We start from the raw sequence: 279981 nt of genomic DNA on the forward strand, positions 1-279981 counted from the left end.
CAGTTACAGGGTGTGCACAGTGTGACTGTTTGTCATTTGCAGGGGATGTAATGTTGCTGGATGTCAGATGTAGGGTGTGCAATGTGGCTGGATGTGAGTAATTGAGTGTGTGCAGTGTGGTTGGATGTCAGATGCTGGGTGTGCGCAGTGTTTTTGTATATCAGTTGCAGGGAGTGCAATATCGCTGGATGTCAGTTGCAGAGTGTGCAGTGTGGCTGTATGTCAGTTTTAGGTGTGCAGTATGGCTAGATGTGAGTAATAGGATGTGCGCAGTATGGTTGGATGTCATGTACAGGGTGTGCGCAATGTGGCTAGGTGTCAGTTGCAGGGGGTGCAATGTGGCTGGATGTCACTTGCAAGGCGTGCAGTGTGGTTGCATGTCAGTTGCAGGGTGTGCAGTGTGGCTGGGTGTCAGTTGCAGGGCGTGCAGTGTGGCTGGATGTCAGTTGCAGGGTGTGCACTGTGACTGGATGTCAGTTGCTGAATGTGCAAAGTGACTGGAAGTCAGTTGCAGGGTGTGCAGTGTGACTGGATGTCAGTGGCAGTGCGTGCAGTGTGGCTGGATGTCAGTTGCAGTGCGTGCAATGTGGCTGGATGTCAATTGCAGGGCGTGCAGTATGGCTGGATGTCAGTTACAGTGTGAGCAGTGTGGATGGATGTCAGTTGCAGTGCGTGCAGTATAGCTGGATGTCAGTTGCGGGGTGTGCAGTGTGGCTGGATGTCAGTTACAGGGTGTGCAGTGTGATTGCATGTCAGTTGCAGGGTGTGCAGTGTGACAGCATGTCAGTTGCAGGGTGTACAATGTGGCTGGATGTCAGTTGCAGGATGTGCAATGGTGCTAGATGTCATTATCAGGGCTTGCAGTGTGGCTGGATGCCAGTTCCTGGGTGTGCAGTGTATTTGGATGTCAGTTGCAGGGTGTGCAATGTGGCTGGATGTCAGTTACAAGGTGTGCCGTGTGGCTGGATGTCAGTTGCAGGGTGTGCAGTGTGGCTAGATGCCAGTTACAGTGTGAGAAGTGTGGCTGGATGTCAGTTGCAGGGCGTGTAGTATGGCTGGATGTCAGTTGCAGGGTGTGCAGTGTGACTGAATGTCAGTTACAGGGTATGCAGTGTGATTGCATGTCAGTTGCCAGGTGTACAGTGTGGCTGGATGTCAGTTACAGGGTGTGCAGTGTGGCTGGATGTCAGTTTCAGAGAATGCAGTGTGGCTGGGTGTCACTTGCAGGATGTGCAGTTTGGCTGATGTCAGTTACAGGGTGTGCAATGTGCCTGGATGTCAGTTGCAGGCTGTGCAGTGCACTGGATGTCAGTTACAGGGTGTGCACAGTGTGACAGTATGTCAGTTGCAGAGGGTGCAATGTTGCTGGATGTCAGTTGCAGGGCATGCAGTGTGGCCGAATGTGAGTAATAGGGTGTGCGCAGTATGGTTGGATGTCAGGTACAGGGTGTGCGCAGTGTGGCTGAGTGTCAGTTGCAGGGGGTGCAGTGTGGCTGGATGTCAGTTACAGGGTGTGCAGTGTGGCTGGATGTCAGTTACAGGGTGTACACTACAAAGGGTGATTAAACAAAGGGTACTGTGAAAAAAGAGTACAGATATTGAAAAACGGGTACAGTTGATAACACCTTGAAAGTGGAGTAACAGGTAGACGGGGGGTGAAGAAGGCTTTCGGCATGCTTGCTTTCATTGGTAACAGCACTGTGTAGAGGTGTTGGGAAGCCTTGCTGCAGCTGTAGAAGACATTAGTGAGGTCTCAGTTGAAGTGCTCCATGCAGTTGTGGTCAATCGACAATAGAAAGTATATTATTAGACGAGAAATAGTGCAGGGTGTCCAACAGGCTGGATTCTTGATGTCACGAGGAATTAAGGGCTGTGGGGAGAATGCTAGTAAGTGGAGTTGAAATGCCCATCAGCCATGATTGAATGGCGGGGTGGACTCAATGGGCTGAATGGCCTTACTTCCACTCCTATGTCTTATGGTCTTATGGTCGAAGTTCATTACAGAGAGTGCAGTGTGGCTGCATGTCAGTTGCAGTGTGTGCAATGTGGCTGGATGTCAGTTGCAGGGCGTGCAGTGTGGTTACATGTCACTTGCAAGGTGTGCAGTGTGGCTGTATGTCAGTTACAGGATGTGCAGTGTGGCTGCATGTCAGTTGCAGGATGTGCAGTGTGGCTGCATGTCAGTTGCAGGGTGTGCAGTGTGGCTGCATGTCAGTTGCAGGATGTGCAGTGTGGCTGCATGTCAGTTGCAGGGTGTGCAGTATGGCTGGATGTCAGTTGCAGGGTGTGCACTGTGACTGGATGTCAGTTGCTGAATGTGCAAAGTCACTGGAAGTCAGTTGCAGGGTGTGCAGTATGACTGGATGTCAGTGGAAGTGCGTGCAGTGTTGCTGGATGTCAGTTACAGGGTGTGCAGTGTGACTGGATGTCAGTGGCAGTGCGTGCAGTGTGGCTGGATGTCAGTTACAGGGTGTGCAGTGTGATTGCATGTCAGTTGCAGTATGTGCAATGTGGCTGGATGTCAATTGCAGGGCATGCAGTATGGCTGGATGGAAGTTACAGGGTATGCAATGTGGCTGGATGACACTTGGAGGGTGTGCAGTGTGGCTGGATGTCAGTTGCAGGGTGTGCAGTGTGACTGGATGTCAGTTGCAGGGCGTGCAGTGTGACTGGATGTCAGTTGTAGGGTGTGCAGTGTGGCTGGATGTCAGTTACAGTGTGAGAAGTGTGGCTGGATGTCAGTTGCAGGGTGTGCAGTGTGACTGGATGTCAGTTACAGGGTGTGCAGTGTGATTGCATGTCAGTTGCAAGGTGTACAGTTTGTCTGATGTCAGTTACAGGGTGTGCAATGTGCCTGGATGTCAGTTGCAGGGTGTGCAATGTGGCTGTAAGTCAATTGCAGGATGTGCAGTGAGGCTGGATGTGAGTAATAGAGTGTGCGCAGTGTGGCTCAATGTCAGTTACAGGGTGTACACAGTGTGGCTGTACGTCAATTTCAGGGGGTGCAATGTTGCTGGATGTCAGTTGCAGAGTGTGCAGTGTGGCTGGATGTCAGTTCCAGAGTGTGCAGTGTGCTGGATGTCAGTTGCAGGGCGTGCAATGTGGCTGGATGTCAGTTGCAGCGCGTGCAATGTTGCTTTACTTCAGTTACAGGGTGTGCAGTGTGGCTGGATGTGAGTTACAGGGTGTGCAATGTGGCTGGATGTGAGTAATTGAGTGTGCACAGTATGGTTGGATGTCAGGTACAGGGTGTGCGCTGTGTGGCTGGGTGTCAGTTGCAAGGGGTGCAATGTTGCTGGATGTCAGTTACAAGGTGTGCAGTTTGGATGGATGTCTGTTACAGGGTGTGCAGTGTGGCTGGATATCAGTTACAAGGTGTAACGTGTGGCTGGATGTCAGTTACAGGGTGTACAGTATGGCTGGATGTCAGTTACAAGGTGAGCAGTGTGGCTGGATGTCAGTTACAAGGTGTGCAGTTTTACTGGATGTCAGTTCCAATGAGTGCAGATTAGCTGGATTTCTGTTCCAGGGTGTGCAGTGTGACTGGATGTCAGTTGCAGAGGTGCAGTGTGACTGGATGTCAGTTGCAAGGGTGCAGTGTCGCTGGATGTCAGTTGCAGGGTGTACAGTGTGGCTGGATGTCAGTTAGAGGGTGTAGCGTGGCTGAATGTCAGTTGCAGGGTGTGCAATGTTGCTGGATGTTAGTTACAGTACATGCTGAGTGGCTGGATGACAGTTACAGGGTGTGCACAGTGTGACTGTTTGTCATTTGCAGGGGATGTAATGTTGCTGGATGTCAGATGTAGGGTGTGCAATGTGGCTGGATGTGAGTAATTGAGTGTGTGCAGTGTGGTTGGATGTCAGATGCTGGGTGTGCGCAGTGTTTTTGTATATCAGTTGCAGGGAGTGCAATATCGCTGGATGTCAGTTGCAGAGTGTGCAGTGTGGCTGTATGTCAGTTTTAGGTGTGCAGTATGGCTAGATGTGAGTAATAGGATGTGCGCAGTATGGTTGGATGTCATGTACAGGGTGTGCGCAATGTGGCTAGGTGTCAGTTGCAGGGGGTGCAATGTGGCTGGATGTCACTTGCAAGGCGTGCAGTGTGGTTGCATGTCAGTTGCAGGGTGTGCAGTGTGGCTGGGTGTCAGTTGCAGGGCGTGCAGTGTGGCTGGATGTCAGTTGCAGGGTGTGCACTGTGACTGGATGTCAGTTGCTGAATGTGCAAAGTGACTGGAAGTCAGTTGCAGGGTGTGCAGTGTGACTGGATGTCAGTGGCAGTGCGTGCAGTGTGGCTGGATGTCAGTTGCAGTGCGTGCAATGTGGCTGGATGTCAATTGCAGGGCGTGCAGTATGGCTGGATGTCAGTTACAAGGTGAGCAGTGTGGCTGGATGTCAGTTACAAGGTGTGCAGTTTTACTGGATGTCAGTTCCAATGAGTGCAGATTAGCTGGATTTCTGTTCCAGGGTGTGCAGTGTGACTGGATGTCAGTTGCAGAGGTGCAGTGTGACTGGATGTCAGTTGCAAGGGTGCAGTGTCGCTGGATGTCAGTTGCAGGGTGTACAGTGTGGCTGGATGTCAGTTAGAGGGTGTAGCGTGGCTGAATGTCAGTTGCAGGGTGTGCAATGTTGCTGGATGTTAGTTACAGTACATGCTGAGCGGCTGGATGACAGTTACAGGGTGTGCACAGTGTGACTGTTTGTCATTTGCAGGGGATGTAATGTTGCTGGATGTCAGATGTAGGGTGTGCAATGTGGCTGGATGTGAGTAATTGAGTGTGTGCAGTGTGGTTGGATGTCAGATGCTGGGTGTGCGCAGTGTTTTTGTATATCAGTTGCAGGGAGTGCAATATCGCTGGATGTCAGTTGCAGAGTGTGCAGTGTGGCTGTATGTCAGTTTTAGGTGTGCAGTATGGCTAGATGTGAGTAATAGGATGTGCGCAGTATGGTTGGATGTCATGTACAGGGTGTGCGCAATGTGGCTAGGTGTCAGTTGCAGGGGGTGCAATGTGGCTGGATGTCACTTGCAAGGCGTGCAGTGTGGCTGTATGTCAGTTACAGGGTGTGCAGTGTGGTTGCATGTCAGTTGCAGGGTGTGCAATGTGGCTGGGTGTCAGTTGCAGGGCGTGCAGTATGGCTGGATGTCAGTTGCCAGGTGTGCACTGTGACTGGACGTCAGTTGCTGAATGTGCAAAGTGACTGGAAGTCAGTTGCAGGGTGTGCAGTGTGACTGGATGTCAGTGGCAGTGCGTGCAGTGTGGCTGGATGTCAGTTGCAGTGCGTGCAATGTGGCTGGATGTCAATTGCAGGGCGTGCAGTATGGCTGGATGTCAGTTACAGTGTGAGCAGTGTGGATGGATGTCAGTTGCAGTGCGTGCAGTATAGCTGGATGTCAGTTGCGGGGTGTGCAGTGTGGCTGGATGTCAGTTACAGGGTGTGCAGTGTGATTGCATGTCAGTTGCAGGGTGTGCAGTGTGACAGCATGTCAGTTGCAGGGTGTACAATGTGGCTGGATGCCAGTTCCTGGGTGTGCAGTGTATTTGGATGTCAGTTGCAGGGTGTGCCGTGTGGCTGGATGTCAGTTGCAGGGTGTGCAGTGTGACTGGATGTCAGTTGCAGGGTGTCCATTGTGACTGGATGTCAGTTACAGGGTGTGCAGTGTGACAGCATGTCAGTTGTAGGGCTTGCAGTGTGACTGGATGCCAGTTGCAGGGTGTGCAATGTGGCTGGATGTCAGTTACAGGGTGTGCCGTGTGGCTGGATGTCAGTTGCAGGGTGTGCAGTGTGGCTGGATGCCAGTTACAGTGTGAGAAGTGTGGCTGGATGTCAGTTGCAGGGCGTGTAGTATGGCTGGATGTCAGTTGCAGGGTGTGCAGTGTGACTGAATGTCAGTTACAGGGTATGCAGTGTGATTGCATGTCAGTTGCCAGGTGTACAGTGTGGCTGGATGTCAGTTACAGGGTGTGCAATGTTGCTGGATGTCAGTTAAAGGGTGTGCACAGTGTGGCTGTATGTCAGTTACAGGATGTGCACAGTATGGTTAGATGCCAGGAACAGGGTGTGCGCAGTGTGGCTGGGTGTCAGTTGCAGGGGTGCAATGTGGCTGGATGTCAGTTACAGGTTATGCAGTATGGCTGGATGTCAGTTACAAGGTGTGCAGTGTGGCTGCATGTCAGTTGCAGGGTGTGCAATGTGGCTGGATGTCAGTTACAGGGTGTACAGTGTGACTGGGTGTCATTTGCAGGGGGTGCAATGTTGCTGTATGTCAGTTACAGGGCAAGCAGTGTGGCTGGATGTCAGGTACAAGGTGTGCAGTTTTACTGGATGTCAGTTCCAGGGAGTGCAGTTTAGCTGGATGTCTGTTTCAGGGTGTACAGTGTGGCTGAATGTCAGTTGCAGGGTGTGCAATGTTGCTGGATGTCAGTTACTATGTGTGCAGTGTGGCTGGATGTCAGTTGCAGGATGTGCAATGAGACTGGATGTCAGTTGCAGGGTATGCATGTTGGCTGTATGTCAGTTACAGGGTGTGTGCAGTGTGGCTGAATGTCAGTTAGAGGGTGTAGTGTGGCTGAATGTCAGTTGCAGGGTGCGCAATGTTGCTGGATGTCAGTTACCACGTGTGCAGTGTGGCTGGATGTCAGTTGCAGGGTATGCAGTGTGGATGGATGTCAGTTGCAGGGTGTGCATGGTGGCTGTATGTCAGTTACAGGGTGTGTGCAGTGTGGCTGAATGTCAGTTACAGGGTGTTCAGTGTGGCTGGATGTCAGTTACAGGGTGTGCAATGTGACTGGATGTCAGTTGCAGGGTGTGCAGTGTGGCTGGATGTCAGTTACAGGGTGTGCAATGTGGCTGTATGTCAGTTACAGGGTGTGTGCAATGTGGCTGGATTTCAGTTACAGCGTGTGCAGTGTGGATGGATGTCAGCTGCAGGGTGTGCATGGTCGCTGTATGTCAGTTACAGGGTGTGCAGTGTGGCTGGTTGTCAGTTACAGGGTGTGCAATGCGGCTGTATGTCAGTTACCGGGTGTGCAATGTGGCTGGATGTCAGTTGCAGGGTGTGCAGTATGGCTGGATGTCAGTTGAAGGGGTTGCAAAGTTGCTGGATGTCAGTTGCAGGGTGTGCAGTGTGGCTGGATGTCAGTTGCAGGGGGTGCAATGTGGCTGGATGTGAGTAATAGGGTGTGCGCAGTATGGTTAGATGTCAGGTACAGGGTGTGCGCAGTGTGGCTGGGTGTCATTTGCAGCGGGTGCAATGTTGCTGGATGTCAGTTACAAGGTGTGCAGTTTGGCTGGATGTCTGTTGCAGTGTGTGCAGTGTGGCTGGATGTCAGTTACAGTGTGTGCAGTGTGGATGGATATCAGTTGCAGGGTGTGCATGGTGGCTGTATGTCAGTTACAGGGTGTGCAATGTGGCTGTATGTCAGTTACAGGGTGTGCAGTGTGCAGCCACAACCCAGGGCATTAGAAGCATATTTGGACATGTGACTTAATGAGGTGTAACCGTCAGAGGTTTGGGAAGCAGTTGGATTGGGGACAATTGCAATCCCTGTTCTCACAATGATATGCTCATGGTAGACCACACTGTCTCCTCTCACTAATGTTGATTTCCTGGTTGGATTTCCATCCACCTCCAGGCATACTAGTTGAGGAGAGAGAAACTGATGGGAGGACAGAGACAGTGTGGGAGATGGATGGGCAAGTGAATTAAAATACTCTTCATTCTGGTCACAGTACCCTGGATGTGGTGAGACAGCCATCACTGAGTGAGTGAGGGTGAGGGAACTGCGTACAGCACTTGATCCAAGAAGCTGCCCAGTCCAGCAAATGGATACACTGTGTACACTGCAGGAAAAAGTGACTCCCAACTGAAAATGTCCATCACTGTGAGGAAATTCTCTGATCTAACTGGTATCGACCAAAGTTGGTTACTCACTGCTTTCTGCTGCTGATCTTTCAAAATCATTCGTGGTTAGTATTGTCCTGGTGACCTGACTGTGTACGGCACGTGATTGAAATGTCCAAAATGATGAATTCTGGCTTTCACCTGGCCTCTGCTTTCTTTGCAAGAATTAATTTTCTTGGAACACATCAAACGCTCAAATATCCCTCCATTTGATAAATTGGTCCTTTGACCTGGGGAAAATTGATGGACAGAGATCTGGGTGTTCAGGTCCACTATACCCTAAAGATGGGAACGCAGCTGAATAGAGTGGTCAAGAAGGTATACAGCATGTTTTCCTTCATTGAGCAGGGTAATGATTACAAGAGTGGGGTGGTCATGTTTCGGGTGTATAAGACGTTGGTGCGGCCACATTTGGAATACTACATACAGTGCTGGTCGCCACATGACCAAAAGATTGTGGGTGATAGGGTGGATAGCAAGAAGCTACATGGCATCAATGTAGATTTCACCAGTTTCCCTTTCCCCACCTTATCCTAGTCCCAATCTTCCAACCTGGCACTGCCCTCTTGAACTGTCTGACCTGTCCACCTTCCTCCAACTATCCACTCCATCCTCTTCTCCGACCTATCACCTTCACCCCCCCCCTCCACTTCATCCACCTTTCACATTCCCAGCTACCTTCCCACCAGCCCCAACCCTCTCCCACTTATCACTGAGCACCCCAGCAACACCCCCGGCCCACAAGCCTCATTCCTGATGAAGGACCTATGCTCGAAATGTTGATTCACCTGCTCTATGGATACTGCCTGATTGGCTGTGCTTTTCCAGCACCACACTCTAGTACTCTAGCCGTGACCTTACCAGCATCGTATCCAATTCCAGCATAATTGTCCTGCTCTTAAACTCTATTCCTCGTCTAAAAAAAGGAGGTATCCCATTTAACCACTTTACCCACCCATCCTGACACCTTAAGGAACTGGTCTGCATGCATACCAAAGACTTTTGGATCCTCAGTACTTCCCAGGCTCCTCCTATAGTTCATTGTGTTATGCCCTTGCCTGATTTGTCCTGCCCAAGTGCACCACCCCTCACATTTATCCAGATTTATCCTTGCGGATCGAAATATTAACAACAGGAAAATAGAAGGAAATGCATTCAAAGAACTGCACATTTGAGAGGAGTTAAAGCTGCGAATAATTCATTTGAATAATGCCGGAGGAAAGCAAAAGTTATGTTGGCCTTCACAGTGAGAATACTCGAGTACAGGAGCAAGGGTGCCTTGTTACAATTGTGCAGGGCCTTGGTTCGACTATATCTGGAATATTCTGTGCAGTTTCAGAGTTTTGCCAGACTGCTAGCTATCGAAGTCATTGGATCAATCTCACACAGAAGACAGGAGTGGGAGTAGGCCATTTGACACTAAGCCTGCTCCACTGTTCAATATGATCACGGCTGCTGGTCCAACTCAGTCCCCGTTCCTGCTTTTTTCCCTGTACTATTCGATCCCTTTAGCCCCAAAAGCTAACCCCTTGAAAACATTCAACATTTTGACCTCAGCCACTGTCTGTGGCCAAGAATTCCATATTCTCTTTGAAGAACTATCTCCTCAACCCAGTCTGAAGTGGCCTTAAAATGTGTCCTTAGACTGTGGATCCCTGATTCTGGACTTCCTGGTCATCAAAAACGTCCTTCCTGTGTTTTCCTGCATCCTGTTAGGGTTTTGTAGGTTTCTAGGAGATTCCCCCATCATTCTTTAGAGCTCCACTAAATATAGTCCTCACTGATCCAGTCTCTCTTCTTATGATAATCCTGCCAGCCGAGGAGTCAGTCTGCTAAACCTATGTTGCTGTCTCTCCATAGCCAGAGCATCCTTCCTCAGATATGAAGACCAAAACTACACACAATACTCCAGGAGACACCTCCTTACCCAGGTTTTTCCCCAGAACAGGCCTCATTGTCCCTCCCTTAGGCTTGAACAAATATGGCAGACAACAGGATCAGCCACTTACAGCCAGATTCGACTGCACCAGATATTAGCTCATCCTGGAAGCAGGGCTATCTTCCCGAATGCTTTCCTTCTTTCTCCTCCACCCTTATTTCCAGAACGGCTCATGAACATCTTTGCCACTGAAATTGAGACGATCTGCACCTCCTACTCCTACTCCCCCCTCCTACTCCCCCCTCACCAGATCAATCCTCCTCCAAAGCTCCCCCTTACACCCTGGGTCTAACTCCAAACTTGGGCTCAGCTCCAGTTTCTCTCCAATCTGCCTCAGTACTGTGTGTGACACAGCTCATCTCTGAGGCCTGGTCTCTTCAGCCCTATTGCCACTCAGCTGCTGATTCCCCTCCAGCTTGTTAAAGGTCCCTTCTATTTGAATTCGAATGATTTATTATCTCTGGTATTTGTCAGTGAACAATACATTAAAATACAGTGCAAAGCTTCAACTGTTGCCACAATCTGACTCCAATTCATCTGGCCTGTGGGAGGAAACCGGAGCAAACCCACGCAGACATGGGGAGAATGTGCAAACTCCACACAGACAGTCACCTGAGCAGGACTTGAACCCGGGTCTCTGGTGCTGTGAGGCAGCAGTGCTAACTGCTGTGCCACTATTTCTCTGCCTCTACCATGAGTCTTGAGTTGGCTCATCAGTGACACCAGCACTGCTACCCCTCTTCCAATGCCTCGCCACCTTCTGAGCTAGATACACCATTGTAGGAGTCACCAGTCTGTAAGTGCCATCTCTTTGCCACTCAGCCCACCTTGCCATTGGCACTGTTGAGTCCCATGCTGAACTCATGCTCACCCCACAACCAGGAATCGCCCCGCTCCACCGCCACCTCATCAATGCCAGGACTCCACACTCTGGGCTGAGTGCAACCAGGAATCGCCCCTCTCCGTTGTGAGGCCAAGCTGCTGCCGCACCAACAGTGCCACTCAAGCTGCCCTCCTCTGAGACATTGCCTTGCTGGAGCCACCATCTTGAACAGCCTGGTACCACCAACACTAGCTCCGCTTCCTGAGGGAGCTTTGCTGCCGCTGACGCTGGCACAGAACACCAGGAGGATACCCCCGCTGCCTCCTCCGATCACCAGGAGGCGCCATGTCTGCAAATGCAACCTCTGACCACCGGAAAGATGCTGCCCCTCCAGGTGTGGCCCACCCTCGCTCCTGCTTCAATGCCGTCAAAACAAAAATTTGAAAGAGAGAAATGGAAGAAAAAGAGCAGAAATAGATGGGTGCAGATGAGGCCCGGGCAACACCTGGAGCCTCGCTACCCAGCCGCCATCTTGGACAGAATATTCTCAGCCTAGTCAGCCTTAAATCTACCATTAATTATCCCTTTCGGCAAAACAATAACAATACCCTTGACATTCTCCTGCCCTTGCAAACTACCTGCCCGTTTCCAGCCTCTTCCTCTCCAAGTTCCTTGAATGGAACGTCCTCTTCCAAATCCATTCCCATCATTCCCAGGACTCAGTGTTTGAATCACTGCCACCAGTTTTTCTCCCCTGTCACAGTACCAAAACAACACTTACCAAAATGACAAATGTTCTCCAATGTAACTGTGACAAACTTGCCCCCCCCCACCCCGTCCTTGTTGACTGCCTATGACAAGTGACCACATCCTCCTCCTCTGACCCTTCTCCACTGTCATCTGGCTGGATTACTCTCTCCTGCTTCCATTCATTTCTATCTTATCATAACCACAGAATCAATGAGTACAGCTCCTCTTCCTGCTCCCGCTCTGCTGTCCCCCAGGAATCTATCCCTGCCCTCCTGCTCGTATACCTCAGCTACACTCTATCCAATAACAAGTGCTGTGGACTCGGCCAGACCACTCAAAACATTCTTAAGCAGGCAGCCCAGACCATAACTTTACAATTTGTTTTGGTAAGTGTACAGCACAAATTACCGCTAGAAAGTTGACGAGGTTGACTACCAGATTAAAAACAGACAAAAATGTCTTCACAAAATTACACAATAAAACACAAAAAAAAATAAAGAACCCCAACAGAACTCTGTCTAGGAGAAAGTGAGGACTGCAGATCAGAGTCAAAAGTGTGGTGCTGGAAAAGCACAGCAGGTCAGACAGCATCCGAGGAGCAGGAGAATCGACGTTTCGAGCATAAGCCCTTCATCAGAACTCAGTCTATCCAAACTAGACAATTGTGCTGTTCTGAATGCACACAACAGTCCCAAATAAGCAAACCCCCTTAAAAGCCAGTGTAAATGAATGGAACAGATGCCTAAAGGTTAAAGTTAGAAGGGCAGAGAGAGAGAGAGAGAGAGAGTTTGTTGCCACACAGCTCACTGTTGAACTCCCAACTAGTTCTGGACTGAACTAAACTGCTCAGCTAGAAAGCTGACCACTCCCCTTTCATTCTACAAGTCACTTCTAAAACATGACCACTTTGGCCTGAAGTCTCATCTGTTTACATATAAACAAAAAGCCCTCTCAATACCCTTCAATCTCTGTACCAAACCAACTAATTGGAACTGAGAGGGTTTATTACCCCTCTGAAAAAAAACCAAGGACATCATATCCTTGAGAAAAGGAACTGCTTTTAAAAAAAAACAGCTTTGTGACACTAGGGAAGTACAGAAGACTTGAAAATAAATAGAGATAAGGAGGGTTTTGGAGAAGCAAAAGGTAGATTCACAAAACAAGAGAATATGGTGGAATTAAAGGGCAGCTATTTTGGTAACAATATCCACAGTGGAACACGAAAGTGATAAGAATATGTAAACATTGAGATAAAAAGGTACAATTAATGGCTCTTTATTTCATAGAATACCTCTAGTGTGGATATAGGCCCTTTGGCCCAACAAGTCCACATCAACCCTCCGAAGAATATCTCACCCAGACCCATTTCCCCTGACCAATGCACATCCCTGAACACTATGGGCAATTTAGTATGGCCAATTCACCTAACCTGCACATTTTTGGACTGTGGGAGGAAACCCACACAGACTCAGAGGGAATGTGCAAGCTGCACACGGACAGTCACCAGAGGTTGGAATTAAAGCAGGTCCCTGGCGCTGAGAGGCAGCAGTGCTGAACTCTGAGCCACCCAAAACTTTATTCACCTCAGATGGGACTTGAACCCACAATCCCTGGCTCTGAAGGCCAGTGCCTTACCTATTAGGCCACTAGGGCTACATTTGAATTCATGTGGTATTCAGAACAAAATAAATGAATTTGTGGGCTTGATCTCATAGCCATCAAAATTGAGAACTAAATATTCTGGGATATGTGGCTTTTCAAAAGCACAGGTAGGAGGGAAGGGTGGAGGGGTAGCATTGATGGTGCGGGGTAGAATAAGTATGATAGCAAGAAATGATCTTGGATCAGAAATTGTAGAATCCATTTAGGTGAAGGTTAGAAGTACAAAAAGGGAAGACATAGATCAGAGAGAAAGTGAGGACTGCAGATGGGGTTTTTCATTCCTGATGAAGAGCTTATGCTTACGCTCATAATGTTGACTCTCCTGCTCCTTGGATGCTGCCTGACTTTTGACTGGAGGTAATCTATAGGCCTCTTAATAATAGATATATAGAGAGATTGAGAATTAATTAGTAGATAATGAAAGCTTGCAAAAAAGACAGTGCTGATTTGAATACCCTGACCACCACACAGCCAAACCCAAACTCCAATCCCAACTACCAAAATAGTGGGGGCACCGACTATCACCAGCAAAGCCGCTTAGCATGCCTCAGTGGCCACGTCGGTTTGAATTCAAACCTTTCACCCTGAGCTGTCTTGTTAAAGGGAGACTGAGGCACCTACGGGAGGTAAGGGACGCACAGGATGCAACCACCCCAAAGCAGGAACAACTGGGCCCGATACCAGATGTTATTTCAGAGCAGTCCACAGTCACCATCACGTCCCCCAAACCAGGACCTAGTAGCCCACCCACCCCCTCACAGCTGTTTCCTGATCCGCCAAAACAATAGTTCCCAATGCCCAGGGGCAATAGTCACTGGCAGCAAACAGGCCACAGTCACAGTGTAATAATAGGTAGATGGCACTGCTGCCTCACAGCGCCAGGGACCTGGGTTTGATTCCAGCCTTGGGTGACTACTGTGGAGTTTGCACATTCTCCCCGTGTCAGTGTGGGCTTCCTCTGGGTGCTCCAGTTTCCTCCCACAATCCAAAGATGTGCAGGTCAGGTGAATTGGCCATGATAAATTGCCCATGGTGTTGAGGGATGTGTAGGTTAGGTGCATTAGTCAGGGGTAAATATAGGACAATAAGGTATGGTAAGGGGTCTGGGTAGGTTACTCTTCGAAGGGTCAGTGCGGACTTGTTGGCTCGAAGGGCCTGTTTCCACATTGTATGAGATGGGGGCTCCGAACAGTCCCAGGACCCAGACACCAAAATACCGTCACTCCAGTGCAGGGATTCAGGCCCCAAGCAATTAATGTCCACACCCAAATCCCCAACTGAAGTCGTAGCCCAGACTCCAGAAACATGCCTCCTGCAGGCCACCACACTCCTCAGGGCTGCAGCAGCAGCAAGTCCCAAGTTTGAGTCCTCCCAGACAGTCAGGCTGACTGCAGCACTCGGCCCTAGGCCTCAATTCGCACCAGATAAAAACAATGACTGCAGATGCTGGAAACCAGACCCTGGATTAGTGGTGCTGGAGGAGCAGAGCAGTTCAGGCAGCATCCAAGGAGCAGCGAAATTGACATTTCGGGCAAAGAACTTTTGCCCAAAACGTCAATTTTGCTGCTCCTCAGATGCTGCCTGAATTGCTGCGCTCTTCCAGCACCACTAATCCAAAACCCAATTCGCACCAGCTTCTCCCCTGCACAGTAGGTGGTATTATAGCAGTCTTCAACCGACTGAGGAGAAAGTGTTGCCACTTCAGCCACCAAGTTGTGTTGACAGCAGCAGCAGAGTACAGACTCCCTCTACGGTGCAAACAACCTTCCACCAGCTCTCTGTTGTCTGCCCAATTTTGTATCCAATTGGCAAGCTCACCTTTTGCCATTCCAACTCGAGAGCTTGAAAGACTCACAGCCCTCGGAGAGAAATGCATCTCTGTTTTCGATGTGTGACGCCAACAGTGACTCCTAACTGTAGATTCTCCCACAAGAGGAACCATCCTCTCCATGACCAAGAAGATATTCAAGGGTTTGGGGTCCAGGCGGCTGAAGTGGAACAATTAAAGGAGACCAGAATTAGACGAATGCAGATACCTTGAAAGGTTGCAGTTTGGGGTAGATGTCAGGAAGAGGAAGGTTGAGGATATAGACCAGCATAGTGGCTCAACGGTTAGATATGAAGATATCCATTTTGTTAGAAATAACAGTAAAAAAGACTATTATTTGAATGGTTAAAAGAAAATGCCACATACTTTGAAGTGGAGGGACCTGGGTGTCCTTGTGCAGAATGTTGGTTTGCAGGTGCAACAGGTAATTAAGAAGGCAAATGGAATTTTGTCCCTTATTCCTAGAGGGATGGAGTTTAAAAGCAGGGAGGTTATATTGCAGCTGTACAAGGTGTTGGTGAGGCCACACCTGGAGTACTGTGTGCTTGAGGAAGGGTGTACTGGTAGTAGAGGGGGTGCAGAGGAGGTTCACCAGGTTGATTCTAGAGTTGAGAGGGTTGACTTATAATTAGATTAGATTAGATCCCTACAGTGTGGAAACACGCCCTTCGGCCCAACAAGTGTGCACTGACCCTCCGAAGAGCAACATACCCAGACCCACTCCACATGAGGAGAGATTAAGCAGGCTGGGATTATATTCATTGGAATTCAGGAGAATGAGGGGATCTTTACAGAAACATACAAAATTATCAGGGGAATAGATGAGATGGAAGCAAGGGGGATGTTTCCACTGGCGGGTGAAACTAGAGTCATAGCCTCAAAATTAGTGTTGCAGTTTTAGGACGTGTTGACAAGGAACTTCTCCACCTAGAGAGTTGTGAATATAAGGAAGTAATTGAGGCTTCCTCATTGAACGTTTTTAAAGCTAAGATATTAATTGTTTTGAACAGTAAAGGAATGAGAGGGCGGGTAGGTGGATGAGATCAGCCATGACGTTATTGAATGGCGGAGTGGGTTGAAGGGCTGGATGGCTTACTCTTCCTTCTGGCTCATATGTTCTTAGCACTGCAGCCTCACAGTGCCAGGGATCTGGGTTTGATCCCAGCCTCGGGCGACAATCTGTGTGGAGTTGCACATTCTCCCTGTGTCTGTGTGGGCTTCCTCCGGGTGCTCCAGTTTCCCTCCAAAGATGTGCAGGTTAGGTGGATCGGCCATGCTAAATTGCCCATAGTGTCCAGGTCTGTGCAGGCTAGGTGGATTAGCCATGGGAAATGCAGGGATGAGGTAAGAGGGTGGGTCTGGCTGGGATGCCCTTTGGAGAGTCGGTGTGGACTCGATGGGCTGAAATGGCCTGTTCCCACATTCTCAGGATTATATGATTTGAAAACAGGGTGAATTGTTTAAAATGGAGGCACTGCTTTGGTGGGTTGAGGAGGCTAGATAGACAGTGTTAGGAAAAAGGCAGCAGTGAGAGATGGAAATTGTGGGAGGCCAGCTAGGGGGAGCACTAGGATAGTCACATACTGAGATAAGAGAAGTGTGGATGAAGATTTCAACTACAGAAAGCTGAGACGGGGTGGACACTGTGACTGAAGTGAAAAAGACAGTTGTAGTCCTGGGTGGAAGATATCAAAGCTGTGAACTGTCTGATTCAAGTTCAGACAACCAGAGCAAGGAATATGGTCAGTGACAAGGCAATAGAGTTTGTGACAGGGATAAAACACATTGATAGTGCTTTACACCATTAAAATTAACAACTGCACATTCATTTTCATCCAGAAAATCGCATTTGAAAAGATAAGACATGAAACAGGAATTCAACACAATTGGAAGTGGCGTTCTAGAACTTCATCTGCACTCTGCTGGAGAGTTACATGCTGCAGAGTTACATGCTGCTGCTATAATCAAAGAAGGCCAAGGGTCAGGATCAATGGACCCAGAATAAACTACACTCAGCACATCTCCTGAAACCTCTGTGCTTTACTTGTCTGGATGAACATAAATAATCTGGAGGAAGGTACAAGTGGTCTGATTCGCAGTTTGCAGATGACACTAAGATTGATGGAGTAGCAGATAGTGAAGAGGACTGTCAGAGAATGGAACAGCATACAGATAGATTGGAGAGTTCGGGAAGGTGAGGACTGCAGGTGCTGGACAACAGAGTCAAAAAGTGTGGTTCTGGAAAAGCACAGCCAGTCAGGCAGCATCCAAGGAGCAGGACAGTTAATGTTTTGAGCATAAACTCTTCACCAGGAATGGAGAGTTGGGCAGAGAAATGGCAGATGGCGTTCAATCCAGGCAAATGCATTTCGGAAGATCCAATTCAAAAGTGATCTATACAGTAAATGGAAAGGTCCTGGGGAAAATTGATGTACAGAGAGATCTGGGTGTTCAAGTCCATTGTTCCCTGAAGGTGGCAACGCAGGTCAGCAGAGTGGTCAAGAAGGCACACAGCATGCTTTCCATCATCTGACAGGGTATTGCGTAAAAGAGTTGGCCGGTCATGTTACAGGTGTATAAGACTTTGGTTCGGCCACATTTGGGATACTGTGTACAGTTCTGGTCACCACATTACCAAAAGGATGTGGATGCTTTAGAGAGGATGCAGAGGAGGTTCACCAGGATGTTGCCTGGTATGGAGGGTGCTAGCTATGAGGAGATATTGAGTAGATTAGGATTATTTTCATTGGAAAGAAGGATGTTGAGGGGGGACCTGACTGAAGTCTAAATCATGAGAGGTATAGACAGGATGGATAGCAAGAAGCTTTTTCCCAGAGTGGGGGTCTCAGTCACTAGGGGTCATGAGGTCAAGGTGAGAGGGGAAACATTTAAGGGAGATAGAGCATAGAACATAGAACATAGAAAGATACAGCGCAGTACAGGCCCTTCGGCCCTCAATGTTGCGCCGACCGAATCCTACCTAACCTACACTAGCCCAATAACTTCCAAATGCCTATCCAATGCCCGCTTAAATGACCATAAAGAAGGAGAGTTCACCACTGCTACTGGCAGGGCATTCCATGAACTCACAACCCGCTGTGTAAAGAATCTACCCCTAACATCTGTCCTATACCTACCACCCCTTAATTTAAAGCTGTGTCCCCTAGTAACACCTGACTCCATTAGCGGTAAAAGGTTCTCAGTGTCGACCCTATCTAAACCCCTAATCATCTTATACACCTCTATCAAATCTCCCCTAAACCTTCTCTTCTCCAATGAGAACAGCCCCAAGTGCCTCAGCCTTTCCTCATAAGATTTTCCTACCATTCCAGGCAACATCCTGGTAAACCTCCTCTGCACTCGTTCCAATGCCTCCACATCCTTCCTATAGTATGGCGACCAAAACTGCACACAATACTCCAGATGAGTCCGCACCAGAGTCTTATACAGTTGCAACATGACCTCAGGACTCCGGAACTCAATTCCTCTACCAATAAAGCCCAGTACACCATATGCCTTCCTCACAGCACTATTTACCTGGGTGGCAACTTAGAGATCTGTGTACATGGACACCAAGATCCCTCTGCTCATCCACACTACCAAGTAGCCTACCATTAGCCCAGTAATCCATCATCTTGTTACTCCTACCAAAGTGAATGACTTCACACTTAGCTACATTGAATTCCATTTGCCACCTTTCTGCCCAGCTCTGCAACTTATCTATATCCCGCTGTAACCTACCACTTCCTTCCTCACTATCCACAACTCCACCGACTTTTGTGTCATCCGCAAACTTGCTTACCCAGCTTTCAAGTCCTTCCTCTAGATCATTTATAAAGATAACAAAAAGCAATGGTCCCAAAACAGATCCTTGTGGTACACCGCTAGTAACTGCACTCCAAGATGAACTTAGTCCATCAACTACTACCCTCTGTCTCCTTCCAGCCAGATATGCATGGAAAGTTCTTTACACAGATGGGGTGGGTGTCTGGAACGTGGGGGTGGTAGAGGTGAGCACAATAGCATCATTTAAGATGTATCTAGACAGATACATGAATGTGCAGGGAGCAGAGGGATACACACTCTTGGAAATAGGCAAAAGGTTTAGATAGAGGATCAGGATCAGTGCAGGTTCGGAGTGCCGAAGGGCCTGTTCCTGTGCTGGAATGTTGTTTGTTCTTTGAAGTTGTTTTGTGTTAGAATAATCTGCATGATTTGCTCCTAAGTTGTGGCTAATCGAATAATTACATTTGAGCATTTTCTGAAATAATGAAGACACATATCACCTCTTTTTCCAGATTTTTTTTGTTAATTTTTTAGAAGTGGAACATTTTTAATTCCTTCTTGAGATGTGGGTGCTGTTTCAGAGTCATGGTGGTATAGCAGTAACGACATTGAAGCCTAAGAAGCCTAGGTTAATGTTCTCTGATGGAATGGATTTGAAACCCACAATTTAAGTTCAGTTAATAAATACATTTGGAATTGTTCTGGGACATGCAGCTTCCTTTGTACCAATTGTAGTCTGCCATCTCTCTCCATTTGAATAATATTTCTATTCTTCTCACCAAAGTAGACAGCCTCACATGTTTTTGGATTATCTGCAAAATGTTTGCCACTCTCTTGGCCTATATATATATCCCTTTGCAGAATTTTGCAGCCCTCCTCACAACCTGCATTCCATGGTCAGTATGGACAAGTTGAACCAAAGGGTCTGTTTCCATGCTGTATATATCTATCACTCTGTGCCCTCTATATTCTTATCTGAATCATTTGTATAAATGACTGGGTCCACAAGTGGACCCAGCACCGATCCCTTTGGAACACTGCTGGTGACAAGTCTCCGGTCAGATAATCAAACCTGCACCATCATTCTCTGTCTCCAACATAAAACTAATTTTGTATCCAATTGGCAAGCTCACACTGAATCCCATGTGATCTAACTTTTTTTTACACTGACTGTAGCCCAGCCAGCACAGATTCAGTGCCCTTAACTGGGGAGACTCTGAATCTCCTGTTTTTTTTCCTTTTTTTACTTCAAACCCCCACACTGCTGCCCAACTGCAGTAGTGTTTAGCTTTTGTGATCTAACTTTATTAATTCGTCTACCATGTGGAACCTTGTCAAAGATTTTACAAAAGTCCAAGTAAACAATGACTACCACTCTGCCCTCATCAATCTTCTTGGTTACTTCCTCAAAAAACTCAATCAAGTTTGTGAGATGTGATTTCCCTTGCAAAATAAAACCATGCTGACTATCCGTAATTTGTCAGTGCCTCTCCAAATACATATAAATCTCATAAAGTGATAGAGTGATAGAGGTATACAGCATGAAAGAAAAGACTCTTCAGTCCAACCTGTCCACCCTAAATTAATCTAGACCCATTTGCCAGCAATTGTCCCATATCCCTCTAAACCCTTCCTATTTACATACCTTTCCCAATAGTGTTTAAATGTTGGAAGAGTACCAGCCTCCACTACTTCCTCTGGCAGCTCATTCCATACACGCATCACCCTTCTCTGTGTGAAGACGTTGCCCCTTAGATCCCTTTTATATCTTTCTCCTCTCACCCTAAACCTATACCATCTAGTTCTGGACTCCCCCACCCCAGGGAAAAGATCTTGTTTGGTCCCTCATGATGTTACAAACCTCTATAAGGTCATCCTTCAGCCTCCAACGCTCCAGGGAAAATAGCCCCAGCCTGTTCAGCCTCTCCCTATAGCTCAAATCCTCCAACCCTGGCAACATCTTTGTAAATCTTTTCTGAACCCTTTCAAGTTTCACAACATCTTTCCAATAGGAAGGAGACTAGAATTGCACGCAATATTCCAAAAGTGGCCTAACCAATGTCCTATACAGCCGCAACATGACCTCCCAACTCCTGTACTCAATGCCCTGACCAATAAAGGAAAGTATAAAAAACACCTTCTTCACTATCCTATCTTCTTGCAACTTTACTTCCAAGGAGCTATGAACCTGCATTCCAAGGTTTCTTTGTTTAGCAAAACTCCCAGGATCTTATCATTAAGTCTATAAGTCCTGCTCTGATTTGCCATTCCAAAATGCAGCACCTCGCATTTATCTGAATTAAAGTCCATCTGCCACTCCTCAGCCCATTGGCCCATCTGATCAAGCTCCCATTGTACCCTGACGTAACCTTCTTTGCTGTCCGCTACACCTCCAATTTTGGACTAATCCACAAATGTACTAACTGTACCTTCAATGTTCACATCCAAATCATTTATATAAATGGAGAAAAACAGTGGACCAGCACTGATCCCTGTGGTCACAGGCCTCCAGTCCGAAAAGCAACCCTCCACCACCACGCTCTGCCTTCTACCTTTGAGCCATTTCTGTATCTGAATAGCTAGTTCTCCCTACATTCCATGTGATCTAACCTTGCTAATCAGTCTCCCATGGGGAACCTTTTTAAATGCCTTACGGAAGTCCATTTGGATACCTTTCAGAATTACTTCCAACAACTTACCTACCACTCCTTATGGGTGGCACAGTAATTAGCACTGCTGCCTCACAGCGCCAGAGACCTGGGTTCAATTCCCACCTCAGGCAACTGTCTGTGAGGACTTTACACATTCTCCCTGTGTCTGCATGGATTTCCTTCAGGTGCTCCGGTTTCCTCCCACCTTCCAAAAAATGTACAGGTTAGGTGAATGGGCCATGTTAGATTGCCCATAGTGTTAGGTGAAGGGGAAAATGTAGGGTTACCCTTCGGAGGGTCGGTGTGGACTTGTTGGGCTGAAGGGCCTGTTTCCACAGTGTAAGTAATCTAATCCTTCACTCTTCCACTGATATGTCCAGGATCCTGGGCTGATCACCACTGCATTCCTACAATCCCCTTTGTTTGAAGTCCTTCAAGATCCCAGCCCTCAAAGGGGTGCTGTTCCAGATATCATAAATAAATATAGTTCCATTTTGCCAGCAACCCTTCCTATTCATAATACCCATCCAGATGCCTTTTAAATGTTGTAATTGTACCAGCCTCTACCACTTCCTGTGGCAGCTCATTCCACACACACACCACCCTCTGCATGAAAAGTTGCCCGTTACGTCCCTTTAAAATCTTTCCCCTCTCAATTTAAACCCGTGTCCTCTAGTTTTGGACTCTCATACAGTGTGGAAAAGACCTTGCCTATTTACCCAAAGCATGCCCCTCATGATGTTATAAACCTCTAAAAGGTCACCCTCAGCCTCCGACGCTCCAGGGAAAACAACTCCTGCCTGTTCAGCCTCTCACTTTAGCTCAAACCCTCCAACCCTGGCAACATCCTTGTAAATCTTTTCTGAATCCTTTCAAGTTTCACAATCTTCACATCCTTATGATAGCAGGGAGACCAGAATTGCACACAGTAATCCAAAAATGGCCTAAACAATGCCCTGTACAGCTATAACATGATCTCCCAACTCCTATACTCAATGCACTGACAATAAAAGCAAGGGTACCCAAATGCCTTCTTCACGAGTCTGTCCACCTGTGACACCACTTTCAAGGAACAATTAAGTGAATAAACCCAGCCTTGATTTACCATGGACATGAAGAGCAACGTTTTTTACAAAAAATAGTTCATGTGTGGAATGAACTTCCACAGGAAGGGCTGGATGCAGGTACATTTACAATATTTAAATATTTTGTTAAGTATGTGAATGAGAAACGTTTGGAGGGATATGGGCCAAGCACAGGCAGGAGGGACTGGTTTAATTTGGGACTATAGTCGGTATGGATTGGTTGGACTGCAGGGTCTGTTTCTGTGCTCTATGACTCTATGACACGATGAGTGCTAGAGTCTCACATCATCTCTCCTTTCAGGTGGATGCAAAACAAACCAAATTCCCAGCACCAGCCAAAAGACCCCCCCAAAAAAGTTGTCCTTGGTGTCCTGTCAATCATTAAAGCCTTGGTTGTTGTCACTAAAACGCAGATGATTTAGTCATGAACATTTTTCTGTTTGTGGGGGATTAGTGTGTACAACACCGCTGACACATTACACATGACAACAGTGAGAGCGCTTCAAAAGTCAACATGCTGTTATGGAATCGACTGTTCAGCGCTATAAATGCAAGTTTTTGATCACACTGTTACTGGGTGACTGCCTTTTCAGAGCCTAAGCTCAGGAATTCCCTCTGAAGATCTCTCCACCCCTCGGTCCTCACTCTTCTCCTTCAAGCAGTCCCTTAAAACCTATCACTTTGAGCAAAATTCTTGCTCACCTGTGCTGATGCCTCTTTAACAGGACTTTGTTCACATTGCTCGATAATCACTGCTCTGCAGGGCCCTTCCAAAAAAGTGCTTTTAAATTGTTTCACCCTTCCAGAAAAATGATTTTAAATAGTTTCACTACAGTATGTGTACCCATAACAGTTTGGAGTGCGGACAAACCGTTTATCTGCACTCCACTGCAGGCAGTCTAAGGCCAAGCAGCAGAGCCTGCTCGCTAGTTGTCTTGGGCTCCCCCATCCCCTCACTAAGACCTTGAACTGCTAAGTTCAAATAGTAATTGGTGTGCAACCGTTTCCCCACGTTCGAAGAACCCTTGCACAGGCACCTTCCACACCCTGAGGAACCTGGAATGTCAGGACCGTCCTGCCAGTGACAGACTGCGATGTAGTTTACACCAACCCACTCCCCAGAGACACAGTGGCTCAGTGGTAAGTACCGCTGCCTCACAGCGCCAGGGACCTGGATTTGATCCCACCCTCAGGCAACGGTCTGTGTGGAGTTGCTCATTCTCCCTGTGTCTGTGTGGGTTTCCTCCCACAGTCCAAAGACGTGCAGGTCAGGTGGATTGACTCTGCTAAATTTTCCATAGTTCAGGGAGCTGTGGGTGAGGTGTGTTAGTCAGGAGTAAATATAGGATAATAGGGTAGGGGAATGGATCTGGGTGGGTTACTCTTTGTAGGGTCTGGTTGGACTGATGGGCATTTTTCCACATTGTAGGAACTCTATTCTTTTCACTCTTTCCCATGACCACCTTCTGCCCCAAGTGTAACAGAGCCTGCAGAAGTTGCATTGGTCTGTACGGCCACCTATGGACACACCTTGAAAGTGAAAGAGAGCCACAAGATTTCATATTAACCATTATGTTCATATTAACAATCCTGAGTGATCACATGGAATGTTGAAGCTTGCTTATTCTCACCACTAAATATTGCTTTGGGTAATTCCTGTCCTCTTGAAAATGTCTTTGAATGTCAGTCACAGGAGCAACATCGTTATATCATTTCATGGAAAGTTGTCTCAAATATCCTCCGAGCTGAGGAACCCAAAATCTGATGCAGCGACAAAAATGCCAACAAAAAAAAGTCAGTCAACTTCTCTTTCTCGGGCAGTCCCTTGGTAACAGCAGGGATGATGTACCTCCACTCCAGTTTAGAAGTAGCTGTGAAGTCCAATGCACATCGGCAGACTCAGCCACAAGAGGGCAGCTGATGACTGAAGGGTTTTGGGGGAGTTGGCTTGTCTGGAGGTGGTCCAAGCACTCGATCTCACCCCCGCAGATTCACAAGTGGGCCTTCTTCATTCAGGTCACCCACAGGGCAGAATGACCGGGAGATGGGAATGTTAGAATAATTTTCAGGGACATTCTGAAGATAACCCTGATGTCCTGGAATGTCCTGCTGCAATTGTTTGATGTACACAATAGATATACACCATAGAACTATGTTATTCAATGGTTCTATTGTGTTTGCAAGGAGTGTAGCCGCTTCAGGAATCTGGAACTTTGAGGAATGAGAGGGATCACACCAGGCCAATTTCTGAGAAGATGGATGCAGGATAAAGCTCCCTCTTAACTGGGGGCAGGTCCAGAACAAAGGGTCACAGTCTTAGGATATGATTTGGAGGTGCCGGTGTTGGACTGGGGTGTACAAAGTTAAAAATCACACAACACCAGGTTATAGTCCAATGGTTTATTTGGAAGCACTAGCTTTCGAAGCACTGCTCTTTGATCGGTGTTGTCTCAGGATAGACCATTTAAGCCTGGGATGAGGATTTACCAACCCAGAAGACTGTGGATATGAATTCACAGAATATACTTGAGTAAGGAACAGATTTCCAGAATCTACAAGTGTCAAGGAGAAAGTGGGGATATGACATTGTGATCAGCCATGATCCTGGTGAATGGCTGAGGACAGTCAATGGGCTGAAAAGCCTACTCCTGCTCCTAGATCCTTCATTTCCATGGCTGCCATTTGTGCATATACCATATTCCCCCAGAGTGAACACAATGGTTTTAAATTCTTGCAAATTAAAGGTGCAAATCCAAGTAAAGCTGTGCATTTGGTAATTAACTTATAAAACTTACTAAAGCTCTTCAAGAGCTGGAAGGTTAAGGGAGTAGGCCAGTCAGTAGAAAACGTATACAACAGGTTAGCTAACTTGTATTTATTGTCAGTTTATTCCAATTTTCTCAGCTTTGTGATATCCTTCATGTATGCTCGGACTCTGTGCGCCATCACCTGCTGCCCTTGTAGTGACTGCGGTGGGGGGGGGGAGCTGACTCACACGACCACACATCTCCTTCTGGAATGTGCCTTTGCAAAGGAGGTCTGGAGAAAGATGCAGTGGTTTCTGTTGAGATTAACTGAGCAGCTCTGTGACGCGGGACACTGTGCTTTACAGTCTGTTCTGAGGGATTCATACTGAGGCAAACATTGACTGTGCCTGGAGGACCATAAACTCAGCGAGAGATGCTCTTTGGTCTGCCCAAAACTTGTTCGTCATCCAGGAGAAGGAGTTGATCCTGACTGTGTGCTGCAGGCTGGCACATTCCAACGATGTGCTGAGGAACAGAAATGAAGCTTGGGGCAGCTTCTGCCAAGGGGCGGTGGGGAAAGATCACTGTCTAAGGGCTTTCTGCTGAAGTTATGGGGTTAGAGACAAAAAGAACTGCAGATCCTGGAATTCGGGGTAGACAGGCAGGAGACTGGAAAAACACAGCAAGCCAGACAGCATCAGAAGGTGCAGAAGTCGATGTTTTGGGTATAACCCTTCTTCAGGAAGGATCCATTCTGTTATCAGACTTTCCTGCTGTGTCAAATATATGTAATCATGGTCTTGTACAAGTAAGAAATGGCTTGGGCTTGTCTCTAAAGATTGTATAGATTTAGGCAGCACGGTGGCACAGTGGTTAGCACTGCTGCCTCACAGCGCCAGAGACCTGGGTTCAATTCCCGCCTCAGGTGACTGACTGTGTGGAGTTTGCACGTTCTCCCCGTGTCTGCGTGGGTTTCCTCTGGGTGCTCCGGTTTCCTCCCACATTCCAAAGATGTGCAGGTCAGGTGAATTGGCCATGCTAAATTGCCCGTAGTGTTAGGTTAGGGGTATGGGTGGGTTGCGCTTCGGCGGGTCGGTGTGGACTTGTTGGGCCGAAGGGCCTGTTTCCACACTGTAAGTAATCTAAACTACTCTTGTGACAAGAGTCATACAGCATGGAAACTGACCCTCATCCATGCCAACAGATATCCGAAATAAATCCAGTCTCATTGGCCAGCACTTGGTTCATATCCCTCTCAACCAGATGCCTTTTAAATGCTGTAATTGTAATAGCCTTCAACAGTTCCTCATTCCATACAGGCACCACCCTCTGTGTGGAAAAGTTGCCCCTTAGGTCCTTTTTAAATCTTTCCCCTCTCATCTTAAACCTCTGCCCTCTAGTTCTGGACTCCCCTATCCTTGGAAAAAGACCTTGGCTTTTCACCCTAGTCATGCTCCCCATGACTATACATGCATGTGAAGTTTTTAAATGAATAAAGTTTATTTTTGAAATTTAAAAAAAGGAGTTAATGAGGGAACCTCCTCCGAGGTGAAATGTCTCTGACACAGAGAGCTACCGTGTGTTATTCTACGCAGCAGCATTTGCAGTAAAGCCTGGGATTGTCAGGCGGTGCACTCCTCTCTTCCTGGGCTCTGTTTAACACCAACCCAACAAGGTCCTGGAAGTACAGCAGAATGCAGAGGCCATCTTTCGAGTGTAGGTTGGAGGATTGTGGCCGGGATGCAGTGTTGGGATAGGGGAAGGCTCTGAGCTAGCGAGCTGGGAACAGAGGGAGTGAGGCGGCCTGAGGCCACACGGGAGACCTTGCTTCAGGTTGTTACATACTGGTCAGGACCTACTGGTTCCAACCCCCTTCCCCCGCTCTTACATTGGTGCGGAACTGAGAGAGAGAGAGATACAGGGCCCGGATACAATGTTACTGCACAGGGACAGTTTCAAAGCTGCAACTCGGTGAATGGATCCCGCAGTATAAACCCAGGCAGCCCAGAATGTCGCAGTGAGGCTTCGGGGCAACATTGTCGCTGCACTCAATGGAAGATACACCGGCCTGGGTGCTGGGCAGAGAGTGGGCCGGGCGGTGAATGGGTGCTGGACAGAGAGTGGGTGTCACACTGGGTGCTGGGCAGTGAGTGGGTGTCACACTGAGTGCTGGACAGAGAGTGGGCCGGGCGGTGAATGGGTGCTGGACAGAGAGTGGGTGTCACACTGGGTGCTGGGCAGTGAGTGGGTGTCGCACTGGGTGCTGGGCAGTGAGTGGGCCGGGCGGTGAATGGGTGCTGGACAGAGAGTGGGTGTCACACTGAGTGCTGGACAGAGAGTGGGGGCCAGGCAGTGAGTGGGTGCTGGACAGAGAGTGGGTGTCACACTGGGTGCTGGACAGAGAGTGGGTGTCACACTGGGTACTGGACTGAGAGTGGGTGTCACACTGGGTGGTTATTGGGTGCTGGGCAGTGAGTGCTAGACTGGTCTGCACCATTCAAAGTCACACTGTGTGTTTGGGATCACTGTGTGTTTGAGTGAGAGAGAGAGAGAGGAAAGTAAGCAGCACAGTGTTTCTTTGCCCAGCTGTCTAGTCCATGAACAATGTCTGGGAAACAGGTAATGATTTGTCCCTGTCTCTGTATGTGACAGTAAACTTTATTTGACCAGGTTCGCCGACAGCACGGGAGGAAAATTGTGAACAGACGTACTACACTGTCCCATAATCTGGCACTCACTGGTCAACATTGGTTACTGCTAGTGAACATGGTTACTGCTGCTGTTTCTTGGTTACTGCTGATCAACACTGAAAACTACTGGTCAACATTGGTTACTGCTGCTCTTCATGGGTTACTACTGGTCAACACTGGTTACTGCTGGCCAATCTTGATAACTGTTGGTCAATGCTGTTACTGCTGATTAACAATGGTTACTACTGGTCAAACTGCTCGAGGGTGTCAGGAATTTACACTGGTTACTCCTGGTCAGTGCTATTAACTGCTCGTCAACTCTTATTAGTGAATGCTGTTACTTCTATTTAACAATGGTTACTACAGATCCATGTTGGTAAACATTGGTCTAAATTAGTTACTGCTGGTACTTGAGCAATACTGGTACTTGCTGGTTAACATTGGACTGGACAATACTCGTAACAGCTGGTCACTGCTGGCCAATAGTAGCCAACGTTACTGGGCAGAATGAGGAGCCGAAGCAATTCGGGTGTTCGATTGGATGGGTATGCAAGGTTGGTTCAACAAACCATTCTGTGTCACCAGGTGAGCAAGTTTCCTTGTCAGTTACATAGTTTTGAAAGAGTTGTGTGATCTAGCTGTCAAATAATGCTCAGCTAATGTGAATGCCTTCTGCTGGCCTTCCCATTATCCATGAGTCTTGTTATCAAGTCAAAAAGTTTTTTTATATAAAAACAAAATTGCATAATGAGAAAATATGGTCAAGATGCAGGGCACAGAACATTACAGATGTTGTGAAACTGAAAAAAGCCAGTTTGACTTTCCAAAATCTGACCTCTGTCAGAGAATGGATGGGTTGAGAGAGAGAGATGAGCAACTCCATCATGTTGGGGCAGAAATTATGAGCACATTTCTACTTCCTGATATCTGTGTTTTTATCTTAAACACCACCTTGGATTATTGATGTAGAGAGCGGTCCAATTCAAGAGACTGACTAGAATGTTTAAATGTATTGTTTTTGTTTTCCATGTTAATTTTAAGCCTGTGTACATTGATTTGATTTATTATTGTCATGGGTAGTGAGGTACAGTGAAAAGTGTTTTACGTGCTTTAAGGGCAGATTTTACTATATAAATGCAGCAGAGTAACAGTACAGACTGCAGGATACAATATTGTGATAAATATCAGTCACAACAATGTTTGTAACTACAACAGGAGTCATCTATTAATCATAATGAAGATGATTCTTATTTAAGTGGTTCTCAGGATACTTGTGCACTGTCTGTGCCAAAACTATCTGGGTCAGCGGTGACTATTGATTTTAATTTAAGGAATTAAGAGAACTTCTATCCAGTAATGGTGTCTTTTAAAGGGTGCTTATTACATACAACAGGTCTGAAAGTCAAAGTGTATAAGGTTATGAGAAGGGCTCTCTAGCAGCATATTTGTAGTGTCCTAATCTCTGGGCCAAAGGTTCAAGTCCCACCTGCCCACAACGTGAAATGTCCAGAAAAGCTCATTTAAAAATAACTACCTTTGTGAGAGTACTCCCTTCAACTCAAAAGCCACAACAGAATAAATGCATACTGACCTCTGATGTCCTTACAAGCAATTCTTTGTCAATTTAGGAGTACGCTTAAATAGTTTATATATTGGAAGAGACAAAATGCTTTGTCTTTTGTACATTTACTTTCACAGAACATGGAAATGAAATGATGATGGAATTGCAGAACTATTGTAAAAGAGTAGTAGACCTCTCGAGAATCCTTTCAAAAAGCTAGGACAGGCACTGACACCTCCCTTGGTGGTGCCTCGTTGCATATTTCCACCTTGTTTGGTGAGAAATGTCTGCATAATACTTACTTTAATACATTTGAAGTATAAGACTCTCTGTATTTTGTAGCTCAGTTTTTCATGATGATCCAATGGGGGTCTGTGTGCAGTCCAGTTTAGTTTCGAGAAGTTTACATGTGATCTGCTGTTAGTAGGCATTGTGTGTGATTGACATAATACAGGGTCAGCAGGATGTCAGTACGAGGGGCAAGTAATGAAAATATCCATAAAGTTTAATTATAAGATCACAGAAAGTAAAGATGTTTCTTTATATCTGTAATTGTAGAGGAAGACTGAATTAAAAATGGATATTCAGAAAAGTGTAAATATTGAAATGATAGGTCAATTTTGCCTCGTTGCTATTTTATCGGATCCCATCATTGTCCCTAAATTACCAGACTACTGTTTGATACCCTGCACTCGCTGAGCAGAAATGTTCATTGTTTGATATGTCAAGGTTTAAACCATTGTGTTTGGTCCCAGACACAGTCTCTGGTTGTTCATTACATACTCTCCTGAAGCCACCTGTTTGAGAGGCGTGAGATGAGTTTCTGATTACATCTCTGCACCATCGCACATTTCCATCCTCGCTTCAGTGCGTTGGCTGCTGAAACCCTCATCTGTGCCTCTGTTATAGACATGACTCTACCACAGACATGACTCGTCCAACTCACTCCAAACAGATCTCACACATTTTACCCTCCGAAAACCTGAGGTCACCAAAAAGTTGCTATCCTTCTCACCTATCAACTCTGCACCCACCGGCCTGCACTGGTTCCCACCGGCCTGCACTGGTTCCCACTGGAATAGAAATTTCCAGCATCTGCAGTTATTGTTTTTAACTGGTTCTCACTGACCCACCCTGGCTCTTCACTGAACATGCTGATATTCCACAAACCCTCAGGCTTAGAAAACCCATCCTTTATTTTGAAATAAAAACTCACCACTCATTATCTCTGTCATCTCTTCCAGTGTCACAGCTCTCCACAAACTCTGGTTCTTCCCCAGTTGTTTGTTTTTTAACTTATTTGCTGGATGTCAATATCACTGGTCAGGTTCAGCCATTTATTACCCTTTCGGAATTGCTGTTTGAGAAAGCAATGGTTCTTGAACCACTGCAGGTCATGGGGTGTTGGGACACTGTCAGTGTCCTTAGGAAGGACATTCCAGCATTCTGACCCTATGACAGTGAAGGAATGGCGATATATTTCCAGCTCAGGAGTGTCATGATGACCTTTGTCCACTTTAACAACGGGTGCGCATTCCATATCCGAAAATTATTCAGCTGCACGATGGAGGAGATGAAATACTGGGATCCTACGTGTGTGTGTAGGGCTGGTGCTGCAGTGTGACCAGGTCTGCAGCGTCTGCAGTCTTCATGATCTTTGTCTGATGGTGGAGCACTCCTAGTAGGACTTTGCTTTGACAGTTATCTGGTATCAGATGTGAAGAATTGCCCTGGTTGAACATTGTTATCATAGAATCATTCAGAATGGAAGAGGCCATTCAGCCCATTGAGTCTGCACTCCCAAAGATACAAATCCCACTTTGCTGCACTAGACCCATAGCATCGAAAACACTTCTTAAAAAAAGTACAATTTAAATGTTGTGAGGTTTTTCTTCCAAGCACTGCATACCAGACCATACCAGAAAAACATTTTTCCTCAAATTCCCTCTAAACCTTCTGTCTTTTGCTTTAAAATTATACCCCCTTCAAAGTTTGTGAGAAGATTTGTAGCTTGGGTGCTTGTTGTTGTGGTTCTGTTCGCCGAGCTGGGAATTTGTGTTGCAGACGTTTGTCCCCTGTCTAGGTGACATCCTCAGTGCTTGGGAGCCTCATGTGAAGCGCTTCTGTCATGTTTCCTCCGGCATTTATAGTGGTTTGTCTCTGCCGCTTCCGGTTGTCAGTTCCAGCTGTCTGCTGCAGTGGCCGGTATATTGGGTCCAGGTCGATGTGTTTGTTGATAGAATCTGTGGATGAGTGCCATGCCTTTAGGAATTTCCAGGCTGTTCTCTGTTTGGCTTGTCCTATAATAGTAGTGTTGTCCCAGTCGAACTCATGTTGCTTGTCATCCGCGTGTGTGGCTACTAAGGATAGCTGGTCGTGTCATTTCATGGCTAGTTGGTGTTCATGGATGCGGATCGTTAGCTGTCTTCCTGATTGTCCTATGTAGTGTTTTGTGCAGTCCTTGCATGGGATTTTGTACACTACATTGGTTTTGCTCATGCTGGGTATTGGGTCCTTTGTCCTGGTGAGCTGTTGTCTGAGGGTGGCTGTTGGTTTGTGTGCTGTTATGAGTCCTAGTGGTCGTAGTTGTCTGGCTGTCAGTTCAGAAATGTTCCTGATGTATGGTAACGTGGCTAGTCCTTTGGGATTATTATAGGGCAAGCCAAACAGAGAACAGCCAGGGAATTCCTAGAGGCAGATAATGATCCAATTCTTTTTGATGATCCAGTGTGTGTTCTCTATTTCTGTGTTTTTAATGGGTCAGATGTGTGGACGACACCTTTGTAATCATTAAAAACACAGAAATAGAGAACACACACCGGATCATCAACGCCACACTCACAGGAATCCGATTCACTAGAGAGGAAGAAAAGGACAACCAACTCCCATTCCTAGATGTGATGGTACAGAGAACACCGAATGGAGAATTCACCACAAAGGTATACAGGAAAGCCACTCACACAGACCAAGTCCTGAACTACAAAAGCGACCACCCCAACACACACAAAAGAAGTTGCATCAAGACACTGTTCAACAGGGCCACAACACACTGCAGCACACCAGAACTGCAAAAAGAGGAAGAAGAACACCTGTACAATGTATTCACCAAAAACGGATACCCGTGCAATTTCATCAACAGATGCCTAAGGGAAAGACAACGAAACGAGGACATGCCACAACCCAAAGGACTAGCCACGCTACCATACATCAAGAGCATTTCCGAACTGACAGCCAGACTACTGCGACCACTAGGACTCATAACAGCACACAAACCAACAGCCACTCTCAGACAACAATTCACCAGGATGAAGGACCCAATACCCTGCATGAGCAAAACCAATGTAGTGTACAAAATCCCATGCAAGGACTGTACAAAACACTACATAGGACAATCAGGAAGACAGCTAACGATCCGTATCCATGAACACCAACTAGCCATGAAACGACACAACCACCTGTCCTTAGCCACACACGCAGATGACAAGCAACATGAATTCGACTGGGACAACACTATTATTATAGGACAAGCCAACCAGAGAACAGCCAGGGAATTCCTAGAGGCATGGCACTCATCCACAGATTCAATCAATAAGCACATTGATCTGGACCCAGTATACCGACCACTGCAGCGGACAGCTGGAACTGACAACCGGAAGCGACAGATTCAAACCACTACAAATGGTGGAGGAAAGATCACAGAAGCGCTTCACAAGAGGCTCCCAAGCACTGAGGATGTCACCTAGACAGGGGACGAAACGTCTGCAACACAAATTCCCAGCTCGGCGAACAGAACCACAACAAAGATTACTCTCTCAGCCCTGAGAAAATGGAACATTCCTCTACTCTTTTTATCCAAAACTCCAGAAAGAAATTTGTCTTTCAAATTAATATCTCCAAGTTGGGTTTGGGAGCTGCAGTCTCTCGGACAGTCAAATGAAGTGAACATCCTGCGCTCTATTCGAGCTATTGTTTAGGGAACAGTTATGCTTTATAATGGAACAGGTTCCCTCAACTTTCCACAAGGCTTGAGCATTTTCCTTTTGTTTGCAGAGAGCAGGTCCCTGTTTAAGAATGCTTCTTGCTTTCTCTAACTCATTGAACTGAGTTGCTGTTCTGGAGAACGGAGCAAGGCAGTAAGTGTTCTTTTGTCCTACGGCATGAATTATTGTGGCCAGCATTGGTCCTGGAGGTTGCAAGGTGTAAAGCTTCGGAAATATATCTATCAGCACCATTTCCCAGCTCTGTGCTACCAAGTTATGCTATCGCTATGGTGGAACGTTTTTAGCTCTTTAGAAGTTAATGCATGTCAGCCATAATTGATTAGCAGTTGGCATTTAATGCAATGACTATTTTAAGTCAATCTTTGGATGATTCAGATGAACTGGAGTATTATTGGTGAAGATGCATGTTGGAGTTGTCAATTGAGTTGCCCTCACTGTTAATTTTTTTTTCAGAACCCTGTTACAGGACTGTTGCCGGCTAGTATAGATCAGAAAGATGCTTGGGTACGAGATAACGTATACAGTATCCTTGCAATATGGGGCCTGGGATTGGCATACCGTAAGAACGCTGACCAAGATGAAGACAAGGCTAAAGCCTATGAACTTGAACAGGTTTGTCAGAGGTGTGGACTTATTGGGCCAAAGAGCCTGTTTCCACACTGTAGGGAATCTAATCTAAACCCTGTTTGTCTGATATATGGAAAATTACACAATTCAACAAATAATTTCATCAATATTTAATCAGCTAACCCCTAAAATATTCTGAAAATTTAAATGCTTAGGAGCAGAAACTTTCAAAAGCTAACTGGAGGCAGATGTTCGCAGGTAAAGGGACAGCTGGAAAATGGGAAACCTTCAAAAATGAGAGTCCAGAGACAGTATATTCCTGTTAAGGTGAAAGATAGGTGTAGGGAATGCTAGATGACTAGAGAAATTGTCAGGTATAGACAGGAGAAATAAAGTGAATCCTTAAAAGAGTATAAAGACAGTAGGTGTATACTTAAGAGGGAAATCACAAGGGCAAAAGGGAGCATGAGATTGCTTTGGGCAAATAGGGTTAAGGAGAATCCAAAGGGTCTTTATATATACATTTAAGGGCAAAAGGATAACTAGGGAGAAAAAGGGCCCCTCAAAGATCAGCAAGGCCGTGTGGAGCTGCGGGAGAATGGGGAGGTACTAAATGAGCATTTTGCATCAGTGTTTACTGTGGAGAAGGACATAGGTGATATAAAATATGGGGAAATAGATGGTGACATCTTGAAAAATGTCCATATTACAGAGGAGAAGGTGCTGGATGTCTTGAAATGCATAAAAGTGGATAAGTCCCCAGGACCTGATCAGGTGTACTCTCGAACTCTGTGGGAAGCTAGGGAAGTGATTGCTGGGCCTCTTGCTATGATATTTGTATCATCGATAGTCACAGGTGAGGTACCAGAAGACTGGAGGTTGGCTAATGCGGTGCCACTCTTTAAGAAGGGTGTTAAGAACAAGCCAGGGAACTATAGACCAGTGAGCCTGACACCGGTGGTGGGCAAATTGTTGGAGGGAATCCTGAGGGACAAGGTTTACATATATTTGGAAAGACAAGGACTGATTAGGGATAGTCAGCATGGTTTTGTGTATGGGAAATCATGTCTCACTAAAGTGACAAAGAGGATTGATGAGGGCAGAGCGATAGATGTGATCGATATAGGCTTCAGTAAGGCATTCAGCAAGATTCATAGTTCCTTGAAAGTTGAGTTGCAGGTAGATAGGATAGTGAAGAAGATTTTTTTTAATGCTTTTCTTTATTGGTCCAAATGCAGCTGTACAGGACATTAATTAGGCCATTTTTGCATTACTGCATGCAATTCTGGTCTCCTTCCTATCTAAAGAATGCTGTGAAACTTGAAAGGGTTCAGAAAAGATTTACAAGGATGTTGCCAGGGTTGGAGATTTAGCTATAGGGAGAGGCTGAACAGGATGGGGCTGGTTTCCCTGGAGCATCGGAGTCGGAGGGGTGACCTTATAGAGGTTTATAAAATCATGAGGGGCATGGATAGGATAAATAGACAAAGTCTTTTCCAGAATTGGAGGGCATAGGTTTAGGATGAGAGGGGTAAGATTTAAAAGGGACCTAAGGGGCAACGTTTTCACTCAGAGGGTGGTGCTTGTATGGAATAGCTGCCAGAATAAGTGGTGGAAACTGATACATTTTAAAGCCATCTGGATGGGTTTATGAATAGGAAGCATTTAGATGGATGTGGGCCAAGTGCTGACAAATGGGACTAGATTATGTTAGAATATCTGGTCAGCATGGACGAGTTGGACCGAAGGGTCTGTTTCCGTGCTGTACATCCCTACGGCTCTGTGACTCTGAAAGGAAATTTGAATAATCTCAAGTTAAAAGTGCAGTATTCTCTCCAAAATGATTTTAATGCCAAAATGATTTTAATTGAGTTAATTTCAGCTGTTTTGATGAACAGTTTATTGCTGAAAAAGTAACCGTCTGCTCGCATTTGCTTCTGTAGCTTTTCTAAGAAGTTACTTTCTGATATCTTTCCATTCCAGTTAACCCTTTAAGTGCTGGTGTCATTCTGGCAAATCCTGTACCCACTTTGGCCCCATGCACTGCTACCAGATTCCCTCTGTTTAATTATTGATGGGAATATGCGTGCTTGCTTCATTGGATTGGTGATCCAGATCAGCAGAGTTAAGAACTGTTCTATTTCTTCCCGCAGAGTGTGGTGAAGCTAATGAGAGGACTCCTTCAGTGTATGATACGCCAGGTACATTACCTTCATATGTTTTGGAACTTCAAAATAAAAAAACTGACATGGTAATTTTCAACTTGTTTGTGAACCGTGCCTATGCCAACAATTGAGTAAGTGTTTTAAAATACCATGTTGGAGAAATTCAGCAGAACCTGGCACACATCCATGGACGGTGAAACAAATTTAACATTTTGAGTCTGTTATGAAAACAACAAATTGATATTGGACATCCAGTTTTGTTCTTGTTTACTGTCACTGTATTTATGAATTAATCCCCTAAACCAGATTATCCTGAAAGTTAGTTTTCATTCAGACATGGCTCATTGTGTTTAACTGACACGAACATCATTGTGTTGATGAGGGTAATGCAGTTGATATGGTGTATGCAGTCTTTCAAAAGTGCATTTGATCAATTATCTGACAATTGCTAGCAAAGTTGTTGCCTATAGAATAAATTAGATAATGGCAGTATGGATATGAAGATGCATAGAATACATATGCTTTGTTAAGCTATTTTTCAAGCTGACCTGCCATTTTCAATATTGTGTGCAGATGTACCCACATACCCTCTGCGCCTGCCTAGAATGGGATTCTTTTGGTTTATATTGCCTATCCCTTTTCTTCCTATCAAAATGTATCACTTTGCACTTCTTGGCATTAAACATCATTGGTCGCTTGTCTACCAATTTCACTAACCTGTCTCCGACCTGTCACTCTTCAGTTCACAACTTTTCTGAAAGTTTGAGACTTGTATCTTACCTGCTGAAGACCGGCTCAGTAATAACATTTATCAAGAAAAGCAGTGGTCCTCAAAAAGCACCAGGTTCAAGCATTCTGCAGTCCAAAAGCAACCACTTATTACTCCTCTCTGTTTTCGTCTCTCAGCTGAGTTTGCAGCCATATGCCTTTGTTTCTTTGATCCCTCTAACTCTATATTTCAAACATCTCAAGAGCTCTGGAGTTTTTGCCTTGCCCTTCCCCCTTTATAGCACTGTATCTCACTTCACCGTGGAGCTCAGTTACCAGTGGTGTGCCACAAGGGTCTGTTTTGGGACCACTTCTCTTTGTTGTGGATAGTGCTGAAGGATGTTGTAGATTACAGAGGGACATTGGTAAGATGCAGAGGTGGGCTGAGAAGCAGCAGATGGAGTATAATGCGGAAAAGTGTGAGGTAGTTCACTTTGGAAGAAGTAACAGAATGCAGACTACTGGACTAATGGTAACATTTTTGGCAGTGTCAATGAACAGAGAGATCTCAGTGTCCAGGTGCATAAATCCCTGAAGGTTACGAAGGCATATGGTGTGTTAGCGTTTATTGGTCAGAGGATTGATTTTCGGAGCCACGAGGTCATGCTTCAACTGTACAAAATACTGGTAAGGCTGCACTTGGTGTATTGCGTGCGGTTCTGGTCATCTCATTATAGGAAGGATGTGGAAGCTTTGAAAAGGGTTCAGAGGAGATTTACTAGGATGCTGCCTGGTATGGAAGGAAGGTCTTATGAAGAAAGGCTGAGGGAACTGAGGCTGTTTTTGTTGTAGAGAAGAAGGTTGAGAGGTGACGTAATCGAGATGTATAAGATAATCAGAGGGTTAAATCAGTTGGACAGTGAGAACCTTTTTCCTCAGATGGTGAAGGCTAACACGAGGAGACATAGCTTTAAATTGAGGGGTGATAAATTTAGGGCAGATATTAGGGGTACTTTCTTCACTCAAAGAGTAGTAGGGGAATGGGACAGCCTACCTGCAACAGTAGTAGACTCGCTGACATTAAGGGCATTTAAATGGGCATTGGACATACATATGGATAATAATGGAACATTGTAGCTTAGATGGGCATCAGACCGATTTCATAGGTCAGCGCAACATTGAGGGCTGAAGGGCCTGTACTGTGCTGTCAAGTTCTATGTTCTATAAGATGCAGAAGCAAATGTAGGTCATTCAGCCCATCTTTTGCTCCGACATCTTAGGCTCTGAGAATCATGATGCTCCAATATTCACTGTTATCATGGTCAAGTGTAATAAAAAGAAATTGAGCCACTAGGATGCCCACTGAGCTTTTTGGGACTCTTCCAGTGGACTGTTGGCATTTCTTGGTGAAGATGGGCAGTGAGGGAGGGAGTGTAAAGGTAGGCAGCTTTTGTCATGGAACATCTCATGAGGAACTAGCCTCCCGGCATGAATTCTTCTTCTTCCAGCCGGTTAATATCTTAATTGTGTTCTGCTAAATGTCTTAGTTCACTGTAAACCCAATGGTATTTTACACCATAACTCCTCAAGACACAATTCAGTTTAGATTGTGCAAGAGGGGCTTAGGTAAAGTAAAGGCACATGTGAATTTAATTTAATCCATCTTATTTTACCCTGCACAGCACATTTGAATGTTTACTATGTTGGCAGTGCCATATCGATGCAGGTTGTTGGTGCATCACCAACTTTAGTGATGGATGGGAATTCAAGGATTGTGTGTGCCCTGTCAGAGAGCAATTGCCACATTTCACATCTACATCACTTCCATCACAGCGATCTTCCATCACATCTACATCACTTCCATCACAGCGATCTTCCATCACATCTACATCACTTCCATCACAGCGATCTTCCATCACATCTACATCACTTTCATCACAGTGATCTTCCATCACATCTACATCATGGCTATGATCACAGCGATCTGTTTTGATCCAGGTGGAAAAAGTGGAGAAGTTCAAGCGAACACAGAGTACAAAGGACTCCCTCCATGCCAAGTACAACACCTCCACCTGTGGTACTGTCGTCGCTGACGATGAGTGGGGTCATCTCCAGGTGGATGCTACGTCCCTCTATCTCTTATTTTTGGCCCAAATGACAGCCTCAGGTAAGGATGTGTTGTGAAAGATTATTTCTGAACAGGGAGAAAAATTGCAAGGTCTGAGACTGTTCTCTTGCTCAATTGTTCTGGTGCTCTGTAGCTATATGGGACATCTCTGGGATGTGTCTGGACTCTGTATGCATGATGTTCACTAATGCGTATCCCACAGGGCTCTCTGCCCTTGGGACACATACAGCTCCTTGTGAGTTCATTGCATGATTAACTGAAGGGTCCAGCTCTGGGGAAGGGGCCAGGGTTGACCATAGAGACGTGCGATCAGTTGGAGTTTTAGAAGGCAAAAGTGAGGACTGCAGATGCTGGAAATCAGAGTCTAGATTAGAGTGGTGCTCGAAAAGCACAGCAGGTCGAGCTGCAGGAAAATCGACGTTTCATGCAAAAGCCCTTCATCATGAAAGAATTTTACAAGAATGAGGGAAGCGCTACTTGAGATGTATTAGATGCTAAAGACAAAGTAGATGTGGAGAGGATGTTTCCTCATTTGGGCAAACTGGAATGGGAGGTCATGGTTTTAGGATAAGGGCTGGTAGATTAAGTGGGCGGCACGGTGGCACAGTGGTTAGCACTGCTGCCTCACAGCGCCTGAGACCCGGGTTCAATTCCCGCCTCAGGCGATTGACTGTGTGGAGTTTACATGTTCTCCCCGTGTCTGCGTGGGTTTCCTCCGGATGCTCCGGTTTCCTCCCACAGTCAGGTGAATTGGCCATGCTAAATTGCGCGTAGTGTTATGTAAGGGGTAAATGTAGGGGTATGGGTGGGTTGCACTTCGGCGGGTCGGTGTGGACTTGTTGAGCCGAAGGGCCTGTTTCCACACTGTAAGTAATCTAATCTAATCTAATCTAAATTTAAAACTGAGATGAGGAGAAACCACGTTTTTTCAAAGGGTGGAATTAAGACCCCAGAATGCGGTGGATCCTGGAACATTGAGTAAGGAGATAGATTTTTGATTAGTAATGGGTGGTGGAGCTGAGGCTGTGATGAGATGAGCCATGATTGTATCAAATGGGGGAGCGGGTTCCAAGAGCTGAATGGCTTACTCCTGCTATAATCTCACCTGTATCATTGACATCCCATGAATGAATGAATGCATATTCTCTGTATTTATAAACTAACAGCTTATCTAAAGAAGGTGTTGCTTATGTTGCCTCTGGCTGCCTTGGCTGTTACTTCAATTTGGAGTCCTCAGTGTTTACCAACACTGCCTCTGTTTTTATTGACTCCACCTGACCTATGTGACTTTAATCACTTCTCCAAAATGGTTGATGAGGATTAGTTCCTGAAACTCTGTTCTGTTTAGACGGGAGTCACGTTCAGAGGCCGTTCTTTCCCAAAGGAACGTAACATTCTCTGTATCAGTGGGTCGGAGGAGCAGCTTGACTGTGGGTCGAAGGTAGCTCTGTACGAGTGACAACTGTGCGATGTGGTTTTGCATTAATTCAGTTTTTATTCACTTTTCCGTAGGGTTACGCATCATTTTCACCCTCGATGAAGTATCATTTATACAGAATCTGGTATTTTACATTGAGGCTGCCTACAAAGTAGCTGTGAGTATTTGCAGACTGTGAGATCAGAAACACGCGAATTTGGCCTATTGTCCTTTTATTGGCTGTATTTTGGATGCAGCATCTCCAACGCCGGCTCAGTTGTCAGATACATTCAAGGTATCAGCTTACTGGTAATCTGGCAATCTTGGATGATTATGGTGCAGGAGGTGGCTATTTGGCCCACTGTGCCTGACCTAGCTCATTAAATCAGGAATGGGGTAGACAGGCCAGAGAATTCTCTGGGCTTGGGAACAAGGCAACCTAACAATGCTCTTCAGTCTGCTGGTGGAAATGTGTAGTCTTATCATATTCAAGGTTACCTTTTTGCCTGTTTCCCCCTCCCTGTTATGATCCCAGCTGATGGTAATCAGGATAAGTTAGATCCCAAAATGAAACGTGACTCGACAGAGTTTTGTTTTTGCTTTGTTTACCTTGATGGCCAGTCACTGAACATATTCACAACAGACTGTCAATATATACTTTAACAAAAAAAAGTCAAAGGTTATTGTGCAGAAAAAGAAAAGAAATGTTTGTAGACTATGCACAAATTATTTCAAACAGTCCTTTTTCAAATATCAGCATTAAAGTTTAAACCCTTTTACCCTCAACAGCAACTATATGTATAGTCAAACCACCAGGAAGGGTCATTCGGTCTCCACATTAAAGTTCAGTCAGGCCAAGTGAACCTGGAACTTTGTTTCTTGGGCTTTCTCTTACTGATGTTTGAAGCAATTTCAGAAAAAGCATGTGGTTTTCCATACACTTAGCTTCCAAAAGTTTTCTGTTTCTGGATATTTCCTCTTGATCCACGCAGGACTTTTTCTCAGCCCTGACTGATTGGGGGTTGCTAAGACTAACAGCAATGCTTTGCTCTGACTGAACACTCACACGCTCTCTGACCTTCTGGATGGTTCTATCGTTCTGTGATACTGGACATCTCGTGCTAGTCGACAGAAGATATTTTCCCCACCAAAACGCTCGTTCCTAATGCACTAGACTATTCACCTCAAGTGTTTTGATGTGTTCATCTTATTTAGGTGCATGTAAACAAGACTGCAGGCAGGCAAAAGTGAAGACTGCAGATGCTGGAAATCAGAGTCTAGATTAGAGTGGTGCTGGAAAAGCACAGCAGGTCAGGCAGCATCTGAGGAGCAGGAAAATCGACGTTTCGGGCAAAAGCCCTTCATCAGGAATGAATCAGACTTCAGATATCCCAGCTACGACAGGGCTGCAGGGTGACTCAGTAGTTAGCACTGCTGCCTCAGTGCCAAGGACCCTGGTTCGATTCCACCCTCCGGTGACTGTGTGGAGTTTGTACGTTGTCCCCATGTCTGCATGGATTTCCTCTGGGAACTCTGTCTCCTCCCCACAGCCCAAAGATGTGTAAGCTAGGTAGATTGGTCATGCCAAATTGCCCGTGGTGTCTAGGGATGTGCAGGCTAGGTGAGTTAGCCATAGGGAATGCATAGTTGCAGAGATAGGGTAGGGCCTTGTGCCTGGGTGGGATATTCTTCAGAAGGCCGGTGTGGACTGGATCAGCCTGGTTTGTCCTGGATCGGCCTGGTTCTACACTGTAGGATTCTGTGATTCTCAGAACTCCAAAAAATGAAATCCAAACCATGTCCATTCCCTCTTGACAAATATGGTATAGAAATACAAATCAAACTCAAAGTAATCGTGATTCTATTCACTTCAGAACCCAGATTTCCATATTGTGTTATTTCAGTGTTAGATACCAGCTGTTAGAATGCTGCTTCGACAGAGCCCAGTCATATCATGTTCCCAGCAGAGTTTGGTTTTAGCCCAACCTGCACAAACTACAGCTCCCTGATTATTTGTTCCCTGTATACATATGTCCCCATCCACTTATCAATTAATTGGCCATCTAAGCACAACAAAAGTTTCTGCTTTCAGAAGGAGAGTGCAAACTGATATATAAAGTTTAAAAAGAGAAACATTGTGACCAGTGCTACACCATTAAGGATCTGCTCTGAATCTCATCCGATTTGTCTCATGCCCATATTTCCCTTCAGCGACACCGTTCCGATTGTGTTTCATGGGCTGACTTGGGTTTCATTAGTAAATCTCATCGCCGCCACCTCTTCACATCTGAAGTTTCAAAGTTACTTCATGGGCTGCAGACATCATTTGGGGTGGCACGCTCACTGTTGCCTCATAGTGGCAGGGTCCTAGTTTCGATTCCACCCTCGGTGACTGTATGGAATTTCCACGTTCTCCCCATGTCTGCGTGGGTTTCCTCTGGGCGTTCTGGTTTTCTCCCACAATCCAAAGTTGTGCAGTTAGGTGGATTGGTGACACTAAATTTCCCATAGTGCCCAGGATGTGCAACTTGTGTAGATAAGCCGTGGGAAATATAAGGTTCTCAGGATGGCGTGCGGGGTGGGAAGCGGTCTGGATGGTTTTCTCTTTGGAAGGCCTGCTTCCACATTCTGGGCATTCTGTGATTTGTCCATCCCTAATTGCCCATAGACGGAATGGTTTGTTTGACCATTCGCAAGAGGACTTTTAGAGTCAACCATATTTAAATGTTTTAAGATTGACTCGTGACATTGCTCACGCTGGATAGCCAGCATTTATTGTCTGTCCCTAGTTGCCCCCTTGAGAAGGTGGTGGTGAGCTGCCTTCTTGAACTGCTGCAGTCCATTCCCAAAGGGAGGGAATATCAGGATTTTAGCCCAGTGACAGTGAAGGAGTGGCAAAATATTTCCAAGTCAAGATGGTGAGTGGCTTGGAGGGGAATTTGCAGGTGGTGGTGTTTCCACATATCTGCTGCCCTTGCTCTTCTAGATACAAATGGTCATGGGTTTGGAAGGTGCTGTCTGAGGAACTTTAGTGTATTTCTGCAGTGCGTCTTATAGATAGTACACACTGCTGCTATTGACTATCAGTGCTGGAGGGAATGGATGCTTGTGGAGGTGGGCCAATCTATTTGGCTGCTTTGTCCTGGATGGTGTTGGAGCTGCACCCATCCAGGCAAGTGGGGGGGGTATTGCTGGGTCTTCAGTTAGAGGTAGGCCAGACTAGGTGAGGACAGCAGATTTTCTTCCCTGGGAATGGTATCATAGGAACAGCTCTCTCATGGGTTAGCATGGCCATTGAATGGCCTGTGGCTCTTTTGAGAAGGCTAAAACTGCCGTTGAGATTTTAATCAATCTGTTCCAAGATGTTATAACACAGCTGTGGTGTTGTTGGGACTCCCAGTTTAGAGGTAGGGACACTATCATCATGCAAACAGCACCTTAAAACTGTGATTTATGATTGGCTTAATTGTGCAACTGTTTCAAAAGTACTTATTGTATTTAAAATGCTCGCCCTATGGTGTAAATTCTCCCCCAAAATTACTTATCTCAGAAATGATGTCCACCTGTATCTCTGTCCAGGCAAAGTGATGTCTGTTATGACAGCTTTCCTTGCAAGCTGGGTCTGCCAAGTTATGATTTGAATGTTGGGGCTGGTCAGAGAGATTGAAGGGCCATTCATTCCTGTGTAAACACAATGGCTTTTACACTGCATTCTGCCAACATGGGGCCAGATACTGTATTGGCAAGACTTAGTAATCTCAAAGAGAGCACAAGTCGGGGAAGGCTGTTACTGTATTCTATTGTATGCTAACTCTCCTTCCCTCAGAATGCAGCTCGTTGCCAGCCCGAGCAGTTCCACATCCCTCGCCGCTCATTTTCCTGTCCCTGCTAACGTCTCAATTGGGTCTGACCGTGTTAAACTTGCCTGGCCACCTCCCCTGATTGTCACTGGGTGGAAGAAGCACTGCAGATTGAACTGCTTCCAGCTCCCACATTGCCAGTGATCATGTGAACCTGTACAGGCCCCTTGAGCCTGCTCTGCCATTCTGGAAGATCATGGTGGATTTGACTACTCCAAGTTCCATGGGAATGGCCAACATAATTCCAAATGACCTTTCACACCCTCGCTTGTCAAGAACCTTAGTCAGGCTCTGCCTTATAAAGTTCAAAGCCTCTGTTTCCACCAGCCTTTGATGGCACCGTAGCTCAGGTCCCTGCCTCACAGCAGCAGGGACCCAGGTTCGATTCACGCCTCGGGCAACTGTCTATGTGGAGTTTGCACATTCTCCCCGTGTCTGCATGGGTTTCTTCCGGGTGCTCTGGTTTCCTCCCACAGTCCGAATCATAGAGATGTACAGCACGGAAACGGACCCTTCGGTCCAACTCGTCCATGCCGGCCAGATTTCCTAAATTAATTGAGTGCCATTTGCCAGCACTTGGCCCATATCCTCTAAACCCTTCCTAGTCATATACCCAGCCAGATGCCTTTTAAATGTTGGAATTGTACCAGCCTCCATCACTTCCTCTGGCAGCTCATTCCATACATACACCACTCTGTGTGAAAACGTCGCCCCTTCGGTCCCTTTTAAATCTTAGCCCCCACCCTAAACCAATGTCCTCTAGTTCTGGGCTCACCAACCCCAGGGAAAAGATCTTGTCTCTTTACTCTATCCATGTTCCTCATGATTTTATAAACCTCTGTAAGGTCACCCCCTCAGCCTCCGATGTTCTAGAGAAAGCAACCCCAGCCTGTTCAGCCTCTCCCTATAGCTCAAATCCTGCAACCCTGGCAACATCCTTGTAAATCTTTTCTGAACCCTCTCAAGTTTCGCAACATCCTTCTGAATTGCATGCAATATTCCAAAAGACTCGTTGATTCTATGTACAGGTTAGGTGGACTGGCCATGAGAAATACAGGGTTCTGGGGGTAAGGCAGGGGTGTGGGTCTGAGAGGGTTACTCTTCAGAGGATTGATGAGGACTCAATGGGCCAAGTGACCTGTTTTCACACTGTCAGGGATTCGATGATTTCATGATTAAGAATGTTCCAAAGACTCTCGACAAAATAAACTTCTCATCCACATTGTAAGTCAAAGATTTATTACGATGCAGGAGAATACCATTTACTCCTCCTAGCCTATATTATTCCTAAATGCCAATTTCCTTGCCTTTTCCCCATATCCCGGCATACCACTGTTACGAATGAACGCTTATTTCTTTTTCAAATCACATCAAATCAAAGCTGCCTGTGTTCTTTACACAAGTGGGAACAAGCTTCTCACCCTGTCTGCATGGGCGTGGGGTCAGTCGGGGGGAGAGTGGGTGTGGGGTCAGTCGGGGGGAGAGTGGGTGTGGGGTCAGTCGGGGGGAGAGTGGGTGTGGGGTCAGTCGGGGGGAGAGTGGGTGTGGGGTCAGTCGGGGGGAGAGTGGGTGTGGGGTCAGTCGGGGGGAGAGTGGGTGTGGGGTCAGTCGGGGGGAGAGTGTGGGTGTGGGGTCAGTTGGGGGGTTAAGGGTGGGTGTGGGGTCAGTCGGGGGGAGAGTGTGGGTGTGGGGTCAGTCGGGGGGTTAAGGGTGGGTGTGGGGTCTGTTGGGGGGAGTGTGGGGGGGATAATTCGGGGGGGAAGAGTGTGGGTGTGGGGTCAGTCGGGGGAGGGTGTGGGTGCGGGGTCAGTCGGGGGAGGGTGTGGGTGCGGGGTCAGTCGGGGGAGAGTGTGGGTGTGGGGTCAGTTGGGGGTTGGGGGAGTGTGTGTGTAGGGTCAGTTGGGTGGGAGAATATGGGTGTTGGGTTAGTCTGGAGGAGAGAGTGGGGGGAGAATGTGGGTGTGGGGTCATTCTGGGAGGGGGAGTGTGGGTGTGGTGTTAGTTTGGGGAGTGTGGGGTCAGTTGGGGGAGAGTGTGGGTGTGGGGTCAGTTGGGGAAGAGTGTGGGTGTGGGGTCAGTTGGGGGTGTGGGTGAGGGGTCAGTTGGGGGAGAGCATGGGTGTGGGGTCAGTTGCGGGTGGGGGTGTGGGTGTGGGGTCAGTTGGGGGTGGGGGTGTGGGTGTGGGGTCAGTCGAGGGAGTGTGGGTGTGGGGTCAGTCGAGGGAGTGTGGGTGTGGGGTCAGTTGGGGGAGTGTGGGTGTGGGGTCAGTTGGGGGAGTGTGGGTGTGGTGTTAGTTGGGGGAGTGTGGGTGTGGGATCAATTGGGGAGGTCAGTCGGGTGAGTGTGGGTGTTGGGTCAGTCGGGTGGTTGAGGGCTCTGGGGGGGAGGGTGGGTGTGGAGTCATTCAGGAGGTAGTGTGTGGGTGTGGGGTCAGTCGGGGGAGTGTGGATGTGGAGTAGGTTGGTGGGGTGTGGGGTCAGTTGGGGGGGGTGTGGGTGTGGGATCAGTTGGGGTCAGTCGGGGGAGTGTGGGTGTGGGGTCAGTCGGGTGAGAATGTGGGTGTGGGGTCAGTTGGGGGAGTGTGGGTGTGGAGTAGGTCGGTGGGGTGTATGGTCAGTCGGAGGAGTGTGGGTGTGGCGTCAGTCTGGGGGGGCAGTATAGGTATGGGGTCAGTAGGGGGTTCAGTCGGGGAGTGTGGGTGTGAGGTCAGTCGGGTGAGAATGTGGGTGTGGGGCCAGTCCGGGGATTGTGGGTGTGGGGTCAGTCTGGGGGGTGGTGGGGGGAGTGTGGGTATAGGGTATAGGGTGAATTGGAGGAGTGTGGATGTGGGGTCAGTCGGGGGAGTGTGGGTGTGGGGCCATTCAGAGGGGAAGAGTGGGAGGGTGGGATCAGTCGAAGGAGAGAGTGGGTGTGGCATCAGTCGGGGGAGTGTGGGTGTGGGGCCATTTGGGAGGTCAGGTGTAGGTGTGGGTTCAGTTGGGAGAGTGTAGGTGTGGGGTCAGTTGGGAGTGTGTGGGTGTGGGGTCAGTCGGGGGTTGGGGGAGTGTGTGTGTGTGTAGGGTCAGTTGGGTGGGAGAATATGGGTGTGGGGTTAGTCTGGAGGAGAGAGTGGGGGGAGAGTGTGGGTGTGGGTTCATTCTGGGAGGGGGAGTGTGGGTGTGGGGTCAGTCTGGGAGAGTGTGGGTGTGGGGTCAGTCTGGGAGGAGAGTGTGGGTGTGGGGTCAGTCGGGGAGAGTGTGGGTGTGGGGTCAGTCGGGGGAGAGTGTGGGCTTAGGTTCAGTCAGGGGTGAGTGTCGGTGTGGGGTCAGTCGGGAAGGTGTGGGTGTGCGGTCACTCTTGGGGGTAGGAAGTGTGGGTATGTGGTCAGTTGGAGGAGTGTGGGTGTGGGGTTAGTTGGGGAAGTGTGGGTATGGGGTCAGTCGTGGAGGTGTGCAGTCAGTTGGTGGGAGAGTGTGGGTATGGCGTCAGTCGGGGTGGTGTGGGGTTAGTCTGGGGAGTGTGGGTGTGGGGTCAGTCTGGAGTGGGGGGGGGGAGTGTGGGTGTGGGGTTAGTTGGGGGAGTGTGGGTGTGGGGTTAGTTGGGGGAGTGTGGGGTCAGTTAGGGGAGTGTGGGTATGGCGTCAGTCGGGGGAGTGTGGGTGTGGGGCCATTCGGGGGGGGGAAGAGTGTGGGTGTGGGGTCAGTTGGGGGAGTGTGGGTGTGGGATCAGTCGGGGGACAGTATGGGTGTGGGGTCAGTTGTGGGTGAGTGTGGATGTGAGGTCAGTCGGAGGGTGGGGGAGTGTGGGTGTGGGGTCATTCTGGGAGGGGGAGTGTGGGTGTGGGGTCAGTCTGGGGGGAGAATCTGGGTGTGGGGTCAGTCGGGGGAGAGTGTGGGCTTAGGGTTAGTCAGGGTGAGTGTCAGTGTGGGGTCAGTCGGGGGGAGAGTGTAGGTGTGGGGTCAGTCGTGGGGTGAGTATCGGTGTGGGGTCAGTCCGGGTAGTGTGGGTGTGGGGTCAGTCTGGGGGTGTGTGGGGGAATGTGGGTATGGGGTTAGTTGGGTGAATGTGGGTGTGGGGTCAGTCAGTGGAGTGTGGAGTCAGTCAGTGGAGTGTGGGGTCAGTTGGGGGAGTGTGGGTGTGGGGCCATTCAGGTTGTGAGGGAGTGTGGATATGGGGTCATTCAGGAGGTCAGCTGTGGGTGTGGGGTCATTCGGCGGGGAAGAGTGTGGGTGTGGGGTCATTCGAGGGGAAGAGTGTGGGTGCGGGGTCATTCGAGGGGAAGAGTGTGGGTGCGGGGTCATTCGAGGGGAAGAGTGTGGGTGCGGGGTCAGTCTGGGGGAGAGTGTGAGTGTGGGGTCAGTCTGGGCGGGGTTGGGGAGTGTGGTTGTCGGGTCAGTCTGGGGGCAGATTGTGGGTGTGGGGTTAGTCTTGGGGGGGAGATTGGGGAGGAGAGTGTGGCTGTGGGGTCATTTTGGGAGGGGGAGTGTGACTGTGGGGTCAGTCTGGGGAGAGGGTGTGGGGTCAGTTGGGGGAGTGTGCATGTGGGGTCAGTCAGGGGTGTGAGGAGTTAGTTGGGGGAGTGTGGGTGTGGGGTCAGTCGGGTGTGTGTGGAGTTAGTTGGGGGAGTGTGGGTGTGGGGTCAGTCGGGTGTGTGTGGGGTCAGTTGGGGGAGTGTGGGGTCAGTCGGGGGAGAATGTGGGTGTGGGATCAGTTGGGGTAAGAGTGTGGGTGTGGGGTCAGTCGGGGGAGAATGTGGGTGTGGGATCAGTTGGGGTAAGAGTGTGGGTGTGGGATCAGTTGGGGTAAGAGTGTGGGTGTGGGGTCAGTTGGGGGAGAATGTGGGTGTGGGGTCAGTCGGGGGAGAATGTGGGTGTGGGGTAAGTCGGGGGAGAATGTGGGTGTGGGGTCAGTCGGGGAGTGTGTGGGTGTAGGGTCAGTCGGGGGTGAGTGTGGATGTAGGGTCAGTCGGGGGTGAGTGTGGATGTGGGGTCAGTCTGGGGATGTGTGGGTGTGTGGTCAGTCTTGGGGGGTGGGGGAGTGTGGGTGTGGGGTCATTCTGGGTGGGGGAGTGTCGGTGTGGGGTCAGTCTGGGGGAGTGTGGGGGAATGTGGTATGGGGTTAGTTGGGTGAGTGTGGGTGTGGGGTCAGTTGGGGGAGTGTGGGTGTGGGGCCATTCGGGTGGTTGAGGGTGGGTGTGGGGTCTATTGGGAGGGAGTGTGGATATGGGGTCATTCAGGAGGTCAGCTGTGGGTGTGGGGTCATTCGGGGGGGAAGAGTGTGAGTGTGGGGTCAGTCTGGGCGGGGTTGGGGAGTGTGGTTGTCGGGTCAGTCTGGGGGGAGATTGTGGGTGTGGGGTTGGTCTTGGGGGGGGAGATTGGAGAGGAGAGTGTGGCTGTGGGGTCATTTTGGGAGGGGGAGTGTGGCTGTGGGGTCAGTCTGGGGAGAGAGTGTGGGTGTGGGGTCAGTTGGGGGAGTGTGGGTGTGGGGTCAGTTGGGGGAGTGTGGGTGTGGGGTCAGTTGGGGGAGTGTGGGTGTGGGGTCAGTCGGGGGTGTGTGGGGTCAGTTGGGGGAGTGTGGGTGTGGGGTCAGTCGGGTGTGTGTGGGGTCAGTCGGGGGAGTGTGTGTGTGGGGTCAGTCGGGGGAGTGTGTGTGTGGGGTCAGTCGGGGGAGTGTGTGTGTGGGGTCAGTCGGGGGAGAATGTGGGTGTGGGGTCAGTCGGGGGAGAATGTGGGTGTGGGGTCAGTCGGGGGAGAATGTGGGTGTGGGGTCAGTCGGGGAGAATGTGGGTGTGGGGTCATTCGGGGGTGAGTGTGGGTGTAGGGTCAGTCGGGGGTGAGTGTGGATGTGGGGTCAGTCTGGGGATGTGTGGGGTCAGTCTTGGGAGGGTGGGGGAGTGTGGGTGTGGGGTCAGTCGCGGGGGGAGTGTGGGTGTGGGTCAGTCTGGGTGTGAGTGTGGGTGTGGGGTCAGTCGGGTGGTGGGGGGGAGGGGGGAGTGTGGGCGTGAATCTGGCTGGAAGCTAACGTTTCTGGTGTCTTTTTCTGACTGTAGGACTATGGAATGTGGGAACGTGGTGATAAAACAAACCAGGGAATAGCAGAGCTGAACGCAAGCTCTGTCGGCATGGCCAAGGTAATTAAGACATGTATTGATTTCTTTTCAAACTAAAATATTTAGGTTGAAACGGGAGCACCAAGTTTCATTGCCATATTGTCCGCTATGATGTGTCTATCTGTGGGAGAGGAAGTGGTCTTGCATTACTGACATCAATTAGGAAATCTACAACAACTGAAATGTTTTCTGTCTGGCATTGTGCTGAACTGTCATGAACATTTGCAATAATTGTCTTCAAATGTGTGTAACTGGCTTCACATTCTTATGTTCACAACAACCTGTTCAGTTCGTTCTCCTTTGGCAGTGGCATAAGAAATGAGCATTTACTTGACAAAAGTGTGACCCCCATATCGATATATTTATTGGGTGACATGGTGGCACAGTGGTTAGCACTGCTGCCTCACAGCGCCAGAGACCCGGGTTCAATTCCTGCCTCAGGCAACTGACTGTGTGGAGTTTGCACGTTCTCCGGGTTTCCTTCAGGTGCTCCGTTTTCCTCGCACAGTCCAAAAATGTGCAGGTCAGGTGAATTGGCCATGCTAAACCGCCTGTAGTGTTAGGTGAAGGGATAAATGTAGTGGAATTGTTGGGCCGACTGTACATTAGGTTAGATTACTTCCACACTGTAAGTAATCTAATCATATCGATGTATTTATTGGTCCTCGCCTCCACCATTGCCAAATGTGCAGGCCGTGTTAGCATACTTGTCATCACATGTCAGCACGTGTCACGGTGTGTAATACGATATGAGCTTTGTCAGGTTGACAGCTTTCCTGAATCTCGCCAGCTGCTGAGGGCATACACCTGCTGTGTCTCTTTTGGTTTCTGATGTGATGGAAGGATGTGACGCCATTGTGATACCTGTCATGAAGCCTCTTATTTATAGTGATCTTATACGAACGAGACTCATGTTGCATCTCATCTTGGAACACCAGCTGTTCGGCTGAGCTCATTGCGAAGACTCTCTTTGAAGAAAGTGTCATGTGCCACTGTGATGGACATTTGTTGTGAACACCCTGGGGACAGGGTTGAACCTTGGCCAACCTTTGCTAAGGCAGAGGGGAACATGGGGCTGAGGCCACGGCCATATCGAGTAGCAGAGCAGTCTTGAAGGGTTGTGTGGGCCCTTCATGTTCCTAACATTGTTTGTTGCTATAGTTCACCGCTCTGCGCTGGACTGAGTTCCTGGTGGATGTCAGGCTTCAGCCCTCCTGAGTAAAGGGAAGTTGTTATGAGATAGGCCAACACACGCAGGACTTTAGCATCTGACCAGCTCATTGCCCAGAGTGATGTGAATAGAATTATAATTAGTATGAGGTTTGTGGTCATATGTACTCGAATGCTGAAGTTTACAATGTTGCCCCTTACGGCACAATCCTAAGTACAAAGTATCGAAGGAGAGATCTTCGAGAAACAAAGGGAAAATTGTTACATTACCTTACAGTGCTACATAGTATAAGTTAGAAAATAAGAGATACAGTTAAAAGGATAAATGTTACAGTCAGATAAACAAATTACAGATAAACATGACATTGCAGTAAGTCAGCACATGGAGATTCCACACATGGCCTGACTGGCCTCACTAAACACTGACTGCCCACAACAGTCCCCAGTCCAATAACCACCCCCGCTTCACTCCGTGCCTCCAACCTTCTCCAGCCCTCAGCTGATCCAAGGTAAGTTTTCCTTTTTTAAAAGAAAAACACTTTAAACTCTTCGGGGAAAAAAAAAGAGAGGAAGGAAAAAAACAATGAAAGAGTGGCTGGAGGGACAAGCACCGGGCTGAGAAGCCCACTTCTCCGTCGCCACCTTGAGTTATTGCCACCGGTCAGACTCCCCCCTCAGGATGCCAGCAGGAGGCGGCCTGGTTAGCTCACCCCTAGACACAAGGTCTCCACTGTAAAAGGTCAGGGAGGAATGCTGCATTGGTAAACTTTCTGACATAGCAATGATGCAACACTTTGTACACTGGGGATTTACTAACTAGAAATGTCCAGTAATTGGAGCTGAACCATTTGTCCTAGCAAAGTGTGGGCTAGGTTGACACCAGGAGCAAGCCTGGTGATGGAATGCCAGCACCTCCAGGCTAAATGTCCTTCCCTAAAGGGCATTAATGAACCAGATGTGGGTGGCACAATGGCTCAGTGGTTGTGGGCAGCACAGTGGCTGGCACTGCTGCTTCACAGTGCCAGGGACCCGAGTTCAGTTCCAGCCTCAGGTGACTGTCTGCATAGAGTTTGCACATTCTCTCTGTGTCTGTGTGGGTTTCCTCCGGGTGCTCCAATTTCCTCCCACAGTCCAAAGATGTGCAGGTTAGGTGGGTTGGCCAAGCTAAATTGCCCGTAGTGATCAGAGATGTATAGGTTAGGTGCATTAGTCAGGAGTAAATTAAGAATAACAGGGTAGGGGAATGGGTCTGGGTGGGTTACTGTTCAGAGGGTTGGTGTGGATTTATTGGGTCGAAGGGCCTGTTTCCACACTGTGATTTCAGATGGGTTCTTACAACAATCAGTGATCTTTGTCACAGTCACTATCCCTGCAACTACCTTTCAATTCCAGATGTAATCACTCAGATCTGAATTCTACCGCTGACAGTGGTGAGATTGGAACAGAAGCTCTGGGTCTTGAGTGCCGTGACGTAACCACTACACCGCCATCTCCCTGAGCTGTAATGGTAGTTCCTGCAGCTGATGTGCATGCTTCAGCCAGAGCCCTGTTGGACTTGGGCAAACACCTGCTTTACCCTTGGCTGGGATAGTGATGTTTCAGGAATTTCCTGGTTCAGAGTGCAGTACTCCGCTGAGAAGTTGCCAGGACACTGAGACGGCACAGTTATAAAGCCTGACTGGTTTAGCTGCTGTTAGATAGGCACCCCTTCGTATTGCTGCATTGAACCCATTGGGTGGATGGATCGAGACCAAGAATCTATGGCAACACGAGGAGAAACCTCTTGCTGATGCAGTGAGCATGGTACCTGTGAGTGTGGGCAAGGCAGCTTCAGGATCTGAATGTGCAGGGTTATGGAGAGAAGTTGGGGATGGTGACACTGAGTGAGTGAAATGCTCATTTGGAGAGTCCGAAAGCATGGGAGGAGGCCATTCAGCTCATCGAGTCCACACTGACCCTCCAGAGAGTGTCCCACCCAGACCCAACCCCCTACCCTATCCCTGTAATTCCCATGTCCACCTAGCCTACACACCCCTGGACACTATGGGCAGTTTAGCATGACCAATCCACCTAACGTGCACATCTCTGCACTGTGGGAGGAAACTAGAGCACCCAGATGAAACCCATGTAGACACAGGCAGAACATGCAGACTCCACGCAGACAGTCGCCTGAGGGTGGAATTGATCCCTGGCGCTGTGAGGCAGCAGTGATTAGATTACTTACAGTGTGGAAATAGGCCCTTCAGCCCAACAAGTCCACACCAACCCGCCGAAGCACAAACCACCCATACCTCTACATTTACCCCTTATCTAACACTAGGGCAATTTAGCATAGCCAATTCACCTGATCTGCATATCTTTGGACTATTGGAGGAAACTGGAGTACCCAGAGGAAACCCACGCAGAACGGGGAGAATGTGCAAACTCCACACAGACAGTCACCTGAGTCAAGAATTGAACCCGGGTCTCTGGCGCTGTGAGGCAGCAGTGCTAACCACTGTACCACCGTGCCACCCACCATGCTAACCACTGAGCCCTCCCCCCTCGGATGCCACGAATTGAAAGGCCACCCTCTATACTTCAGACTGTGGTTGCAGGAGATAGTGGCCAATACAATTCCTCTGTGTGTTCTTCAGATTGCTGCTTCCCTCCAGGAACAGTTCATCTCTTTGCCTGTCATCTGACCCCCATATAATAAAATCCTCGTTGTTGTTGTCCATTCACATCCAAAGTTGAGAGGTTTATTCTTCCATGTCTGTGTTTAGATTAGCTTAGCTTAGCTACAGTATGGAAACAGGCCCTTCGGCCCAACAAGCCCACACCGCCCCTCCGAAGAGAAACCCATTCCCTGACCCTATATTTACCCCTGACTAACGCACCTAACACTGCGGGCAGTTTAGCATGGCCACTTTATCTGACCTGCACATCTTTGGATCGTGGGAGGAAACCGGAGCACCCAGAAGAAACCCATGCAGACATAGGGAGAACGTGCAAACTCCACACAGACAGGCAGGAATTGAACCCAGGACCCTGGTGCTGTGAGGCAGCAGTGCTAACCACTGAGTTACCATGCCATGTTCTGTTAAGCATTAAAATGTAAGGAGCAGTCCCTGTGGTTTCTGGTACGCTGCACCTTTTTCTGTGTTCTCCTGTTTGTATTAATGATAACAAACCCTGCCAATAACTCTCAGAGGGGCATTTCTATTCGAGAGAGTGCTAAGAAATGCCACTGCGGGATGGTCCAACTGTGCCGTGCTGAAACGGACCTGTGAATTGTGAAACCATGCTTTCCTGTTTCGGTCACTGTTGTTCAATGAGCAATGCTTTGGGTGCAGGCTGTATGAGCTTTGGTTGTAAACAAGTTTATTCCCAATTGATGCAGGCAGCTCTGGAGGCAATTGATGAGCTGGATTTGTTTGGTGCACGTGGAGGTCCCAAGTCGGTGATTCATGTTCTTCCTGATGAGGTCCAGCTTTGCCAGGTAAATGTGAGAGAGAGGGAGAGAGAATGATGAGACTGAGTGATTTGATCGCAGCACTGCCATTTTATTGATCAGTCAAGATTCCAAGCGAGTGGTTCTTGTTTAATTGACTGTTCTCTTTTTATTTCAGTCCATTCTTCTTTCTATGTTACCTAGAGCTTCAACATCCAAAGAGATCGATGCCGGACTTCTCTCAATTATTTCCTACCCGGCTTTTGCTGTGGATGATATTGATCTTGTAAATATCACAAAGAATGAAATAATTACAAAATTGCAGGTAAGTTTGTTTTTTATTTAAAAGTCAACAATCTGTACTGTCCGGTGTAATAAGTCAGCTTTACAACAGAAGAATGAGGCGGGCGGGAGTTTCCTCATAGAACCGTATAAAATCCTGATGGGACTGGACAGGCTGTATGTTGGAAGAATGTTCCCAATGTTGGGGAAGTCCAGAACAAGGGGTCATAGTGTAAGAAAAAGGGGATAAAGGGTAAGCCATTCAGGATGGAGATGAGGAAGGATTTCTTTGCTCAGAGAGTTGTGAACCTGTGGAATTCTCCCCCACAGAAAGCTATTGGGGCCAGTTCAGATTAAATTCCCTACAGTATGGAAACAGGTCCTTCGGCCCAACAAGTTCACACCAACCCTTGGAAGAGTAACCCACCCAGGCCCATTCCCCTACCCTGTATTTATCCCTGTACTAATGCACCTAACATTATGGGCAATTTAGCTTGGCCAACCCACCTAACCTGCACATCTTTGGACTGTGGGAAGAAACTGGAGCACCCGGAGGAAACCCACACAGACACAGGTAGAATGTGTAAACTCCACACAGACAGTCGCCTGCGGTGGGTCCCTGGCGCTGTGAGGCAGCAGTACTAACCACTGAATTCCTGAGATTTATTCAAGAGAGAGGTGGATATAGTCCTTGTGCTAAAGGGACCAGGGGGTATGGAGAGAAAGCAGGAGTGGGGTAATGAAATTGATCATCAGCCATGATCATACTGAATGGTGGAGCAGGTTCGAAGGGCCGAATAGTCTCCCCTGCACCTGTTTTCTGTGTTTTCCTGTTACTGAATGCACTAGGTGTTTATCTGCAGCTTTTTCAGTAAACAGTAAGTGGCGTGGTAGATAATGGATTATCTAGGGACATAGTCTGTGTGGACATCCAGAAGACATTTGATAAGTTTGCACATATGAGACAATTAATGAAAAGTGCATCGAATTGCAGTCAATCTGTTGCCTTGGAATAGAGAATTAGTGAGAATGTAGGAGCTGACAATAAGGAAAATTATTAATCCCAGAGATGAGAATACTGGATGAGTGTGATTATTTGCTACAGCCTGGCTTTGATGGACCAGAATTACTTAAATCTGTGGAAGAGCCAGGGCTAAGAAGACAAGCAGCTGGACTTCAGAATAAATTGAAATCCAACACACTTAACCCAGCTGATGTGTTTGTTTTGCTGTGCCTTTCACTCTAGTAGGCTCTTCCTCATGCTCATTCTGATTTAGATTTGATTTATTATGGCCAAAGGTTCCTAGTGAAGCATTTTGTTTTGTGTGCAGTACAGGCAGACCGTATCTCACAATGTGCATTAGGGTAATGGAACCGAGCAAAAAGTATAATGTTACAGCGGCAGAGAAGGTGCACAAACAGCGAGATCAACGTTAGGTTTAAAATTCGAGAGGTAGACTCAGGTGTCTAATAACAGCGGGGGAGAAGCTGTTCCTAAATCTGTTGGTATGTGCGTTTTGAGCTTTTTTATCTTCTGGGAGAGGTTGAAAGAGATTTTAACCGCAGTGGGAGGGTTCTATAGTATGTCCCAAATGGTGTGACCTCCTGGTTCAAGTATAGGTATTGCTGAGCTTCCACTAGTCACATGGAAATACTTCCTTGGCATCTGTTGCTAAGTTGGATTGTGTGTCCCGACGGAGATTCTCAGCCTCATCCAATTCTCTCCCCCTCTCTCCCCCTCTCTCCCCCTCTCTCCCCCTCTCTCCCCCTCTCTCCCCCTCTCTCCCCCTCTCTCCCCCTCTCTCCCCCTCTCTCTCCCTCTGTCTGTCTGTCTATCTCTCACTCTCTCTCAACAGTTGGTTAATCACAAGAGGCTGGTATTGGCAGCCTGCAGGTAGGCCTTCTCCTCACTTATGTTATGAGAAACGAAACTCATCAGTTTTGTTTTTTAAGACATATCCAAAAACCAAAGCCGAAGGTCTTTCAGAAAGCAAGCCCAAGTGTAGACATGCTGAGCTCGGGCCTTTTGGGGAAAAAGAAAATTCACTTGACCTGAGCAGTGGATCTAAAATTAAAGCTTTTTTCCCCCAAAGGGCCTGAACCCAGGGAGTCTACATGACTATTCAGGTCCATTCAGGCCAAACAAAGGACTTGACTGGAACAGGCCTCGATCCAAAACTGAAAATATCCTTCATCTGAAATGCAGTTAGTCCCGAGGTGTTTGAATAAAGCATTTCTGACCTGCATCTCCATGTTAACCTCATTATTTTCTTGCTTCTAAAAGCTTCTCAGCTGGGTCCAAAGTTCACGTATCATATGTCATCACACACAGGCATAACAAAGTGGAGACTAAACATCATATTCTTAACCCTTAATATAATCGATGATGACGTTTGTCACAATGTGTGCTTCAATTAGGTGTGTGTGTGTGTGTGTGTGTGTGTGTGTGTGTGTGTGTGTGTGTGTGTGTGTGTGTGTGTGTGTGTGTGTGTGTGTGTGTGTAAATAATGAATGATAAGGAGGAGAAAGTCACAAAGGGACATTAATTGGTCAATTTAAGTGAGGAGTATTGTGGCAGATGGAGCTCTGTGTGTGAGCCTCTCCCTTTGGGAGAAAGTTTTGGTAGTGAGAAGCTGGGAGCTGAGGATGAGCAGAGAGAGAGAGTTAGGAATCCGCATACATTTATTGGTTAGGAGTATGGTTGGTTATGTTACACTCAGGGTTCAATGGAGAGTGCAGGAGGGCACACCAGGAGCAGCACCAGCCGTCCCTAAAAATGAGGTGTTGACCTGGTGAAGCTGCCAAACAGGATTACCCGCGTGCCAAATGGCATACACAGCAAGTGATAAACAGAGCTAGGTGATCCCGCAACCAACAGATCAGATCTAAGCTCTGCAGTCCTGCTACATCCTGTTGTGAATGGTGGTGCTCAATTAAACAACTCACTGGAGGCTCCACAAATAGAACATAAAACATAGAAAAATACAGCGCAGTACAGGCCCTATGGCCCTCGATGTTGCGCCGATCCAAGCCCTCCTAACCTACACTAGCCCACTTTCCTCCATTTGCCTATCCAATGCCCATTTAAATGCCCATAAAGAGGGAGAATCCACCACTGTTTCCTGGCAGGGCATTCCATGAACTCACAACTTGCTGAGTAAAGAATCTACCCCTAACATCTGTCCTATACCTACCACCCCTTAATTTAAAGCTATGCCCCTTCGTAATAGCTGACTCCATACGTGGAAAAAGGTTCTCATGGTCAACCCTATCTAAACCCCTAATCATCTTGTACACCTCTATCAAGTCATCCCAAACCTCCTTTTCTCCAATGAAAACAGCCCCAAGTGCCTCAGCCTTTCCTCATGTGAGCTTCCTACCATATCAGGCAACATCCTGGTAAACCTCCTCTGCACCCATTCCAGTGCCTCCACATCCTTCCTGTAGTATGGCGACCAAAACTGCACACAATACTCCAGATGCGGCTGCACCAAAGTCTTATACAACTGCAACATGACCTCAGGACTCCGGAACTCTATTCCTCTACCAATAAAAACCAGTATGCCATATGCCTTCTTCACAGCACTATTTACCTGGGTGGCAACTTTCAGAGATCTGTGTACATGGACACCAAGATCCCTCTGCTCATCCACACTACCAAGTATCCGACCACTAGCCCAGTACTCCATCTTCTTGTTATTCTTATCAAAGTGAATCACTTCACACTTAGCGACATTGAACTCCATTTGCCACCTTTCTGCCCAGCTCTGCAGCCTATCTATGTCCTGCTGTAACCTGCCACATCCTTCCTCACTGTCAATAACTCAACCGACTTTCGTATCATCCACAAACTTGCTCACCCAACCTTCTAGCGCCTCCTCCAGGTCATTTACAAAAATGGCAAACAGCAATGGTCCCAAAACAGATCCTTGCAGAACACTGCTGGTAACTGCACTCCAAGATGAATCTTTACCATCAACTACTACCCTCTGTCTTCTTCCAGCCAGCCAATTCCTAATCCAAACCTCCAACTCACCCTCAATGCCATACCTCCATATTTTTTGCAGTAGCCTACCATGGGGAACCTTATCAAACACCTTACTAAAATCCATATACACCACATCTACCGCTTTACCCTCGTCCACCTCCTTAGTCACCTTCTCAAAGAATTCAATAAGGTTTGTGAGGCATGACCTGACCTTCACAAAACCATGCTGACTATCCTTGATCACATTATTCCTATCCAGATGTTTATAAATCCTATCCCTTACAATTCTCTCTAAGACTTTGCCCACAACAGAGGTAAGACTCACCAGCCTATAGTTACTAGGGTATCCCTACTCCCCTTCTTGAACAGGGGAATCACGTTTGCTATCCTCCAGTCTTCTGGCACTATTCCTGTAGACAACAATGACATAAAAATCAAGGCCAATGGCTCTGCAATCTCCTCCCTTGCTTCCCAGAGAATCCTAGGATAAATGCCATCAGGCATTTAATTGTGACTCAATATTCACATCGACAACAATGTCCTGTTCCTGAGTGAATACTGACGAAAAGTATTCATTCAGTGTCTCCCCAATTTCTTCAGCCTCCACACGCAACTTCCCACTACTATCCTTGACTGGACCTATTCCTACCCTAATCATTCTTTTATTCCTGACATACCTATGGAAAGCCTTTGGGTTTTCCCTAATCCTACCAACCAAGGACTTTTCATGTCCCCTCCTTGCTGCTCTTAGCTCTCTCTTTAGATCCTTCCTGGCTACCTTATAACTCTCAGTCGCCCCAATTGAACCTTCATGCCTCATCTTTACATAGGCCGCCCTCTTCACTTTAACAAGGGATTCCAATTCCTTATTAAACCACGGCTCCCTCACACGACCCTTTCCTCCCTGCCTGACAGGTACATACTTATCAAGGACACTCAATAGTTGCTCCTTGAACAAACTCCACATATCGATTGCGCCCTTCCCTTGAAGCCTACTTTTCCAAGCCACACATCCTAAGTCATGCCTCACCGCATCATAATCTCCCTGTCCCCAGCTGTAACTCTTGCCCTGTAGTGCACACTTATCCCTCTCCATCACTAAAGTAAAAGTCACCGAATTGTGGTCACTATCCCCAAAGTGCTCACCTACCTCCAATTCTAACACCTGGCCTGGTTCGTTACCCAGAACCAAATCCAGTATAGCCTCACCTGTTGTTGGCCTGTCTACATATTGTGTCAGGAAACCCTCCTGCACACATTGGACAAACACTGACCCATCTAACGTACTCGAGCTATAGCTTTCCCAGTCAATATCTGGAAAGTTAAAGTCCCCCATAACAACCACCCTATTACTTTCACTTTTCTCCTGAATCATCCTCGCAATCCTTTCTTCTACGTCTCTAGGATTATTAGGAGGCCTGTAGAAAACTCCTAACAGGGTGACCTCACTTTTCCTATTTCTAAGCTCAGCCCAAACTACCTCAGATGGCGAGTCTTCATCCATCGTCCTTTCCACTGCTGTAATACTATCTTTGACAAGCAATGCCACATCTCCCCCTCTTTTACCCCCCCCCCGACCCTACTAAAACATTTAAACCCTGGAACCTGCAACATATCCCCATCCTCCGTGACGGAGGAGCCCAGCACATCAATGCAGAAGATAAAGATGAAGCATTTGCAGCAACTTTCAGCCAGAAATGTGGAGTGGATGATCTATCATGGCCTCGCCCAGTGGTCTCCAACTTCACAGATACCAGTCCACAGCCAATTCGATTCACTCTACATGCTAGCAAGAAATTGTTGGAGGCATTGGATGCTGTTCAGTCTCTGGGCCCTGACAACATTCTGGTAATAGTACTGAAGACTTATGTTCCAGAACTTGCCGCTCCCCTAACCAAGCTCTTCCAGTGTAGCTACAACACTGGCATCAATCCGACAGTGTGGATAATTGCACAAGGATGTTCTGTACACAAAAAAAAAGACAAATCCAACCCAGCCAACTACAGCCCCATCAGTCCATCCTTGATCATCAGTAAAGTGATGGGAGGGACCATCAACAGAGCTATCAAGTAGCACCTGCACAGCAACAAGCTGCTCAGTGATGTCCAGTTTGGGTTCCACCAGGGCCACTAATTCTGATCTCATTACAGCCTTGGTTCAAACATGGACAAAAGAGCTGAATTCCAGAGGGGAGGTGAGAGTGATAGCCCTTGACATCAAGGCTGCATTCAACCGAGTGTGACATTAAGGAGCCCTGGCGAAATCAAATCAGTGCTAGAAGGGGGCAAACTCAACTGGATGAAGTCATTCCTGACACATTGGAAGATGGTGTAGGAGGTCAATAATCTCAGCTCCAGGACATCTCTGCAGGAGTCCCTTAGGCTAGTGGCCTAGCCCCAACCATTTTCAGCTGCTTCATCAATGACCTTCCCTCCATCATAGAGTCAGATGATTACACAACATTCAGCACCATTAACGGCTCCTCAGGCACTGAATCAGTCCATGTTCAATACAAGATGATCTAGACATTATCCAGACAAGCTGACAAGTGGCAAGTAACATTCACGCCACACAAATGACCATCTCCAACAAGTTAATTTCTTGTTTTCTTTGAAAAGCAAGTACTTTAAGCTGAAAATTATATCTCAATCGAGAATCTTGGATCTGAGCAAGGATTTAATTGAAGGTTGGCTGTGGGAGACTGTAAAAATATATTAAAAGGTTTGACAGTATGTATGGTTAATATTTAAAGAGTGGTTAGAATTTAATCTGAGGTTTAGAAAAAAAAATAGATTCCTTTAAAACAAAAGTCCCAAGCTGGAAAAGCATGGCTAATAACAGAAGGTTATATTAGATCGAAAAGGAAGGCTTATAGAGTTGTCAAAAAAAAAATGTGACCCTGTGGATTGGGAAATTAGAGTTCGGTCATGGAGGGCAAAGAAATTGAAAATGTCAATAAAATATCAAGAGACATGCAAGTGATTGGAAATGTTCCTATGGTTGTGAAGTAGGGGAAGGTTGGTATTGTGGGTTCGAAACAGGCAGAGACAGGACAGTTTATAATAGGAAATATAGAAAGGGCAGAGAACTTTAATAAATAGTTGGTGTTTGTCTTCAGTGAACACGAGACAACTCCCTGAAATTAATAAGATCCAAGGGTCATTTAAGAGTGTGGAACTGGAAGAAATTTTGTATTAGTCAAACAGAGTATTGGGGAAAATAATGTGACTGAAAATTGACAAATTGCCAGGAGGTTTTGACTTTCAGCCTCGTGTGTTTGAAGAGATGACTATGAGAGAGTGGATTTATTGGTGATCATCTTTCAAACGTCTATATATTCTGCAATGGTGCCTGCAGACTGGGAGGTTGCAAATATAATCCCACTGTTTCAGAAAGGAGGGAGAGAGAAAACAGGGAATTATAGATCTGTTAACCTGAGGTTAGTAATAGGGAAAATGCTACAATGTGTCATAACTGGATATTTAGAAAATAGTTGTGTGATCAGATACAGTCATCATGGAATTATGAACCCAAATCCTATTTAACAAGCCTGACAGAGACATAGAACATAGAAAAATACAGCGCAGTACAGGCCCTTTGGCCCTTGATGTTGCGCCGATCCAAGCCCACCTAACCTAGACTAGCCCACTATCCTCCATATGTCTATCCAATGCCCGTTTAAATGCCCATAAAGAGGGAGAGTCCACCACTGCTACTGGCAGGGCATTCCATGAACTCACGACTCGCTGAGTAAAGATTTTGAGGACATTATGAACAGAATTAATAAGGAGGAGCCAGTGGATATAGTATATGTGGCTTTTCAGAAGGTTTTTATCAAAGTCCAATATAGGAGATTAGTAAACAGTAGATTATGGGTAATCGGAAGTGAAGGGAGCAGGAAATTAATGTTTTCTTATGCTGTTGACAAAGGGAAAGCGGTGAATTGAACAAATGGTGAGAGTATTACAAGCAGAAGACAAAAGGAGTGTTAATGGTGGCAAAGGAGGGATAGAGATGCAAAATGGATATTTATGATAGCTGTGAATAGCAGAAAAGAGGTCTGTCCTGCTGAGAGCTAACCCATGCCATCAAGGCAATTGGTGGGAGAGGAGTTGTAAACAAAATGGAGACCAGAGATCATGCTCTGGAGTTGTACAACTTGAGATTCCACATTGGACATTGTAAAGTGTCTGAGTGGAAAATGAGGTCTTGTTCCTCCAGCTTATGTTGTGCTTCTCTGGAACATTGCAGTAGACCCAGTACAGGAATGTTAGTGTGAGAGCAAGATAGATTACTGAAATGGTAAAATAACTGGAAGGTAAGAACCATTCCCACAGACAGAGGGGAAGATGTACTGCAGAGTGCTCACCCATGCTGTGTTTGTGTCTCTAATGTAAAGGAGACTGTACTGTGAGCAGTGAATACAAAGGACTAGATTTCGAAGTCTGGAGCAGGAGTTGAATGGCCTCTCCTCCTCCAATATTCCGATGTTCCTAACCATATCCCTTTAATAATCAAAGGTGTTAACATCACTGAATCCTTCACTGTCAACATCCAATGATCAAAAACTCCACTTAACTCACCATGTAAACACAATGGGTACAAGAGCAGGTCAGAGGCTAGGAATCCTGCGGTGAGTAACTCACCACCTGACTCTCCAAAACCTGTCCGCCATCTGCAAGGCATAAGTCAGGATGGTGATGGAATACTCTCTTGACTGAATAAATGCAGCTCCAACAACAGTCAAGAAAATACATGAGTGCATGACAGGGACATTAGTCAACATCGTGTCGTCCAGCTATTTACCCAAACGGCTTCTTTCTGTTATATAGGGGCGGTATGGTTGTTGTCGGTTTCTGAGAGATGGTTACAAAACTCCAAGAGAGGTAGGTATTGGTGAATTGATCGCCATCCGATTGTTCAGTAAGTGAATTATCAAATGTCATGTATAATTAGTTGCAATGATTAACACTGAGCGTAGTGTTATATTCCTACCTGGTCAACCGTTAATATGTGGTGATTATCATATATTTTAACTGAGTACAGAAGCTGTGCCCTCGAATGGTTGTGTGTTGTGTGAAAATCTTTTGGTTCAATCTGCTTCACACTGTCTTGCTCTGCAGATTTTCCTTGCTAATGCCTTCACTGTGTTGCTCAAGTCTTTAACACTCTTATGTGAAAAATACAAGACCAAACTTAATTTTAGTATTTTTGATATAAAAATGTATCCTTGTGAAACCTTCCCATTCTTTGCGTCTCCTCAAATTTTCTCAATGCTTTGAAAATGATGACATTGACAAATGAAGAAGACTGTTATTGTGGTTCTGTTCGCCGAGCTGGGAATTTGTGTTGCAGACGTTTTGTCCCCTGTCTAGGTGACATCTTCAGTGCTTGGGAGCTTCCTGTGAAGCGCTTCTGTGATCTTTCCTCCGGCATTTGTAGTGGTTTGAATCTTCCACTTCTGGTTGTCAGTTCCAGCTGTCCGTTGCAGTGGTTGGTATATTGGGACCATTGAAATGCCGGAGGAAAGATCACAGAAGCGCTTCACAGGAGGCTCCCAAGCACTGAGGATGTCACCTAGACAGGGGACGAAACGTCTGCAACACAAATTCCCAGCTCGGCGAACAGAACCACAACGAGCACCCGAGCTACAAATCTTCTCACAAACTTTGAAAATGAAGAAGACTTTTGTTAAAGCCCTGTATTTACCTTCAGGACCCCAGCAGATTACATTATGACTCTGCCGAACTACAGTTGTTTGAGAACATTGAATGTGAATGGCCAGTGTTCTGGACGTATCTCCTCATCGATGGGGTCTTTAAAGAAGATAAGGTGCAGGTAGGACATTGGTTTTATGAAAGGCAAAGCTCTGGTCATTGAGTAGTCATCTACCTCTGTATACATCACATCCTTGCTTAGCACCTGTACAAAATGTTACATCATACCTCGTATGCCATATACAGTCATAGACTCATAGAGATGGCAAAGTCCTCAGTGAATGTTTCTTCTCTGTTTACCGTGGAGAAACACATAAAGACTTGGGATGTTAATGGTTTATCTTGGGGACAGTCTATTCCACAGCAGAGGAGGTGTTGGACTTATTATAATGTTTGAAGGTGGATAAATCTCCTAGTCCTGACCAGATATATCCAAGAACACTGCAAAAGGCTGGAGAAGAAATTGCAGGGGTCCTGACTGATATTTTGCTTCATCATTAACCACAGGTGAGGTCCCGGAAGATTGGAGGATAGTGAATGTTGTGCTATTATTCAAGAAAGGCTGCAAAGGAAAACCTGGGAACTGTGGACCAGTAAGCCTAGCATCTGTGATAGTTACTTGAGAAGATTCTGAGATAAGATATCCATGCACTTGGAAACACAGGGTTTGATTAGGAGTAGTCAGCATGGCTTTGTGCATGGAAGATCATACCTCACTAATTTGTTAGAATTCTTGGATGAAGTGACTAGGAAGGTTGATGAGGGCAGGGTGGTAGAGGTAGTCTTTCTGGATGTTCAAAGTGTGAGAGAAGATTTGTAGCTCGGATGCTCATTGTTGTGGTTCTGTTCGCCGAGCTGGGAGTTTTTGTTGCAAACGTTTCGTCCCCTTTCTAGGTGACATCCTCAGTGCTTGTGAGCCTCCTGTGAAGTGCTTCAGTGATGTTTCCTCCGGCATTTATAGTGGCGTGTCTCTGCCGCTTCCGGTTGTCAGTTGCTGTCCGCTGCAGTGGCCGGTATATTGGGTGCAGGTTGATGTGTTTGTTGATAGAATCTGTGGATGAGTGCCATGCCTCTAGGAATTCCCTGGCTGTTCTCTGTTTGGCTTGCCCTATAATAGTAGTGTTGTCCCAGTCGAATTCATGTTGTTTGTCATCTGAGTGTGTGGCTACTAAGGATAGTTGGTTGTGTCGTTTCGTGGCTAGTTGCTGTTCATGGATGTGAGTTGTTAGCTGTCTTCCTGTTTGTCCTATGTAGTGTTTTGTGCAGTCCTTGCATGGGATTTTGTACACTACGTTGGTTTTGCACTGAGGATGTCACCTAGAAAGGGGATGAAACATTTGCAACAAAAACTCCCAGCTCGGCGAACAGAACCACAACAACAGTCTTTCTGGATTTCAGTAAGGCCTTTGATAAAGTTCCACATGGTAGGCTGCTCTGGAAGGTTACATCACATTGAATCCAAGGAGAACTGGCAAATTATTTTACACAGTTGGCTTGATGGTAGGAAGCAGAGGGTAATGGTGGAAGGATGCTTATTGGACTGGACTAGTGGAGTGCCTCAGGGGTCAGTGATGGGTCCATTACTGTTTATTATCTGTATTAATGATTTAAATGAGAACGTACAAGCCATAATCAGTAAGTTTGTAGATGATACTAAAATAGGCGGTATTGAGGACTGTGAAGAAAATTATCAAAAATTGCAGCAGGACCTTGATCAGCTGGGGAAGTTGGCTGAGAAATGGTAAATAGAGTTTAATATAGACAAGTGTGAGGTCTTGCATTTTGGAAAGTCAAATTAAGGAGTGTAGTGGACAGAGGAAGCTTGGCGTTGAGGTGCACGGTTCTCTGAAAGTGGAGTCACAGGCAGACAGGGCAGTGAAGAAGGCTTTTGGCACACTGGCCTTCATCCGTCAGGGCATTGAGTATAGAAGTTGGAAAATGATGCTGCAGTTATACAGGACGTTGGTGAGGCTGCACTTGGAGTATTGTGTTCAGTTTTGGTCACTTTGCTGTGAGAAGGATGTTATTAAACTGGCGAGAGTGCAGATGAAATCTACAAGGATGTTGCCAGCACTCAACGGTCTAAGTTATAGGGAGAGCTTGGACAAGCTAGGACTTCTTTCTTTAGAGTGTAAGAGATGGAGAGGGCATCTTATAAAAGTCTATAAGATCATGAGAGGCATGGTTAGGGTGAATGCACTCAGTCTTTTGTCAAGGGGAATCGAGGACTAGAGGGCGTCAGTTTAAGGTTAGAGGGGAAAGAATGAAAAGGAAGTTGAGGGGCAACTTTGTTTACACAGAAGGTGATATGCATATGGAATGAGCTGCCAGTGGAAGTGGTTGAGACGGGTACATTAACAACATTTAAAAGGCATTTGGACAAATACATGAATAGGAAAGGTTCAGATGGATATAGGCCAAGTGCAGGGAAATGGGGTTAGTATGGATTGACATTGTGGTTGGCATGGACTAGTTTGTACCAAAGGGTGTGTCTCCATGCTGGAGGACTTTATAACTCTGTGAGAAGTACAGAAGGAAAGAGATTCTTTGGTCCAACTTGTCCATGCTGACCAGATATCCTAAATTAGTCTACTCCCATTTTCCAACATTTGGTCAACATCCCTCTAAACCTTTCATAAACTCATCCAGATGCCTTTTAAATGTTGTAATTGTACCAGCCTCTATTCTATACACGCACCACCATCTGTGTGAAAATGTTACCCCTCAGGTCCCTTTTATATCTTTCCCTCTTCATCTAAACCTACGCACTTGATCATAAAATCTTAGAATCCCTACAGTGTGGAAACAGGCTCTTCAGCCCAACAAATCCACACTGACCCTCCAAAGAGTAACCCACCCAAACGCATTCCCCTATTCTATTGCTCTACATTACCCCGACTAATGCATCTAACCTACACATCCCTGGACACCATGGGCAATTTAGCACGGCCAATTCACCTGACCTGCAAATCCTTGGATTGTAGGAGGAAACTGGAGCACCCAGAGGAAGCCCACACAGACAAAGGGAGAACGTGTAAATTTTGTGTAAAATGGGTGGCCATTTTAAGGGATCTATGTACCTGCACACCAAGATCCCTCTGTTCCTCCATACTGCCAAGAATCCTATCCTTAATCCTGTACTCAGCTTTCAAATTCGACCTTCCAAAATGCAGCACATTGCATTTATCCAGGTTGAACTCCATCTGCCACCTCTCAGCCCATCTCTGCATCCTGTCAATGTCCCGCTGCAGCCTACAACAGCCCTCTATACTGTCAACGACACCTCCAACCTTTGTGTCATCTGCAAACTTGCTGACCCATCCTTCAATCCCCTCATCCAAATCATTAATAATAACATCCTTGTAAATCGTTTCTGAATATTTTCACATTTCACAACATCCTTCCTGTAGGTTGGAGACCAGAATTGCACATAATGTTTTCAAAGCAGCCTGACCAATTTCCTGTATAGCGCAACATGAACTCCTAACTCCTGTACTTAATGCCCTTACCAATAAAGGAAAGCATACCAAATGCCACCTTCGCCATCCTGTCTACCTGCGACTCCACTTTCAAGGAACTATGAACCTACACTCCAAGGTCTCTTTGTTCAGCAACACTCCCCAGGACCTTACCATTAAGTGTATAAGTCCTGTTTCAATATACCTTTCCAAAACATAGCACCTCATATTTATCTAAATCAAACTCCATTTGTTACTCCTCAGCCCATTGGTCTATCTGATCAAGATCCCTTTGTACTCTGAGGGAACCTTCTTTGCTGTCCAATTTTGGTATCATTTGCAAACTTACTAACTATACCCACTATATTCACATCCAAATCATTTATATAATTGACAAAAAACTTCACCTTTGTTATCATATCTGTCCTCAAAATGATATTTTGCTTATCTGCGCCACATATTCTAATGCTAATCATACATTAGAGGTGTAGGGCTATGAAATTCATCTTTTTAAATTCTGGATTTGCCTGTTCTTTTGCTTGTACACGTGGTTTAACTCTGTAACTCTCAATTGCTCTAAATTTCACTTCAGTAATTATCTGGGTTACCGTTTCTGCAATTGTTACAATCTATGTCTCAGAGTCAGCTCTCAGCTTTCTCCCAAGCAGGGCTGTAAAGGATTAATTCCCCATTGTGCTTCCAGCTTTCCTAGTATACCTCCCATCTTCCCATTGCATATTCTAACAGAGAGAACGCCCTGGATAGGACAGTCGATGTGTTTTGTTGGGTCTGGGTCTGGAACTGTACAGAATTTTAACCTTTTTTACTGTATTGGCTGCTCTTCGTAATGTGGTCTTCTCTGCATTGGTGAGACAAAATGCAAACTAGGTGACTGCTTTGCAGAACACCAACATTCTGTATGTAAAAATGAGCTTCTGATTGCCAGTCCCTTCAATGCTCCATAATGTTCCCTGCCCAACATCCCTGTCTTGGGCATGTTGCAGTGTTCCAGAGAAGTTCAGTGCAAGCTGGAAGAATGGCATTTCATTTTATGCTTGGGGTATCTCCAGCCTTCTGGATTCGAGGTCGAGTTCAGTAATTTTATGGTCTTAATGTCTCCTTTCACGTCTTTCCCCCAACCCCCACACCCCAGCCCTTGTCAATATATGGGCTGTTTTAAGCACAGCCAAACCACTTTCATCTGCTAATGGTCCATATTACCATCATCTTCACAGCTCACCATTATATTTTCCTTGTCTGCCTAACTTGCTCTCTTTCTGGACTCTGTCTTCACCTATCCACTCACTCGTTTTCCAAAATCCCTACCTCCTGTCTTCAGCATATGTACCATCTTTTCCTAGCTGCTTTGATAAAGTGTCACTGGACTCGAAACATTAACTGTGATTTCTCTCCACAGATGCAACCAGACCTGCTGAGTTTCTTTTTCCAACAATTTCTGGTTTTCTCACATTAATGTGTCTGTTCCTTAGTTTGTTGACGCACTATTTCAGAAGAGGCAAGAGTGCGTCCATTCAAATGGACTAGCGGGCAAAATGGGTACTGTATTGGCATGGAAAATGTGGCAAACTGGAAACAATGTGTGGGAATAATTGTGTCTTTCTCATTGTGGTAACTAGTGGGCTATTCGTGGGCTCCATGGTATATGTTAATGACCTGGTTGAGCGAACTAAATGCAGCGTTTCCAAGTTTGCTGATGGGACAGAACTGAGTGGGATTATGCATTATGTGAAGGATGCAAGGAGGCTTTCATGGTGACTTTGACAAGTTGAGTGAATGAGTAGGCACAGAGAAGATGTAGTACAATGTGGATAAATGTGAAGTTATGTACTTTGGTGTAAAAAATGGAAAGGCAGAGTATTGTTTAAATGGTGATGTGTTGGGAAATGTGGATGTACAAAGGGATCTGGGTGTCATAATACACCAGTCAATGAAAGTAGACAGGCAGCTGCAGCCAGCAAATAGGAAAGCCAGTGGTAGAGTGGCCTTCATTACAAGTGGATGTAAGAATGAATATCTTCCAGCAACTTTACAGGGTTTTGCTGAGAATTGTATGCAGTTCTGGTCTCTCTACTAAAGAAATGTTGCCCTTGTCATAGAGGGAGTACAGCTGAAGTTCACTAGGCTGATAATGGGGTTGAAAGGACTGTCTTGTGAAGAGAAATTGGTTTGACTAGGCATGTATTTCAAAGGATGAGAAATGATCTGATTGCAGTGTGTGACGATGGGAGGATGTTGCCCCTGGTTGGGGAGCCTTGAACCAGGAGCCAGTAAGATAGGGGTGTGTGTGTGTGTGTGTGTGTGTTTTTTTCTCTGAGCCATGCAGTACAGACTGTGCCCACTTTGTTTGTTAGTGGGTTTTCCAAGTGCTGGAAGTGCCATTGGGAATGAATTCCAGGATTTTGACAAGTGACGCTGATTTTATTTCCAAATCAGGATTGTAAGTGGTTTGGAGGGGAACTCGCAGCTGATGGCTGACTGTGTAGAAATTCAAGCTCTGTTTCTCTTTGTTATCTCTTGTTCTTACAGATTGAAGAATATAGAGAGGCCCTGGAAGAGGTTCTTATAAGAGGACAGAATGGCATACGCCTCATTCCAGAACTGTATGCTGTTCCCCCAGAAAAGGTATGTCATTTTAATCAGCCCATGATTATCCTGAGCTATAATCACATGCTTGTTTTATTGAGCAAAGTCAAACATTACACATTTACTCATAACATACAGCCTGAAGAATTCGCAAATGAGTCCTAATTGTGTATTTTAACCAAAGGTGTTGAGGGTGTTAATTAAATTGATCGACTGAATTCCATTACAAAAATATTCTTTGGTTTCTTGACTCTGACTGTGATATTTGTGTGGGAGTATTTGATTTAATTTGGGGAATTGTCCCCAGTTTGCCAAGAAAATGACAAAAAGCTGTGGTGAATTTCACCACAGGTTTGTCATCAGTGCACTGAATGTTTGTATTGAACCTGAGAAATCACAAGTTCAGGTCAGTCTTTCATGGTGAGTCTGCAAAGCTCCTGGACGTGGATTTGTAAAATTTCGACGTTGGGTGTAGGCATCACTGGCAAGCCCAGTATTTATTGCCAATCTCGAATTATTCCTTTGAAATGAGTGGCTCATTCAGCCATCTCCAAGGGTAGCTCAGAGTCAACTTCCTCGCTGTAGGTTTAGAGTCACACAGAATCGTACAGTGCTGAAGAGGCCCTTTGGCCCATTGAGACTGCACTGCCAAACCGCACTCGTCCCACTTTCCCGCATTAGGTTCATGGCCTTGGATGTCAGCTACAACACTTCAGGTACTCATCCAAGGGCTTTTTAAAGGTTGAAGGACTTCCCACCTCGACAGTGTGTTCCAGACCCCCAGCACCATCTGGGTGTGAAAAGGATTTTGCTCAAACCCCCTCTTCAACCTCCTGACTTCCATCTTAAAATTAAACACCCTTCTTATTGACCCTTTGACGAAAGCAAACAGCTGCTCTCTATCCACCCTGCCCATGCCCCTCATCATCTTATACATCTTTATCAATTCCCCAACCCGCTCCCCCAACTTTCTCTGATCCAGCCCCTCTTCATCAACCTCCTGATGAATCTTCTCTGCACTCCCCCTCCAATGCAATCACATCCTTCCCATAGTGTGACCAGAACTGCACACAGTGCTCTAGCTGTGGCCTAACCAAAGTTCTGTCCAGCTCCAACATGACCTTCTGGCTCTTATAATCTATGGCTCGACTGATAAAGGCCACTCATGGCCTGTTATATTGGCCAGACTGCAGACCTGGTAAGGTCAGCACATTTCCTTCCTTAAAGAGTATTTCAGAGAACCAGTTATAGTCATACAGCATGGAAACACAGGCCATTCAGTCCAACCAGTCCATGCTGACCATAATCCCAAACTAAACTAGTCCCACCTGCCTGCTTCTGGCCCATGTCTCCAAACTTTTCTCTCTTCATGTATTTATCTAAATGCCTTCTAAAGGTGATAACTGTACCCGCATCCACCACTTCCTTTGGAAGTTCATTCCACACATGAAACCTTTGTCTGTGTTTTTTAAAAAAATCGCCCCTCCTGTCTTTTTAAAATCTTTCTCCTCTGACTTTAAAAATATGCCCCCTCGTTTTGAGATTTCTCATCCTAGAGAGGAGACACCTGCTATTCACCTTATCTATGTCCCTCATGATTGTATACAATTCAAAGAGGTCACCTTCAACCTCCAATGCTCTAGCGGGAGAAGTCCCAATCTATTGAGCATCTCCTTATACCTCAAACCTTCCATACCCAAAAACATCCTGATAAATCTCTCCAGCTTTAAAAATATCCTCCCTATAACAGGGTAACCAGGACTGGATACAGTTAGTCTTTTATGACAATTCATGATAATTCTGTGGTCACTATCACTGAGACTAGATTTCAATTCCAGATTTATTTAAGATCCACTTGCAGCAATGGTAAAGCATGCACGTTTTCATAAAGTTGTTATTATTTTGAATTGAAGTGATTTGACAGCATGGACAATTTTCCAACTTGACCTCCAGTGGAATGATTTGAGTTAAATTTGTGTAATTATAAAATCCCACCTTGAGCGGTGATTCCAATGTAATGTAACCCTCCTGCTGGTTCTATCCAGGTGGATGAAGAAAATGAGAACCCACATACTGTGGACAGAGTCGCAAAAGGAAAACTGCCACACATGTGGGGACAGTCATTATATATCCTCGGGACTCTGCTGGCTGAGGTACATGCTCAAACACTGCATCTTTTGAATAAGGTCAGACTGGATTACTAGGTTCCTTACAAACAATGTTTATTAACCATCACTACACAACGGGAAGGCTACCAAGCAGCGCACACTCAGCTGGAGACATGCTCCAACCTCCTAGCAGAATCCTATCACATGACTGACTACTGAGATGCAGTGATGTCAGAATATAACTCAGAGACTCCTCACTTGATCCTCAGTCTCTCCCCAACACCCCATAAATCACATTAATAAGATTCTTCTTATGCTTTTAATTCATAAGAACGATTTTGTGAGTTTTAGTTACTTGAGCAAACGTGGACCCATGGCCTTTCATTCACCACCTGTCCTGCTTTCAGTATGTTTTTGATGCTTTTAACTGTTTAAAAAAGCAGTCATATTCAACATTGTTGTGCTGGCTCCCAGTCAGGCTAACCAAATGAGATGTGTAGATCCACTGCCCAGTGAGACAAGGCAGGTGAATACATTTGTAAAATGTAATAGAGATATTTTAGAAACTTGGAAACTAGGAGGAGGAGTAGGCCACTCAGCCCTTCAATATGATCATGGTTGATCATCCACTTCAGATCCACTTTCTCCCCATAACTTTGATCCCTTTCGTCCTAAGAACTATGTCGAGCTCCTTTTTTGACTTGAAAAATACTATATTTTAACATCTTCGTTTTTTTACGCTGTTTATTCAAGTTACCTTCAGGAGCAAATTCTTCACCTTTGCCTTACAACCTCTCTTCAAAAAAAAAGGACTAAATCACCGCTTAAGGTGACAGCATCATCACAATATAGTCAGGGACGAGGCATTGCAGCTCTACAGGATTTGGCCTGGATAGCAGTGGTCCCTTATGTGAGAAAAAGATGAAACTGCTTTTGATTCAGTTCAGAGGAGGTTCTCTTAACTCACTGCTGGGATGAAGGGTTACCAAAGGAAGAAATGTTGAACAGGCTAGGCCTGCAACCTTCGGGGTGCAGAAGAAGGTGGTCTTATTGAAAATCGATATAATCTGACAGGACTGGAGAGGGTGGATGCTGAGAAGATGTTTTCCCCTCATGGGGAGGGATGAGAATTGGAGGATACAGGGATCACCCCATTAGACAAGGATAAAGAGAAGGTTACTCTCCAAGAGGATTGTTGCATTCTGTGCCCCAGAAGGTCCTTAAATTTATTTGAGGCTGAGTTAGTTTTGATTGACAGGGGAGTCTGTGGTTTTTGGGGACAGGGTACAGGGTACAGGGGCAGTCAGGAAAGTGGAGTTGAGAGCACAACCATACCATGTCGAATAGCAGAGTAGTTTCAATGGGTTGAATGGCCTAATCCTGCTCCTTTGTTCCCGTAGCTTCAGTTTTCGCTTTGTCTCTGATTTGGGCCTTGCTTTGTTTTGCAGGGATTTCTTGCTCCCGGGGAGGTTGATCCTTTGAGCCGAAGACTATCCACCGTTAGCAGGCCTGATGTCGTGGTCCAAGGTCAGTCAGTTAGTTCAATTATCACTAATCAATATTTTTCTGTTTATGAACTTCACTACTGTAAATGGCTCAAACAGTGAGGGTGCTGGGAGAGAACTGATGTCCTTGTTAGTCATAGCATCATAGAATCCTTACAGTGTGGAAACAGGCCATTTGGCCCAACAAGTCCACACCGACCCTCTGAAGAGCACCCCACTCAGACCCATTCCCCTACCCTGCCACTCTACATTTAATCGTAACTAATGTACCTAACCTATGCATCCCTGAACACTGTGGGCAATATAGCATGGTCAATTCACCTGACCTGCACATCTTTGGACTGTGGGAGGAAACCAGAGCACATGGAGGAAACCCACGCAGACACTAGGAAAGTGTGCAAACCCCACAGACAGTCACCTGAGGCTGGAATTGAACCTGCCACTGTGTGTGGACGTTATTTACAAGAGGTTGCTCACTTTCTCTTGCAGGAATTATTTTAATAACACCACATGACCTTGAAGGTGCCAGTCCCTCTCTGTTTTGATGGGTACAATAACGACTTGCATTTCTTTAGCACCCTAAACATTCCCAAAGGAAAACCTGTCAAGGGTCAGTACACTGTTGAGCAGGAAAAGACCAGCAGAGAAAGCTGAGCAAAAGCAGTGATCAATTCCGCGGGTGACATGGAAGTCAAAAGCAGTTTCTTTTTGTGTGTGGAGAGAGTAAATTGACCCAGTGTAGTGGTAATGTCAGTGGATTAGTAATCATGAGTCCCTTGGGGCATGGGTTCAAATCCCACCAGGGCTGTGGGTAGATTTTAAATTTAATTTTAGAAAATCAGGATTGAAAATTAGACTCAGTAATCGTGAATACAAAGCTATCATCATTGTTGGAAAGATCCATCATGTTCACTAACGTCCTTTAGGGAAGGTGAGGTGAGAGTGACAGCCCTTGACATCAAAGCCATATTTGAGCGAGTGGTGGCATCAAGGAGCCTTAGCAAAGCTGATATCAATGGGTGGCAGGGGCTAACGCTGTAATTTGTTTAAACCATGCCTGGCACATAGGAAGGCAGTTATGGTTGTTGGAGGTCAGTCATCTCAGCTCCAGGACATCTCTGTAGGGATTCCTGAGAGTAGTGTCCTCGGCCCAACCATCTTCACCTGCTTCATCAATGACCTTCTCTCCACCATTAGGTCAGAAGTGAGGATGTTCGCTGATGAACGCACAATGTTCAGCACCATTTGCGACTCATCATATACTGAAGCAGTCTACGTTCAAATGCAGCGAGATCTGGACAGTGTCCAGGCCTGGGCTGACAAGTGGCATGTAACATTCGTGCCACACACGTGCCAGGTGATGACCATCTCCAACAAGAGACCATGTAACCACTGCCCCTTGACCCACTGCCCAGTATTACCATCACTGAATCCCCCACTGTTAACATCCTGGTGATTATGGTGACATGGTGGCTCAGTGGGCAGTACAATGGCACAGTGGTTAGCACTGCTGCCTCACAGTGCCAGGGACCCGGGGTAGATTTCAGCTCGGAGACTGTCTGTGTGGAGTCTATACGTTCTCTCCGTGTCTGCATGGGTTTCCTCCGGGTGCTTCAGTTTCCTCCCACAGTCTAAATATGTGCAGGTTAGGTGAATTGGCCATGCTAAATTGCCCATTGTATTCAGGGATATGTGGGTTTGGTGTATTATTCAGGGGTAAATGCAGAGTAATAGGATGGGGACTGGTTCTGGCTGGATTACTCTTAGCAGGGTGGATGTGGACTTGTTGGGCCAAATAGCCTGTTTCCACCCTGTAGGGATTCGATGACGATATACCATTGACCAGTAGCAGCAATGTGTACCATCTACAAGATGTAATGCAAGAAATTCAGCAAAGACCCTTTGGCAGCACCTTCCAAACCCATTTCTAAGTAAAAGAACAAGGGCAGCATGGCCACTTCCCCTCCAAACCACTCACCATCCTGAATTGGAAATACCGGTGGTTCAGTGGTTAGCACTGCTGCCTCACAGCGCCAGGGATCCGGATTCAATTCCAGCCTCGGATGACTGTGTGGAGTTTGTACATTCTCCCCGTGGCTGTGTGAGTTTCCTCTGGGTGCTCCCACAGTCTATAAAGATGTGCAGGTTAGGTGAATTGGCCATAGTTAGATTAGATTAGATTACTTACAGTGTGGAAACAGGCCCTTCGGCCCAACAAGTCCACACCGACCCGCCGAAGCGCAACCTCTTACCTAACACATGGCTAATTCACCTAACCCGCACATCTTTGGACCGTGGGAGGAAACCGGAGCACCCGGAGGAAACCCACGCAGACACGGGGAGAACGTGCAAACTCCACGCAGTCAGTCGCCTGAGGAGGGAAATGAACCCGGGTCTCTGGCGCTGTGAGGCAGCAGTGCTAACCACTGTGCCACCGTGCCACCCACAAGTGTCAAGGGATCTGCAGACAATGTAGATTAGCCATGGGAAATGCAGGCTTACAGGATAGGGCAAGAGTGTGGATATAGGTGGGATTCTTTTCAGAGGACCGGTTTGGACTCGGTGGGCCGAATGGCCTGCTTCCACACTGTATGGATTCTATGATTCTGCTGTTGCTATGAGACACAGAAACCAGCCGGAGAGAATTCCTGTGTTTCCAAAACAACCCTGCAGGAATCACAAAACCAAGCAGAACTCTGGAAACCTGAGAACTCCAGCCTGGTGCCAGGTGAGGTGAGCTAGCAGAGTAGGTTCTGATAAAGAGTTACCAGACATGAAATGTTAACACCGCTTCCTTCCCACAGATGCTGTCAGACCTGTTGACGTTTGCCAGCAGTTTCTGTCGTTGTTTCAGATCACCATTATCTGCAGTTCTTCATTTTATTATAGCAGAATGGGAAACTGGTCCACAGCTCCCTAAACCAGTGGAGAACCAGATGGGTTTTATTCAAAAAGGGAGTGCACCATTTTCTTTAATGACTGGAAAAAGTTGGCAATTATTTACTTGGGATTTCTCTTTCCTCTGAGTTCAGTGTTTGCATCAATACGGTATCAATAGCTGTTTTGTTAAAAAAAATCTGGCGAACTTTGCTCACAACATCTATTATCAAAAGATTACCTTCGTATAAATTGCTTTTGATTTTTTTAATGCAACAGCAACGTGCATTTGTCTAACACGCTAAAATGACCTGTGCTACCTCATAGGAGGGTTCTCAAGCAAAAACAAAGGTGGATGGCCAAAGTCCTGATCAAAGAAGTACATTTATGGAGTTTGTTATGGGAAAATGTGTTGCCTGGCTCCCCAGACTCCAACACTAACCACTTCATTAGCTGCAGAGCACATTAGAAAGTCCTGTGGTGAGGACCGGCAGTATATCAAGTCATCCCTTTTTTTTCTAAAGCATTAGTTGAGAAATCAGTTAGCTTTGTATCTCACATTTTGGGAAATAATTATCCTACTGTTGGTGATATAGAGATGCTAACAGCTTATGGTAACAAGGTCAATGTTCACATTTTCATTTTCAACTGGCACCATTTAAACATTAATGAAAGTGCTCCTGTTATTGGAAACAGTTATACTGATAATGAAACTATATTAACGTACCTGTGTTTTTCCCTCTTGTTGCATAGTATCGATATTGGCAGAAACCGAAAAAATAAAGAACATCTTGGCAAAGCATAACTTCGTTGTAGATGGCGTTTCTGATGTTCTGCCCATCAGAGTGCAGCCAGGAAGAATTCTTAGTCACCTCTATGCAAAACTAGGTAAGTGCTTCATAAATCTCATGTTGTTCCCATTAGTTCAATCATTGTGTGTTGGTCAGACTCATTCAATACCTATTTACATAATGCTTGCAATATATTACTTACTTGGGGACGTTGGTTTTAAAATCAAGTAAAATGGCATTTTGTTTTTTAACATTGTTTTTCCAAAGATCACAAACTGATTTTGTTCTGTGTTGGGTCAAAGCCACACTTTCGAGATATAGAAACATTGAGAAAAGGAACAGAAGTAGACCATTCAGCCCTTCCAAGCCTGCTCCGCCATTCAATAAGCTCATGGCTGATCATCCAACTCATTACATAGTCCCTGCTCTCGTCCCCCATACACTGCAATCCCTTTAGCCCTAAGAACTATATCTAACTCTCTCTTGATAAAAGTGAGCACTGCAGATGCTGGAGGTCAGAGCATAATCGATTAGAGTGGTGCTGGAAAGGCACAATAGGTCAAGCAGCATCCGAGGAGCAGGAAAATTGACGTTTCGGGCAAAAGTCCTTCATTAGGAATGAGGATTTTCCCGCTCCTCGGATGCTGCCTGACCTGTGCTTTCCAGCACCACTCTAATCTAGACTCTAACTTTGTCTTGTCAGTATTCAATATTTTGGCCTTAACTGCTTTCTGTGGCAGGGAATTCTACAGGCGCACCACTCTCTGGGTGAAGAAATTTCTCATCTCAGTCTGAAACGGCCTTACCCTGGATAGAGTCATAGAGTCGATAAAGTGTGGTGATAGAAAAAGCACAGCAGGTCTGGCAGCATTGGAGGAGCAGAGGAGTTGATGTCTTGGGCATAAACCATCATCAGGACTGGGGAACGGGGCTGAGAAATAAATGGGGGTGTTTGGGGCTAGGGGAAACATAGGTGGATGCAGGTAGGACATGATTGTGTTAGGTCAGTGGGAAGTGTGGAACAGATAGGTGGGAAGGAAAATGAACAGGTAGCTCAGGTCAAGAGGGTGGTGCCAAGTCAGAGGTTTGGAGATGGGATGGCGGGAGTCGGGAGGGGAGGGGGGGGGGTGGTGGCGAAGATTTGGAAACTGGTGAATTTTCGATGTTAAGACCATGTGGTTATAGGCTCCTGAGGCGGAAGGTGTTCTTCCTCCAGTTTGTGGGTGGCCTTGTTTGAATGGTGGAGGAGGTCGGAATGGACATGTCATGGTGGGAATGGGAGTTAAACTGGGTGGCCACTGGAAGGTGGGGTTGGTTTGTCCGTACGGAGCAGAGATGTTCCCTGAACCATTCCATGAATTTGCGCTCGGTCTCTCTGATGTCGGGAAGACCACATCAAGAGCAACAGATGCAGTAAATGAGGTTCGAGGATATGCAAGTAGATCTCTGCTGGATTTGGAATGATCGTTTGGCAGCGAGTCATAGAGATGTATAGCATCTTGTCCATGCTGACCAGATGCCTTAAAATTAATCTCATCAGATTTGCCAGCATTTTCCCCATATCCCTCTAAACCGTTCCTAGTCATATACCTGTCCCAATGCCTTTTAAGTGCTGTAATTGTACCAGCCTCTACCACTTCCTCTGGCACTTCATTCCATACACACGCACCACCTTTTGTGTGAAAATATTGTCCCTTAGGTCCTTTTAAATATTTCCCCTCTCACCCTAAACCTATGCCCTCTAGTTTTGGACTCCCCTACCCCGTGAAATAGACCTTGGCTATTCACCCAATGCATGCACCTCATGATTTAATAAACCTCTATAAGGTCACCCCTCAGCATTCAATACTCCGGGAAAACAGCTCCAGCCTATTCAACCTCTCCCTATGGCTCAAACCATCCAATTGGTGACATCCTTGTAAATCTTTTCTGAACTCTTTCAAGTGTTACAACATCCTTCCTATATCAGGGAGACCAGAACTGGATGCAGTATTCCAAAAGTAGCCTAACCAATGTCCTGTAAAACTGAAATGTGACCTCCCTGTAGTCAATGCACTGACCAATAGAGGCAGACATACCAAATGCCTTCTTTACCACCCTGTCTACCTGCACCTCCTCTTTCAAAGAACAATGAACCTGCACTCCAAGGTCTCTTTGCTCAGCAACACTCCCCAGAATCTTACCATTAAGTGTATATGAGTTGTTCTACAAAAATGCAGCACCTCCCATTTATCTAAACTCCATTAACTAAACTTTTAAATCCGTAAACTAGATTAAATTGTGTCATTAAACTATGGTCCCTAGTTCTGGCTGTACTGGTCATCAGGAATATCCTTCCTGTATTTACTCAGTCTAGTCCAGTTAGGTGTTTATTGGTCTCTAAGAGATCCTTCCTTCATTCTCCTAAACTCCACTGAAGAGAGTCCTAACCAATCCAGTCTCCCTTCCTACATAGTCCTGCTATCCCAGGAATCATTCTGGTAAACCTTCGTTGCATTTCCTCCATAGCCAGAACATCCTTCCTCAGGTAAGGAGATCAAAACTACACATGACTCCAGGAGTGGACTTACCAAGGCCCTGGACAATTGCAGCAAGGCATCCCTGCTCCTCTACTCAAACCCTGTCACTGTGAAGGCCAACATCCCATTTCCCTTCTTTACTGCCTGCTGCACCTACATGCTCACTTTCAACAACTGCTGTACAAGAACACGCAAGTCTCATTTGCACCTCACCTTTTTCAATTTATAGCTGTTCATACAATAATTTGCCACCTTGTTGTTGCTGCCATGTAATAACCTCATGTTGACCTGCATTGCACTGCATCTGCCATATATTTGTCCACTCACTCAACTTGTCCAAATCAGACTGAAGCATCTCTACACCCAACTCACTGCCTGCTCTCCTCTGAGCTTTGAATTGTCTGCAAACTTGGAAATATTACATTTAGTTGTCTAAGTCATTAATGCATATTGTGAACAACGTGAGTCCAAGCTCTGATCACTGCCTGTCACTGAGAAATGACCTGTTTATTCCTACTCTTCATTGCCTGTTTGCCAGTTAGTTCTCTGTCCATCTCAGTATACCACTGTAATCCCATGTGCTTTAAATGTACATGCTAATCTCCAAGACAGCAAATGAATTGCAAGAGAATTAAGCTAAATGACTATATATGGCAGATGCAGTGCAATGCAGGTCAACATGAGGTTATTACATGGCAGCAACAACAAGGGCGGCACGGTGGCACAGTGGTTAGCATTGCTGCCTCACAGCACCAGAGACCCGGGTTCAATTCCCGACTCAGGCGACTGACTGTGTGGAGTTTGCACGTTCTCCCCGTGTCTGCGTGGGTTTCCTCCGGGTGCTCCGGTTTCCTCCCACAGTCACAAAGATGTGCGGGTCAGGTGAATTGGCCATGCTAAATTGCCCGTAGTGTTAGGTAAGGGGTAAATGTAGGGGTATGGGTGGGTTGCGCTTCGGCGGGTCGGTGTGGACTTGTTGTGCCGAAGCTACTTGGTGTGGTCACTTCTGAAGTGTTTACTAAGTTGAGCTTTTATGACCCTCAAATAGAGAAATCAGAGGCCAAAGCAAGTTCAGTTGAGAAGAAAACAATCAAGCAGAAGGTCAGTTTAAGTTTTGGCAGTCTCTGGGCCATCAGAACTGAAAAGGAGTCTTAAAACTGTTCTAATAGTTTAAGCACGGGAGAAAGGAGTGAACCTTTTTTCCGAGTTCAGTGAAGAAAAGTCAGTGACCTGAGCCTGTGTCTGTATGTGAGAGAGAGAGGGAATCACAGTTGGTGATTGTAGAGCAGGTCACTGAAAGGAAATGTTTCTAACCTTGTCAATTTAATTTGCAATTTAAACAGTGATGGCAGGAGTCAAGACTCGCTGGGATTGACAAGCTGGGGAAAGAAGGGTTGAATCTATCTTGTTGTTTAGGAGAAGACATTTTCAAATTGTCTTAAATATATAGACTTTTTTTCATGTAATAAGGTTGTATTTTGTTGCTAAAAGTACACTGACAGTCATGTGTTATTACGTTCAGTGACTGAGCACCACAGTAAACTCATGGTCTGTCAAGCTGGGTTTGACCTTGTGGACCTGAGTTGCCCAGTATTACCCTGAGCTGGGATCATAATAAAAAGCACAGTTTGATCATTTGGGCCTTCAGTTCTGGTCTCCCCTTCATTAAGATCGTGGTTGATCTGGTTATGGTCTCTGCTCCGTTTTCATGCCTGACACCAAAAACCCTTAACTCCCAGTCTCTCAAAAACCAGCTCAACCTTGCTCCATTGCATTCTGAAAAAGAGAATTATCCAGACCCGGGACCCTGTGAGAGGAGGATTTTTTTTTTCTCCATCTCTGTTTGAAAATCAAGACCTCTTATTCTTACATTGTGTCCTCCCCAGTTTGAGTTTAGCCCATGAGGGAAATCAGTTGCGATACTCTCCCATAAGGGCAGGATGTTTCCTTTAACCTCTGTTCACTGCGCCCAGCTATCATCGAGTCAAAGAGGTCTAGAGCACGGAAACAGACCCTTTGGCCCATCTTGTCCACGCTGCCTAGTTTTCACAATTAAACTGGTCCCATTTGCCTGTGTTTGATCCATATCCCTCCATATCTATCCCATTCATGTACCTGACCAAATGTTTCTGAAATGACAAAATTGTACTAGCTTCCACCACTACCTCTGGCAGCCCATTGTAGGCACTCACTGTCCTCTGTTGTCTAGCAACCTTGTCTATGCCTCTTATGATATTATAAATCTGTATGAGGTTAACCCCCAGTCTCCTACACTGCAGGGGAAAAAGGATGCAGCCTATCCAGCCACCCCTTATAACTTATATCTTCCAGTCTGGTTAGCATCCTAGTAGATCTTCCCTGCACTCTTTCTAGTTTAATAATAGCCTTCCTATTGTATGGTGACTGAAACTGCACGCAGTACTCCAAATGTGGTCTTCCGAACATATTGTACAGCTACAATGCCAGTGAATATACAGTCCCAACTCCTCTACTCAGTGCTCTGGCTAACCAAAGCAAGCATGCTGAAAAATCCAGTCTGGGCCCACCATCCTGCCCGCTGACTTAAAGGTGACAGCAGTGTTAGTTACATCAGGGTGAGTCCCTCTCCCTTAGAGAACAGCCAGTTCTGTCATTGAAACATAGACACCGTCCTGTCATTGAAACATAGAAACATAGAAAATAGGTGCAGGAGTAGGCTATTTGGCCCTTCGAGTCTGCACCTCCATTCAATATGATCATGCCTGTTCATGCAAACTCAGTATCCCATCCCCGCCCTTTTCCCATACTTCTTAATCCCTTTAAGCCACCAGCTGCATGTCTACCTCCCTCTTGAATATATCTAAGGAACTGGCTCCAACAACTTCCTTTGGGAGAGAATTCCACAGGATCACAACTCTCTGGGTGAAGAAATTCTTCCTCCTCTCAGTCCTGAATGGCTTACCCCTTATTGTTTCACTGTGACTTTCCCAACATCGGAACATTCTTTCTGCATCTAACCTGTCCAGTCCCATTAGGAGTTTCTATGTTTCTATGAGACCCCACCTCATTCCAGTGAATATAAGCCCAGCCGATCCAACCTTTCCTCATATATCAGTCCTGTCGTCCCGGGAATCAGTCTGGTGAACCTACGCTGGACTCCCTCAATAGCAAGAATGACCTTTCTCAGACTGGGAGATCAAAACTGCACACAGTACTCAAGGTGTGGCCTCACTGAGGCCCTGTATAACTGTCTACCTGTAACTACACTTTCAAGGAGCTATGAACCTGTGCCCTGAGATCTCTTTGTTCTATAACACTCCCCAGGGCCCTACCATTGACTGTGTAAGTCCTGTCCTGGTTTGACTCAACAAAAGCAACACATTCCACTTCCCCCAGGACTGCACCCCCTCATTCCCGCCCCCCCCCCCCCCCCCCCTCCAATAGTCTTACGTCCTCACCCTCCCACCCCTCCGCAGGGGCCAATCCTCTCACTCTAGGTTCCTCTTTATAGGCGTTTGAGCCAATTGGCTGTTCTCTAAGGGAGAGGGACTCACCCTGATGTAACTAACACTGCTGTCACCTTTAAGTCAGCGGGCAGGATGGTGGGCCCAGAGTGGATTTTTCAGGGAGTGGGTGACCACCTGATGCCAGCTATGAAAGAGGTCCATTTTATTCCAGGCTGCAACAAGAAGTTGAAACTCAGCGGGCGCCCATATCGCCACATCGGGGTCCTCGGTACCTCCAAGTTGTACGTCATCAGAAATCAAACCTTTGCCTTCACTCCACAGGTGAGAATTTTTTAAAAATTATTCGTTCACAGGGTGAGGACATCTCAGGTTAGGCCAGCATTTATTACTCAGAGAGTAGTCAAGATTTAAGCATACCTGGATCTTGAGTCACATGTAGGCCGGACCAGGTAAGGGTGTTAGTGAACTGGATAGGTTTTTCTGACAACTGATTCATGGTCATTATTAGACTCTTAATTCCAGAAATTTTAAAAATTCAATTGAAATTCCACCATCTACCATGGTGGGTTTCAAACCTGAGTGCCTCGGTTAATAATCCAGCAATAATGCCAGGAGGTCATTGCTTCCCCTTGAGGATGGGAGCTGGATGGCAATTGAAACCCCTCATGCTGTCCTTTTGTGTTAGGGTGTGTAACTCCTGATTAAGAAGTAGCAAGTGCTACTCCGGACACCGCTTTACTCTCTGGTATCTCTCAACGCTTCACTCTTCGAGACACGTCTGTGGTCCTTGCCTTCCATCGTCTCCCATTTCTGGTGGGGCTGTCAAGGGTTTGAGTCCACCGTTCCCCCCCCAACCCCCACCTTAATGAATCGGTTGGGGGAGGGGGAACAGGAGGGAGAAGGGGTTACGGATCTGGAATGGGACGTTGGTGGGAAGGTGGGATGGCTTGGAATTTGAGCTAAAAGGAACGGAACAGGCTAACATAGTGAGGGAATGAGAGGGGTCAAGGGTGGGGGTACTGGGAGGGGAGCGGGTGATGGCAGTGAAAGAATTAGTGGGGTAGAAGAGGTGCAAATGTTGAAGGGCATTGTAGGATTGCAGGGCGGTGTTAGGGGTCTCAGGGGAACACGAGGTTAGAGGAGTAGGTCCATAATGTGAGGGGTAATGAGGAGTAGTGTTCAAGAGGGCTTGTTGGTTTGGAGGGAAAAGTCTTAGCATCTGGAGGTGGCCCTTGGGGGGTGTGGATGGTGGTGGCATGGACCTGGGCAGGGGTGGGGTGGGAGACTGATTTATGAAAACTAATAGAAGCACAGAATTCCCAAACCTGCATTTCACCACCTCAGGATTTTAGCAGGAATTTATGATCTAGTGCTCGGGAGGGGGCAATGGCCTGGGGCCATTATCGTGAGACTATTAATCCTGAGACCTAGGGGGACCTAGATTCGAATCCCACGAGGGTACTCCTGGGAATTATTTCATCATGAAAATCAGGCTGAATGCTTGTGGTTGCAAAATGTTTGTGAAGACTGGGCTTTGTGCTGTGGGGCGTGTTTTCATTGTGCTCTCTCCTCCCCATGGACAGTTCATCGACCAACACCAGTTTTACTTGGCGCTGGACTGCCGTATGATTGTGGAGATGCTGCGGACTGACCTGGCCTACCTGTTCTCCTGCTGGAAGATGACGGGCCGACCGACTGTCACCCTCCCCATCACTCAGAGCATGTTGTGTAAGGAGCGCATCCATTCTCCTCACTCCATCCTCCGTCCACCCATCTCGGCGAAACCAATGTCACATCAGTTGCTCACTCGGAAAAGATGCCATACATTCCCCACAAAAATTCCATTGGGACCCCACTCACCTCGGGTGTTGGGGATGATGGGTTTCAAGGTGGGAACGGGTATTTATAGAGGCAAGACTACTCCCCCCACCTAGCCCTCTTCTGGAACTAAGTCCTGAGTGGGCAGACAAATGGTTGACTCTTGTGTTCACTGGTAATTTGCGGTCTGTCAGTGGTCAAGTGAGGACCACTTGAGAGTCTCATATGCACCTTACCCCCACCGTCACTTCTGAGCGCCGGGATTAATCAGGCACATCACCACCCGATGTGCCCATTTGCCCAAGCTATGTGGGTATTTCAAGGGCTGACTGGATAATAAAGAGCCCAACTGAGGGACTGGGTCTTCAGAAGACACCCTCTGTCTCTCGCTTCCAACTCTTAATTTTTTCCCACAACCCCCGACCGGGAAACCAACACCTCCACTCCCCCCACTCCATTCAGTTCCTCAGGCAGTCCATCCCTGCCATTCCAAAGGGGGTCACTGAGACCGCTCCTCTGTTCTCATCCTCCAAATACTGTCCCTCTGAGCAGGAGCAAGTCGAGACTTGAAGCGTGGCGAGCACATGTAGATCTTGTCCCTCACAAACACGGTCTGTTTTTGTTGCAGCGGATGAAGGGACAGATATCGACTCCAATATTCTCAGCACCCTCCGGAAACTCCAGGACGGATACTTTGGTGGAGCCAGGTATGGCTTTGTCTGCTGCTTCGACTGGTTATGCAATTGACGCAGAGTGAATCGCAGAATTGTTATGGTGCGGAAGGAGGCCATACAGCCCATTGTGCCTTTCAAATGAGCGTCATCACCTCATGCCAATCTCTTCCTATTTGCCCCATTCTCCTGCTCATTAATGATTGCAGTCAGGGTTCTGTTGTTGCTGACGCTGGAGTATGGTGACCCGTGACTGTGATGCTTCATCTTTCAGGATCAAAACCGGGAGATTATCCGAATTCCTCGTTACCTCGTGCTACACACACTTGAGCTTCTTAGACCCAGGACCCGATGGGCTGCTGCTGGATGACTGTTTCAGCGAGGATAGTGCTAGCCCCAACAATGAGATGGAAGATGCTGTCTCTGTGAATGACACGTGCTATCGAAACGATGGTAGGCGACAACCTGAAATTTTCTTCAGGCCTAACTCTCTTAAACTGGGCTGTTCACACATTCTTTGGAAATACCAAGTACAAAAGCATAGAGTCATACACCAGGGAAACAGGCCCTTTGGCCCAACCAGTCCATACTGACCACAATCCCAAACTAAACTAATTCCACCTGCCTGCTCTTGACCCATATCCCTCCAAACCTTTCCTATTCATGAACTTATCAAAATGTCTCTTAAATACTATAACTGTACCCGCATCCACCACTTCCTCTGGAAGTTAATTCCACACACAAACCATTCTCTGTGTAAAAGTGGCCCCTCATGTCTTTTTGAAATCTTTCTCCTCCCACCTTACAAAACATGCTTCCTGGGCTTGAATGCCCTCACCCAGGGAAAGATACCTCTATTCAATTTATCGATACCTCTCATTATTTTATAAATCTCTGTTAAAGTCACCTCTCAACCTTCTAAGCCTCTCCTTCTAGCTCAAACCCTCCATTCCTCATCCCCACTCCAGGAGACAGTGAGGACTGCAGATGCTGGAGATCAGAGTTGCAAGGTGTGGTGCTGGAAAAGCACAGCCGGTCAGGCAGCATTCAAGGCGCAGGAGAGTCAACGTTTTGGGCATAAGGTCTTCTTCATTCTGGTTGGCTGTGCTTTTCCAGCACCGCACCTTTTGACTCATCCCCACTCCAGAGCGATGTAACATGAAGGTGGCAGCCCTGAGAGTAGGCGATTTGGCATTGTGTTCTGTCAGGACTCCAGGAGGTCAGGTGTGTCAGTCGGAGTATTTTGTCTCCCATGTTAAACGTGCTCATAGATACAGCACAGCGTGGAAGGAGGCCAGTCAGCCCATCACATCCTTGCCAGCTCTCTATAGAGCAACCCATCTGTCCCAATTCCTCTGGCTCTATCCCATGACAGTGTAACCGCATTTATCTCAAGAGGTTCCATTGTAAATCACTGATCTTCCATTTGGTAGGCAGCAACCTCCCAGCTATTATTACTCACAGTAATAAAGATCTTCTTCGCCCTACTCCCTGTATTTCTTACTAAAAATGTCACACATGTATGTATGCATGTGTGTGTCCAGTCCCTGTAACATCAGCTCATGCGTTCAGCTTTTTTTGGTCTGCTCTAACCCTATCGCTGGAAGTGAGCACGTAGGTGCAACAGGTGGTGAAGAAGGTAAATAGTGTGTTGACCTTCATGGTGAGAGGGTTTGAGTACAGGAGCAGGGATGTCTTGCTGCACTTGTACAGGAGCTTGGTAACACCATATGTCAAGTATTCTGTGCAGTTTTGGTCTCCTTACCTGAAGGAGGATGGTGATGAAGGGAGTGCAGCAAGTGTTTTCCAGACTGATTTCTGAGATGGCAGGACTGATGTACATAGGGAGACATACATAGATTGGTTAGGAGTGTACTCACTGGAGTTTAGACGAATGAGGGGGGGAAATCTCACAGAAACCTATAAAATTCAAACAGGATGGACACAGGAAGAATGTTCCCGATGACTAGGGTAGCCCTGAATGGAAAAGAGCATCATGTATTGTTGAACTCCAAAATGGAGCCAGTTCCTTTGACAGTGGCCTGTGTCAGTCTGAACTCAGTGTTAACTGCCTCAGACTTTTTGGAGTTGTCAGAAACAGCAGTTCCGGCCCAGAAAAGGCAGTTCTTTCTGGGTCTGCTTTATTGTTATTTTGAATCAGGCTGTTCAGTGATGTTGTCACACGCTTCTGGAGCAAGCCAGACTTGAACCCAGTTCCCCTGGCCCAGAGGTACGGGCACAACGAGTGCACCACAGTTGTAACTCTGAGTCTGCTTTAATTTTTTTTTAAATATCCAGAAGTGTTATCACACACAACTGAATAGTTTCTTCTCCCATCACCAAATCAGAATGACGTTTTCTCATCTATTAACTACTAGCAGTAAATCACCAATTAAATAATTTACATGCAATATCTGTTAAAGGCAGTGAAGCCTATCAGAGGTGAGTGGGATGTAGGGAGAGGAGTAAGGGACTCAATCAGAATGGAGTTGGAGGGGGACATGAAGCCCACTATCTTCCATGGTGCCCACTTCTCTCCAAAGGCATTGAGAGCTTTGGTGGACTCCACATGCTTCCTCTTCAGTAACACCCAGGTCTAGGTTGCCATTGTTGTATTTTCTAATTAACCTGCTCACACACCTCTGGAGCAGGTAAGACTTGAACCAAAGTCTCAGAAGTAGTGCCATTACCATTCTCCTTAAGACCCGAACAGACTTGGGACTGCTTTATCAGGGGCTCAGGTGATGAGTTTCAGTTGGGCAGGCTGTTATCAGAGGAAATTTCAGAAGGAGATTAATTCATGACTCCCCAAGGATCTTATGGAGGTTATCATAGGGTTAGAGAGTCATAGGGATGTACAGCACAGAAACAGACCCTTTGGTCCAGCTCATACATGCTGACCAGATATCCTAACCTAATCCCATTTGCCAGCACTTGGTCCATATCCCTCTAACTCTTCCTATTCATATACCCATCCAGATGCCTTTTAAATGTTGCAATTGTACCAGCCTCCACCACTTCCTCTGGCAGCTCATTCCATACACACACCAACCACTGTGTGAAAATGTTGCCCCTTAGCTCTCTTTTATATCTTTCCCCTCTCATTCTAAACCTATGCCCTCTAGTTCTGAACTCCCCCATCCCAGGGAAAAACCTTGATTATTTACCCTATTCATGTCCCTCATGATTTGTTAAACCTCTACAAGGTCACCCCCCAGCCTCTGATGCTCCAGAGAAAGCAGCCCCCGCCTATTAAGCCTCTCCTTATAGCTCAAATCCTCCAACTCTGGCAACATCCTTGTAAATCTTTTTTGAACCCTTTCAATTTTCAAAACATCCTTTTGATAGGAAGGAGACCAGAATTGCACGCAATATTCCAAAAGTGGCCTCACCAATGTCCTGTACAGCCACAACATGACCTCCCAACTCCTGTATTCAATACTCTGACCAACAAAGGAAAGCATGCCAAACACCTTCTTCACTATCCTATCTACCTGCGACTCCACTTTCAAGGAGCTATGAACCTGCGCTCCAAGATCTCTCTGTTCAGCAGCATTTCTCAGGATCTTATCATTAAGTGCGGAAATCCTCCTCTGATTTGTGTTCCCAAAATGGAGCATCTTGCATTTATCTGAATTAAATCCATCGGCCCATTGACTCATCTGATCAAGATCCTACTGCACTTTGAGGTAACCTTCTTCGCTGTCCACAACACCTCCAATTTTGGTGTCATCCACAAACTTACTAACTATATGTTCACATCCAAATCACTTATATAAGTAATGAAAAATAGTGGGCCCAGCACAGATCCTTGTGGCACTCCGTTGGTCACAGGCCTCCAGTCTGAAAAACAACCCTCCACACCACCCTCTGTCTTCCACCTTTAAGCCATTTCTGTATCCAAATGGCTAGTTCTCCCTGTATTCCATGAGATCTAACCTTGCTAACTAGACTTCCATGGGGAACCTTGTCAAATGCCTTACTGAAGTCCATATTGATCACATCTACCACTCTGCCCTCATCAATCCTCTTTGTCACCTCTTCAAAAAACTCAATCAAGTTTGTGAGACATGATTTCCCACGCACAAGGCCATGTTGACTATCCTTAATCAGTCCTTGCCTTTCCAAATACAGGTAAATCCTGTCCTTCAGGATTCCCTCCAACAACTTGCCCACCACTGACATCAGGCTCACAGGTCTGTAGTTCCCTGGCTTGTCCTTAACACCCTTCTTAAACAGTGGCACCACGTTAGCCAACCTCCAGTCTGCTGCCACCTCACCTGTGACTATTGATGATACAAATATCTCAGCAAGGGGCCCAGCAATCATTTTCCTACAACTGGGGAGGTCAGGAACAGGGGTCACAGTTTAAGAATGTAGGGTAGGTTATCTCAGATTGAAATGAGGAGAGGTTTCTGAATGGTGAAGCATATTCAGAGGGCTGACTGGCTGACTGCTCTTTCCATTTCCTCTGCTTCTTTGCTTATTGAAACTGCTCAGAATGCTGAACATGTCTACCAAACCTCACCCCACCCCACCAGTCTCCATCATTGTCCAGCTTTTCCAATTCCACCTTTTGGAGTGAATCAGAGAGTGGTTGTCACCTAGTTAATTCAGTTCAGTTTGTTGTAAAACAGGTCCATGTTTGTTGTGTCTGTAAAGAGCTTGATCCTGTATGCTGGATGGGAAAATGGTACTGGGATATCAAAGCTATTGCAGAAACATGGCTGAGGGAGGGACAGGACTGGCAGCTCAATGTTCCAGGCTAGAGATAGCTATTTAAAGGATAAAAGGGGAGCTAAGAGAGATGGGGAAGTGTCTTTTTTGATTAGGAAAAGTGTCATGTTGGTACTTAGAGAGTCTATTCCTGGGGCATCATCCAGTGTAGCTATATGGGTGGAACTGAGAAATAAAAAGGGGGTGATCACTTTGTACTATAGGCCCCCCCATTAGTCAGCAGAATACTGAGGAGCAAATAAGTAGGGAGATTTTATAAGTATAGGAGATTTTAATTTTAAACATAGACTGGGACTGCCACAGTGTTGAGGGCATGGATGGGGAGAAAGTTTTTCAGTGTGTTCAGGTAAACATAATCAATGTGTAGATGGTTCTAGTAGGGGAGAGACAAAACTTGACTTCCTCTTGGGAAATAAGGCAGATCAAGTGACTGAGGTGACAGTGGGGGAGCACTTTGGGACCAGTGATCAATTCTATTAATTTTAACATAGTGATGGAGAAGGATAGGTCTTGTTCAAAAGTTAAAGTTCTAAATTGGGGCAAGGCCAATTTTGATGGTATTAGAGAGGAACTTTCAAAAGTTGATCAGGAAGGCTGTTTGCAGAAAAAGGGGAGGTCCGATAAGTGGGAAATTTTCAAAACCGATGTAGCAAGAGTTCAGGGACAGCATGTTGCTGTTAGTGTGAAGAGCAAGGCGGCAGGAGATGTTGAGGCTGTGGTCAAGATAAAGGAGACATATATCAGGTATAGGCAGCGGGGATCAAGTAAATCCCTTGAGGAGTGTGACGGGTGTAGAAATACACTTTAGAGGGAAATCAGGAGGGCAGAAAGGAGAAATGAGGTAGCTTTTGCAGATAATGTTAAGGAGAATCCAAAGAAATTCGACAGGTACATTAAGGGCAAAAGAGTAACTAGGGAGAGGGGCCCCTTAAATAGCAATGAGGTGATCTACATGTGGAGCCACAGGAGATAGGTGAGATCCTAAAAGAATATTTCTCATCAGTATTTACCATGGACGAAGACATGGAAGCTAGGGAATTCGAAGGAATAAATGCTAATGTCTTGAAAAGAGTCCACATTACTAGAGAAATGCTTGGAAGCCTTAAAACGCATTAAGGTAAATACATCCCCAGAACCAGGAAGTTGTGGGTAGCTAGGGAAGAAATTGCAGGAACCCTAACAGAGATACTTGTATCATTGACAGCCATGGGTAAGGTTGGTGGAAGACTGGAAAGTTGCTAATGTGGTGCTAGTAATTAAGAAAGGCTGTCAGGAAAAGCAAGGGAACTTGTGACTAGTGAGCCTAATATCATTATTGGGTAAGTTGTTGGAGGGGATTCTGAGAGACAGGATTTACACACATTTGGAAAGACATGAACTAATTAAGGATAGTCAACATGGCTATGTATATGGGAAATTGTGTGTCACAAATTGATTGAATTTTTTGAAGAGGTGACCAGGAAGGTAGATGAAGGCAGACTGGTGGATGTTACCTGCATGGACTTGAGCAAAGCATTCAACAAGGTTCCGCATGGTAGACTGGTTAGTAAGGTTAGATCATATGGGTTCCAGGGAGAGCTATTCAATTGATGGCAGAAGAAGATGGTGGTAGTAGTAGAGAGCTGGTTTTAGGACTAGAGGCCTGTGACCAATGATGTGCTACAAGGATTGGTGCTGGGTCTGCTATTTTTTGTAATTTATCGAAACAATTTGGATGAGAATATTGGAGGCATAGCTAGTAAGTTTTCAGATGACGCCAAAATTGGTGGTATATTGGATAGTGAAGAAGGTTATTTAAGAGTAAAATAGGATTTTGATCTGTTGGGCCAGGAATGGAATTTAATGCAGAGAAATGTGAGGGGTTGAATTTTGGTAAGGCAGATCAGTTATTGGCACGGCCCTAGGGAGTGTTGTTGAATAGTGTGTCCTAGGAGTGCAGGTACATAGTTCCTTGAAAGTGGTGTCACAGGTGAACAGGATAATGAAGATGATTTTTGGCACACTTGCCTTCATTGGTCAGAGCATTGAGTATAGGATTTGGGACATTATCTTATAGAACATTATGTTATACAGCACAGTATTGATGTTCGGCCTTCGATGTTATGCCGGTCTTTTATCCTACTTTAAGATCAGGCTAACTTACATACCCTTCATTGTACTAACTTGTATGTGTCTATCCAAGAGTCGCTTAAATGTCCCTAATGTCTCTGACTCTACTATCACTGCTGGCAGTGCATTCCACGCACCCACTGCTCTGACTAAGGAACCTCCCTCCAGTCATCTTAAAATCATGCCCCCAGTGATAGTCATTTCCACCCTGGGAAAATGTCTCTGGCTATCCACTCTATCTATGCCTCTCAACATCTTGTACAGCTCTGTAAAGTCTCACCTCTCATCCTTCCTGGCTCCAATGAGAAAAGCCCTAGCTCACTCAAGCTTTCTTCATAAGACATGCCCTCCAGTCCAGGCAGCATCCTGGTAATTCTCCTCTGTACCCTGCCTAAAGCTTCCACATCTTTCCTATAATGAGGCGACCAGAACTGAATACAATACTTCAAGTATGGTCTAACCAGAGCTTTATAGAGCTGTTGCATAACCTTGCAGTTCTTAAACTCAATCCCCTACTAATGTAAGCCAATACACCATAAGCCGCCTTAAAAACCCTATCAACTTCGGTGGCAACTTTGAGGAACCTATGGACATGGACCCTAAGATCCCTCTGTTCCTCCACACTGCCTTTAACCCTGTAATCTGCATTTCAATTCAACCTTCCAAAGTGAATCACTTCACACTTTTCCAGGTTGAACTCCATCTGCCACTTTTCAGCCCAGTCTGCATCCTGTCAGTGTCCCATTGCAACCTACAACAGCTTCCACTTTGTCCACCGCTCCACCAACCTTCATGTCGTCGGCAAACTTCCTAACCCACCCTTCCACTTGCTCATCCAAGTCATTTATAAAAATCACAAAGAGCAGCCGCACAAGACATTGGTAAGGCCACGTTTGGAACACTGCATATAATTCTGGTCGCCCTGCTATAGGAAGGATGTTATTAAACTGGAAAGGGTGCACAAGAGATTTACAAGGTTGTTGCTAGGAATGGAGGGCTTGAGTCATAGGGAGAGGCTGGATAAGCTGGGACTATTTTCCATGGAGCCAATGCTGAAGGGCATGGATATGAAGAATAGCCAAGATCCTTTCCCTAGGCTGAGGGAGTCCAAACTTTAAGGGCATTGTTTTAAGGTGGGAGGAGAGAAATTTAAAAGGGACCCCAGGGTCAGCTTTTTCACGCAGAGGGTACGTGTATGGAAAGATTTACAAGGATGTTGCCAGGATTTGAGCTACAGGGAGAGGCTAAATAGGTTGGGGCTATTTTCCCTGGAGCGTCGGAGGCCGAGTGGTGACCTTACAGAGGTTTACAAAATTATAAGGGGCATGGATAGGGTAAATATGCAAAGTCATTTCCCTGGGGTCAGGGAGTCCAGAACTAGAGGGCATAGGTTTAGGGTGAGATATAAAAGAGACCTAAGGGGCATCTTTTTCACACAGATGGTGGTACATGTATGGAATGAGCTGCCAGAGGAAATGGTGGAGGCTGGTACAATTACAACATTTAAAAAATTTGGATAGGTGCATGCATAGGAAAGGTTTAGAGGGATATGGGTGAAACACGGGCAAATGGGACTAGTTTGGTTTAGGAAACTTGGTTGGCATGGACAAGTTGGATCAAAGTGTTTATTTCTGTGCTGTATGACTCTGTGACTAATACATGTAGCTCCTGTACACCACCCTATGAGCCCAGTGATTTGAAATTAGTTGCCATTGTCCCTCTTAGTTGTTGTTTATCAGTAGTTATTTCTAGATGATGTTTTGTATTCACCTGAGGAGACAAACCATCGGCTGCTCTCCCTTAAAGTTGCAGCCAGTGCTGAGTTGAAATCTCTCTCTCTCTCTCTCATATCAGTTTATTTTACATTGTGAAAGCAAGCACACGATATCAATAGCAAAGGACTGCCATTATATTCTGAAAAGGACCATGTCCAGTCATTTTCTGAATAAATGCATAGGGGAACAACAGTTTCCGGGTGCATGTTCCATGACAACACCTGAACCAAGCAAAAATGACATGCTAACAAATCAGCACCCTTTTCTTGTATAGTGGAAATTGTTGCTCCCTTTCTGAAAATTGGCATTCTTGCAAGTGTCCTGATGACAGGATGGAAAGAAGTCCTTTCAGCAGTTATTTTAGACATCTTGCTGCTGCAGATTTAGGAAATCAGCCCAGGAGCAATTCTTGGGGCGAATGTCAGGAAAGACATCTTGTGGAGAGGTTTGACATCGAGAATCTGCCGAGAGAGAGAGATTTTGTGAAATCGTCGAAAGGTGATTTATGAGTATCTGGCTGCTTTGTCTTCTATTAAACAATCCAAATAATGGGTCTGGACTTGTGCTGTCTACTGTTTATTTTTTCACGTCCACAGGTGATAGTGAAGATGAGCTTGTGAAATATATAAATCATCTACTCCAAAGCACAACACCCATGTCAAAGCGATTGCCTCCGACATCGATAAGTCCAGGCATGCATCACGTGTTTGAGGCTGCTCACACTACCAGGGACATAATATCAATGGTGGCCAAAACGAAGGGACTGGAGTTACCAAGTAATCAGCTTGCTTGTTCTGATTGAGAGTGATACAATTTTATTTACCTTTATGCTCTTGATACTGAGTGGTATTATTCTGTTCAAACCTGAAAACTAGCAATTTATGAAGTAATGAGGTTCTATTGTAAAATCATGACACTATTGCTCTACCTTAAATGGTTACAAAGAACATTACAGCACAGGAACAGGCCCTTCGCCCCTCCAAGCCTGTGCTGATCCAGATCCTCTACCTAAACCTGCTGCCAATTTCCCAAGGGTCTGTGTCCCTTCCCTCCCTGGCCATTCATGTATCTAGAGAGATACATCTTAAGTGACAGTATCGTGCCCACCTCTACCACCTCCGCTGGCAATGCATTCCAGGCACCCACAACTCTCTGTGTGAAGAACTTTCCACGTACATCTCCCCTAAACTTTTCCCCCTCACTTTGAACTCGTGACCCCTAGTAATTGAGTCCCCCACTCTGGGACAAAGCTTCTTGCTATCCACCCTGTCTACACCTCTCATGATTTTGCAGGCCTCAGTTAGATCCCCCCCTCAACCTTCGTCTTTCTAATGAAAATAATCCTAATCTATTCAACCTCCATTCATAGCTAGCGCCTTCCATACCAGGCAACATGCTGGTGAACCTCCTCTGCACCCTCTCCAAAGCATCCACATCCTTTTGGTAATGTGGCGACCAGAACTGTACACAGTATTCCAAATATGGCTGAACCAATATACACCTGTAACCTGACCTGCCAACTGTTATACTCAATACCCCGTCTGATGAAGGAAAGCATGCCGTATGCCTTCTGGACCACTTTACTGAACTGCGTTGCCACCTTCAGGGGATAATGGACCTGAACACCCAGATCTCTCTGTTACCTTCAAGGTATTCAAAATTTGGTTACTTATAATCTAAACCAAACATTCTAGCTCCCATTTCCCTGTACACACATTTGACAAAAAAAATTCCTAGCCAGATATTTGTCAGATATGGGAAGATTAACTATCTGGGCTGATATCCAAAGATTTGCAGATGGGTTAAAATTCCTTTGACCTTCCACTTGCTGACAAAAAAAGATTTCCTCTAAGAACTCTCTAACTGTGCCCTGGTTGCAGACTCCCCATTAAACACAGGAATCACTACCAAATTAAACAGATTAGCCTGAGGTGGATATCTCTTGCTTGTGAATGAGCACACAGACACATACACAAACTAACATATATTCACACTTGCACATACACTCTCTCACAAATTCACAAATACTTGAATACATGCATGCACTCGCAAATGCACACGTGTGTGCACGCGCGCACACACATACACACAGATATTCTCTCACATACACAGTCTTCCACAACACAAACATTCCCTCTCACACACACAGACATGCTACCACACGTGTGCACTCTTCCCCACATACACATGCTCTCTCCCACACACACCTTCCCACAAACACACACACCCCACATTCTGTCATGCACAAGTGCACAGACACACTTTCATACACACACACATTGTCCATGCCTGTGCTCTCCCAAAGACATACACTTTCCCACAATCACATACACGCCCTCTCTGTCTCACCCACACATGCGCGCGCTCTCACACACACACAAACACACACTTTCTCCCACAACTGTACACGCACACTCCCGGGCACAAATAAACATTCACGCATACACTTCACGTGCACACGCACATTGTAAGTGGCTTAATTGTCTAATGTAAGGGAACTCCCTTCCTATCTTTCTGAGTGTAGTAATACCCAATATTGAAACAACTCTGAGACCTCTGTGCACATTAATATTGTCCACGACTGCTGAATCCTACGTGTCTCCTTTGATGTTTTTTTTCACAGATGTTTCCTTGTACCTGCCCATTCAAGTTCCAATTCCTCAACAGAAAACTGCAAACTTATTGGAAGTCCCAAAGCTGCAGCCAGGGAAGGTTAGTGTTTAATGTGACTCATTGTATTGACATTTTAAACAAACCTATTGAAATGTTACGACTAAAGAACTGTTCAAGCTGTGCAGGATGGTTTTCCTTGAGTAGTATAGCAGTACATTACCTAATATTTGCTATCACCTACACCAGGTAAAATGGGAATGTGTAGAAAAGGTCATTTGGCCCATCAGATCTGTACTTCTGTCTGAACACGTTTCCCAATTAGTTTAGCCAAGCTGCTTTCTAGCTCCAACCCATCAAAAGATTTCACTAAAAATGAAATCCTACCACTGCTGGAGATCTGAAACAAATGCAGAGGATGCTGGAGAAACTCAGCAGGTCTGGCAGCATCTGTGGAGAGAGGAACAGATTCATCTGAACAAAGGTCATTGGACTTGAAAGGTTAACTCGGTTTCTGTCTCCACAGGTGCTGCCAGACCTGAGTTTCTGCAACATTGTGTGTGACTGTGTTTTACAGTAAAAGATTTATTCAGTTCCATTTTTGAAAGCTTCAACCTGTTGGGGGAGAATGAGGTGACATCTATTTCTGGTAGAAGTTATTTTCTCATGCTCTCCAGGGTCCAACCTGAACATGACGATAAACTAATCTCTCAGGCTCACTGCGAGTTTGAGGGTGTGCTCTTTTATAATTTTGCAGTCCACAAATCTTGTCTTCCACAAGTTATCGGAACAGACCATTCTGCCCAACCAGTCCATGCTGGTCTTTAAGCTCCAATCAAGCGTATCCCATTATTCCTCATCTGAATTCATCTCTGAAATCCTGTATTCCCATCTCTCTCATGTACTTGTCTAATTTATCCTTGAACGTTCTCCATTGTTTCCCTCTACCACTCCCTACGGGACTGAGTTCCATATTCTCACCGTTCTCTGGCTAAAGGTTTTTTTAGTGAATGCTGGGTTTTTTTGACTAAACTATTTTATACAAACACTATTCCCACGTAGGTGAATCCATTCTCTACTCCTTCTAGTTCATCTGGTTTTTTTGAGATCCCTCCTCCCCTCTTTGCTGTCTTTCGGTTCACCTTTTACTCTGAGAAACTGGTTCATATGGAGCCCACCCCATTGGTACCATTCCAGCCCTGATTGAGTTCTGCTCCCTGCGTCCTGTGAAAAGATCTGATGGCCCCAGAAGGGGTACAGAGGAGGTTTGCCAGAATGATAACCAACACTGAGAGACTGTAGTCATGAAGACAGGTTGGAAACTTTGGAAGTGTTCTCACGACAGAAGTGAGCTGATGGAGATGTTGAGGATGATCTGAAGCTCTGATTGTGCAGAGAAGGAGGGAGTCCATTGCTCAGTAACCATTGATTGTAGATTCCAATCATTGACCACAAACATCAAGTAAGGGAGGTAGGAATAAGGAGAACTGTTCAGTTGTTACGATCAGGAAAGATCAATTGGACAAGGGGATGGAAGTGAGACATGTGCTCGAGCATAAGGGCTGTAAGAGTTAGGGACAAAGTAGCAACAGTACACCAAGGAAGGTGATTCTTTCAAAGATCTAGCACAGGCGGATGAGCTGATTGGTCTCCTTTGGCACAGTACGAATGAATTTGGAGTGGGCATAGGTGGTTCAGCCCCTCCAGCATGCTTCACTATTCAACATCGTGACTGATCTGGTCACTAAGTGTGGTCTCAATTTCATGAGCCGGTCTCCTCTTGTTTACATTTAACACTCTTATTATCATCAAGAATCTGTCTGCTTCTCTCTCTCTCTCTCTCTCTGTAAGAATCCTTACAGCGCAGATAGATGCCATTCAGCCCATTGTGTCTGCATTGAGGCAGACCCATGCCTTCCCATCCATGTAACCTCACATTTAGCTTGGTTAATCCTCAAGACCTGCACACGTTTAGACTGTGGGAGGAAACCAGAGCACCCATCTCTCTCTCTCTCTCTCTCTCTCTCTCTCTCACTCTTGTTCTCTCTCTCTCACTCACTCTTGTGCTCTCTCTCTCACTCTTGTGCTCTCTCTCTCACTCTTGTACTCTCTCTCTCACTCTTGTACTCTCTCTCTCACTCATGCTCTCTTTCTCTCTCACTCACGCTCTCTTTCTCTCTCACTCACGCTCTCATGCTCGCTCTCTCTCTCGCGCACACACACACACACACACACACACGACCCTCAGCAGACCTCCTCACTGGGCTAAGCTGTGACATTTACTCTGCTTTACATCCCTCTGCCATTTGTTTTCATCACAGACAAAAGGAGGAATGGGGTGAATTTAAATTTGAATCTACATTTCCCTTCTTGAGCCTGAGAGAGGGAAGGATTGTTTGATTTATTCTTTTCCTGTTACACTGCTTTTTGCATTCTGATTTTTGAAATAAACTTCCAACAAAAAATTTAAACCGAAGTTAATTAGGGCTAATTAACAAACCATTTGAAACATACAGCAATTGCTTCATTACTCTTTCCACAAACACAAACATTCAGGAAATTAATACACAATAGGTGCAGGAGTAGGCCATTCTGCCCTTCAAGCCTGCACCACCATTCATTATGATCATGGCTGATCATCCTCAATCAGTATCCTGTTCCTGCCTTATGCCCATAACCCTTGATTCCACTATCCTTAAGAGCTCTATTAAGGACATGTGATAAGTTCTAGGTTTGATAACTTTGGTAATCCAGAGGTATTAAGGCCAGCTCATGTGAATTGCTGCTTCCCAGAGTGTGTCCAATCATAGTTTGCTCAGTAAGCCGGGTCAGGTGATTTTTAACTCCTTCCAAGCAGGATGTCGGTTTCCCAGTGAGCAGTGGAGAGGCTGAAACCAAAAGAAAAAAATACTGGAAAATCTCAGCAGGTCTGTCAGCATCTATAAGGAGAGAAAAGAGCTGTAGATGCTGGGCAGGCTCTGGGGAGTCAGGAAAGGAGCTACTTGTTGCAATATTCTGAGCCTCTGACCTCTAACTGTAGACAGAAAGGTTTATAAAGGGAAAGCTTTGACAAAGGGTCAGTTAAACTCGAAACGTCAGCTCTTTTCTCTCCTTGCAGATGCTGCCAGACCTACTGAGATTTTCCAGCATTTTCTCTTTTGGTTTCAGATTCCAGCATCTGCAGTATTTGCTTTTATTTATGATGGAGAGGCTGTATTGTTAGGGTGGGATTTTGACCCAGTTACAGTGAAGGAACGGTGATATATTTACATATCAGGATGGTGAGAGGCTTGGAGGGGAATTTGCAGGGAGTAGTACTCCCATGTATCTGCTGCCCTCATCCTTCTAGATGGAAGTGGTCATGGATTTGGAAGATGTTTTCTCAGGATCTCTTATGGATTTCTGCATTGCGTCTTGTAGTTAGTACACACTGCTGCTACTGAGCATCTGTGCTGGAACAAGTGGAGGTGGTGCCAAACAGGCTTTGTCCCGGATAGTGTCAAGCTCCTGGAGTGTTGTTGGAGCTGCATCCATCCAGGCAAGTGGGGAGTATTCCATCACACTCCTGACTTGTGTCTTGTAGTTGCTGGGCAGGCTCTGGGGAGTCAGGAGGGGAGCTACTCATTGCAATATTCTGAGCCTCTGACCTCTAACTGTAGACAGAAAGGTCTATAATGGCAAGGCAGCTAGTTCAAAATGTGACAAAAATACAACACTTATGAAGCAGAGTGGTGCACTTAGGCACGTAGACTCTGAATGTTTTTGTTGATATAAATAAATGAACAAACAAATGAGGGAACAATTGTGTTGCTTCTATTTTTGTTTTAGACCAAGCCGGACCATCGGGTGGATCTGAGTTTGCCCAAGGATGCTCGTGGTGAGGTGGACATTGCTTCACTTGTGGAACAGCTGAAGGAGTGCCTGACACTGCAAGATCAAGCAGATATCCTTTACATTCTGTCTGTCATTAAGTAAGTGGCACTCAGATACATTTCCACCTGCAAGGCTTCGTGTTATATCTGTGCACTTTGTTTCCACTTCACTAAGAAACCTCCTTTCGGGATCTTGAAGTGTTAAACGCCAGAGACGAATTGAAGCCAATCCTTCCTTCCCTTCAGTTGAAAGATAAGCCCATCCCATGGATTTTCCTCATGAGAAGTGCCACTTAAGGAGCTATTGGGCTGCACCTTGCACTCTTGGATGACCACTGCAGATGGTCAAAAGCGATTAGGCTGCAGAGATCTGATAATTTAACATGCCCAGGTGATTCCTGGCAGCTACCACCTCATTCACTGACCTGGCACGGAATGATCCCGGGCTTAGCCTTTCCAATCAGGATGTGCCTGGGATTGAGATCGAGGCGGGTGGGACCATACAAGAGACGATCCACTTGTGGGGAAATCTGGAGCCAGGAACCTTTCAGGATGGAAGTTCTTCCCTGCTTTGAATGCCATCATTAACTGTGGCGTGAGATTCCCTGTGCAGTATGTCCTTAACACTGTGATTGATCAAAGTGAGAATGATAGTCATTTTGGAAATATTCAGCATGTCCATCACTTCCATGGACAGTGCTACCATTCTCGGTTTTCAAGGAGCCGCCATGTTTCTTTCACCGAATTGAACTGTAAACCTATTTCATGATAATTCTGGTATCACTTGCAAGTTCTCGGTTCCTATTCTATTGTTGGAGCTGTTACCATCAGCTTTTTGACCCTTTGGTGATTTTTATAATGTAGAACATAGAAAAGTATAGCACAGAACAGGCCCTTTGGCCCACGATTTTGTGTCGAGGTTTAATCCTAATGTAAAATATAGTAATTTAACCAACACACTCCTCAACTCACTGCTAACCATGTGCATGTTGAGCAGTCACTTAAATGTCCCTTTCCTGTTGAGCAGGCTTGGTGTCTTGCATTATTATCTGTTTGTTTACATAGATTCATAGAATCCTGACAGTGTGGGGACAGGCCATTCGGGCCCGTTGAGTCTGCACCAACCTCCCAAAGAGCATCCTACCCAGGCCAATTCCCTGTAACCCTGCATTTCCCATGACAAATCCACCTAGCCTGCACATCCCTGAACACTGTGGGCAATTTAGCAAGATCAATCCACCTAACTTGCACATCTGTGGGAGGAAAGCGGAGCGCCCGAAGGAAACCTACACAGACACGGGGAGAATATGCAAACTCCACACAGATGGCCACCCAAGGGTGGAATTGAACCCAGTTCCCTGGAACTGTGAGGCAACAATGCTAACCACTGAGCCGCTGTGTTGCCCTTAATGGTGATGTATTTCCAAGTCAGGATGGTGAGTGGCTTGGAAGGGAACTTACCATGTGGTGTTCCCATGTATCTGCTGCCCTTATTCTCTTAGGTGGAAGTGGTCATGGGTTTGGAAGGTGCTATCTAAGGATCTTTGCTGAGTTTACTGAGGACTGTATGTATTTCATGTGCTGCCTCACAGCTCCAGAGACCTGCGTTCAATTCCCGCCTCGGGCAACTGTCTGTGTGGAGTTTGCACATTCTCCCTGTGTCTGCGTAGATTTCCTCCGGGTGCTCCGGTTTCCTTCCACAGTCCAAAAATGTGCAGATTAGGTGAATTGGCCGTGTTAAATTGCCCGTAGGTGTTAGGTCAAGGGGTAAATGTAGGGGAATGGGTGTGGGTAGATTGCTCTTCGGCGGGTCGGTGTGGACTTGTTGGGCCGAAGGGCCTATTTCCACACTGTAAGAAATCTAATATTATGGGCCACATGGTGGCACAGTGGCTAGTACTGTTGCCTCACGGCGCCAGAGACCCAGGTTCAATTCCCGCCTCAGGCAACTGTGTGTGGAGTTTGCACATTCTCCCCATGTCTGTGTGGGTTTCCTGCGGGTGCTCCGGTTTACTCCTGCAGTCCAAAAATGTGCAGGTTAAGTGAATTGGCCATGATAAATGCCCGTAGTGTTAGATGAAGGGGTAAATGTAGGGGAATGGATGTGGATGGGTTGCTCTTCGGAGGGTCGGTGTAAACTTGTTGGGCCGAAGGGCCTGTTTCCACACTGTAGGGAATCTAAAAAAAAATGAAGGTACCCCATACGTTAGGCTACTCATTAAGCTTCTATGTTACTGAGGGGTGTTTTTCTGAGCATCAATAATGCTTATCGATATTGGCTAACCAATAGAAAAGAGAGAGTTGGAATGAGGGGGACATTTTTCGGGTGGCAGCCTGTATCTAGTGGAGTGCTGGGACCACAATTACTTTCAGGACTTATAAATGACTTGGTTGAGGAAAGTGGATGCAATCTACAAAAGTTGCAGATGACACAATAATAGGTGAGAAGGCAAAGTGGTGAGAATAGACTCGGTGTTTGCTGAGGGATGTGGACAGAATCAGTGAGTGGGTAAAAACTTGGCAGGTGGGATATAATGTGGGGAAGTGTGAGGTCATGCACTTCGGCAGGATGTATGGAGGAGCTGAGTATTATTTAAATGGAGATAACTGAAGAGAGCTACGGAACAGAGGGATTTGGGAGCCCATGTGACATGAAGTGTTGCATTGACGTCCAGCGGGTGATGGGGAATGCAAATGGACCTAATTTCAAGGGGAATAGAGCAGAACAATGCGGAGGTTTTGCTAAAACTGCTTGAGGCACTAGTTTGACCACAGCTGGCATACTGTGAACAGTTTTGGTCCCCTTATCGAAGGATAAGAAAAGAAAATAGCATTGGAAGCTGCCCAGAGATAGTTCACTGAGTCTGGAGCGATTGACTTCTGAGGAGAGGTTGAGTAGGTTGGGCCTGTGCTCATTAGAGGTGAGAAGAATGAGAGGTGACCTTATTGGAGCGGACGCGATTCTCTGGGGGCTTGACAGGGGGAGCTGTGGAGAGTTTGCTTCCCCTTGTGGGACAGGTTGGATCAGAGGGCGTCATCTCAGAATAAGGGGCCGCCCCTCAAAACCGTGATGAGGAGGAACTTCTTCAGTCAGGGGGTCGTGAACGTGTGGAATTGTTGACTGCAGATGGCAGTTGAGGCTGATTCATGAAATACATTCAAGGCTCAAGGAGGGATACGGAGGAAAGTGGAGTTGAGAATTATCAGATCAACGTGATCTAATTGAATGGCAGAGAAGATCTGAAGGGCTGAATGGCCTAATTCTGATCCTACCTCTGAGAGTCACGGAGATGTACAGCATGGAAACAGACCATTCAGTCCAACGCTTCCATGCCGACCAGATATCCTAACCTAATCTAGTCCCATTCACCAACACTTGGCCCATATTCCTTCAAACCCTTCCTGTCCATATACCCATCCGGATGCCTTTTAAATGCTGTAATTGTACCATTTGTGTTCTTTTTGAAATCTAAAATCCTTGGCAGCTATTTCAGATTCCTACAAACGCCACGTTGGGCCGAGTTGTATTACAATGGGCCTTAAATAAACCATCTCTCTAGTGAAACCTAATACTTGCTGAAAGTGGTGGTGCAAGGAAATGTTAACAACGTGAGCAGAGGAGCTTCTCCCACCTCGCTCTGCAGTTACACAAATCCCAGTCGTCCACTGGCATCAATCCAGGGAATGTTTCAGCTTTAAGTTCCTCGCTGCGAACATTAAATGCCAGTGATTATCTGATGAAGGTTTTGAACATGATTGACCGCGTCACCATAACATTGATGTACTTGAAGCCAGTTTCATTTTACACTATTCTCTTCCTATTCTATTCGAGATGGTCAGATGCGAAGATCAGATTAAAAAGCTAAACTCAGGATGCTACATGTGCTTCTTCAAACAAAAATTACAATCATCCTGCTTTCCCTCCAGTTGGGAATATTCCCTCCCTGGAAATATTCTCTGTTGTCTAATAGTTGAGGTATAAGTGAAGGAGAATTAACTGCAATCAATTCTGTGTTAGTTTATTGACGGATCGAGCTGGGTCCAGGTTTCTCTGTGTAGTAAAAAGTGAGGTCTGCAGATGCTGGAGATCAGAGCTGAAAATGTGTTGCTGTTTAAAGCACAGCAGGTCAGGCAGCGTCCAAGGAACAGGAAATTCGACGTTTCGGGCCAGAGCCCTTCATCAGGGCCCTTTTCCTGATGAAGGGCTCTGGCCCGAAACGTCGAATTTCCTGTTCCTTGGACGCTGCCTAACCTGCTGTGCTTTAACCAGCAACACATTTTCAGCCCAGGTTTCTCTGTGCCAAGTGAAGCAGATCCTGCGGTTAATCACCGGCTGAGCTGGGATTTGCATGGATTTCTTTCTGCTGTTCTCAGCATGGATTAATCCTGTCTCCACTTGCCTCGTGGTTATAGAGTTGTACAGCAGAGAAGCAGACCCTTCAGTTCAATTCATCCAGGCCAATCAGATATCCCAACCCAATCTAGTCCCACCTGCCAGCACCGGCCCATATCCCTCCAAACCCTTCCTATTCATATACCCATCCAAATGCCTCTGAAATGTTGCAATTGTACCAGCCTCCACCACTTCCTCTGGCAGCTCATTCCATACGTGCACCATTGTCTGAAAAAGTTGTCCCTTAGGTCCCTTTTAAATCTTTCCCCTCTCACCTTAAACCTATGCCCTCTAGTTTTGGACTCCCTTACCCTGGGGAAAGACCTTGAGTATTTGTCTTATCTATGTTCCTCATGATTTTATAATCCTCTATAAGGTCACCCCTCAGTTTCATATGCATCAGAGAAAACAACCCCAGAATATCTAGCCTCTCCTTATAGTTAAAATCTTCCAATCCCAGCAATGTCCTTGGAAATTGTTTCTGCAAGAACAGCTTCCTGCTGGAGCTGGCTGTGAAACTGAGTTGCTCACTAAGCTGGTGGCAGTGGGCAAGTAAGCATCGAGTCAGACTCCTACAGCTGGGGCATGCCGTCCAAAATGTCCATCCACGTGAACCCCATTTCCCTGCACTTGGCACATATCCTTCTAACCCTTTCCTATCCATGTAATTGTCCAATCCAACACTGTGTCCCCGCCTCCCACCCTGGACCAGTTGGATGGAGTGTGTGTGTGCGTGTGTGTGTGTGTGTGTGTGTGTATGTATGCACGTACGTGTGTCTGCGTGTGTGTATGTATTCATGTATGTATGCACGTGTGTGTGTGTGTGTGTGTGTACACATGCACGTGTGTGTGTATGCACGTACGTGTGTCTGCGTGTGTGTATGTATTCATGTATGTATGCATGTGTGTGTGTCTGCATGTGTGTGTATGCATGCACGTGTCTGCGTGCGTGTGTGCTTTCCCACAGGCTGGTAGATATCCCTCTCCATCCCAGGCTGTCTGTAGGGAGCAGGGAGAAGTAGCGGCGTTGCGGAAACCTTGTGAGGAAACCTGGACTGGTTTCTCCAAGAGACTGATTTGGATCCCACTGTGGAAACTGGCAGGGGAATTTGACCAAGAATTTATTCATAATTACAGCTGGCCCTGAGACCAGACGGCAGGATTACACAGAATGTGGATTCCCTTATCCACAATTAGCCCAAAACAAGCTCCCACTCCCACCTGGGGATCTCGGGTCAGGGGTGAGGGCAACCTCTGGCCTCTGGAGGGAAACACCAGCCAATTGGCTGTACAGTGGCCCCAGGGTGGGGTGGATTTGAGGTCCTGTCCTGGAGAGTTTTCAGCCTGCAGTTGGCTGGCAGCTCCCCATCACTGAGGTAAGAGGCAGCGAAACCCCTTCGTGATCCCAAAAGTCCTTTAAGGAAGAAGCCATTCAAGCCCTCTGCCCAAAACCCTGGGTGCCAATTGTTGATAATTGCCCATTTAAAGGTCTCCAGGTGCCCCCATTGGATTGGACAGCACTGTTACTGGGGTGCAGGAAGGGGCAGATGGAAATGGGAATATGGGGAGAGGGGGGTGTCGTGAGGGGTCAGATTATGAACGTACCTGCTGAAAACCAGCCACCTTGGGTTCATCTGGCCTCATGAGGCTTCAGTGAGCAGTTGGATTGTGTATTGCCCCTGTGCTGCCTTACAGAGTCACTCAGTCAGCTCAAACCCTCCCCCTCACGCTCACCATTTGCTGCCAAATTTCCATTCGGGAGGCTCATGCAAAGACAGGCATGGAACCATTGTTGTAGACACACCTCACGTGAATACATTACACAGGTTGTTAAAGTTGAGATTTCCTTGTGTGGGGCTCATTTTGTCCAGGCCTTGGTGGCAGGTCTCAAGGGGAAAGGTTTCAAACAAGGCCGAGAGGAGTAGGTCTTGGAGTGAGGCTGAGGGGGGAGGCATTGGGAAAGGCCTCAGGTAAAGCCTTGGGGAATTGTCTCAGGCCTCCATTACCCTGTGCACTCCCCAACACCTCCCCAGCCCATCGATAGCTGAGACTGTCGTCATGGAGATCTCCGACAGTAATACCCTGCTCCCAGGTTCCCGATTAGACTCTCCAGCCAGACTACCGATAAAGACAGCCATCCCACTTAGTTTTTTTGGGAATCAGCGAATCAAGGCGATGATATAGTGCAGTAATGTCACTGCATTATAGTAATCCAGAGAAGTGCTCTCAGTGATACACAGGTTTGAATCCCGCCCGGTGAAATTTAAATTCAGTTCATAATAAATCTGGAGTTGAAAACTGGTCTCACTGCCGATGACCATGACAGCTATCGTGTTAAAATCCATCTCTGATGCCTTTTAGTAAGGGAAATCTGTAGGCCTTACCCAGTCTCACCTACTCCACATGACTCCCGTGGTTAACCCTGAACTGCCTCTGAAATATTCCTCACAAACCATTCAGGTCACAGTCAATTACAGATGAGCAGTGAATGAAGTATTTGATTCCTGTGGAAGAGTTTTTTGAAAAAAAAAGACTTTAATCTCACTGTGATGTTCTGCTGCCAAACCTTTAACAGTGTTTGTGTTGAAGTAAGTGTGGATGTTTTTCACTAAAACCTGTTTGCTCTTGCTCCTTGCTTTGATCCAGAGGCCTGGACTGGGACACCAACGTTGGAGGACAGAACTGTGCCACAGTACGCAGTCTGATGACGGAACTGTACAGCAAGGCTGGCCAAAACTGGGACTGGGGATTGATCCGCTACATCTCGGGCATGATGAGGAAGAGGATTGAGATTCTGGCTGAGGTTATGTGTCTGCAGGGATTAGCATAGCCCTTCTGTGTGTGTGTCTGTGACACTCAGTAGAAGACAGCAGCAAACCAGAACTTCTGGAGGGCCAGGGGGCATGGGCGAGTGTCGCGACCATCACGAAGGAGAAAGTGCTGGGGCAAGTGAAAGGTCTGAAGGTGGATAAATCATTTGGACTGGATGGACTATATGCCAAGGACTGAAGGAGATAGCTGAAGAGATTTTAGAGATATTGGTGACAGTGTTTTAGAAATCAGTTGGGTTAGGGACGGTCCCAGAGGACTGAAAAATGGCTAACTTACCCCACCCCTGTTCGAACAGGGAGGGAGCCTGTAGGCCAGTTAGCCTGACCTCTAAGATTTTAGAGTCCATTATTAAGGATGAGATTGTGGCGTTCTTGGAAAGAACAGTGAAATAGCGCTGAGTGAGCACGTTTTTGTCAAGGGAGGTCATGCCTGACAAAATTTGTGAGAATTCTTTGAGGAGGTGGCAAGCAAGTTAGACAGAGGAGAACCAGTGGATGTGATCTGTTTAGATTTCCAGAAGGCTTTTGACAAGGTGCCACACAGGTTGCTAAATAACCCTTGGTGTTAGGAAAAATGCACTGGCATGGATAGAGGATAGGCTGTCTGATAGAATGGAGAGAATGGGGATAAAGGGATCTTTTTTCATGATGGGTACTGGTGACTAGTGGAATTTCTCAGGGGTCGACGGGGGCCAGAACTATTCACATTAATTATCTGGATGAAGGAACTGACGGCATGTTGCAAAATTGACAAAAGACACAAGGATAGTTAAAGGAACCGGTGGTGTTGAGGCACCTAGGAGGCTGCAAAAGGATTTGGGCTTGCTAGGACAGTGGGCAAAGAACTGGCAGATGGAATACAAAATGGGAAAGGGTGAGGTCTTGTAATTTGGTCAGAAGGTTAGCGGTGTAGACTGTTTTCTAAATGACAAAAGACTTCAGAAGTCTGAGGCACAAAGGGATTTGGAAGTCCTACTTCAGGACTGCCTTAATGTTAGTGTGCAGATTTAATGGACAGTTAAGAAGGCGAATGCAACATTAGCATTCATTTCAATGAGGGCTAGAATATAAGATCAGAGGTATACTGCTGAGGCTGTATAAGGCTCTGTCAGACTGCTTTGGGATATAATGAGAAGTTTTGAGCCCCGTTTCTAAGGAAGAATGTGCTGACGTTGGAGGAGGTCCAGAGGGGGTTTATAAGAATAATCCTGGGGTTGAAGGTCTTGTCATATCAGGAGGGAATGATGGCAGTGAATCGGTGGAATCCATAGCCGCAGAAGGCTCTGGAGGCCATGTCGTTAAGTATATTTGAGCAGTGATAGATAGATAAGTCCTTGATTAATAAGGGGGTCGAGGTTACAGGGCGAAGGCAGGAGAATGGGGTTAGGTTACACCCGAAACATTGACTTCTCCACCTTCTGATGCTGCCTGGCTTGCTGTGTTCTTCCAGCCTGCTGCCTGTCTATTTATGTTTGAATGGCGGAGCACAGAGTCATAGAGATGTACAGCACAGAAACAGATCCTTCAGTCCAACCCGTCCATGCAACCAGATATCCCAACCTAACCTAGTCCCACCTGCCAGCACTTGGCCCATACCCCTCCAAACCCTTCCTATTTATATACCCATCCAAATGCCTCTTAAATGTTGCAATTGCTACCACCACTTTCTCTGGCAGCTCATTCCACAGACATACCACCCTCTGAGTGAAAAAGTTGCCCCTTAGGTCCCTTTTATATCTTCCCCCTCTCACCCTAAAGCTATGTCCTCTAGTTCTAGACTCCCGCATCACAGGGAAAAGACCTTGTCTATCCATGCTCCTCATGATTTTATAAACCTCTATAAGGTCACCTCTTAGCCTGCGATGCTCCAGGGAAAAAAGCCCCAGCCTGTTCAGCCTCTCCCTGTAGCTCAAATCTTCCAACCCTGGCAACATCCTTGTAAATCTTTTCTGATCCCTTTCAAGTTTCCAGTGGTGTTCCACAGGGATCAGTTCTGGGACCTCTGATCCTTGTGATTTTTATAAATGATTTGGATGAGCAAGTAGAAGGGTGTGTTAGTAAGTTTGCCGATGACATGAAGATTGGTGGGGTTGTGAATAAAGTAGAGGGCTGCTGTAGGTTGCAACAGGATATTGACAGGATGTAGGGCAAGGTTGAAAAGTGGCAGATCGAGTTCAACCTGGAAAAATGTGAAGTGATTCATTTTGGAAGGGCAAATTTGAATGCAGATTACAGGATTAAAGGCAGGATTCTTGGCAGGGGTATGGAGGAACAGAGAGATCTTGGGGTCCACATCCAGAGATCTCTCAAAGTTGACCCCGAATTGATAGGCTTGTTGAGTATGCATTATGGTGTGTTGGCTTTCATTAGCAGGGGGATTGAGTTTAAGAGCTATGAGTTTGCTGCAGCTCTATAAAGTCCTGTTGAGACCACACTTGGAAAATTTGTTCAATTCTGGTCACCTCATTATAGGAAGGATGTGGAAGCTTTTGAGAGGGTGTATTTGTGGATTTTCTCCCTTCCTATAACTGCCATCCATCACACTCCCTAGTTCCTGTAAATTCTCCATTGCTTCTAACTGCTGCTCCAACTGATCCACGTGAACTGATAGGATTTGCAACCAAAGACACTTCCTGCAATCAACATGGAAACTTTCCCTAAACTCCTGCATCTAATAGGAAGAGCACATCACTCTACTGAAGACCATCTTTGCACCTTAATAATGTACAGACCCAGAAAATAGCACAGTTGTACTGCTCAAAAAAACACTGCTCCCAGCTAACTTAGTACCTATGTTTTATATATTTAAAATGTAATCAAGAGACAGATCTCAATTAAACATGTAATCAAGAAAGAACCCACTCTCCTCACTATTGTAGATTTACAGCAAGGGTACACTTAGAAGACTATGCATTTATCTGTTCCTGTGCTGTGAGCTCTCCAGCACAGGCTTCTCCAAGGTCAGCTGTGAATTTCGTTGTTTGTTAGTTTTTCTTGGATACACTCTGATGTCCAGAGATACTTGAACTCAAACAGCAAAGGCAGCAGATGTGCAATGGTCTCAATGGCCTGATGCTGCTCCTATTACCATGAAGTCTTTCAACAAGATATGACAGTGATTAGCATACCACATTGAAATCTCAGTGAATTGAGAGCTGTCTGGATTGAATGTCATAGTTCGAACACTGTCCGCATTAAACTGTAACATGCAGGAAAGTGGAATTGAGGATGATCAGGTCATTGAATGGCAGAGTGAGTTGATGGGCTGAATGGCCTACTTCTGCTCCTATGCCTTAGGGATGTCCCATTTGGGATTGAGATAAAGAAGAATTACTTTCCTGTGGGGCATTTGTGGAATTCTCCCTCCCACAGAGCAGTGGAGGCCATTGAGTATATTGAAAATTTAGATAGACAGAGATTTGGTCAGTAACAGACTTAAGTGTTATGTATACACAGACGGGAAACTGGATTTGAGACCAAGGGGCAGAATGGCCTATCCTGCTCTTGACGGGTCTGATCTAATGATGTTGGAAAGATTGTTGTGTTTGTGTGTGTCTCTCTGTATCTGTATGTGAATATATCTTTTCATTATTATAATCCCTACAGTGTGGAAACAGGCCATTCGGCCTGACAAGTCCACACCAACCCTCTGAAGAGGATCACACACAGACCCATCCCTCTATTTATATTTCCCATGGCTAACATATCTCTGGACACTACCGGGCAATTTGGCATGGCCAATCCACCTTACCTGCACATCTTTGGACCATAGGGGGAAACCAGAGCACTCAGACAAAACCCAGGGGAATCGAACCTGGGTTTTCTTTTTTTCTCTCTCTCTCTCTCTCCCTCCCTCTCTCTCTCTCTCTCTCTCTCTCTGGTATGTGTGTTTCTGTTTCTATGGTGTGTGTGTGTGTCTCTCTCTCTTTTTCTTTTTCTAATGAGCTGCCAGAGGATGTGGTGGAGGCATTTGGATGAGTATATGAATAGGAAGGGTTTGGAGAGTTATGGGCTGGGTGCTGGCAGGTGGGACTAGATTGGGTTGGGATAACAGGTCGGCATGGACAGGTTGGACCAAAGGGTCTGTTTCCATGCTGTATATCTCTGTGACTCTATGATGTGGGTCTCTCTCTCTCTTTCTCTGGTGTCTGTGTATGTCTCTTTCTAGCCAACAAGAGGGGAGGCTATATTGGATTTGGTTCTAGGTAATGAACCAGGCCAGGTGTTAGACTTGGAGGTAGGTGAGCACTTCGGGGACAGTGACCACAACTCGGTGACTTTTACTTTAGTGATGGAGAGGGATAATCGTGCGCCGCAGGGCAAGAGCTATAGCTGGGGGCAGGGAAATTATGATGCAGTGAGGCATGACTTAGGTTGTGTGGATTGGAAAAACAGGCTTCAAGAGAAGAACACTAATGAGATGTGGGGATTGTTCAAGGAGCAGCTACTGCGTGTCCTCGATAGGTATGTACCAGTCAGGCATGGTGTAAAGGGCCTTGTGAGGCAGCCGTGGTTTAGTAAGGAATTGGAGTCCCTTGTGAAAGGGAAGAAGGCGGCATATGTAAAGATGAGGCGTGAAGGTTCAGTAGGGGCGATTGAGAGTTATAAGGTAGCCAGGAAGGAGCTAAAGAGGGAGCTAAGAAAAGCGAGAAGGGGACATGAAAAGTCTTTAGCTGGTAGAATTAGGGAAAACCCAAAGGCTTTCTATAGGTATGTCAAGAATAAAAGGATGACTAGGGTAGGTATCGGTCCAGTCAAGGATAGTAGTGGGAAGTTGTGTGTGGAGGCGGAGGAGATTGGAGAGACATTAAATCAGTACTTTTCATCAGTATTCACTCAGGAACAGGACACTGTTGCTGATGTGAATATGGAATCACAAATAATTAGAATGGATGCCCTGGAAATATGCAGGGAAGAGGTTTTGGGAATATTGGAAAGGATGAATATAGATAAGTCTCCTGGACCTGATGGCATTTACCCCAGGATCCTATGGGAAGCTAGGGAGGAGATAGCAGAGCCATTGGCCTGGATTTTTATGTCGTCATTGTCAACGGGAATAGTACCAGAGGACTGGAGGATAGCGAATGTGGTCCCATTGTTCAAGAAAGGGAGTAGGGATAGCCCTAGTAACTATAGGCCAGTGAGTCTGACTTCAGTGGTGGGCAAAGTCTTAGAGAGAATGGTAAGGGATAAGATTTATGAACATCTGGGTAGGAATAACGTGATCAGGGATAGCCAGCATGGTTTTGTGAAGGGCAGGTCGTGCCTCACAAACCTTATTGAGTTCTTTGAGAAGGTGACTAAGGAAGTGGATGAGGGTAAAGCAGTAGATGTTGTGTATATGGATTTTAGTAAGGCGTTCGATAAGGTTCCCCATGGTAGGCTAATGCTAAAACTTCGGAGGTATGGCATTGAGGATACATTAGAGGTTTGGATTAGGAATTGGCTGGCTGGAAGGAGACAGAGGGTAGTAGTTGATGGATTATGTTCATCTTGGAGCGCAGTTACTAGCGGTGTACCACAAGGATCTGTTTTGGGACCATTGCTTTTTGTTATCTTTATAAATGATCTAGAGGAAGGACTTGAAAGCTGGGTAAGCAAGTTTGCGGATGACACGAAAGTCGGTGGAGTTGTGGATAGTGAGGAAGGAAGTGGTAGGTTACAGCGGGATATAGATAAGTTGCAGAGCTGGGCGGAAATGTGGCAAATGGAATTCAATGTAGCTAAGTGCGAAGTCGTTCACTTTGGTAGGAATAACAAGATGATGGATTACTGGGCTAATGGTAGGCTACTTGGTAGTGTGGATGAGCAGAGGGATCTTGGTGTCTATGTACACAGATCTCTGAAAGTTGCCACCCAGGTAAATAGTGCTGTGAGGAAGGCATATGGTGTACTGGGCTTTATTGGCAGAGGAATTGAGTTCCGGAGTCCTGAGGTCATGTTGCAGTTGTATAAGACTCTGGTGAGGCCTCATCTGGAGTATTGTGTGCAGTTTTGGTCGCCATACTATAGGAAGGATGTGGAAGCTTTAGAACGAGTGCAGAGGAGGTTTACCAGGATGTTGCCTGGAATGGTAGGAAAATCTTATGAGGAAAGGCTGAGGCACTTGGGGCTGTTCTCACTGGAGAAGAGAAGGTTTAGGGGAGATCTGATAGAAGTGTATAAGATGATTAGGGGTTTAGATAGGGTAGATACTAAGAACCTTTTACCGCTAATGGAGTCAGGTGTTACTAGGGGACATAGCTTTAAATTAGGGGGTGGTAGGTATAGGACAGATGTTAGGGGTAGATTCTTCACACAGCGGGTTGTGAGTTCATGGAATGCCCTGCCCGTATCAGTGGTGAACTCTCCTTCTTTATGTTCATTTAAGCGGGCATTGGATAGGCATTTGGAAGTTATTGGGCTAGTATAGGTTAGGTAGGACTCGGTCGGCGCAACATCGAGGGCCGAAGGGCCTGTACTGCGCTGTATCCTTCTATGTTCTATGTTCTATGTTCTTGCTCTTTCTCTGATGTGTGTATGTGTCTCTCTCTCTTGCTCTTTCTCTGGTGTGTGTGTGTGTGTGTGTGTGTGTGTGTCTCTCTTTCTCTTTCTCTTTCTCTGGTGTGTGTGCCTCTGTCTCTTTCTCTTTCTCTGTGTGTGCCTCTCTTTATTTGTGCGTGTGTGTGTATATCTCTGCTTCTGTGTATGTGTGCCTGTATGCCTGTCACAAGGAGTCATAATGTTAAGGTGATTGGAAGAAGGTTTTGGGGAAATGTCGGAGATAGATTCTTTGTGCAGAGAGCGGTGGGTGCATGGAATGCACTGCCAGTGATGGTAGCAGAGTCAGAAATATTAGGGACTTTTAAGCGATTGCTGGACAGGCACATGGATAACAGTACATTGAGGGGTGTGTAGGTTAGGTTAATCTTAGATTAAGATTAATGCTCGGCACAACATCGTGGGTTGAAGGTCCTGTACTATGCTGTCCTGTTGTATATTCAATGTATCGGCGTGTTTGTGTCTCTGTATCTCTGTGTGTATCTCTATAACTGTGTGTGTGTGTGTGTGTGTGTGTGTGTGTGACTCTTTATCTGCGTGTGTGTCTCTCTCTCTTTCTTTATCTGTGTCCCTGTATCTGTGTTTGTGTATATGTGTGTGTCTGTATCTCAGAGTATATCTCTCACTGTATTTGTGCGTCTGTATTGGTGTGTTTGTGTCAGTGTGTCTCTGCATCTTTGTGAGTATGTTTGTGTGTGTGTGTATCTCTGTAGCTGTATCTATGTATGTATCTCTGTAGCTGTTTCTCTCTGTATCATGTGTGTGTGTCTCTGTGCATTGAGTGGATCTGTATTTATGTATGAGTATGTCTATATCTGTGTGTGTGTGTGTGTCTCAGTGTGTGTATCTCGATGTGTCTGCCTCTGTATGTGTGCTGTGTTGGCGTGTTTATGTCTGTATGTGTGTGTTTGAGGTTTGTGTCTCCGTGCGTGTGTGTATGTGTGTCTTTGTGCGCATGAGTGTGTCTGAATCTATGTTTGTGTCTTTCTCTCCTTTCCTGTCTGTCTGTACAATGTCTCTCTATCACATATGTATGTCTCTGTATTTATGCGTGAGACTCGGTATTATTTGTGTGTGTCTGTGTATCTGTGCATCTGTGTGTGTTTGCATGTGTGCATGTCTCTCCATATCTATGTGTATTTTGATCTCTGCAATTGTATGTGTGTCTCTCTGTATCTGTTTGTGCATCTTTGTATCTGTGTGTGTTTGTATGTCTGTGTGTGTCTCTGTATGTGTATGTGTCTGTATCTGCGTGTGTGTGTCTTCTTATCTGTGTGTGTCTGCAGGTGTGTGTCTCTGTATCTGTATGTGTTTGTGTCTGTGGGTATGCGTCTCTGTATTTATCTGTATGTGGGTGTGTTTCTATATTTGCGTGTGTGTGTTACTGTGTCTCTGTATCTGTATATATGTGTGTTTATCTGTGTGTGCATGTTCAGAATTGAGCTCTCTTTGTCAACATGGTCTATGTTGCCTGACCTATCATGCGTTATGCTGACATAGTTTAACACTGAGCTGTGACATATCTTCACCCTCAGATTGCTTTTTTAAACCCATCAGTCATTGTGTGTCCTGTTTCGGTGTCTAGGCTTGTACAGCACTGCTGTCCCATCAGAAGCAGTTGACGGTGGGCCTGCCCCCAGAACCACGAGAGCGGATCATCACGGCGTGAGTATCTGACCCTGTCCTCACTGGGGAGGGGGAGGGGGAAGGGGTGAGTATCTGACCCTGTCCTCACAGGGAAGGGGGAGAAGTGAGTTGAGTATCTGACCCTGTCCACACTGGGGAGGGGGAGAAGGGAGGTGAGTATCTGACCCTGTCCTCACTGGGGAGGGGGAGGGTGAAGGGGGGAGTATCTGACCCTGTCCTCACGGGGGAGAGGGAGAAGGGAGGTGAGTATCTGACCCTGTCCTCACTGGGGAGGGGGAGGGGGAAGGGATGAGTATCTGACCCTGTCCTCACTGGGGAGGGGGAGGGGGGAAGGGTGAGTATCTGACCCTGTCGTCACGGGGGAGTGGGAGGGGGAAGGGGTGAGTATCTGACCCTGTTCACACTGGGAGGGGGAGGGGAGAGGTGAGTATCTGACCCTGTTCACACTGGGGAGGGGGAGGGGAGAGGTGAGTATCTGACCCTGTTCACACTGAGGTGGTGGTGGGGGGGGTGAGTATCTGACCCTGTTCACACTGAGGTGGGGGCGGTGATGAGTATCTGACCCTGTTCACACTGGGGTAGGGGGTAGGGGGGAGGTGAGTATCTGACCCTGTTCACACTAGGGTGGGGGGAGGGGAGGGTGAGTACCTGACCTTGTTCATACTGATGGGGGAGGGGCGTGTGAGTATCTGACCCTGTTCACACTCAGATGGGGGAGGGGTGGTGTTGGTGGCAGAAACAGAGGGGACAAGCACAGCATTGTTAAATGCAGGTTGAATCATACATTTTGACAGTTAATTGGTTCCTCACTGAAAAGAAAGATGGTCAGGGCCATGGGGTCTGAGCAGGAGTGTGGGACTAGTTGGATAGCCACAATGTGGAGCTGCTGGTGTTGGACCGGTGTGTACAAAGTTAAAAATCTCTCAATGCCAGGTTATAATCCCATAGTTCCACCTGATGAAGGAGCAGCGCTCCAAAACCTAGTGCTTCCAAATAAATCTGTTGGACTATAACCTGTTGTGTGATTTTTAATTGGATAGCAGTAGAGAGATAGTGGATCAATTGGCTTTATTTTATGGCACATCATTCTACAAATGCATGCCCCACCTTATTGGTTACCAAGCCAACGAGATTGTTTTCTTTTAGTTTATTCACTCGTGGGATGTGGATATTGCTGGCTGGCCAGCAGTTATTGCCCATCCTTACTTGCCCTTGAGAAGTTAAAAATCACACAACACCAGGTTATAGTCCAAACAGGTTGAATTGGAAGCGCACTAGCTTTCGGAGCAACACTCCTTCATCAGGTGATTGTGGAGGGCTCGATCGTAACAGAGGATTTATAGCAAAAATTTACAGTGTGATGTAACTGAAATTATACATTGAAAAATTGATTGTCTGTTAAGCCTTTCATCTGTGAGAACACAGTGATCGTTTCACGTCACTGTATCCTATGACTGTATTCAAACAGATGAAAGGCTTAACAGACAAGCAATTTTTCAATGTATAATTTCAGTTACATCACACTGTAAATTTTTGCTATAAATTCTGTGTGTTAGGATTGAGCCCTCCACTACCACCTGATGAAGGAGCGACGCTCCGAAAGCTAGTGTGCTTCCAGTTAAACCTGTTGGACTACAACCTGGTATTGTGTAATTTTTAACTTTGTACACCCCAGTCCAACACCGGCATCTCCAAATCATGCCCTTGAGAAGCTGGTAGTGAGCTGCCTTCTTGAATCATTGCAGTCCATGTGCTGTGGGTTGACCCACGATGCCATTAGGGAGGGAATTCCAGGATTTTGACTCAGTGACTGTGAAAGAACGGTAGTATATTTCAAGTCTGGGTGGTGAGTGGCTTAGAGGGGAACTTTGAGGGGTGGGTGCTCCCACGTATCTGCCGTCCATGTCCTCCTGTGCATTAAAAAGATGGTGGACTGAGTGCAGTGCAGATTTTGCAGCTGCTATCCTGAGACTCAGGCTTATTCCTAGATTTGCTTCTGGATTTCTTACTCGAGGATTTGAAAACCCGCAGGACTGTGACATCTTCCTTTTATTTTCTAGACCGTTGCCACCTAATGAACTGGCGCAGCTTATTTATGAAGCAAGTGGACAAGACATTAGCTTAGCAGTTCTTACTCAGGTAGGGTCATCTAGGGGAGGTGTGTGTGTGTGTGTGTGTGTGTGTGTGTGTGTGTGTGTTCATTAATTGGAGGTTATCAGTTATTGCACTGCTGCTATTATTTACACAGTACGTCTGCCCTGTTTCACCAGGAAATCATGGTTTACCTTGCGATGTATGTGAGGACTGAGCCAGGCCTCTTTGCTGAAATGCTCAGGTTGCGAGTTGGGCTGATCATCCAGGTGATGGCGACAGAGTTAGCCTACAGCCTTAGCTGTTCAGGTAGGTCTGCCTGGTGAACAGGACCCATTTGACAAGCAACTTCCTTGTTATTCTTGACAAGGCGTTCTCATCCAGTTTAACCCCTCCACCAAAGGCTCTTGGAAATGACTGTCTGCTCCATGCAGTCAGCATCTCGAGAGCCCGTCCCTGTGGAGCCCATCCCTCTGTAGAGACCATCCCTGTATCAGCCGTCCCTGTAGACCCCATCCCTATAGAGGCCATCTCTTCTGTTTCTACAATGAGCAACAAGCCACATCGACAGTCACACCCTCAGATGAGTGCTCAGAGGAACACAGGAGCCTGTTTTGCCAGTCAGTGGCTGATCTGGCTTTGGCCTCAGCTCCACTTTCCTGCCTGCACCCTCGCTTAGCTTCCCCCCACCCCACCCCCCACTAACCCACTAACCTGACTCTTTTGCTCTTCAATAAGAAAATCCTGTTGGATTTTGCATTGAATAATAGTAACCCAGCCATCAGTGCTGTCTGTGAATAAAGAACATTCTCCTTCTCCTCAGCCTTAAAAGGGGAGGCATCTTATTGTTAAACTCTGTCCCCTGGTTCCAGTCTGTCCTACAGGGGCCTCCACGCTGTCAAGTCTTTCAGGATCTTATAAATCTTTTGGCTTCTTCCCCGCTGTTACCAGACTTTTGACCAGACCCCTCAAATGTTAATTTTGATCTCTCTCTGTTCTGCACCTTGTCTGCAGCTATAACACTGTATTCCGCACTTTGTTCTGCTACACTGAAGCACTTTGTCTGGTACAATCTGCCTACTTGGGATACAAAACACTACTATTCACTGTATCTCAGTACATGTGACAACAATCAACCAATCAACATACTGAATACAAAGATAATTATTCTCTTTATTCCAAACTTTGATGGAGGTCAGCCCAATCCTTTCAGTTTTTCCTCCTAACATAAATCACCTCAGTGAACCGATAAACTCCTCTCAAGAGACCAACACTGTCTTCCAGATGTGGTCTCACCAATGCCCTGCCCAGCTGCAGTAAAACCTCCCCACATTTACATGCCATTCCCCTTGCATTCCCTATCTCTATTGTCACATAGAGTTTGATGGTTTAATTCCTGGGAATATGGAAATATCTGGTTCTGCAGTCGATTACCCACATAATGTCCAGTCCTCACGAAACACGTGCTTTGATCTTGTCGGGAAATTTACTGCTTGTTAAATTTCACCCCAGTCAAACTTTAAGCAGGGTGCGTAACGAAATGATATAAAATAATTTCTGTACGAGAGCCCATCCTATTACATTTTAAAGGATATTTCAGGATTAATCACTCCTTGTTGAACAAATATTGAGAATGGCTGAGAAAAGACCCATTTTGTCACAGCTTTTTGTTTTTCACTCACCAGGATATTTCACAAGAATCCAAAAACAAAGGGAAAACAGCATTTATACTGTACAGGAGAGGAGTTCTGATTGTTTGGGCATGGGTACTCTGGTAGGGTTGTTTCCAAACAGAATGAACCAGTTTATGATGTTTGACAGTTAACTTTTGAAACAAGCAAGTTAGCTCTCATAGAATCCCCATAGTGTGGAAACAGGTCCTTCGTCCCAAAAAATCCACACAAACCCTCTGAAGAGTAACCCACCAGGTCCATTCCCCTGCCCTATTACTCTACATTTACCCCTGACTAATGCATCTAACCTATACATCCCTGAACACTCTGGGCAATTTAGCTTGGCCAATTCACTTAACCCTTACATCTTCTGACTGTGGGAGGAAACCCACGCAGACACAGGGAGCACATGCAAACTCCACACAGACAGTCGCCCGAGGCTGGAATTGAACCTGGGTCACTGGCGCTGTGAGGCAGCAGTGCTAACCACTGAGCCATCATGCTTCCTCAGCTCTGTTTGGTCAAACCAAGGGAATAGTATATGATAAAATATGCCTAAATTTCTAGCATCACATCGCATTAAAATTCATGAACCACATTACTTGCCACAGTCAAAGGTATTGACAATCTTTGCAAAGCACAGTGCCAAAGAGTAGATCTGATTCCACAACTGGACAACATTTAGCAAATAATCTTGAGTGTGCTCAGGACAATGCTGACAGTTCATTTAAGATTGTCATTCAGGATTACAATATGGCTGCCTTGCCCCTACTGGAAGCTACATGTATTATTGCACAGAGCCATACTCTTTGTAGACAAGAAGAACATATCCACACATCGCACCTGTTTCAAATAAAAAAAAACACCTGATAGCCAGTCTCTGGTTCATTTGGGTGAACACACTGGTCTGAGGACAGTGTCAACTTGCCTGGTTTAAATTTAAGCAAACCATGACAGTTAACTGTCAGTCATCATTGAACTGGTGTGTTCTCTATCGCAACACCTCTAGCAACCATAATTTATTTGCCAACCAATCAGCGCTTCCTTCTTACATTAGTATTCTTGCAGATGTCCTCACTAGTAGAAAAAAAACTAGTGCAAAGATGGAAAAATGTAGACAAAACTTTGTCAGCGGTACTCAATTACCAAACAGCCATTTTGATAATGAGATGTTATTTAATATATGAGTGATGGACACAAATGGTGTTGGCATGTTGGACATAATAATGAAGTCTGTTAGGAGCCAGAGGTGGCATATCTGTCTCCATCAGGACCTCATTCTAGACCACTTCTACTTCATCCATAGACTATGTGGCATCATCAGCGTGGGTAGAGCTTAATGATGCACCAACATTACTGCTTCCACAGAGAGATGACTTTGGTGAACACCCCACTTATTGCTCAGTGAATACCAACTTTGCCAAGATGAAGCTTTTTTAAGTGGATATTAATTGGCGACTTATGGGTCTCAATTGGCAGTGGGAGCAGCAAGCCCATCCAGAAGTTTAACTGGGGCAAAGATGACAAGGCAGTGGGTGCCCCATTAGGCACTCTCCTGCCCAGTTAAATGCCCTGTTGTGTCCAAAACTATCTACTCAATGTCTCTGAGCGGGGATAGGCGGATGGTGAAAAGCCAGTGAGATTTTAAAATGCTGTCTTGATTGGCAATGCAGTGTGCACGGTTTACTATGTGAATTATCTGTGTTGGCATTTGTTAACTAAATCACACTCTCTTTCGATGTGCAGGGGAGGAGGCTTCGGAGACCTTGATGAATCTGAGTCCTTCAGACATGAAGAAGCTGCTACACCACATTCTAAGTGGAAAGGAGTTTGGGGTTGAAAAGAGTGGTCAGTGTCGACATCATTATTGTAAAATCGCGGCTTGTCAAGAGCGAGTTTATTTTTCACGGTGACGGCGTTATTGTTTGTTATTAATTTATATATCCTGTCATTTGGGAATCTCATCTTAAAGTTATGCCCTCTCATTTTGGACTCCCTCTACGCTGGGGAGTAAACCAAGCCTACTTACCCTGTCAATGTCCTCATGAGTTTATAAACCACCATAAGGTCACCCCTCAGCCTTCGATGCTCCAGGGAAAACAGCCTCAGCCTATTCAGCCTGTCCCTATAGCTCCAACCCTCCAAACTTGGCAACATCCTTGGAAATCTTTTCTGCACCCCGTCAAGTTAGGGCAGCCAGAATTGAATGCAGTGTTCCAAAAGTGGCTTCACCAATGTCCTGTACAGCCGTAATGTGACATCCCAACTCCTACATTCAATGGCCTAACCAATGAAGGCAAGCATGCCAAATGCCGCCTTCACCACCCTGTTTCATGACTCCCATTTCAAGGAACTATGCACGTCTTTGTTTGACAACAATCCCTTGAAGCACCTTCTGATGTTTTATTACCTTAAGGGGGTACCTTACCATGGAAATGCAAGTTATAGTTGTTCACTTTTCGTTTTACATTGTAAATATGCCATTTAACAAAAGCAACTGTGTTGTGTGTTTTAGTACAACCCATCGATTCCGCTGCTATCAGCCCCATCATTTCTATTCATGAAGTTGGTCATGCTGGAGCAACAAAGACTGAGAGAACTGGAATCAGTAAAATAAAGTCGGAAATAAAGCAGGTACAGATTCCCTACAGTATGGAAACAGGCCATTTGGCCCAACAAGTCGGCACTGACCTTCCAAAGAGTAACCCATTCCCCTACCCTATATTTACCCCTGACTAATGCACCTAATACCATGGCCAATTCACCTGACCTGCACATCTTTAAATTATGGGAGGAAACAGGAGGACACCAGGAGAATGTGCAAACTCCACACAGATGAGGTGGGATTTGAACCCAAGGTCCCTGGTGCTGTGAGGCGGCAGTGCTAACCACTGAGCCACCATGCCACCCATGTTAACTGCTCATGTTAACATTGGGCAGAAGGAAAATTAAGGACGTTTCTTTTCTTCCATTCAACAGGAGGCACTGAAGTGAGGACACTAATTTCAGAATGGGAACAACAATTTAAATGGCGAGAAATTGATGTTTCCTTTCTAAAATTGGTTTTCTTGCGTTTCAGTCCCAATGAGTGCAGCAATGGAAAGCTCCAATCTTGTTTTGGTTTTCAGCTGTGTTTAAGTTCTGTACCACCAAGCAAGGGATTTAGAGGTGCATTATCAGTTTAGCTCAGTTGGCTGGCTGGTAGGTTTGTAAAACAGAGTGACACCAACAGCACAGGTTCAGTTCCCACACCGGCTGAGGTTAAATGAAGGATTCTCTTTTTCATTCTCTCCCCTCAGGTTAAAATGACAGAGCAATCCTATAATCCTCTGGGACCATTTTGACCTAATTGACCCAACGGAGACTTGTTAGTTGATATATATAACACAGGAAATGCTCCATTTTCTAACTTCTGATTACAGTATTGACAATGTTGCCATCATGTTATATTTTTGTAGGGATTCTTAAAAGAGAAATATCTTGAGAAGAGTTTAAAATTTAATTGAGAAACTTTAACTAACTTTGCAATTCAATGGTAGTTGTAAGTTCATCATCTATTTAGAAGTGAGAAAATCGTGATTATAATTTCAGGATGGGCTCAAGGGACTGAATAGCCTGCTCCTAATTTGTTCAGAATTGGTGTAAAGTATACATAACAAAAGCCAGTGACTTCACTGTCAGTCACTTCCTGTGCGTAACACAGGAAAATAGCAGAATATAAAGCCTGTGGTGTAGGACGGAGAAGACCACTGAGACGGGGGTAGCAGAATGCAGTTGAGTCTGTCTTGGCATTGTTGCTGGAAGGTGCCAGGCTGTTTCTGCCCCTGTGGGGTTCTGGTCATGACTGTATGTATGAGAAGACACAGTGGCTCAGCAGTTAGCACTGTTGCCTCTCACCACCAGGCACCTGGGTTCGATTTCAGCCTCGGGTGACTGTCTGTGTAGAGTTTGCACATTCTCCCCGTGTCTGCGTGGGTTTCCTCCGGGTTCATCCCACAGTCCAACCATATGCAGATTAGGTGAATTGGCCATGCTAAGTTGCCCAATAGAGTTCAGGGACGTGCACTCCATGTGGATTAGTTGTGTGAAATGCAGGGGTGACCGCGATAGGGTAGGGGGATGGATCTGGGTGGGTTGATCTTTGGAGGTGTGGTCTCAATGGCTCAAATGGTCTGTTTATACACTGTTGGGGTTTTATGATGAAAAAGTGGCGGATGGGGGGGTCAGATATGGGGATACACAGTGGCACATACAGGCACCGAGGAGATGGCTGAGAGGTTAGAGGAGCCAATAGATGGTCCCCGCAGAACGGGCAGGGATTCTGGGTGGATCAGAGAAGCAGTATCACCCAAGAGACAAGAATGTGCCTGCCTTGTATTCCATAGGAAATGACCCACCTTCGAAATTCACTCTGCTAATGCTGCCGCCTTGTTATATTTGTGCAAGGTTCGCATATATCTTTTGTTTTGAAACAGTGCAACATTTTTTGAAGTCAGATTGAGTAATCTCCTCCTGGAAGACGACCTCCTGCCCGACATTGAGGGCTTAACCCTCTGCTATAGGTGGCAGGTGCCCTGGAGCTGCCCAGTGGGTGGTTTGTCTCTGAGACAGGTGACTGATCCTCCTGTGCAGCTGCCTGTCTCTGGAAACAGGCGCTCCCTTGTGGCCTTCACTGCCTGTGCCACAGAGATAGCCTTACCAGGAGCCTCAAACTGCAGCGTGACCCCAGAACCTTACGTGGGTTGTTGGGGAGGTGACCAGAGGTGGGAGGGTGCGGTGGGAGGGGGGAGTTTGGGGTTCACCTTTAGTGGGGTGTTGTGAAGGACTGCAGTGACATGAAAAGGCAGAGTGCTTTAGGGAGAGAATTCCAGAGCTCAGGAGCACAGGGAGCCACATGTGGGGTCTGCCGAGGGTGGAGCGATGGCAGTTGGAAAGAAACCTGAGAATGAGGTGAACACGAAGAGCTCAAAAGTCATGGGGCTGAAGGAGATTACATAGGAACACAGGAACTAGAAGCAGGAGAAGGCCATCAAACCTGCTCTGGCGTTCTATATAACCGTGGCTGAGCCTCATCTCAGTGCCATTTTCTCCTCGTACACCTTCAATAACTAAAAATTGATCCATCTATTTCTCGAATACGTTTACTGACTTGGCCTCCACAGCCTTCTGTGGTAGAGAATTCCACAGGTTCATTACCCTCTGCATGAACCAACAGTTCCTGATGTCAGACCGAAGTGGTTGATTCCCTATCCTGAGACTGTGGCCCCTGGTTCGAGACTCTCGACCAGGGAGAACATTCTCCCTATATCCGGCTCAGTAATAAACCGCTGCCCACGCAGGCCAGTCAGAGACTGTAACCATCTGTCCAGTTGCATTCAAACTTTCACCCTCATCCTTCTGACCTCGGGTGAACTCCAGGCCCAATTAACCTGAACCCTGCTCCTCGGGTAAACCTGCCTCCCCATCACCAAGGTGGGCAGTGGGAGGGAAAACTGGGCTGTGAGGATGGGATGTGAGCAGGTTTACAAACCACACATGACTAGACCAGGAGCCAGCATTGGGATTTGGTGCAGGGTCACCGGGTGAGCAGGAGGGGCAGGGTGGCACAGGGTGGGGTCACACAGCTGCTGGAGGGAGCAGGCAGGGTGGTGGAAAACAGTGAAGGGTATGGAGTGGGGGAGGGGGCACAGTGAGGGGAACGGTGGGAGAGGCCACAATGAGGGTACAGGAAGTGGGAAGGGGCACAGTAAGGGGAAGAGGTGGGTGAGGGGACACAATGAGGGGAAGGGGGGAGAGGGAGCACAGTAATGGGTGTGCAGATGAAGCAGCGTGTGAGGTGACAGGGTTAGGAATGGCCGGGGGATGAGGGGGGTGGGGACGGCTGGGGTGAGTGGGGGGGGGGGGGAGAGGGAGGGGGTAACGAGGACGGCCCGGGGGTCAGGGGGATTGGGGACAGCTGGGTTGGGGGAGAGGGGGGTGGGGGCGGGGACAGCCTGGGGGTGAGAGGTGTGGGGATGGCTGGGGTGGGGGGGAGAGGGGAACGGGGACGGTCAGCGGGGTGGGGATGACTGGGATAGGGGAAAAGGGAGGTGGGGGGGAGAAACGGGGACGGCCCGGGGGTGAGGGGATGGGGGATGGTGGGGACGGCTGGGGTGGGGGGAGAGGAGAGGGAGGTGGGGACGGCCCGGGTGTGAGGAGTAGGTGGTGGGGGCGGCTGGGGGGAGAGGAGAGGGAGGTGGGGACGACCCGGGGGGGTGTAAATTGTAATCAGGCCGGGCTGGAAATGGGACATTAGCACAGGACAGTACCCTCAGAGGCACCTCCCGACCCTGACCCTGTTACAATATTTCATATGAAATGAAGGATACACAGGTGACTGACTAAGTCAGTTTTTTGTTTAATAAACATTCTCTGTTCTAGATGGACAGCAGTTTACTCGCTGATCAGGTGACTTTTCTTTGCCGTGTGCACTTTGCGGTTTTGCATGTTCATTAGTAACCCAGATACTGAACACATCCGGCATTGTAATAGCGCCTCCTGTCCCCTCCACCTACTCCCTCCAACACCCTTTATCTCTCATTCTCCATCTCCCTCTGCCCAGATTCTCCCACCCCCACTTCCATTCTGCCTCCCACTCTTCATCTGCTGCCCCTTGTAACCCCCCCCCCCCCCCCCCCGTATCCCCAATCCATCCCCACCTCCTGGTGAACATTTCTCACACAGAGTAACCCCATGATAGCTGAACGTCCCTCAGGAAGTGTCCACTCTCTGGGAAATTCTACAAAAGTATTCCCTCTCTAACTGCCCCGATCCCCTGACCTGCTGGAGTCAGGATAAAATTACACCGAAACAGAGCCTTTGCAAGTTTTCAGATAATTTGTCGGTTGCTTAAAAGTGTTCACTTTACGATTGAGCTGAGGCTGTGGTTTTCGCTGTGTCGTTGCCTGCCGAATGTGCCGTTTAACCGGACAACTTTATCCTTTCCGTTTACTCCGTATGGAAGCATTCCTCCCTGAGAGGATCTGTCTGCTTTCTGCTCTGAAAATTGAAATCGGAGCAAATCTAAAGGGGAAGGGCACAGTTGTTCATGAGAAGTTGTCCTTATTTTGTGATTTTTATTTCAAGGAGATAAGTTTGAGCCAACTTGCAGTGCAGAGTTGTATTTAATTTGTCGTGTGTGTTTTCAGACTTACATTTTAATTATCCTTGCATGGCTTTTGCTTTCAAATTGCTTGCAAGTTGTCCAATGCAGTGAAAGGTTACTTCTCTTCAGATTTAAAGAAAGTATGTTTTGAAGCAGCACCATTTCAGGGGCATAAGAGAATTCGCTGGACTGGGGATACTGACAAGGCAATCCAAATTAAAATTTGCATTTCAAAAACAGGCCAGCCATTTTCAGAATGCACCCAGCTGCTGCTTTCAACTGTTGGTAACAATCACACCCGACCCTGACGAATCGGATTATTTGTATACTTATATACTTATAGATTACAGCGCGGAAACAGACCCTTCAGCCCAACCCGTCCATGCCAACTAGATATCCCAACCCAATCTCGTCCCACCTGCCAGCACCCGGCCCATATCCCTCCAAACCCTTCCTATTCATATACCCATCCAGATGCCTTTTAAATGTTGTAATTGTACCAGCCTCCACCACTTCCTCTGGCAGCTCATTCCATACATGTACCACCCTCTGTGTGAAAATGTTGCCCCTTTGGTTTCTTCTATACATTTCCCTCCTCACCCTAAGCCTAAGCCCTCTAGTTCTGGACTCTCCCGCCCCAGGGAAAAGACCTTGCCTATTTTCCCACCCATGCCCCTCATAATTTTGTAAACCTCTATATGGTCACCCCCTCAGACTCCAACGCTCCAGGGAAAACAACCCCAGCCTGTTCAGCCTCTCCCTGTAGCTCAGATCCTCCAACTCTGGCAACATCTTTGTAAATCTTTTCTGAACCCTTTCAAGTTTCACAACATCTTTCCGATAGGAAGGAGACAATAGGAATTGCACACAACCAATGAAGGAAAGCATACCAAATGCCTTCTTCACTATCCTATCTATCTGCAACTCCACTTTCAAGGAGCTATGAACCTGCACTCCAAGGTCTCTTTGTTCAGCAACACTCCTTAGGACCTTACCATTATGTGTATAGGTCCTGCTAAGATTTGCTTTCCCAAAATGCAGCACCTCGCATTTATCTCATCAATTAAAGAGAAGGAAGATCTTTTCAAATCACCGGATTATTTGTTGATTATTTTAAAAGGGGCTTGCAACAAAGAAATGATGTTTGGTGCCTTTCACTGCATTATCAGTTCCAGCTATAAATATCCATCATTGCTGTGAATGCTGTTGTTGCTTTGCCTTTCCTTATGCCTCATCTTATTTCTATTTTATCTTTCCTTTTTCTGTTAGTTCTCCTTTTTCAGTGGAGGTTCGTTAGGGTCCAGCATTCAGTCACAAAGATCAATGGTAATCACTCCAGTGTGGTACAGTGTCAGCCCTCAGCCTGTACAACAGTCACTCCAGTGTGGTACAGCACTAGCCCTCAGCCTGTACAACAGTCACTCCAGTGTGGTACAGTGTCAGGCCTCAGCATGTACAACAGTCACTCCAGTGTGGTACAGTGTCAGGCCTTAGCATGGACAACAGTTTGAAACCTGGATGGTGTGTGTGTGTGTGTGTGTGTGTGTGTGTGTGTGTGTGTGTGTGTGTGTGTGTGTGTGTGTGTGTGTGTGGGGGGGGGTGGGGGGGGGTGATCGATCTGATTTCGTGATATCTGCAAATGATAAATTCACTGTGAGTTACAGCTGTCAGATTTTTAAAAAAACTCTCAGTGTAGAATTAATGCCAATAATTCCATTCGGGAGTTCTGGAGAATTTACTGGAATATGGGTAGAAAGTGATGTGTGCTGTCACATGACCAAATAATCCAATGTAGTGAGGGGTAATCTTGATAAAGAGGTGAATGAGAACAAGTTGGATTGACACATTGCTGGGGGAAGAGGATGGAGGGTGGGGGATGTGATGTGTGCACCACAAAAGCCAAACTACATCAGATGGACTGAGTGGCCTGGGGTCCAGTTCTGTAATAACAGTTCAAGCTCCAGGTATAATTAATGAGCAGCAAGACAAATTGGTAAACTTTGCTTTTGGTAAGAGCCCTCTCCCTAAACAAGACTAACCTTAAATTAAATATTGGACATAAAAGACTTATGAGTCCCATATAATAACTGGCAGCACGGTGGCTTTGTGGTTATCACTGCTGCTTCACAGTGCCAAGGATCTGAGTTCGATTCCCATCGCGGGCGTTTGTCTGTGTGGAGTTTGCACATTCTCCTCGTGTCTGTGTGGGATTTTTTCCAGGTTCTCTGGTTTCCTCCTACAGTCCAAAGATGTGCAGGTCAGGTGGATTAGCAATGGCAACTGCAGGGTTACAGGGTAAGGGGGTGTGGGATGCTCTTTTAGGGGTGGGGGGATCAGTGTGGACTCGATGGGCCGAATATCCTGCTTTCACACTGTATGGATTCAATGATTCTGGGAATAACTTTCAATTCCAGATCTGTAAATTCAGTTCAGTTTAGTAGTGGTGGGATTTGATCCTGTGTACTCAGAGCATTAATCTGGCATCCTGGGGTGACTAGTCCTGTGACATTAGCATATGGATCATCTTTCTGCATAATTCCAAAAAATCCTAATGTTCAGAGATGGCAAACCAGTCATTTGGAAACAGCTCCCTGCAGCACAGATGCTCAGAGTTCTTTCTTGAATACAATTATTGTATTTCTGAACTGAGCACCTTCTGGATAAATTGTCACTCTGGAGAATGGATCTCTGCAAGGCTGAGAATGATGTAGGAATTCCCTTTTGCTTCCTGCATAGCCCAAGTGAGTCCTGAAAATAGCTAGATTGTGGAGCAGTGAAATACTGTAGAAGCTGTTGATAGGACAGGGGAAAATTAGATTTGATTAGATTCCCTACAGTGTGGGAACAGGCCATTTGGCCCAGCCAGTCCACACCAACCTTCTGAAGAGTATCCCACCTAGACCGCTTTCCCTACCCTATATTTACCCCTGACTAATGCACCTAGCACTGGCGTGGCCAATTCACCTGGCCTGCAGGTCTTTGAATTGTGGGAGGAAACTGGAGCACCTGGAGGAAACCTGCACAGACACTGGAGAATGTGCTTACTCCACACAGTCACCCAACATGGGAATCAATCCCGGGTCCCTGGCGCTGTGAGGCAGCAGTGCTAACCATTGAGCTACCGTACCATCCCGGTGATCAGCAACTAATCCTGTGACAAGGAATATTTTGCCACCTCGTTGGTTGTTCTTTATTCTGGTTGTATCATGCATAATCTAAATGATAGATAGCATTGAGGCAATCAGCTTTCAACTGAGGAGCTGTTCCAAAAACACGAGAATTCACCGCTGGGTTCCGAGTAATCTGACAGTGCGTTTGCATAGCTCTTGGTTTGTCAAGCAGTAAAGAGCATCTTATAGCAGCTTTCTGGTTGTTATCACCATTAATCCTGGAATTATCAAAAATTAAATACCTGGTGATGTTGAGCATTGAGGGTGATGGCTAATAGGTTTGGCTATGACAGAAAGCATGTGAAAGGAGAGTTTAGAATATATATAGTTGGTACATCCGTGTTCCAAAATACAAGGAAATATAATGCAGGAAAGCTGAGAGAATCTAAACCCAACTTTATAGTGCAGTAATTTATTGTTACATATATTTATGAAAACTAGAGTAAAATATATAAAAGTCAACATATTTAATCAAAGACAAAAAAGCTGCAGATGTTGGAATCCAAGGTAGACAAGCAAGAGGCTGGAAGAGCACAGCGAGCCAGGCAGCTTTCACCAGTCCTTGGCACACGCCACTCTCACCCCACCCCCAAACCCCCAGGTACCTTCCCTTGCAAACAGATAAGATGCAAAACCTGCTGTCACACTCCGCTCCCCCCGCCCACCTTTACCTCCTTCCAGGGCCCAAATAATCTATCCAGGTGAGACACAGGTTCCTCTGTCTCTCTTCCAACCTAGTTTACTGCATCAGGTGCTTCTGATGTTGTCTCTACATCGGGGAAACCGAACTTAAATTTAAGGAACGGTTCACTGAGCAACACAGCTGGGCCCGCAAGGGCTGACTGGACCTCCATTTCAGTTCCCCTTCCCACTCCCTTTCCAACATGACCATCTTTGGCCTCCTCCATTGCTAAAGAAGGGTTCATGCCCGAAATGTCGACTCTCCTGCTCGTTGGATGCTGCCTGACCTGCTGCGCTTTTCCAGCAACACATTTTCAGCTCCTCCATTGCCACAATGAGCCACGCCACAAATTGGAGGGACAGCACCTCATCTTCCGCCTGGGCCACCTACAGCCTGGCCGATCAACATTGAGTTCTCTGATTTCAAATAACCTCCCTTCCCATCCGCTGACTCCCGTCCCAACCCCTCCCTGCCATTCCTCTGACTGACCCTTCCTTCCATCAACCAACCAAATTCATTCCTCGCATCGACCAACCAGGCTGTACCGTCTACCTGTGTTCACCTACCACTACCACAACGCTCTGCCTGAAACACTCCCTCACCCTACCCCTTTATCTGCTGCTCCCCTTACCCCCACCCCCAGCTCTGAAAAAGGTTTACATCCGAAACGTTGACTTCTCCACCTCCTGATACTGTCTGGCTTGCTGTGTTCTTCCAGCCTCCTGCTTGTCCGCCATAATTAATCAGGCACCATTTCAAGTTATATACTTCCCTTGTTTTTATGTATAACTTAAAACAGATTTCATTTTTTGTTCCAACCACAGCTTCTTGATTTCATAATTGATTTCCAGCATTGCTAATGATTTTATATTCATTCATTAGTTTGTATGACTGAAGGAAGAGATATTTTTGTTCGATCTTTATGACTTGCAGTCATCAGGACCATTTGCAAGAATACAATGTAAAGGGAGAACATCCTTCTTATACTGTAAGAGGAAGGGTGCTGCTTCATAGGCAAGTGGGCTCTGATCAGTAGAGGCTTTGCCATTGGAAAATGCAATGTCCGGTGATGACTGACAGTAAATCACCAAATGTTGTTTGAATTTTATGATGTTGAGGTGCCAGTGTTGCCCTGGGGTGGATAAGGTTAGAGTTCACATGACACCGGGTTAACATTCAACAGCTTTATTTGAAATGACTAGCTTTCAGAGTGCTTCACTCTAATAAACTTGTTGGACTATAACCTGGTGTCATGTGACTTCTGAGCTTGAATTTTAAACCAGGCAGATTGACTCTGGTTAACTTGGATTATTTCTCAGAGTGATGTCTTGACCAATTGGAAGCAACCTGCTTGATTTAAAATGAAGTACAAAAAGATGGTTTTTCCTTTACTCTTCCTATTCTTGCAAAATGTCCTGATGAGTGCAAGACTAAAAGTTTTGACAAAAACATGCCTTTTTCAGCAATGTTCAAGTTCTGTACTGTATACTGCACAAGTTAGTTTGTGTACTATTATCTCATCCTGGCCGTGTATATGGAAACTGCAATACAGAAGACTCAGAAATGTGATTTGCATTTCACGGCATTGGCCCCCATAATCCCGTTCTGGCCCAAAGGCCTAATTTTGAACCTGACTGGACTAAAAATTACCCACTTTCCCTTCAAAATCTTCTGCACTGGAGATTCGTCAACACGGGCTCCTGTTACAAACTTGTCCAGAAAGATAATAGCCATGAAAACTAATTTTTTTTTTCATTAAATTGCATTTGCATTCAGTTAAATGTTCAGCAACACAGAGCTGACACTTTTCAGTTTCCTGAGAAAGGGTCTGTATGCAATGTAACTGTGGGTTACATTGTAAGGGGTGGCATAGGTAGGTGTATTCTGCTAAGTGTGTGAGGGGAGTACAGTGGCAAGTGGGTGAGGGGGTGAGTGTACCAGGTGGATGAGGGGGTCAGTGTGCCAGCTGACCTGGGCAGGTGGTGGTGAGTCAGGCAGGTTGAAGAAATAGTATGCCATGGTTTTGGGGGTGCAGAGGGGACAATGTGCCTTGATAGTTTCCCACTAGAATTGGCATTCTTGTAAGTTGTCCTGATGAGTACACCGTGAAAAGATTTGAAGAAATGTATCTTTTTCAGCAATACTGATGTTACCCAAGATCTACAGCATGTTTTTTAATTCTCCAATTTATTTTTGGGTAGCTATTAAACTGAAGTGAGACAGAACCCTCTGGATTCTGTGAATTTAAAGGACTTTCAGATGGGGAGAGTTACCCATTGGAAAATTCAGTTTCCTTGAGCCATTCTTATAGAGTCAGCCATGTCAGAGATTCAGTCGGGGAGGGCAGGCGGTGGTGGGAGGAGGCTCCTGAAACGTGTAAACTCTAGTCGGCTCTGGGGAGATAATGTCTGTGTCATTCCCCTTACAGTTGCGAGACTTCTACAATTGGCTGCACCTTGACTTTTGAAAGCCCAACACTAGCAGAAAGATAGAAGGGTGCTGACTGACTCCTGGTGGTCAGAGGAGCTGCCAGCTAGCTGAGATAGCACAGGGTTTGGGCTTATACTGCTCGTGGTGAATTTCTCTCTTCTCTCCCCTCCTTCTCCAATGGTTTTGGCTTTGAAGTAAAAACTTCGTAGAAAGTGAAACAAAGACTTAAGTTCTTGCATGGCTCCCAGATTACAGGAAGCAATGCCCTGAAGGTGAATTGATGGTTCCTGCAGATTCTGGGACAGTTGGCTAAACTTGTTAAAGTTAGCCTGTCTAGCAGCCTGTTACACTGTAGATCCTGTGTCTGATATCCAATCGGGTGACTGAATTAATCTCAATCCAGCATTAATTTCACCTACACAGAGGCTGGGTCTAGTAGACAGCACATTAGAGACAAAACAGGAACAGGGGACTGAAATAGACGATTGGCCATGATCAAATTAATGGCGGAGCAGGCTTGAAGGGCTGAATGGCCACTCCTGCCTCTTTTTTTATCCTTCTATGTAATTCGTAGTGCAGTGCTATTCTAAAGTTTGGAACTGAAGTAATCTTTACATTAACTGAAGCAGGATTTCTCCAGTGCTAACTCGCCGAGCAGAAATGGAATTCTGACTGAATTATTGAAGAGGCGTGCTGGGTTAGTTTTTGGAGTGTTTTGAGGGAATCGTGTATTCCGGCGCTTGCTTGTTTCAGTGAGAGGGGCTGCTTCTATTGACCGTGGACTTCCTGCCATTGTGCAGAGCTGTTGTAGTTCCAAAGCACGCGCGCAGGGGGCAGCACTCAGTACAGATCCCCAGGGTCTTTGCCCCTGGATGGAGAGATGGCGTTTTGGGAAGGGCCTTTCAAGTTGATTGGCTGTCAGGGATTAGAGTGGACTTTAGTAGACTCCATCCCAGGGGGATACAGAAATTATCCAGGAGCAAGTGAGGGCTGCAGATGAGTTGAGTGTGATGCTGGAAAAGCACAGTAAGTCAGGGGGCATCCTGAGGAGCAGGAGAATAGATGTTCCGGGCAAAAGCCCTTCAGGAAGGGCAGAAGAAAAGTTCAATGTTGTGATGCGTGTCCTGATGTGGGGCTTATGCCCGAAATGTTGACCCTCCTGCTCTTTGGATGCTGCCTGACCTGTGCTTTTCCAGCACCACAGACTCAACGGAGACAGAAATTATACTAACCCTTGCACGAAAAATGGGCATAGATGTTGGCTGAGACAGGACTGAATATGAATCTGCCCTCGATCAGGATAGAGGCAAAATGCAGCCTCATCCTACCTAATTATATACCCTCACGCGGTCACCTCTAAACCTACCCACCATATCACCATATCTGTCTGTCGAGGTGCCACACTATGTCTTTGCTGCATCTGTTGTGTTTCTCCTTGTCTTTCTCTCCAACTCTTGCAGAGATGCAGCGGTCCCTCCTCTCCCACAGGCCCCACATCCCCCGTGGGCTCTTTCTGTACCCGCCTGACCTGGGACCACCGGCAGGGTCAGTGGCTACGTAGACGACGTCTCGATGGAGCCATTAACCGTGTTCCCATGGGCTTCTATCAAAAGGTCTGGAAGGTTCTCCAGAAGGTGAGTCTCTGGGCATTCGAAGGTGCAGTTTTGCAGTCAGCCCTCTGGCCTAAAGCAAGTGATTTATTTTCTGAGGGATCATCATGGGGATGTGGGAGTCAATTTGCAGAGAGCAAGCTCTCCCCAAGAGTAAAGTGGTAATGACCATCGTGGGGTGGCGATCGAGGGGGTGTGTATTGGTCAGTGCACTAGAAAGATCATGCCAGATTCCAGCGATAGTGTCACAGACTGACAACTGTGTCGGAGGCCATTCGGCCCCTCAGTGCCTCGTTCATTGCCCATTCTCACTCTCACCTTTCTTCCTCATACAAATGACTATCCAGCTTCCTTTCAATTGCCTGTGCCTGCATCACACTGTGAGCCAGTGCGTTCTCAGACCCAAGTACTTCCAAGAGTGTTTTATCTGTGGGGAAGTAATTATTTAGATTCTTTGAATTTCCCCGCTCTCTGTTACAAATTCTCCTCCCTCAAGAGGTCTCACATTTCTCTGGGCTTTTTTTTTTGCTTTTACAATCTGAATAAATTTTTCCCTGACTGCCTGAATGATTCTCACCAACTGATGTTCAAATTCTCTCTCCCTTTCCTTGGTCACCTGTCACTGACCCCTTCCCCCCGTCACTGTCCCCTTCACCCGGTCACTGACCCCTTCACCCGGTCACTGACCCCTTCACCCGGTCACTGTCCCCTTCACCCGGTCACTGTCCCCTTCCCCCCGTCACTGTCCCCTTCACCCGGTCACTGTCCCCTTCCCCCGGTCACTGTCCCCTTCCCCCGGTCACTGACCCCTTCACCCGGTCACTGTCCCCTTCACCCGGTCACTGACCCCTTCACCCGGTCACTGACCCCTACCCCCCGTCACTGTCCCCTTCTCCCCGTCACTGTCCCCTTCCCCCCGTCACTGTCCCCTTCCCCCCCGTCATTGTCCCCTTCACCCCGTCACTGACCCCTTCACCCCCCATCACTGTCCCCTTCCCACGGTCACTGACCCCTTCCCCCCGTCACTGTCCCCTTCACCCCCCCGTCACTGTCCCCTTCACCCCCCCCCGTCACTGACCCCTTCACCCTGCCACTGACCCCTTCCCCCCGTCACTGTCCCCTTCACCCCCCGTCACTGACCCCTTCACCCCCCATCACTGTCCCCTTCCCACGGTCACTGACCCCTTCCCCCCGTCACTGTCCCCTTCACCCCCCCGTCACTGTCCCCTTCACCCCCCCGTCACTGACCCCTTCACCCTGCCACTGACCCCTTCCCCCCGTCACTGTCCCCTTCACCCCCCCGTCACTGTCCCCTTCACCCCCCCGTCACTGTCCCCTTCACCCCCCCGTCACTGTCCCCTTCACCCCCCCGTCACTCCCCCGTCACTGTCCCCTTCACCCCCCGTCACTGACCCCTTCACCCCGTCACTGTCCCGTTCACCTCGTCACTGACCCCTTCACCCGGTCACTGTCCCCTTCCCCCAGTCACTGACCCCTTCCCCTGGTCACTGACCCATTCACCCGGTCACTGACCCCTTCACCCGGTCACTGTCCCCTTCCCCCCCGTCACTGTCCCCTTCCCCCCCGTCACTGTCCCCTTCCCCCCCCGTCACTGTCCCCTTCACCCCGTCACTGACCCCTTCACCCCCCATCACTGTCCCCTTCCCACGGTCACTCACCCCTTCACCCCATCACTGACCCCTTCACCCCCCCGTCACTGTCCCCTTCACCCCCCCGTCACTGTCCCCTTCACCCGGTCACTGTCCCGTTCACCTCGTCACTGACCCCTTCCCCCGGTCACTGTCCCCTTCCCCCGGTCACTGTCCCCTTCCCCTGGTCACTGACCCATTCACCCGGTCACTGACCCCTTTACCCGGTCACTGTCCCCTTCCCCCCCCCCCCGTCATTGACCCCTTCACCCCATCACTGACCCCTTTACCCGGTCACTGTCCCCTTCCCCCCCGTCACTGTCCCCTTCCCCCCCCGTCACTGTCCCCTTCACCCCCCGTCACTGTCCCCTTCCACCCCGTCACTGACTCCTTCACCCGGTCACTGTCCCCTTCCCCCCGTCACTGACCCCTTCCCCCCTGTCAATGACCCTTTCACCCCGTCACTGACCCCTTTACCCCTTACCCCCACCCCCCCGCCCCCCGGTCACTGTCCCATTCACCCGGTCACTGTCCCCTTCACCCCGTCACTGACCCCTTCCCCCGTCACTGTCCCGTTCACCTCGTCACTTGCCTGTATGTTTATATATAAAAGTAAAATGTCCAAGACCAAGGAGGCTAGGTTGAGGCTCCCTAATCTGCTGGTTAGCCCTCAGCTGGAGTGTTGTGTTCTGTTAGAACACCCCGGTATACATCGGGTTCCGGAGGAGAGTAATCGGAATAATTGCAGGGGAAGAGATTTCAGGAGGACGTTGAGTTTGATCTTCTCAGAGTTGAGAATTACTCTAGCGTTTTGAACTAGGGGGATTTAATAAAATGAATGTTCGGAGTAATGGATCAGTGTGACAAAGAGCCAGCAGAGACCCAGGTGCTGAATGGTTGTATGATTCTGTGATATTATTGCCTGATTAATACAAATGTTAAGCTTTGAATAGATTGGTTTCAGAGATCAAGGAATAATCTAGCTACACTTCTGCTAAGTCAAAAGTGGGAATTTATTGTTTGATGCAGTTTCTGTTGGAAAGATCACCTGGAATTACTAATGTATTTTTCTTTCTTCCCTCATGGTTAGTGTCATGGACTTTCTATTGATGGCTATGTCCTCCCGTCTTCAAGTACAAGAGAGGTAAGTCTGAATGACGTTTAATTCCATCACACCCAGATCCCTATCTTCACTCAGATCCCAACACCCTTTCCACTCTCGTATTGGTATAAAATCAAATTCTTTCCGATGTATTTGTAATCTTATGTTGTGTTCTGACCAGCCTGGATTACAGTTTGATAGACAGGTTCTGCTTGATTCTCATGGATGTCTTGAGTGCGGTGGTTTTGAATATGAACGTGTCGTGAGTTGACATTCCCTGCTGTTATTCTATTGGCTGTTTCTTGATTGTTTTAAACGGCGTTGCATTAGGACAGGGTGGAGTCCGTCCCTCCTTTCTCCATCCATTCGGTGTGTTAAAACTCATTGATTGTGACTGCATCTGGTGCGCACCTACATACTCACACATAATCGCACTCTCTCTCACATGCACACTCTCCCACACACAATTGCACTCTCTTTTTCTCACACACACGCACTCTTTCTACTCACAAACACACACACACTCTCTCAGACACACACTTTTTCTCACACACGCGCACACACTCTCACACACACACACACTCTTTCTCACACATGTGCGCGCACACACTCTCACACTCTCTCACACACACACACATTCACACACACTCTCTCACACACACACTCTCACTCTCACTCTCTCACACTCTCTCACTCACTATCTCACACTCTCTCACTCACTATCTCACTCTCTCTCTCTCTTTCACACTCTCACTCTCACACTCTCACTCACACTCACACACACACACACTCTCTCGCACACAATTGCACTCTCTTTTTCTCACACACGCACTCTTTCTCACTCACACGCACACTCTCTCTCTCTCTCTCTCACTCTCACACACACACTCTCTCACATACACACACACACACACACACACACACACAATCACATACTCACACACTCACTCACACACACACTCTTTCGCACGCGCGTGCACACTCACCCACACTCTCTCATACAGACACTCACACTCACACTCTCTCACACTCTCTCACACTCTCACACACTCTCACACACACTCTCACACACACTCTCACACACACTCTCACACTCTCACACTCTCACACTCTCACACTCTCACACTCTCACACTCTCACACTCTCTCACACACACACTCTCACACACACTCACATTCTGGCTCATACACATTTGCATCCTTCCTTTTCTCGGTCTCACTCACATGCTCTCTCGCTCACTCGCACAAGCTCACTTGCACATACACACGCACACTCTCGCGCACACTCACACACGCTCACACACTCTCTCACACACTCTCTCATGCGCACACACTCTCACACACACGCGCGTGTTCTGGTTCATACACATTTGTATCCTTCCTCTTCTCGCTCTCACTAGCATGCTCTCGTGCTCACTCGCACAAGCTCACTTGCACATACACACACTCTCGCCCGCGCACACACTCTCGCCCCTGCACACACTCTCGCCCGCGCACGCATACACTCACATGCACGCATGCACACACACAAACTCAAACTCAAACACTCTCTCGTACTCTCTTTCATCCACACACTGCCTCTCTCACATAATCTCTCTTTCTCTTACTCACACTCATATGCATACACAGGATCTCTCTCTCTCTCTCTCTCTCTTCCTCGCACACACGCTTGCACACTCTCTCACTCACACTCGCTCCCTCTTACACACTCTCGCACTCTCTCTCTCTCTCACTCATACCACACACTCTCTCTTACACAAGACTCACTCATACATTCACACTCTGTCTCTTACACACATACTCTGTGAGTAGTCAGAAGACTGGGGATATATATACTGATCGAATAGTGAATAATGTTTATGTACTGACACTCATCACTAGAGGGCCATGTTTAAACATTTCACTGGATTCTGCCAGTTCAGTGAACAAGACATTGACAAAAATGGACTGGAGTACACGTCAATCTGTCCATCAACTGTTCTCTCTGTGTCTTTGTATTTCTCACTTAATTCCTGTTGGTCTGTTTGCAATTGCTTCGAAGTAATATTTGAAAAACAAACAAGTGCAGACAATGATGAACTCATTTGTAATTGGCCCAGATCCCTGACCTCCCCTATCCACCCGTGAGAGTGGGGTTTTCTGGAACCTCTGATCAAATTAACAATAGTTCTAAAACCCCCAAAGACGCACCCCTTACACACGCACCCCTTACACACGCACCCCTTACACACGCACCCCTACATTCGCACCCCTACACACACACACATACCCACACATCCCTGCACACGCACGCGCGCACACACCCTTACACACACACATCTCCACAGACACAGGCACACACGCACAGACTGACACTCAGACACAGAAACCCATATATATGCAGCTACATACACACAGACAGACACCACACAAACATGCACAGACTCTCACACACAGACTCACAGACTTGGACACACATACACCCACACAGACTGTTACAGACTGGACTAAACTCCCTCAAAATGTATTAAGAAAATAGTCTAGACTCTAACTTTTTCTTATTTTAAAGGTAATTGTAAGGTGTTGTATTCCAGATACAATTCGATTGGTCAAACTGCCAGATTTGAAGCAAAAGATATTTGTATACTCTAGTTAAAATGCAAAAAAAAAGAAATTGGAATAACTTAATTCTATTGGAAAACTTAACAAAATAATAGATTATTGGGACAGGTACTGTTTAGTAGTTAAATATAGTATCATCCCATAAACACACCCTTTGCAATAGCAAATTCAGAAAAATAGCTTGTATCACATGTAATTTTAGCAGCAGGAAGGAAAAGAACCATCATGAGAAGATTCTGAGGCAGAGAGTGTCGATGGGAAAGGTAAACTGCAGCTTTTAAACCCTGCTGAGACCCTGACAACCACTCCTGAAAGCGAAAACTAAAAACCCTGATTCTGCCGGAACTCGACCCCACCCATTTTGGTTGCTTGTACTGTTCCAACTTTTAAAAACCCTAAGGCCTCAAACTGTTTTCTTTATAAGTTTTCAATACACATCTCTGCCTTAAAACCTCTCTTCACAAATTACACCTTTTAAGGTCATAGTATTGTCACACAAACTCTCTCGTACACACACAAACTCACACGCATGCTCACACACATTCATGCTCCCACACACTCTGACACAGACCCTCACACACGCAAACTCCCACACAGACACCCACACACACATTCTCACACATACACAAACATGTGGACACTCACAAAAATAAGCGCACACAGACTCAAACTCTCACACATACACACACCTCCTCCACCCAACCACTTTGTCAGTGGCAAATCAATAATCTGTTATGAACTGCCTTTCCCATTCGATAGTCTCGCTGCTTAAGAACCCTCCGGTTCAATGGGATGTCCCACTATATTTTCAATGTTACATTCCCTCTTTTTAATCAACCTGGGCTAGTCTATGTGAATTTTCACTTTTCCTCAAATCCTCATTCCCCTGTCTCCTGCTGCACTAAATCAGACTGTAGTTGAGCTTTGCAATCCTTTCGGTCTACTATAACATCCTTTCTAATTCTCCAGTCCTCTCCTGGCCTCTCAGGAAGAAGGAAAACACATGTTTACACAGTCTCCACTCTTCCTTCCCTCACAATGCTGCACTGCAGTCTTATCAACTTGAAATGCAGTCCCTTCTCCATACCTTGCTCAGGGAGGAATTAGTCGAGAGTGTGGTGCTGGAAAAGCACAGCCGGTCAGGCAGCATCCGAGGAGCAGGAGGTTTCAGGCACGACCCTTCATCAGGAATGAGTTCTCCTGCTCCTCGGACGCTACCTGACCTGCCGTGCTTTTCCAGCACCACACTCCCGACTCTGATCTCCAACACCTGCAGTCCTCACTTTTGCCTAGGGGAGGAATTAGCTTACTGTGGCCTGGCCTTGGTGACGCAGCTGCCATGTATCCATTAGGTATTTGAGTGTGCTCACCACTTTAACCTTGGGCGATTCATGTTCCAGTCACATTAACTGATAGTTTTTATTGTTCACTTCCAGATGACGGCCCAAGAGATCAAGTTTGCTGTTCACGTGGAGTCTGTTTTGAACCACGTCCCTCAGCCCGAGTACAGACAGCTTCTGGTGGAAGCAATCCTGGTTCTCACAGTCCTGGCAGATCTGGACGTCCACAGTATTGGGGGGATCATCTATGTGGATCACATTGTGCACTTGGCCAATGATTACTTCCTGCAGGATCAGGTAAATTGTTCAGGGACCGTGCTGTTTGAAACGAACACTGCCCAGAAATCTCTTGTTTGGGAGCAGCAGATGTTGTTTGACCAAAACCAGAGTCACGGCACGGTGGCACAGTGGTTAGCACTGCTGCCTCACTGTGCCAGGGACATGGGTTCAATTCCCATCTCAGGCTGTGTGGCTGTCTGTGTGGAGTTTGCACATTCTCCCTGTGTCTGTGTGGGTTTCCTCCGGGTGCTCCGGTTTCCTCCCAGTGTCCAGAAATGTGCAGGTTAGCTGAAATGGCCATGCTAAATTGCCCGTAGTGTTAGGGGCAGGGGTAAATGTAGGGCAATGGTTCTGGGTGGGTTGCTCTTTGGAGGGTCGGTGTGGACTTGTTGGGCTGAAAGGCCTGTTTCCACACTGTAAGTGATCTAATTTCAGATAATTTGTGTGCAGCTTGTTGGGAGCAGAAAGGTAGGCAGTTTGTGAATAAGCTGAGCCATTTTTATTTCTGCCTTATCAAAGTTTAATGACTGCTCCTGGTAAATGTTCAGATTGGAGGGTGCTTTCCAACTGATACCGTTGTGGTTAATGTTTGATGGCATTTTATAGTCCAGAATCCAGAAATGTCTTGGTCCCAAGCTTTCCAGGCTATCAAAATTAATGTGGACCGAATGATATTAATTTACAATCCCTATAGTGTGGAAGCAGACTATTCTGCCCATCAAGTCCACACTGACCCTCCGAAGAGCCTACACTATCCCTGGAAACCTGCGTTTCCCATGGCTAACCCAACTAATCCCTGGGTACTATGCACAATTTCCATGGCCAATCCACCTAACCTGCACATCTTTTTGGATTATGGGAGGAAACCGGAGCACCCAGAGGAAACCCACGCAGACACAGGGAGAACTTGCAAACTCCACCCACCGAGGTTGGTGTCAAACCCAGGTCCCAGGCGCTGTGAGGCAGCCGTGTGGGTTAGTTGACTTGGCCCATAGCGTCCAGGGCTGTGCAGGTTGGGTGCATTAGTCGGGATAAATATAGGATAATAGGGTAGGATCTGGGTGGGTTACTCTTTGGAGGGTCGGTGTGGACAAGTTGGGCTGAAGGGCCTGTTTCCACACTGTAGGGATCCTATGATGCTATATTTCTAAATTCTAAAGCTCAATTTGGGCTGGGACAAAAGACATTAAAAAGGAAACTGTTGAAATGTTTCTGTGAACGGGGAATGATGGGATGGATAAACAAGGGCCTTTGTTGCTTTGGAGTAGCAGGAAATTTGAAGTTGGTGAGCGATATCTGTATGCAGCATTTAATACTGCATCAAAATGATGGTCTGTAGATGAATGTCCTGCTTTGTGTCTCTCCTAGAAATCCCTTGGTGCAAATGAATCCTGGTTAGAGATTGACGGGGCCACAAGAGTCTGCAACATGTTCTACGACAGTGCTCCAAGTGGGAGCTATGGTACCATGACTTATTTGACGAAGGCTGTTGCTACCTATGTACAGGACTTCCTGCCTAGTGCTGGCTGTTTCATGCAATAGAAACCGAGCATGTTAAAACAAACCTCATGGAATGAAGGAGTTACCTACCCGTGTCTTTTTGATAACTACAAGTGAACAGATTTCTAATAAAACTCTGACGTGTGGATTGCATTAGAATACTGGATAGTATGAACTGTGTCTCAGGCTCATTCATCTGGCACATTGTAACCATTAGAACAGGGCCACCCTCTTAGGGTGAAAGCTAACACATTGAACTGTCTTAAAATCGGCTAAATTCTGTAGTTTGGAAAATGTTAACCCAACGTCACAACTTTCCTATGCTCAATTTACTCACTAGATTGCCAATTGTCTCAATTTACAAAAGCATGATAAGGCATGTTTTAATACTCAGAGGAACACAAGTGTTGGATTCAATCACTTTAGATTGTAATAATTGTGATGTAATTCACAGTCTGTTTCACTGGCGAATATATTATGCATGTGAGAGACAAGGCAGAGTTTGTTTGTATTTCATAAAGTCATATTGAACAAAGAGATCAAGGAGAAAACAAAACAAATGCTTTCTTTGTTCTCGGGATGTGGGAGTCGCTGGCTGGCCGGTATTGATAGTCCATCTCTGTTTGCCCTTGAGAAGGTAGGGGTGAGCTGCCTTCTTGAATCACCGCAGTCCAGGGTTGACCCACAATGCTGGCAGACAGGGAATTCCAGGACTTTGATCCAGCAACAGTGAAGGAACAGCAATATATTTCCAAGCCAGGGTGGTGAGTGGCTGAGAGGGGAACTAGCAGGGGCTGGTACTCCCAGGTATCTATTCTTTTTGAGATTATCATGATGGAAGTGTGGATGAATTTTGGCATTTGGAATTTTTTTGGATGGATTGAAATGAAGTCCTATGGTGCATAAGTGTTGGGATTTTTAAAAAAATGAGTTTATTTAGCTAAGGTTTATTACTTGAATAAAATTGAATTATTATTTTGAATTTCCAGCTTGCGCAATTTTATTCATAGAATCATAGAATCCCTACAGTGTGGATGCAAGCCATTCCCACCTAGACCTGCCCCCGCCCAACCTATCCCTGTAACCCAGCATTTCCCGTGGCCAATTCACTTAATCTGCACAGTTTTGGACTGAGGGAGGAAACCGGAGCATCTGGAGGAAACCCAGACACTGGGAGAATCTGCAAACTCCACGCAGACAGTCACCTGAAGGTCCCTGGCGCTGTGAGAGAGCGACTTTAACCACTGTGCTACCCCATTGTGCATTGTATGTAAAATTCCCGAGGATTGCTGTGACTCAAGAAGGCTTTTTTTCCACAGGGCAGTGAGAAATAGGTATTGAGTGCTGGCTTAGCGCGTGACACCCATGCCCTGTGAATGAATAAAAAACAATTTGTGTCTGGACTGTCAACGTTTCACTTAGGGCAGTTAAGTAGGTGTTAACTTATCATTGTATAGTACTGATATTGCACAATGTATCTCCTCTAAGGACATACAAGAAGGATAAAAATAGATTAAACAGTTACTTTTAAGAATGCGCACTAATCAGTTGTAAGCTGAAGGTGTTTCAATACATAATAACCATGTCTGATATACCTTCTTACATTAATGAAAGGTTGTAAATAGTTCTATAGCAATAGATAAGACATGTCTGTAGCAGTATTGCCTGTACCTTGTTTGAAGAATATTTTTTCTTGAATGAAAAATGTGCATGTTTAATGTTTATATTCACAGAATCCCTGAACAGCGGGGTGTGGAATCAATAAGTTACTTCCAGTTGACTAGCCATAGGATTTCTCTGGTGTTTAGCAAATCGAATAAAGTTCATGGATAAACCTCCTATCTAGTTGACCAGTGAGCCCAGATGGAGTCAGTAGGTTATAGAAAGACAGATGACAGGAGGTGCTGGGGAGCTTTGAGACATCTCCCTTTTGGCAAATGTATGATTTATCAATAACTTTGATAATCTAACCTCTCTCTGAAAGGTCAGATTTGTTGGAGCAGGGAAAATCTGAAAAGAGTGCATGAAGCAGCTGACTCAGAGCCCCATTGGACATGTCATATCTGTGTGGTTGCCATGGTGTTGAATAATTTCTTAGTTCTTCCATATTGAGAGACTTGCTCAGGGTGTAATTGGCCAGCTCACCATAGAGACGACATGCCACCTACATTAATAGTTACTGGATGACAAAGTTAAAGGTGAGTAGAAATATTAATAGCTTTAAAGAAACATCAGGTGGATTTGTCAAGTTACTGAGTGAGATTCGAATCTAGGCTAAAACAAGGGCTGCAGATGCTGGAAACCAGAGTCTAGATTAGAGTGGTGCTGGAAAAGCACAGCAGGGCAGGCAGCATCCGAGGAGCAGGCTGTGTTCCTGATGAAGGGCTTTTGCCCGAAACATCGATTTTCCTGTTCCTCCTGCTTCAGGATGCTGCCTGAATCTGCTGTGCTTTTCCAGCACCACTCTAATCTAGACTTAGAATCTAGGTTGTCAGTTGTTGAATTGGCCTTCACTCAACAACTACTTTCAATTGTCTGATGTTCTTAGGTAATGTAAGACAGATATTTGGTTAGGTACATGCATAGAAAGGGCTTGGGGGATATGGGTGAAATGTGGGCAAATGTGGTCTAGTTCAGTTTGGGATGCCTGGTTAGCATGGACGAGTTGGACTGAAGGGTCTTTTCAATTATGCTAATCAATAGCACTAAGGAGTGAGGAGATGTGGCGTAGTGTTAATGTCACTGGCATAGTAATCCAGAGGACCCATCTACTGGTTGGGGATACTGATTCAAATCACACCCTGACAACTGGTGACATTTAAATTCAATTAATAAAATTCTAGAATTGAAAGCTAATCATCGATTGTTGAAAAAATCCACCTGGTTTACCAATGTCTTTTAGGGAAAGAAATCTGCCATTCTACCTAGTCTGGTCTGGTCTACATGTGACTCCAGAGCCACAGCAATGTGGTTGACTATTGATTACTCTCTGAAATGGCCCAGCAAGCCTCTCAGTTCAAGGCCAGTTAGAGATGGTGAAAAATGCTGGGTTTACCAGTGATGCCCACCTCCCATTAACCAATAAAGTAAATGTTTTTGATGCTAGTTAGTCTTAAGCAGAGCTGGACACATTTATTGAGAACTTAAGAGTTCAGAGGATAACAGAGGTGTTATGGCCATTTGGCCCATCATGCCTCCTGCACTGGTTTTGTGCAGTGTAGTCTCTGCTTGGGTACATAACTTAGCTTAACAACCTGACCCAGTAGAAAACCTTACATTCAGGCCCAGTTCGAATTCAAGCCACACTCCAGGCCCATGCTTAGTTATAGAAACAGGCCCTTCAGCCCATAACTTGCCTATGCCCAATTGCCTAGTTTTCACAACTAAACTAGTCCCATTTGCCTGTATTTATTCCATATCCCATCCATACCTATTCCATCCATGTACCTGTCCAAATGTTTCTTAAATGAGGAAATTGTACTCGCTTCCATCACTACCTCTGGTAGCCCGTTGTGCACACTCGCCATTCTCTGTGTTTACAAAATTACTCCTCTTTCCTTTCAACTTCAACTTATTTCCTGTAGTTTTAGATTCCCCTACCCTTGGGAAAAGCTGTTTGCCTATCTACTTTATCTGTGTCTCTCACGATCTTATAAACCTCTGTAAGGTCATCCCTCAGTCTCCTATGCTCCAGGGGTACTCAAACTGTATATTGAAACCACACCAATAACCACCTGCAATTACACAAGGCATTTAGGTTCATGGGAAAGTTACTAAATAAATGAGAAGGAAAGAGATTGGGACAAACAAAGGAGCATCTAAAAAGAGGGGGAAATGGTTAGGGGGCTTGAAGGTGAAAATTCCAGAACTTCAGCCCCATACACATGAAGGGACTGGCAAGGTAGGGGAGGAGAAGTCTCAGAGGGGCTATGCAGCTAGAGGAGACTACAGAGGTGGGGAGATGTGCGGCTATGTATTGGTAACTCTGAGCTAGTGTAGGTCAGTGCATACCAGACTTCCAAGTGAACGATAACTTGATGCAACTTAAGGTCTTGCCGATTTTTATTTCCACAGTTTTAATACTTGTTCCAAATGTACTTTAGACACCAGATCAACAACACTGTAGTAGTTAATACTTTTCTCAATGTATTGCTTTCTACAACAGGAAGCAGCACCCAGTGCAATAAAATATTATCTCTCTGATCACATTGTGTGCTGACGTTCATTGTTCCTTTTGTACTGCAGGGGGCAGAGTTTCTCAAGAGGTGTGCTTGCTCACAAAATTACTGTGATATTCTGTCCTGTTAAAAGTCATGGAATATACTTTGTTTCTGGTAAAATGTATTCAGAGGCTGAGGATTCGGGTTCCTTTCTGTATAGTGTTTGTTACCGTTTATTGTGACTGCAGAGAACCTGAGATTTGCCGACATTTGTGCCAAATGTTTTCTCTGAGTGTTTCCTTGATATTGCTTCTTTGTTGTTCCTTATGTGAACTATTGAGGAGACTGTTGACAGTATTGCTGGTTCTTGATCTCCCTGGTTTCCGATATATAAATAACAGAGTGATTATTAACCCTGCCCCATCAATGGGCATGTTATCTCCATGTTCCTTTGAGAGAAATGCCAAGATGCAGAAGGTGAATTACCTGAATAGAAAGTACTATAAGTACTCAGAGACTGGTGCTGAGAGAGAGAGAGAGAGACAGTGTAGAGAGCCTGTCTGGTTTAATTTCCAGCAGGATGCTAGATTTGTCTTCTGTAGTTATGATTTTCAGTATAACTGAGTTGATTAACAAACACAGTTGTATAAATCTCAAATAATAGACAAGTCACCCAGCACACAAGGAACTCTCACATCATATTACTGAAGTCTCAACATTTCTTTATTTGATTGAAGAAGTTGGTGGCGTTTTGATATAGTAGTTACTTTGATTGCAAGGCTTCAATCTAAAGCACACCAGGGACATTTATTGCTTGGTATTAACCTAAAAATGGAATATGCTCTGTGTGAGAATGATGCATTTTAAACTAGACTATCCGAGATATCTGGATAGTGATTTGTGTATGAGCAAGATAGCTGGGTTCTGACCAGCATCTTTAACATTTTGAAGAAAACCATGGTCTTCTTCAGCAACGGATATTACACAACAAACAGCTTTGTCAAGAATGTGTAAGAGACTGTTCCTGAGAAAATGCCTGGAAATAACTTAAGAACAAAGCTAACATGTGAAGGTGGTTTGCGTCTCTTTGTCTGAAGCTTTTCCGAGAAGGATTTCAAACTTGTCCATTCTGCGGTTATGTAATTTGTCCCACCAGTCTTGGAGGTCTGAAACAAACACACACAGTGCTGGAGAAACTCAACAGGTTGGGCAGTGTCCATGAGGAGAGAAACTGAGTCAATGTTTTGAGTCCAATGTGATGCTTCTTTGAATCTAAGGGGTGGGAGGAGGCCTGTAAAATGATAGTTATGCTGTTAACAAAGTGGAGGAGAGGAGTGAGGGTGAGGGTCTCCTGAGTAAATGCTAATGGTAGAAGTGAGATATAGAAGTAGAATAGGTGTTACAGGATCATATAGCACAGACACTTAGAATATAGAACAATACAGCACAGAGCAGGCCCTTCAGCCCTCAACGTTGCACCGACATGTGAACTATTCTCAGCTCATTCCCCCTACACTATCCCATCATCATCCATTAGCTTATCCAAGGATTGTTTAAATCTCCCTAATGTGGCTGAGTTAACTACATTGGCAGGTAGGGCATTCCACACCCTGACCACTCTCTGTGTAAAGAATCTGACATCTTTCTTAAATCTATCACCCCTCAATTTGTAGGTACGCCCCCCTGTACTAACTGATGTCATCATTCTAGGAAAAAGACTTTCACTGTCTACCCTATCTAATCCTCTGATCATTTCGTATGTCTCTATCAAATCCCCTCTTAGCCTTCTTCTCTCCAATAGGAACAGACCAATAGTCCATGTTGACCATAATCCCAAACCATACTAATCCCACCTGCTTGCATTTGGCCCATATCCCTCCAAACATTTCTTTTTCATGTACTTATCTAAATGTCTTTTAAAGATTGAAACTGGACCTGCATCCTCTGGAAGTTTATTCCGCACATGAACAAAAAAAAGTTGCCCTTCATGTCTTTCTCCTCTCACCTTAAAAATAGTCTTAAAATCACCCACCTGAGGGAAAAGATGACTGCCATTTACCTTTGTTTAGATTAGAGTGGTGCTGGAAAAGCAGAGCAGGGAAAGGTTTAGATTTTTTTTACTGGAGTATAGGAGTTTGAGGGGGTGACCTTATATAATCATGAGGAGTATAGAGAAAGTGAGGACTGCAGAGTTGAAAAATGTGGTGCTGGAAAAACACAGCAGGTCAGGCAGCATCCGAGGAGCAGGAAAATCGACATTTCAGGCAAAAATCCTTCATCAGGCTTTTGTCCGAAACGTCGATTTTCCTGCTCCTGGGATGCTGCCTGAGCTGCTGTGTTTTTCCAGCACCACTCTAATCTAGACTCTGGTTTCCAGCATCTGCAGTCCTCACTTTTGCCATTTACCTTTGTCTGTGCTCCTCATTCCTGAAGAAGGGCTTATGCCTGAAACGTCGATTCCCCTGCTCCTCGGATGCTGCCTGACCTGCTGTGTTTTTCCAGCATCACATTTTTCAACTCTGCAGTCCTCACTTTCTCTATACTCCTCATGATTATATAAGGTCATCCCCTCAAACTCCTATACTCCAGTAAAAAAAATCTAAACCTTCCCTATAACTCAAAACCTCCATTCCTAGCAACATCCTGGTAAATCTCTTCTGAACCCTTTCCAGCTTAATAATATCCTTCCTATAACAGAACTATGTACAGTACTCCAGAATAGGTGTTAGTGGTTGGTGTTAACAGCCAGAAATAGGTTAGTTCCACTGAGGGAAAACCCATGTGAAGTAAACACGAGGGGGAGGGCAGTGTTCAAACTCCGAAGTTTGTTGAACTCAGTGTTGAGTGCTGAAGGTTGTAATAAGCGAGATGAGATGGCTGTTCCTCTAAATTGTGTTGGGCTTCGCTAGAACTAGGCCCAGAGTGGAATTGTTGGCATGGGAGCACAGTCATAGTAATGGCAAGCTTTCCCACAGGCCACAGAGACATTCTGTAAAGCGGTCATCCAGTCTCTGTTATTGACATGCTCTCATGCTGTTGTCTCTTTATGAACAATATTAAGGTCTTCCTTTTCCAGATTCTGAACAAGGGTCACTAGACTCGAAACATTAACTCTGCTTTTCTCTCCACAGATGCTGTCAGATCTGTTGAGTTTCTGGAACGCTTTATTTCAAACTTCCAAGCATCCACCCTATTTTGCTTTTCATTAAAGTGTGTTCAAAATTAACTTGGAGCTGAGACATTCGCCAATACACCAGTATTCTGAAATCACACGGCTGTAATTTAACTTGCAAATAATGAATGGTGAAGCTGCATTTACGCATGTGAATAAAGTTGAGGAACGTACGCCCGAGAATTTGTTCAGGGTATGTTCATGTTTAGAATGTTGGTCAAGTTAAACTCAAACAGCTGAGCTACAAAAGCTTGTTGCTCCAACAGCAGATGGCAATGTTGACGCAGGGCACTGAGCAGGGGCGTCGTAGCAGTCAAGGGGCGGTGGGGTGGGTCCTCTCTTTGGGAGGCAGAGCATCTTTGTTGTACAGATGGGTTCATGGAGAGAGGGTGAGAGAGACAGCAAGGTCTATCACCACCCTCCACCAGATATGAGTGACAGGCTTAATTCCATGGAAATACCCTGATTTCCTCACTTGCAAACATGAAGGCAAATTAAGGTTAAAGTGCCCCATTTTAAACAGGAACAAAGAGCAGAAACCCTCCCCACCAGAGCCAAACTGCCCTCATCTCAGCCTCCCTCCCATCATCCCAATCTCAGGCATACCTACAGTCCTCAGCTTAAGGACTCATTGAAAACTGTGCTTTTTAATGAACTGCACGTTGTTGTGGTTGTTTGAAACTTGACACTCTTACAAGCGGCCCACTGTCCTGTCTTGGAAATAGATCACTGTTCCTTCAGTGTCACTGGTCAAAATCCCTGGAATTCCTGCCCCAATTCCCTCCTCCAGCAAGTGGGCTGCATTGGTTCGAGAAGGCAGCTGCCCCCTTGAGGGTAACCAGGGACAGACAATAAATGCTGGCCTACTTGAAAAAATGAATTTTTAAACATCGAATTATTAGCATTGAGGGGAGCTTGAAGAAAGCCAGAGAAGAAGCTGAAGGATGTCAATGGCCTCTTTACTGTGGGGGACAGTGAACAAAGGTGTTGAAACAGTATGTTATAAAGAATGTACAATATGCACGATGAGAGACATCAATGAGCAATGGAGAATATTGTAGTATTTAAGTTTGAAGTAATCAGTGTACAAATGGCTACCTTTCACTTTCTAAACCCTCACCATTTGACAGTTCTTCTTGTCATACGGACTGACAATGTATCCTTCTGGACATTCGCATCGGGATCTGCTGTTAGTGTTGATGCAGAGGTGAGAGCAGCCACCATTGTTATAGGAGCATTCGTTAACGTCTGTCAACACAAAAACAACATGCTGACCTTACAACAGTATTCACCTTCAATCAGTACAGCATTTCTCCAAGTGCCTGAACCACTTTTGGGAAGGGTCCATAACTAGATAATGGAAATTATTTAGTTATGCTTGCAAATCCATTTTTAAAATTCATTTACGGGAAGTGGAGGCTGAATTGTCTTGGTAATGTCACCGGACTCGTAATCCAAAACCAAAGTTAATGTTCTGGGGACAAGATTTTGAATCTCACCATGGCAGATGGTAAGATTTGAATTCAATAAAAGTTTGGCCTCTTGGTGACTGTGTCAATTCTCATAAAAAAGCCATCTGGCTCACTTCAGGGACATTGTGCTTTGCTGTGGGTCTGGAGTCACAGACCAGCTAAGGACGGATGATTCCCTTCCCTATAGGACATCAGTGGGTTTTGTGACAATCTGGTCATTTTGTAGTAACTGAGACTGACTTTTCATTCTGTGTTTATTAATGGGTAAAATTCAATTTCTCCACAGCAGTGATGGTGGAATTTTAACCCATGTCTCTGGATTACTAGTCCAGTAACATACCACTGAAAAACTACAAGTTGGTCCAGTAACATAACCACTGAAAAACTACACGTTGGTTTGGAACATGTCTGACTGTTCGGTAGTTATGAGGAGAGAGAAGACCAATAAAGCCTTTATACTCTATAATTTATGAGGCTAAGGGTGAACTAATCAAAATTTTAGGGAAGGACAGGGTAGATAAACTATTTCCACTGGTGCAAGACTCTAGAACCTGGGGCATAGTCTAAGAATTAAGGCCAGGCCATTCAGAAGAGATATCAGAAAACATTTCTATCTGCAAAGAGTAGTAGCGGTTTGGAACTCTTTTCCTCAAATGGCGGTTGATGTTAATTCAACAATTCAATTTAAATCTGAGAGGCAGATTTTTATTAAGCAAGGGATATGAGCCCAAAGCAGTTGTATGGAGTTAGGCCACAGATCGGATTTCTTAAGTTTCCTCATTTTCTGGTGTCCTTCATTCTGGTTGGATACCAGTGTCAAATCAGATTTTAATTAGCATGGATCTGTGAGAGCAAACTCAATGCTTAGATTAAAAAATAACCTTGAACTGAAAAACATTCAGTCTTTATTAAACGAAATACCGCATGCAGTTTATCTGGCTAAAAAAAAACATAAGTGGGGGAAGAAACCAAAGGATCCCAGCACACTCCATATTTCTCGTGCCTTTACAAAGAAAAGAGTAACATTATATACTTTAAAATATGCTCAGAAAAGAGAGATTATCATGAAATGTAGCACTGAACCTTTACCTTATTGGTTTTCCAAAACATCAATCATTTGTGTCATTCCAAACCTTTATTTCTGTGTATGGACGTTTTGTTTAAACAAAAATCTGCAGTTCAAAATATACCAAAAGCTGTTAAGAAGCTTACTGAGGTTTCATCAAGTTTGTAAATTTGTTTACATTCAGCTTGGTCCTGAAAGCTGTTTCTGACCTTTTTGCCACAGGCCTGTTTAACTTGCTGAAGGACTGCAAAGTTGGCCATATTTTCCCAATGCGCAATGTTAAATGTTCCCTACAATACTGCGCAGTGCAAGACGTTTGAAAAGGTCTTCAACATTTTAAGGTTGTCACTGCTAGGAGAAAGTGAGCAGATGTTGGACAGTCAGAGTTCACAAAGTGTAGCACTGGTAAAAGTGTAGCAGGTCAGGCAGCGAGAGAGTTGACATTTCGGTCAGGACCCTTATTCTGAAGAAGAAATATCAACTCTCTCATTCCTTGGATGCTGCCTGATGTGCTGTGCATTTTCCGGTGCTACACTTTACCAAGGTTGTCAATACTGCCCATTGAGTTTTGGTAGTTTCGAAAGCACACAGAGTTGACTCCTTATTTAGTCCACGGAAAGGAAATGCAAAGGCAATTGTACAACCCCATTGCTGTCCATGAACAGACTTGTGTAGTGGGTTTGATTTTCCATTTCAACTGGTATTTTCCCAATACTGGTAAAAATTATTTATCCTGGAAAACATTTGACACTTTTTACATGGATACATGGTCCAGCTCCCAACCCTCTCCAATGTGCTGTACATTGCACTGCTTCAGTTCTGACTTCAGCTCCACGTACAGCTTTGTTGAGTTGTCTCTGAATACATATCCAGACTTAACTAATCAAGCACAGTGAGAATCATTTGTAAAGAAAATTATGTCATCATACACTGAACAATTGAAACCTACACTATGAATTTAGGTCCCCTTGAATACAAGCTTGTGGGTAAATCAATCCCGTTACAGAACACCAGTTATGAAGCCAAATTGTGATCAACAAACTCATTTCTAATCTGAGTCACCAAAATAATGCCCAGGACAGTTAGCATTAGATGTGTGCACACAAGATGCAGATGTCATATTAATTCATAAAAGACATTTGTAGTCACTCGTATCTCCCACCCTCCAGCCCACAAACAGAAAGTGGATTTTCAGGAGTTACATTTTGTGGCCATGGTAATCATGTCAATAGGACCCGGATTTGAGGCAGTGAAAGTGGAATGGATCTTTAGTGGAGGATTGAGGAGTGCAATTGTCTTCAGTGAAGGGCTGTGGAGCCAAACATCACGTGGTGATATACCAAGGGCAAACCCTCATTGAGGGATCAGATGGGCAGATAATGAGAGGACCCTTTGTTGTCTCTCCCAGGCTCACACACCAAGTGGGCAGTGGCAAGGCCACCCTCCCCCTCTTGAGTCCAAGACCCTGAGGGTGGAGTCCCGCTCAGTGGGAGCTGTTGGCCAACCAGAGGCCATAAAGGTACCATCTGAGGAGGATTAGGGGAGGGGGAGAGGCCAAGCATCAGGGTCCAACTAAAGAGAGGGGTCAGGGGTGGGGGCAGGAGAGTGGCTTCCCAGCCAGCAAACCCCTCTATCCAGTGTGCAACCCTGTCGATCAGGCACAGAGTGAGGGAGCTTCTGAGGTGGCAAGCTCCCAGCACAGGGTGATCAGTCAGATTTGACTGGCTTAATCCCAGTCGAGGCTAGGAGCTAAGGCCGATAAAGTGTTCCGAGCTGTCCATTGAAGAGCCTCAGCTTCACCACAAGGTTGGAAAGTCAACCATAGTCTGTCCCGCTTCAACATTACTTCCAGTGGAGATGATAGAATTTGGGGATGAAACCACAGTATTCTTCCCATTTCCATGCTCCCCATCACTGGGCTGGGGGTTTGGAGGGGAGGCACTAGGATAGATATTGTTGCCCCATGAATGGTTGGTCACAGGATAAAATGGAGCCTGTGAACTGAGCCTTTCCCACTCAGGTGTGTGTCACAAACCCCCAGCAAATGAGACAGATGGGAAGGGAAATGCTCACCTTCACAGTGATACATGTCAGCGTTCAATACGTAGCCGCGGGGACAAATACAACGGAAAGAGCCAGGGACATTGAAACAGTGCCATTCACACGTCTGCTGGCCGTTGGGTATCTCCCAGCACTCGTTGATATCTGTAGGATCAGAATCATGAATACAATGCATGGGAGCATCTACTGGAGATGTACAAAGTTTTCCTTTAACCAACTCATTCACATTTGCAACAACAAGTAGAAACAATTGAACCATCACGCCTCACCTTTCAAACTTGTTGAAACAGATAGTTCAGCTGAAACTCATTGAGTACATGGCCCCAGTTCCCGAGAGGTCTGCTCTCACTGCCGACATCTCAGTGTGAAATTGTGTCTAATTGGAACGTCAACTTTGGTTTTGACTCTTTTTTTGAATCACTGGCGGGAGGCCAAAATTTGTTGCCCATCCTTAGTTGCCCTTGAAAGGATTGACCCTTGCGAGAGGGTGGTTCAGAATCAAGCTGTGGGTCTGGAGTCACCAGGTAAGGGCTGGATTGAGTTCCAAGCTGGTGAACAGCTGACAGAGAGAGGATTTTACTGAGTTGGCATGGTGGCTCAGTGGTTAGCACTGCTGCCTCACAGTGCCAGGGACCTGGGTTTGATTCCTGCCTCAGGTGACTGTCTGTGTGGAGTTTGTACTTTCTCCCAGTGTCTGCGTGGGTTTCCTTCGGGTGCTCTGGTTTCCCCCCACACTCCAAAGATGTGCAGAATGGGTGAATTGGCCATGCTAAATTGCCTACAGTGTTCAGGGATGTGTAGGTTAGGTGCATTAGTCAGGGATAAATGTAGAGTAATAGGGTAGGGGACTGGGTCTGAGTGGGTTACTCTTAGGTGGGTTGGTGTGGAATTGTTGGGCCTAATGGCCTGTTTCCACACAGTAGAGATTCTATGATATATTGAGACCAGGCCCATACTGATCCTCAGCCTGTGGTAGCATGTCTGGTCCCAGTCACAGGGAACCTGCTCATGTTCCAATTACAGTCTGCGGATATCAGGCCTCAGGTATGATTAGTCAGTTCACAGATGACACACAAACTGGTGTTATGGTAAATAGAAAGGAGGACAGCCCGGGACTACAGGTTGATATAAATGGGCTGAACAGCGTGAAAATGGAATTTAATCCTGAAAAATGTGATATAATTTTAGTAAAACTAACAACACAAGGGAATACATATCAAATGGTAGGACAATGGTAGAGCATCAGAAGGTCCAGAGTGTGCAGATCCATAAATCCTTGAATGCAGCAGGACAGGTAGATAATGTGGTTAGAGAGGCATGTGGGATACTTGCTTTCATCAGACAAGGCATTGAATATAAGAGCAAGGAGGTAGTGATGGAGCTGTATATAATATCGGTTAGGTATATAACATCGGATGGAGCACTGTGTGTAGTTCTGGTCACTGCACTATAGGAAGGATGTGATTGCATTGAAGAGGGAGCAGAGGAGATTCACCAGGAGGTTCCCTGGAACAGAGTGATTCAGCGATGAAGATGAGGTTAGATAGACTGGAGTTGTTTACCTTAGAGTAGAGCAAGCTGAGGGAGTTCTGACTGAGATGTGCAAAGTTTCAAGTTGCATAGTCAGACTCGGTAGGGAGAAAGCTTTCCCCTTGGTAGAGGAATCAATAACCAGGGATACAGGTTTAACGTAAGGAGCAGGAGGTTTACAGGAGATTTGAGGAAATTATTTTCACCACCCAGAGAGTGGTGGGTATCTGGAACCCATTGCCTGTAAGGGTAGTGGAAGCAGGAACACCCAAGCCATTAAAACATGCTTTAAACACCATAGTATGTAAGGGCATGTGCTGGAACTAAGATTAGAATAGATGGATGTTTGATGACAGGTATAGATGTGATGGGCCGAAGGGCCTCTTTGTGCACAAAGAATTCTAGGACTCTACAAGATGCTTATTAGGGGCTTGACAGGGTGATTGCTGAGAGGAGTTAGAACGACAGGGGTAGAGTTTCAAGAGATCTCCGTTTTTAAGGTGGAAGGGAGGAGAAATTTAATTTGAGACAGTGATGATGATTGCAATTCTCTCTGACAGCAGTGGAAAGTCTGTCATTGAATATATTCACAATTACAGTCACATTAGACAGATTTCTGACAGCAGAGTGGAATTAAGGCCACACTGAGATCAGCCATCATTTGGTTGAGTGTCAGAGTGGGGTAGAGGGAGCAAAGGATCTACCACTGGCTCTTTCCTGGCATCTGTTGCAGTTTGGCCCATTGGGAAGCTTTGAGAACATGCATGTGCAAATATCATTCCCAGTGGAGGATATCACACCAGGGAGAGGCTGGCAGAGCTGGTTTCCCATCTGTGGGGGCTCCTGCCTTCTAAATAGCCCTGGCCCATTGAAAGTACAGAGCAAAATTTCTGACTTGTGATCTGTAGCTAGTAACAACCTCTAACTGTACACGCTGACCATCAGGTAGACTCTTTATTGTTCAGCAACAGAGCTGAGTTGCCTTTGGAAGCGCTGATTATTATTTGATGCATTTAACCCTAACTCCGATGGATCAAACTGTCCGACTGTCAAGTCTAACTAATCAGAACCTGCTGCTACCTACTGATGATTGGTTCAGGTTTACACGGGGGTGGCCTGTGGCTCTGTTGCCAATGAAAATGATGCTGGCAGCTTACTGGGCAAAGGTTCAGTGGTGTTGCCAACTCTAACTGGGTGTATTCCTAGAGGTTTCATCACATGTCCTCCCTTCCCATCCCACCCCATTTCTAACACTCCTGCCATTGGTGCATTCTCAAGGAGCACTGTCCTTCCCTGCCAATGGGAATGGAGCGGCCGGGGGGGGTTATTCATTGATACCTGATTGGTTTAACCAAAATGAATTTATTTTGCTGCCATCACCCCCCCTCCCCAAAGTATTTTAAAAGGTGGAAGTGTTTAAAGTGCACCTCATATATTTTCAAGATCTCTGGCTCGTTTGCAGAGTAAAGACTGTCAACCCCTCCATAGTCAGGTAGGGGACAGTGAGATCTGCAGATGCTGGAGATGAGGCTTCCACACAGTTTTGTGTCAATTTTGGTCAAATTCTCCCACAACTGGAAACTCCCTAACTTCCCCTCTAAAGTATTTTTATTCATTTCTTTAATGAACAATTTGATCCAATCTTGGATCCAACACTGAAGCAGCTAAATAGTGTTCCCAAGAAATCAAGAGACAATTTGTCAAGTGGTAAGCTTTGAGTATGACCTGGTGCACTAACCTACACAGACTGGTGTCTCTCCACTCCAAGTGCCATTGTGTTGACAGAAGCTCAGCTGGTCTCCATGGACCAGCCTATAACCTGGAATACAGGCGTACTGTATGTAGTATTTGTACTGCCACGATGATGCTCTGGCCAAATTGTGGAAGTAGATTATGCCATGGTCTGGCAGAGGTGGCGAGGGGCATGTAATGGGTCTTTGTAGATTAAGGTGTGCTGGTTCAGTCTGACCCACCACGCTCATTTCCACCAGTTCGTTCTGTAGTCCAGGCTCAGAGAGTTTTGGAGTGCTCCCCTCTGATGGAGTACCAGTGACTGTACCGGTTATCCAGCTTTCACTCTGCATGATGTGATTGGCCCATGTTCTGGCAATCTTCCTGTTAGTTGAACCTGATAGGCTCTCTCTCAAAATGGACCTTCCCTTTGCTTGATCTAAATCCACCAGGTTTACTCTCAGAGGGTTTGTAGATTCAATCTGATTCGGATTATTAAAGTTCCCTTGCAAGTTGAATGTGCTCAGTTCTGGCAATGTTTGATCTGTAAACATTAGCTCTTTCTTTATCTGAATGCCCATCTGACTGTGGCTGGTCATTTCCATCTCTGGATCAAGGGGGACTGTTGTTTTGGGGATACCTTTGGTTGTGTATGGATTGACAGGTGTACTTGTTGGAGAGTGCAGAGATTCCACACCTGGAGGCATTGCCACAGTTGGTACACTCATAGACTTGTACCAAGGTCTTGGACTTGGCACAGTTAGGATTCCATGATGTTGAGTTGTTGTAGGTAACGCAGTGCCACTAATTGGCCAAACAGGGATGGGGTCACTGGATGGCAGTACATCTGAAATGACATTTGCAGACTCCTTTTTATATTGTAGGGTGATGGAATTGGCAGGAGAAGGGGCTACATTTACTGTAGTGGAGGCATTGTCACTTGTGCCGTGTTGAGCAAATTTAAATGAGAATGAGCCCATTTCCTCATCATCCAATGACAGTGCAGGCTTTGAACTCACAGCTAATGTCATAACCCTTTCAGCCATCCTGTCAAATGATCGGTGTTGTTTCAAATCAGAATTGAGAGATATCCAATTCTTCCCAGGTTGCCATCTTGTTCCTTTGGTGTCTTCTTCTTCAGTCGTGGTGCTGTCTTCTTCAACATTATGACTCTCTAGTCTTCTTAACCATCCATTAGATTTGAATGTAATTGGAATTGAATGAGGAGCACTCTGTGCCACTATGGAAAGATGAGATCTGGTATTAGAAACAGGTGAAAAAGTGATGATTTACTGACCTGTGATGGAAATATTCAAACTAAATCTGTTTGGACTAGAGGTGATGGTTGATTGTCGTCGAGAATGTGGTGCTGGAAAAGCCCAGCAGGTCAGGCAGCATCCGAGGTGCAAGAGAATCAATGATTCTGACATCAGGAATGAGGCTTGTGGGTCGGGGCTGACAGATAAATGGGAGGGGGGGTGATGTTAGGGGGGAGGTGGAAGTAGCTGAGAATGTGATAGGTGGATGAAGGTCAAAGGGAGGAGTGATGGACACATCTGGAGAGCGGTGCTGAGTTGGAGACTTGGGACTGGGATAACTTTGGGGAGGGGGAGAAGGGGAAATGAGGAAGCTAATGAAACCCACATTTATTCCATGTGGTTGCAGGGTCCCAAAGCAGAATATGAGGTGTTCCTCCTCCAGGCACTGGGTGGTAACAATTTTGTGAGGGAGGAGGCCCAGGACCTGCATATCCTTGATGGAGTGAGAGGGGGAGTTGAAGTGTTCAGCCATGGGCAGTGGGGTTGGTGGGTTTCCCAGAGATGTTCTCTGAAACAATCCGCAAGAAGGCATCCTGTTTTCCCCAATGTAGAGGAGACCAGACTGGGTGCAACGCATGCAGTAGATGACATTGGTAGAGGTACAGGTAAATTTCTGATGGATGTGGAAGGATCTCTTGGGGCCTTGGAGGGAAGTGAGGGCAATAGTGAGGGCGCAGGTTTTGCACTTCCTGCGGTGGCAGGGGAAGGTGACAGGAATGGGGTCTGGTCTGGTAGGTGGTGTGAACTTGACAAGGGAGTCACAGAGGGAATGTTCTTTCTAGAACGCTGATAAAGGCAGGGAGGGGAATATATCTTTGGTGGTGGGGTCGTTTGGAGGTGACAAGTGGCTGAGGATGATGCAATGTATGCAGAGGATGGTGGGGTGGAAGGTGAGGACCAGGGGGGTTCTGCCCTTGTTGTGTTGGGATGGATGGGGTTCAAGGGCAATGGTGTGTGATGTGGAGGAGATGCGCTGGAGGGCATTGTCAAGCACGTGGGAAGGAAAGTTGCTATCGTGGAGGAAGGAGGCCATCTGGGACTTTCTGAGGTGGAATTGGTCATCTGGGAGCAGGTGGGATGGAGGCTTAGGAATTGGGATAAGGGATGGCGTTTTTACAGGAGGTACAGTGAGAGGAGATGTCATCTAGGTAGCTGTGGGAGTCATTGGGCTTGTAGTAGATGCCTGTAGTTAGTTGGTCAACAGAGACGGTGATGGGGAGGTCCAGGAAAGGGAGGGAGGTGTCCGAGATGGTCCAGGTGAATTTGAGGTTGGGGTGGAAGATGTTGGTGAAGTTGAAGAACTGTTAAACCTCCTCATGGAAGCACGAGGTTGCGCCGATACAGTCATCAATGTAGCGGAGGAACAGGTGGGGGTTGGTGCCAGTATAACTGTAGAAGATGGACTGTTTCATGTACCCAATGAAGAGGCAGGCATAGCTGGGTCCTATGCGAGTGCCCATGGCCACCCCTTTGGTTTGGAGGAAGTGGGAGGATTGGAAGGAGAAGTTGTTGAGGGTGAGGACCAGTTCCGACAGGTGGATGAGTGTGTCGGTGGAAGGATACTGATTGGGATGATGTGAGAGGATGAAATGGAGGGTTTGGAGGCCTTTGTCATCATGATCAATGTGTATAGGAACTGGACATCCATGGTGAAGATCAGGCACTGGGGGCTGGGGAAACAAAAGTCTTGGAGGAGGTGAAGGGTGTAGATGATGTCATGATTGTAGATGGGGAGTTCTTGGACTAAGGGTAACAGGATGGTGTCGAGGTAGGAAGAGATGAGTTCAGTGGGACATGTGCAGGCTGAGACAATGGGTCGACCAGAGCAGTCCGTTTGTGAATCTTAGGAAGGAGGTAGAACTGGGCCGAGCGGGGTTCACAGACAATGAGGTTGGAAGCTATGGATGGCAGATCCTCAGAGGTGATGAGGTTGTGGATGGTTTGGGAAATGATGGCTTAGTGATGGGATGTGAGATCGTGATCAAGGGAGGCAGTGTCTGCGAGTCAGGCGTCTGGCTTCAGTGGTGTAGAGGTCAGTGCGGCAAACTACTACTGCGCCATCCCTGCGCCCCCCCCCCCTCCCTGTCTGCAGGTGAGGTTGGGGTTGGAGCAGAGGGAGTGGAGGGCTGCGCGTTATGAGGCGGGAGCTTGGAGTGGTTGCCTACCATTGATGGTTGATTGGGAAGGTGTTGGGATGGTTTTCTACAATAGTAGGGCTACTTCGGGCATGCAGTCTCAGAATAAGGAACAGGACAATTCAGACTGAGGTGAGGAGGAACATCTTCACTCAGGGGGTGGTGAACCTTTGGAATTTTCTACAACAGAGGACTACAGAAGCTCTGTCATTGTGAATATTCAAGGCGGAGATCATTAGATTTCTACATAGAGTCATAGAGATGTACAGCATGGAAATAGACCCTTCGGTCCAACCTGTCCATGCCAACCAGATATCCCAACTCAATCTAGTCCCATCTGCCAGTACCCGATCCATATCCATCCAAACCATCTATTCATATACCCATCCAAATGCCTCTTAAATGCTGTAATTGTACCAGCCTCCACCACTTCCTCTGGCAGCTCATTCCATACACGCAACACCCTCTGCGTGAAAAAGTTGCCCCGTAGGTCTCTTTTCTATCTTTCCCCTCTCACCCTAAACCTATGCCCTCTAGTTCTGGACTCCCCGAGCCTAGGGAAAAGACTTTGCCTATGTTAAAGTCTTCATGAGATATGGGAATAATGTGTGAGGATCAGCCATGATTCAGAAAGCAGAGCAGGTTTGAGGGGCCAAATGGCCTACTCCTGCTCCAATTTCTCATATTCTTCAATTTTGTACATTTGTCACCACTTTTGTAATAGCAACACAGCCAAGCAAAAGGGTTTAACATTGAATCATTTTGGCTCCATTTTCTCTGTGATCCTGTTGGATTTACACAGGGTTGACCCCTCTAACCTTTTGACAGATGATGGTTTGGCATCCTGTCTGATCCCGTCACCTCCAGCTAGTCCCCCAATCTAAACCTCATCATACCTGACTCTGAAACAAAAGGATGGATTGCTGAATCAGAGCTCTGCATTTGGCATTTCAATAGAAAGAACTCAAGGGCAAAGTTTGTTGTTGTTTGACAGCTACAATGGACTCTGAGAGAGATGGAATATGGAACTTGTCTTCTAGATCACACAATATACCCGATAGAGAGGACAGGAACCACACCATGGGAAGGAAACTTGTGTGAATCTGTGCTTTGACAGGAGGGTCGTGGTATTAAATAGTGAAATGCAAGTTCCTCGTCTTCAGTGATGTTGAAGCTTTCTTTTATTAAGGGATTGTCCCCAGATCCACATCAGGTTAAAGATAACATTCTATATTCAATATCATTGAAGAGTGACACTCATCACTGAATAGCAATGATTAGTCTCTAGTCCCAAAAGAAGATTACTCGCACGTACTAAAGGACCCTAAATTTAGAACTACTAATTCATACTAAAACAACTTGAGTTACCCCAACTTGGCTTTATATCTGAGTAGAGATTATCCATGTAAATTGCTTCTTTCTCTGGAAGGTGCTGATTGTTTCTGTTTATTCTTATATGAGATTTTTTTTAATTCACTCATGTGATGCAGACATTGCTAACACTAGACCAGTGTTTAGTGCCCATCCCTAATTGCCCAGAGAGTAGTTAAGAGTTAACCACGCTGTTGAGAGTCTAGAGTCACAACTAGGCCAGACCAGGTAAATTTCCTTCCCTTAAAAGGTATTAGTGAGCTACCTATCAGAGTCACAGATATAGAGACTAGCATTATACTTCAAGTTATTAGCTGAGTTTTATACCATCACCCCCCACAATGTTAACCTTTGGGTCACTAGGTAAATGACATTACCACGTCATCAGTGACAGACAGTACAATTTCTGACAGTGGTTGTTTTCAGGATCTTGGCTAGGTTTACAGTTAATAAGTTAATTACTTCGAAGATTGTAATGAATGTGCAAGTGCCATGTAAGTACCAAATGACACATTTATAGCCCACCTTTGCAAATCGGTTTGGTTCCATTCCAGTTACTGCCATCACAGTAAAGCATCTGTGATCCCAACAGCGTGAACCCGGAGTCACAGCCAAACCGGACAATTGTGCTGCCTTCATACACAGTGCGGCTTCCATGGAGGATACTGCCGATATCCGGACATCCAGAAGCTGTAACAAGCCACACAAGGAGATGCTGATCAATACGGCCATGGGTCAGATTGAGGAACAGGTCTTAGATCTGTCCTGTTATATGAGACCAATTGCTAAGGTGAAAGATGTGAGGAAAAATTGTGAGGCAATAGCATAGAGGCGATGTCGCCGGACTAGTCAGCCCAGGAGAATGTTCTGATTTTGTATTGTGAAATTTGTCCTAATGTGGTTTGGAAATAATTGTGGTGTTGTGAGTGTGTTGTGCTTCCCACTTATTCCTTGTTCAATTTGAAGCCTGCACTGAAATACTCCACACCAAAACCCTCCTGAGGTCAGACTTCAAAAAAGCGGATTCCACAATATTACAGTTTCTATTTTAATAAAATGCAACCCATCACTTTATGAAAAGTTCGACAAACTGATGGCTGCAATAATATAAGAGTGACATTGAAATATATTCTGACTGACTGTGTAAACAAACACATTGATGATTACAGACTCTGGATGGTCTACTTTGGCACTGTTGGCAACTTTCACAATGTCTTTTCTTGTGGCTGGGAGAGGGCAGCATTTGAGTGGGGGGAACAATATTCACTTACCAACACAAACAGGAGGGGCCCTGGTCCACCGACTGGACACACAGCTAGTGGTAGGAAATCCATGACGTTTAAACCCAGGATTGCAAAAGAATATCACATAAATCCCACCGTAGCGAGAAAACTGACGGCCGTTTGACAACTTGTGTAATCCGGGACAACGGCTTAGGGCCCACCCTAGGGAGAAAATCAGATCATTTCTCATTCACACGACGGCAAAGCTGAACATCAACACCAGTTAACTATAACAATATTCATTTAATTATTCTGGTCTCTGTATACTAAAAGCTAGCCCCTGTGGAGGCTGTAACATTTGAAGGACCAATTGATATTGCCAGGGGGACAGCAGCAGGATCCTGTTGGGATATTTTAATAGGTCAATCAAACCAACTCAAAGGCTAATGAATGGTTTTTCATAGAGTTACTTGGCGGCAGTGGGAGAGACTCCACATTATCAAGGTGTTGTTCCTAGCTGTCTCCCTCCCTCACGGTTCAGAGAAGCCTCAAGAGCCAGCTAGCAGTTCAATGTTGTTGCACAGTTGGGATTTGGGGAAGGCGTGGGGGACCTATCACCTCAGTGGATTGAAAGAAAGACGTTGTCCAGGGAGCTGGCATTGGGTTGATGATTAGATACTGGAGTGCTGCCTTGCAGTCTTAGGGGAAGAGATTGAGCAACCACACTATCAAAATAGTAACACGCTTTCAATAACATTATCAAAATAGTAACATCGTCTCAGTGATCTCATCTAAAAACGAATGCAGTCTCAGTGATCTCATCTAAATCATGACAAGAAGTTGTCCAGAAACTGGATCTGTGTTGGTGATCATAGACTGGAGTGCAGAGTCGATAAAAGTCTGGCACTGGAAAAAAGCACAGCAGGTCAGGCAGCAGCTGAGGAGCAAGAGAGTTGACATTTTGGGCATAATTCTTCATCAGGATGATGGAGTCCTGATGAAGGATTATGCCTGAAACATCGACTCTCCTGTTCCTCAGATGCTGCCTGACCTGCTGTAATTTTTTCAGCACCAGACTTTTATCGATTCTGACTTCGCCAGCATCTGCAATCCTCACTGTCTCCTATGTAGTGAAGTGCAGTCTTGGGGGAAGAGATTGAGCAACTATACCGGAGTTTGACCTGTCCTTGCTCTAAAACTCAGTTTGTCCTCATACTCTGGTTACTGCTACCTGTTCTACAGTAACACTAATCAGTATTAGTCATTCCAACTCTATTTTCACTACAGCCATTACTATAACCAGTGCAGAGTGTTCTGCTCATGTTATGATAACAGTTACATGACTGACCGACTTTACTTCACAGGGAGATCCCCTCTTTGGGAGGGATGGGGAATTAAAGTTACGTCAGCATTGTTTTCACATTGGGTTCATGTTACTTTCAGAGATTTAACCTATTCTTTCTGTCCTCTTGCTTGATGATGGTACACCGAGAACAACTTAGCTCTCAATGCCGGCAAAACCAAGGAACTCATTATTGGCTTTCAGCAGGATGTTACTCATGCCCCTCTACACATTAACAGCACAGAGGTGAAACAAATGGAGAGTGGTCATCCACAACAAAACTTTCTTGGACTCTTTATATGGACGCACTGGTTACAAAGGCCCAACAACATCTCTTCTTCCTCAGGCAGCTGAAGAAATTTGGTATGATGCTGAATACCCTTGCCAACTTTTATAGGTACGCCATTGAGAGCATTCTGTCTGGATATATCACTACCTGGTATGGCAACTGTACCATTCAAGATTGGAGACAGTTACAGGGAGAGGTGAACCCGGCCTGGCCAATCACAAAGGCCAAATTCCCATCTATAGAATCCATCTACCAGGCCCGCTCTCAAGGAAAGGCCGCCAACATTCTCAAAGATACCTCCTACCTTGGCAATGTTTTTCTACAACCTCTACCATTGGGGAGAAGGTACAGAAGGCTGAACACACACACCAGCCATTTCGTAACGGCTTCTACTCTACTGTTGTTAGAATACTGAATGACTCACAGACTCTGAACGTTCACCTGTACCTGTGTTTTTGTTTTTGCCGCTGTTTACCTATTATTTACTTATCTATGCTGTTTAACTCTGTGATCTGCCTGTATTGCTTGCAAGACAAAGCTTTTCACTGTGTCTCGGTACACATGACAATAAATTCAATTCAATTCAATTCAATGATTTCCTCATTTTTAACTGTTTGGATACACTGACAGCCTTGCATTCTATCCTATGTGTCTGCAGCATATCTGTGCGTCAGCATTGTCTAGAAGAATGGTTGGTTCAACAACAGACTCTCCACTCATTCAAGTGAATTTCCCCCTCTTCAATAAGGAACTGTTATCAGCAAGAATGCTAAAAAGACAGAACCTATGGTTCTTTATCTGAATGCATGTTGGAACAACCTTGAACACCTGAGAGAAAGCACATTGAGACCAATAAATTTAAAAGTGGCCAAGTTCTCCAGACCTGATAGCCTGTTTCCTCAGCTATTAAAAGTTCCTGCAGAGATAGTGAACGTATTTGATTGTAATCTTCCAAAGTCCCCTTGATTCTGAAAGCAGATTAGAAAACTGCAAATGTAATATCTGACTGAAAGAAAGAACAGTGGCAGAGAGCATGAAACTTTACACCAGTCAGAATACCATGTCATGGGACAAGGAAAGCATACCAAACATACCAATTCATCATCCTGTCTCCACCTGCAACTCTACTTTCAGGGAACTATGAACCTGTACTCAAGATCTCTTTGTTCTGCAACATTCCCCAGGACCTTAAGTCATTATAGTTCTGATTTGCTTTTCCAAAATGCAGCACCTCACATTTATCTAAATTAAACTCCACCTGCCACTCCTTGGCCCATTGGCCCACCTGATCAAGATCCTGTTGTACTCTGAGGTAACCTTCTTCGCCATCCAATTTTGGTGGCATCTACAAACTTACTAACCATACCTCCTGTGTTCACATCCAAATCATTTTTATAGATGATGAAAAGCAGTTGTTGTATTGCAGGAGGCTGAATAACACAGGACATTAACATTTCTAGCAACTGCTGACCAAGCAGAAAGAACAATGTGTACCTGGGCCGGGGAGAGCTGACAAACCAAACGCTTCTTCCAAGGGTTTGAATATGGTTATGTGGCCTTTTCTGGTTGTTGAAAGAATTGCTTGAAATTATAATTAATTAGTATTTTTTTCTAGTGGGGATTGATGAGTTTTTAGAATTGTTGGCTCAACATTTTTTTATTATTCATTTATGGGTTGAGGATGTTGCTGGCTACTCTGGCATTTATTGCCCTTCTCTAAATGCCCAGAGGGCAGTTGAGAGTCAACAACATTGCTGTGGGTCTGGAGTTACATGGAGGGATTAGTGAACCAGATGGGTTTTTCTAACAATCAACAAAGGCCTCGTGTTCATCATTAGATTCATAATTTTAGATTTTATTTTTTGAAGTTGAGTTCAAATTCCAACATCTGCCATGCCAGGATTCAAACCCAGGCCCCCAGAATATTACTTGGGTTTCTGGATGAACAACCAGTGTTAATAACAAATGGTTAGCCTCTTAATTCTTTTTATTTTGTCTCATTCTGTGCCAGTTCTGAGGGGTTGGGGGCCACCTGGGGGGTTGCCGGTGTTGAACTAACGATTCATTTGCCCTCTCAGCCATACAGCCAGAGAAAAGTTACAGCAGCAGGGCTTTCGCCCGAAATGTCAACACTCCTGCTCTTCGGATGTTGCCTGACCTGCTGTGCTTTTCCAGCACTACACTCTCAACTCTGATCTCCAGCACCTGCAGGTCATACTTTCTTACCGTCACCATTCAACCCATCATAGCTCATTAGGCCAATAGGCTAGATCCAGGCTCTTATTCAATGAGTTGACAGTTTCGGCCTCATCCACCAATTTGGACTGCAAATTCCAGACTCCCAAAAGCCTCTGGATGAAAGTGAATTTTCCCTTAATGTTCCGTCTAAACTGTGTCCCGAGTACCTTAAATCTGTGCACCCTGCTAATTGACCTGTCCACTCTATCCAAGCCCCTCATTATTTTCAAAAGGTGTGGTGCTGGAAAAGCTGTATCAGGCATAAACCCTGAATGATGAAGGTCACATGCCCGAAACGTCAATTCTCCTGCTCCTCGGATGCTGCATCACCAGCTGTGCTTTTCCAGCACCACACTTTTCGACTCTGATCTCCAGCAACTGCAGTCCTCACTTTCTCCTTTATTATTTTGTACATCTCAATTTAATCACCCTATAGCGTCCTCCAAAGCAATCCTTGCCCAGCCAGCCTTGAAAACATTCCTGCAACTCTCCTCTGTGCTGTCTTTAGAGCAACTACATTCTTCCTATAATGCTGTGACCAGAATGATCTATACAACTCTAGATGTAGCCTAACCAGTGATTCCATACAGTTCCAGCATCACGTCCCTCAACATCTCGCTCATCCGCAGTGCCATGAGCAGTTTGCTCCTCCTTTTTAAATAAGGACATCATTTCATTAGTGGCAGATCAGAGAAGGTTGACTAGGATGATCCCTGGTATGGAGGGACTGTCATGTGAGCAAAGGTTAAGCAGGCTGGAACGTAATGAGAGGTGATCTCATTGAAATAAATAAGATTCTTAAGGGATTTGACAGGATAAATGCTGAGAGCTCTTTTCCTCTTGTAAGGGATAGACGAGAGGGCATAGTCTCAGAAGAAAGGGGCACCAATTTAAGACTGAGATGAGGAGGAATTTATTTGTTCTGGGGGTTGAGAGTCTTTAGAATTCCTTGCCACAGAGAGCCGTGGGACAGACTCCTTGTGTACATTTAAGGCTGAGGTAGATTTTTGATTGGTAAGGACTCGAGAGTTACGGGGAAAGGGCAGGACAGTGGACCTGAAGAATGTCGAAACGGTTGAATGGCAGAGTGAGTTCAAGGGGCTGAGTGGCCTCCTCCTGTTCCCATTTCTTATAGATTTATTATCAATCCTTGGGCTGGTCAGATCACGGTAAATTCAGCATGAAACTTTCCATTGAGTATGCATTAAACAGCGATGCGAGACTACATTGCAGGGGATAGATAATTTATGTTTTAAGCCACCTTACAAAGTACTGAAAAAAACCCTCACTCACCACTGTCCAAGAAAGGCAAGATCCCAAAGAGAAACAATCGCAAGCAACCCATCGGAGAGATCGAGATTAAAGTCACCTCTTGGGGTGAGGTGAGGTTTCTATTTAAACGGAGGCTCGAGGTGTGAACTCTAACTCTGCAGCAAGGTGAGTGAGATCACAGAGCACACCGGAGCCCACTGCAACCTCCAGCTGGCCTGGCAGAGTGACTGGAACTCTGACACTGAAAACTCCAGTTCCCTCCCTTCCGCTCCCTGTCTTTAAACCTCCACAACATTTTAACCTTGTCCTGGAATTTGTCCGCAGCTGAAGTACAGCCTCAAACACAATGAGCACTCACTGTTTCCCCAATTCACAGGCCTGGGCTGCTACTTAAACCTGAGATTGTCTATAACGTGGAAGGCGGGGGGGGGGGCAGCGGGGATGATGCAGGACCATTTTTAACAGCACTTCCTGTTTTAACACAGAATCCTTCAACAGTCTTCATTCTGAAATCATTTCTCAAACCAAGGGGACAATCCAGTCTATTTATTTACATAGAACACAGAACAGTACAACACAGGAATGGGCTCTTCAGCCCACAATGTTGTGCCAAACATGACGCCAAATTAAACTAATCCCTTTTGCCTGCCCTTGGTCCGTATCTCTCCATTCATTGCTTATTTATGTGCTTATCTAAAAGCCTCTTAAACACCCCAATCATATCCGCCTCCACCATTACCCTTGGCAGTGCATTCCAGACTCCTAACACAGTCTGTGTAAAATACTTGCCCCTCACATCGCATTTGAACTCCCCCCTCTCCGCCTCACCTTAAGTGCATGCCCCCTAGATTTAGACATTTCAACCCTGGGAAAAAGGTGACCATCAATATTATCCATGCCTCTCATAATTTTACAAATTTCGATCAGGTCTCCTTTAGCCTTCACAAGCTCAGACTCACTAGTTTCAAGTTGCACAATTTCAGAAATGCAAGGTACTGGACACCACAATATCGCTTTTAAGCTTGGTTGTTGAAGGTGTGAGGCTCTATTTACTGCCAATGGGTTCCTGCTAAATAAACAGGCAGCATGTAAACTGCAAGAAGATTGAGCTGTCCAGTCTCAGTATAGATATGTTACCATTTTAATGATATTTCGGCATTTCAAACATCAATGAACCAATTAACACTCAATTAATTACACTTAGAAACCAACATCATCCCTTGCAATATTCTGTAGCTCCCACACCCTAGACATTGCATTTCAAACCATAACCAGACACAGTCTCTCCACTCATTTTCTTTTGATTTTTGCTTTCTATATTCAAAGCTTTCAGATATACAACTACTGTTTTATCCCCCACCACTCTATCAAATGGTATTTCTCATCTGCAATGATGTCTCAGGCTCTACATCTGGGTAGTGATTAATATTGTAACAGTAAAATAAGACCTGAACTTTCAAATCAAAATTACCTACGAGTGAGTTTTGAGAAGATTTGTCGCTCAGGTTGAGATTCTGGATGTAGATTTGCTCGCTGAGCTGGAAGGTTCCTTTTCAGATGTTACGTCACCATACTAGGTATGTCTTTTTTGACTTGATAAAGACATGACCCAATCTCACTAGTATCCTTACAAAAGGATGAGGAAGGACACCACTTTGGCTGGGACAACACATCCATCCTAGGACCAGCCAAACAGAGACATGCATGAGAATCCCTAGAAGCATGGCACTCCAACCGGATCTCTATCAACAAACACATTGACTTGGATCCCATTTAACTCCCCCTGAGAAAAATAATAGGGGATGACATCGCCACAGGAAATGGCATCACCACAGGAAATGGCATCACCAACCCAAGGAAACATAAATACATAAATAAAAAGTGTGCTGCACCACCAGTGCTTCACCGGAGGCTCACTGATGTTGTTATCTAAATGGTGACAAAACATCTGAAAACGAACCTTCTAGCTCAGCGAGCAAACCTACATCCAAAAATAACCCACTGTCTCTCTCTCCACCTTCTCAGCAGCTGTAACATTGTATCCTGAAAACTATTCTCTTACCCTGATGCACTTGGATGGAATGATCTGCCTGTAGAGCACATAAGACAACACTTTTCACAGAACCTCGGTACACATAATACATCAAAAATAAAAACCAGTGAATCACCCACTTTTTCCAACTGAGTAATTTACATGGAAAGCCAGTTAAAGGCAATGCAAACTATCAAAGGTGAGGACGAGATAGGAAGAGTAGGAAGGGGCTAAATCAGAATGGAGTTAGACAGGGATATAAACTACTGAATCCCCCATGGTGCACACCTCCCTCTAAAGACATCGAGAACATTGAAGGATGCCTGAACTCAAATGCAACCACAGTAGAGGGGCAGGCAGTTGTCAGAAATGCCCCTATCCAGGACCCACTGCCTGGACCTGTTTATATCCAAACTGGCCAGGCCCAGGAGCAGATCCAGAGATTTTCGGATCAGCCCCACACAGCTCTGCGCCAGGTGCCCAAAGATTAGGGGCATGGAGCTGAAGCGCAATTGAAAGGTTTTTAATTGACTGAAAAGAGGACTCAAAACCATTATCCCAGCCCTCCTGCTGGGTCTGGTCATTTACTAATCATTTGTGCTCTATAACCCAATCTTCTGACCCTATGGCTTCAGTCAAAGCCCTTTCTGATTTTAAACAGCCACTTTACATTTCTCTTTCAACTGCTGTACTCTCAGGAGAACATGTCCAGTTGCTCCACCTATCAAATATTCAATAGCACTGGTGCTCAAGACAACTATCAGTAATTGTTGTTAAAAAGCCCACCTGATTCACCCACTTCCTTTTACTTAGTATGGTGGCTGAGTGGTTAGCACTGCTGCCTGACAGCGCTAGGGACCCGGGTTCGATTCTAGCCTCAGGCGACTGTGTGGAGTTTGCACATTCTCCCTGTGTCTGTGTGGATTTCCTCTGGGTGCTCCGGTTTCCTCCCACAATCCAAAGATGTGTAGGTTGAGATGAATTGGCCATGTTAAATTGCCAATTAGTCAGGGGTAAATATCAGGCAGGGGAGTGGGAAGGGTCGGAGGGTCGATGTGGACTTGTTGGGCTGAAAGTTCTGTTTCCATACTGTATGGAATCTAATCTGCACGTGACTCCAGACCTACAAGCAGTGTGGTTGGTTCTTAACTGCCCTCTGAAATGGCGAGCAAGCCATTTCTTTTCAAGGGTAAATAAGGGATGACCAATGAAGGTTGGCCTTGTCAACGATGTCCAAATTCCATGAAAGAATAAAGAGGAAATATGGCTGAAATAATCCATACTGCACCTCACTTCCCCACTCCACACTAACCAGTTCAACTCATCTAATGCTTACCTACCGCCTCCACACTCCATAAGGAACTGAACAAGATCCACACATGACATCATGTGGGCTAAGGCTTGGAATCACAGCAAGTCTCACACAAGTTCCCAGTGTGGAGCAATGGAGAAGGACAAAACTGGTCCACAGATTTAAGTTCTAAATTGGTGCAGGGCGGATTTTGATGGAATGAGACAGGAACTTGCAGGGGTTGATTGGATTAGTTTGTTTGCAGGAAGAGGAACCTCCAGCAAGTGGGAGTCGTTTAAAAGTGAGATAGCTAGAGTTCAAGGCTTATATGTTCCTGAGAGGGTGAAAGGCAAAGTTGACGGGAATAGGGAGCCCCAGATGACAAAAGGTATTGAGGTTTTGAGCATATAGAAGGAAGAGGTATGGCTCAGGTACAGACTGCTGGGATAAAGGGAATCCCTGGATGTATGCAGGGAACACAGGAGTTTACTGAAGAAGGAAATCAGGAAGTTGTTCTTGAAGTACATTAAAGGAAAAAAGAATTAAAAACACAGAGAGAAAATAGGAACCCTCAAGGACCAAAGTGGGCGTTTATGTAATAGAACCGCAGGAGATGGGCAGGGTCCTCAATGAATATTTCTCCTCTGTGTTTACTGTCGAGAAAGGCATGAAGACTTGGGAACTTGAGGTCGTTAGTGATCATATCTTGGGAACAGTCCATATCACAGTAGAGGAGGTGTTGGATATATTAGAATGCATGAAGGTGGATACATCGCCTGGTCCTGACCAAATACTGACCAAGAACACTGCAACAGGCAAGAGAAGAAATTGCAGGGGCCCTGGCTGATATTTATGCGTCATTGTTAACCATGGGTGAGGGCCCGAAAAAATGGAGGGCTGCAAATGCTGTGCCATTATTCAAGAAGGGTTGAAAAGAAAAGCCGGGGAACTATTGACCAGTTAAGCCTAACCTCTGTGGTAAGTAAGTTACTTGAGAAGATTCTGAGATAGGATATGCATTTGGAAAGACAAGGTTTGATTAGGAGTAGTCAGCAAGGCTTTGTGAATGGGAGATCATGCCTCACAAATTTGTTAGAGTTCTTTGATGAAGTGACCAGGAAGGTTGACGAGGGCAGGACGGTAGACGTAATCTGTATGGATTTCAGTAAGGCCTTTGATAAGGTACACATGGTAGGATGCTCTGGAAGGTTAGATTGCATGGAATCCAGGGGGAGCTGGCAAATTGGATACACAATCGGTTTGATGGTAGGAAGCAGAGGGTAATAGTGAAAGGATGCTTGTTGGACTGGAGTCCTGGGAGTAGTGGAGTGCCTCAGGGGTCGGTGCGAGGCCCATTACTGTTTGTTATCGATATCAATGATTTGGATGAGAATGTGCAAGCCATGATTAGTAAGTTTACAGTTGACATTAAAATAGGCGGTAATGTGGATAGTGAGGGAGGTTATCAATAATTGCAACAATACCTTGATCAGATGGGGAAGTGGGCAGAGAAATGACAAATGGAGTTTAATATAGATAGGTGTGAGGTCTTGCATTTTGGAAAGTCAAATCAAGGTAGGAGTTTCATAGTGAATGGTAGGGCCTCAAGGAATGGAATGGAACTGAGGGACTTTGGAGTTGAACATAGAACATTGGACGTGACAGTGCAGTACTGGCCCTTCGGCCCTTGATGTTCCATCGCCCTGTGGAACCAATCTGAAGCCCACCTAATGTACACTATTCCATTATCATCTATATGTTTATCTAATGACCATTTAAATGCCCTTAAAGTTGGGAAGACTACTACTGTTACAGGCAGTGCATTCCACACTCCTATTACTCTCTAAAGGGGATATCAATTACACCTCAATTTAAAGCTATGTCCCCTCATGCTAGCCAACACCATTTGAGGAAAAAGGCTCTCACTGTCCATCCTGCTGACTATCTTGTATGTCTCAAAAAAGTCACCTCTCAACCTTCTTCTCTCTAACGAAATCAGCCTCAAGTCCCTCAGCGTCTCTTCTTTAGACCTTCCCTCCGTACCAGGCAACATCCTAGTAAATCTCCTCTAAACCTTTTCCAAAGCTTCCACATCCTTCCTATAATGCGGTGACCAGAACTGTATGCAATACTCCAAGTGTGGCTGCACCAGAGTTTTGTACGGCTGCAGCATGTACATCTCCGAAACTCAATCCCTCTCCCAATAAAAGCTAACACACCATGTGCCTTCTTAACAACCCTATCAACCTTTCAGGCACCTTTCAGGGATCTATATACATGAACACTGAAATCTCTGCTTATATACTCTACCAAGAATCTTGCCATTAGCTCAGTACTTTGTATTCCTGTTGCTCCTTCCAAAGTGAATCACCTCACACTTTTCTGCTTTAAACTCCATTTGTCACCTCTCTGCTCAGCTCTGCAGCTTAGCTATGCCCCTTTGTAACCTACAACATCCTTCCGCACTATCCACAACTCCACCGAAATTAGTGTCATCCGCAAATTTACTAACCCATCCTTCTAAGCCCTCATCCAGGTCATTTATAAAAATGACAAACAGCAGTGGACCCAAAACAGACCCTTGTGGTACACCACTAGTAACTGAACTCTAGGATGAACATTTCATATCAACCACCACCCTCTTTCAGCTAGTTCTTTCAGCTAGTCAATTTCTGATCCAAACTGCTAAATCTCCCTCAATCTCATGCCTCCGTATTTTGTGCAATAGCCTACCGTGGGTAACCTTATCAAACGTCTTACTGAAATCCATATACACCACATCAACCACTTTATCCTCATCCACTGTTTGGTCACCTTCTCAAAGAACTCAATAAAGTTTTGAGTTTTGAGGCATGAACTATCTTTCACAAAGCCATGTTGATTGTCCCTAATCAACTAATCTAGGTGATTATAAATCCTATCTCTTATAACCTTTTCCAACACTTTACCCGCAACTGAAGTAATGCTCATTGGTCTATAATTACCAGGGTTATCTCTACTCCCCTTCTTGAACACAGGAACAACATCTGCTATCCTCCAGTCATCTGGTACTATTCCTGTGGACAACGTTGAGGTCCAAGACAGAGTTGAGGTGCATGGTTCTCTGAAAGTGGAGTCACAGGTAAACAGGGCAGGGAAGAAGGCTTTTGGTACACTGGCCTTCATCAGTCATGAGTATATGAGTTGGGAAGTTATGTTGCAGTTATACAGGATATTAGCGACGTCACATTTGGAGTATAGTGTTCAGTTTTGGTCCTTGCTATAGGAAGGATATTATTAAACTGGAAAGAGGAAGTGTGGGAATGTTGAGCAGAAGGCTGTCATAGAGGTCGCAGAGTTACAGATTTGGGGGTAGCTTTACCTGAAACACGACTTGGGTAGTGTTTCCCATCCATCCTCCTTCTCTAATCAAATAATAAGTTCTGTACATTGGTTGGTAAGTGTTTTCTTTTGTGTTTCATTTTTTCAGTGCTCTATTTGTGAATTTAGAACAATGGGAATGGAAGTCAGGGCAGTTGAATGTTCCTCCTGCAGGATGTAAGAGGTGAGGGTCACCTTTAGTGTCCCTGCTGACTTCATTTGTGAGAAGTGCACCCCAACTCCTGTTAGGGAACTGAAGCTGGAGCAGGATAAACTTCCGATCATTCGGGAGGCAGAGGGGGTTATCGAGAGGGGTTACAGGGAGGTAGCTACTCCACAACCACGTGAAGAAGGTGGATGGATTACCATCAGGGGATGGAAAGGGAACTGGCAGGTAATGCAGGGATCTCCTGTGGTGGTTCCCCTCAACAACAAGTATACCATTTTGGATACTGTTGGGGGGAATTGACTTACCAGGGGTAAGCATTGGGGCATAGGTCTCTGGTGCAGAGTCTGTCCCTGTTGCTCAGAAGGGAAGGTGGAACAGAAGCAGAGCATTAATCATTGGGGTCTCCATAGTTAGGCAGACAGATAGGAGGTTCTGTGGGAATAAGAGAGACGCACAGTTGGTGTGTTGCCTCCCAGGTGCCAGAATTCATGATGTCTCGGATCATGTTTTTGGGATCCTTGATGGGGAAGGGAAGGAGCTCCAGGTTGTGGTCCACATAGGCACCAACGACATAGTAGGAAGAGAGATGGGGATTTAAGGCAGAAATTCAGGGAGCTAGGATGGAAGCTTATAGCTAGAACAAACAGAGTTGTTTCTGGTTTCTTGCCTGTGCCACGTGCTAGTGAGGGCGAGGGACAGGGAGAGCGCGGAGCTGAACACAAGGCTGCAGGGATGGTGCAGGAGGGAGGGTTTTGGATTCTTGGATAATTGGGGTTCTTTCTGGGGCAGGTGGCACCTCTACAAACAGGATGGTCTTGATCTGAAGCAGAGGGGTACCAGTATCCCGGGGGGGATCTTTGCTAATATCTTCCGGTGGGAGGGGAGGAAGGGGTTAAGCTAATGCAGCAGGGGAATGGGAACCTAAATTGTAGCTCCAGTGTGCAGGTGGTTGAGGGTAGTGAGGTCAGGGATAGATTTACAAGGTTGTGAGAGGGCATCAGCAATCAGGATGTTGGTTTGAGATGTGTGTACTTCAATGCCAGGAGCATCCGGAATAAGCTGGGTGAACTTACAGCATGGGTAGGTGTGCTTACACCATTGCCGTGGTGACTAATGTTGTCATTTCAGAGACACGGCTAGAGGAGGGACAGGAATGGTAGTTGCAGATACCGGGATTTAGATGTTTCAGCAAGATCAGCAAGATGGTAAAAGATGAGGGTGCTGTGGCATTGTTAATCAAGGGTAGTATTACAGCAGCTGAGAGAACGCTTGAGGACTCATCCACTGAGGTAGTTTGGGCTGAGGTTAGAAACAGGAAAGGAGAGGTCACCCTGTTGGGAGTTTTCTATCGGCCTCTGAATAGTTCCAGAGATATAGAGGAAAGGATAGCAAAGATGATTCTCGATTGGAGCAAGAGTAACAGGGTAGTTGTTATGGAGGATTTTACCTTCCCCAATTTTGATTGGGTATACCATAGTTATAGTAGTTTAGATGGGTCAGTTTTTGTTCAATATGTGCAGGAGAGTTTTCTGGCACAGTATGTAGACAGGCCAACAAAGGGCGAGGCCATATTGGATTTGGTATTGGGAAATGAACCCAGCCAGGTTTTAGAGTTGGAGGTAGGTGAGCACTTTGGCGATAGTGACCATAATTAGGTTTACAATAGCAATGGGCAGGGATAGGTATATTCCACAAGGAAAGAGATATAACGGGGCAAAAGACAATTATGATGCGATTAGGCAAGATTTAGGATGCGTGAGAGGGGGAAGGAAACTGCAGGGGATGGACACACTTGCAATGTGGAGCTTATTCAAGGAACAGCTACTGCAGGTCCTTGATATGTATATACTGATCAGGCAGGAAGGTAGTTGTCGAGGGAGGGACATGGTTTACTAAAGAAGCTGAAGCTCTTGTCAAGAGGAATAAGAAGGCTTATGTGAGGATGAGGCATGAAGGCTTTGTTAGAGGGCTTGAGAGTTATAAGTTAGCCAGAAAAGATCTGAAGAGAGGGCTAAGAAGAGCCAGGAGAGGACATGAGAAGTTGTTGGTGGATAGGATTAAGGAAAACCCTAAGGCCTTCTGTAGGTATATCAGGAATAAAAGGATGACTAGAGTAAGATTAGGGCCATTCAAAGATAGTAGTGGAAAGTTGTGTGTGAAATCTGAGGACATGGGGAATGCTTAATGAATACTTTTTGTTAGTATTCACATTGGAAAAGAGCAATATTAATGAGAATTTGGAGATATAGGCTACAGGATTAGATGGGATTGAGGTTGACAAAGAGGTAGTTTTAGCAATTTTGGAAGATCTTAAAATAGATAAGACCCCTGGGCTGGATGGGATTTATCCTCGAATTCTCTGGGAAACTAAGGAGGAGTAATGCCAGAAGACTGGAGGATAGCAAATGTTGCTCCCTTGTTTAAGAAGGGGAGTCGGGACATTCGTGGTAATTATAGGCCAGTGAGCCTTACTTCGGTTGTGGGTAAGGTGTTGGAAAAGGCTATAAAATATAGGATTTTTAATCATCTGGAAAGGAATCATTTGATTAGGGATAATTAACACGATTTTATGATGGGTAGGTCATGCCTCATAAACCTTATTGAGTTCTTCAAGAAGGTGACAAAACACATGGATGATGGTAAAGTGGTCAATATCATGTATATGGACTTCAGGAAGGTATTTGATAAGGTTCTACACAGTAGGCACAAAATACAGACTTTTGGGATTGAAGGTGATTTAGCTGTTTGGATCAGAAATTGGCTAGCTGAAAGAAGACAGGTGGTGGTGGCTGATGGGAAGTGTTCATCCTGATGTTCAGTCACCAGTGGTGTGCTGTGAGGGTCTGTTTTGGGGCCACTGCTGTTTGTCGTTTTTATAAATGATCTAGGTTTGAAGATTGGGTTAGTAAATTTGCGGATGACACTAAGGTATGCAGAGTTGTGGATAGTGCCGAAAAATGTTGTGGGTTACTGAGGGACATAGCTAGGTGCAGAGCTGGTCTGAGAAGTGGCAAATGGAGTTTAATGTGGAAAAGTGTGAGGTAGTTCACTTTGGAAGAAATAACAGGAATGCAGGGTACTGGGCTAATGGTAACCTTCTTGGCAGTGTCAATGAACAGAGAGATCTCGGTGTCCAGGTGCATAAATCCCTGAAGGTTGCCATCCAGGTTGATAGGGTTGTTAAGAAGGCATATGGTGTGTTAGCATTTATTGGTAGGGGATTGAGTTTTGGAGCCACAAGGTCATGTTTCGGCTTTACAAGACACTGGTGTGGCCGCACCTGGTATTGAGTGCAGTTCTGGTCACTGCATTATAGAAAGGATGTAGAAGCTTTGGAAAGGGTTCAGAGGAGATTTACTAGGATGTTGCTTGGTGTGGAAGGAAGGTTTTAGATTAGATTAGATTACTTACAGTGTGGAAACAGGCACTTCGGCCCAACAAGTCCACACCGACATGCCGAAGCACAACCCACCCATGTCCCTACATTTACCCCTTAACTAACACTACGGGCAATTTATCATGGCCAATTCACCTGACCTGCACATCTTTGGACTGTGGGAGGAAACCAGAGCACCCAGATGAAACCCACGCAGACACGGGGAGAACGTGCAAACTCCACACAGTCAGTCGCCTGAGTCGGGAATTGAACCCGGGTCTCAGGTGCTGTGAGGCAGCAGTACTAACCACTGTGCCACTGTGCCGCCCACTTATGAGGTCTTATGAGGAAAGGCTGAGGGAACTGAAGCTATATTTGTTGGAAAGAAGAAAGTTGAGAGGTGACTTAATTGAAACATATAAGATAATCAGAGGGTTAGATAGGGTGCACAGTAAGAGCCTTTTTCCTCAGATTTTGAAGGCTAACATGAGGGAACATAGCTTTACATTGAGGGGTGATAGATTTAGGACAGATATTAGGGGTAGTTTCTTTACTCAAAGAGTAGTAGGGGCATGGAATGGCCTGTCTGCAACAGTAGTAGACTCACTGATGTTCAAGGCATTTAAATGGGCATTGGACATACATATGGATAATAATGGAAAGGTATACATTAGATTGTTTTCACAGGTCGGCGCAACATCAGGAGCTGAAGAGCCTGTATTGTGCTGTAACATTCTATGTTCTCTGTTCCATGAGTACACAAGAAGTTTACAAGGATGTTGCCAGGACTCAACAATTATGAGTTTTGGGAGAGGTTGGACAAGCGAAGGCTTTTTTTCTTTAGAGCATAGGAGACTGAGCGGCAATCTTATAGAAGTGTATAAGATCATGAGAGGCATGGATAAGATAAATGCACTCAGTCTTTTTGCCAGGGTTGGGGAATCGTGAAGTAGAGGGCATCAGTTTAAGGTTGAAGGGGAAAGAATAAAAGGGAACCGGAGGGATAACCTTTTTACACAGAGGGTGGTACGCATATGGAATAAGCTGCCCACGGAAGTAGTTGACTCAGGTACATGAACAACATTTAAAAAGCATTTGGACAAACACATGGATAGGAAAGTTTTAGGAGAATATGGGCCAAGTGCAGCGAAATGGGGTTAGCATGGGCGAACATTTTGGCTGGCGTGGACCAGTTTGGGCCAAAGCGACTGTCTCCATGACTCTATGACAGATCCCATCTGTTGATTGGTAGGTTTTGAGCTCCTAGAGCAATGGTGATCCTTGTTAAACAGGTTCAGGCCCAGCCAAGGATCCCGTGCAGCCAACCTCCACCAGGGACCCAGTACAAACCCTGTATTCACTTGTGCAGTGACATAAACAATGATGCACGTTCCAGCGGAGTGACACTTCCATGGACTGAGAGGGCTGGGGGGACAAATCATCTTCAATGCAGCAACTGAGGAGACCCTGAAGACTTGCATTCACCTTTTGGTTGGACAGAACTTGTGATCAGCTGAGTAATACGCACATTCTATGGAAGCTTTTCATTTTACATTCACCAGAACAATGAGCAAGAATACAGGGGGAGCTAACATTCCTGCTACATGATGGGAAGCATGCTGACAGTTTTTCCAGACTGAAGTAAGATTTATGCACACATTTCCTGTTTTGACTCAGCAAGATCAGTGCCAGTCAATTGCTGGCTCAATCCTCAGCACAATGTCCTGACCAATAGGAATGGTTTCAAATGCTTTGTTTCGAATTCAAACAGCCTGACAGTTGACTGTAAATCATCACTGATAGGCACATTCTCCATTACAAACTCTATTCAGAGCTCAGTCCACTTGCCAACCAATTGGCATTCTCCTTTCATGTAGCATAAATGCTGGCTTTCTTGCATATTGGTATTCTTGTGAATGGTCCTGAAATCTTTGATAAAGTATATATGTTTCCCAGCAGTAGTCAGATTATAAATAAACAATTGTGTGATGCCATTGATCAGATACAGCAAAACAGAAATGAAACAAGTTTTGGAATAAAATTTATTACAAGAAAAATATTTACATTTCCTGTACATTAACATGCAAATGTCATACACATGAATGTTGAGATGAAACTGGACACAAGCAAATACCACTTGATGAATATTTACATTATCCTGACATTCTCTTTCACAATGTTATTGATTATCCTTCTGCACCAATCGGAAAGCCTCTAGAAACTCATTGAAATCTATGCTGCCGTCCTTGTTGAAGTCAATACTCCGAGCCAGATCATCGATACACTCATCGTTCATGTCAATGTGCAGATGGGAACTGAACAATCTCCAGGTCTGGCGAAATTCCTCAATGGAGATCATTCCTAGTGGGAAGAGTTTGGTGCTGATTACTGGGCATGGTGACTTTGTTCCTCCGCTATATAGCTTTGAGGGCACTCTCCCAATTGGACAGTAAAGCACTCTGCCTGATTATGAAGGGGAATCTGGTCCACCGCATATCACACTGCAGCTTGAACATCCCAGTCATGGAGTTTTCAACAAGCGATCTCACAAACTCAATGAGCTACCACCAACCACCCCATACTCTGTCTCCCTCTACCTTCACTTCCTTTCTTTCTACCTTCACTCCTCTGCCTTTACCTTCATTCTCTCTATCTTCACTCCCTCTACCTTCACTCCCCTCTCTCTACCTTCATTCTCTCAATCTTTACTCACTCTACCTTCACTCCCCTCTACCTTCACTCCCCTCTCTCTCTCTACCTTCTATCTCTCTCTACATTCACTCCCCTCTCTCCATCTTCATTCTATCTTTACTCCCTTTACGTTCACTCCCTTCCCTCTACCTTTACTTCCCTCTCTTTCTCTACCTTCCCTCTCTCTCTCGACCTTCATTCTCTCTTTATCTTCACTTCCCCCTCTCTCTACCTTCATTCTTTTTCTCTCTACCTTCACTCCCCCTCTCTACCTTCATTCTCTACCTTCATTCTCTTTCTCTCTACCTTCACTCCCTCTCTCTACTTTCACTTCCATCTCTCTATTTTCATTCTTTCGTTCTCTGCCTTCATTCTCTCTCTCTACTTTCACTGCCCTCTCTCTTTACCTTCACTGCCTCTCTATCATCACACCCCTCTCTCTCTCACTTCGCTTCCCTTTCTCCCTTCACTTCCTAATCTCTCTCCCCTCTATCTTCATTCTCTCTATCTTCACTCCCTCTACCTTCACTCTCCTCTCTCTATCTTCATTCTCTCTATCTTCACTCCCTCTACCTTCACTCCCCTCTCTCTATCTTCATTTTCTCTATCTTCACTCCCTCTACCTTCACTCCCCTCTCTCTATCTTCATTCTCTCTATCTTCACTCCCTCTACCTTCACTCCCCTCTCTCGACCGTCATTCTCTTTCTCTTTACCTTCCCTCTCTCTCTCTCTCTCTCGACCTTCATTCTCTCTTTATCTTCACTTCCCCTCTCTCTACCTTCATTCTTTTTCTCTACCTTCACTCCCATCTCTCTACCCTCATTCTCTACCTTCATTCTCTTTCTCTCTACCTTCACTCACTCTCTCTACTTTCACTTCCATCTCTCTATTTTCATTCTTTCGCTCTCTGCCTTCATTCTCTCTCTCTACTTTCACTGCCCTCTCTCTTTACCTTCACTGCCTCTCTATCTTCACACCCCTCTCTCTCTCCCTTCGCTTCCCTCTCTCTCCCTTCACTTCCTAATCTCTTTCCCTTCATTCCCAATCTCTCTATCTTCATTGTCAGGGACACCCTCCAGGACATTCTGGGAGTTGTCAACTCTGTTTTACACTTTACCAGTGCCAATACATCTGCTGGCATTGGCTGGTAACTGATAAACATGGACTTTATTGGAACAGAGGGATCTTATATATTGCCATCATTTCCTCATTAAGGATACCAATCGTAAATGCTATTTCATCCCATAATTCTAACAAATATGGCAGTGTGTCTCTGGTTTAGGGTAAAATGAAGGATGGTTAACGATTTAGAGGATGTTTTGCTAGAAAGAGTGTGTAAGGTGTTCACAGCTGGAGACGGTGGCAGCAACATCTGTGTTTCCAGTGGTTGGATTCTAGATCTCCAAAATCCTAAAAATGTTTTCCGATCATCAGGATGTAAAATCAGCCAATCTAAATAAAAGATGAGCAGGTCAGGTGAATTGGCCATGCTAAATTGTCCATAGGGTTAGGTGCATTAGGGGTAAATGTGGGGTGGGGGAGTGGGTCTGGGTGGGGTCGATGTGGACTTGTTGGGCCAAATGGCCTGCTTCCCTACTGTAGGGGATCTAATCTCATCTAAACAGGAGCTTAGATTAAACTGTCCATTGCCTTCAAAGATAAAAGAGATTCAGGGTCTCAAAGATATAGGTTATCAGTACTTCTGCCTGGATACAAGACCCATGTGATTCACATTGCCACAAAGATACCTTTAGAAATACCTCTGGAAAATCACAGATTTGGAAATATCTCTGGAAAATCAGCCAGGATATTGTGGTGGGGGGGGGGGGGGGGGGGCAACAGAGAGAGAGACAGAGACAGAGAGAGAAAGAGAGTGACCAGTTGGATCTTGACAGTCAATGCTTCGTTTGAAAAGATCACATTCCCTGTGGATGTCAAATGAGGCTGAGAGGATGGGTTTTCAAGAAAACCCTCAACATGAGAGACAACTCTGGAATTTCATACTACCAGGCTGGGAATGGAAAGGAAGAGATGTAAACACTTCCTTATGAATCACATTGGACTGGAATGGGAAGCATTTAATGTCTACTTAAGGAACTGTGTGTCATGTAATTGTGAAATGGAATTTCTATCATATTTAAAGTTTAAGAGGAAATTTCATTTCTGTTAGTTTAAAGGCTAAATTCCTGACATAAATATTCTTTAGTCCATGTTGCTCATGTTCTGTTTGTTACAGTAAAATTCTTATAAAACTTTACATCATCCTTCCAGCTCTCTCTGGGAATCATTAATAAAATTGATATAAAAGTTGAACTGATATTTTGATTTACCTGAGTGATCTTTATCAATCATTCCAAAGATAATTTCCAGATCTGCCCGATGCCTGTACATAGTTTCAATCAGGTTTGGTTGAACCTGCATGTTAAAGTCAGACAGTCAGCACAATTAAATGTCTCTTGTTGAACTCTTTTTTACTCAATGTAAATCATTATCAGTACATCAACATTTATCACTCAAACAACATCACACAAACATTATTTGGCCATTGTCACACTGTTGCTTGTGCGATCTTGCTAAGCACCAGTGGGTAGATCCATTTCCAATGTTACACCAGTAAATAACATGGTAAACATACATGACACCGCCCACTTTGGTGGCGAATAATGCAGTATGTAAATATAAATCTTTACTGTTTAGCATAAAACTGTTGGTGGGATTCCTTTTATTAAATTCCCAAAACATTTGTATAAAAGCTTCAAATTGTCACTGCTGTCCCGTGGAGGTTACAGCTCCTCGGCTGCTTTGAGAAATGGGATTTCGACCAGTGTCTCTGTCGGCTGAGGGGATTAGGGACATATTCGGAAGTGAAAACTCTAGAATGGAATCCCTACAGTGTGGAAACAGGCCCTTCAGCCCAACAAGTCCACACTGACCCTCTGAAGAATAACCCACTCAGGCCCATTCCCTTACCCTATAATTCCCCATTTATCCCTGACTTATGCACCTAATCTACACATCCCTGAACACTGTGGGCAATTTAGCGTGGCCAACTCACCTACCCTGTACATCTTAGGATTGGGGGAGGAAACCCACACAGACACGGGGAGAATGTGCAAACTCCACACAGACAATCGACAGAGGCTGGAATTGAACCCAGGCTCCTGGTGCTGTGAGGCAGTGGTGCTAACCACTGTGCCACCCTCTAGCTGAGGCAATTGCCATTTCAATCACTGAGGCGTGAAGGTTCAGTAGAGGCGATTGAGAGTTATAAGGTAGCCAGGAAGGAGCTAAAGAGGGAGCTGAGAGAAGCGAGAAGGGGACATGAAAAGTCTTTAGCTGGTAGGATTAGGGAAAACCCAAAGGCTTTCTATAGGTATGTCAAGAATAAAAGGATGACTAGGGTAGGTATCGGTCCAGTCAAGGATAGTAGTGGGAAGTTGTGTGTGGAGGCGGAGGAGATTGGAGAGACATTAAATCAGTACTTTTCATCAGTATTCACTCAGGAACAGGACACTGTTGCTGATGTGAATATGGAATCACAAATAATTAGAATGGATGCCCTGGAAATATGCAGGGAAGAGGTTTTGGGAATATTGGAAAGGATGAATATAGATAAGTCTCCTGGGCCTGATGGCATTTACCCCAGGATCCTATGGGAAGCTAGGGAGGAGATAGCAGAGCCATTGGCCTGGATTTTTATGTCGTCGTTGTCAACAGGAATAGTACCAGAGGACTGGAGGATAGCGAATGTGGTCCCGTTGTTCAAGAAAGGGAGTAGGGATAGCCCTAGCAACTATAGGCCAGTGAGTCTGACTTCAGTGGTGGGCAAAGTCTTAGAGAGAATGGTAAGGGATAAGATTTATGAACATCTGGGTAGGAATAACGTGATCAGGGATAGCCAGCATGGTTTTGTGAAGGGCAGGTCGTGCCTCACAAACCTTATTGAGTTCTTTGAGAAGGTGACCAAGGAAGTGGATGAGGGTAAAGCAGTAGATGTTGTGTATATGGATTTTAGTAAGGCGTTCGATAAGGTTCCCCATGGTAGGCTAATGCTAAAACTTCGGAGGTATGGCATTGAGGATACATTAGAGGTTTGGATTAGGAATTGGCTGGCTGGAAGGAGACAGAGGGTAGTAGTTGATGGATTATGTTCATCTTGGAGCGCAGTTACTAGCGGTGTACCACAAGGATCTGTTTTGGGACCATTGCTTTTTGTTATCTTTATAAATGATCTAGAGGAAGGACTTGAAAGCTGGGTAAGCAAGTTTGCGGATGACACAAAAGTCGGTGGAGTTGTGGATAGTGAGGAAGGAAGTGGTAGGTTACAGCGGGATATAGATAAGTTGCAGAGCTGGGCGGAAATGTGGCAAATGGAATTCAATGTAGCTAAGTGCGAAGTCGTTCACTTTGGTAGGAATAACAAGATGATGGATTACTGGGCTAATGGTAGGCTACTTGGTAGTGTGGATGAGCAGAGGGATCTTGGTGTCCATGTACACAGATCTCTGAAAGTTGCCACCCAGGTAAATAGTGCTGTGAGGAAGGCATATGGTGTACTGGGCTTTATTGGCAGAGGAATTGAGTTCCGGAGTCCTGAGGTCATGTTGCAGTTGTATAAGACTCTGGTGCGGCCTCATCTGGAGTATTGTGTGCAGTTTTGGTCGCCATACTATAGGAAGGATGTGGAAGCTATAGAACGAGTGCAGAGGAGGTTTACCAGGATGTTGCCTGGAATGGTAGGAAAATCTTATGAGGAAAGGCTGAGGCACTTGGGGCTGTTCTCATTGGAGAAGAGAAGGTTTAGGGGAGATCTGATAGAAGTATATAAGATGATTAGGGGTTTAGATAGGGTAGATACTAAGAACCTTTTACCGCTAATGGAGTCAGGTGTTACTAGGGGACATAGCTTTAAATTAAGGGGTGGTAGGTATAGGACCGATGTTAGGGGTAGATTCTTCACACAGCGGGTTGTGAGTTCATGGAATGCCCTGCCCGTATCAGTGGTGAACTCTCCTTCTTTATGGTCATTTAAGCGGGCATTGGATAGGCATTTGGAAGTTATTGGGCTAGTATAGGTTAGGTAGGATTCGGTCGGCGCAACATCGAGGGCCGAAGGGCCTGTACTGCGCTGTATCCTTCTATGTTCTATGTTCTATGTTCTATGAACATCAAAACCCCACATCATGCAGTTTCCACAGCGTAGGACACTGAAAGTACCTTGCAAGGTACATGTTCAGATCTCACTGAAATCATAACACACTTCATACGCAGGAACTGGCTGGCAAGTGTAAACATCAGATTGGCAAGTGTCTATGGTGAAGAGTCAGTGTTCTCAAACAGTCCTGATGTACTTACCTCAACACTGGGCCACGGAATATTAGACTGTACTCTGATCCGACACATCTCAGACTCCAGCTACCTCACCCTCGCACTACCACCCCATAATCTCCTCAAACCTCCCTTCATCCTTGAAACCACACCCTCATGAACTCACCCAGTCTCGAAACTAGTCTCCCATTCCTCCCTCCCCATCACCCCTCGCCCCCCACACGCATACCTCTCATCCCCACCCCACACACTTACCCCTCCCCCACATGCCTTCACCCTCCCCCACACACCTACCTCATTCCCCTCCACCACATACCTACTCTCATTTCCCCCCAACTCTCACACCTACAGCCCCCACCCATCTCCCACACTGCCTCCCCACACTACTTACTTTCCCATCACCCCTCCTCACATACCTAGTCTCGCATCCCCTCTCACCCACACACTCACAGCCCTTTGCCCACACGTTATCTATCTGCCATCCTGCCCCCTCACTGACATACCTTCCACACTTCCCTTTTCTCTGCCCACCTTCACAAGAGAGCTCTGTGACATGGAATCTGTGTTTCCTGACTGGAATACTACAGCTACTAGTGTAGGAAGCAGCCTGTGCTGTCCGGAAAGAGCTGTTCAAGTGCACTGCCAATAAACCACTCTGCATCATAAGATGATGAGTAGGTGATATTGTGACTGAATTGGGTCAGAAATGAAGATCTTGACCCCAATTCGAATATTCAGAAATAGGGATTCTGATCTTGATGGAAGATTTGGAAAAAGAGTGAGAGACTGAGACAAATTGAAAAGCTTTTCCACAGAGGCAGGTACAGGCAATATTGGCTGGAAAGAATTTCTGACAATTTGTGGTAACTCCCCAATGTCCTCCAAAAGGTAAAATAAATGATGATGCCGTGCTTTCCTCCAACAGGATTCAAACTTTGTTCTATTATTGTAGTCAGGCTTCTCAAAGGCGAGGGGGCAATTACTTTGGTTTCACCTCTTTCATGGGCTGCTCAATTTGGAGATCTTCAAAGCTGGAGAGATAATCCACACTGCCCTCAGTATTGACCCGCACCAGCCTGGAGCGCAGAGTTCGCCAGGGCAAGTGTAAATGGAGCACCGATTCCACCGCCAACGCCCATTGACTCGTAGAAATCCTCCCTGCAAGCAAAATTGCAGAGTGACAGGAGCGTTAGGGCACAGAGAGACGCCAGTTTACCCATTGTGTGTGTGTACCAGCTCTTTAAATGGGCATCTCACTTAGGGCCATCCTCCAGCTTCTCCCCCACCACCACCCCGACCCATAACAAATTGCTTATACTTGAATATGACGGAGAAAGTAAATGCTGGGTTGTCTTTAAAGTAATTCATTTCTGTTATATAGAGTTATCTTTGGCCCACACCATTGGCCCATTGTGCCCACACCAGCTATCTATCATTAAACTCTGTCCATACTAATCCCAGTTTCCAGTAATTGACCTGGCACTTTGTAATCTTTTTTTATTCATGCCCAGGCTGTGGACATCGCTGGCTGGATCAGCATTGATAGCCCATTCCTAATTGCTCTTGAGAAGGTGGTGGTGAGCTGCCTTCTTGAATTCACTGCAGTCTGCCTGCTGTGGGTTGGTCCACAATGCCCTTAGCGAGGGAATTCCAGGATTCTGACCCTGCGACCATGAAGGAATGGCGATATATTTCCAAGTCAGGGTTCTGCATGGCTTGGAAGGAAACCTAAAGCTGGTGGCGTTCCCATGAATCTGCTGCCTTGTCCTTCTAGTCAGAAGTGGCCATGGGTTTGGAAGGTGCTGCTTAAGGGTCTTTGGGGAACTTCTGCAGTGCATATTGTAGATTGTACACACTGCTGCTAATGAGCACTGGTGATGGAGGGAGTGGATGCTTGTGGATGTAAATGAATCAAGTGGGCTGCTTTGCCCTGAATGGTGTCAAGCGACTTGACTGTTGTTGGAGCTGCACCCATCCAGGCAAGTGGAACGTATTGTGTTGCTGGAAAAGCGCAGCAGGTCAGGCAGCATCCAAGGAGCAGGAGAGTCGACGTTTCAGGTATGAGCCCTTCTTCAGGAATCCTGAAGAAGGGCTCATGCCCAAAACGTCAACTGTCCTGCTCCTTGAATGCTGCCTGACCTGCTGCGCTTTTCCAGCAACACATTTTCAGCTCTGATCTCCAGCATCTGCAGTCCTCACTTTCTCCTCCAAGTGGAATGTATTCCATTACACTCCTGACTTGTGGTTTGTAGATTGTGGACAGGCTTTGGGTGTCAGGAGGTCGACGTTTCAGGTATGAGCCCTTCTTCAGGAATCCTGAAGAAGGGCTCATGCCCAAAACGTCAACTGTCCTGCTCCTTGAATGCTGCCTGACCTGCTGCGCTTTTCCAGCAACACATTTTCAGCTCTGATCTCCAGCATCTGCAGTCCTCACTTTCTCCTCCAAGTGGAATGTATTCCATTACACTCCTGACTTGTGGTTTGTAGATTGTGGACAGGCTTTGGGTGTCAGGAGGTGAGTTACTCACTGCAGTATCCCTAGTTTCTGACCTGCTTTTGTAGCCATTGTATATATGGCAAGTCCAGTTGGGTTTCTGGTCAATAGTAACCGCAGGGGGATTCAATGATGGTAAGAGAATGTGGTTGGAAGCTCAGCTCAGGGTGCACTGGGACGCTGAGGTCAAAACAGCCCAGATTCTGATTCAATTACAACCTCCTTGCTCTTGGATTCAATGTTTTGATTGATAAAGGCAAGTATCCCATATATCTCCTTCACCACCTTATCTATCTATCCTGCTGTTTTCAAGAATCTAAGGACACGCACACCAATCCTTTGTCCTGCCTATGGTCCTACCATGTCATATATACTCCCTTGCCTTGTTAGTCTTCCTAAAATGACCTCACGCCTTTCAGGATTGAATTCCATTTGCCACTGTTCTGCCCATCCGACCAGTCAGTCAATACTGTCCTGTCATCAATATTGTGGGTGGCACGGTTGCACAGTGGTTAGCACTATTGCCTCACAGCGCTAGAGACCCGGGTTCAATTCCCGTCTCAGGCAACTGCCTGTGTGGAGTTTGCACATTCTCCCCGTGTCTGCATGGGTTTCCTCCCACAATCCAAAAAATGTGCAGGTTAGGTGAATTGGCCAAGCTAAATTGCCCGTAGTGTTAGGTGAAGGGGTAAATGTAGGGGAATGGGCCTGGGTGGGTTACTCTTCGGCGGGTCGGTGTGGACTTGTTGGGCCGAAGGGCCTGTTTCCACACTGTAAGTATCTAATCTAATCTCCTGTATTCAGGCTTTCCTCCTTGCTATTTACCACAGGTTTCTGTGCCATCTGTAAGTGTACCTCTTACATCCAAGAGTAGACAGCAAGCTTTGTTAACCTGCCTTTGGCACCATTTCGCCATAACACCCTCCTGCACCAGCTCCTCCCCATTGCCCAGCCGGGTGGTTCACTTCCTGCTTTCATCCCCTTCCCTTGAAGTGTAGCAAGACAATCACCATCACTGGCACCTCCTCTCACTCTTGCAGCACTAGTTCAGGTGCTCCCCAAATATCTATCCTTGGCTCCTGTTATTCTTCATCTAAAATGCTGTCCATCCACAATATCACTGAAAACCTCATGGCAGTCTTCAATTGTTTTCTAACAACATCTCACCAGCACCTCTCTCTCTCTCTCTCTCTCCCTCTCTCCATTGGAGCCGCAGGTAGATAGGATAGTGAAAAAGGTATTTGGTATGCTTTCCTTTATTGGTCAGAGTATTGAGTACTGGAGTTGGGAGGTCATGTTGCGGCTGTACAGGCCACTGTTGGAATATTGCATGCAATTCTGGTCTCCTTCCTATCGGAAAGATGTTGTGAAATTTGAAAGGGTTCAGAAAAGATTTACAAGGATGTTGCCAGGGTTGGAGGATTTGAGCTACAGGGAGAGGCAGAGCGTCAGAGCCTGAGGGGTGACCTGAGAGGTTTACAAAATTATGAGGGACATGGATAGGATAAATAGACAAAGTCTTTTCCCTGAGGTTGGGGAGTCCAGAACTAGAGGGCACAGGTTTAGGGGGAGAGGGGAAAGATATAAAAGAGGCCTACAGGGCAACGTTTTCACACAGAGGGTGGTGCGTGTATGGAATGAGCGGCCAGAGGAAGTGGTGGAGGCTGGTACAATTGCAACATTTAAGAGGCATTTGGATAGGTATATGAATAAGAAGGGTTTGGAGAGATATGGGCTGGGTGCCAGCAAGTGGGACTAGATTGGGTTGGGATATCTGGTCGGCATGGATGGTTTGGACAGAAGGGTCTGTTTCCATGCTGTACATTTCCATTACTCTATGACTCTATCTCTGATTTATCATGTTGCTTTGCTGACACCCAGAACTGTTCACCCGGAAATGTCCTCAAGCCAAATACTGGGGGAAGCTCTAAGTTTGTTGTGTTCCTTTGCTGCCAACCCAATTCCTCTCCCGGGAATTTGTTTGAATCAGAATCTGGGCTGTTTGCAATCTCAGCGTCCCAGTGCACCCTGAGCTGAGCTTCCAACCACACTCTCTTATCTTCACCTACTTTGAGGTGCAGTTTAGTAAATGCCTCTTCCCCTGTCTCAGCCCATTTGCTCTGACCAGGTCTCTCCTAAACTCAGCCTTGACTATTCCATTGTCCTTGAAACTTCCTTCAGGCTGAGCGCATGCAAAATTGTCATCACTCTCTTGATCTTTGAACGCAATCTTTGAAACTGGTCAACTGGTCACAGGGCCTACCAGTAGGGGTATTAACTGGAGTGCTAGCAGAAGATTGCAGGTTCCAGTCCTGCTGTGATCATTTGGATGGCAAGGTGACTCAGCATTTAGCACTTCTGCCTCAAGTGCGAGTGACCCAGGTTCAATTCCACCCTTGGACATGTGGAATTTGCATGTTCGCCCTGTGTCTGTGTTGGTTCTGCAGGCTGCTCCAGTTTCTTCTCATAATTCAGCGATGTGCAGATTGGGTGGGTTAACAATGGGAAATGCAGTGGCAGGAGATGAGTCTGGGTGGGATGCTCTTTGGAGGGTCAGTATGAGTCTGCTTTGACACTGTAGGGATTCTAAGAAACACCCTGTTCAGGCTTTAACTTCTGATTCCTAAATTCTCTCCCAGCTGGGGAACAAAGTCTCTACTTGACAGGATTTAGAGATGCCGGTGTAAGACTAGGGTGTACAAAGTTAAAAATCACACAACACCAGGTTATAGATTTATTTGGAAGCACACCAATTAAACCTGCTTCCAATTAAACCTGTTGCACCATAACCTGGTGTCATGTGATTTTTAACTTTCTACTTGACAGCCATCTGAACTGTCATCATCCTGTTTAAGTTCAGGATCAGATCTCTCTAATTTTTAATGTTCTTTCCAGGAGGCCAGGGTTTAAATGCTACATCCTTTACTGCAACCATTTCATTTCTGGGTTCAGTAATTTCATATCCAGCTGCTTTGAGACCTTTATTACAGTTACGTCAGTTATCATCCAAAAAAAAGCCTGCATACCCCTTTTTAGTCAGTTCCCATACTCTTTCAAGGGCTTTCTGATTTTGGACTTTGTGCTTAGAATGAGCTGGATGGATTTAGGTTCTACCGTCCAAAGGTTTTACCTTATATTCAAGGACATGCTATCACTTTGTCCCATAATCCAAATCCGACATCAGATTGCTCCTCCTGCATTGTTCTAGCTTCTCTTTCCATTCTCCACCTTTGAATCTCAAGGTCTATCCTGACTTTTGGAAACATAATTCAAGGTTTGTTTTTCATTTTCTCTTTCTTCCTAGGTTTTGCCTCCGACCCATCCCGGGCCTGAATTTTTTCTCGGCTATGTGTCAGTCTCAGGCAGCTACGCTGAATGTTTCTCACTGCAAGACCCAAAGATCTCTCAGGTATCTCACTGACCTTGTCTCATTAACTACCCCATCCTTATGGTGCCCCCTTGCCTGGTACTAGCCCCACTGTACCTCTCACGGTTCGCTGACTCATAGAACATAGAACATAGAAAGATACAGCGCAGTACAGGCCCTTCGGCCCTCGATGTTGCGCCGACCGAATCCTACCTAACCTACACTAGCCCAATAACTTCCAAATACCTATCCAATGCCCGCTTAAATGACCATAAAGAAGGAGAGTTCACCACTGCTACTGGCAGGGCATTCCATGAACTCACAACCCGCTGTGTAAAGAATCTACCCCTAACATCTGTCCTATACCTACCACCCTTTAATTTAAAGCTGTGTCCCCTAGTAATACCTGACTCCATTAGCGGTAAAAGGTTCTCAGTGTCGACCCTATCTAAACCCCTAATCATCTTATACACCTCTATCAAATCTCCCCTAAACCTTCTCTTCTCCAATGAGAACAGCCCCAAGTGCCTCAGCCTTTCCTCATAAGATTTTCCTACCATTCCAGGCAACATCCTGGTAAACCTCCTCTGCACTCGTTCCAATGCCTCCACATCCTTCCTATAGTATGGCGACCAAAACTGCACACAGTACTCCAGATGAGGCCGCACCAGAGTCTTATACAGTTGCAACATGACCTCAGGACTCCGGAACTCAATTCCTCTACCAATAAAGCCCAGTACACCATATGCCTTCCTCACAGCACTATTTACCTGGGTGGCAACTTTCAGAGATCTGTGTACATGGACACCAAGATCCCTCTGCTCATCCACACTACCAAGTAGCCTACCATTAGCCCAATAATCCATCTTCTTGTTACTCCTACCAAAGTGAATGACTTCACACTTAGCTACATTGAATTCCATTTGCCACATTTCTGCCCAGCTCTGCAACTTATCTATATCCCGCTGTAACCTACCACTTCCTTCCTCACTATCCACAACTCCACCGACTTTTGTGTCATCCGCAAACTTGCTTACCCAGCTTTCAAGCCCTTCCTCTAGATCATTTATAAAGATAACAAAAAGCAATGGTCCCAAAACAGATCCTTGTGGTACACCGCTAGTAACTGCACTCCAATATGAACATAGTCCATCAACTACTACCCTCTGTCTCCTTCCAGCCAGCCAATTCCTAATCCAAACCTCTAATGTATCCTCAATGCCATACCTCCGTAGTTTTAGCATTAGCCTACCATGGGGAACCTTATCGAACGCCTTACTAAAATCCATATACACAACATCTACTGCTTTACCCTCGTCCACTTCCTTAGTCACCTTCTCAAAGAACTCAATAAGGTTTGTGAGGCACGACCTGCCCTTCACAAAACCATGCTGGCTATCCTTGATCACGTTATTCCTATCCAGATGTTCATAAATCTTATCCCTTACCATTCTCTCTAAGACTTTGCCCACCACTGAAGTCAGACTCACTGGCCTATAGTTACTAGGGCTATCCCTACTCCCTTTCTTGAACAAGGGGACCACATTCGCTATCCTCCAGTCCTCTGGTACTATTCCCGTTGACAATGACGACATAAAAATCCAGGCCAATGGCTCTGCTATCTCCTCCCTAGCTTCCCATAGGATCCTAGGGTAAATGCCATCAGGCCCAGGAGACTTATCTATTTTCATCCTCTCCAATATTCCCAGAACCTCTTCCCTGCATATTTCCAGGCCATCCATTCTAATCATTTGTGACTCCATATTCACATCAGCAACAGTGTCCTGTTCCTGAGTGAATACTGATGAAAAGTATTGATTTAGTGTCTCTCCAATTTCCTCCGCCTCCACACACAACTTCCCACTACTATCCTTGACTGGACCGATACCTACCCTAGTCATCCTTTTATTCCTGACATACCTATAGAAAGCCTTTGGGTTTTCCCTAATCCTACCAGCTAAAGTCTTTTCATGTCCCCTTCTCGCTTCTCTTAGCTCTCTCTTTAGATCCTTCCTGGCTACCTTATAACTCTCTATCGCCCCAACTGAACCTTCACGCCTCATCTTTACATATGCCGCCTTCTTCCCTTTCACAAGGGACTCAATCTAAATCAAATCTAAATCTAACTTGTGCATACTTGGAGGAGGAAACAGATAGATTCTTGACCAACCGGGGATACAAGGATTACGGGGAAAGGGCAGGAAAGTGGATGTGAGGAATATCATATCACAGCAGGCTCAAGGGGCTGAATGGCTTGCTCCTATTCCTATTTCTGATGGCCTTAACTCACCTCCCTCCCCCCATCCCCCTGCAGATAAATGCCCAGAGACCAACATCCCTGGCACCTGTGTCATTTTAAAAAGACCGCTCTGCACACGGGTGAACACTGGCATCACAAAGCTGCCCTGCACATCAAAGGTTCACCCTTCTGAAGACGTCGGATGTTGAAACGTCGGGAAGATTACCATCTTGCACCTACCATTCAATAGGACTTGGAGATCCTAGCGTTGGGGCAGTGGTGAGGTGGGGGGAGGGGGTTTGGGGATTCCCAGAGGAGAGCCGACCTCTTGTTGGAGTGCTGGCACAGGAGGCCATGTCATCAGATCCTGGCAGCCCACTCAGAGGTTACTGCCTGGGTTAGTATCACCTTCATAGTTCTGAGGAACAGCCAGCAGTGTCATAAGAAGATCAATGACCTTCTTGGCTACATCATGGTAAGTGTCAGATTCTTCTCTCTGCTACCTCACGCTCATTCCCACTGTCTCTGACTGCAACTACACCCACCTCCCACCAAAGCTCTCTCACTATCACCTACAATATCGTTAGTCACTCACTGGTGCCGACCTCAACCCCCAAACCCTACCCTTGCTGCCCAATGTGCTGCCTTCTCATTCAGTCTTGACACCTTGTATTTTATCCCCCAAGCTTCACTAACTGTACCAGCTAGAGCAAGGAAAATTGACTTCAACAAAATATATATGTGAGTGTCCACTTATAGAGTCATGCAGCACAGAAACATACCCTTCGGTCCAACCAGTCCATGCTGAACATAATCCCAACCTAACCTAGTCCCACTTGACGGCACTTGGTTGATATCCTTCTAAACCTTTCCTATTCATTTACTTATCCAAATGCCTTTTAAATGTTGGAACTCTACCTGGATCCACTACTTCCTCTGGAAGTGCACTCTACAGCCTCTGTGTAAACAATTTGCCCTCATATATTTTAAAATCTCTCTCCCCTCACCTTAAAAATACACCCCTCAGTTTTGAAATCCCCCTGTCCTCGGGAAAAGACACCTACCATTTCCCCTATCCATGCCCCTCATGATTTTATAAATTTCTATAAGGTCTCATCTCAACCTCCTACAGAAAGTCCCAACTATCCAGTCTTTCTTTATAACTCAAACCCTCCATTCCCAGCAACATCCAGGTAAATCTCTTCTGAACCCTCTCCAGCTTAGTAATATCTTTCCTATAACAGGGAGGCCAGAACTGGACACAGTACTCCAGAAGAGACCTCACAAATATCCTGTACAATTTCAACATGACATCCCATCTCCTCATACTCAAAGGTCTGAGCAATGAAGGTAAGCATGGTAAATTCTTTTTCACCACCCTGTATATATGTCATACAAACTTCAAAAAATTATGTACCTGAACCCCTAGGTCCCTCTTTTTTACAACACTACCCAAGAATCTGGGGATGGCACGGTGGCTCAGTGGTTAACACTGCTGTCTCATAGTACCAGGGACCCGGGTTTGATTCCTGCCTTGAGTGATTATCTGTGTGGAGGTTGCACATTCTCCCCGTGTCTGCGTGGGTGTCCTCCGGGTGCTCATAGTGCTAGGTGCATTAATCAGGGGAAAATATAGCGCAGAGATCTAGGTGGGTTACTCTTGGGAGGGTTGGTGTGAACTTGTTGGGCTGAAGGGCCTGTTTCCATACTGTAAGGACTTTAATTTAATCTCAGAATCAACACAAATCAATTTTAATGCAGCAAAGTTTAACAAGAAGCAAGCCCTTTTTTTTTCTCAGCTCATTACCTGTCTGATCTTTATCATATTGTTTGAAGGCATCGATAACTTCGGATTTGTGTGCATAAAACTTCTCACGCAAGGACTTCAGGGCTGATGCTTCAACTACACTTACCCTTCATGTGGGGGTAAAGAATGATTAGAAATTAATGTGTAAGATTTCTTAAAGTTAAGCAATGGGAACATCAAGTTGACACTGCAAATCAAAAACATTCCACAACTAAATACAAAATACTGTGAATGCTGGAACCATGAAATAAAATGGAGCAATAGAATATAAAATCACAAGCATACATTTGAGAATAGTTGATAATATGAATGATACCAGATTTGGGGGCCCCTTCACATTCTCCCTATCTCTCCCGCACTTATGATGGTTTGCATTATCTGTAATGAGCTTTGCCTGTAGATATCTGATTGGCTTGATTTACTGGTGGTGGTTAATAGATAGGAATTTTTTAAAAAGCCATGGTAATTTGGTGATGAGTAAAGACCAATCAGAGCAAGAGCTTTTCTGAATATATTCAAAGAACAGAGCTGGGAACAACCTGCCATTTTGAGCCTTGCAAAGTCTCCAGGCAATGTCATACAACACAGGAAAAGCTAAGAGAGTGAGCCCAGGATTCAATGCCCCATCTAAAAGGCTGAATTGCAGGAGTTCATTGACAAATCTGGTGATCGCTTTCCATGCCTATCTGTTGTGTTGCAGACATCACAGGAAGTGGTTGGTACACAGTCATACAGTCCAGAAACGGACTCCTTAGTCCAACTTGTCCATACCAATCAGATTTCCCAAACTAAACTAGTCCCATTTTCCTGTTTTTGGCCCATATCTCTGGAAATGTTTCCATTTCATGTACCTGTCCAAACGTCTTTTAAATGCTGTAACTGTATTCACTTCTACCACTTCCTCTGGCAGCTTGCTCCATACATGCACTACCCTCTGTGTGAAAAGGTTGCCCCTCAGGTCCCTTTAAATCTCTTCCTTCTTACCTTAAGCCATTTTCCCTAATCAAAAATACCAGTCCACCTTCTCCCTTGCCTCCCTTTCTATCCTTCCTATGACGTCAATACCTCAGAAGTTGCCAGTCCATTCCCTCCCTAGCCATGTTTCTGTAATAGCTATGATTTCCCAGTCCCACGTATCCATCCATGCCCTGAGTTCATCAGCCTTACCTGTAAGACCTCTTACATTGAAATTAATACAATTTAATTCATCAGTCTTCCCACAGACCCTGCCATTCTCATGTATGTCTTGGCTATTTGTCCTACTCTATTTAGTTTCTGGACCAGCCTCAATCTTTTTTCTTGACTCACTACCGTTTAGGATTCCACCCTGCCAGACTGGTTTAACCCCTCCCCAATAACTCCAGGAAATCTCCCTGCCAGGATATTGGCCCCCCTCCAGTTGAGGTACCACGTGCCTCTCCTGTTATAGGTCATTTCTGCCCCAGAAGAGAACCCAACAGCCCAAAAATCGGAATCCCTGCCCATTGCTGGGTACATCCCATGTCCACTGCACTGAGCAGTTCGACCACCCAGGACTCACACTACGTCAAGGAAACCTGCTAATCTTCAAGGGACCGACGTTGTGGCTGCGGGAAATGATGGAATCACTTCAAATGCGTTCTGATATTCGGAGCAATTTCGTTATTCTCTCACAAACAAATAGATACCACTGGTGAGGCCAGCAATTGTTACTCAGTCCTTCAGGCCACTTCAAAGGTCAGTTCAGAATCAGTCACATTGCTGTGGGTCTGGAATAATGTGTAGGACAAACCACACAACAACAGCAGTTTCCTTCTGTAAAGAACATTAATAAATCAGACAGGTTTTTCCAATAGTCACTACCACTGTTCAACTGATCACATCTGAATTGCACCAGCTGCCATGGTGAGATTGGAACCAGGCCCTCCATAGCAGCAGTGTTACTACTCCAGGGACATTACCACTACACCACCATAATGCCCACTTGGCAGAGGATTGTGCATGAGGGAGTGAGCACGGAGGGGTTTCCAAAACTAGAGGACTTGGTGCAAGAGGTGAAAACAGAAAGTGGGGTCATGCAAAGGGAGCAGGTTGGTGTGTGAACCTGCCTCCCCCACACTCACAGACAGTACATCCCAGACCCTGACCCCTCGGGAGAACCTCCCTCCCCCCACACTCTCAGACAGTACATTCCAGACCCTAACCCTTCGAGTGAACCAGCATCCCCTTCATTCTCGGACAGTACCTTCCAGACCCTAACCCCTCGAGTGAATCTGCCTCCCCCTCCTTCTCGGACAGTATGTTCCAGACCCTAACCCCTCGAGTGAACCTGCCTTCCCCCCACACTCTTAGACAGTACATCCCAGACCCTAACGCCTCGAGTGAACCTCCCTCCCCCCACATCTCAGACAGTACATTCCAGACCCTAACCCCTTGAGTGAACCTGCCTCCCCCTCACTCTCAGACAGTATACACCAGCCCCAACCCCTTGAGTAAACCTGCCTCCCCCCACACTCACAGACAGTACATCCCAGACCCTAACCCCTCACTGTATGATTAGGTTTCTCTTCATCTTTCTTGTAGTGTGCTGACCAGAATTGAGCCCTTTGCTCCAGTTATGGTCAAACCAGTTTTACATTTGGGTTTACCATAATTTCATTGTTTGTTTACCCCCACTCCCTCATTAATGTATCGCAGGATAATATATTCGTTATTAACTCCCCTCTCAACCCATCCTGCCACGTTAAATGGTTTATATGAATATACATCCAAGTTCATCTTCTCTTACTCCCTTTTGGGAATTGTTACCTTTATTTTCTGTTGTTTCTGCACCTTCTTCGCACTAAAATGACTCACCTCAACCCTGCAATAAGATCCATTTGTTACTTATCTGCCCACTTCACTGATCTCTCTGTGTCTCTCTGATGTAATGTAGACCTATCCTTACAACTCAGAACCCTGCCAAGTTTCATGCCATCCACAAAGTGGAATTGCACCCTATCAACTCAACTTTAAATCATGAAAACTGCATGTATGAAGAAAATAATGGAATACTAAACCAATCCCTTGGGATCTCCATGATGAATCGCCTGTTTGACAAATAACCAATTCACCATCATTCCTTGCTGGCCATCGGTCAGCCTAATTTTTGTTCCTGTTGCTACTGACTCTTTTACTCTGTGGATATCAATATTGCTGACAAACCTGTTATGGGGTACTTTATGAGATATCTTTCTCCTTTCTTTTGGAAAAATGCTATGAAACCTGAAAACGATCTGAAAAGAATTTTATGGATGTTGCCAGGGTTGGAGGGTTTGAGCTGTAGGGAGAGGCTGAACAGGCTGGGGCTGTTTTCCCTGGAGCGTCAGAGGCTGAGGGGTGACCATATAGAGGTTTATAAAATCATGAGGGTCATGGATAGGGTAAATAGACAAGGTATTTTCCCTGGGGTGGGGAGTCCAGAACTAGAGGGCATAGGTTTATGGTGGGAGGGGAAAGATATAAAAGAGATCTAATGGGCAAATTTTTCAGACAGAGGGTGGTGTATGTATGGAATCAGCTGCCAGAGGAAGTGGTGGAGGCTGGTACAATCACAGCATTTAAAAGGCATCTGGATGGGTATATGAATGGGAAGGATTTAGAAGGATATGGGCCAAGTGCTGGCAAATGAGACTGGATTAGATTAGGAAATCTGGTCAGCATGGACGAGTTGGTTTCCTTGCTGCACATCTCTGTGACTAAGTACATTACGTCAACTGCATTAACCTCTTCTGCTCTCTCTGTTACTTCATCAAAAAAAGATAACCGACTGAACACAAGCTGTCCTGGTGAGCGCGTTCAAAGATGGTCGCTCCTACCAAGTGCACATCCCAATGTAACCCCTTACAATTTAATCAGATTAAAGAGGTCTGACAGGAGGGGAAATGTTACCTTGTTCCTGTCTGCACAGACGTTTTGCCTGATGTGCTGAGCCCTCCCAGGAAATGACACCTGTCTACCTCTGTGCTACACTCACCTCTCCTGAAGAGTCAGTTTCCTTGTACATTTACTAACTCGGTACTGGACAAAGCGGGGCACCAGATCCGGACCAAGTTTGACATAAGCCCCTCGGTTACTGCCCTCTTCGTAGTAATTCGAAGCAGAGAAAATAGTGATGACCTGTGTGAGAAATGGATCATTCAGCTCCCTGCGATTGACCTTCAACCTGCAAATCAGCGACAATGTTTGTTGTAAGACTGACGTGCAAGCTCACGCGAGAGGATTTCGGGTCAACGTGTTACCTTTCCATCGTGGCAGAGTTCATATCCTTCCTGTTTGCACTCATGTGACCGGATCAGCAGCTCCAAGTCGTACCGTTTCAGCACGCATTGTGTCACGTCGTGACCAAAGTAACAGCCCCCTCCTCGGAAGCTGTTTGGGATGCAGCCAGTGAGGTTCCTTGGGTCACTCCACAGTATGTCTATAATCTACAGAAAGACAGCTCTCAGAATAAACGTTCACGGCCAGAATCCTGCGATCTCGAAGGTTAACAGAACCTTGATCAAACAACCGTCAAGCCTACAACCAGGAGAGCTGAAGTTATTTTATACAGTTGTATCTGCTGTTATCTTTTCTAACTGAAACTAGGTATTTAATAAAAACAAGCAGCAGAACTTCATTCTGAAAGTAACTTCAAGGGGTGCGAATCGATTACAGACAGTGATATGATGTGGGCTCAAGCTTTATTAGCTCACTGTGTCACTAATTCTCCAAAAGGATTATAAAGTATATACAGAACGTATTCAGCATTCCTTGGGGAGAGGTGAAGGGTAATGGTTTAATGCTAGGGATCGGTGTCAGTCATCAGTAATGTTACTAGTGGTGGGGTACTCTTGGAACCGGGTCTGAGCCAGCACGGTTCTGAGGCTGGCTTTTCCGATCTACTTAAGTTGTGGCGTAAATCATTCATGAGCATTCTTGCTCACGAACATGAGGAAAGACTCAAAACAAAATCAAAACTGAAGAACTGCGAATGCTGGAAATCAGAAACAAAATCAGAAATTGCTGGAGAAACTCAGTAGGTCTGGAAGCGTCAATGGAGAGAAAGCAGAGTTAACGTTTCGAGTCTGGCAACTCTTTAACAGAACACTGTTCTGAAAAAGGGTCACTGGACCTGAAACGTTAACTCTGTTTTCTCTCCACGGATGCTGCCAGAGCAGCTGCGTTTCTCCAGCAATTTCTGATGTTGCTGCTGATGAGGGAAAACTCACTTCTTTCTCCAGTCTCAGTATGATCGCACAAGAGCCAGGGGGCAAAGATACTTCCTTTTAGTGAATGCAATGCCACAGGGCCAAGCAGGATACATCGCAAGGCAAATCAGGGCAGGACTTGTACAATCAATGGCAAGGTCCTGGAAAGCGTTGTTGAACAAATAAACTTTGAAATGCAGGTTCATAGTTCATTGCAAGTGGAGTCACAGGTAGACAGGGTAGTGAAGAAGGCATTTGGCATGCTTGCCTTTTTTGGTCAATGCATAGAACATTATATCGCAGCCCTCGATGTTATGCCGACCTGTGAAACCAATCTGAAGCCTATCTAATCTACACTATTCCATTATCATTCATATGTTTATCCAATGACCATTTAAATGCCCTTAAATTTGGTGAGTCTACTACTGTTGTAGGCAGTGCGTTCCACACTCCTACTACTCTCTGAGTAAAGAAACTACCTCTGACATCTGTCCTATCACCTCTCAATTTAAAGCTGTGTCCCCTCATGCTAGCCATCCCCATCCAAGGAAAAAGACTCTCACTGTCCAACCTATCTAACCCTCTGATTATCTTATATGTCTCAATTAAGCAACCTCTTAACCTTCTTCTCTCTAACAAAAATAGCCTCACGTCCCTCAGCTTTTCCTCAAAAAAACCTTCCCTTCATACGAGACAACATCCTAGTAAATTGCCTCTGAACCCTTTCCAAAGCTTCCACATCCTTCCTATAATGCAGTGACCAGAACTGTACACAATACTCCAAATGCAGCCGCACCAGAGTTTTGTACAGCTGCAGCATGACGACATGGCTCCGAAACTCAATCCCTCTCCCAATAAAAGCTAACACACTGTACGCCTTCTTAACAACCTTATTCCTGATGAACGGCTTTTGCCTCAAACGTTGATTCTCCTGTTCCTCGGATGCTGCCTGACCTGCTGTGTTTTTCCAGCACCGCACTCTCGACTCTAATCCTCACTTTCTCCCTGCTTAACAACCCTCCCAACCTGGGTGGCAACTTTTAAGAGATCTATGTACAAGGACACCGAGATCCCTCTGCTCATCTACACTACCAAGAATCTTATCATTAGCCCAGTACTCTGCATTCATATTACTCCTTCCAAAGTGTGTGATACACTTTTCCACTCCATTTGCCACCTCTCAGCCCAGCTCTCCACCTTATCTATGTCCCTCTATGATCTGCAACATTCTTCAACACTATCCACAACTCTAATGACCTTAGTGTCGTCTGCAAATTTACTAAACTATCCTTTTACGACCTCTTCCAGGTCATTTATAAAAATGACAAAAGCAATGGCCCCAAAACTAGTGATACACCACTAGTTACTGAACTCCAGGATGAACATTTCCCACCAACCACCACCCTCTGTCTTTTTTCAGCTTGTCAATTTCAGATCCAAACCACTAAATCACCCTCAAGCCTATGACTCCGCACTTTGTGCAATAGCCTACAATGGGGAACCTTATCAAACGCTTTACTGAAATCTTTATACACCACAACAACCAATTTAGCCTCATTCACCAGTTTGGTCACCTTCTCAAAGAACTCAATAAAGTTTGTGAGGCACAACTTACCCCTCACAAAACCGTGTTGACTATCCCTTAGCAAATTATTCCTTTCCAGATGATTACAAATCCTATCTCTTATAACCTTTTCAACATTTTACCCATAACTGAAGTAAAGCTCACTGGTCTATAATTACTAGGGTTTTCTCTACTCCCCTCCTTGAACAAAGGGACAACATTTGCTATCCTCCAGTCTTCTGGTACTATTCCTGTAGACAGCAATGACATAAAGATCAAAGCTGAAGGCTCTCAATCTCCTCCCTGGCTTCCCAGAGAATCCTAGGATAAATCCCATCCGGCCCGGGGTCCTCTCTATTTTCATTCTTTCCAGAATCGCTAACACCTCTTCCTTGTGAACCTCAATCCCATCTAGTCTAGGAGCCTGTATTTCAGTATTCTCCTCGGGAATACTGTATGCTACAGCTCTGCAACTCTCAATGGGAGAAGCTGACATTTGCCCCCTCAAGTCAAGCCTGTTCTCCCCATCATGCAGATCATGGCTGATCTTGTACCTCAACACCATTTTCCCACACTCGCTCCAAATCCTCCAATCTCTTTAAAAAGCTGAAATTGCATTCAGTATACCTGTTTCCATTCCATCTCCTCTCTTGATATGTCATTGGTGAAAGCCACTTCACAGTCTAAGCAGGACACTTCGAGGATTGGAGTGGAGTTATGCCCCTCTATGTGGCTGCCATCCAACACTCTCTCCTGGTTGGAATCTCTTTGGAGCACACCATCCTCCCTCCCTCCATCCTGGTCACTATCCGACCTGCTGAGGCTGTACACTGAGGAAGCCGATGATGTCACAGACCTCTGCTTTCGAAAGGAGGAACGGTCAATAATGGAATTGCTGGAAGTTTCTGGTGGCTTCCCTCCAACATTCCCATTCTTGTCCAGCCTCTTCGGAGCTTGTGCCTTGAGGTAGAGGTCCCCCACAGTTTTCTCATGCAAGTTTTCAGAGGCTTTGGCTTGAGGCCTAAGTGCAGATTTAAACTGCGAAGGAATGAGAAATTCGTCATTAAATATACAGGCAAAATCCTGAAACAAAGACAGAGAATGCTGGGGAAGCTCAGCAGGTCTGGCCGCATCCGTGAAGTGGGAAAAGTAGAGTTAACGTTTTGAATCTGGTACAAATCTCCTTCAGATATTCAAAGGATGATTATACCGCGTTCTTGGAGATAAGGAGGCCCAAATGAACGAGTAGTCAGCTGTGGAGCATTTGGAAGACAGTGATCATTGTATCAAATGGTTCAGGATGATGGTGGAAAACAACACGTGACAGTGAGAAAAATCAACTCGGCAGAAAGCGGAATTCAATATGGCAAGAACAGAGCTGGATAGGATTTACTGGAAAAGTGGTCAGTGAACAATCAAAGAGAGTATGGAATCCAGTCATGATATAATCCCGCAAATGGGAAATGAAGGACTAACAAATCCTGAATTTCCAAGATGACAAATGAGCTAGCAATTAAGAAAAAAAGAAAGAAGTGCATCATACAGGTAATATAACTGAGAACTAACCAGAACACAGAAGGTTTAGAAAGATGGTGAAAAAGCAAGTAAGTGATGCAAAGAAAAATTACAAGAAAAGATTGGTAGCCAATTTAGAGGGGAATCCTAAAGTCGTATGTGGATATATAAGTAGTAAAGGAGAAGTAAGCTTGGTAAGAGACCAAAGAGGGGATATTACACATGGAGTCATGGGCATGGTTGAGGTGTTAAATGAGTATGTTAAATTTATCTTTACCAAAGAGGGAGATAGTGAGGACTGCGCATGCTGGGGAAACAGAGTGGATAAAGAGTGAAGCTGGAAATAGCACAGCAGGTCAAGCAGCATCAGAGGAGAAGAGGAGGCGACGTTTCAGGTCGAAACCTTTCATGAGGACTTTTTCCAGCTCCACTATTTATCCGGTCAGGCCATGGTGACAGAAGGGTTCAAATTGAGGAAAATAGGCAGCTTGCCCTTAACATTAACAAGGCCCTGGGATCGGATTAGATGCATCCAAGGGTTTTGAAAGAAGTACAAGTGGGAATTGCAGGAGCACTGGCCACAAACGTCTTCTGGACTCAAGAGTGATGCCGGAGTTTGGAAAATTGCAAACATTACAGCCTTGTTCAAGAAGGGATTGTGAGGATAATCCCAACGTTACAGACCCATCAGTTTAACATCAGTGGTAAGGAACCTTTCAGAAACAATTGCTTGAGATAGATTGAGTCATTGCATGGAGAAAGGTGAGTTGATTGGGATGGTCAGCAGATTTCTGAACAGGAAACGGTGTCTGACTACCTTACTGGAGATTTTTAAGGAGGTAATGGAAAGACTCCATGAGGGGAACGCTGTTGATGTGGCGCACACAGACTTTCAGAAGATTCAGTGCAGTGAAGTGTGAGGTGATGCGCTTTGTTCAGAAGAACACTGAATGACACTATGTAATAGAGATACGATTCTAAACAGGGTACAGGAGCAGCGGGATCTGGGTGTATATGTGTACAGATCACTGAAAGTAGCGGGACAGGTAGGGAGAGGAGTTAATAGAGCGTACAGTCTCCTCCACTTTATTAACAAGAGCCAAGAAGAGAGGTGTGGTGGCTCAATGGTTAGCACTGCTGCCTCACAAGACCTGGGTTCGATTCTACCTTTGGGCAGTTGTCTGTGTGGAGTTTTCACAATCACCCGATGTCTGTGTGGGTTTCCACTGGGTGCTCCAGTTTCCTCTCACAGTCTAAAGATATGCAGGTTAGGTGAATTGGACATGGTAAGTTGCCCATCGTGTCCAGGCATCTGCAGTCTAGGTGGATTAGCCATGGAAAATTCATGGCCATAGGGAGGAGGGTGAGATACTCTTTGAAGGGTCAATGTGGCTGAATGGTCTGCTTTCACACTGTAGGGATTCAGTGATTCTAGAGAGACATGAATTTGTTAGCCCTCAGTTGGAGTATTGAGTATCATTCTGAATGCCCTCATTGTGGGAAATGCATTGGAGAAAGTGCATAAGCGACTCACAAGAATTTTTTCTAGGAGTGACCAAGTGTTTAGATATAGGTAGGGCAGTTGATGATGTTTATACTGATTTTGGCAAAGCCTTTGACAAGGTCCAACATGGACAACTGGTAAAGAAGGTAGAATCTCATAGGAGATAGTGAGGACTGTGCATGCTGGACAGACAGAGTGGATAAAGAGTGAAGTTGGAAAAAGCACAGCAGGTCAAGCAGATTCAAGAGGAGAAAGAGAATCCACATTTCAGGTTGGAACCTTTCATCAGGGCTTTTGCCAGCTCCACTATTTATCCACTCAGAATCTCATAGGATCCAGTAGAACTTGACAAGTTGGGTCCAAACCTGGCCAAGTGACAGTAGATGGAGGGCAGTGGTAGAAAGCTGTTTGAATTAGAGGCTAGTCAAAGAGTCAGAGAGATGTACAGCACGGAACCAGACACTTAGAATACTGCATACAGTTCTGGTCATCACATTACCAAAAGGATGTGGATCCTTTGGAGAGAGTGCAGAGGAGGTTCACCAGGATGTTCCCTGGTATGGAAGGCACTAGCTATGAATGAAGGCTGAATAGATTAGGATTATTTTCATTAGAAAGATGAAGGTTGAGGGGGGACCTGATTGAGGTCTACAAAATCATGAGAGGTATAGACAGCGTGGATAGCAAGAAGCTTTTTTCGCAGAGTGGGGGACTCAATTACTAGGGGTCATGAGTTCAAGGTGAAAGGGGAAAAGCTTAAGGGAGATATATATAGAAAGTTCTTTAAGCAGAGGGTGGTGGGTTCTTTAAGCAAAGGAATGTGTTCCCAGTGGAGATGGTAGGGGCGGGAACGATAGCGTCATTTAAGATGTATCTAGACAGATACATGAACGGGCAGGGAGCAGAGGGATACAGATCCTTAGAAAATAGGCAGCAGGTTTAGATACAGGATCTGGATCAGCGCAGGCTTGGAGGGCCAAAGGGCCTGTTCCTGTGCTGGAAGATTCTTTGTTCTTTGACACAAAGAGTCTGCAAAGGTCTCAAATAGGATGAACAATCGCAAAGACTGGCAGATGAATTATAATGTGAAAAATGTGAATTGGTCCAGTTCAGCAAGATGAGTAGAAAAAGCAGCATATTATCAGACCTGACATGATCTTGTTGAAATGTGATACCATTAGGCTGTAAGATCTTGACGAATAGGAACAGGAGCAGGCCATTCGGCCCCTCGAGCCTGCTCTGCCATTCTTTAGAATCATGCTGATCCAACATTGGTCACATCACTTGACTGCCCTTTCCCCATAACCCTCGATACCCCTACTGATCAAAACTCTATCCCAGTCTTAAGTATACACTATGTCTCTGCCCCCACAGCTCTCTGGGGCAAAAAGTTCCAAAGACACTCAACCCCCTGAACGAAGAAATTCCTCCTCATCTCAGTCTCAGAAAAACTCGATAGGCTGAAGGGCCTCTTCTGTAAGATTCTACAATCATATAGTGGTTCCCAGAATGTGAGAATAGATTGAAGAAATGGGCATGTGCTCCTTGGAGTGAAGAAGGCTGAGAGGAGATTCGGTTGAAGTTTCAAAATCTGCATTTTGGGAAAGTAAATCTTAGTAGGACCTAAAATTTAATGGTAAGGTCCTCGGGAGTGTTGCTGAACAGAGAGACCTTGGAATGCAGGTTCATAGCTCCTTGAAAGTGGAGTTGCAGGTAGATAGGATAGTGAAGAAGGCATTTGGTATGCTTTCCTTTATTGGTCAGAGTACTGAGTACAGGAGCTGGGAGATCATGTTGCAGATGGACAGGACATTAGTTAGGCCACTGTTGGAGTAATGCATGCAATTCTGGTCTCCTTCCTATCAGAAAGATGTTGTGAAACTTGAAAGGGTTCAGAAAAGATTTACAAGGATGTTGTCAGGGTTGGAGGATTTGAGCTATAGGGAGAGGCTGAACAGGCTGGGGCTGTTTTCCCTGGAGCGTCGGAGGCTGAGAGGTGACCTTATAGAGGTTTACAAAATTACGAGGGGCATGGATAGAGTAAATAGGCAAAGTCTTTTCCCTGGGGTCGGGGAATCCAGAATTAGAGGACATAGGTTTAGGGTGAGAGGGGAAAGATATAAAAGAGACCTAAGGGGAAATTCTTTCACATAGAGGGTGGTACGTGCATGGGATGAGCTACCAGAGGATGTGGTGGAGGTGGTACAATTGCAGCATTTAAGAGGCATTTGGATGGGTATATGAATAGGAAGGGTTTGGAGGGATATGGGTTGGGTGCTGGCAGGTGGGACTAAATTGGGTTGGGATATCTGGTCGGCATGGACAGGTTGGACCGAAGGGCCTGTTTCCATGAACACTATGGGCAATTTAGCATGGCCAATTCACCCTGACCTGCACATCTTTGGACTGTGGAAGAAAACTGGAGCACCGAGTGGAAACCCACGCAGACACGGGGAGAATATGCAAACTCCACACAGACTGTCACTCGAGACTAGAATTGAACCCAGGTCCTTGACACTGGGAGGCCGCAGTGCTAACCACTGAGCCACCTTACATACCTTTGAGACTGGCAGCCTGGGTTCAAGTCACACCTGTTCCAGAGGTGTGTGATAACATCTCTAAACAGGTTGATTTGAAAATAAGTTAAAACAGAACTTTTAGACTGTAGGATCAGATGGGAGGGTACAGACCCAAGTCTTTAAACATGGGAGGATAGGTAGAGAAAGCTGTTAACTAGTTGGACAACTGAGTGAGGAGGAAACGCCCAGCGGATAATGTGGACAAATGTGAGGTTACCCACTTAGTAGCAGGAACAGGAAGTTGGATAATTTCCTGAAAGAAGATAGCTTGGGAAAAGGGAAGGAGCAAAGTGATCTGGGTGTCCATGTGCAGCAGGACAGTAAGCATGTAGGCAGTGAAGAAGGTAAGTGGTATGTTGGCCTTCATAGGGAGAGATTTCAAGTCCAGTAGCATGGATATCTTGCTGCAACGTACAGGACCTCGATGAGACCACACCTGGAGTATTGTTTGCAGTTTTGGTCTCCTTGCCTGAGGTAGGATCTTCTGCTAATGGAAATAGTGCAACAAAGGTTTACTAGACTGATTCATAGAGTCGTACAACATAGAAACAGGCCTTTTGGCCCACCGTATTTATACTGATCAACAAACACCAAACTACACTTAATCCCATTTCCCTGCACGTGGTCCACATCCCTGGCATTTTAAGTATTCGCCCACATGCTGGAGTACCATCCTATTCCTGGAATGGCAAGACCGACGTTTGAAAAGAGACTGGATTCATTAGGAGTTGAGAAGAATAAGAGGCATCTCTTAGAAACCTATAAAAAATCTAATGGGACTAGACAGGACAAATGCTGGAAGGATGTTTTTAATGTGATGGGGAAACTATTGGAAGCAATTTGTCTACATTTGAAGAATTAATCTGCATTTGAAGAAGCAGTGATTAATCTAGAACAGGATTCCTGAAGAAGGGCTCATGCCCGAAACGTCGATTCCCCTGCTCCTTGGATGCTGCCTGACCTGCTGCGCTTTTCCAGCAACACATTTTCAGCATTAATCTAGAACAGCCAGTATGGTTTTGTTAAAGTGAGGTCATATCTGAAGAGCTCATGGGATGCAAGGAAATGTGGCGAGTTGGATCCACAATTGACTGAGTGGTGGGAGGCAGAAGGTAACTGTTAAGGGATGTTTTTGTGATTATGTCCTATGGACTTCTGCAGGGATCATTGCTGGGGTCCTTGCTGTTGTGGTCAATACAAATGATTTAGACGAGTATAGGAGGGTTGATCAGTAAGTTTGCTGATGATACAAAAAATGGTGGGGTGGTAAATGGTGAGGAGGATAGTCTTCGATTACAGGAGGATATAGATGGGCTGGTCAGATGGGCTAAACAGTGTCAAATGGAATTCAATCTGGATAAATGTGAGGTGATGTATTTGGGTAGGACAAGATGAGGGAATACATGATGAACAGTAGGACCCTCAATGGCACGGAGGATTAAGGAGACCTTGATGTGCAAATACCCAGTCCCTTAAGCTATCAGGAGAAGTGCATAGAGTGGTTGAGAAGGTACATTGCATACTTGCCTTTCTTACCTGAGGCATAGAGTTTCAGAGCTGGGAGGTTATGCTGAAATTATTTAAAATGCTGGTTAGGCCACAGTTAGAGTATTATGTTCAGCTCTGGAATCCACATTATAGGAGGGATGCAATAGCAATGGAGAGAGTGCAGAGGAGATTGACCAGGATGTTGCCTGGGCTGGAGAGTTTCAGTTACAAAGAGAGATTAGACAGACTGGGATCATTCTCCTTAAAGCAGAGGAGACTGAGAAGAGATGTGATTGAGATATGTAAAATGATGATGGACAGACAGGAAGCATAGATTTAAGGTAAGGCAGGAGGTTTAGAGGCAACGTGAGAAAAATCTTTTTCACCCAGAAGATGGTGGGAATCTGGAACTCACTGCCCATAAGCCTGGTAAAGGCAGAAAGCAATGAAGAAATATTTAGATGTGTACTTGTGATGCCAAGGCATACAAGGCTCTGGGCCAAGTGCAGGAAAATGGGATTAGGATAGTTTGGTTGTTTCTGAATGGCACGGACATGTTGGTTTAAAGGGCCTTGTTCTGTGCTGTTGATTTGTACGACTCTATGACTCAATGAATGGGGAGCCAAGCAAAAATCACAGTCTCAGGATGTGGGATTGGCCATATCAGACTGAGATGAGGAGAAATGTCTTCACCCAGAGAGTGGTGAGCCTGTGAGATTCTCTGCCATAGAAAGCTGTCGAGATTGAACCATTGAATGCTTTTAAGAATGAGTAAGATATAGTTGGTGAATATTCTGAAGCAAGTTACGCACTTGTTATGACATTGCACTGTCTGTGACACACACAGTTTTGTTGGGACATGGGCCTTACCCTGTGTCTGTCTATTGACCCCAGTAAATCCAGGTCAGTTGTGTCTGAGATGCCTCCATGGACGACCAGCACCTTCGAGTCAATTATTGTTGCCAACGGCAACCAACTGAACACATCTTGCACAAGGTGGAGAATTTTTTTCCCGTACATCTGCAAATAGAAACAACACAAGCTTTGATCAACACGCTGAAATATGTTCAATTTTATTCCTATAAAACAGCAATCACCCCACGGCCTGAAGCTGGGATCTCCCTCAGATATTGGGGAGGTGATGGTCTTCTGGTATTATCACTGGACTATGAATCCAGAGACCCAGATAATGTTCTGGGGACCTGGGTTCAAATCCTCAGGCATTTAATAAAAATCTCTGGTTAGGAGTCTAATGACCATGAATCCATAGTTGATTGCTGCGGAAAAGCCCAACTAGTTCATAGATGATATTTCAAGAATGAAGCTACCATCCTCACCTGTTCTGGCCCACATGTGACTCCAGACCCACAGCAATGTGGTGACTCTTAACCACCCTCTGGGATGGGCATTCAGTGATGCCCTCATCCTGTGAATGAATTTTGAAAAAATGCAACCACAGATAAAAGTTAGGCAGAGGGTATCAGAATGGATAGAGCATGGCATGGGACAACATGCAGAGACAAAGTCCCCTCAGTCACAGCAGTTCCAATTTTGTGTCTTTTTTCTGTAGCCCTGCATACCATTTCTATCCAGACAGCTATTCAATGCTTCTCTTGAATGCCTCAATAGAACGTGCCTGCACCACATTTCCAGGCAGTGTGTTGTATTCCATGATCTAAACCACTTTCAGTTCAGATCTCTGAGATATTGAATATTTCACAGGCTTAAATCATTTCTGCTAGACTGTTTGATTCTTCTGAACTGGAACATTGAACCTTCTGCTCTGAGATCAAAACTAAAATAGTGCTTCTCTCCTCTACTTTCCCATTGTCTGTGGTAAACTCCGCCATAAAAAAAACATTTTATTAATTAACCACAAGCATGCAGTCAGTCACTTCATCGAAGTCAGACACTTGGTTAGAATCTACGTCTTCAATCACTCTTGCAAATAATCTCACCTTGGAAATGAAGATATTTACACAGAACTGAAAGATAAGGAGAGATCTGCAGCAGAGATGCAGTGACTAACAGATGTGACAGTGTTGCAACAGCTTACTGGATTCATGAATGATTTTGCAACGTTCTTGTTTAACTTTCAGACCACGAACCTCCATGCAAACTCACTGCTTCAGGACATGTGCTGGTTTTGGGCACAGAACAAGAAGCAGCTTTCACTTGAGTCAAGCATCTGAGTTCGCTCAGTTGGCTGGATGGCTGAATTGCAATAGAGAGTGTGACAAACAATATGATGTCAATTCCTGCTTGCTCATATTGGGCAGTAGGTTGAGTTTAGGAGTTGGGAGTTCATGCTGCAGCTGTAGGAAATTGGTGAGGCCATCTTTAGAATACTGCATATAATTCTGGTCTCCCTGCTGTAGGAAGGATGTTGTGAAACTTCAGAGTGTGCAGAAAAGATTTACAAAGATGTTGCCAGGACTGGAGGGTTTTGAGCTATAGGGAAAGACTGAATAGGCTGGGGCTATTTTCTCTGGAGTCTCGGGTGCTGAGGGATGACCTCATAGAGGTTTATAAAATCTTGAGAGGCATGCATAAGGTAAATATTATCGAGGAGTCCAAAACTAGAGGGCATAGGTTTAGGGTGAGAGGGGAAAGATATAAAAGAGACCTAAGGGGCAACTTTTTCATGCAGAGGGTGATATGGAATGGATGGAATGAGCTGCCAGAGGAAGTGGTGGAGGCTGGTACAATTACAACATTTAAAAGGCGTCGGGATGGGTAGATGAATAGGAAGGGTTTGGAAGGATATGGGCCAAATGCAGGCAAATGGGACTCAATTAATTTCGGATATCTGAACAGCACGGATAAGTTGGACCAAAGGGTCTCTTTCCATTCTGTATGACTCTGTGACTCTCCTTCTCCTTCTAACCTTTCCCCTTACCTGAGGCATGGCGACTGTTAGATTAAACCACCACCAGTTGTCTCTCTCTCTCTCTCTCTCTCTTCTCTCTCTCTCTCTTTCTCTCTCTCTTCCTCTTTCTCTTTGTCTTTCTCATGTGAGAGCAGGGCTATGCTGAGTTCACTTTTGGAGATCAGGAGGTGCCTTGTTTTAATGTCTTATCTAAAATTCAGAGCCAATGCAGTATTGCTCAGGGCTAATATGCGAGGAAGGGAGAAACTGGTCCCAGCTGAGAAAGATCAAGAGTGAAAGAGCACAAATTTGAGGATGTTGACATCATTGTCGAAGCCAGCATTCTGAATTACCCTTGAGAGGTGCTGAGCTGCCTTCCTGAACTGCTGAAGTCTTTGTGGTTATAGGGACACCCACAATTCTGTTAGGCAGCAAGTTCCAGGATTTCGACCTAGCGACAATGAAGTCACGGCAATATATTTCCAAATCAGGATGGTGAGTGGCTTGGAGGGGAACTTGCAGGCAGTGGTGCTCCCATGTTTCTGCTGCCATTCTAGATGGAAGTGGTTGTGGGTTTGGAAGGTGCTGTCTGAGGATCTTTGATGAGTTTCTGCAGTGTGTCTTGTAGGTGGTACTGAGCATAGGCAGTGGAGGGAGTTTTTAATTCAAATAAAAATGAAAACTCCTTACCTTGTACTTTTGCATAACTTCCTTTGTAAAACCGTATCTGGAATGGTTTAAAATAAACAGGTAATTTGTAGCAGGTAGTCAGGAATCTCTGTGTGTGAGACAGCAAAAGTTGATACCAACATAGACAATCTGTTCTCACTCAAACACATTGAATAGCAAATGGTTTCGCTGCACAAATACACAGTAATTCAGAAGTCTCTTTTACAAAAATGTTGCAACATATCCCACCAACAAATGTATCATGCTTCACCTTCATATCGTTTATCAAACTTGGAGTTAATTTTAAAACATCTGAATATCTCAATGAGTAAGTGGAAGTACACTGTTTTGAATGGTGGGTGAAAGGAGACCATGTTTGCAGAGCTGCAAGGTCAGTTAATGTTGAGCACTGTAGGCATTTCCAGCACACAAGGAGGCCATTTGGCCCATTGCAACTGCACTTGCCCTCTACAGAGGCTGCCTTTCACATTGTCCATGAAATATTCCCATTCTCGTATTATCCAATTGGCTTCATTAAGTTGCTATTGGGTGCTACTTTCACTGAGTCTTCAGGCAGTGCTGTCCAGATGGTAACAGTGTCCTCCATATCATAACTCCCACCGCTCGCTTCCTCCTTCACCAATTACTCATTAGCCCTGATCACTCCTCATGAGTCACAGGAAGCTGATCTTCCTTGTTTACCAGTTGAGTGCCCATGATGGATCTCTGCACGAATGCTCACAACCTGCTTGGTTGAGGAGACATTCCACTTGTGAGCATCCACCTATTTCAAATAATGTGCTCTTCCTCCCTCTGTCATCCAGACAGCACTCCGCTGCACCACCTCCATTCCCTGTTTCACTACTCTAAACTAGCCCCCCACTGCCCAACGCAATAAAGACAAAGTCCCCCTTGTCCTTACCTACTACCCACCAGAGTCCGCATCCAATGCATTATCCTTAAACACTTCCGCCAATTCCAAATAGACCCCACAACCAAGGACATTTCCCCCTCCCTACCCCTCTCTGCCTTCCGCAAGGACCGTTCCCTTTGACAGTCTTTGGTTTGTGCCACTCTAGCCCCCTCCCCCAAGCCCCCAGGCACCTTCCCCTGCAACCAGAAAAGATGCAAAACTTGTCAGTACACCACCCCCCCACCATCATCTCCATCCAAGGCCCCGAACAGTCCCTCCAGGTAAGACAGAGGTTCACCTGTCTCTCTTCCAACCTAGGTTACTGCATCAGGTGTTCGCGGTGTGGCCTTTACATCGGGGGGACCGAATGTAAATTTAGGGACGGTTCACCGAGCATTGCAGCTGGGCCTGCACGGTCTGACTGGACCTCCCAGTCACTGCCCATTTCAATTCCCCTAACCACTCCCTTTTCCGACATGACCATCTCCATTGCCACACCATAAATTGGAGAAACAACACCTCACCTTCCATCTGGGCAACCTACAGCCTGGAGGACTCAATGTTGAGTTCTCCAATTTCAAACAACCTCCATTCCCATCTCTCAACTGTCTTCCCAGCCCTTCCCCCTCCCTTCCACTGCTCCCTGCCACCTACCAGATTCATTCGTCCCATTGATAAACCAGGCCATACCCTCTTCATCTATCCCCACTTCACCACCCTGCCCCCACCTCCACCTAATGGCCTGCTTCCACACTGCAGGGATTCTATGATTCTGTGTGTGTCCCGAATCCTGAGCTCCCTGCAATGTGTGGAGATGGAGACAGTGTGCAGAGAGTGAGGAGGGGATGTGAGGGGGTGGAGGGGAGCAGTGGAAGTGTTGAGGGGGAGTGGGATCAGGGGTTGTAGGGGAGCACATCAGAGTCTGTAGTGGGGATGAGGGGCAGGAGCGGTGGAGGGGATTGGGAGAGGGCAGTGAAGCAGGGGAGAAACTAGGGAGGGATCAAAGCCGGGGGGGGGGCAGAGGTGTAGGGGAGAGAATGGGCAAGAGGCAAAGGAGAGGGAGGGAATCTGCAGGAGGAGTGGGAAGTGGACAGGAGGTGGGCAAGGTGGCAATCTATGGGAGGGGACAGGGCGGGAGGGAAGGGAAAGAGGGCGAAAGGCAGGGGATGTTGGAAATTGGGACATGTATTTCGGGGAAGGAAGCAGGGAGAGGCCGACTGGGATGAATCAGGACAGTGTCGCACAGTGTTTGCTGTCACCGTTTTCTTTGTGGTCTCTTTAACAACAGTCAGCAAGTTACACCCAAGTCGCCACAGTCAGTCAGTCGGTCAGTTGGTTGGTCAATCAGTCAGTTGATTGGTCGGTCAGTCAGTCGGTCAGTCATTTGATTGGTTGGTCAGTCGAGCAGTCAGTCAGTCAGTTGATTGGTCGGTCAGTCAGTCAGTCGGTTGATTGGTCGGTCAGTCAGTCAGTCAGTCAGTTGGTTGGTCGGTCAGTCAATCAGTTGGTCAGTCAGTCAGTCAGTCAGTCAGTTGGTCAGTCAGTCAGGAGCCTCAGTTCCTGGCTCCCATCATGGTTGGGCAGAGTTAAAAATCAGCTCAGAGTGTGATTCTGTTTCTTATTCGTTCAATCAGAATGAACAGAGTCATCTCCTGAAATCAATTCACCCAAAGTGATGCTCATCGATAGGCTGTTAAACTCTAAGCATAGAGCCATAACATGATGGTCAAAGTCTCAAAGACAGAGAGATTCACCTCAGGTTCACAATGTGGTCCTCATGATTCCCTCGGTTTAAGTGCATGTCGTTTGGGTACACCAAGAGGAATGCAAACAGGATCATGATCACCTCCAGGGAATTCTTCCCCCTGTCCACAAAGTCCCCATTAAACACGTACGGTTTCTCTGGGGAGGGGAGACCATTCTGTGGGACAAAGAGAGAGATGGGTTAAATGGGTCAGGTCCCCCATGTGGAATGTTGGGCAAGGTACAGGGGACAAGGGGCCTCATTTGTGCCTTCCTTCCAACATGGTCAGAATTGATCCAGTCCTGCTGCAGTGTAAACTAAACAAAGCAGCCACATTGTGCACAGCAAGACCCCACAATGGGACAAACGATTGGCCTGAGCAATTCCAGTTTGATGGGCTGAGGGATACATGTTGGTCAGAGCACAGACCGGTCCTCCGATCATCCTCAGACGATGCTGTGGGCTTTGCTACATCTACCTTAGTTCTTTGCCTCTTCTGAATATAGCATCCCTAACATAGCCCTGCCCTACAGATCTGAGGAGAAGTGCAGGCTCCAATCCTTCTACGGTGTTGTGTAGGCCAGACTTTTCTCAGCTAATTTTACATTAATGGGTGACAAGATACACACAGTCATTGATGGATGTCAGTTAAAGTATTATTCTGTCACCTCCAGTTATGACTCCACCTCAGTTAGAAAGTGACAGTGTTCACCAACCTAAATAAAGACAGCATTGGTCAATGATGTCTTTCAGCAGGGCATGACGAGAGTCTGCAGAGATCTGTGACAAGACCCAGGAAGGAACTGGTTGCTTTCATAGTCAAGGCCCATGGTACCATTTGACTGAAACTGGCAGAACACAGGCACCACATAGAGTCAGAGAGATGTACAGCATGGAAACAGACTCTTCAGTCCAACTTGTCTGTTCCAAGCTGGTATCTCAATATGACGTAGTTCCATTTGCCAGCATTTAACTCATATCCCGCTGAACCTTTCCTATTCATGTACCATCCAAATGCCTTTTAAATGCTGTAATCGCACCAGCCTCCATTGCTTCATCTGGCAGCTCATTTCATACACGTACCACCCTCTGTGTGAAAAAGTTGCCCCTTAGGTCCCTTTCAAATCTTTCCCCTCTCACTCTGAACTTATGCTCTCTAGTTCTGGAGTTCCCCACTCCAGGGAAAATACCTTGTCTATTTATCCTATCCAAGCCTCTCAAGAGTTTACAAGGTTACCTCTCAACCTCCAACACTCCAGGGAAAACAGCCCCAGCCTGTTCAGCCTCTCCCTATAGCTCAAATCCTTCAACCCTGGCATCATCCTTATAAACCTTTTCTGAACCCTTTCAACTTTCATAAAAGCCGTCCGATAGGAAGGAGACCAGAACTGCATGCAATATTCTAACAGTGGCCTAACTAAAATCCTGTACAGTCACCACATGACCTCCCGCACTCCCACATGACACCTACACTCAATGCTCTGACGAATAAAGGAAAGCATACCAAATGCCTTCTTCACTATCCTATCTACCAGCGACTCCACTTTCAAAGAACTATGAACCTGCACTCCAAGGTCTCTTTGTTCGGCAACACTCTCCGGGACCTTACCCTTAAGTGTTTAGGTCCTGCCCTGATTTGATTACATTTCCTACAGTATGGAAACAGGCCCTTCAGCCCAACAAGTCCACACCAACCCTCCAAAGAGGGCCAGACCCATTCCTCTACCTTACGTTTACCCCTGACTAATGCACTTAACACTATGGGCAATTTAGCGTGACCAGTTCACCTGACCTGCACATCTTTGGACTGTGGGAGGAAACCGGAGCACCCGGAGGAAACCCATGCAGACGCAGGAAGAATGTGTGAACTCCACACAGACAGTCACCCGATGTAGGATTCGAACCTGGGTCCCTGGTGCTGTAAGGTAGCAGTGCTAACAACTGAGCCGCCATGCTGCCCCAAAATTTGCTATTCCAAAATTCAGCACTACACATTTATCTGAATTAAACTCCATCTGCCGCTCCTCAACCCATTGGCCCATCTGATCAAAATCCTGTCATACTCTGAGGTAACCTTCTTTACTGTCCATGACACATCCAATTTTGTTGTCATCTTCAAACTTACTTACTATACCTCCTATGCTCACATTGAAATCACTTATATAAATGATGAAAAGCAGTGGACCCAGCACCGATTCTTATGGCACTCTACTGGTCATAGTTCTCCAGACTGAAAAACAGCCCTCCACCACCATCCTCTGTCTTCTACCTTCAAGCCAGTTCTGTATCCAAATGGTGAGTTTTCCCTGCTATAACTGTGCAAACCACAGTCACAAGAGGAACCTTGTCAAACGCCTTACTGAAGTCCATATAGATCACGTCCACCACTCTGCACTCATCGCTCCTCTTCATTACTTCTTCAAAAAACTCAATTCAGTTTGTGAGACATGATTTCCCACGCACAAAGCCATGTTGACTATCCCTAATCAATCTTGCCTTTACAAATATATGTAAATCCTGTCCCTTAGGATTCTCTCCAACAACTTGCCCACCACTGTGATGGATGCCAGTACAGTTACAACATTTAAAAGACATTTGGATGAGTACATGACCAGGAAAGGTTTGGAGGGATATGGGCTAGGAGGAGGCGTGTGGGACTAGTTTAGTTTGGGATTATGAGTCAGCATGGACTGGTGGATGACTCTATGACCCATTTTAAAAGAGTGACAAATGATATCACTCAAGAGTGAACATACCTTGTAGAATATTAGCATCAGGTCATCGAGTTTTCCATGTAAATCTCCTGAAAGACACGATGAAAAGGTACAATTAAAGAGAAAGAGAATATATCAGGTCCAGTTTTGATGCCAGCTGGAAAGCATCATATTCTCTGCAAGTGCAGTCAAAACATTGATCAACTAATGATTCAGACCGAAGACTGAAATAAAAACTGGAATGTACGAGAATTCTTCAGCAGCCTGTGCAGAGAGAGAGAGAAAAATAAAAGTTAACATTGCAGAACAATGAGTTTTAATCAGTAGGGACATAGCTAGGCATCCTTCCCCAGTGTCTCCAAATAATTACAACATTCAGATTTTTCCATGTCTTAAGCTCCATTGTGATGAAGAGTTCTTCTGTTTTCAGAAAACACAGACACCTTTCTTGCCCCCTTGTGCTCCTTTTGAGCACCTCCTGAATTGTCAGTGAGGAGGATGGGCTTGTACCCTGATTACTACATTGCTGTACTCCTACAGAGAGTGTCTGAGCAAGCACACAGCCACCACAGCTGGCAGGGTACCAGCCACCACACAGCCATCACAGTGTACAGCTCCTGACATAGCCAAGGATAGAATCACAGAATCGTTACAGTGCAGTAGGGCCATTCAGCCCATCAAGTCTGCTCCACTTTCAATGATGAAGGACTCCAGCCCAAAACATCGACTTTCCTGCTCCTCGGATAATGCCTGACCTGCTGTGCTTTTCCAGCAACGCACTCTCAACTCTGATCTCCAGCATCCGCGGACCTCACTGTCTCCACCGTCAATGAAGTCATGGCTAATCTGATCATCCTCAACTTCACTTCCCTGCCTTCTCCGCTTCATCCTTGATTTCATTACTGATTTAAAAAATCTCTCTATCTCAGCCCAGAATATGTTCAAAGAGTCAGCCTCGACAGCCACCTGCGGTAAAGTATTCCACAAATTCACTCCCCACTAAGAGCAGAAATTCCTCCCTCATCTCTGTGCGACTGCTTATTCTGAGGTGATGCCTTCTGGCCCAAGGCCTGAAACAACATTGTAAATCTATTCTGTCAGGTCCAAGATTGCCTCTCATTCTTCTATATTGCAATGGCTTCATGTCAGTCTACTCATTCACTCTCCATTAGACATTACCTTTGTTTTATTTGTACATCACTTTAAATCTATATCCTCTTGTTCTTTTTTCCAATACAAGGGGATCAGTTGCCCTGACCTACCCTGCTCAAGATTTTGCAAATCTCTATCAGCTCTCCTCTCAGCTTTCTTCTCTCCCTGGAGAGCAGCCCCACCCTCTTCAGTCTATCCTCATCACTGACATTTCTCATCCTGGAATCATTCTTGCAAATCACTTCTGCATTCGCTCTCCAGTGTATTCACAACTTTCCTATAAAGGACCCCAGAACTGTACACAATACTCCAGCTGAGGTCTCACAAGTGGCTTGTACAAGTTCAACCTAACCTGCCTGCTCTTGTCCCTCTATTCTTCTATTAATAAAGCCACGTTTTGAGAAGATTTGTAGCTCAGGTTGAGGTTCTGGATGTAGGTTTGCTCGCTGAGCTGGAAGGTTTGTCTTCACACGTTTCGTCACCCTACTAGGTAACATCATTAGTGAGCCTCTAGATTAAGCACTGATGGTATGGTCCACTTTTTATTTATGTGTTTAAGTTTCCTTGGGTTGGTGATGCCATTCCTATATTGATTTCATTTCCTGCGGTTAAGCCATTTCCTGTTCTTTTTCTCAGGGGGTGGTAAGTGGGATCCAAGTCAATGTGTTTGTCGATAGAATTCCGGTTGGAATACCATGCTTCTAGGAATTCTCGTGCATGTCTCTGTTTGGTTTGTCCTAGGATGGATGGGTTGTCCCAGTTGAAGTGATGTCTTTCCTCGTCTGTATGTAAGGATACTAGTGAGAGAGGGTCATGCCGTTTTGTGGCTAGTTGGTGTTCATGTATCCTGATGTCTAGTTTTCAGCCTGTTTGTCTAATGTAGTGTTTGTTACAGTTCTTGCACGGTATTTTGTCAATGACATTAGTTTTGCTTGTTGTCTGTATAGGGTCTTTCAAGTTCATTGGCTGCTGTTTTAGTGTGTTGGTGGGTTTGTGGGCTACCATGATGCCAAGGAGTCTGAGTGCTCTGGCAGTCATTTCCGAGATGTCTTTGATGTAGGGGAGAGTGGCTAGGGTTTCTGGATGGGCTTTGTCTGCTTGGTTGGGTTTGTTGCTTTGAAATAGTTGGACTGTGTTCGTTGGGGACTCGTTCTTTTTGAATACACAGCGCAGGTGATTTTCCTCTGCTCTTCGTAGTTCCTCTGTGCTGCAGGGCCTAGTGGCTCATTGAAACAATGTTCTAATGCAGCTTCGTTTGTGGGTTTTGGGGTGATTGCTTCGGTAGTTCAATATTTGGTCTGTATGTGTTGCTTTCCTGGAGAAGCTGGTTTGAGATTCCCCATTTGCTGTTTGTTCTACTGTGACATCTAGGAATGGTAGTTTGTTGTTGTTTTCCCCCTCTTTAGTGAATTTGATGCCAGTGACAGCATTATTGATGGTCTTGAAGATTTCCTCTAGTTTGTTTTGTTACAGCCAAGGACACTGTAAGCTTTATTCACTGCTCTCTCCACCTGTCCTGGCACCTTCAGTGATCTGAGCACATATACAGAGGAACCTCGATTATTATCACGCATTTGATTATCCAAATTTCAGATTATCCAGCAAGATCGCAAGGATAACAGAGTTTACTCTGTTATCCGGCATTCCATTATCCGGAATTCAATTAACCGAACTAAATACTCCCCATCCGTGTCCTTCAGGTAATTGAGGTTCCTCTGTACACCTAACTCTCTCTGCTCCTATGCCCCCATTAGAATTGCACCCACTATGTTATACTGTCTTCCAGTGTCCTTCTTAATAAAGTGCATCACATCACACTTTACTATATTGAGCATCATCTGCCACTTATCTGCCCACTCCACCAATATGTCAATGACCTAGGGAGTTCCACATTATCCTCCTCACACCTTACAATGCTTCCAAGTTCTGTGTCTGCTGCTGCTGATTTCTACAAAACAAATTGGATTACTCACGGTTTTTCCGATCCTTGTGCACAATGCTCTTCAGCTTCACATTTAATTGTTTGAACTCAACTCTCTTGAGACGGTTCTTTTAACAGCATGGTGCTAGCAAACTGTCTCCTTTTCAAGTACTGAGGAAGGAGCAGCGCTCTGAAAGCTTGCGATTTCAAATAAGCCCATGAGACTATAACGCGGTGTTGTGTGACTTCTGACTTTGTGCACCCCAGTCCAACACCGGCACCTCCACATCATTTCAAATACCTGAACAAACCACTTCTGCTGTCAATGGGACAAGTGGTCATGAACCTTATTTATTTGCGTTTGATGTGTTGAAAATGAGGGATAATTTGAAAGTCTGCAATAGACCTAATATCACTTTCACACAAAAAGACCCTGCATCAAGTGACAAGCTTGTCAATAAAAAAAATTGCATTATCATTACGCTGGCACGTTGAGGGAACCACCATGTAACAATGGGAATCTCTTACCGCAGATGGTTATCTCCTTGGAGTAACTCGTGGAAATGTGAGTGATGTTGGGCCTCTGTTTCAGGCTCTTTCTGGTTTCATGCAGGAGCTGGAGCACGTAGCGGCCGTGAAGTTGCTAAAACATCAATGGCATTTTTCAGGAAGTGGACCTTATTAAACTTTAGAACAATTCTGTAAAGATTTATTACGCTGCAGCTCTCTCTCTCTCTCTCTCTCTGGAAATACGCATTAAACCCCCTTCGCCTCAGGCGATAGTGAAGTCTGGGACTGTATGTAAGACAGAGATGGAGAGATTCCTGTTTGGAGGGGAATCAAGGGTATTCAGGACAGATGTGGAATGAAACACAAAGGTGTTAGCCATGATCTTATTGAACAGTGAGCAGGATCGAGGGACTGAATGGTCTATTTCTGCTCCTGGTTGTGCATTTGTATTTTTCATGGTGACATTCCTAAATCGATGGGATGGCACCCTGCGTACCCGCTTGTCAATATGCAAGAGTTTAGAATGCTGACCCCGACTACAAGATGTGCAGAAAATGACTTGACCACATCCTTACCAATCTGCCAGCTGCAGATGCATCTGTCCAAGACAGTACCGGTAAGAGTGACCACTGCACAGTCCTTGTGGAGATAAGGTCCCGCCTTCACATTGAGGAATTTGGGGTGGGTGTGCATGGTGGCTCAGTGGTTAGCACTGCTGCCTCACAGCACCAGGGACTCGGGTTCGATTCCAGCCTCGGGTGACTGTCTGTGTGGAGTTTGCACATTCTCCCCATTTCTGCATGAGTTTCCTCTGGGTGCTCAGGTTTCCTCCCACAGTCCAAAGATGTGCAGGTCAGGTGAATTGGTCATGCAAAATTGCCCTTTGTGTTAGTTGCACTACTCAGTGGTAAATATTGGGTCAGGGTGGGTTACCCTTCAGAGGGTCGGTAAGGATTTTTAGATTAGATTACTTACAGTGTGGAAACAGGCCCTTCAGCCCAACAAGTCCACACCGACCCGCCGAAGCGCAACCCACCCATACCCCTACATTTACCCCTTACCTAACACTACGGACAATTTAGCATGGCCAATTCACCTGACCCTCACATCTTTGGATTTGTTGGGCTGAAGGGCCTATTTCCATACTCTAGGGAATCTAACCTAATCTAAGAGAATAACCTGTTATATGGCAGTGTCACCGTGCTGAATGGGACAGACTTCGAACCGATCTAGCAGCTCAAGACTGGGCATCCATGAGGTGCTGTGGGCCATCAACAGCAGCAGAACTGTACTCCAGCTCAATCTACAACCCCATGGCCTGGCATATCCCCCACTCAGCCATTACCATCAAGCCAGGGGATCAACCCTGGTTCAATGGAGAGGGCAGGAGGTCACGCCAGGAGCAGCATCAGCCATACCTAAAAATGAGGTGCCAACCTGGTGAAGCTACCAAACTCTTGCGTGCCAAATGGCTTAAACAGCAAGTGGTAGAGCTAAGTGATCCCACGAACATCGGATCAGATCTAAGATCTGTAATCTTGACACAGTCAGTTGTCAATGGTCGATGGGGGGGGTGGGGGAAATTGCACAACTCACTGGAGGAGGTGCCACCTTGCCAGTCTAGGCATGAACATCAGCAAAGCTATGGAAGGGGGTCATCGATAGTTTGTTCAATGATTGACAGACAGAGCCTGGAGCCTGGCATTTACAGAGTGGTGACCTCCCTTGGAGATGAGCATGCTTTCCCCATTTTGGTTATGTGCTTGCTTAGTCATTCATGTCTCTACTTGGACCAGTATTTATTGCCCAACCCTCAATGCCCTTGGGAAGATGGTGGCAATGTGATGTAGGGACACCCTTAATGAGGCTCCATTATGGCTGAATGCAGCTGAATGGCTTAGTATTCACTTCCAGAGGGTAGTTCAGAATCACTGCTGTGAGTCTGAGTTCCCAGGCCATGTAAGGATCCGCCAGCAGATTTTCCTTCTCTAAAGAGGATTGAAACCAAGAGGGATTTTTTTTGAATCCCTACAGCATGGAAATAGGCCCCCCGGCTCTCCAAAGAGTTTCCCACCTAAACCCAACCATCCCTTTGCATGTCCCACAGCCAAGCCACCTAGCCTGCACACTCCTTGACTCTATGTCCCCATTTACCATGGCCAATCCACCTAACCTGCACATCTTTGTCAGCATAGAAGAAAACCCATGCAGACAGAGAGAAAATCTGCTAACCCCACACAGACTGTCGCCCGAGGCTGGGTTTGAATCTGGGTCCCTGGCGCTGTGAGGCAGCAGTGCTGATCACTGAGCCACTGTGATCACTTCATGGTGGCCATTAGATTTTATTTCCAGTTATCCAGTGAATGAAGTCATTGCTGTGGTGAGATTTGAAGTCAGGTCCTGCAAAGAATTAGCCTGGAACTCTGGGTCACTAGCACCTCCCCCTGGTGCTGGAGGGGATGACGTCCAGTCTGATATCGACTATGTCCTGATCGGCCCCGCATGTGTGTCATGTGTGCCATGGTGACAGTGTTAAGGGCCTTGGGGGTTCTTACTCTCTATCCGGGTAAAGATACACAGTGACTCACTTGCTGTTGCTTGAATGCTTTGAGCAATGCGTTGGCATCTGCAGCTGTCAGAGGGAAGGAGAGTCGAGGGCCTGTGTAAGAATCAGGAACATTGATGCTTTCATATCCCAGCTCCTGCTCAGTGTCTGAATTGTCGCCTGTGTGTCCTGAAGAGGTCAACAGATGGGAAAGCCAGTCTGCAGAAGAAAAACAATCTGTTGGGATTAGTTAACAAGAGATAAGTTAGCAGTGAAGAAGCCAATAGGTAAGGGCACGATTTGCACTGTGTATCGAGCGAGTTTCTGAATTGGACGCACACTTGGGAGCAGGATGTTCAGCAATGGTTGCGGCAGTGTCTCAGTGAAACAGAGTCACAGAGTTATATAGCATTGAAACAAATCCTTTGACCCAAATCATCCATGCTGACCAGTTTATCTCAACTGAACTGATCATATTTGTCTGCATTTGGCCCATATCTCTCCAAACCCTTCCAATCCATGTACCTATCCAAATGTCTTTTAAATTTTGTCATTGTACCCGCCTCCACCACTTCCTCTGGCAACTCATTCCATGTACACTCTGTGTGAAAAGGTTGCCAATTAAGTCTCTTTTAGATCTTTCTCCTCTCACCTTAAGGCTATGCCTTCCAGTTTTGGACTCTACTCCCCTGAAGAACAGACTTTTGCTGTTTACCCTAACCACGTCCCTCATGATTTTATAAATTTCCATTAAAGACACCCTTCAGCCTCCAATGCTCCAGAGAAAATAGCCCCAGCTTATCCAAGATGGGGCCGAATGGCATCTCAGAGACATCTGTATTGGGTTATTGAGGCCAGGTAGCTCTGCTTTTGACCAACCTTCCCCAACAAGCATCACCAGCATGGGCAGAGGCTCCGATGCCAGCAAGACTGATCACCCCTCTCCCTACCAACCCCCCTCTTCTCCCCTCCCCACCTTCCAACAGAGACACCGTCCTGCACTAACCCCGCTCTCTTTGGGTCCAAAGCCTGATGGAAACCTTGACCAGCTCCAGGGCAATCTTTCAGGCAGGGGGAGCCGTAGCCACGAGGGCAGCATTCAGACATGGAAAACATTCTCAATTCCCACCTCTGCCAGTGGACAGGAGATGCCACCCTCTATCACAGCCTAGCCTGCACTGTACACTATCTACAGGAGCTATTCCTCACTAAGACTGTCTGCTTAATGATTGTCACTTAGTCTAAATACCAAAGTACAGAGGGGAGGTGATGGCCTAGGGCTATATCATGTGACTGTTAACCCAGCGAATGTTCTGCGGGCTGGAGTTCAAATCCCATCATGACAGATGGTGTAATTTAAATTCAACAAACATTTGGAATTTTTGGCAATGAATCCATTACCAATTGTCAAAAAAAACCCCACCTGGCTTGCTAATGTCATTTCAGGAAGGAAACTGCCATCCTTACCAAGTCTGGCCTACATGTGTCTCCAGACCCACAGCAACATGGTTGACTCTTTAATACCTGATGGACAATAAGTGCTAGCTTAGCCAGAGATGGCCTCATCCCATGAATGTATAAATGAAAAAAAAATGCCAAGCTAGGATTCTGGGTAATCCAAGATGGAGAATGGGAAAACTTTCTGGCTGTAACAGCTGTTCCTTTCTTGAGGTATTTTAGGTGTTGGAGATGATTCCATCGAATTCCAGGAGCAGCAATTTCTGTTTTATTTACATTGTTTTGGAACTTTGGAGGAAAAAAAGTAAAAACAACAACAGTTGTAAAAGGGAGAGGAACAGACAAATGAAGCACATAGTGAGGTCAGAGCAGGGGAGAGAGAGAGAGAGAAAGAGAGAGCGAGAGAGAAAACCCACATTGCTAACTGACACAGCAGTGAATCTGTGCAGTTACTGCCTTTGCTGTTTGAATTCATGTATTGCTGGACATTGGAGTGTGTCTGAGAAAATTAACAAACAGTGAAATTCATAAGTAATCTTGCAGGAACCTGTTTAGGAGAGGTCACAGCACAGAAACAGATAAGTGGATGTTTTACATGTATAGAATGAGCTACCAGAGTAAGTGGTGGAGGCTAGTACAATTATAACATTTAAAAGGCATTTGGTTGGGTGTATGAATAGGAAGGGTTTGGAGGGATATGGGCCAGGTGCTGGCAGGTGGGACTAGATTGGGTTGGGATATCTGGTCGGCATGGACGGGTTGCACTGAAGTGTCTGTTTCCACGCTGTACATCTCTATGACGCTATGACTGTATGACTCTATAAGGAACATAGGAAATGGGTCTTTCAGCCCCTCTAGTTAGATCATGGTTAATCACCTCGCCCAACCCTATTTTCCAACAGTATCCCCATATCCATTGATGCCTTTAATACATGGACATCCATTGACCTCTATGTTGAATGTGCTCAATGACTGAGCCTCTGGGTAAGGGGAGTTCCAAAGTTTTATCCATGTCAGAGTGAAGAGGTTGCTCCTCGGAATCTGACATGGCTTGGTTTTTATTGTGGGACTGTGGTTGCAGAGCCCTCCATAACTGATATATGTCACAGTCATCAGTCCCCAGTCCCTTCAGGAAGGTGTAGGAACAGAAGAAGGTCATTCAGCCCATCGATTCTGCACAACCATTCAATGAGATCATGGTTGATCTGATAATCCTCAATTACAGTTTTCAGCCTTTTTCCTCCAACACTTGATTTCTTTACTGATTAAAAATCTGTCTATGTCACCGCTAAATATACTTAATGACCCAGCCTTGACAGCCCTCTGCAGTCAAGAATTCCACGGATTCACTAATTTCTGAGAGATGAAATTCCTCCTCATCTCTGCCTTAAATGGGTGACACTCCCTGGCTCTGAAATTGTATCCTCTGGTCCTAGACTCTCCCACAAGGATAATCGATCCCTCCACATCGACCCTGTCAAGTCCCTGAGAATCCTTACATCAGAAACAAAAACAGAAACTACTGGAAAAACTCAGCGGGTCTGGCAGCATTGGTGGAGAGAAATCAGAGTTAACATTTCCAGTCCCGTGACCCTTCTGGACCTGAAATGGTAATTGTGATTTCTCTGCACAGATGCTGCCAGACCTGCTGAGCTTTTCCAGCAGTTTCTGTTTTTGTTTCTGATTTAAAGCATCCACAGTTCTTTTTGTTTTTATTCTCCTAAGAATCTTGTATGTTTCAATAATGTCACCTCTCGTTCTTCTACAGGCCCAACCTACTCAACTTCTGGTCAGAAGGCAGTCCCTCCATACCTGGGATTGGGCCAATCAACCTTTTCTAGACTGCTTCCAAAGCCAGCATATCTTTCCTTAGATAATAGGATCAAGACTGGTTCAGCATTCAGATGTGGTCCAACTAGTGCCTTATATCACTACTTTTAATTCTGCATTCCCTTTGAAATATAGGCTAATGTTTCGTTCACAATTAAAAATAGTGAGGTTTTAATACATTAAATAAGGCACTAGTTAGACCATAGCTGAATGCTGGACTTGGATGCTCGTTTTCTGTATGATATACTCCCAAACTCTTCTGTTCCTTAGCTCTGCTCAGTCTTCGTCAATTTAAATAATAATATTCAGCTCCTTTATTCTTCCTGCCAAAGTGCATAACCTCACATTTCCGTACATGATGTTCCATCTGCCAGGTACTTTCCCCCCTTGCCTACATCCCTCTGTGTCTACCCTCACCACTTGACTTCCCATCTATTCCTGTGTCTCCTGCAAACTTGGCAGGTTCACATTCCTCATCCAAGTAACTGATATCTATTGTCAGTAATTGTGGCTCCAGCACTCATCGCTGGGGGCACTCCACTAGGTACAGGTTACCATCCTGGAAACATGCCCCTCATCACATCTCTCCAGTACCTGCAGACCCCGCCTTATCTGACAAATCACCACATAGCTCATTGCTCTCCATGGGGCTGTTGAGAGCTAAGCCCTGACACAAAGATTGGGATCTTGCTGATCAGCATGCTTCAGTACCTGTGTTGCCACACCTGGAGGTTTCCCCACAACCACCACAACCCTTCACTCCTGCCCCCTCTGCTGCCAATTGGTCGTCCAACCATCACACCACTTTTCCCCAACCAATCAGAACTATACCAGAATTTGTTGCCCCTCCCCAACTGCTCTTGAAACAATTGGCTCTCAAGGCCATCCCAGAGGACAGCTAGGAGCCAATCACATTGCTGTGGGGTAAGGAGTCACATGTAAACCAGTCTGAGTAAGGTTGGCAAATTTTCTTCTCCCGTGGGCATTCATGAACAGATGGGTCTTTCTAACAGCAAGTAATGAGCTTCATAGTTTTAAACTCAAGATCAATTTAACGAATTTAAATTTCACCAGGTCCTATGGCAGGATTTGAACCCACGGTCTGGATTATAAACCCAGTAACATTAGCACTACTCCACTACTCACATAGTCTAGTTCAATAATGCTCTCCAGCAACAATCTCTGATATTTATATAACTAGTTAAAAAAAACAGGTTTCAAACACAATGAGGGGCAGAGTCTTATTTGGACAGCAGTGTCCCCCATCATCCATCATATCCGCAGACATGTGATATTCAAGGGAGCATTCATTTGTTGGAGTTGAGATGCCACCCTTCCCACCAGAGGACGTCCTGTGTTTGAGAGCTGCCAGTCCAAGGCATTGGTGGGGTGAGAGTTCTTTTTATTCATTCATGAGATGTGAGTGTCACAGGCCACTTACTACCCATTCCTAATTGCCCATTGCTGTGGGTCTGGACTCACATGCAGGCCAGACCAGGTACAGATGGCGGCTTCCTTCCTCGAAGGACAGTAGTGAACCAGATGAGTTTCTCCGACAACTGGCAATGGTTTCATGGTAATCATTAGACTCATAGTTGAACTGAATGCAAATCCAACCTTCTGCCATGGTCGGATTTGAACCCAGATCCCCAGGACATGACCAGGATTCTGTGGTCATCGTTAGGCCATCACCTCACAGAGTGGAGTGGGGAAGTGAGGCTTGGAGAGAGGTTTGGTTGGACAGTCTGGGCGGGTAATTACCACTTGATCTCTCACCCCCCCATTCCCAATCCCCTTGAGCTCTAGTCTCACAATGGAGGTCTGGCAGAAATTGGCGCTTGACTGGCCAATGATCACTCAGTGAAGAGCCTGCGTTGAGGGGGGGGATGGGCAGGCCAGTCTCGGCTCGACACTTCCATCCTTGCCCCAGCCCTGGAAAACCATGTCAGGACTGGTGGGAGAGAAGGCCGCTTGAAAGCTGTCAGAGGTATCAGACAGGCCTCTCCCCTCTGTGACTCTCCTCCCTCCAAAACCTTCCAACAAACCCATAGGCAAGAACTCTGTAATATTCTGCCAATACTTGGAACACTCCCATAATGGGTTCCTTTTTCTTTCTACCTAGTCAGTAGACAGAGGCAGGAGCACTCCTGGGTAGCTCAGGAACATTGGTAGAACTACACAGTGGCACAGTCACATTCATCCCACCAGCCTCTAGGGAAGAAGGGGGTCAGTGCTTAACTGAAATGTATTAGAACCCAATAGCTCCCCTCTGAACACCGCATCCATACACCAGAATGGCAGCCCCTCAGCACAGTTTACCAACTCTTACACTGTTCATTTATGCAGAAACACAACAGAATTGCAAAACAACATGAGAATCTTACAACATCAATTTGCACATCAACCGATTGTGTCAAATAACTATATGTTTGTTGAAATTTAACTCAGTGGTTCACCACAGATCAGCAAAGGTAGATCCATGAAGGGGTTAAAGATACTGGGTCATGTTCACGAGAATACAGCTGTTTGGTGTTTGCTGAGAGATTCAAGTGCGTGTAAGCAGCAATTACTGTGATTTGTAGCCATTGACACTTCTCAAATTATGGTGAGTGTCTTATTATAGACACAAGAAGTCCTGTGTATCACACAAGCTCAAACCTGCCAGGCTTTGAGGCAGGAGACTGGAGATTATGGAAGGGCAATGAACAAAGCTATTTGTCCCCTCCAAGAGAAAAGGGCAAGGTAGGTCCAATAAAGAGCAGCACCTTGGAGGGGGATCTAGGGTTGGGGGAGAGTGAGATGGGGTGGCATGGTGGCTCAGTGGTTAGCACTGCTGAACCAGGGACCCAGGTTCGATCCCAGCTTTGGGTGACTGCCTGTGTGGAGTTTGTACATTCTCTCCGTGTCTGCGTGAGTTTCCTACCACAGTCCAAAGATGTGCAGGTCAGGTGAATTGGCCATGCTAAATTGCCCATAGTGTTAGGTGCACTAGTCAGAGGGAAATGGGGCTGGGTGGGTTACTCTCCAGAGGGTCAGTGTGGGCTTGTTGGGCCTCTGTAGGGAATCTAATTTAAGCAGAACTTTGCTAATTGTTATGGTTCTGTTCGCTGAGCTGGGAATTTGTGTTGCAGACGTTTCGTCCCCTGTCTAGGTGACATCCTCAGTGCTTGGGAGCCTCCTGTGAAGCGTGTCTGTGATCTTTCCTCCAGCATTTGTGGTGGTTTGAATCTGCCGCTTCCAGTTGTCAGTTTCAGCTGTCCGCTGCAGTGGTCGGTACAAACCACTACAAATGCCAGAGGAAAGATCACAGAAGTGCTTCACAGGAGGCTCCCAAGCACTGAGGATGTCACATAGACAGGGGACGAAACGTCTGCAACACAAATTCCCAGCTCAGGGAACAGAACCACAACAACGAGCACCCAAGCTACAAATCTTCTCCCAAACTTTGAGAACTTTGCTAAACCAACTGATCTTTCCTTGCTCACAATCCCTCTCAGATGATTCATGATCAGCTTCCGTTTGCGAAAGGACTTTGTAAGAATCATCTGAGAGGGATTATAAACTGAGAATGATTTCACAATTTTAAATATTGCAAGTGAGATGGCAAGAAATATCAATTCTGATGATGTTATTGATTCATTTGCTGACATGATGGCCGGAATGCCATTTTTTTCTGTCGATTTCACAATGTAATGTTTATCCAGGTGTCACTCTATTATTCTCAAAAATGCTCAAAGACACATTGAAGTTTTTTCCAAAGTTGTCTCTATCTCCTGTGAGTTTTCAGTCTCATTGGTTTCTTGTTAAAATGATGCTTGCAGCACATTTACCCTTGTTGTAAAACCTGAGACACATGAGTACAATGTGGGGGACACATTGGGAACATTTGATTCCAATGAGTGATTGTGAACAGCTACTATTAAACAGAATTGTGAAAGGGAGTGGAATAACATGTACGATTGGGTTTGGGGGGAGGATTCACAGGATTGGGTGCTGCAAACTGGAGGAATGGCACAGCCATTCCTCTTCCGAACCATGGGCTTACGTCACAGTAGTCTAAGCAATGGCAGTGGATCTAGCTTTGAGGAGACTGGTGGAAATAGACCTTCACTCAATGAGGTCCCCCAGTGTTCCCCTCATTCCCACTCAAACCTTGATAACATACAATGATACAAATTAAGAGCTGGTGGAGGTCCCTCAGGCCTGCTCACCCATTTAGTAAGATCATGGCTGAGCCTCAAATCCACATTCTCACCTAACTCAGTAACCTTTCAACACCCCTTCACACCCCCTCCCATTACTCACAAACCTATCCCTCTCTGCCCCAAAGGTATTCCACTTGGGGACGAGGGCAATGGAACACACTGCCTGGAAATGTGGTGGAGGCAGTTCAATTGAGGCATTGGATGTGTTTTTTTAGATTAGATTCCATACAGTGTAGAAACAGGCCCTTCAGCCCAACAAGTCCAAACTGACCCTTTGAATAATAACCCACCAGACTCATTTCCTTCTGACTAATGCACCTAACACTATGGGCAATTTGCCATGGCCAATTCACCTGACCTGCACATCTTTTGATTTTGGGAGGAAACTGGAGGATCCAAGGAAACCCAAGCAGACACGGGGAGAATGTACAAACTCCATACAGACAGTCACCCCAGGCTGGAATCGGACCTGGATCCCTGGCACTGTGAGGCAGCGGTGCTAACCACTGAGCGATTGTGCTACCATTTTTAGGGTGAAAATAATGTGTAAGAATGTGGGATGGAAACAGTAGAATGTGAACAGACTTCCAAAGACTCACAACTCTCTCTGACCAAAGGCAATATTCTCTGTCTTAAATGAGCATCCCCTTTATTTTCGTAAAATATAGCTGCCAGTTCTGCATTCTCCCACATCATAAGATTGGACAGAGCTTAAAACAGTTTCTAACGTTAACTCTCTCAGAAGCATTCCTACCTTACAAAACAGGTCTTGTCTTTTGAAGTGGCAAGCCAGTCAGTTCAAGGGCAGTTAGGGATGGGAAACAAATACCGCCCTTGCCGGGCACACTTATATCCCACAAAAGAAGGTAGTGGTATGGAACAGAGAGACATGAAGGTTCAGATTCATAATTCTTTGAAATTTGCGTCGTATGTATCCACAAGCTTGCCTTCATTGCTCAGACCTTTGAGTATAGGAGTTGGGATGTTATGTTGAGGTTGTATAGGATGTTGGTGAGATCTCTTCTAGAGTATTGTGTCCAGTTCTAGTTGCCCTGCTACAGGAAGGATATTATTAAACTGGAGAGGGCTCAGGAAACATTTGTCAAGACTTTGCTAGGAATGGAGGATTTGAGTTACAAGGTGAGGTTGGATAGGTTGGGAGATTGAGGGGTAACCTTTTAGAGGTTTATAAAATCATCAAGGGCATAGATAAGGTGAATAGCTGGTGCCTTTACCCTAGAGTGGGGTTTTCAAGGCTAGGGAATATATCTTTAAGGCAAAAGGATAAAGATTTTTTAAAAAACACAAAAAGCAACTCTTTTACACAGAGGAGTTTCCAGAAGATGCATGGATAGTTACAACATTTAAGTGACATTTAGATAAGTACATGAATAAGAAAGTTTGGACAGATCTGGGCCAAGCTCAGGCAGGTAGGACTAGTTTAGTTTGGGACTATGGTTGTTATGGACTGGTTGGACTGAAGGATTTGTTTCCGTGCTGTATGACTCTATAAATTAAAAAGAGTAAAGATCCCTGACATGATCCCTCTTTGGTTGGTTGCTCATGGGAATAATCCTTCTCCCTTATCCCTTTCCCTTCACATGGGGGTATGAGCAGGGTTGGGGACTTGTCTGATGTGGAATGGCTGGGCAGGGCAAGCTATCAACTACTGGAGGTTAGTACCAAGAGGCAACCTGATTGAAAAACTTAATAGACAATAGGTGCAGAAGTAGGCCATTCAGCCCTTCTATGCATTATGATCATGGCTGATCATCCATAATCAGCGTCCTGTTCCTGCCTTATCCCCATAACCCTCGATTCCACTATCCTTAAGAGCTCCATCTAACTCTTTCTTGAAAGTATCCAGAGACTTGGCCTCCACAGCCTTCTGGAGCAGAGCATTCCATACACTCACCACTCTCTGGGTGAAGAGGTTTCTCCTCAACTCTGTTCTAAGTGGCCTACCCCTTATTTTTAAACTGTGTCCTATGGTTTGGGACTCACCCATCAGCGGAAACAGGCTTCCTGCCTCCAGAGTTTCCAATCCTTTAATAATCTTATACATCTCAATCAGATCCCCTCTCAGTCTTCTAAACTCAAGTGTATACAAGCCCAGCCGCTCCAATCTTTCAGCATAAGATAGTTCTGCCATTCCAGGAATTGACTTTGCTGCACTCCCACAATAGCCAGAATGTCTTTCTTCAAATTTGAAGACCAAAACTGCATACAGTACTCCAGGTGCGGTCTCACCAGGGCCCTGCACAGCTGCAGAAGAACCTCTTTGCTTCTATACTCAATCCCTCTTGTTATGAAGACCCGCAAGCTATTAGCTTTCTTCACTACCTGCTGTACCTGCATGTTTGCTTTCATTGACTGATGTACAAGAACACCAAGATCTCGCTGTACTGCCCCTTTACCTAACTTGACTCCATTTAGGTAGTAATCTACCTTCCTGTTCTTGCCACCAAAGTGGATAACCATACATTTATCCACATTAAACTGCATCTGCCATGCATCCGTCCACTCACCTAACCTGTCCAGGTCACCCTGTATTCTCCTAATATCCTCCTCACATTTCACCCTGCCACCCAGCTTTGTGTCATCAGCAAATTTGTTAGTATTTCTTTTAATACCTTCATCGATAACATTAGTGTACATTGTAAAAAGCTGCAGTCCCAGCATTGATCCCTGCGGTACTCCACTGGTCACCGACTGCCATTCCTGAAGAAGGGCTCATGTCTGAAACGTCGATTCTCCTGCTCCTTGAATGCTGCCTGACCTGCTGCGCTTTTCCAGCAACACATTTTCAGCTCTGATCTCCAGCATCTGCAGTCCTCACTTTCTCCTTCCTGTCAGCCAACCAATTTTCAATGCAAGTCAGTACTTTGCCCCTAATACCATATGCCCTAATTTTACTATGTGGGACTTTATCAAAGGCTTTCTGAAAGTCCAGGTACACTACATCCACTGGATCTCCATCTTCAGAGTTATATCCTCAAAACATTCCAGAAGATCAGTCAAGCATGATTTCCCCTACATAGATCCATGCTGACTCTGACCTACCCTGTTACTGCTCTCCAGATGTGTCGTAATTTCATCCTTTATAATTGACTCCAGCATTTTTCCCACCACTGAGGTCAGACTAACAGGTCTATAAGTTCCTGAGGGATTTTTGACCAGGCGGATGTGGAGAGGACGGTCTCCTCCTGTGGCAGAATCTAGAACCAAGGGGGTCACTGTTTAAAAATCTGGGCTTGCCCATTTAAACCTGAGACGAGGATAAATAATTCCCTCTCTAGAAGTGTCTGGAACACTTTGCCTCAAAAGCCAGTGGAGGTCAAGTCCTTAAATATTTTTAAGGTTGTTGTAGATGGATTCTTGATAGACAAAGAGGTGAAAGGTCACTGAAAACATGCAGGAATATATAGTTGAGGTTAATATCAGATCTTATTCTACAGTGGAGCAGGCTTGAGGAACTGAATAGTTTCCTCCTGCTCCTAATTCATGTGTATGTCTGTGTGTATGTACTCACTCTTCCTTGCTATCTATGTGCCAGAGCTTCCCATTATCGGCATTATGGGATGCTATTATGCTGCAAAACCAATATGGTTAAAATATTCACTCTGCTGTTTAAACCATTTCAGCTAACTTTCTGTGATTTCTTTCCATAATATAATTAAGGTAAAAATTTGTCCAGTGTCTAAAACACTCAGCAAAGCAGTGATCCATAAACGTAAAAAAATTACTTTAGGAAATCACATCTCAGGTAGTTATCAAGTCATTCGCTCTCAAAATATTTATAGCAGAATATAAAGGAATACACTTCAAAACAGTTGTAAAAATGCACATCCATCTGGAATGCCTTAATTTTGTTTTAAACAATATCCCTTTGATGCTTTCAAACATGAAGAAAATTGCCAGAAGATGTTTGTTACTCACCACTGCCTGTCTCACCAGGCTGCATGTAGTGGTTCATTAGAAACGTAAAGAAGTGGGACAGCTGGAAATGAAGGACACAGCTCAGGTTATCAAAGACAGCCTACGTCACCCAGCATCTGCAAGAACTTCTGTACCACAGCGCGCAACTGGGCTTCAACCCAACATCATTTCACAAAACCAACGCTGGAATTTAAATTAAAGACTGCACAGAGTTCAAAAGACTGTCCTTAGTGCATTTACAAAATGGGATAATTGTTGAATCATTACTCTGTAGTACAAAGTTAGACTCAGCCTTGTCCTTTCGTGACAACTTTGGCACCAATGCCATAATTAATAATATGATTTACAATTGTATATGCTGCACTTACCTAAGCAGACATCCCTTTATAGTGGTGAGGGCAATCCAGTTAACCCTGCATAAAACCATGTTAAGACTGCACTTGGAGCACTGTGTACAGTTCTTCATATTACTGAAAGGACATGCAGATTCTCTGAGCAACTTACAAAACATAACTTAAGAACAACACCAAAATGGGAGGTTTTGTGGCAGTGCTCCTGCCTCTGGGCCAGGAGCTGCAGATTGGAGGGCCACGCCAGGATTTGTTGGCCACGAAGGTTGATTATCAGCCTTTATATCCTTCTAATATCTAGGATAGTAGTAAGAGTATCTCCAGTAAGTCATGAAGGCAATGGCAAACTACTGAACTGACTGTGTCACAAGGTCCATTTCAGAAAGTAGTTAAACACATTGCTATGGGTGGGGTGTCATGTTTATGCCAAACTGGGAAAGGATGGTAGATTCCCTTCTTTAAAGGACATTAGTGAAGCAGATGGATTTTTTTATCAAAAATAGTTTATAATTTCAGATTTATGAGTTCTGAGTGGAATTTTAATTCCTCCAGTGGCAATTGAATCCATGCCACCACAAAATTATCCTCAGCCTGTGGATTATGAGTCCAGTGATGTCGCCTGATGCTCTATGTCTTCGGGCCAGTGGATAAAGCCAAGGATACAGTGTGCTTCACTGTACTGTCAACAAATTTCGTCACCCTCGGGGACTTATACATATAGACATCCAGATCCTCTGTGACTGCACCGCTTTGGAGATATTTTCTACCATCTCTCCTACAAAATGGATCGCTTCACTATTCTGTGTTGAACGTCATCTGCCATTTGTGTTACTCCTCCACCAACCATTAGAATGTAAGAACATTTGAACATAAGAATATAGCAGGAATACGTCATTCAGAACCTCAAGACTATTCAAACATTTAATACAATCATGGCCTTCATTCCATATTGTTTCCTGCTCTCCATCACTCTTCAATCTGTTACCAATTAAAATTCTATTTCCTCCTTAAAGTTATTCAATGTCCCAGCATCCACCACACTCTGGGGTCATGAACTCCACATCAACTCGACCCTTTAAGAGAAGTAATTCCTCCTCAACCCTGTTCTAAACTGCTACCCTCATCCTAAAACGATGACCTCTTGTTCCAGATTGTCTCATACGTGGAACTATCTTTTTCTTTGTCAATCCTTGTCTACATTATCTTCCTCGCAGTTCACAATGCTTTCAGGTTTCATGTCATCCATGAAATTTTGAGATTATTCCCTGTACACCAGGCTCAAGATCATTAGGAGAAAGTGAGGACTGCAGATGCTGGAGATCAGAGCTGAAAAGATCCTTAGTACATGCAAAATAAGGTGGGGCTTAAGACCAACCTCTGAGGAACTCACGACAAACTTTCTTCCAGCCCCCCAAAAAATTCATTGACTATCTGTCTGTTCCCATCACTCAGCCAGTTTGATATCCACATTATCACTGTCCTTTTATTTACCAGGAGCAATGACCTTCTTCATAAGTCTATTGAGTGCTTTTTTTTGGAAATCCACATACACCACATTTACAGCATTACCCACATCAACTTTCTCTGCTATCTGAAGGAAAAAGCCCCCAATGAGTTAGTTAAATACAAACCCACACTTTGACAAATGTATTTGTCCAAATAGAGTCATAGAGATGTACAGCATGGAAACAGACCTTTCGGTCCAATCTGTCCATACCGACCAGATATCCCAACCCAATCTAGTCCTACCTGCCAGTGCCCGGTCCATATCCCTCCAAACCCTTCTTATTCATATACCCATCCAAATGCCTCTTAAATGTTACAATTGTACCACCACATCCTCTGACAGCTCATTCCATACACGTGCCACCCTCTGCATGAAGAAGTTGCCCCTTAGGTCTCTTTATATCTTTTCCCTCTCATCCTAAACCTATGCCCTCTAGTTCTGGACTCCCCGACCCCAGGGGAAAAACTTTGTCTATTTATCCTATCTAGACCCCTCATCATTTTGTAAACCTCTATAAGGTCACCCCTCCGCCTCCGACGCTCCAGGGAAACCAGCCCCAGCCTGTTCAGTCTCTCCCTATAGCTCAAATCCTCCAACCACGGCAACATCCTTGTAAATCTTTTCTGAACCCTTTCAAGTTTCACAACATCTTTCGGGTAGGAAGGAGACCAGCATTGCACGCAATATTCCAACAGTGGCCTAACCAATGTCCTGTACAGCTGCAACATGACCTCCCTACTCCTGTACTCAATACTCAATAAAGGAAAGCATACCAAACGCCTTCTTCACTATCCTATCTACCTGCAACTCCACTTTCAAGGAGCTATGAACCTGCACTCAAAGGTCTCTTTGTTCAGCAACAGTCCCTTGAGTGTATAAGTCCTGCTAAGATTTGCTTTCCCAAAATGCTGACTTGCAGTTTTGTCATAACTTATCACTTTAGAGAATGTTCTCACTACTGAGGACAAACTGTAGTTGCTGGGCATATCCTTATTCCCGTTTTTAACCAGGGGTGATCTTTGCATGTATCTCCAGTACTCTGGCAATGCCCTGAGTCAAAGGAAGATGGGAAAATCAGGACTTGTATCTCCACAATTTTCTCTCTTTTATCCATCAATGTCCTGAGATGCATCTCATTTGGTCCCAGGGTCTTGTTCGGTTTGAGTACAGGTTGCTAGGCAATCATACAATGATGACGAGGATTATTCAGTGAGAATGCTGTTTACCTGTAACTGGTCTTGCTCTCCTGAATACTCGATAGATTGAAAAATGCTCCATGTGTAGCGACGCCTCATCTCCATTCGTGCCACATAGCGACGATACCAGCCCTGAATCAGGATGGCTGCTTTAATGGCTGCATAATGAGAGAGAAAAAACAATGTCAGAAACAGTTCAGAAAGATTTACATTCAGTCAGGTGGGGATCGATCACACTCACTGACTCAAACTGGGATACAACCCTACACACACTGACTGTCATTAGGAAATAATACCACACACAATGACTGTCACTAGGATGCACACCCATACAAACTGACCGTCACTAGGATACAGTGCCACACACACTGACTATCACTGGGATACAGTCCCACACACACGCTGACTGTCACTGGGATACATTCCCACACACATGCTGACTGTCACTGGGATACAGTCCCACACACATGCTGACTGTCACTGGGATACAGTGTCACACACATGCTGACTGTCACTAGAATATAGTCCCACACACACTGACTGTCACTGAGATACAGTCCCACACACACACTGACTGTCACTGGGATACAGTCCCACACACATGCTGACTGTCACTAGGATACAGTCCCACACACACTGACTGTCACTGGAATACAGATCCACACACACTGACTGTCACTGGGATACAGTCCCACACACACACTGTCACTGGGATACAGTCCCCCCCACACACTATCACTAGGATACAGTCCCACACATACACTGTCACTGGGATACAGTCCCACACACACACTGTCACTGGGAAACAGTCCCACACACACTGACAGTCACTGGGATACAGTACCACAAACTGTGACATTTTCTGGGATACTGCTCGACAGAGACCAGATTATAGTCCCACAGACACTCGCTCTCAAACAGGTTACAGTCCCACAGACACTCTCTCAAACATATTACAGTCCCAAAGATACTTGACTCTCACAAAGGTAAATATCACAGACACTTGATGCTCACACAGCTACAGGGAGAAAGTGAGGACTGTAGATGCTGGAGATTAGAGTCAAAAAGTGTGGCACTAGAAAAGCACAGCCAGTCAGGCAGCACCCGAGGAGCAGAATAGTCGATGCTTCGGGCATAAGCTCTATATCAGGAATGTGGCCACATTCCTGATGAAGAGCTTACGCTCAAAACGTTGACCCTCCTGCTTCTCGGCAGCTGCCTGACTGGCTATGTTTCCCAGCACTACACTTTTAACTCTCAAACAGGTTACAATCCCATAGACGTTGATTCACAAACAAGTTACAGTCCCACAGACATTGATTCTTAAATAGGTTACAGACCCACAGAAGCTGACTCTCACACAGGTACAGTCCCACTGACACTGACTCTCACGCAGGTTACAATCCACAGGCATTGAGTCTCAAACAGGTACATCTCACAGACACTAACTCTCAAGCAGGTTATAGTCCCATTTACACTGACTCTCAACAGGTTACAGTCCAACTGACACTGATTCTCAAACAGGTTCCCACAGATACTGATTCACGAACTGATACAGTCCCACAAGACACTGACTCTCAAACAAGTACATCTCCCAGACACTTTATTCTCAAACAGGTTACAGTCCGATAGATACTGCCTCTCCAAAAGTTTACAATCCCACAGATTCTGATTCACGAACAGTTAGAGTCACACAGACACTGACTCTCAACTGGCACTGACTCTTAGACAGGTTACAGTCCCACAGGCACCGACTCTCAAACAGCAGTCCCACAGACACTGACTCTCACACAGGTACAGTCCCATTTACACTGACTCTTAAATAGGTTGCAGTCTCCCAGACACTGACTCTCAAACAGCATACACTTCCACCGACACCATCAAGCCTATAATTTTCTCCGTTTATTATTTGTGAGTTGTAGAAATCATTCACAGGCAGCAATGTGTATTGTATAATGACATTGTTAAATGTGACCTGTCCCTCAGTGAGTATCCAGCGTTTTGCTCAGGATCAAATTATTATATCATTTTCAACTGGAAATGCTGGAGCAAATTGAATTGATCCCCTGAATGAGATTGGCTGAGGGAAAAATGATCTTGAAACTATAGCCAGTAGGGATAAGATTTCAGAAAACAGGAGGATGATGTAAAGTGTAAGATCATCCATTCTGTTCACGGGAACCACTTGATTCTCACTGTGTCTTCCTTTAAGACAGAATTCTGAACGTCATGTAGGTTTGTAAGGACCAACTTATTATAACATTATTATTATAATATGATATTAAATTATACCAATTTCACTTTTCTGAAAATCTCAATCAGATTTGCTTAATAGACAAGCCTGCAGGTAAAGATGATGTCATTTGCACATGCTCAGTTTCATGCCACTGCCAGGACTCTTCCTGACTCCTGGCCACATAATGTCCTCCTTTCCTTGGCTCTCTACCACCCTCTGCTACTTAAGCAGTGACATAACATGCACAGTAGATTTGAATTGAGTATATCTCCAGATTTATTGTCAAAGCAGGGACAGTCTCTTCCACTGTCAGCAGTGTCGTAGTAGCAGGTCAAAGACACAACTGCAAATTCTCAAAATCACAATTCACCATTAGGTGAGCACCTTAAGATCACTGACACCTTCAACCAGCACACACTGCTTCTGGAAGGAGAATTAAACAATCCCCACTCTTCCTTTAATACCCGGAATATTGGCTGGAGAGGGAGTGCAGCAAAAGTTGACCACACTGATTCCTGGGATGGCAGGACTGATGTATGAAGAGAGACTGGATCGGTTAGGTCTACATTGAGAGGGGTTCAGAACAATGAGAGGGAGAGCTGAGAGAAACTGGATTAGACAGGCAAAATGCAAGAAGGATGTTCCTGATGACAGGGGAGTCCAGACGAAGGGCCATCTTGGACTGAGATGAGGAGGAATCTCTTCACCCAGAGAGTGGAATTCTCTAAACAGAAATCTGATGAGGGTAAACATTGAATGTTTTCAAGAAGATATAGCTGTTCGGGATAAAGGAATCGAAGTGTTTGGGGAGGACGTGCAAACAAGGGACTGAGTTTGATGATCAGACATGGCCTACTCTTCTATAATGTTTCATAGGAGCAGGCAGCATATGTCAGGAGCCCTTTGGCACAATGATCCTGTGCTGGCTGATGGATAGTGTTGCTGATTATCTCTCACTCTTCTCTTTTCCCTTCTCCAATTCAACTATTTATCCAATTGCCTTATGAAGCTTGTTACTGAGCTTGTCTGCACTAGTCTTCCAGGCAACACTTCCCACATCACAGTGGCCTGCTGATGAAAACTACTCTTTACACTTTCAGTCTGCAATTATCTTCCATTCTTTTCCCACCAAAAATAGACTCTTCCCACTTACACAATCAAAACCATCCACAATTAGATTAGGTTCCCTACAGTGTGGAAACAGGCCCTTCGGACCAACAAATCTACACTGACCCTTCGAAGAGTAACCCACCCAGACCCATTTCCTTTTGACTACCGTACCTAACCTATAGGCAATTTAGCATGGCCAATTCACCTGACCTGCACCTCTTTGGACTGTGGGAGGAAATTGGAGCACCCGGAGGAAACCCACGCAGACACGGGGAGAATGTGCAAACTCCACACAGACAGTCGCCCGAGGTTGGAATTGAACCTGGGACCCTGGTGCTATGAGCAGCAGTGCTAACCACTGAGCCACCGTGCCACCCTTCTCAAGTTTCCACATAGCTTTCTCCATTCTGAGAAGGACAACCCCAACATCTCCAGACTTGTTTCACCCTAGCTTCACTTGTATATCACTTTACATCTATGTTCTCTCATTGTTTTTTTTTGCTTTTCCAAGTGGAAACAGCTCCTCCATATATACTCTATCCAGACCAGATTAGATTCCCTACACTATGTAAACAGGCCCTTCAACCCAACAGGTCAGTCACATTAGGGAGATTTAAACATTCCTTAGATAAGCACATGGATGATTTTGGGATAGTGTAGGGGGATGAGCTGAGAATAGATCACAGTTGGCGCAACATCAAGGGCTGAAAGGGCCTGTTCTGCGCTGTTTTGTTCTATGTTCTAAGAACACAGCAACCCTTCGAAGAGTAACCTACCCAGGCCCATTTTCTTTTTCTCTCTCTCTCTCTCTATATATATATATATATATATTATATATATCTCTGACTGATGCGCCTAACGGACCTGCACATCTTTAAGAAACTCACACAGACACAGAGAGAATGTACAAACTCCACACAGACAGTTGCCCAAGGTGGGAATCGAACCCAAGTCCCTGGTACTGTGAGGCAGCAGTGCTAACCACTGAGCTACCGTGCTGCCCATGACCACTATGTACTCCCATCCTCGTGCAACAAATATTCCATTCGGCTTCCTAATAGCTTGTTGCACCTGTATGTTAGCCTTCACTGATGTATCAACAAGGATACCCAGACTATTTTGTACATTGACACTTTCCAACCTCTTACTGCTCATACTTCTGTTTCTCTGACTAAATTAGATAACTTCACATTTTTCAACATTGTATTCATCTGCCATATTCTTGTCCGTTTACTAAGCCTGTCGAAATCTGAAACTGCTTTACATCTTCCTCACAACACACTCCCATTTAGCTTTGTACCACCTACAAATCTGGAAATACCGAATTTGGACCAAATCATTGATATAAATTGCGAACAGCTGGGACCCCAATAACTGATCTGTGCAATACCCCACTAATCACAGTCTACTGATGCTAGAATAACTCATTTATTCCTACTCTGTTTTCTATCTGTTATACGATCATTGACCCATGCTAGTACATTACCTCCGATCACATGTGGTTTAACTGTTCTAACCAGCATCCTGTGGGACTTTACCAAAAACCTTCTGGAAAACTAAATATCCATTGGCTCTCCTTGATCAATTTTCTTAGTAACAGCTTTAAAAAAACTTCATCATGTCCATCAAACATGATTTCCACTACATAATTTATTGGACAAATGTTATAAGATGAGAAATTGAAATGTACTCACAAGTAGAAAAGGTTTGAAACAGAGTACAAGTGAATGGCCAGTCCTATTTCCCATGGTGCAGTCTGATACAGGAAGAAAAAATGTGGGCAGGAATAATACTCTGCACGCAGTAAAGTAGAGTTGGGTGGCAATATCTAACACATGATGTCTGCCTCAGATATTTCATGTAAATTGCTGAATAACTGACAATATTGGAGATGTCATCTTTTTCAGACAACTCACTGGACCTTGCACAGATTCAAATATAATATAAATATTCACAAATAACAGTACAGCACAGAAACAGGTCCTTCAGCCCACCAAGCCTGGGCCAACACATCATCATACAACACGGACACACCAAGCAGAAATCATAAACTGATCTCGACCCATTTGCCAGCATTTGGCACAGTTTGAAAAGCAACCCTGCACTACCCCACTTCTATCTCCTATTTTCAAGCCAATTTTGTATCCAAATGGCCAGTTGTCCCTGTATTCCATGTAGTTTAACCTTGTTAACCAATCTACCATGCAGAATCTTGTCAAACACCTTGCTGAAGTCCATATAGACAGTATCCATTGCTCTGTCTTCATCAATCTTCTTTGTCACTTCTTCAAAAAACTCAATCAAGTTAGTGAGACACAATTACCCATGCACAAAACTGTGTTGACTTTCTAAACTGAAAATCTTTTGCCTCTGTACCTGTTCACTGCTGATTCATAAATCTGTGATGATTACTGGATATTTTGATATACAGTACCAAGATGTTACACAGGTCAAGACCAAGCATGGATCTTCCTCCTCATCAAATGTGCAGATATAATGGAATCTTGGTTTTAAACAATTACATTCTGTCCCCAGTTTTCCGCACAGTGACTTTATTTTAGTCGACTTAGTCCAAGAACAAGGTCTGGAAATAATTGGGATGCAAATAAATTAGAGTTGAGTTGGACATAGAACAATAAAAGGAAATCCTTGTATTTATATAGCCCCTGTCACAATCACCCAAAGTCTCAAACTGTTTTACAGCCAATAGGGTGCTTTGAAAGAGTGATAACGTTAGAAAACGTGGCAGCTAAAATATGCAAAGCAATCTCTCACACACAGCAACATGATGGCATCCAGATAATCTGTTTCATTGATATTGGCAAGGAGAGCAGGGATAATTTGTGATGCCCTTCTTCAAAAAGTAAATTGGCAAAGCTGACTCAAACATTGAGCTGCTTACTCCTGCTCCTGGTTCTTGCACAATGGAAGCTATTGCATCCTCCCAAACATGGACCTTTATATCTCATCCAATACAGCTGCACTTCCTCAGTACAGCTTTGATACTTGTGTTTAAATCCTGGAGAGGGACTTGAACCTCATGATTTTCTGGCTTTGGGGTGGGGGAGAGGGTATCTGTCTATGCCAGCCCCCTCAGCCACATCTGAGCCAAGCACAGAAATCAGGAAGCATAGATTAGAATCCCTACAGTGTGGAAACAGGCCCTTCGGCCCAACAGGCCCACTCTGACCCTCTGAAGAGTGACCCACTGAGACCCATTCTCCTACTTTATTAGATTAGATTATTATTATCCTACTTTTTACTCCTGACTAATGCACCTAGCTGACACATCCCTGAACACTATAGGGAATTTAACATGGCCAATTTACCTACCCTTGGATTGTGGGAGGAAACCCACGCAGACACAGGGAGAATGAGCAAACTTCAGTCAGTCGCCCAAGGCTGGAATTGAACCTGGGTCCCTGGCACTGTGAGGCGGCAATGCTAACCACTGTACCGTAGAACCTATTGTCTTCATGACAGACAAGATCAGCAATTACTACTTCATCATACAGCACGGTGGCTCAGTGGTTAGCACTGCTGCTTCACAGCACCAGGGACCTGGGATTGATTCCACTCTTGGGTGGCAGTCTGATTGGCATTTGCACATTCTCCCCGTGTCTGTGTGAGTTTCCTGCCACAGTCCAAAGAAGATGGATCAGCAATGGGAAATGCAGAGTTAAAGGGGGAGCGAGGAGCATCTGGGTGAGGCACTCTTCTGAGAGCCAATGCAGGACATAATCAATGAGATCACAAGAGTGACAGGTCGGGGAACAAGCAACAGGGCATCCTGGATGAGCTTGGACATCAAGAATATGATGAAATAAAAGAATTTGGATGCATGATGAACAGCAGTTGCATTATTTATTGAAAACCAAATCGAATACAAAAGCTTCAGAGAAGATGCGAAAAGAAAATTAAGACTGACAAAGGGAAGGCATGAGAATAGAATGTTAGTTAACACCACAGGGAATCCAAAAAAGCAAAATAGTAAGTGAGTAGTCAGAAGTGGGAGCTATTAGGGACTAAAGAGCCGTATCTGCTGAGAGCGCGAGGACGAGGTTAGAATACTTAATGAGCATTTTTTTTACCCACTCCTGGGATGTAGGCATCAGTAGCTCAGTCAGCATTTATTGCCCATCCCTAGTTGCTGTGGCTCTGGAGTCACATGTCGGCCAGACCAGGTAAAAACAGAAGACATCCCCCCACTAAATTGAATCAGACACAATTTGAAAATGATTACATGGTCATCATCAGGCCAGCTCTGTAGTTCCTTCTTACTGCCCGACAAGGAAGAGGTAAATTAATCTGGAAGAGGCTGTTCTCCGATATCATATGCTCTATATGTTTGACTATCAGTCTTCGAGCTTATTCAGAACTCTGCTTTTTTTACACTGATTCACAGTAAGTCCTGTTCCGCTGTGGTCAATGACCAATAGGGGCTCAATTTTTTAAAATCTCATCTGTGTTCCCAAATTACTGGCTCTCTCCATAATCACCTCCAAAGCTCTGAGTCAGAGTCATAAAGTCATCATTCCAAACAGCCCATGCCAACCATAAGCCCAAACTAAACTAGTCCCGATTTGGAAGTTTGACTGGACAAAGTTAAAAATCACACAACACCAGGTTATAGTCCAACAGGTTTATTTGGAAGCACTAGGTTTTGAAGCTCCTTCATATGTCCCACCTGCATCTGCTTGGCCTATATCCCTCCAAACATTTCCTATTGATGTACTTATCAAATGTCTTTTAAATGTTGTAACTCAACCCGCATCTGCCACTTTCTCCGAAAGTTCATTCCACACACAAACCACTAAAAGAGTTGACATTCCTGTCCTTTTTAAATTTCATCTTAAAAATATGCCCCCAAATCTTGAAAGCACCCAGCCTAGGAAAAAGACCCCTTTTTCTATGCCCCTCATGATTTTATAAACCTCTATAAGGTTTATAAACCTCCTTAGCTCCAATGAAAGACATCCCAGCCTATCTAGCCTCTCCTTCTAACTCAAACCTTCCCTTTCCAGCAACATTCCGGTAAATCTCATCTGAAGCCTCGATAGCTCAATAATATCCTTCCTTTAACAGGGTGACCAGAACTGGACATGATACTCCAGAAGAGGCCTCACCAATGTCCTGTACAAACTCAACATGACATACCAACTGCTATACTCAAAGGTCTGAGCAATGAAGGCAAGTGTGCTAAATGTGTTCTAGAGGCTAACAAGGTAGCCAGGAAGGAACCATAGAATGGACTTAGGAGAGCTGGAAGGGGGCATGAAAAAGCCTTGGCAGTAGGATTAAGGAATAGCACTGCTGCCTCAGGTTCGATTCCAGGCTTGAGCGACTGTCTGTGTGGAGTTTGCACATTCTGCCTATGTCTGCATGCGTTTCCTCTGTCTGCTCTGGTTTCCTCCCACAGTTCAAAGATGTGCAGGTTAGGTGAATTGGCCATGCTAAACTGCCTAAACTAATGTTAGGTGCATTAGTTAGGGTTAAATAGGGGGAATGGGTCTGGGTGGTTTACTCTTCAGTGGGTCGATGTGAACTATTTGGGCTGAAGGGCCTGCTTCCACACTATAGAGAATCTAATCTAAAACCCCAAGGTGTTCTGCACTTACGTGAGGAGCAAGAGGATGGCCTGAGTGAGGGTAGCGCCAATCAGGGATACTGAAAGGACCTTGTGCCTGGAATTGGAGGAATTGGAGGAGGTCCTTAATGAATACTTTGCTTCAGTATTCATGAGTGAGAGGGACCTTGTTGTTAAGAAGGTTGATATTAGGAAGGAGGATGTACTGGATATGTTGAAAAATATGAAGATAGGTAAGTCCCCTGAGCTAAATGGTATATATCCAAGATTATTACAGAAAGCGAGGGAAGAGATTGCTCTGCCTTTGGCGATGATCCTTGCACCCTTACTCTCCACTGGAGTAGTGCCAGATGATTGGAGGATGGCAAAATGTTATTCCCTTGTTCAAGAAAGGGACTAGGGATAATCCTGGGAATTACAGACCAGTCAGTCTTACATCAGTGGACAAATTATTGGAGAGGATTCTGAGAGACAGGATTTATGATTATTTGGAAAAGCATAGTTTGATTAGAGACAGTCAGCATGTCTTTATGAGGAGCAGGACATGCCTCACAAACCTTATTGAATTCTTTGAGGATGTGACAAAACACAGTGATAAAGGTAGACAATAGATGTGGCGTACATGGATTTTAGCAAGGCTTTTGATAAGATTCCCCATTCAGAAAGGCTCATTCAGAAAGTAAGGAGGCATGGGATACAGGAAAATCTGGCTTTCTGGATATAGAATTGGCTGGCCCAGAGAAGATAGAGATAGTTGGAAAGTATTCAGTCTGGAGCTTGGTGACCAGTGGTGTTCCTCAGGGATCTGTTCTTGGATCTCTGCTCTGTGTGATTTTTATAAATGACTTGGATGAGGAAGTGGAAAGTGGGTTAGTGAGTTTGTCAATGACACAAAGGTTGGTGAAGTGGTGGCTGCTGTAGGTTGCAACAAGATATTGCCAGGATGCAGAACTGGGCTGATAAGTAGCAAATGGAGTTCAACCTGGAAAAGTGTAAACTAATTCACTGTGGAAGGTTGAATCTGAATGCAGAGAGCAGAGTTAAAGACAGGATTCTTGGAAGTGCGGAGGAATAGAGGGATCTTGGGATCCATGTCCACAGATCCCTCAAAATTGCCACCCAAGTTGATAGGGTTGTTAAGAAGGCATACAGTGTGTTGGCTTTCAGTGCAGGGGGATTGAGTTTGAGCCACAAGGTTATGCTGCAGCTCTGTAGAGCCCTATTTATTCCACACTTGGAATATTGTGTTCAGTTCTGGTCACTTCATTATAGGAAGGAAGTGGAAGCTTTAGAGAGGGTGTAGAGGAGATTTCCAGGATGCTGCCAGGACTGGAGGGCATGTCTTATAAAGAAAGGTTGAGGGAGCTAGGGCTTTTCTCATTGGAGTGAAGAAGGATGAGATCTGACCTGATAGAGATGTAGAAGATGATGAGAGACATAGATAGAGTGGAAAGCCAGAGACGTTTTCCCAGGGCGGAAATGGCTATCATGAGGGGGTATAATTTAAGATGATTGGGGGAAGGTTTGGGGGAGATGTCAGAGGTCGGTTCTTTACACAGAGAGTGGTGGGTGTGTGGAATGCACTGCCAGTGGTGGTAGTAGAGTCAGATACATTAGGGATATTTAAGCAACTCTTGGATCTGCACATGGATGATAGTAAAATGAAGGGTATGCAGGTTAGTTTGATCTTAGAATAGGTCAAAAGGGCGGCACAATATCGAGGGCCGAAGGGTCTGTATTGTTCTGTGGTCTATGTTTAACTATGTCTTTCCATAATGCAACTTTCAAAGATCTGCAGGTAGGTTATATTCTTGTGAAACCCTGCATTCTAGAAAAATTGTGCTTCAGAAATAGTGCTGAAAGTGTTGGCGATGTAATTGCGTTAATGTTTAAAAGTTTGCGCTTTAGAAACGGTGTCTCCAATTTGTCAATTGTGTTACAGCGATTTCGCGTCAATGAAACACACTGTATAGCAGAATGACCTGCATGTAATGAAGCCCTAGGTCTCTGTGTTCTACAGCACTACAAGGGCCCTAGTTTCAATTGTATAAGTCCTGCCCTTGTATGTTTTACCAAAATGCATATCTAATCTGGTCACGAGTGTCACCAATTTTATTTGCTCCACAATAGGTTGGCGTGCCTTCAGTTTTCTTAACCCTGGAGTCAGGGACTCCCTCCTTAAGTCAGTCTTTCATTCTGTATCTCTCTCCCTTTCTGGCTTCAAGACACTCCAAGTTTCTGCTGTTCTTCCCATGAGGAAGTTGCAATGTGGAGTGCAGCCAGTGGATGTAGATAGAAGGTAAAATCTTGCTGGTTAAAATATGGATAATGATAGGTTTCATAACATGACACATTGGACAGAATCAAACACTTACCTGCAAAAGGAGGTGGAGTTCTTGCCAACTCATCTGCCTGGGAGGTAACTGAACAAAAGAATCTGTAAGTTTTACACAGTCAGATCCCAGTAAACAGAGAGGAGGAAATTAGCTTAGTCAGTAACAAACTGCACTGTACTAAGGAGAAAAGAGCAGAAATAAGGTTAAAAGGGGAAATTGTATACAGAATTCCACAGAAGGTGACGATATGGAAATATTATTCCGTCTGACAGATTCTATACAGTTACTGGGTCCCCCCATGTCCTCTAACCCCAAGCATTTATATTCGACAGATCATCCCCTACCATCTCCAGCATGATGACACCAACAAACACAAAGAATCCCTACAGAGTGGAAACAGGCCATTCAGCCCATCGAGTCCATACTAACGCTCCAGAGAACATCCCACCCTATCCTTATACCCTTTGCATTTCCCATTGCCAACCCATCAAGCCTACACATCCCTCGGCACTATGGGTAATTTAGCATGGTCAATTCACCCAACTGACACATCTTGGACTATGGGAGGAAACAGTATCACCCAGAGGAAACCATGCAGACACGGGGAGAATGTGTAAACTCCACACAGACAATAACCTGCTTCTCTCCTCCACGGTCAGCGTGGGCAGAAAATGTTTTTCCATTGCACTCCTCAATCATCATGATGCCCAGCTCCCTCTTTCCAGGGCACCTTTCCATGTGGATAGCAGCTGCCCTTTGAGTGAACTATATTGAACCTCTTTACATTTGACCACAGTGGTGAAGCTTGCTGCCCCTTGGAATTCCCAAGAGCATGGACAGCCAACTGCTCCCCATCGTTTCCTCAACCAATGTGGATAAAGCGAGGAGCTAGAGAAAGCACTGCAGATCAAGCAGCATCAGAGGAGAAGGGGAGTCGACGGTTCAGGTCAGAATTTTTCATACATCAACCAATCCCATTCGCCTTGCCAACCAGTCATCAGCATCTTGTTGTGATTGGTTTAAACTTGGCATTCTTGCCTGTATCCTAGTGAGTACAAAATAAAATGTCTCAGCAACATGAATCTCCTTGCAATGAGATTCAGCAAGTTCAACAACTTCAGAAAATTCCTAAATTCCTGCTTTAATCATGATGAAGGGCTTTTGCCCGAAATGTGGATTTCGCTGCTCCTTGGATGCTGCCTGAACTGCTGTGCTCTTCCAGCACCACTAATCCAGAATCTGGTTTCCAGCATCTGCAGTCATTGTTTTTACCTCAACTTCAGAAAATAACCTGTACCTCCTGCCCCAGTAGTTACCTGACACAGGAGCAACGCTTCGAAAGCTTGTCCTTCCAAATAAACCTGTTCGACCATAACCTGGTGTTGTGTGATTTTTAGGTTTGCCTATTTTGTTGGTGATATTTTGGTTTTCCCTTTTTAGCCTTTCCTCCCCTCCCCCATCCCTGCCTCCTTGGCCTTCAAGAACCTATTCCACCTCAAAACCTTCCCCATTCTGACAAAAGGTTAAAGCAATTTGCTATCCTCGTCCCCTCAGGTATTGTGTCTGACCTGCTGAAACTTTCTGACCCTTTTGGCGTTTTACAGATCACACCTAATATTTTCTAATTTAGTTGTTGTATTCTGTTATTTCTCTGGACCTCTTGAATTTCCTTTTGTTTTCCAAGAGAATATGATGAATGGAAACTGAGCCATACGTACCACAGTGTGTTCAGGTTGGGAATAGCAAAGTGTGGCTGTAGTCTAATTTGGTTTTAGTATTACTGAAGATGCCAATTTGCTGAGGGACAGGCATATTTAATTAGCTATTCAGTTGCACTAGGAGTTCCTCAGAGAAAGATGAGCCAGTGCTTTCTCTGACACTTAAGATAGCTGGGTGGTGAAGAGTCAAACTGGAGTCTAGTCTTTCTCTATTTATAAACTCTCAGGATCCAGCACACAGCTCCAAACTCAACAGAGTCTCAGTCTGCTCCCATTCATAGCACCACAAATGAATCTGCCCCAGTGAACAGTCACCACCTGAACACACCGTTTAATACGTAACCTTTACTATGCTTGTTACTTACTTTGGCTGTAAGATTGCGAAAAGCTGCAAGTTAAGGCCAAGCAGCTACGGTTTAGGCAGTTACTCGTTTACATAAGACCCATTTCCAACACAATAGTGTATATGATTAGATTCCCTACAGTGTGGAAACAGGCCCTTCAGCCCAACCAATCCACACTGACCCTCCGAAGAGTAACCCACTCAGACCCATTTCCCTCTGACTAATACACCTAACACAATGGGCAATGTAGCATGGCCAATTCACCTGACCTGCACATCTTTGGACTGTGGGGGGAAACCGGAGCACCCGGAGGAAACCCACGCAGACACGGGGAGAATGTGCAAACTCCACACAGTCACCAGAGACTGGAATTGAATCTGGGACCCTGGTGCTGTGAGGCAGCAGTGCTAACCACTGAGCCACCATGCCGTGGTATAGCAGAGGGAGAAAGAGGTGTTCAATCCTTGGAGCCATTGCTATCCTATTGATATTATCAAACGAAACAACCAGGCCAAGTGTTTGTGACAACACAGCCTCCTTTTCATTAGATCCCGTGGCCAAGCAGCTAGACAGTTTCTGTCAACAAGGCCGGATGGAATTCAGTATCTCCACAGGTCAAAAGCCAGATTGCATATAGAACAATGGGAGACTCATTATGACCAAAAATCCATTAAGAGATACTCAGCCAGAACAACAGGGAGATTGTATATTTTCACAGTTTCAGCCAAACCCCCTTGTACCATGAAGTAATCATATCTTCGAAAGGGATGGGTACACCTAGAAGATCTCATCTAACCTGTGGGTACTGTGGGTCCTGTACTATGCCTAAAGTGAGAGAACATTCCAGAAGGACAGAGAAACAGGGGAATAGAAGGACACCTAGCAGTCATTCCCTCACTGAAGGTTTGGCCAGCGAAGACTCCAGGTGAGACCACCTTTGTACTAAGAAAACCTTAAGTGCCCTGTCAAGAGAGCTCAGTTCAATCAAATTCACCAGCATGGGTAGTGAATGTTTTTCAGGCAGTCAGTCTGCTTTGCAGTAAAGCTAACTGAATCTGTTGTGTAAAGATTGTTTCTTTAACCTGCGAGTGTTTTAATAAAATTAAGCTTGAACCGCAGTCCATTGTTTGTCTCAAACAGTAAGAGCACCTGTATAAATGCATTTTATGAGCAATAAACCTGTTGAAGTGTCTTTATAGAATATTTCGCCGACAACAAACCTTCGGTTCTTTTTCAGTGCTACCACGTGGAATGATTTCTGATTGTTTGAGATTTGTGTGTTCACATATTGTGTCCATTGGCAGCATCCTTATGTTTGAGCTTGAATCCCCGGGTTGGAATCCAGGACTTGATTACTGAAGAAGATTTGTTCATGACATGGACAAATAGGTTGGGTATCCAACTGTAAATGCTTCCAACGCACCAATAGCAGGCAGTAAGAGTCACAGAAATTCCTGGCCCACTATACTTCATCAGATGTGGCACATTATGGTGAGCTATTCCAAGCAGAACTGGACTATTAAAACAGACATGAGCATGTGCTCTGACTGCCTTGTGCACCACAACATTTACAAGTGGAAGGAAGGAGTTTGAGAGGAATTTTGAGGGTGGTGGGGTCTGTAATGCACTCCCTGGAAGAATAGTTGAAGTGGGAAATCTCACAAGTCTGGATGAAAACTGGAAGGGTCATAACATGCAAGGCTAGAGGGTGTAGTGTGGGAAAGTGTGACTAGTGCAGATAGTAATATATTTTTATATAGCAGAGTTGATGCACCACAAGATCTCTTGTGTACTGTATGATTCTACGAACAGACTGGAGCATGTAAGGCAGTGGCTGGTCTGAGCTATCACAATGACGAATGGACTGAGAGTCATTCAGGTCAATAAAACACATGTTACTTCAGAACATGGAATCAGATATTTGTACAACACTTAAGGAGGCCTTCTGATTAACAAAGGAACTCTCAAATTAGTCATATTCTAATCTCACTGTCCTCCAAATAATTTACCTCCATTCCATTTATTCTGGAACTTGTTCCTTTTCACATTCATCCAGATGATTCCAAATCTTAACAGGTCAGTGCATTTCAGACGTCTTTTCTTGAATCTCCCTTGGAATTTTGACCAATTACCTATTTCCTCTGGTTATTAACCTCCAGTCATGAGTTTCTCAAAATCTCCAAAAAAAAATTCATAGGGAGTGGGCATCACTGGCTGGGCCAGCGTTTACTGCCCATCCCGAGCTGCCCTTGAGAAGATGGTAATGAGCTGCCTCCTTGAACCAATGCTGTTCACCTGCTGTGGGTTGATCCATCATGCCCTAAGGGAGGGGAATCCAGGATTTTGACCCAGCGACACTGAAGAAATGGTGATGTATTTCTAAGTCAGCATGGGGAGTGGCTTGGAGGGGCAGTTGCAGTTGATGGTACCCCCATGTATTTGCTGCCCTTGATCTTCTAGGTGGAAGTGGTTGTGGGTTAGGAATGTCTAAGGATTGTTGGTGAATTTCTGCAATTCATCTTGTAAATGGTATACATTGCTGCTACTGAGTATTGGTGGTGCAGGGAGTGGATGTCTGTGGAAGCAGGCCATCTGGCCCATCGTGTCCATACTGACTGAGCATCCCATCCCAACCCACCCCATCCCTCTAACCCTATATTTCCCATGGCTAATTCACCCAGCCTTTACATCCCTGGACACTATAGGTAATTTAGCATGGCTAATCTATGTAACTTGCACACCTTAGAACTGTCGGAGCACCCAGAGGAAACACATGCAGACACAGGGAGAATGTGCAAACACCACACAGTCGCCTGAGGTGGGAGTCGAACCCGAGACCCAGGTGCTGTGAGGCAGCAGGGCTAACCACCAAGTCAAGTGGTACCATTCAAGTTGACAGTTTATCCTGGATGGTGTCAAGCTTCTTGAGTTTTGCTGGAGCTGCTCCTATCCATCTAAGTGGGGAGTATTCCATCACATTCCTGACTTGTGCCTTGTAGTTGATGGACAGGCAATAGGGAATCAGAAGTGAGTTACTTATTGCAGGATTCCAAGCCTTCAATCTGCTCTTGCAATTATAAGGTGTGTTCCATTAAGCTTCTGCTCAATGATAACCCCCAGGATGCTGATAGCAGGAGAATCATTGATGGTCATGGCAATAAATTTCAAGGAGCGATGGTTAGATTCTCTCTTGTTGGAGACAGCCATTTCCTGTCGTTTGTGTGATGCAAATGTTATTTGCTGGACACCAGCCCATACCTGAATCTTGTCCAGGTCTTGAACATGGAATGCTTCAGTGCCTGAGGAATCATGAATAGCACTGAACATTGTGCAAACATTGGTGAACATCCCCACTTTTAACATAATGCTGGAGGGAAGGTCATTGATGAAGCAATTGAATATTGTTGGGCCTAGATAACTACCCCGAGGGACATAGAACATAGAACATAGAACATAGAAGGATACAGCGCAGTACAGGCCCTTCGGCCCTTGATGTTGCGCCGACCGAATCCTACCTAACCTATACTAGCCCAATAACTTCCAAATGCCTATCCAATGCCCGCTTAAATGACCATAAAGAAGGAGAGTTCACCACTGATACGGGCAGGGCATTCCATGAACTCACAACCCGCTGTGTGAAGAATCTACCCCTAACATCTGTCCTATACCTACCACCCCTTAATTTAAAGCTATGTCCCCTAGTAACACCTGACTCCATTAGCGGTAAAAGGTTCTTAGTATCTACCCTATCTAAACCCCTAATCATCTTATACACTTCTATCAGATCGCCCCTAAACCTTCTCTTCTCCAATGAGAACAGCCCCAAGTGCCTCAGCCTTTCCTCATAAGATTTTCCTACCATTCCAGGCAACATCCTGGTAAACCTCCTCTGCACTCGTTCTAAAGCTTCCACATCCTTCCTATAGTATGGCGACCAAAACTGCACACAATACTCCAGATGAGGCCTCACCAGAGTCTTATACAACTGCAACATGACCTCAGGACTCCGGAACTCAATTCCTCTGCCAATAAAGCCCAGTACACCATATGCCTTCCTCACAGCACTATTTACCTGGGTGGCAACTTTCAGAGATCTGTGTACATGGACACCAAGATCCCTCTGCTCATCCACACTACCAAGTAGCCTACCATTAGCCCAATAATCCATCGTCTTGTTATTCCTACCAAAGTGAACGACTTCGCACTTAGCTACATTGAATTCCATTTGCCACATTTCCGCCCAGCTCTGCAACTTATCTATATCCCGCTGTAACCTACCACTTCCTTCCTCACTATCCACAACTCCACCGACTTTTGTGTCATCCGCAAACTTGCTTACCCAGCTTTCAAGTCCTTCCTCTAGATCATTTATAAAGATAACAAAAAGCAATGGTCCCAAAACAGATCCTTGTGGTACACCGCTAGTAACTGCGCTCCAAGATGAACATAATCCATCAACTACTACCCTCTGTCTCCTTCCAGCCAGCCAATTCCTAATCCAAACCTCTAATGTATCCTCAATGCCATACCTCCGAAGTTTTAGCATTAGCCTACCATGGGGAACCTTATCGAACGCCTTACTAAAATCCATATACACAACATCTACTGCTTTACCCTCGTCCACTTCCTTAGTCACCTTCTCAAAGAACTCAATAAGGTTTGTGAGGCACGACCTGCCCTTCACAAAACCATGCTGGCTATCCCTGATCACGTTATTCCTACCCAGATGTTCATAAATCTTATCCCTTACCATTCTCTCTAAGACTTTGCCCACCACTGAAGTCAGACTCACTGGCCTATAGTTACTAGGGCTATCCCTACTCCCTTTCTTGAACAATGGGACCACATTCGCTATCCTCCAGTCCTCTGGTACTATTCCCGTTGACAATGACGACATAAAAATCCAGGCCAATGGCTCTGCTATCTCCTCCCTAGCTTCCCATAGGATCCTGGGGTAAATGCCATCAGGCCCAGGAGACTTATCTATATTCATCCTTTCCAATATTCCCAAAACCTCTTCCCTGCATATTTCCAGGGCATCCATTCTAATTATTTGTGATTCCATATTCACATCAGTAACAGTGTCCTGTTCCTGAGTGAATACTGATGAAAAGTACTGATTTAATGTCTCTCTAATCTCCTCCGCCTCCACACACAACTTCCCACTACTATCCTTGACTGGACCGATACCTACCCTAGTCATCCTTTTATTCTTGACATACCTATAGAAAGCCTTTGGGTTTTCCCTAATCCTACCAGCTAAAGACTTTTCATGTCCCCTTCTCGCTTCTCTTAGCTCCCTCTTTAGCTCCTTCCTGGCTACCTTATAACTCTCAATCGCCCCTACTGAACCTTCACGCCTCATCTTTACATATGCCGCCTTCTTCCCTTTCACAAGGGACTCCAATTCCTTACTAAACCACAGCTGCCTCACAAGGCCCTTTACACCATGCCTGACTGGTACATACCTATCGAGGACACGCAGTAGCTGCTCCTTGAACAATCCCCACATCTCATTAGTGTTCTTCTCTTGAAGCCTGTTTTTCCAATCCACACATCCTAAGTCATGCCTCACTGCATCATAATTTCCCTGCCCCCAGCTATAGCTCTTGCCCTGCGGCGCACGATTATCCCTCTCCATCACTAAAGTAAAAGTCACCGAGTTGTGGTCACTGTCCCCGAAGTGCTCACCTACCTCCAAGTCTAACACCTGGCCTGGTTCATTACCTAGAACCAAATCCAATATAGCCTCCCCTCTTGTTGGCCTGTCGACATATTGTGTCAGGAAACCCTCCTGCACACATTGTACAAACACCGACCCATCTAATGAACTCGAGCTATAGCTCTCCCAGTCAATATCTGGGAAGTTAAAGTCCCCCATAACAACCACCCTGCTACCTTCACTCTTTTCCTGAATCATCCTCGCAATATTATCCTCTACTTCTCTAGGACTATTAGGAGGCCTGTAGAAAACACCTAACAGGGTGACCTCACCTTTCCTATTTCTAACCTCAGCCCAAACTACCTCAGATGGCAAGTCCTCTTCCATCGTCCATTCCACTGCTGTGATACTATCTTTGACAAGTAATGCCACGCCTCCCCCTTTTTTACCCCCATGTCTGATCCTACTAAAACATTTGAACCCTGGAACGTGCAACAGCCATTCTTGTCCCTGTTCTACCCACGTCTCTGTAATGGCCACAACATCGAAGTCCCAGGTACCAACCCACGCTGCAAGTTCACCTACCTTATTCCTTATACTTCTGGCATTGAAGTATACACACTTCAATCCACCCTTCTGGTTACAGGCACCCTCCTTAGAGATCGCTGCATTATTCCTAACCTCCCTACACTCAAGGTCCTGTACCCTAAAGCTACAGTCCTGGTTCCCATGCCCCCGCGGAGTTAGTTTAAACCCTCCCAAAGAGCACTAGCAAACCTCCCCCCAAGGATACTGGTGCCCCTCAGGTTCAGGTGTAGCCCATCCTTTTTATAGAGGTCCCACCTTCCCCAGAAAGGACCCCAGTTGTCCAGAAACCGGAATCCCTCCCTCCTGCACCATCCCTGTAGCCACGCATTTAACTGCTCTCTCTCCCTATTCCTCGACTCTCTATCACGTGGCACGGGTAACAAACCAGAGACTACAACTCTGTTTGTTCTAACTCGGAGCTTCCAACCTAGCTCCCTGAAAGCCTGTCTGACATCCTCACCCTTCTTCCTACCTATATCGTTGGTGCCAACGTGGACCACGATCTGGGGCTGCTCCCCCTCCCCCTTAAGGACCCGGAAAACACGATCAGCGACATCACGTACCCTGCAGAGATGTCCTAGAGCTGAGATGACTGACCCTCTGCAACCACAACCATCTTCCTGTGTGCCAGGTATCACTCCAATCTATGAACAGTATAGAGTCATAGAAATGTACAGCAGGAAACTGACCCTGTGGTCCAACTTGTCCATGCCAACCAGACATCTTAAATTAATCTAGTCCCTTTGGCCAGCATTTGGCCCATATCCCTCTAAGTCCTTCCTATTCATTTATCCAACCAGATGCCTTTTATAGTTATTTGATCAAAATCAGTTATGAATTTGATTGAATTTCTCCGTGAATTATAAAACTATGTTTTGAAAAGCTGCAATGTTTCTAACATAACTTTGCACAACTGGTGATTGAGAATTGAAATATTCTAAGCTGACTGAACAAAAGCCATGGTTGCACCAAATTAGATTCTGGCAATTGTCACAGGCCACAGGCTAACTTCTGTTGCTTATTAATGAGGAGGCGAGTGATGTAGGAGGTTTTCAAAACTGCAGCATGCTTCTGTCTGTACATACCTCTGTCCGTTCTCCTTGACTGGTTTTCCATGACAGCTGATGAGCTACATCCCATCTCTATTGCCTCGGAAATTGAGCTCAGTATCACAGGCACCAATACCCCTTCTCTTGGAAGCTTCCTCTCTGTGGCATTCCTTCCAATCCTGGGACTATCAGGAGTAAATCACCAACCGAAGCAGCATTCTAGAAGAAAAGACGGGGAGAAAAGATGATGTCAAGGTACGAGACAATTCTGCAAGGCTCGCGATCAGACTGCTGAGGGAGTCACAGAACCTGAAACCTGATCTAGGACTTCCAACCAAATTAATTATTACACATGAAGTGCTGGTGGTGTCATATTGCTGTCACATATCTTAGCCACTTGTCACACCTAATAACTGAAGGGTTATTAGGTATGACAAGTGTAACAAAAGGTTCTCTTTTGGCATTTAACAGCAAAACTCCTATCAGTGTGTATGAATCAACCAAGCGGAGATTTCATAGTGGGGGAAGAAGGCATGTCTGGGATGTTCATTCCGAACTTTGTACCGGTAAGAGGCCTTGGCAAAAGCCGTGGTAAACTATCGAAACAGCTGGAGTACACCGTGTAGTTCTGGTCACTTTCACATTAGGAAGGATGTGATTGCACTGGAGGGGATGCAGAGGAGATTTACCAGGATGTTGCCTGGGCTGGAGTGATTCAACGATGAAGAGAGATTAGATAGGCTGTAGTTGTTTTCTTTAGAGCTAGTCTATTTACTTTATCCATGCCCCCCGTGATTTTATAAACCTCTATAAGGTCACCCTGCAGCCTCCAATGCTCCAGGGAAAACAGTCCCAGCCTATAGCTCAAACCCTCCAACTCTGGCAACATCCTTGTAAATCTTTTCTGAACCCTTTCAAGTTTCACAACATTCTTCCTATAACAGGGAGACCAGAATTACATGCAATACTCCAAATGTGGCCTAACCAATGAGTTGTACATCTGCAACGTAATCTCCCAACTCCTATACTGAATGCTAAGACTAGTAAAGGAAAGCATACCAAATGCCTTTTTCACTACCCTATCTACCTGCAACTCCACTTTCAAGGAGTAACAAACCACTGCACCCCAATGTCTCTTTGTTCAGCAGCATTCCCCAGGATCTTACCCTTGTGTGTATAAGTCCTGCTCTAATTTGCCTTTCTAAAACGCATTACCTCACATTTATCTAAGTTAAACTAAATCTACCACTCCTTGGCCCATCTGACCAAAATCCCATTGTACATTGAGGCAACCCTCTTCGCTGTCCACTACATCTCCAATTTTGGTGTCATCTGCAAACTTACTAACTATACCTCCTATGTTCACATCCAGATCATTTATATAAATGACAAAAATTAGTGGACCCAGCACCGATCCTTGTGGCACCCCATTGGTCACAGGCCTCCAGTCTGAAAAACAACCCACCACCACCACCTTGTCTTCTACTTTGAACCAATTCTGTATCAAAATGGCTAGTTCTCCCTGTATTCCATGAGATCTAACCTTGCTAATCAGTCTCCCATGAGGAACCTTGTTGAATGCTTTACTGAAGTCCATATAGATCACGTTCACCACTTTACCCTCATCAGTCCTCTTTGCTACTTCTTCAAAAAACTCAATCAAGTTTGTGAGACATGGTTTCCCATGCACAAAGCCATGTTGACTATCCCGAATCAGCCTTTGCCTTTCCAAGTATATCCTGTCCCTCAGGATTCCCTCCAACAACCTGGCCACTTCTAATGTCAGGCTCACCGGTCTATTGTTATCTGGCTTTTTCTTACCATGTGTCTTAAATAGTGGCACCACGTCTTCCGGCACCTCACCAGTGCCTATCGATGATACAAATATCTCAGCAAGAAGCCACTTCTCTAGCTTCCCACAGAGTTCTAAGGTTCACCTGATCAGGTCCTGGGGATTTCTCCACCTTTATGCATTTTAAGACATCCAGCAACTCCTCCTCTGCAAAGTGGGCATTTTTCAAGATGTCACCATTTATATCCCTACAGTCTATATCTTCCATGTCCTTCTCCACAGTAAACACTGATGCAAAATACTCATTTAATATCTCCCCCATCTCCTGTGGTTCAGCAGCAGCAGTGTGTACTATCTACAAGATAGCTTCTTCAATTACGTTTTCCAAACCTGTGACATATTCCATCTAGAAAAACAAAGACATCAGATAAGTGGGAACATGACAGCATGACATTGAGGTCTCATGCTGGTGTACGCATCACTGCACTAAGCATTTCCTCATTTATATCTTGGGTAGAATCTTGCCTGTTGTGTGGAAGATGGGAGTTCAATTCCCTGGTGGGGTGTAGCTGATATCTCTAAGATGGGTTGCGTGCAAGTTAGGATATGCCTTTTAGGGGTCTCTTGTGATAGTGACAGTAGTAGTGTCCCTACCTGTGAGCCAGGAGGCCTGCATTCACATCCTACTTGCTCCAGATATGCATAATGTCATCTCCAATTGGAGAATATCTGTGCACATTATTGAAAGAGGCCATTTAGCCCATATGTCCACAACAACCTTCTGAAGCGCATCCCACACAATCCCTATACCCCCATGTTTCCCATGAATAATCCACCTAGCCCGCACATGCCTGCATACTACAGGGCAATATAACATGGCCAATCCAGCTAATATGCACATCTTTGAACAGTGGAAGGAAGCCAGAGCACCCCGAGGGGACCCACACAGACACAGAGAGAGCATTCAAACTCCACAAAGACAGTCACCCGAGGATGGAATCGAACCTGACTCCCAGGCGCTCTGAGGTAGCAGCACTCACCACTGAGCCGCCATGCCACCCAAGATGTAAAACTTACCACTGAAGCCTTAGAAAGTTCTTCCAAGGAGCAGTTCTTACTCATTCACAAATAAGGGCAAAACACTGCAGATGCTGGAAATCTGAAACAAATGCAGGGAGCACTGGAGAAACTCAGCAGGTCTGGCATGATCTGTGAAAGAGAAACAGAGTTAATCTTTAAAGTCCAGTATGACTCTTCAGCACAATTCTCAAAACATTAACTCTGTTTCTCTTCGGCTTAGATATCGCCAGGCCTGTTGGGTTTCTCCAATGTTCTCTGTGTTTGGTCCTTTATCTCCTTGGCCAGATGACATCAACTAACTTTTTACAGGATGACAGCAATGACCAGAAGTCAGTTGAATCCTCACTGAATGCCACACAATTGCCTCACATGCTTTCTGGAAACTCGGTGTACACATCCACAACAGTACTTCCTGCATTAACTCTCCTCATTACCTGGGAGAGTCAGGGGTGACTTAATTAAAATGTTGTTTTTTCTCTGTTTTCAGCAGCAGGAAGAGCAGGAGCTTGGACCAGGGGCCTGTGGGGAAAGGTGATTTAAATCTTCAAAACCTTACCTCGAGCGTCGGAGCCCTCCATTTCTGTTTTCAGCAGCAGGAAGAATGCAAGGGTGGGCCAGAGGCCTGTTGGGAAAGATGAGTCACTGATTTAAAACTTTAAGCAGCACCTTGGAGAGCAGAGGATTCTGGGAAAGGAGGGACTTGTTTTTCCTTCGGCTATATAGGTGAGTGTTTTCTAAACCCAACCCATCTAGGGCCTCCCACCCAACCACCTCCTCTAACCTTGGACACCAGGGACACATCAGGTAAGCTTCTCTCCTTTTTTACTTTGTGATAGGGGACTAGCAAGGGATGGCTGTGAAGGGAGAGGGACGCTATTAGTGTCCCATCCAAGTACATCTGCAGGAAGTACACTCAACTCTCCCTCCTCCAAGGCCACATTAGGGAACTGGAGCTGGAGCTGGAGCTGGATGGACTTCGGATCATTCGGGATGCAGAGGCTGTTGTAGTTAAGAGTTACAGGGAAGCAGTTACTCCTAGGCTCAAAGAAAACTGGGTGACTGTTAGAAGGGGGACAAAAAGTGGTCGTTCCCCTGAAAAACATGTATACCGTTTTGGATACTGTTGAGGGGAACGACTTACCAGGGGCAAGCAGTGGGGCCCAGGTCTCTGACACAGAGCCTGTCCCTGTTGCACAGGAGGGAAGGGGGGAAAGGAGGACAGTGTTAGTCATTGAAGACTCAATAGTTAGAGGCTCAGATAGAAGGTTTGTAGGGAACGAATGAGACTCACAGTTGGTGTGTTGCCTCCCAAGTGCCAGGGTCCGTGATGTCTCGGATCATATCTTTGGGGTCCTGAAGGGAGAGGGTGACCAGCCTCAAGTCGTGGTCCATGTAGGTACCAACAACATAGGTAGAAAGAGGGATAGGGATGTAAGGCAGGATTTCAGGGAGCTGGGGTGGAAGCTGAGAGCTAGAACAAACAGAGTTGTCATCTCTGGATTATTACCCATGCCACATGATAGATACCTGGGACTTCAATGTTGTGGTCATTTCAGAGACATGGATAGAGCAAGGTCAGGAATAAATGTTGCAGGTTCCAGGGTTTAGATCTTTCATTAAGATCAGGGAAGGCGGTAAAAGAGGGAGAGGTGTGGCCTTGTTAGTCAAGGACAGTATAACGGTGGCTGAGAGACCTCTTGATGAGGACTCATCTGCTGAAGTATGGGCTGAGGTTAGAAAGAGGAAAGGAGAAGTCATACAGCTGGGAGTTTTTTATAGGCTTCTGCAGAGTTCCAGGGATGTGGAGAGGATCGGTAAAATGGTTCTGGATAGGAGTGAAAGGAACAGGGTGGCCATTATGGGGGACTTTAACTTCCCCAACATTGACTGGTAATGCTCTAGTACGTTGGATGGATCAGTTTTTGCCCAATGTGTACAAGAGGCCTTCCTGACACATTGTGTCGAAGGGCCAATAAAAGGGGAGCTTTTATCTGGTGATAAAAGCTGGATGAATCTGGTGCTTAGTAATGAACCAGGCCAAGTGTTTGATTTAGTGACTGGGGAGCACTTTCGAGAGAGTGACCATAATTTGGTTACGTTTAGCTTAGCACTGGAAAGGAATAGGTACATGCCACAGGGCAATAGGTTGTAGATGGGGGAAGGGGAATAATAATGCGTTTAGGCAAGACTTAGGATGCATAGAATGGGGTAGCAACATGCAGTGGATGGAGACAATTGAAATGTGGAGCTAGTTTAAGGAACATGTATTGCGAGTCCTTGATAGGTACATCCCTGTCAGGCAGGGGGGAAGTGATAAAGGGAACTGTGGTTTACTAAAGAAATTGCATCTCTTGTTAAGTGGAAGAGGGAGGCCAATGTGATGTTGAGGCGAGATGGTTCAGATGAGGCGATGGAGAGTTACAGATTAGCAAGGAAGGATGTAAATAGAGAGTTAGGAAGAGCAAGGAGAGGACATGAGTAGTCTTTAGCAGGTAGAATAAAGGAGAACCCTAAAGCTTTCTCTGGGCATGTGAAGAATAAAAGGATGACTAGGGTAGGAATACGGCCTGTCAAAGACAGAAGTGGGAAGTTGTGTGTGGACCCTGTGGCGATCGGAGAGATGCTAAACGAACATTTCTCATTGTTTTCACTCAGAAAAAAGAGAATATTGTAGAGGAGAAGACTGAGGTACAGGCTATTAGACTAGAAAGAATTGAGGTTAGTGAGGAGGAGGTGTTATCAATTCTAGAAGGTGTGAAAGTAGACAAAACCCCTGGGCCAAATTGGATTTTTCTGAGAATTCTCTGAAAAGCTAGGGAGGGGATGGTGGAGCCTTTTGGCCTTGATCTTTAAGTCATCATTGTCTACAGGTTTCAAATGTTGTGCCCTTGTTCAAGAGGGATGTGCAGAGGGATCTTGGTGTCCATGTACATAGATCCCCGAAAGTTGCCACCTAGGAGGATTGGAGGATTTCAAATGTTGTGCCCTTGTTCAAGAAGGGCAGCAGAGATGACCAGGTAATTATTGACCAGTGAGCCTTACTTCTGGTAGGAAAGGTTTTGGAAAGGATTTTAAGAGATAGGATTTATAATCATCTAGCAAGCAACAATTTGATTTCAGAGAGTCAACATGGTTTCATCAAGGGCAGGTTGTGTCTCACAAACCTCATTGAGTATTTTGAGAAGGTGACCAAGCATGTGGGTGAGGTAGGGCAGTTGACCTGGTATACATGAACTTCAGTAAAGCCTTTGATAAGGTTCCACATGGTAGGCTGTTGGAGAAAATGCAGAGGCATGGGATTGAGGGTGATTTAGCAGCTTGGATTAGAAACTGGCTTTCTGTAAGAAGGCAGCGAGTAGTGGTTGATGGAAAATATCTAGCCTGAAGTCTGGTTACTAGTGATGTGCCATAAAGATCTGCTTTAGGACCACTGCTGTTTGTCATTTTTATAAATGACATACACGCAGCCATAGGTGGATGGGTCAGTAAGTTTGCAGATGACACTAAAGTCGGAGTAGTGGACAGTGTGGAAGAATGTTGTAGGTTGCAGGGGAACTTGGAAAAACTGCAGAATTGGGTTGAGAAGTGGCAAATGGAGTTTAATGCAGATAAACGTGAGGTGATTCACTTTGGGAAGAATAACAGGAAGGCAGAATACTGGGTCAATGGAAAGATTCTTGGTAGGGTGGATGTGCAGAGGGATCTTGGTGTCCATGTACATAGATCCCCGAAAGTTGCCACCCAGGATGGTAGTGCTGTTAAGAAGGCATACGGTGTGATAGGTTTTATTGATAGAGGGATTGAGTTCTGGAGCCATGATGTCATGCTGTAACCATACAAAATGCTGGTGCGGCCGCACTTGGAATATTGTGTACAGTTCTGAATGCCCCATTACAGGAAGGATGTGGAAGCATTGGAAAAGGTGCAGAGGAGATTTACCAGGATGTTGCCTGGTCTGGAGGGAAGATCTTATGAAGAAAGGCTGAGGAACTTGAGTCTGTTCTCATTGGAGAGAAGACAGCTAAGAGGGGATTTGGTAGAGACATACAAGATGATCAGAGGATTAGATAGGGTAGACAGTGAAAATCTTTCTCCTAAGATGATGACATCTGCTTGTACGAGGGGGCTTGGCTGCAAATTGAGGGGTGATAGATTTAAGACAGATGTCGGAGGCAGGTTCTTTACTCAGTGAGTGGCAAGGGCGTGGAATGTCCTGCCTGCCAAAGTAGTTAACTCAGCCACATTAGGGACATTTAAAAGTCCTTGGATAAGCATATGGATAATGATGGGAGAGTGTAAGGGAATGGGCTTAGATTAGTTCACAGATTGACGCAACATCGAGGGCCAAAGGGCCTGTTCTGCGCTGTATTGTTCGATGCTCTATGTTCTATATTCTATGCAATCAGTTGAATGCCACAATTGCTCTGTTTATGTGAATTCAGGTTGAATGAGGTAACATTCAGAACACTGATCTCAATGGCGGTGGGGTAACAGATCTAAAAAATGATAAGGAGGTTCTGTCGTTAAGTTGGGCCACTTTTGGTCACTCCTTCATGGTTCCCAACTGCTCTCAGAGTCAAAATATTGTTTCCCTACCTACTCTAACCTGTTGCACTTAACCAAATCTGCCTCAGGGAACACACTAATGTGGAGGTTTGAAGTTGTGAACTGTGTCAAGAGAAGTCGGCTTGTTTTTTTTTCTTTCAATCAGGTACCAACAGCTGAGGCAACAAGAACCACATCTCTTCCCCCTACATGAATGTAGAGACCTTATTGTAAACCTGTGGGCTATAGATGATTCATTAGCATCAGTCCTCATTCTGTAATATAACCTCAGAAATCAGAATTGTCATCACACAGACAACAAAGCAAGCATCATACTATATCCCTGTCAGAATTGATCCAACCAGTTAATCAAATGGGGCAACTTGTCATCACTTTAACCTTGGCCCGTGCTGGTGAATGGCCTGTGATTCATTTTAACACAGATCATAAAAACAGGCTGATACATAGAACACATTCTGATCTCTGTTTCATGCATATTAATCAATCATTCTCAATTCATTGCAATAAATAAATAATGAAGCTTAGGTAGCACAAATAGAATTAGGCGATAAAGAATAAAGCTTTTGTAATCCTCTGTGAACATCTATATCAAAAGCTCTCCCTGTAGGCTAATCGAAGAACTGGAGTCTGAAACAAACACAGAAGAACGCTGGAGAAATTCAGCAGGTCTGACAGCATCTAAGGAGAGATAGAAATAAAGTTAATGTTTTGAGTCCACCGTGATTCTCCCTCAGACCTGGGAGGAGTGGTGGGAATTTGGTACGTTTTATGCTGTTAAGAACATAGAGGAGGGGCAAAGTGTTCTGGAGCAGACCAGACCCCCTCAAAATATATTAAGAAGATAGTCTAGATCCTTACATTTTCTTATTTTAAAGGTACGTGTAAGGTGTTGCTTTCCAGATGCAATTTGACTGGATTTGAAGCAAAACATACTTTATTCGTACATTATAGTTAAAATGCAACTGAAGTAAAAATAAAGAAAAGAATTGGCTTAGCTGCAACTCATTTGGAAAAATTAACAGAATAATAGATACAGTAACCAATACTAATTAACCCTGCCGTACAAGTCTCTAAGTCTAAACTCAGCAGGTCTGGCAGCATCTGTGGACAAAGCAGACTTAACGTTTCGGGTCCAGGGACCAATCTTCTGTGTTATTTTATTTTGCAGATTATTAGTTCAGTAACATAACCACTGTTTCACCAGCCCTCCTTTCCATGCTGAGTGTATGGGCCTATCGAATTAGCAATAGCAGAGAATAATGACAATTGACTCATGGGGAAAGGAGGCACTTGTCTTAACAACAACGTGGGTGATTTACTGCAATGATAGCAATAAGTACGTGTTACATAGACATAATTACAAAGAGATGGCATGTATGGCTCCATGTTAGACTGTGTGATTCTCCACACTGTGCAACATCATTGGACTGGGTGGAAATTAATATCGCTTTAACATTAATCTTTTCAGAGACATTCTTACCCCCTCCTCTATCCCATGGTCGCTCAGATCCATGCCACCCTCTGCTACCTGTACTCAGTGCGACAGTGCATCCCAATTGCCCGTTTTCCCGGTGCTGAATCCCCATGAATTTGAGAAACCATGTTCCTGAGTTAGGGTTTTGCTGCACTGTCAGTGTGGTGCCCTCCAGGCTGATCTTCCTGATGTTTGGCCTAGACTTTTAATGACAGCCTTGCAGCCTCCAACACTGTAATGCCATCCTGAAATCCTTAACCCCACCACACACCTTCACAAACCTCCTCAACCTCTCATCTGGCCACCTCCTTATTCAGCCGCTGTAACAGGAGGTGAATGTTTATTGTGTTTTCAAACCATTCAGCGCAGTCAGAACCATTCAGCCCCTTTGAGCCTGGGCTGGCCCTTTGCAAGAGCTGCTCCATTTGCCTGATCTCCCCTGCACCCATGAAATTAAAGTACAAAGTACAAATCACTTTTTAAAAACTCAATTCTCACCACTTGGCAGGACGTGAAATTAATTGTCCATTCTGTTTCATTACACACTGGAACCTCAACACATCACAGAAAACTGAACAAACACATCCAGGGGGCTGGAGAATGGGTATTTGTTGTAGAGCCATACAGCTCAGAAGCAGATCCATCAGTCCAACCAGTCCATGCTGAACATAATCCCAAACTAAACTAGTCCCACCTGCCTGCTCCTGGCCCATATCCCTCCAAACCTTTCCTGTCCATGTACTTATCTAAGTGTCTTTTAAATGTTGTAACTGTGCCTGCATCCACCACTTCCTCAGGAAGTTGCTTCCACATGCAAACCACTCTCCATAAAGAATTTGCCATCATGTGTTTTTATTTAAATTTCTCTCCTCTCACCTTATGTGCCCCTTCGTCTCGAAATCTCCCACCCTAGGGAAAAGATACCTACCATTCACTCTCCAACACCTATACTCGAGTGAAAAAAAAGTCCCAGCCTACCCAGCCTCTGCTCACAACTCAAACCTTCCGTACCCGGCAGCATCCTGCTAAATCTCTTCTGATCCCTCTCCAGCTTAACGATATCCTCCTCAGCTCAGCTTAAGCCCCTGTGAACACCCCATGCTGTTCATTGCCTGACTGCCGGTGTACACAGCCTGATCGGGGGCCTCTGAATCTCATCGAGCCTGTTGCAAAAGAGTCTGTTCCTACCTCGGACAACCTTCAAAACCTCGGTGTTTGCAGACACGTCCTGAACCACAGCTGCTCACCCTCCAAAACTAACAAAGCCATCATCAAGCTGCAGCAAATTTCAGAGAGGGTGGTCTCTGTATGACAGTTCACCAGTTGCTGTCCTCCACTCTGTTTTCAGCAGTGCTGTGTGCAGGCTGGACTGATCAGTCAGCTTTACACATGCACCTTACATAAGCAGCTGGTAACAGCAGCAAGCAAGGCAAGGCTGCCCTGGTTACTTTGAAATAAAATCTTATTGGCAAGGATTTGACAGCTAACCAGCTCTGACTGTGCCAGCGCTCGGTCTTCCTTGCTGATTAGTCAGGCTCCAATGTGTGCACAGCAAGATCCCACATACACCAGCGTGTTGGTGAGCGGGCAGTCAGCTTTCCGGTGATGTCAGTATGGTTGAATGATTAAGACCTGTCTGAAAGAAGCCCAAGTATTTTCCACATGGCCAAACACACCACAGTGCAAGGAGTGCAAGCTTTTTCTCACAGAGGGTGGTGCGTGTATGGAATGAGCTGCCAGAGGAAGTGGTGGAGGCTAGTACAATGACAGCATTTAGAGATATACAGCACGGAAGCAGACACTTCGGTCCAACTCGGCCATACCGACCAGATATCCGAACCTAATCTAGTCCCATTTGCCAGCACCTGGCCCATATCCCTTTCAGGAGGAAGTGATCTCTCAGCCCCCTTGGCCTACAAGCCTCATTCCTGATGAAAGGCTTGTGCTGAAACATCGATTCTCCTACTCCTCAGATGCAGCTTGACCTGCTGTGCTTTTTCAGCACCACACTCTCGATTCTCATATCCCTCCAAACCCTTCCTATTCATATACCCATCCAGAGGCATTTTAAATATTGTAATTGTACCAGTCTCCACCACTTCCTCCGGCAGTTCATTCCATACAGGTACCACCCTCTGCATGAAAACGTTGCCCCTTAGGTCTCTTTTATATCTTTCCCCTCTCACCCTAAACCTATGCCCTCTAGTTTTGGATTCCCCCACCCCAGAGAAAATACCTTGTCTATTACCCTATCCAAGCCCCTCAAGGTTTATAAAACCTCTATAATGTCACCCCTCAGCCTCCGACGCTCAAGGGAAAACAGCCCCAGCCTGTTCAGCCTCTCCATATAGCTCAAATCCTCCAACTCTGGAAACATCCTTGTAAATCTTTTCTGAACCCTTCCAAGTTTCACAACATCAATCCAATAGGAAGGAGACCAGAATTGCACACAATATTCCAAAAGTGGCCTAACCAATGTCTTCTACAGCTGCAACATGACCTTCCAATTCCTGTACTCAATACTCTGACCAATAAAGGAAAGCATACCAAACACCTTTTTCACTATCCTATCCACCTGCGACTCCACTTTCAAGGAGCTATGAACCTGCGCACCAAGGTGTCTTTGTTCAGCAACACTTCCTAGGACCTTACCATTAGGTATGAAAGTCCTGCCCTGAATACCTTTCCAAAATGCAGCACCTCACATTTGTCTAAATTAAACTCCATCTGCCACTCCTCAGCCCATTGGCTCATCTGATCAAGATTAGAATTAGAATCCTGACAGTGTGGAAATAGGCCCTTTGACCCAACAAGTCTACACCTACCATCAGAAGAATATCCCATTCAGACCTAATTTCCATTATTCCACATTTACCCCTAACTAATGCACGTAACCTACACATTCCTGAACGCTACGGGCAATTTAGTATGGCCAAATAACCTGACCCACACATCTTTGGATTGTGGGAGGAAACTGGAGCATCCGGAGGAAACCCACACAGACACAGGGAGAATGTGCAAACTCCATACAGACAGTCGCCTGAGGTGGGAATTGAACTGGTTTCCTGGCGCTGTGAGGCAGCAGTGCTAACCACTGAGCGACCATGCCATGAAAGCATGTCAGCTTTCCCCTCACTGCAAACCAAACTCAAGCCCCAGGTGGGATTTCAACCCACAATATCTTATTGTAATCTGAGATAACCTTTTTCCCTGTTCACTAAAACCTCCAATTTTGGTGTCATCTACAAACTTACTCTCATGCTCACATCCAAACCATTTATATAAATGATGAAAAGTAGTGGACCCAGCATCAATCCTTGCTGCATTTCACTGGTCATAGGCTTCCAGTCTGAAAAGCAACCCTTCACCATTACCCTCTGTCTTCTACCTTCAAGCCAGTTCTGTATCCAAATATAGTTTGCCCTGTATTCCATGTGATATAACCTTTCTAACGAGTCTACCATGGGGAACCTTGTCGAATGCCTTACGGAAGTCCATAAAGATCACGTCCACTGCTCTGCCCTCATCAATCCTCTTCATTACTTCTTCAAAAATCTCAATCAAGTTTGTGAGACAGGATTTTCCACTCACAAAGCCATGTTGACGATCCCTAATCAGTCCTTGCCTTTCCAAATACATGTACATCCTGTCCCTCAGGATTCCCTCCAAGAATTTAAAAAGCATCTAATGGATATATGAATAGGAAGAGTTTAGAGGGATATGGGTTAAGTGCTGTCAAATGAGACAAGCTTAATTTAGGATATCTGGTCGGCATGGACCAGTTGGACTGGTACATCTGTTTCCATACTGTGCAGTTCTATGACTCTATGAATAGGAGAAGGGGTGAGAGGAAAAGGGAGAGTGGGAGTAACAGAAAGAGGGGTGGGGGGGGTAAGAGAAGGAGGGAGGGAGGGAGTCAAGGAGGGAGAAGAGTAACAGAATGAAGAGCTGGAGGAAGAGAACGGATGTGGATGGAGGAAGAGAAGGAGAAGGGGAGTAAAAGAAAGGGGGAAGTTTGAGAGAAACATAGAAATATAGGAGCAACAGCAGGCCATGGCTCCATTTACAATCATTGTTCGCCATTGGTCGTCCGTGACTGTGTAAGGAGACGTTGCAAAGCAAAAATATAGTGGAGGTTGTCAGTCTGAAATAAAGACTGAAAATGCTGGAGAAACTCAGCAGGCCAGGCAGCATCGATGAAGGGAGAAACAGACCTGGTGGAGATTTCTGGGCTGACCTGGAAAATCAGACAGGGCAAGTGGCAAAGGGTCAGTTTCCCGAAGGTGAGTAACATGTTGTTAATAATTCTCATAACTTTGCAGATGGGTCAGAACTCCTGCCCATCACTGATGGGAGGCTGTTGGGTGAGTTTATGTGTTATACACAGTCCCTGCCCACAACAATTACATCCACAGCCACCATCCCGTTCAGCAATGAATTGTGTTCACTGGGCTGACTGTGCGGGCATCTTACCTTCCTCAAAACTCTCGTGATCACAAACCTCTGCCCTGACTTGGCTGCTTCATAACTAAGCTGATTCCTTGTGAAAGCACTTTCAGTGAAGCCTCACCTTGTCAATCTGCTCAAGAGACTCCTTGCAGTCATACGCGGTCTGGCTTGTGGTTGTTCAGTATGTACACTCTTTCAGGATAAAGACCGCCCCAGCCCAAGAGATGCATCACATCGACTAATCTGACTGAGAGAGGCACATGGAGGGGTAAGGTGGATTCAACTCAAAAGGCCATCCTTTACAGTCTGTCCTTGTCTTAGTGGAGCTTTTTGGTGAGAAGCTATCAGATATTCCTTGTTGTGATGAAAAGTCAGTCACCCAGAGGTGAGTGTTGTATGTTTACGTACTTTTATGTTTACATACTGACCATGGTGGGGGTGTGAGAGCTAGGAGCACTATACTGACAGTGCTACATTTGTAGCTGTTCTCAAGTGACAGACAGTGGCTACCCATGAAGCATGTCATGGAGATTCCAGGCACACAATACCATGCTAAATCACACTGTCTGGGGCATGGAGTAAACAGAGGTCCATACCCTGTGGGAATACTGCAATCATAGAGTACGGAAACAGACCCTTCTGTTCAACCAGTCCCAACCAACCATAATCCCAAACTAAACTAATCCCACATGACTGCACTTGGCCCATATCACTCCAAAGATTTTTTTCATTCATGCACTTATCTAAATGCATTTTAAACATTTATGTGTCTGCATCCCTCACGTTTTCTGGAAGTTCATTCCACACACACTGTATAAAAAAGTTGCCCCTCATGTTTATTTTTAAATTTTTATCTCCTCTCACCTGAAAAAATATACCTCCCCAAGTCTTGAAATCTCCCACCCCAGAAAAAAGTCACCTGCCATTCACCTTATCTATACCCCTCATGAAACCTCTAGAAGATCACATCTTAACCTCTTACTCTCCACTGAGAAAGGTCCCAGCCAACCCAGCCTCTCCTTATAACTCAAACCCTCCATTCTTAGCGATATCCTGGTAAATCTCTTCTGGACCCTCTCCAGCTGAATAATAGGGTGACAGGAGCTGGACACAGTTCTCCAGAAGTGAGTACTCACCAACATCCTGTACAGCCTGGTACAGGAGCTGGTCATCTCACAATCCCCTGTGTCCAAGCTGCCTTCACTTGTTGGGGTGGTCTCTTGTTATCATCCACAGGGAAAAGAACTTCCCTTCTCCCCGGACCATCTTTCGGATGAAGTTAAAAATTGCGCAACACCAGGTTATAGCCCAACAGGTTTATTTGTAAATACTAGCTTTCAGAGTGCTTCCAAATAAACCTGTTGGACTATAGCCCGGTGTTGTGTGATTTTTAACTTTGTCCACTCCAGCACCTCTATATTATCTTTCGGGTGACTTCTAGATGAGGTGGCACTAATACGGGTTACTTTGCCATGCCTTTGCCATCTCCTTGGTGTGGGTGGTGAGTGATGAGCAGAGGTTAGACGTGCTCCGGGATTCCAGGGAGTGAATATTTCCTGGGTGCATTTAGAATATTGGAGCCTGGAAGGTCCTAGAGTAGGGGGGCTGACTTACTGCCTGTAAAAATCAACGCTTTACCCATTCATTATCATGTCATGAGCTGAGCAAAATAAACGTGGATGAACTGACCCATCTCTGAGGAGAGATCTCTTTCACTTTGACACAGGCTTCCACAGAAGAGAAAGCTTCACACAATGTAACAACATTTCATGGGCATTTGATTAGAGTTGTCAAAGCAGCCAGCGGAATGGAAATGATCAAATTTCTTTTGGAATTTGGTCCGATCCTTCATCATGATTAAAATTAAAATGGGAGAAATCTCCAGGAAGCAGGATAATAAAGAGATGGAGACAAGAATGGTTCCCTTACAATGGAGAATGCAACTCAACATGGCTGATGTCAAGCCGGTTGCTGTGGCAACAGCATGCAAGTTTAAATCAAATGCGAGCCGGCTTTTATTGAAAGCAATTTGGATCTGGTACCATTTCAATAGGAAGGCAGTTGGAGCTAGGTTTGTTGACAGTTTGCGAATGCAGCTGGAAGCAAAGCACTTTGAAGTATCCCAGCGCCCAATGTTACAAAGCAAATTCATGAATAAATGCGGTAAAACATCAAGCAGAATATGAAGAAGCCTGTGTTTAATTACACCAACCTATAATCGAAGCAACAAAACTGCTTCAAACCAGGAAATCAAGTCAATCACACAAGACAAAGTAAATGCAGTGTTTTTATTGAGATGGGAGGAAATTAGAAAGCATAGTTTGCATGTGCCACTACTCCACAGTGGTTCAGCACTTGCACCACCTCAACCCTGACTAGCACTACCTCAATCCTGACTAGCACTAGATTAGATTAGATTCCCTACAGTGTGGAAACAGGCCCTTCGGCCCAACCAGCCCACACCGACCCTCCGATGAGTAACCCACCCAGTCGCATTTCCCTCTGACTAATGCACCTAACACTATGGGCAACTTTACATGGCCAATTCACCTGGCCTGCACATCTTTGGACTGTGGGAGGAAACTGGAGACCCGGAGAAAACCCACGCAGACACAGGGAGAATGTGCAAACTCCACACAGACAGTCGCCCAAGGCTGGAATTGAACCTGGCAACCTGGTGCTGTGAGGCAGCAGTGCTAACCACTGAGCCACCATGCCACCCTAAATCTTCACTACCACTGCCTCAATCCCGACTAGCACTACCTCAACCCTGACTAGCGCTACGTCAATCTTCACTAGCACTACTCAATCTACACTAGCACTATCTCAACCTTGACTAGCACTACCTCAATCTTCACTAGCACTATCTTAATCTTCTCTAGCACTACCTTAATCCTGACTGGCACTACCTCAATCCTGATTAGCACTACCTCAACCCCGACTAGCACTACCTCAATCTTCACGAGCACTACCTCAATCCTCACTAAATGGAGAGGAATTTGTTAAGTGTGTACAAGAAAATTTCTGATGCAGTATGTGGATGTAGAGAAGGTGCAAAATTTGACCTACTTTTTTAGATTAGATTAGATTACAGGCCCTTCGGCCCAACAAGTCCACACCGACCCGCCAAAGCACAATTCACCCATACCCCTAACCTAACACTACGGGCAATTTAGCATGGCCAATTCACCTGACCCGCACATCTTTGGACTGTGGGAGGAAACCGGAGCACCCGGAGGAAACCCACGCAGACACGGGGAGAATGTGCAAACTCCACACAGTCAGCCGCCTGAGGCGGGAATTGAACCCAGGTCCCTGGCGCTGTGAGGCAGCAGTGCTAACCACTGTGCCACCGTGCCGCCCAAAGCCCACCGTACTCTTGGGAAATAAGTCAGGACAGGTGACTGAGGTGTCAGTGGGGGAGCACTTTGGGGCCAACAACCATAATTCTGTTAATTTTAAAATAGTGATGGCAAAGGGTAGACCAGATCTAAAAGTTGAAGTTCTAAATTGGAGAAAGGCCAATTTTGACGGTTTTAGGTAAGAAC

The 279981-nt window shown here is 45.6% G+C and overlaps 2 protein-coding genes across 10 annotated transcripts; one reads left to right on the plus strand and one right to left on the minus strand.

Annotated features, from left to right (window-relative positions):
* The first annotated feature begins 26805 nt into the window (after window positions 1-26805).
* On the plus strand, window positions 26806-148733 carry LOC132820925 (phosphorylase b kinase regulatory subunit alpha, liver isoform-like). 9 transcript variants are annotated; one of them, XM_060833293.1, is made up of 32 exons: window positions 26806-26887; window positions 27842-28446; window positions 33877-34035; window positions 36144-36191; window positions 38862-39030; window positions 40504-40586; window positions 50297-50377; window positions 54909-55007; window positions 55138-55284; window positions 64062-64115; window positions 64945-65067; window positions 70952-71047; window positions 73054-73161; window positions 74565-74643; window positions 78252-78386; window positions 84466-84575; window positions 85838-85982; window positions 86701-86779; window positions 87018-87196; window positions 95961-96140; window positions 97988-98076; window positions 101803-101945; window positions 108886-109042; window positions 117196-117275; window positions 119318-119396; window positions 119528-119657; window positions 122768-122869; window positions 123537-123655; window positions 135908-136081; window positions 138797-138850; window positions 142845-143045; window positions 144396-148733. In XM_060833293.1, the coding sequence occupies exons 2-32, from the start codon at window positions 28369-28371 to the stop codon at window positions 144567-144569; spliced, it is 3654 nt and encodes a 1217-aa protein (XP_060689276.1). In that variant the 5' UTR covers window positions 26806-26887; window positions 27842-28368; the 3' UTR covers window positions 144570-148733. The 9 variants fall into 9 exon arrangements, with proteins under 9 accessions (XP_060689276.1, XP_060689274.1, XP_060689272.1 ...); XM_060833291.1 differs by lacking the exon at window positions 26806-26887 and adding an exon at window positions 27066-27142; XM_060833289.1 differs by lacking the exon at window positions 26806-26887 and adding an exon at window positions 27073-27291.
* Window positions 148734-183315: 34582 nt separating this feature from the next.
* Window positions 183316-266522, minus strand: ppef1 (protein phosphatase, EF-hand calcium binding domain 1). The gene is made up of 16 exons (XM_060833245.1): window positions 266501-266522; window positions 242473-242600; window positions 239390-239450; window positions 228001-228176; window positions 225431-225545; window positions 221872-221918; window positions 219126-219292; window positions 216480-216516; window positions 213791-213940; window positions 206462-206872; window positions 203323-203508; window positions 203058-203200; window positions 199064-199170; window positions 190151-190314; window positions 186159-186243; window positions 183316-183497 (listed from the first exon to the last, which is right to left on the minus strand). Exons 1-16 carry the CDS (start codon window positions 266520-266522, stop codon window positions 183316-183318), a joined length of 2181 nt encoding a protein of 726 aa, XP_060689228.1.
* Between the last annotated feature and the right edge of the window lie 13459 nt (window positions 266523-279981).

This window comes from Hemiscyllium ocellatum, chromosome 12, assembly GCF_020745735.1.
Source record: "Hemiscyllium ocellatum isolate sHemOce1 chromosome 12, sHemOce1.pat.X.cur, whole genome shotgun sequence".
Lineage (NCBI taxonomy): Eukaryota > Metazoa > Chordata > Chondrichthyes > Orectolobiformes > Hemiscylliidae > Hemiscyllium > Hemiscyllium ocellatum.

What these genes read in the sequence shown, in the direction of transcription:
- LOC132820925 (XM_060833293.1), top strand. Translation starts at nt 28,369, where the DNA reads ATGAGGAGCCGAAGCAATTCGGGTGTTCGATTGGATGGGTATGCAAGG. An exon ending in GAAGGGACTGGAGTTACCAA is followed by an intron (nt 96,141 to 97,987) that starts GTAATCAGCTTG and finishes TTTTTTTCACAG; the next exon opens with ATGTTTCCTTGTACCTGCCC. An exon ending in GGATTGAGATTCTGGCTGAG is followed by an intron (nt 109,043 to 117,195) that starts GTTATGTGTCTG and finishes TTCGGTGTCTAG; the next exon opens with GCTTGTACAGCACTGCTGTC.
- ppef1 (XM_060833245.1), bottom strand. Translation starts at nt 266,522, where the DNA reads ATGGAGGGCTCCGACGCTCGAG. An exon ending in AAGTTATGCAAAAGTACAAG is followed by an intron (nt 213,941 to 216,479) that starts GTAAGGAGTTTT and finishes TTCTATTTGCAG; the next exon opens with ATGTACGGGAAAAAAATTCT. An exon ending in TTGAGCAGCCCATGAAAGAG is followed by an intron (nt 186,244 to 190,150) that starts GTGAAACCAAAG and finishes TTTAACATGCAG; the next exon opens with GTTCAACCAAACCTGATTGA.